General features: G+C 47.4%; 8 protein-coding genes and 2 long non-coding RNA genes across 13 annotated transcripts in view; 7 read left to right on the top strand and 3 right to left on the bottom strand.

Moving 5' to 3' along the window:
• LOC141546543 (mas-related G-protein coupled receptor member H-like) overlaps positions 1–15,097 on the top strand; it is a 15,982-nt gene extending 885 nt beyond the window's left edge. Inside the window, exon 2 of one of the 2 annotated variants that reach the window (XM_074274448.1) lies at positions 11,684–15,097. In XM_074274448.1, coding sequence (XP_074130549.1) covers positions 11,955–12,944 — 990 coding nt within the window. In that variant the 5' untranslated portion in view covers positions 11,684–11,954 and the 3' untranslated portion in view covers positions 12,945–15,097. The remainder of the gene's footprint in view (positions 1–11,683) is intronic. The other variant, XM_074274449.1, reaches the window with a different exon arrangement.
• A 5,953-nt stretch (positions 15,098–21,050) lies between these two features.
• On the top strand, positions 21,051–37,095 carry MRGPRF (MAS related GPR family member F). 2 transcript variants are annotated; one of them, XM_074276798.1, is made up of 3 exons: positions 21,051–21,307; positions 29,934–30,061; positions 33,425–37,095. In XM_074276798.1, exons 2-3 carry the CDS (start codon positions 30,014–30,016, stop codon positions 34,400–34,402), a joined length of 1,026 nt encoding a protein of 341 aa, XP_074132899.1. In that variant the 5' UTR covers positions 21,051–21,307; positions 29,934–30,013; the 3' UTR covers positions 34,403–37,095. The 2 variants fall into 2 exon arrangements, with proteins under 2 accessions (XP_074132899.1, XP_074132900.1); XM_074276799.1 differs by lacking the exon at positions 21,051–21,307 and adding an exon at positions 25,576–25,747.
• A 3,712-nt stretch (positions 37,096–40,807) lies between these two features.
• MRGPRD (MAS related GPR family member D) lies at positions 40,808–50,275 on the top strand. The gene is made up of 2 exons (XM_074273710.1): positions 40,808–41,039; positions 47,954–50,275. The coding sequence occupies exon 2, from the start codon at positions 48,001–48,003 to the stop codon at positions 48,997–48,999; it is 999 nt and encodes a 332-aa protein (XP_074129811.1). The 5' UTR covers positions 40,808–41,039; positions 47,954–48,000; the 3' UTR covers positions 49,000–50,275.
• An 8,373-nt stretch (positions 50,276–58,648) lies between these two features.
• On the bottom strand, positions 58,649–71,278 carry IGHMBP2 (immunoglobulin mu DNA binding protein 2). Its single transcript, XM_074273708.1, has 15 exons — positions 71,156–71,278; positions 69,459–69,628; positions 69,023–69,215; positions 68,324–68,421; positions 68,021–68,184; positions 67,682–67,876; positions 66,525–66,672; positions 66,165–66,339; positions 65,485–65,667; positions 64,793–64,911; positions 63,329–63,423; positions 63,003–63,126; positions 61,135–62,043; positions 60,302–60,474; positions 58,649–59,192 (listed from the first exon to the last, which is right to left on the bottom strand). Exons 1-15 carry the CDS (start codon positions 71,233–71,235, stop codon positions 58,995–58,997), a joined length of 3,024 nt encoding a protein of 1,007 aa, XP_074129809.1. The 5' UTR covers positions 71,236–71,278; the 3' UTR covers positions 58,649–58,994.
• MRPL21 (mitochondrial ribosomal protein L21) lies at positions 71,156–79,762 on the top strand. Its single transcript, XM_074273709.1, has 7 exons — positions 71,156–71,491; positions 72,190–72,241; positions 72,969–73,054; positions 73,283–73,446; positions 76,949–77,001; positions 77,403–77,506; positions 79,116–79,762. Exons 1-7 carry the CDS (start codon positions 71,362–71,364, stop codon positions 79,178–79,180), a joined length of 654 nt encoding a protein of 217 aa, XP_074129810.1. The 5' UTR covers positions 71,156–71,361; the 3' UTR covers positions 79,181–79,762.
• Positions 79,763–109,817: 30,055 nt separating this feature from the next.
• CPT1A (carnitine palmitoyltransferase 1A) lies at positions 109,818–172,675 on the top strand. The gene is given in 21 exon segments (XM_074273705.1): positions 109,818–110,096; positions 130,048–130,202; positions 131,481–131,620; positions 138,641–138,812; positions 142,053–142,154; positions 143,867–144,004; positions 145,125–145,202; positions 147,984–148,091; positions 148,749–148,836; positions 150,844–151,022; positions 151,024–151,040; positions 153,720–153,751; positions 153,754–153,907; positions 156,476–156,581; positions 158,104–158,220; positions 159,548–159,712; positions 163,065–163,199; positions 165,527–165,679; positions 166,683–166,796; positions 167,175–167,267; positions 170,412–172,675. Coding segments are annotated over 20 exon segments (2,319 nt in total). The 5' UTR covers positions 109,818–110,096; positions 130,048–130,061; the 3' UTR covers positions 170,499–172,675.
• Positions 172,676–175,517: 2,842 nt separating this feature from the next.
• On the top strand, positions 175,518–224,916 carry TESMIN (testis expressed metallothionein like protein). 2 transcript variants are annotated; one of them, XM_074273706.1, is made up of 11 exons: positions 175,518–175,753; positions 176,668–177,240; positions 186,423–186,581; positions 188,648–188,768; positions 190,124–190,200; positions 194,434–194,525; positions 203,835–203,906; positions 214,802–214,904; positions 216,296–216,433; positions 219,222–219,397; positions 221,559–224,916. In XM_074273706.1, exons 2-11 carry the CDS (start codon positions 176,668–176,670, stop codon positions 221,749–221,751), a joined length of 1,704 nt encoding a protein of 567 aa, XP_074129807.1. In that variant the 5' UTR covers positions 175,518–175,753; the 3' UTR covers positions 221,752–224,916. The 2 variants fall into 2 exon arrangements, with proteins under 2 accessions (XP_074129807.1, XP_074129808.1); XM_074273707.1 differs by lacking the exon at positions 203,835–203,906 and having other exon boundaries at positions 175,519–175,753.
• A 5,880-nt stretch (positions 224,917–230,796) lies between these two features.
• Positions 230,797–233,150, top strand: LOC141545778 (uncharacterized). The gene is made up of 2 exons (XR_012483136.1): positions 230,797–231,492; positions 232,996–233,150. It is a non-coding gene; the product is annotated as an uncharacterized LOC141545778 (long non-coding RNA).
• On the bottom strand, positions 233,150–242,052 carry GAL (galanin and GMAP prepropeptide). The gene is made up of 6 exons (XM_074273036.1): positions 241,812–242,052; positions 240,613–240,696; positions 239,399–239,453; positions 236,527–236,613; positions 235,047–235,124; positions 233,150–233,433 (listed from the first exon to the last, which is right to left on the bottom strand). The coding sequence occupies exons 2-6, from the start codon at positions 240,694–240,696 to the stop codon at positions 233,378–233,380; spliced, it is 360 nt and encodes a 119-aa protein (XP_074129137.1). The 5' UTR covers positions 241,812–242,052; the 3' UTR covers positions 233,150–233,377.
• A 4,236-nt stretch (positions 242,053–246,288) lies between these two features.
• Positions 246,289–249,765, bottom strand: LOC141545364 (uncharacterized). Its single transcript, XR_012482991.1, has 2 exons — positions 249,681–249,765; positions 246,289–247,166 (listed from the first exon to the last, which is right to left on the bottom strand). It is a non-coding gene; the product is annotated as an uncharacterized LOC141545364 (long non-coding RNA).
• Positions 249,766–284,065: the final 34,300 nt, after the last annotated feature.

Genomic DNA, 284,065 nt, shown 5'->3' with positions numbered 1-284,065 from the left:
TGTGTCTATCTCTTCCCTCTCCACTTTTCTCTTTTTCTGTGTCTCTGACCATCACCTGAGAAATAAGAGATTCCCTTTTCCAACATCCTGGTCTTCAGTCACAACCAATTTCATTTTTACGATGACAATAGCCATCAAACATAGCCCTTTAAAACTTGCAAAATGTGTGCAAAATGTGTCTCAGTTAGTCATCACAATAACCTCATAGTATGGTATTATTAGTTTTATATAGGTTTTTCAGAACTACGTGCTCTCCTTCCTTCTCTAATGCTTCTGTGTCTATTCTTCCTCTATACCTGATTTTTATAGCATGATTACTATTTTTACCTTAACTCTGTCCCAATCTTTCTTTTGAGCTACCCTATTGTTGATGTCAATCTTAAATATATGATATATATATTTTTCTTATATTTAAAAAAAACATGAACAATTTGTCCATGTTGAGTTCCTTGAAAATGATCTTTGATGTTGGCTCTTAAATGTTAAATTTTCTACTTAGTCCAAGTTTGGTTGATAAAAAATCCTGGAAATCTCAAATTCATTGAATGTACATTTTTTCTCATGCAATATTATAGATAATTTTGCTGAATATGATATTTTAGCCACAGGTTCAATTCTTTTGATTGTCAGTAGATATGATTCCAGGACCTCTGATCTTTTATTGTGGCTGCTATTAAATCCTGTACAATTCTACTTGTGGCTCTGGTGTATTTGAATTGTTTTTTTTTTCTTGTTTCTTGCAAAATTTTCTTTTTATCTGGGGTTTCAAAAAATTGGCAATAATATTCCTATGTCTTTTTCTACACACAGGATCTCATTGAGATGATGATAAGTGGATTTTTTCTATTTCTACTTTCCCTTCATGTTCTATCACTCCTGGATAGTTTTCTTGAATTATTTCTTGCATTATTACATCAAGGTTCTTTTTTTGGTCACAACTTTCAAGAAGTCCAATTTTTCTATTTTTTTCTTCTTGATCTGTTCTCCAGATCTGTCATTTCTCTTGTAAGATGTTTCACGTTCTGTTCTTTTTTCTTTCTTTCTTTCTTTTTTTTTACTGTTCTGTTGAAAATTATTATTTTTTGAATTTTTAAAATTAATTTTTATAATTATAACATTTTCTTTGGCAGTATATATGCATAGGTAATTTTTTTTTTACAACATTATCCCTTGTACTCCCTTCTGTTCTGAGTTTTTCTCCTCCTTCCTTCCACCCCCTCCCCTGGATGGAGGGCATTTCCATACATATAAAATATCTTATAGTATATCTTAAGTATAATATATATGTGCAGAACTGAATTTTGTTGTTGTTGTTGTTGCAAAGGAAGGATTGTATTCACAAGGTAAAAATAATCTGGGAAGAGAAACAAAACAAAACAAAACAAAAAAAAAAAAACAATGCTCACAGTTTACACTCATTTCCCAGTGTTCCTTTTCTGGATGTAGCTGATTCTGTCCATCATTGATCAATTGGAATTCAATTAGCTCTTCTCTATATTGAAGATATCCACTTCCATCAGAATACATCCTCATACAGTATCATTCTTGAAGTGTATAATGATCTCCTGGTTCTGCTCATTTCACTCAGCATCAGTTGATGTCTCTCCAAGCCTCTCTGTATTCCTCCCGCTGGTCATTTCTTACAGGACAATAATATTCCATAACATTCATATACCATAATTTACCCAACCATTCTCCAATTGATGGACATCCATTCATCTTCCCACTTCTAGCCACTAACATTTTGGCACATACAGGTCCCTTTCCCTTCTTTAGTATTTCCTTGGGGTATAAGCCCAGTAGTAGCACTGTTGGGTCAAACGGAATGCACAGTTTGATAACTTTTTGGGCATAATTCCAGATTGCTCTCTAGAATGGTTGGATTCTTTCACAACTCCATCAACAATGCATCAGTGTCCCAGTTTTCCCACAGCCCCTCCAACATTCATCGTTATTTGTTCCTGTCATCTTAGCCAATCTGACAGGTGTGTAGTGGCATCTCAGAGTTGTCTTAATTTGCATTTCTCTGATCAATAGTGATTTGGAACAATTTCATATGAGTGGAAATAGTTTTAATTTCATCATCTGAAAATTGTCTGTTCATATCCTTTGACCGTTTATCAATTGGAGAATGGCTTGATTTCTTATAAATTAAAGTCAATTCTCTATATATTTTGGAGATGAGGCCTTTATCAGAACCTTTAACTGTAAAAATGCTTTCCCAATTTGTTACTTCCCTTCTAATCTTGTTTGCATTAGTTTTGTTTGTGAAGAAACTTTTTAGTTTGGTGTAATCAAAATGTTCTATTTTGTGATCAATAATGGTCTCTAGTTCTCCCTTGGACACAAACTCCTTCCTCCTCCACAAGTCCGAGAGGTAAACCATCCCATGTTCCTCCAATTTATTTATGATTTCGTTCTTTATGCCTAAATCTTGGACCCATTTTGATCTAATCTTAGTATGTGGTGTTAAATATGGGTCCATGCCTAGTTTCTGCCATACTAATTTCCAGTTTTCCCAGCAGTTTTTGTCAAATAATGAATTCTTATCCCAAAAGTTGGGATCTTTGGGTTTGTCAAACACTAGATTGCTATTTTTATTCACTATCTTGCCCTGTGAACCTAACCTATGCCACTGATCAACTAGTCTATTTCTTAGCCAATACCAAATGGTTTTGGTGACTGTTGGCTTTATAATACAGTTCTAGATCAGGTACAGCTAGACCACCTTCACTTAATTTTTTTTTTCATTACTTCCCTTGAAATTCTCAACCTTTTGTTGTTCCATATGAATTCTGTTGTTATTTTTTCTAGGTCATTAAAATAATTTCTTGGGAGTCTGATTGGTATAGCACTAAATAAATAGATTAGTTTAGGGAGTATTGTCATCTTAATTATATTCGCTCGGCCTATCCAAGAATGTCTTTCCAATTATTTAATATTAATAAATAATAAATAATATATTAATATATACTAGTATTATATTACATATAATATTATATATAATATAAATAATAATAAAATATTAGTTTTCTTGGATTATTTCTTGCATTATTACATCAGGGTTCTTTTTTTGGTCACAACTTTCAAGAAGTCCAATTTTTCCAATTTTTTCTTCTTGATCTGTTCTCCAGATCTGTCATTTTTCTTGTAAGATGTTTCATGTTCTGTTCTTTTTTTCCATTTTGTATAATCTGATTTGTTATTTCTTCGTCTCTCATAGCTTCACTGGCTCTTTTTTGCCCAAATCTAATTTTCAAAGAATTGTTTTCATCTCTGAGACTCTTTATCTCTTCTTCTAGTTGGTTAACTTTTTTCAAAATCTTGTTTTTCTTGGATGTTGGATTTTTGTGGGGGTTTTGGTTGTTGTTGGTTTTTTTCTCCATGTTGCTCATTTGATTTTTAAATTCTTTTTGAGTTCTTCTATAAATTCTCTCTGGGCAGAAAGCCATTTCACATCACTCTTTGGGGTAGGAGTTCTGAAGATGAACCCCAGTCTTCTCTGTTCCCATAGTAAGTTTCTATGATGGGGTTCTTTCTTCTTTGCCGGTTCATTTTTTTCCTTCTTCAGTAAGCGTTATTAGTGTAAGCACCTCTAATCATGGGGGTAGGGAGATAGTGCCTCTGCCATCACTTCAGCTCTTTCTTCTGACCTGGAGTCCCAAACCAAAAGCTCCATCCTTCAGCAAGTGCCCGCAGCTGCCCCACTGCCTCTGCACTCACAGCTTCCTTCTTGCCTAGGGCCATGCCCCTATGGCACAGCTAAGCCCAGCATTCCTAATCAACCAAGATTTGCTTTCAGGACTCAGACTTCTGACTCCTCGAGCTTAATGAATGGGAAGTGAAAATTTCTGTGGCTCCTGCTGAGGCTCCAGATAAATCCAGCTAGCCCCAGGCTCTCTACTAGTTGTTTGTGTGGAGGTAGCCTGGAGGTACCACTTGAGTTAATTCCTTGCCCCAGACTTTCTTCAGATGTAATTGAATTGTACCAGGAGGGCCTTTGTTCTGAATCAAGTCTTCTTGACTTTCCATCAGTCTATGTTTACCCTGTGGTGAAAATTTATTCTATCTGTGGGGAAATCTGGAAAGTTTGAACTTTACAACTTACTCCGCAATCTTCTCAGAATCCTCCATCTCTCATTTTCAAAGAAGAACAATGGCATCATGGGTGATATCTTGACTTGTACAAGAATTAGATTTTAGTGGCAGATTCTGAGATGGATGTCAATTGGGACATTTCTGATGGCTGTTCTGGCTTTGTCAAATATAATGTTCTTTTTTCAGACTGCTTGAAGTTTCTACTTCTTTTACACTGCTAACACCTTCTTATCCTCTCAGGCTTTGCATGACACTGTTTTCTCCTCATTCTCCTCCCATCTGTTTAAACGCTCCTTCTCTAGTTTTTTGCTGGCTCTGTGTCCCATTACCCAACTGTACTATTCCTCAAGGCTCTCTCTTAGATCCCTCCTCTACTCATTCTGTTTTCTCTCTCTTAATTGCCTCATCAATGTGCATTGCTCTAATTCCATTTCTACACAGATGCCTTCCAGATTTACATATCAGTCCCAGTTTCTCTCTTGAGCTCCAATCCTTCACCAGTAATTAGCTATTGGATGTTTCAAAATGGATGTTTGAGGGAGAATCACTATGTATGTTGAAGTTAACCAATCTGAGGGCAGGAGTTGGGAAGGAGAGACATACTGTGACTGTGGCACTTAACTCATTGAGGATAGAATGAGTGTCCCAGAGGAGAGCATATGACAATAGCCACCAGAATCTAGAATTAATAGCATGTCATCAATCTTTGAAGAAAGACCCATCATCCCCTCTACACAGTCCCTGAAGAGAGTGGACTCAAACTCAAAATGACTATGGAATATCCTTCTCCAGCCTCAGATAACCGACTTCTGAATGTTCCATAGCCAATGTGAAATGGACAGACATGAGATAGACAGCTCTGACCAAATAATTTAATTTAAAGCATCATTTATTAGCCGGCCGGTGACTGACCCCCATTAGACAGGCTGGTAGAGATCAGCCCCAAACCTTTAGTGAGGTACACTTTTAAGCCTGTTTGCCACTTCAGGGTACAGCCTTGGGGTTACACAATTTGTTGTTTACAATGGGGAAGTGTCTGGACGAGAGTGTCAGCATGTTTTGCAATGTTGTGACTTTGTTAGACACACACTTCTCTGAAAATCTAGTGTCTCATGAACCAGGGAATGGAACCCACTCTGAACATAACACTTCCCTTAATTTAGTTTAAGCAACCTTTTCCTATAAGCCTGAGCCCATTGACCAGGGATGAAGGGGCCAGTCTTTTGTCCATTTCAAATGGGAGACTGTTTACCTGATTTTCCACCCATCAGTCTTAGGAATGATCGGATGACAAGGCACTGTGATCAGGAAAGGGAATTGCAGAGTTCACAGAGACATAGAAAACATATGGGCAATAAAAGATTAAGGGTACAACCATCTACATAATTAGCAGAGGTGGGCTGAAGGAAAAGACATTATAAACCCAACATGGGGAAAAACATAATTCAAGACCTAACAATCGAAATATCAAGAGGGTACTCTATAGAGCTTGGTAAAACAATAGCAAAATTCATTTAGAAAAAAAAATATCTAAATTTTCAATGGAAATAAAGAAATAGGGACAAAGGATGAATAGAATTTCTAGACCTCAATCTATATCATAAGACAGCAGTCCTCAAAACCATTGGTTAAACAAAGCATTGAAAAATACTTGTTTTTTCTCTTTTGTTGATGATGCCATTACCAGCAGTGTGGCAAAAAAAAAAAAAAAAAAGCAAGGACTTCTTGTACAGTTGTATGCTGTAAGAAATAGTGTTTTGACAAAGTTGATATTTAAGATAGTCAACATGGAGAGAAACTTGTCTCCAATGAATTCTATGAACACACTTAATCCTTCCATTAGGAAAAAGTGACAATTACTGTCTAATAAATGCCTGAAAATAACTCAACTCTTATTTTTTCATCACACTCCCTTGACCGTTACCCTATGGTTAAGGTTAAGAAACATACTTGCGAAATTAGTGAATATCCAGATCAACTACTGTTTTAAAAAATAGGGTTTTTTAGTTTAGAGTCGATTCAGTGACACTGACAAATTCAACTTCATTTATCTTGAAAATATCTCTTTTTTCATTTTTTTTTATATATGTACCTACTTTGGCAGCTTAAGTTGTACAGTCATTATTTTAATACTTTGCACAAACTGTATGACAAAAGGTTTCTGTATTATGCCAGTAGTATAAACCGTACTTTGCCATGTCAATATCCAGAAGGTCCAAATTCGTATTTTAAATGTTTCATTTCTGCTTTTATCATATAGTATACAGTGCCTTGACTATTAAATAGGATAATCACTGCAGGGCTTATAGATAGAAATAAAGATCTTATTTCTACAAAAAAAATTGGTTAAAAAAGAAGGCAGATTGGGCACCAATATGGCACAGTGGATAGAGTATCAGCGCTAGAATCAGAAGGACCTGAATTCAAAAATGATTTGATATTTCTTAGCTCCATGATTTTGGGCAAGTCACTTTTCAAAAAAAAAAAAAGATAGATCAATGAAATTTACTAAATATAGAGGGCCAAGAGACAAGAATCTATTCCAGGTCTTGAATCTTACAGTAACTTGGCTCACCAAAACTCCCTTTACTTATTGAAATAGCAGAGTTATACTTGTTAATATGTGATTAGAAATCTAGAGACTGAAGCAAAATGTAACACTACTATACAATGGATCAAAGGCTTCCCTTTGATCTTAGGACAGGATGGAGAATAAAAGCATTTGGGAGAAAGGTACTTGAGGACATTGGTATGATAAATTTATTCCTATATGTATCTCAACTATTTACATCTCAGTGTAAGTAACCAAGTACCGGGTTTAATAATTTACATCTCAGTAGATTGTGCTTGTTAGATTTTATATCAAGTCTATAAGCACTGGAGACATATATATTTGTCTCTTTGATCAATAAAACTTGAAGAGTTCTTATCAAATTCTTTCACCTGGTGCCCTTCATTTCACTACAGGAGCTGGATTCCAACAACTAAACAAAAGAGAATCAGAAAAAAATGGAACTTAGTAATTCAATGTTTGATAAAGTAAATACATGGGTTATATAAGGGGAAAGTCACTCTATTTGATATTTTTAAAAACTGGGAAAACTGGAAAACAGTCTGGTAGAAAATTATGCTTAGACTAACACCTTGCACCATACTCCACAATATATTCTAAATGGATGTTCAACTTTAATATAGAAGATAATAGTATGAAAAAATTAGAGGAGAAATAGATCAAGTAATTTTCACAGCTATGGGCAAGTGATGTATTCTTAACCAAATAGGAGATAGAAGTAATTACAAAAGATAAAATTGGTAACTTTAGTTACTTAAAATTGAAAAGCTTCTGCAAGGCAACATTAATGTAGCTACGATAGGAAGTGGTCAAATGAGAGGAAATCTTTGTATTACATTTTTTTTTTGATAAAGGTTTGGGTTTTCAAAAGATAAAAACTATTTTATATATAATATGCATATACATAAGAATGTATGAATACATGCATATATATGTATTGTATATATGACTAATAGCCATTCCCTTATAGTCAGAGGATATGAATTAACAGTTCTCAAAAGAATTACAAAATACAACCACATGAAACGATGTTCCAAATCACTAATAATAAGAGAAACACAAATCAAAATAACCCTGAGGTTTCACCTCATATCCAGAAAATTGGCAAAGTCGATCAAAAATAGCAACAGGAAATGTTGGAGGAGCTGTGGAATGATCAACCACATTAATATATTGTCAATAGAGCTGTGAGCTGATAAAGCCATTTTAAAAAAGCAACTTATGCAAATGAAATGATTAAGATATTTATATCCTTTGAACCAGAGCTTCTATCCCAAGAAAACTATCAAAAGTTCCCATATGAAGCAAAATACTTTTTAGCAGCACTTTTTGTGATAGCCAAGAATTGTAAACAAAATGGATGCCCACAAATGGTGGCCCATGATTCCTAAGCTGTGAGAAATGATGACTGTGATGAATACAAAGAAGTCTAAAAGACCTCTAACAGATGCAGAATGGAGTCAACAGAGACCAGAAAACATTAGACACAAATGTAAATGGAAAGAACAACCACACACAAAAAAATATCAAAAGTGAATGTAACAAAATTATAAAGATCAATCAGGATTTGATGAAGAGTCAAGAGCAGAATCCCATCCCATTCCACTCCTCTGTGGAGGTGGGAGGTCCACAATTATTGCACTCTACATATGTTTTGGGACTTTCTCAACATATTGATCAGTTGTGCTGATTTTTTTCTTCTCTAAAAAAATCATTTTTACTATAGATGGCTCTCTGGAAAAGGAATGATACTCGAGACAATTATGATGATATAAGAAGCAGAAGACACAAATAAAAACTTACTTTTTAAAAAACTCATTTTTATTCCCCTGGAATTACCCCTTCTAAAACTTTCTTATTTCAGTCAAGGATACCTTCATCCTTCCAGGCTACTAACGCTCATAACTTCAGCATTAGCTGTGATATCTCACCCCACCTCTCCAATCAGTTGCCAAATCTTGTTTTTTCTAACCTCCTCACATCTGTTGCATCTGACCCCTTTTCTCCACCTACATAGTCCCCACCTTAGTGGAATTATTAAGCAATGTCCTCAACGGTCTTCCTGCCACAGATCTCTCTCTTCTCTGGACCAGCTAGTGCCAAAGTGATTTTTCTTGAACACAGATCTGACTGTGTGACTTCTCTACTCAGTCAAGCTTACTGACCCCCCTTTTGCCTCAAGGATAAAGGCAAGTTGCATTGCTTAGTATTTAAAGCCCTATAAAACCAAGAAATAACTTTTATTTTCAGTTTTATTGGACATTACTCTTCCTCCTGCATTCTCTGATTAACCAAACAATGCTCCACCTCCCATCTCACAGTTTCTGCCCAGACTATCCTGCAAACCTGGAACGCATTCATTATCTCCTCCTTAGTCCCATCTCATGAGGCTCCTCTTTTCTTTTAAGACACAGCCCAAATAGCTTCTGCAGGATGCTTTTTTCTCCCTGATCCTTCAATTCCTTGTGCTCTCCCTCTTATATGGCCTTCTATTTAAATTGTTTCACATTTGTTCCTTTTATATTTATTCTGTCTGTATTTAGACCTGTCCTCATTGTCTCCCCCATTAGAATCTAAACTTTTTTTTTTGTCATTAAGGAGAGATTTATTCTCAACATATTTGTACTCCTATTCCCTGGTATACAGTAGGATCTTAATGAAACTGAATAATTGAATGATTACTTCTGGATATTCTCTTTTCCCTGGGTTTTCCTGAATGTTCACTTCTGGATATTCTCTTTTCCCTGGGTTTTCCTGACACTGTCATTTTGGGTTAAATTAGGAAAGCCCCCAGAAGCAGCTCTCAGAGGCAGGACAGCTATCCCCCAGTGACTTTGGATCAAGCCTTCTTAATTCATGCTGCTACGAAAAAGGCAGTAGATTCAAATTCTGACATTGCCACTCATTAACTATATGACCTCAGACTGAGCATTTCTTTTTTCCTGGTCTCAGTTTTCCATCTGTCTAATGGTAATAATGTATGTCTGGTCATCTCTGGTCACAAAGTGCTACATAAATATGAGTTCTACATGTTCTAGAAGAATCTTCTTCATGTGAATGAACAGAACCAGAAGTGGGAAAGATTGGAGACTGGTTGTGGCACAGAGTATCGGGCATTCAATTAATCTAGAGCATGAACTCAAAGCCCGGCAAGTCCTCATTCACTATGGATCCCAAACAAGAATTAGTACCCAGTAAACAGCAAGTTAGAACATCGGGCTTCTATAATTTCTGCCTCCCCTAGTTTTAGGCGTCTTGGAATGAGACCCAGACTTCCTTTGGCCCTAAGGCCTGTCCTGAGCTTGCACTCAGAGGATCTGCCCTTGACTCCAGCTCTACTGCTTGTTATTTGTGTCTCTGACACCCACCTACCTCATGAGCTCCAGTTTCCTCGACTCTAAAATGAACAAGATGGTCCCCATATTTCTCAAAATTTATGATTCTTTGAAAGCTGCCCCCAGGAGCCCTGCCCTGCCATTGCAGTTGGGCTTTTTATGTTGTATTTTTTTAAAAATCATGACACACACCACTTCTGAACCTTCCCTCATACAAGAAGCAGCTCAGTATAGTCACTAATAGTCAGGAAGATGAGTTCAAATCCTGCTTTGAAAACATAAAGTTGCGTGTTCCTAGGCAGGTTCCCTGAGCTTGGGGGGTCTCCTCCTCTATAAAATGGGATCATAATAGCACCTGCCTTCCAAGGTTTTTGTGAGGATAAGATGAGATGACATTTGTAAAGTGCTATTATTATTAACAATGAAAAATCATAAAACAGTCCCAGTGACTAAGACTGACAACACATGTTCCACCTCATATTCAGTTCTCCACTTCAGCATTAGTTCTCTGGGTCCGAGATTGGACATTTTAATGATCTGGGGTATTGTAGTTGTGTAAAGACTTTTCAATCACTCCTATTTGCCACCTCCTCTCCCCCTATTTCTGATTCATTGCTCGATGGGCTTCCTTGGATAAATATTCCTTCCCATTCTGGGACATTTTGTAAAAAGATACATAATTCTTCATCTCTTCTAGCTTTGAACCCCCAGCCAGCAACAGCACACAGAAAAAATACACAGCACTGGAGCTACCTCTTTCTCTTTCCTTAAAATGTTTTCTCCCTTAATTGTTTCCTCTAAACTCCATTCCGAAAGTACACCCAAACTAGAAAATGCCTGTGGCTAACACTGTTTATAAAGATAAAGTAAATGTTTAAAATGAAGAAAGTAAGCAGACTTTCTCTGTGTCCAAGGAAATAAAGGAGATCCAGAATTAGCACCTAGGAATTTGAAGTGGATGTGGGGGAGATTTCTATAACACAGCCTGTCATGATTATTTGAACCTATTTATACCTGAGCTACCCACAATCCTGTACTCCTGGAGCCTTTATCTGGCTCTTTATGGCATCTGCCTCTGTTCAACCTTCATCAGGGTCCATGTGTCTTCTCCCTGTTTACCTTCCTCCAGCTTGGCACAAGTTCTGGCATATCATACACATTTTTAGCTGACTCACTTCAGCTCCATAAATCTTCTATATACCTTGTTAAGAACTGGCTTTTAAAATCTGACTTCTATTGTCTGACAAGATCATCTCTTCAAGGTCACCCAGGTCTGAGGTTGTATTTGAACTGAGGTCCTCCTGACTTCAAGGTTGGTGCTCTATCCACAACACCAACTAGCTGCCCCATGATCTATTTTTTAAAAATAAGAATCATCATGGTGATTACTTTATGGTTTAAATGAACAATTATTGTATGCTGTTTTCCTAATGTTAAATCATTCTTTCATACCTTGGATAAATCCAATTTGTCATTATGAATAAGTTTACCAAATATGTTGGGGAGACCCTTTGCTATGACTTCGTTTAAAATTTTTGCATCCCCCTTTATCACTGAGAGTGTGCTATAGATTTCTTTCTCTGTTTTATCCCTTTCTGGTTTGGGTCTACTGCCATTTTTCTGGTAAGCTGTAAAGGCAACCTAGAGTCATCAGCTCACATCTCTCTTCTCTTTTTAGCAGGCATATAAAAGAGTTCAAGAAAGTCTATTACATCCAACACCTGCAGAGAAGACCAAATTATCATCACAGAATCAAAGGATTTGAGAATTAGAAGGAACCTCTGAGGCCATCTAATCCAACTCATAGACAAAATATATCCCCATTATGACATACCCAAGTGCCAACCATTTAACATCTACTTGACGACTTCTGAAGAGGGAGAACCCAACAGCTCTTTAGACAGCACATCTGCCTTTTCACAAATTTACACTCCTTGCCTATTAAAAAGATGGCCTTCAATGAATCCAGTAATGATAGCCAGAAAATTACTACCTGCTTCCCTGCACATGGTCCCAGCATAGAATCCCCCATCATGATCTTCTTTAATTTGATCACTTCTCTTTGTGGGCTTCTGGGAAATGGCATTGTCTTGTGGTTTCTCAGTTTCTACATTAAGAAAAGTCACTTTACCATCTATATCCTCAATCTGACAGTTGCTGACTTTAGCTTCCTCCTGGGACGCGTAGTTTGGTACCTTGCTAAGATTCTTTACGTGTATACTAGCCATCTTCTTACCAAGTGCTCCATGTTTTATATATGTCATGGAACACTTGTATTCAACATCTTCGTGTATAACACAGGGCTGGGCTTCCTGACGGTTATCAGTGTGGAGAGGTGTCTTTCCATGCTCTATCCCCGCTGGTATAGATATCACCATTTGAAAAAGAAATCTCCTTCTATCTGTGCTTTCATCTGGTCCCTTTCAGTCTTCATGGCAGTCCTGGAGTTGTACTTTGAGATCTACATAGGGAACACCTACAAGACCTGGAGATACATCATTAGTATCTCTAGCTGTATACTCAACTTCCTGATGTTCATGCCACTGATGGTTCTATCCAGTCTGATTCTCTTCGTGAAGTCCTGGAAGCGATCCCTGCACCACCATCCTGCCAAGCTCCATATCACCATTCTGGTGACCATCCTCGTGTTCCTTTTCTTCGGCCTTCCGCAGAAGGTTTGGTTTGTTGTCCATTTTGGGTTCAAAGTGGCCATCCACAGGTCTGTCTCCATGATTTTTGAGCTTCTCTCCTGCATCAACAGCAGTGCCAACCCTGCCATTTACTTCTTTGTTGGCAACCTCTGGAAGAATAAGAAAAGAAGGTCCCTGAAGCTGACTCTCTTGAGAGCCTTCAAGGAGGATTTCCCAGGGAGAGGGGATAGAAGGACCCTCCCTGCCACCAATTCAGAGACCATAGAGAGGAAGCACTCAAAGAAGTAGTCCTGAAACCACATGAGAGTGAAGGCTTTCTCACCAAGGGTGAGAACTTTGCAACTTTCCAAGCAAAAGAAGACATGATTTTCCCCTCAGTATTTTTTTCCTAGGAAACTGAGACCAGTATGACATTAAATTTCCAATATGGGGGCAAAGAATGATAACAACAAATGAAATTCACAGAACTCTTCCAAGTTTTCAAAGCACTTTACAGACATTTCATTTGAGTTTCACAACAACCCTGGAAGATCAGTATTACATAGATTATCTCTATTTCACAGCTGAGAAGGAACCAGAGACACAAAAACTTGACCAGGATTACCTAATTAGCAAATGTCAATAGTGAGATTTAAATTCAGATCTTCCTGGCTGCAAGCCCAGATCTCTATCTATAATGCTACACTGCCCCTCAGGTATGGAACAATGGAACACCACTCAAAGTCTTGAATCCAGCAAAATATTGTGATTTTCCCCATCCTTCTAGACTATGAACAAGAACTATAGTCTTTAAACATTTCTTAAATTGACTAGTCAATAAATCTCAGATCAACTGCTTGTTCTGAGCTCAGCCTATGCTCAGGAGGGTCATAGAAGTCTCTGATATACAATAGGTATTCCATGAGTTTTTGCTGAAGGAATGGAATCACTGATCAGAGCTTGGGAGGGTCTTCAGAGGCTATTTAATCCTCCCCTTTATTTTACAGACAAGGAAACTGAGGCCCAAAGAAGACTCTGAGCAATAATCCTCCTTCTCCCTGCACCTGTTTAATGTTGGGCCAATTCCAGGACCTAATTTTCTGTCCAAGATACCCTACACATCTCTGGGGTCAAACAGCAGTCCCAGCAAAGAGGGATAGGAAGCCCAAATGAGGATTCATGGAGCCAGATCAGTCTTCCCAGGAAATTCTCAGTTGGAGACAGCCAGGACTGTAGAAGAACTCATCCAGGGATATTGGGCAGATGCTCTGCTAGGGGACTTTGTCATGTACACACACATAACAGAGTTTTCCAGAACAATCTGGTGCCCAGATCAGAAAGACAGGAAATAATCTGCCATAATCACGCAAGGGGCCAGAAATTCAAGGAAGGAATTAATAGAAAATTGGGAAAAACCCAAGAGAACTTCAACCAATTGGAAAGAGGATAGCAACATGTTGGAGCCTGGAAGTGAAATCAGTTCTGGGAGGACAATCAATCTCTTCCAGGGCTTGACAAGATAGACTCAAGGGACACCAAATAGGCTATCTGCACCATCACCATTATTACAGTTTCCAACATGAAGGAGCTCAAATTCCCAAGTTGGAACTGCTGAAAGCCAAGGAAAGACTGGGTCAGGATGAAAAGTGGGATGGGATTTTTCACATGAGCAAAGGGTAACAGAGAGGAAGACAGGATGGAAGCATGAGCTCCAGCCAAACATGTGTGTCCACTCCACACATGCATGGACTATGACAGAGACATTGAACATCTGAGAAAAAAGAGACGAACATGGTGATGGTCTCAAGACAAAGAATAATGGACTGGAGGGCAGAGGCTCTTTCCTTCTTATCTGTTTCCTCAGAACCTAATACAGTTCTTGGCACTGTAGGCTCATAATAAAATTTTGTTCAACTGGATTGACTGAGGCACTGTGGTCCAAGGGATGGATCAGTGGATTCGGCACCAGAAGTCCTACACTCCAGTGATCTCAGCTCCAATACTTCCTGGCTATAGTCCTGTGGACAAGTTCTAGATTTTTATGTTTATGTCTTTATCTGTAAAATGGGGGCAGTGCTCTCACTACCTCACAAATCTGTTCTGAAGCTTTGTGTACTTTGTAAAGTTGCCCTGAGATCAGCCTGCTATGATGACTAGAGAGTGATTTGAAATCAGGACCTCAAATACCACCTTTTTTACTTAAAGCTTTTTTAATTTTCAAAAGATATGCATGAATAATTTTTCAACATTAACCCTTGCGACGCCTTAGGTTCCAATTTTCTCCCTTTCCCCCACCCCTTCCCCTAGATAGCAAGTATCCAATATATGTTAAACATGGTAAAAATATATGTTAAATCCTATATATGCAAACATATTTATACAATTATCATGCTACACAAGAAAAATGAAATCAAAAAGGAAAAAGAAAATGAGAAATATATGAGAAAATAAAATGCAAGCAAGCAACAACAAAAAGTGAAAATGCTGTGTTGTGATCCACACTCAGTCCCCACAGTCCTCTCTCTGGGTTCAGATGGCTCTCTGCATCACAAGAACCCTGGAACTGGCCTGAATCATTTCATTGAAGAGAGCTGCATCCATCAGAATTGATCATCATATAACTTCCTGTTGCTGTGTATAATGATCTCCTGGATCTGCTCACTTCTCTCAGCATCAGTTCCTGTAAGTCTCCCCAGATCTCTCTGAAATTATCCTGCTGATTTGTTTCTTATAGAACAATAATATTCCATAACATTCATATCCCATAACTTATTCAGCCATTCTCCTACTGATGGGTATCCACTCAGTCTCCAGTTTCTGGCCACTACAAAGAGGGTTACCACAAACATTGTTGCACATTTGGGTCCTTTTCCCTCCTTTAAGATCTCTTTGGGATACAAGCCCACTAGAGACCCTGCTGGATCAAAGGGTATGCACACTTTATAATCCTTTGGGCATAGTTCCAAATTGCTTTCCTGAATGATTGGATCACTTCACAATTCCACCAACAATGTATTAGTGTCCCAGCTCAAATACCTTCTTTAAGCGGTGTGTCTTTAGGCAAATCCTTCACATCTTTTGAGGAGTCTCAGTTTCTCCTCTATATGAGAGGTTGGACTCAGTGTCCTCTAAGAACCCTCCTAGCTCTGACTCTAGGATTCTTCAGTCTTTTGTAATACCACTAAAATGGGAAGAAAGGAAAGAAACAAGTATGTCTCAAGAACTTACTGGTGTCAAGACTGTGCTAAATAGTTTACAAATATTATCTCACTTATCTTCACAACAATGCTGGGAAGCAGATGCTATTATTATCCCCATTTCACAGTTAAGAAAACTGAGGTACATAGTGTTATATAGCTAGTGAGGGACTGAAGCCACACTTGCACTTAATCCTTCCTGATTCCATGCCCAGCACCTTGTGTGCTACATCACTTTAAGTGCTTCCAAATGCTGTTATTATATTATGCAGTGACCCACTCTCAGGGTTGGTGAAGACAGCCTGTCAAGATCACGAGATGCTGCACGCACTAAAGCATTTATTAAGGCTTTCCAACATGGGTAGAAATCAGAAGCCTGGAGCCCCCTCTTAGGTAATCGGAGGAGTCTGGGATAGCCAGCATTTCCAGCTGCCTCAGTTCCTGGACTCAGCAAAGGCTTAAGAAGTTCACCTCCAAGTTCTCAAGTCAAGAATCCCTCTGGCCTCTGCCTAGTTCACTGCTGCTCCTAAGAATCCCTGTCTTTGCAGCCTGTGTGACTTTGGGCAGGTCATTAGCCACTTCTCTGCCTCTAATTTCTCCCCTGTAAAAGGAGGATTTGTATTGTTCCCTCCAAGGTCTCTCCCACCTTTAAATGTAGGGGAAGCCCCACCCACGGTAAATTTTCTATCCCCTGAATGCTCAACGCTAAGCCTTAGTCCATGGTCCCATATTCCATCTGTGACCCCCAAGAGCTTTCTCTGTGCCCTAGGAGCCTCCTGGCAGAGTAGGTGGAGGCTGACCTTGGAGTCAGGAAGACCCAATTTAAACTGAATCTGACACCTACAAACTGTGAGAAGCACTTAACCTCCTTTAGCAATTCTCCTTGCCCATTGAGTCTTCCTTCCCCGAGTGTTGCAGGGAGCTCCCCACTGACCTTGTGCCAGGTGAGGATGAAATGGAGCTCAGGATTTGGGCTAGACTGGTAGCCCTTCTCCTGGCCCCACTGGTCTCTCCCATCTTAAGGGCACAGGGTAGACTAGGACGGGGAGGTTGGGCGTGGTCGGGCAAGGCAGTGACCAGAGATGGGTTGAGATTCCTGGGTCATTAGTACATATGAAATGTTTCTTCCCTCAATGTGGGGGTTCCTCCCACTATGGGGAGAGGTGGTGGGGCGACTTTCAGGCCTTTGGCTGAATAAGGACAAGAGGGCAGTGGTGGGGGGAGAGGCTAGAGGAAGAGGAGGGGCTCTGGCGTTGGGTCCATCACACTAAGGCTTCATCCAGAGGCAGTCACACCCCTGAAAGTGGGAAAGGACTAGTCATCAGCCAGAGATCCCCTCCTGCCCCTCCCCACGGTGGGACGAAGAGAAAGCTGAGGATGAAGAAGAGAGAAGAAAAAGGGGAGGGGAGGAGGAGGAAGGGGAAGGGGAAGGAAGAAAAGAAAGGGAGGAAGCGGAGAAGCGGGAGGTGCAGAATAGGTGGTGGCCAGAAACAATTGGCCCTAGAGAATCCAAACAGCTAATGATTTCCCCATTTACACTCATCGCTTACTTATTTTCAAAGAAAGAACTTTCCATCCCAAATAAGGTTGCAGGCCTTGGATCCTGGGCTCTGAATATAGTCCTTATTGAGTGGCCAAGTTACATGGTCCCGATCTCTGGCTTTGACTCAGCCTTTCAAAAAGTGTAGCCAGAAACAAGAGCCCAGAGAGCTGAGCTCCTGAGCTCTTTGTCTCTGTTTCTCTGTCTCTTATCTTTCTCTCTACCTCTCTATCTCTTTCTATCTCTCTTGTCTATCTATCTCTGTCTCTTTCCCTCCCTCTTTCCTCCTCTCTATTCCCTCCTCCTATCTCCCCCTTTCTCTGTCTCTCTTCCTCCCATTTCCCCTCTGTTCCTTTCTTCCCTCCCTCTCCTGCCTCCTCACTGTTTTCTTTATCTCCTCCTTGAAGCTATTCTCTCTTCACTTTTTTTTCTCCCCTCCAGCTCCTTCTCTCCCTTTTTCCAGTCTCCCTTCCTCCATATCACGTCCTCTCCCTGTCTCTATTTCTCTCCTTCTCCTTGAAGGATGAGGGGAGAAGTGGGGGGAGACTCAAGGTGGTTATCAATAGAATATAATCATTAGAAAGGAAGGCTGGGGGGAGGACTATCTGCCACTTTGGGGCTCAGCCCCCTGCCTTCCAGGCCACAAGAACAGGCAGCCCTCGGCCAGGGATCTATGTCTACATCTGAGAAAATGGCTTAGAGAGGAGGTGGCATCCCACAGGTAAGGCTGGGCTGCCCAGTGACCAGCTTTCTCTCCCCTCCCCACTGCTGGGCACACAAGCGGTTACTGGCACTCGGACAGCAGCCAAAGAGAGCTTCAGGTGGTTCCAAAAAGTCCATTGGCTTCTGCTTCCTCCGTCTTGGACCTGTTCTCAGAGAACTCCTGCTAAAAGTTGGCAAAGCACAAGTCCCCAGAGCCTGCCTTGAAGGGAGACTTTACTCCAGGTTCCAGAAAGCCCCCAGAGTTCAAGGATCCTGGGAAAACTGGGCAGGGGGAGATCAGGAACATTGGGGAGCATGAAAGTGAGGCTTCCAGACACCGGGCATCAGCTCCTGGAGGGTTAAACGCTCCTGGATTCTCCCCAGGATTGCCTCAGGATTCCCCACACTATCCTTTCCCCAACTACCCTCCACTTTCTCCTTTAACGCTTCCCTTTTCTCTCTTCTTTCCTTGGGCCCCTCTCTGGCCCTACTCCCCATTCTTTCCTCTGCTCTCTCCACTGCTTTCTCTCCTCCCTCCTCCCATTCTCGCTCTCCCATACTCCCCCCACTATCTTCCCCATGCTCCCCAATCTGCCCCCCTCCCAGCACTTTCTCCCCTCCCTCTCCTCTCAGCCCCAAGTCTCCCTGGATAGCTCTCTGTTGGGGGAAAAGCTGATTCATCCACTGGTGAGCTCAGCATTCCCAATCCCAGCCAACTTCTCCTTGTTTTTCCTTAGATTTTCCACTGGGCCATGTGACTGTTATTAGGGCCCCAGAAGGGGGAATTCCTGGGTCTTTCCTCAGAACCCAAGGACCCTGGCCAGCATGGGGACAATTACTCCCCTGTGTAGAGTAGGAGGAGAAAATGGAAGAAGAGAAAAGGAGAGAGAAAGGATACCAATTTGTGATTACCTCCTCTCAGGCTGGGAGGAGAAAGTGGAGAGACACAGAGACAGAGAAACAGAGACAGAGACAGAGAGAGATAGAGAAACAGAGAGAGGGAGGGAGAAGGAGAAGGAAGAGGAGAAGAACAAGGAGGAGGAGGAGAAAAGGAGAAGGGAATGAGAAACAAACAGAGACAAAGAAAGACAGAAAAAGAGAGAGAAAAGAGGAGGGAGGAGGAGGAGGAGAGCAAGGAGAAGGGAATGAGAAACAGAGACAAAGAAAGACAGAAAAAAGAGAGAGAAAAGAGGAGGGAGGAGGAGGAGGAGAGCAAGGAGAAGAACAAGAAGAAGGAAGAGGAGAAAAAGGAGGAGGAGGAAGGAATCAGAGACAAAGAGAGAGAGACACAGACAAGAGAGAAAGCTTCATCAGATCCCTGTAGTAATTTGGGCTGCCTCAGTTTCCTCTTCTGTAAAATGAAGGGGTTAGTTCTTTCCAGAGTCCTTTCCAGCCCTAGATTCTGTGTCCAACTTGATTCATTAAGTCTGCACTGTGCACAAGGCTTTGTTTGTTCTCCTTGCCTGACCTGACCAGACTTCTGAGTCTTTCTACTTCCTAGCTGAGCAAATTGTTCCCTCTGGGCCACAGTTTCCTCATCTGTAAAATGGACTGGTTGGCTTCTAAGTTCCTTTCCAGTCCTAAATTGGTGACGTATGATCCACTCAGCCAATACTCATTTGTGAAACACCTCTAGTGGGCAGTGGGCAGAGCAGGGGGCTTGGAACCTAGAAGCCCCAAGGTTAAATACTGACTGTGCTGTCTTGAAAATCATCTAAACTCTCAGCCTCAGTTTCTTTATTTGTTAAATAGGACTAATAGTAGTATCTACTTCCCTGGGTTAACACATATAAAGCACTTTGCAAATCTGAAAGCACCGTATGAGCTGTTGCTATTATAATTTGTGTCCAGCACTTGCTGGGCACTTTGCCTCTGTACAAAGGAAAAAGCGTATCAGGGAGCAGCTTGTATTCTGTGGCTACAAAATTAATGCAAGGCAATTAATACAAGCAGCCAGGAAAGGCTTCGTGGAGGAGGCAGCTTTTGTGCTGAGCTTTGAGGGAGATCTGGGATTCCTCAAGAATGGCCACGAGGATGGAATCCCTCCCAGGCGTCCCCGGAGGAGGCCCAGGTGGTGCCGTGTGGACACGCCACCTCGAAAGTTAGTTCGGCTAACAGATACACAGAGAGAGACAGAGACAGCGAGAGAGAGACAGAGACAGACAGAAAGAGACAGAGAGACAGAGGCAGAGACAGAAAGAGACAGAGAAAGAGACAGAAAGAGAAAGAGAGAGAGAGAGAGAGAGAGAGAGAGAGAGAGAGAGAGAGAGAGAGAGAGAGAGAGAGAGAGAGGAGAGAGACAGACAGAGAGACAGAGAGACAGAGACAGAGAGCAGAGAGAGAGAAAGAGAGACAGAGAGAGACAGAGAGACAGAGACAGAGAGACAGAGACAGACAGAAAGAGACAGATAGAGAGACAGAGAGACAGAGACAGAGAGACAGAGAGAGAGACAGAGAGAGAGAGAGAGACAGAGAGAGACAGAGAGAGAGAGAGACAGAGAGACAGAGAGAGAGAGAGAGACAGAGAGAGAGAGAGAGACAGAGAGACAGAGACAGACAGAAAGAGACAGAGAGACAGAGACAGAGACAGAGACAGAGACAGAGACAGAGAGGGAGGGCGGGCTGTATTCAGTGGAATGGTGTGAGGGTGTGAAGGAATTCTAGACGAGTCAGTTGGAGCCCAATTGAGATTTTTTTTGAAGACCCCAGAGGTACTAGGGAATCATCGAAGTTTGTTGAGCGAGGGAGTGCCGCGGTGGGAACTATATTTTAAGAAGCCGTTTCCTTGAACCCTCGAGGTAAGTCTGGTCCCGGGCGGCTGGCTCCCGCGCCCCGCGGCCCTCCGGCCCCCGCAGCCCCCCGCCCCGCCCGGGGCTCCCGCGGACGCTGCCCGGCTGCAGGAGGGCGGAAAAGCCAGCAGCTCCTCCGCGAATGCCAGCGTGACGTCAGGGGCCGGGGGAGAGGCTGCTCGGCGCTCCCGGGGGGCCCAGACATTCCTCTCCCGAGCGTCAGCGCCGCCGCCTCTCGGGGAGCTCGGCCGGCCCGGGCGGGGCGGACTCGGCTGCAGGCTGCGCTGCGCTCCCTCGCTGGGCCCGGGACCCTCTCCGTGCGGGGCAGGGCGCGGGGCTCCCCGGAGGAGGAGGAGGAGGAGGAGGAGGAGGCTCCCGCCGCCGCCGCCAGCTGGAGTCCGAGCTGCCGCTCTCCGGGCCGGGCCGGGGGCGGCGAATCCACAGGTGGGCTCGGGGGACGGGGGGACGGAGGCAGAGCAAAGGAAGCGGAGGGAGGGCCGCGGCTCCGCTAAGGGCCCGGGACCGGCCGCTCCCCAGCCCGGGGGGGGGGGGGCAGGGTCTGCGGGACACCAGCTGGGAGGCAGGACTCTGCAGGAGACGCTCAGCTCCCCCCGCTTTACTCCGAGCGTCCCTGCCGTCCTGGCCGGGGCTCCCTCTCAGCTTAACCCTCCGGCTCCCCACTGCATCAGCCTTTAACTCGCCCCTCCTCTTTCCCGTTACCCTTTTCCATCCCCTTCATGTTTGTACCTCTGTCTGTCCTCTCTTCTCTCTGCCTCTATGTAGCTCCTCTCTTCTCTCTTTGGCTCGTGTGCGTGTGTGTGTGTGTGTGTGTGTCTCACTCTCTGAATGTGAGTGTATCCATCTCTGTCTCTTTGTCCCTTACTCCATCTCTCTCTATGTGTATCCATCTGTCCTTGTGTCTCTCTTTTTCTGTCTCTTTCTTTCTTTCTATTTCAGATTCAGAGACAGAGTCAGAGAAAGACAGAGACGGGGGGGGGGGGGAGAGAGAGAGAGAGAGAGAGAGAGAGAGAGAGAGAGAGAGAGAGAGAGAGAGAGAGAGAGAGAGAGAGAGAGAGAGAGAGAGAGAGACTATTTCCACTTCTGCCTCTCTGGCCAATCCCTAAGAAGTTCTTTCTTTCACTCTGTGTTTTGGCTTTCTTTTGATCCCCAGAACAGAGCACCATGCCTGACACATAATGCACATTTAATAAATGCTAGTTAACTTAACTTTGCCTCCATCTCCCTGTCGTCCCAAGGCTCCCATGATCCCCCTTTTTTCTAGGAGTTTTTGTAAGGCAAACATCCAGGCAGACTTGGTGCCAAATAGCCCATCTGTCCTTGAAGGCATCTTACCCCAGCTGAAAGTCAGTCTCTGATTTTCCTCAGTCCCTCATGCCCTGTCCCACATCTGTGTTTTTTGTGCCTCCATGCCAAAAACTAGGCTTTTTGGAAAGTCTAAATAGGAAGAAATAGGAAGAGGAGGGCCGGAAAATGCGTATGGGTGATTTCCTTGATAGCATCTACAAGTCTGGAGCAAAATTTGCATTTCCCAGGGAAGGAGAACAAAATACCAGCTTCCTCTCTAAAGTTTCCAAGGAGCTTGTTCCACAATAGCCCTGAATTGTGTGGAAGCGAAGCATTATTGTACATTGTACAGTTGAGGAAACTGAGATTCAGCGGGGATAAAAATGACTTGCTCATGACAAGTGAGAGTCTGGAGATGAATCATCCGCTCCCAGAGCAGAGAAGGATGGGGCAGGGCGGCACAACCCAGGTGCTGGACCAGAGAGCTGCCAGCCCATCAGCTCAAGTGTCAGCTCTGCTCTTTCCTGACTGTCATTCCACCATTTGTGCCTCAGTTGCCTTGTCAGTAAAACTGCTATTTCTCCCTTGAAGGGTCAGGAGCTCTCACAACCTCCATGATCGAGATGCAGAGGCCGCTGACTTGACAGCCTTTGGGGGATGTCAGTCATTGTCATAGCTCTAGAACATAGTTCCTCCTAACCTCTCTCAGTTTACAAATGAGGAAACTGAGGCTATTTGCAAAAGGCAGTGATCGTGGGGTCAAATCCCAGCTCTGTCCCTTACTGCCTGTGTGGTCAAGGGGAACACATTTAACCTCCTTGAGCCTCAGTTCCCTCATCTGCAAAGAGAGAGGGCTGGATTCATTGGCCTTTGAGGTCTCAGCTCTATCTAGGTCTAGGACCTCAGAACCCTCAGTTTCTCACAAGCTCACACAGGAGCCAGGATCTGAGCTCGTTTCCTCCTTCTGCTTAGAGCAAACAGGTGAAAATCAAGCCCCAGTCTGGGGGTTCCTCTGCCCTGCTTGGAGCCACATCCTTCTCAATCCTGATAGCCTCTCTGTCTATGAATTCCCCTCTCCATCTCCCCCAGAACCGGGATAATACTTAGTACCTAATAACTAGATACAGCTGAGGCTCAGAGAGTTCTTGACAATGTTATTTTAATTTTTTTCTCAATTACAAAATTTGAGACAATACTTTTAAAGTAAGTTAGTTTTGAGTTCCCAATTCTCTTCCTTCTCCTCTCCCTCTCCTCGAGAAGGCAAGAAATTTGATATAGATTCTCCATGTGCAATCATACAAAACATTTCCATATTAAGCTGTTGCAAAAGAAGATTTTAAAAAAGCAAGAATAGTAAAGCTTAAAAAGCATGCTTCATTGTCTTGATGTGTAATTGGGGGAAAATTTAGAAAACTAATTTTTTAAAAAAAGTATTATTTGAGCTACATCCAGTCTCCATAAGTTTTTTTCCCTGGAGATGAATAGCATTTTCATCATAAGTCCTTTAGAACTGTCTTAGATCATTGTATTGCTGAAAATAGTTAAGTCATTCACAGTGATAATAATAATACTCTCTACAGTGTTTTCCTGGTTCTGCTCACTTCACTTTGCACTAGTTAATGGAAATCTTCCTAGGTTTTTCTGCTCATTATTTCCCATAACACAACAGTATTCCATCACAGTCATATTCCACAATTCTTTCAGCCATTCCCCAGTTGACGGGCATCCCAACAATGTGCTTTAATGAGCCGTCACAGCCATCTTGCTTAAGTACTTGTCCCTGAGCTCTAGCATGTTCTCCTCTTCCTCAATCAAATTTAGGCCCAACTATGGGGCAGCTAGGTGGCGCAATGGATAGAGCACCAGCCCTGAAGTCAAGAGGACCTGAGTTCAAATCTGGCCTCAGACACTTAATACTTCCTAGCTGTGTGATTCTGGACAAGTCATGTAACTCCAATTATCTCAGGGGAAAAAATATTGGCCCAAATAAATAATCCTGTGCTTGGAGAGGTCCAGAGACATACTCAGCAACCCAACAAATATATAAGTATGCACTATAGCAAATAGGGAGAAGAATAAAAGTCCCTGCCTTCCCAAAATGTCAAGCCCAAGAGCAACACATATAAAGAGACAAGGAACAAGACAGAATAGTGTATAACAAAGTACAATTATGAGTTCTTAGAAGAGGTACAATAAGAGTTGACAAGAAGAACTGTATCAAGGAAGGCTTCCTGGAGGACATGGCCTGGAAGAATAAGCAGGACTTAGGGTAGACAGAAGAGGAAAGGCACTCCCCAGGGTAGGAACAATATGAGCAAATAGATGGAAGTGGGAAGGACTGCTTTGTCCATGGGACTGCTAGTGAGGAAGCTATCAGTTATTCTGACATTAGAGGGCATGTGCTGGGGACTGCAATAGTTGGTGATCCAACCTACGGGTACGAAACACTGAACCGGCGGTACTCTCTCCCTGCTCACACATACTTCCACTGTGGCTGGATCACGCCATTGCCGCCATTGCTGCCCACTTTGTACCATATTTATCTGGGTAGTTATTTTAGTCTAATCCATAGAAGACTCAGAAACGAAGCTTTTTCTGTTTATCCTTAGCTCAGAGCACAGGGCCTAGCCCTCAGAAAGAGCACAATAGATGTTTTTTGGTGCATATATGTAATAGTCCTGTCATCTCTCAGTTGTAATTCTTCTCTGGGAGGAGATCTCTTTTCTCTGTAAAATCTTTTCCTCTGTGTACAGGTCTTCCTGACTGCCGTCTCAACTCATTCTCCCAGCCAGACTCTTCTCCAGGCTCAATATTGCCTCTTTTATCCTTGCAGAGAATGGGCATGTGAGAACTCAGGGGCTTGTGGGGAAAAATACTTCAACCAATGAATTTGCTCCTTTTAAAGGGGCATACTCCTTTAAACATATAACTCCACCTCAGAAGTCCAAAGATGTAAACTCCCTTCAAAGGCCAGAACCAAAGATGTGAACTAGAGAATTGTTAAGTACCGACTTAGCACTTAGTAAGAACATAACATCTCCCCCTTTCTTTTGATTTAGAACATAGGGTGGTCATGACCTTGAAACATAAATCCATCAATATGGGAAGTATTTCACATAATTACATAAATTACATAAATGCATAGTAACATAACACTTGCTAGAAGTGATGTAACAAATAACATGATCAAATAATCATAAATTGAGAATTTATACATGTCTATAAATCCATTGTCCAATAGTCTCATCTTGTGTTAGGGAATCCAATGATTCCTGCTGGTTTTAAAGTTCTTTAACAGTCTTCTTATTAGCCATGCTCTTTCAGTATCAGATGTTTCTTAGATTTTCTCCTTTGTTTTGAGGTCTTTCTCTTTTTCTGTCTCTCTCTGATGGACAAGGCGAATACGACTCATTGGCACCCATCTGATTCCTTCTCCATCTGAAGAAATACAAGCAAACCCTCTCGCCCAAGCAGTTAACCTATCGGGTCCCTTCCATTCACCACTTTCTGGGTCTCTCCACGTCACCTGGTGATTATCTAAGGACAGTGGAGCTGCTCACACTGGACACTGCCCTTCTGGTGGGTAATAAAACCTGTCTGCCGGAGCCAGTGCATCTTTGTCAAAAATTAGAAAATTAATGGTATAGAGAACTAAATTTAGAAGTTCCCTAGGGTTACCTGTGGCTCCCCCTTTCTTTTGTTTTTGGAGGAGTGTCTTAATATCTGTTTCTTTTCTCTACTATTGCCTGACCTTGCGGATTAAAAGGTATGCCAGTGGTGTGTAAAATCTTATACAGCTCACAAAAGTGTGCAAAGTGTTTAAATGTCCTTTCCAAGTATGGTGGACTCAGTGTGAAACAATATATACAATGTCAGTTTCTTCATGTGGTGGATTTGAAGGGGAAGAAAAAAGCCCAGGTTGAGAATTGCAGCTGGCATGTTAACCAAAAAGAGCCACAATGAATTATTTTAGAAAGGATAGATGTTCCTCCTACTGAATTGCCAGAATCATATGAATTCTCTGGTGATAGTGAAGGGACAGTTCCTCTCTGAAATCTCTCTATTTCATCAAATTCTGTTTCTCTTTAGTATGAATTTTGTGATGAGTATGAAGGTTAGACCTGGTACTAAAGGCTTTTCCACATTCATTACATACAAAGGGTTTCTCTCCAATATGAACTCTCTAGTGAACAGTGAGATGGTGTCTCTGACTACAAAAACCTTTTCCACTTTGCTTACATACAAAGGGTTTCTCTCCAGTGTGAGTTCTCTGATGTACAGTAAGACATCCTCTCTTGCTGAAGGCTTTTCCACATTCATTACATACAAAGGGTTTCTCTCCAGTATGAACTCTCTGGTGAATAGTGAGACTGTTCCTCCGATGGTAACATTTCCCACATTGCTTGCATACAAAGGCTTTTTCTCCAGTGTGAGCTCTCTGATGTTCAGTAAAGAAATCTTGATGAGACCCACCGGAGTCTCTGCTCTTGGTTCTCGGGGCTCCTTGATGCTTCTCCAACACAGAGATCAGATCCAGTCTGGAAACAGGAATCCCCACAGAGAGCAGGTTCTGATAGTTCTTCAGCATCACATTCCTGTGCAGGGCCCTCTGGGCAGGATCCAGAAACCTCCACTCCTCACTGGTGAAGTCCACAACCACATCTTGGAAGGTCACTGATTCCTGAATGGGGGCTATGAGAAAGCCAGAAGTCGCACCCTCCTTGGGGGATGAGCAGAGTCTTCATAGGTCTGGGGACACTGAACTCACCACTCCGGTCAGTTGAGCTGCTGAGTGTAGGGCTTCAAGGCCAGAGCCCCACGTTGGGCGCCAAATATAGTGTGCTTTCTTGAGCCCCCAAATTGAGGTGACAAAATACACTAGGCTTTCTAGAGCCCCACGTTGGGCATCAAATTGTAATGGTCCTGTTGTCTCTCAGTTGTAATCCTTCTCTGGGAGGAGATCTCTTTTCTCTGTAAAATCTTTTCCTCTGTGTGCAGGTCTTCCTGACTGCCATCTCAACTCAATCTCCCAGCCAGACTCTTCTCCAGGCTTAATATTGCCTCTTTTATCCTTGCAGAGAATGGGCATATGAGAACTTAGGGACTTGTGGGAAAAATACTTCAACCAATGAACTTGCTCCTTTTAAAGGAGCATACTCCTTTAAACATGTAAACTCCACCACAGAAGTCCAAAGGTGTAAACTCCCTTCAAAGGCCAGAACCAAAGGTGTGAACTAGAGAATTGTTAAGTACCTATTTAGCACTTAGTAAGAACCTAACACACATATCCACTCAACCTTGGTCCTACTTTCACCTCTGATAAGAGGAGCAGAGCCATGAACTCCGTGTCAGAAGGGGGCCCAGACCAGCCATCTATTTCCCACTTTTGCTTCCCTCTTTTGGATATCTTTGCACTTCTCCATCAACCTTTTCCTACCCCTGCATCCCGGCTTTCCAATTTCCTTTTGTACATTCTCTTCCCGTTAGATTGAAAGTTCTTTGAGGGCAGGACCATCTTTTTTATTTGTATTCCTAATATAAATTACAGTGCTGGACACACAATAGGTGCACAATGTTTCTGATTGACGTATCCAAGCATACTTGCATATATATACACACTTGTGTGCAAACATACAGCCACACTTTGGCCTGTCTGTGTGGGCCTGGGATGGACCTCCTAAATGCCTTTTTGGTCTCCCCATGGAGGGAATCTTGCACTTCATTTAGGAGACCCATGGGGAGCCATCTCAACATACCCTCGCGATATGTACTGACACCAGACACCCACATATAGATGACATCATCTTGGCAGGACATCCATAGAGCTTTAGGGAGGAAAAGAAGGGAATTAGACAAGGATAAAGCACCAGGATGGAGGAGGGGGAGGTTGGAGCCCGAGCTGGAGCATTCAGCCAAATGATGTGCCCAAGGTCAGCTAGTCAGTAAACTGGATCCTCAATTCTGACTCCTGACCCCAAAGACATAGCTCAATCTAGGATACCAGAAGGCAAGGAAAGCAAGAGGATGGGGAAGAGCAGAAAAGAGAAGGTGGAAAGGGAGGAGACAAAGCAGAGAGCAATGGGAGAGTGCATAAAGGCTAGTGGGATTAAGTAATAGCAAGGCAGTTAGGAGCAGTATTAAAACAAAGACTTAACAGGGCTAGAAATGATATATGTGTGGGGATGTGTGTGTATATGTATATATCTACATATATAGACATAAATATATTCTTTCTTAACTGTAGCCTGCTTAGGGGTGAGAGGGAAATGAAAGAGGGAAAAACAATAAAGCAAAAACAAAAGAACAATTTACAAGGAAGTAAAAAAAAATGGACACTCATTAATGTAATTTCTTCTACAAATATATATATATATATACTTTCTTGATCTGGTAATTTGTTGCTATATGATTTGTATCCTTCCTGATGTTCTGCTGGGCACATGGCAATGTTCTCTTTTGTTTAGTTTCATTTTGTTTTGTATTTCTTTTCTGTTTTTCTTTTTTCTTATTCAGTCTTTTTTTAAAATAAAATACATTTTAGAAAAACAAAGTCAAGTGGGCATTCCCTGCCTCCCCAGTCCCTCTCTACTCCCCACCATGGTTCCAATATCTGGGGTTTGTGAGTGTGGAGGCAACCAGACTGTGCAGATAAGAGGGAATGAAAGCAATAGAAAGTAGGAGAAAGCTGGAGAGAAGGCTCTAGAAGGGAGTGTGTGGGCTGAGGTCATGGAAGATGTGATGTGGCATCTCTCATGGAAACAGCAGGAGCTGGAGGCAGGAGGAGAGTCCTGGAGAGGAGAAGCATGTGCCCAGAGCGGCCCCAGCTGCTGCTCGGAACAGGCTGAGTGAGGACACATGGATGAGGGGAAGGAATCCTGGACTCGGCTCCAAATCCTGACTCAAAGCTGTGTGATCTTGAGCTGGTCTCTTCCCATCTCTAAAGTTCTGCTACTTCCTCTGACAAATGAGAGGTTGGGCTTGGAGGTGGTTTCCAGTTCTAACATTCTACTATTTCACATGGTATGGAGCACAATGAGTGGGGCAGGGAACAAGCATTTATTAGGCACCTACTATTCACCAAACATGGTGAATACAAAGAAAGGCAAAGAATCCCTGACCTCAAGAAGCTCATAATCTAATGGGGGAGGGGGAAGACAACATGGCCACAACTATAAACAAACAAGCTCTAGAAAGGGCAAGTGCTCGAGATCTAGGAAGCAAGGAAGCAGAATTCAGGTGATAGGGAAGAGGGTTACTGCTCCTTACTAGTTTCATTCAAGTGCTATGGGCCCTCTCCTCCAGGAAGCCTTTCATGATCTCCCCGGTTGTTGGGTGTTTGCTCTTTCCCCCAAATATCATGCATTTACTTATATTTACATACTATATCATGATGGCCTGATCTAAATCAAACCCAGATGACTCCAGAGAAGAGTGACTTTGCACAATCCTCCCTCACTTAAGTGCACTTCACTCGCATGTCACGCCTCACTTGTTGATGTCATGGTGCTCTTCCAGAATGAGGGACAAACAACAACAATATGTCACACCCTTACCCCAGAACCATGTAAATTCCTTGAGATGATGCTTGTTTTGTTTTGCTTTTTCCTTTTCTATTTCCAGTGTCTTGGACCCAAAAGTGGATTAATAAATGCTTATTGGATGAGTTGGATTGTTTTGGACTAATGGCAGTGGATTGGAGGACAGTCATTTTGCCTCAAATTCCAATTCCAGTTGAGTTAAGGCTGTTTCTTTCTGTGATTGACAGGTTGCCAGAGGGTGGGAGAAGGACCTGCAGAGATCAGCCGTGAAGAGTCTGCCCACCATTGGCCAATCCACTCCCCAAAGATGGCCGGGAATTGCTCGTGGGATATCCACGCCCAGAACAGGAACAAGGCAAGTGTTGGGAAGCATGTGTCTGACCATCCCCAGGTCTCAGTCCCCAGCCCAGCTTGGCAAGTGGGGCAGAAAATCCACTTATTGAAGGGATCCCTCCATCTCCATCTTCGGCTTGGTCTCCATCGTTGGCTCTCTGGCCATTTGGTGTTCTAGTCCTGGCACTGCCTCGGACGTGCTATGAGAACGTGGGGAGGAGGCCTGATGTGAGAGGAAGTAGGTTCAGATCCTGATTCTAACAACCTCTACCCAGGTGACGTAGGCTACATCTTTTCACTGCCCTGGGCTCAATTTGCCCTTTGTAAAATGGAGGATTGGCTAGATCTCCTCTGAAGCCCCTTCCACTCTAGATCTAGCAAGGATCCTCTGACAACTCCCTTCTCAGAACCAATGTCCTAGTCTCCGTGGTGGGTCCTTTCCAGCTGGAAAGTGACTGAGAGCAAGACATTTAGTACCTCTCTTCAAGGCAGGAACTGCAATGCTTCCCACCTGCATCCCTCCTCACCCTATATTCTCTGTTCCAACTATTTCAGCACCAAGGTTTCTATTAGCCTCGGTCTCAGGCTGATCTCCCCATCCAGACTGATGGGGAATTTGTCTGCCTGGTACTTCTGCCTTCATTTGGGCCATGATAGTTCACGGTGACCAAAAGACTACCTCCTTTTCCAGCCCATTTATTCAGATGGGGCATTTCAAGCTGCAAGCGAACCTTAGAGGCCAGTTATGGAATAACCTGTTTTATAGACAAGCTGAATCCCAGAGGGAAGACAATTCACACAATCAGGGGGAAAACCAGGAAAACCAGCAGAGTTAGGATTTACACCCAGGTCTCCAAATCCAGTATACTTCATTTTCAGCCTCACCAACCCTTGGATTTACATCCTAAAATTACAAGCTCAACAAGTGAGCACTGGAAAGGATCTAAACAACTCTCTGGTCTAACCCCTACATTTTATTTGAAGGTTTTTTTGTTCAATTTTAATTCAATAAACATGGATCCTCTTTGAGAAGGATGACTAACAAGCATGTATTTAGGGATGCGTGTGTGTATGTATGTATTGTGGATTTGTTGTTCAGTCATTTCTGTCTTGTCCAATTCTTCGTGACCCCTTTGGGGTTTTCTTGGCAAATACCGGAGAGGTTTGTTATTTCCTTCTCCAGCTCATTTGACAGAGGAGGAAACTAGGCAAACAGGCTGGGTTTGGAGACAAACCCGAGAAGATGAGGATTTCAAAGAATTTTTAAAACCTGTATATAACTGGTCAATATGAAAGTTCCTCCCAGAGAGTGACTCTCTCTCTCTCTTTCCTCTCTCTGTGTGTCTCTCTCTGTCTCTCTGTCTCTCTTTCCTCTCTCTGTGTGTCTCTCTCTGTCTCTCTCTTTTCTCTCTCTGTCTCTATCTCTCCTCTCTCTCTTTCTCTCCCCCCCACCCCCCTATCAAGGAAGGGGGGAAGCTAGTTGATGCAGTAGATAGAGAACTAGCCCTGGAGTCAGTAGGACCTGAGTTCAAATCCAACCTCAGATACTTAATACTTACTAGCTGTTTGACACTGAGCAAATCCCTTAACCCCGATTGCTTCACCAAAAAAAAAAAAAAAAAAAAAAAAAAAAAAAAAAAAAAAAAAAAAAAGGAAAGAGCTGTGAGTTTCCAAGAATCCCAGACTCCTGTAGTCAGTCCTGACTTTCACACGTCAGGCTGTGATCCAGGCAAATCACTTAATCTTAAAACTTTCAGTTGCCGAGAAGAGAGGATTTAAAGCTTTAGAGGGAAGCCCAAGCACGAAATTCCCTAAAGGCATTGCAAAAAGCTAACATCCCAGGCACTGTCCTAGGTACTGAAGATGCAAAGATACAAAATAAAGATAGAACCTGGCCTCGAGCGGCTTACTCTGGGGAGAGGGGAGGGCTACAACACCGGCCAAGGCAGGCAAGCTTGAGGAAGGGGCTGGGGGTTGAGTTGTGACAGCTGGGAGAAAGGGGCGGGAGAAGAGAAGCTGGGCTAGGCCCCGAAGGAACACATGGATCCTGAGAGGCAGGGGGTTCTGGGGATGGAGACCCAAGCAGGCGTGAGATGGGATGTCAAATGCAGAGAACACTTTGGTTGCAATCCTCTGAGGGTGCGGTGCAGAGGGATAAGAAATAATGGTGGCAGGCAGGGGGGAGGAGATTGTGCTGCTGTTCAGTCATTTCGTCATGTCCAACTCTTTCCCACTTGGGTTTTTCTGGGTAAGACTGGAGTGGTCTGCCATTTTCTAAGGGACAATCCCCAAAGGGCAGATTGACTCACAGCAGGCCTGCAGGGCGGCTTATGTCTCTGGGGGTAATGGGGGGGGTCTGAGCCACCCACAGTTCTAGGAATAGCTGTGCTCACACATGATGTGGCCATGAATACTTCACTTCCACAGGCATGTACTTCTAGGCCTCCTGTGCTACCATTCCAGCTCTTGGTCTTGTTCTTGGCCTGAGAAATAAAACTGCACAGAAAACCACAGATTTCGTGGAGGATGAGATAAACAAGTCTAGATCCCTTCGTTTACAGATGGGGAAACTGAGGACCAGAAAAATTAAGTTACTTGCCTAGGGTTACACAGTTAGCAAACATCTGAAGCAGCTTTTGAATTCAGATCTTCCTAACTCCAAGATCTGTGGCCATGTTTGTCCTCCAAAGAGCTGAGTCTCGGCCTCCATCATCATCATCACTGACACTTCTATTGTGCTTCAAAATTTGCCACATGCTCAATATACTTCAGCTCCTTTGAATCTCACAGCAACTCCGTGAGATAATGCTATTGTATCTCCCTTTGACAGAGAAGAAATTAAGTGACTTTCTCCTGCTAGTAATTGCCGGGCTTTTAACCCAAATTTTCCTTACTAGATGATGAGATTCCCTCAGAGATGAGTACTCGCCTGTCATTTTACCCCAACTCATGTGTCTACTTTGCCTCAACTTACCTCCTTGGCAATCCCTCCTACATTCTTTCAGTCCCACCTGGGGCTGCCCCATAACTCGGGTCTCCCTCTTCTTCATGAAACCTTCAAGGCAAAACAAAAGTAGTAGTGTTTTCTGAGCCTCTCCTGTGTAGGCAGCACCCGACCAGGTACTGTGAGGGTAGGGACAATAACACAAATTTAAGTTTGACATAAGAAAACTCCACAAAGTCAAGCAGGCTGTGCGACTGCTCCTCGGAACCATTCTAGGCAGACTTGTGTGTTCTGCAATTTGGCAATTCCTTTTTCCACTCGAGCACTTTGTCTTTGTTTACCCAAACTGGAGACAACTGCAGGTACAAGGGGTGAGTAGAGCCTTGAAAAGTAAGCCAGCAGCCAAGGGAGGTTAATGCCCATCTCCTTCTCTGCCCACAGGTGTGCCCAGGGGTGAACGAAGCCCCAGAACTCTACAGCCGAGGCTTCTTGACCATGCAGCAGATCGAGGCTTTCCCCCCACCTGTTATCATGAGTTACATTTTCCTGCTCATCTGCCTGTGTGGGCTGCTGGGCAATGGAGTGGTGCTCTGGTTTTTTGGCTTCTCCATTAAGAGGAACCCCTTCTCCATCTACTTCCTCCACCTGGCCGTGGCCGACATCGGCTACCTCTTCTGCAAGGCCGTGCTCTCCGTCCTGCAGGCCGGGGCCTTTCCCGGAGCCTTTCCCACCTACATCCGCTTCGTGTCGAGGATCCTGGGCCTGGCCGCCTTCCTCACAGGCGTGAGTCTTCTGCCGGCCGTGAGCACCGAGCGCTGTCTCTCGGTTCTCTTCCCCACCTGGTACTGCTACCGGCGGCCCAAGCACATGTCGGCCCTGGTGTGTGCCCTGCTCTGGGCTCTGGCCTTCCTGATCACCACCATCCACACCTACTTCTGTGTCTACATCAGCCCCAGACCCTCGTGGGGAGACTGCACCCACATGGACATCTTCCTGGGCATCCTGCTCTTCCTGGTCCTTGCCCCGCTGATGGTCCTGACCTGCCTGATCTTCCTGGTGAGGGTGGAGTGCCGTGCCCCCCGCCGGCACCACTCCTCCAAGCTCAACAACGTCATCCTGGCCATCGTGGCCGTCTTCCTCGTGTCTTCCATCTACTTGGCCGTCGACTGGTTCCTGTTCTGGATCTTCGAGATCCCGGCGCCCTTCCCCGAGTACGTCACAGACGCGTTCATCTGCGTCAACAGCAGCGCCAAGCCCGTGGTCTACTTCCTGGTGGGGAGGGACAAGAAGCAGAGGTTCTGGGAGCCCCTCCGGGTGGTCTTGCAGAGAGCCCTCCGAGATGGAGCCGAGCTTAAGGAGAGCGGGGACACCCCTAACACGGTCACCATGGAGATGCAGCCCACGGCGGCCACTTCCTGAGAAGCCGGGGGCGGTCCCGAGCCAGAGAACTTTCCTGGGCCTCGTGATTGCTGCGTCGGGCCCCCAACACCATTGTCACACTGTATTTGCACCCATCCTCTGGCTGGAGGCTCGGGATCTGTATCCATCCATCCTTCCCTTCATTCAAGAACGGGGACGCAGCACCTACTCAGTACCAGGCTCTGTGCTCCAAGCTGGGGGCTCAGACAAAAACCAGCAGAGTCCCTGCCTTCCGGGAGCTGACACTCCACTGCTGCAGGGACTAACGAAAGGCAGCTCTCCAGAAGACCTAGGACGGATCTTGGGTTCTTCTTGTCTCCTCCAACTGGTGTCTGTCTCCTCAAATGACTGATTCAAGCTATCCTCAGGTCTCGCATAAGCTCTCCCCTCCTTCCAAGTGGGGCTCAGCCCTTGACAACATGGTGAAGTTGAGAAGTGCATCCCACCCCTAGTCTTCTGGTAACCTCCCCAAACATGGCACTGCCTTCCCGTCACCCCTCCCAGCACTCATCTCTGGAACCTCACTGGGCTGGCTTTGGTCTGCCCTCCCTGGTCCTTCCCTTCCACAGTGCCCCATAGAACAGCCATGGCTGGCTTTGGTCTGCCCTCCCTGGTCCTTCCCTTCCACGGTACCCCATAGAACAGCCATGGCTGGCTTTGGTTTGCCCTCCCTGGTCCTTCCCTTCCACGGTGCCCCATAGAACAGCCATGGCTGGCTTTGGTCTGCCCTCCCTGGTCCTTCCCTTCCACGGTGCCCCATAGAACAGCCATGGCTGGCTTTGGTCTGCCCTCCCTGGTCCTTCCCTTCCACAGTGCCCCATAGAACAGCCATGGCTGGCTTTGGTCTGCCCTCCCTGGTCCTTCCCTTCCACGGTGCCCCATAGAACAGCCATGGCTGGCTTTGGTCTGCCCTCCCTGGTCCTTCCCTTCCACGGTGCCCCATAGAACAGCCATGGCTGGCTTTGGTCTGCCCTCCCTGGTCCTTCCCTTCCACGGTGCCCCATAGAACAGCCATGGCTGGCTTTGGTCTGCCCTCCCTGGTCCTTCCCTTCCACGGTGCCCCATAGAACAGCCATGGCTGGCTTTGGTCTGCCCTCCCTGGTCCTTCCCTTCCACAGTGCCCCATAGAACAGCCATGGCTGGCTTTGGTCTGCCCTCCCTGGTCCTTCCCTTCCACGGTGCCCCATAGAACAGCCATGGCTGGCTTTGGTCTGCCCTCCCTGGTCCTTCCCTTCCACGGTGCCCCATAGAACAGCCATGGCTGGCTTTGGTCTGCCCTCCCTGGTCCTTCCCTTCCACGGTGCCCCATAGAACAGCCATGGCTGGCTTTGGTCTGCCCTCCCTGGTCCTTCCCTTCCACAGTGCCCCATAGAACAGCCATGGCTGGCTTTGGTCTGCCCTCCCTGGTCCTTCCCTTCCACGGTGCCCCATAGAACAGCCATGGCTGGCTTTGGTCTGCCCTCCCTGGTCCTTCCCTTCCACGGTGCCCCATAGAACAGCCATGGCTGGCTTTGGTCTGCCCTCCCTGGTCCTTCCCTTCCACGGTGCCCCATAGAACAGCCATGGCTGGCTTTGGTCTGCCCTCCCTGGTCCTTCTCTTCCACAGTGCCCCATAGAACAGCCATGGCTGGCTTTGGTCTGCCCTCCCTGGTCCTTCCCTTCCACAGTGCCCCATAAAACAGCTGAAGTGGCAGTGAGACTGATCTGGCCTCAGTTGCCCCATGCCCTTCAGACACAGCAACAGGTAAAACACATTTTAACCCGAGCCTTCTGGAGATAGTGGCCCCACCTTTCTGTGGAGCCCATGGTACCTAGAATGGTGGAAATTTCTAAGCCTCCCTGGCAGAGGGGGATGAAAAGGCTTTCTCTCCCCTTCGGTCATGTCTTCTGCCTTGTCCAGCAAGACTCAGCTCCAGCCTCTGACTAGTTCCAACCTAGTAAACTATCATTAATTTAGAGAGGAAGGGAGAAAATTGAGAACTGACTAAAGCTGATTCTGTTGTTCTTCCCAAGTCCCTCCGAGTTCATTTGCATTTTTAAAAAAGTGAATCCCAGAGCTGGCCACGTCTTACCATGAAGAAGAGATTTTTCATGGACATTCGTGGAGAAGAGAGAACTCTAGGGGAAGGGGCCTTTCAGCCTCCATCACATCACCCCCAGGGAGCTCTTCTACTAAGGATCCCGGAAGATCGAGGGCATAAGCACCTTTGAAGTCACTGAGTCCAACTGCCAATCCATTGAGTCCAACTGCCCAGTAGGGCCTGCCACCAAGGGAAGTCTCCCTGAACAACCTCTGTCTGCTCCAGGAAACTGCCAGCAAATTTAAATGGACTCTAGTCTAGACCTGTCCCATCAGCCAGACAGGCCAGGGCCCGCTAGCCTGGGCACAGGGCTGGGAACTCATCACTCCACTTTCTACTCTTCCCGACAAGCCAAGCCAACCTCTCCATTTCTGCCCCACACGGTCTTGACAGGCTCACAGCTGAAAGGCTCTCCTAAGTGTTTTCTAGGAACCTCTGCTCCCTGAGGGCAGATTACAGCTCTCTGTGGTCACAGATTGCAGCTCTGACAAGTCTTACCTTCTCCAGTGCACACTTGTTTTTTTTGAAGTTTTATTGATTATTTTACAATGTTGTCAAATCCAAAATGACCCATGTGCCCACATTCTTTTTGTAATAAAGTATGGTTAAGCCGGACAAACATTGGTCAAGTCTGACATTGCTTGCTCCTGCCCACAGCTGGAGGCTCCTGCCCTCTGCTTAAGGGAGGGGCAATGCTTCCCCTTCTGTCCCCTGAGGTCAAAATAAGCTCAGTCTCCCACATTTGGGTGTTCCCATATGCTGAGCTCCTCACAAGGACTGCAGACTCAGAGAGAGAATCCTGGAGATCTTGTCCACATGGGTACAAGCAAGGACACTGAAAGAAAGAAGGCAGGAAGGCAGGAAGAAAGAAAGGAAGGAAGGAAGGAAGGAAGGAAGGAAGGAAGGAAGGAAGGAAGGAAGGAAGGAAGGAAGGAAGGAAGGAAGGAAGGGAGGGAGGGAGGGAGGGAGGGAGGGAGGGAAGAAGGAAGGAAAAAGAAGGAAGGAAGGAAGGGAAAAAAAAAGGAAAGAAAGAAGAAAAAAAGGAAACAAAGGGTTTTCCAACCAGATGAGTCCCCAGTGGGGCATCTCTACTCATAGAGGTAGTTGTTTGCCTTTCATTCTTGAAGAAGATCAGGATATCAGAAAGATGACACCATGATATGCAAGTGAAGTGGATTTAAGGGAGGAAGGCTGTGCAAGGCCACCGGCCTCACTTTCCCCTCCAGAGCCATCTGGGTCCAGTGGCCAGATAGAGATGGCCCTGGATGCTAAAGTCTTCACCAGGTCTCAGTTTGACTTGGGCCACACCCAGCTTCTCTTGGTGATTCAGTGGAAGTCCTATTAACCAGGATCTCATTGCAATCCCCACTACACAGATAGGAGTTGGGGGAAAGAGGTGGGGAAAGCTAGAGAAGGAAGGAGGCATGTATTAAGCATCTACTATCTACCAGGCTCCCAGTTAAGAGCTCGTTTTACAAATATTACTCAGAGGAAGGAGGAAGGGAAATCCCCCAAATCAGGGATTTTCCTCTCCCAGCATCCACCTGGGTTCTAGGCTACGCCTGAGAGACTAGAATTCTGGTGAGCACAATCCAGCCAGAGGAGATTCCCATGCATTCCCGGGACGGGAATCTACATTGTTTGAGAAGCTGCTGCCCTGACTTCTGACTTCCTGGCCAGTTTGGCCTGAAGGGGATGGATTTTTAGCCAAGATAACTAAAAATTTCCCTGGGCAGTCTCTCAAACTTTTAAATCATACAAAACAAAGAAGGTGCAGGTGAGAGAATGACTTGTTTCTAGAGTTGTAACTAAGAAAGAATGTGATAATCCTCAGGACAAGGTGAGATGAGAATGAAATGATGGAAGTAGGCCATTATCTGTTTACTCTGGAAGTCTAACCCACACACCCACACAAAAAAAGTCCTCTCCGAACACTGAATGGTCCAGTTCAACCATCTATTCTTACCAAATGGATCCAATTAGACACCTAGACTCCGCGGTAGGACTTTATACTTTTTAAAGGGGAAAAAGGCACTGAGAAAAACACCAGGAATCATCACCCTCAGCCCCAAAAGCCTGAAACAAAAGTCTTCAGCCTCATGATGTCATTGGTCCTCCAACAACAACCAATCAGCCACCACATCTTGATAGTTCCACAACATCGCTCACATCCCTCGATTTTCCCCTTAGTTCCATGGAGACACTCCTTGGTCAGAGCTTAGAGCTGTGGGGGGAAATTATAATAATATATGACATTGATATAATGCTTCAGGATTGGTAAGGGGCAGCCTGATTTTGTATAGCTGGACTCAAAACCAGAAAGAGCCAGTTTGAATCTGCCTTCTGATGCATCCTAGAACCTCAGAGTTCCCGACCACAGCCTACAGGTGCCTAGGGCCATAAACACTGCAGTAGGAAGGAACCAGATTAAAATGCAATTGGGAAATATTTAATGAAATAAAGAAAATGCAACAAAGCACAGATAATATCCCATTTTTAACTAAGTCAGTAAGCCACTGCACAGGATTCCTTAGGTACCAACTAACAGCTCAATAAATGTTTATTGACTGTACAAGACCTTAGGCTACCTCCAATGACAGTTTGTATATTGCTTATACACACAAAACTCAAGCATGTTCTAGCGTATCAGGTCTCAAGGTTCTCAGACATCAGGACATGCAAAAAGTGTAAACAGTTGTGCAGAACAAGCTATAGACAGAATAAAGTGGAAATGATTGGCAGAGGGAAGGTACTGGCTTTGAGAGTCATGGGGGACGGTGTTTTGTAGGAGAGACTGGAAGGAGGAGGAGGAGGAGGAAGGGAGAGCATTCCAGGCATGGAAGACGAAGGCTGGAGAAAATGCTTAGACCCTCCTCCAAGGCAATCCCAATAGACTGGATAGAAAATGTCATCTGTGTTCAGAAAAAGAACTACGGAGATTAAATGTAGATAACACATGCTCTGTTCCCTTCTTTTTCCTGGTTTTTTTTTTTTCTCTCCCATGGTTTTTCTCTCTGATTTTGTTTCCCAGCATGATTCTATTTTTTTTTTCTTTCTTTTTTTTTTTTCCTGAGGCTGGGGTTAAGTGACTTGCCCAGGGCCACACAGCTAGGAAGTGTTCAGTGTCTGAGACCAGATTTGAACTTGGGTTCTCCTGAATTCAAGGCTGGTGCTCTATCCACTGCACCACCTAAATGCCCCCCCAGCATGATTGTGTGTATTAGAAATAAATGGGGAAAAAAAAGAATCAGATCCTCCTTGTCCACAAGGAGCTTTCAGTTAGTAAGAGTCTATGTCTTTTAACTAGACTTTATTCATTCACAGATGATTTATTGAGGGCCTACTATGTACCAAGCACCGAGGATGGGAAATCTAGACAAAAGGAAAGGTCTGCCCAGGAGGACATTCTTTCTAGGGGATACATGTGTCAGATAACCCAAGGGAAGATCACAGAAAGAAAAAAATCAGGCAAAAACCAGGAGGAAGCCAGAGATTTCAAGAGACAAGAGAAGGATCTCCTAGATACCGGACCCAGCTTGGGAAAGGAAGCCCAGAGAGCAGAGGGAATGTCCAGCTTGAGGGACAGCAGCCCTAGGGGAAGCCATGGATATGCCCTGCATTGTTTGGGGAAGATTAATGATAACTGGGGTTGGAATATAAGAAAAACCTAAGCCAGAGAGATTGCTGTCAGGTTCTGGGAGACTTTAGGTAGGACGGCTGCATGAATGAATGAGTGAATGAATGAACATTCATTTAGCACTATGTGCCAAGCACTGTGCCCCGCCTTGGGAGGAAGTGTTTCTAAGTCGCTGAAATCCCAGCCCCTACATCTTTCAGCGTTACAGGAACGGGCTCTCTCCTCCTCCACCACCTGTGCTCATCACCCCCTCTCTGGGCCCCACTCCCTGGGCTAATGCTCTGATGCTTTCTGAGCGCTCAGGAAAGGACCCTTCCAGCAGAGGCCTCAAGAGCAAAGGTAGGAGAAGCCGCTGCCCTCTTTCCCGCTTCCCGGCCAGCTAGGAAAGCTCCCCTTTGTCCATTTGGCTTCTGGAGGGCAGGGAACAGGGGGGGGTGAGGACTGAGCTGATCCATTAGGCCACACTTGACTTGCTGGTTTCCTGTAATCACCCAAAGCCTAATGCAGAAGGCATCTTCCCCTCCTCCTCCTCTGGGATGGACTTTTTGGATGCCCTCCATTACATTGTCCATTTAACTCATTTTTCCCCACCCTGGAAAGTAAAGCCCATTTCCTAGTTTACAGAATCAATCACTCAGTCAATCAACATCCACTCACTCTGTGCCTCTCACAGTAATAAATCCTGGACAAAGAAAGGCAAATGTGGTCCCTGCCCTGGGTTGAAGGGCCTGCCCTCCCAGGCTGATCAGGGCCAGGCTTCAGAGGCTGCTGGACTGATGAGGGATGCACCATCCCTCGCTGGCCAGACTGGGATATCGGTCATCTCCAGGACACAGAAGGTGAAGACCCTCCTGAGGATCTCCAGCCCCCCCAAGGAGGCTCTTCTTTTCAACTCCAGTAAGGACCAGGGAAGATTCAGGTGAGAGGACAACTTTCAATAGCTTTGGCTTTTCTCCCGTCTCCTTACGTCCCCTCGGCTAATTTGTTTAGGAGTTTCCCAGCTCCAGAAAGCTTTACAGATTCAGTGTTTTCCCTCATTGGTGGTATCAAAAAAGGCGACATCGGAGGTCTCAAACACAGGGAAGTAGATTAAAACATGATGGGGAAATATTTAACAAGATAAAAAATTACACTACACTTCGGATGATATCAATATGTGGTTTTCTCAATCAATCCAGGGGCCACGGGGTCCCTTATGGACCATGTAAAGGGGCTCCTTCTGAGAGTTTGTCAGCCCCAGTCCCATGTGGAGTTCTTTAGAGATGGGACTAGTTATCTCTGAAGAGATGGGACTAGCTATCTCTGAAGAGTTGGGACTAGCTATCTCTGATGAGTTGGGACTAGCTATCTCTGAAGAGAGGGGACTAGCTATCTCTGATGAGTTGGGACTAGCTATCTCTGAAGAGATGGGACTATCTATCTCTGAAGAGATGGGACTAGCTATCTCTGATGAGTTGGGACTAGCTATCTCTGAAGAGAGGGGACTAGCTATCTCTGAAGAGTTGGGACTAGCTATCTCTGAAGAGATGGGACTATCTATCTCTGAAGAGATGGGACTAGCTATCTCTGATGAGTTGGGACTAGCTATCTCTGAAGAGTTGGGACTATTTATCTCTGAAGAGATGGGACTAGCTGTCTCTGAAGAGATGGGACTATCTACCTCTGAAGAGATGGGACTAGCTATCTCTGAAGAGATGGGACTAGCTATCTCTGAAGAGATGGGACTACCTATCTCTGAAGAGTTGGGACTATCTACCTCTGAAGAGATGGGACTAGCTATCTCTGAAGAGTTGGGACTAGCTCTCTGAAGACCCTTCTGACACTGATGATCCATGAGTTGAACTGAAACTGGCCCGAAGGTGTGTTCCATTTGTCAGGTACACTATGTGAAGGGCGCTTGAGGGAGGGAAGTAAGCTGTCGAAAGTGTGTGGGGAAAACCATCCTCAGCCAAATGCTTGGGGAGTAAGGGAATTTAGTTGGATATCGAATCCCTAGGGTGTGAACCAATTGATCTAATTAGTGTGTCCCTAAGGAGGCTAAGAACTTTTTATGTAAAGCTCCTGAATTCTCCCGGCTGACAGACCTAGGTGAGTTGGTGAGAAGAAATGTACACAAGCCTCCTTCCCACTTATGAAAAGGTAAACTGAGGCACAATGGGGTCTGACTGATTAATAAATACTTTTTGCTTTGCCACAGTACAAGAAAAGGACCAAATCTGGCCTGAAGTCAGTAACAGATTTCAGATGCTGAGTTCTAATCTCATCAAAAGAAACTATAATGGATTTTGAGTCTCAGGTGGGAAGTTAGAGAAATCCCCCTGCATGGAGAGAGAGATCCCAGAGAATGGGACATCACCACTCCCCAGCCCAGCCCAAGGGGCTGCCTTTCCCTCAAGATCCCACAAATCAAGAGTGGCTAAACCTAACAGTGGCCAAAGCCTCTTGGGGGTGGGGGAGTAGGGTGACTGGGAGCCCAGCTGAGCAAATAAAAGAGCAATCCATCCTTTATTAAAAGTGATGAAGACCTTTTTTCAAGGTCATATTAGAGGAAGAAGACATTTTAAAAATTGTTTCTAGTCCAACTTTTTCCCTGGGGCTCAGCTTCCTCATCTGTAAAATAGACAATTTCTTTCTATAAAACAGGTTTTCATCTATTCACATCTCATAAACTCTTTCTAGTTCTTTTGTGTTGTATGCCCCCCCGTTCCCCTTATACTTTGTGACCCAGCTACACTGGTCAGGTTACTGCTCTTCAAAGATGCCCCTCCATCTCCAGACTCAAGCATCTTCACTGTTGGTTCCCCATGTCTGGAATGGGCTCGGTCCCCAGCTCCACCTCCAGGGTTCAGTCAGGAAACTTTTATTAAACACACACTGCGTGCCAAGTATTGTCCTAAGCCCTGGAGATAACAATGAAAGGTTTCTTTGACAGTTTCTGCTGGGATTTTAGCAGGGACTTGAAGGAAGCTGGGGGAAGCCAGGAAGTGGAGAGGAGGAAGAGAAGGGAGAGCAATTCAGAGGCTTGGGGGAGAGCTCAGAACAGAATATTGAAGAGTGGGGGGGTTGGGTATGAGGTGGAAGGAGACAGGAAAAATGGGAGGGTGAGGAGGCAGATCAGGTTAGGAGGGTCTGAGATTGGGTTGTGGAGGGGATAGGGAGCCATAGGAGGTTACTGAGTAGAGGAATGACATTGAAAATAACTAATAGCTAAACCGGCAGTGGGAGGGAGGGAGGAGATGCTAGAGACAGAACAACCAGCAAGCTAATTCCGGAGTCATTTAACAAATTATCAAAATCTCATGTTCTCAAAGAAGCCTTTACAATCCTAATTAATATGAGTCCCTTCCTTCTGAGGAATATTTCCTATTTATTCCACATCAAACGTATCTGCCCATAGTTATTCCCTTGTTATCTCCCCTAATGGCAAATTCTTTTACTTTTTTTGTATCCTCAGTACTTAACTAAGATTCTGGCACACTGTTCCTTGAATGTTTTTTGACAGTCAATATCATCCCCATTTTACACATAAGGAAACTGAGGCTCCAAAAGACTGTCTCATCCAGAGTCACACAGCAGAAAGGCAGAAATAGTAATTTAATATTTCTTTTTTTGGACTATAATGCAACAAAAGTTATAATCAATAAAGCTTGGAAGCAAAACTAAAATTAATTGTAAATGAAATAACAGTCCTAAAGAATGGATGGGTAAAGAAATCGTCAATCATTTATTAAAATGAATGGCAACAATAAGACAATGCAAAATTGATGGGATGCAGTCTAGGAAAATATGTAAATCTCTAAAAGCATACAGCAATAAAAAACCAAAAAAGCAGATCAACAAACTGGGCACGCAACTAAAAAACCAGAAAACCAACAAATTAAAATCTCCCAACTAAACACTAACATAGAGATTCTGAAAGAAAAGAAAGGTTAATTAAAATTAAAAGTAAAAACCCATTGAACATATAAATAAAAATGGGTGCTGGCTTGAAAAAAAAAAAGATAAAACATATAGGCTATTGGCCTCAAGTTACTGGTCTCAAAAACAAACAAAAAAGATGAATTCACAATCAATAAAGGGAAAATAAAAACAATTATTAGAAGCTATTTTGCCCAACCATATGCCAATAAAACTGATGATCTAAATGAAAAAAATGGGTGAATATTTACAAAAATATCAACAGGATGGGAAATAGAATACTTAAATGATCTTAGTAGAAAAATAAATTAAGCATGCCACAAATGAATTCCCAAAGAAAAATTCCCAGGCTCAAATGTTTTTACCAAACACTTAAAGAACAATTGATTCTAATACAGCATAAACTGGTTGGAAAAAAAAGGCAAAGATATCCAAATTCCTTCTATGATACACATGTGGTCTTGATAATAGAAATTAATTAATAACTTAATTAAATTTAAAAATTAATCAATGTTGATGCCAAAAAATTAAATAAAATACTAGCAAGGAGATTGCACCAATATATCACAAAGATCATACACTTTGGCCAGCCTGGGTTTATACAAAGGATTCAGAGCTGGTTCAATACTAAGTCGCAAAATATATAACAAAATAACAAAACACCAAAAGTCACGTTAATAACAAAATAACAAAACATCAAAAGTCACATTAATAACAAAATAGCAAAACACCAAAAGCTATGATTATTTCAAGAGATGCAGGAAAAGCTTTCGAATAAATATAATACGTTTTCTTTTTAAACAAAAATAACATGAAAGCAGAATAAATAAAGCTTAATTTAAAATGAAATATTTTATTGTCCTTGGCAGAGATAATGGAGTGGTTTGCCATTTCCTTCTACAACTCATCTTACAGATGAGGAACAGAGGCAAACAAGAATAAGTGACTTACCCAGCTTCTCACAGCAAATAAGTGTCTGCGGTTGGATTTAAACTCAAGGAGATGAGTCTTCTTGGCTCCAGGCCTGGCACTTTGTGCACCATGGCACCACACAGGTCCCCACATTGTAGCTATCTAAATTCAAGCCCAAATGTTACTTGTAATGAGTATAAACTAGAAGTATTTAATAAAATCAGGGGCAAACAAGAAGGATGCCCATTATCACTATTACTATTCAATATTGTATTAGAAATGCTAACAATAGCAAATAGATGAACAAAAGAAATGGAAGAAATAAGCAAAGGCAAAAAAGAAACAAAATTACTACTTTTGTAAATGAACTGATAGTTTATCTAGAGAATCCTAAAGAATCAACTGAAAAACTAGTTGAAACAATTAACAACAGTCGGCAAAGTTGCAATAACTATACCCAGCATCAAAACCCAGCAGGAAGAGCTAGAAAGAGAAATTCCATTTAAAATAATTGTAGATAATATAAAATATTTGAGAATCTACCTGCAAGACAAACCTCAGAATAGCCTCATAAGTAGGCTGAGCCAATATAATGGCTCAAATTTATTTATTTATTCAGTGCCAAATTACTATAAATGTGTGTGTGTGTGTGTGTGTGTGTGTGTTTGTGTACATATAGAGCTAGAAAAAAATAACAAAATTTATCTGGAGGAACAAAAGTTCAAGAATATCAAGGGAATTCGTGAAAAAAATTACACAGCAGTAATCATCAAAATAATCTGGTACTGGTTAAGAAATAGACTGGTGAATCAGTGGAAAAGATTAGTTAGATAATATATAGTAGTAAATGACCATAGTAATCTAGCTTGACAGCTAGCTTTTGAGACAAGAACTCACTAGTTGACAAAAACTGCTGGAAAAAATCAGAAAATAGTCCGGCAGAAACTAATTATAGACCAGTACCTCACATCACATTTGACAATAAGGTCAATAAGGACAATAAGGACAAAAAGGTACCTGGTTTAGACATAACGAGCAACATCATAAGGAAATTAGTAGTGTTTAGAAGAAATGACCTGTCAAATCTATGAACAGGTGACGAGTTTATAACCAAATAAGAGATAGAGAGGTTCACAAGGAATAAAATGGTTAAATTTTAACATTCTTATACAAACAAAATTATTGCAGCTAAAACTAGAAGAAAAATACGAAACTGGGAGAAAGAAAATCATTACAGCAAGTTTTTCTGATAAAGATCACATTTCTAACATATATTGGGAACTGGGTCAAATTTACAAGAATAAGAGCAATTTCCCCAATTGATAAATGATCAAAGGATAAGAACAGATAGTTTTCAGAGAAAGAAATATAAGCTGCCAATAACCTTATACTCTAAGTTATTGATAGTTGGAGAAATGTAAATTAAAATAGCTGAGTTTTAAACAATCAAATAAAATTAAAATAATTTCACACCCACTAGATCAACAAAGATGACAGGGGAAAAAAATAACAAATGCTGGTGAAATTGTGGAAAAATAGGAACACTATGGTACTATTGGTAGAACTATAAGTTGGTCCAACCATTCTGGAGAATAATTTGGAACTATACCTAAATGGATATAAAACTGTTCATACCCTTTGATTCAGCAATATTACTACTAGGTCTAAACTCTAGAGATCATAGAAAAAAATATATATATATAAGGTCTTTTTGCGTTGACAAAGAACTAGAAATTGATGGGATGTTCATCAATTGGGAATGGTTGAACAATTTATGATATATGATTGTGATGTAAGATTATTGTGTTTTAAGAAATAATAAGGAAGGTGATTTGTTTTTTTCTTTTTTTAATTAAAACTTTTTATTTTCATAACATACGCATGGATAATATTCAACATTCACCTTTGCAAAACCTTGTGTTCCAAATTTTTTCCTTTCCTCCCCCCACCTCCTCCCCTGGATGGGAAGTAATCCAATATATGTTACTCATGTGCAATTCTTCTATACATATTTCCACAATTATTGTGCTGCAAAAAAAAAATCAGATCAAAAAGGAAAAAAAATGAGAAAGAAAACAAAATGCAAGCAAACAACACTAAAATGAGTGAAAATGCTATGTTGTGATCCACACTCAGTTCCCACAGCTCTCTCTGGGTATAGATGGTTCTCTTCATCACAATATTATTGGAAATGGCCTGAATCATGTCATTGTTGAAGAGAGCCAGGTCCATCAGAATTGATCATCGTATAGTCTTCTTGTCGCCGTGTACAAATGATCTCCTGGTTCTGCTCATTTCCCTCAGCATCAGTTCCTGCCAGTCTCCCCAGATCTCTCTGAAATCCTCCTGCTGGTCGTTTCTTACAGAACAATAATATTCCGTAACCTTCATATACCATAACTTCTTCAGCCACTCCCCAGCTGATGGGCATCCACTCAGTAGGAAAATGGCTTCAGAGAAAAAATAAACTTGAGAAGACTTGGATGAGCTGATGCATGATTAGAACCAGGAGAACATTATACACAGTAACAGCAATATTGCTAACAATGATCTGCTGTGAAAGACTTGGTTCTTCTAATTGACCACGACTCCTGCTGGAACATGCCATCTACCTACCTCCCAAAAGAGAGCTGTTGGACCTAGAGAACAGATTAAAGCACATTTTATTCTTTCTTTTTCTTTCTTCCTTCCCTCTTTCCTTCTTTTTTTCTTCCCTCCTTCCTCTTTTTCTTTCTTTATTTTTCCTTATTTGTATGCAGCTAATACAAGAATTTGTTTATGATTACACTTATTTGTAATGGGGATTTTTTTCCCTTGCTTTCTCAGTGGATGAGGAAAGGAAAAGGAGAGAACTTAGAACTGAAAATAAAATAAAATTAAACTTTTTGAAATTGTGATTTTTAAGTAGATTTGCCCCTTCTAAGGGACTTTTTAGGGGCTCACTGCTTTGTCCAGTCTCCTAGGACATGGAGGTAGAATTCATTTATTTTTATTTTTCATTAGCAGGGATCTCGAACCCTCGTCTCACGGTCCAGCCTCCCAAGGCAGCAATGATGGTGACAATAGCAGCGACCACCAACTCCACTGAGGGAGAGAATGTGACCCCTCTGGGAATAGTCGCCATCATTGTGTTGCTGTGCCTGTGTGGCCTGGCAGGGAATGGGACCATCATCTGGTTGCTCAGGTTCGGCATAAAGAAGAACCCCTATTCTATCTACATTCTTAACCTGGCCATCGCTGACTTCCTCTTCCTCTTCTGCATGGCTCTCTCACATGTTCTTAACAGGCCTGAGTTTGGTCCCTTGTCCCAGACTATTTCTGAGGCCTTTAAAAGAATAAGGTACCTTGCGTACACCCTGGGGCTGAGCCTGCTGGCCACCATCAGCACTCAGCGCTGCCTCTCTGTTCTCTTCCCCATCTGGTACCGATGTCACCGTCCCCAGCATCTGTCTCCCCTGGTGTGTGCAGTACTGTGGCTTCTGGCCATCCTGGAGAATCTGGTAGCTATCTGTTTCTGTGTTATCCAAAAGGAAAATAAGAATCCATGTCAAAAAGTAGACTTGTTTTATGTGGTTATGATTTTTGGGGTCTTCACCCCGGCGATGTGTATATCTGGCTTGATCCTGTTCATCAAAGTCCGGAGGATCTCCCCAAAACGCCGCCCGGCAAGGCTCTACACCATCATCCTGGTCACTATCTTAGTGTTCCTCATCTGTGCCCTCCCCCTTGCAATCCACTGGTTTATTCTTTACTGGCTCAAAATGAGCGAGAGACCAAAAATGATTTTCTTTGATGTGGCTAAAATATTCTCTTGTGTGAACAGCACAGCCAACCCCATCATTTACTTCATGGTTGGGAGTCAGAGGGACAAAAGGGTTCAGGAGCCCCTCAGGGTCAGGCTTGTGAGGGCTCTGGGAGATGAAGAGACATCCCCCACAGAAATGGTGGAGCTGAGATCGGACCATCACGGGGCTCAGGATGGACATGGGGACACAAATGAGAAACTCCCAGGGGTAACTGCCAGATATGGAGATCCCCAGCCCATCTGACGGCCCCAGCCTGTGCCCACTCCATCCCACAGGCATTTCCCTGATCCTTGATCTACGTGCCCCACTCTCCGTCTGAGAAGTACCGAGCTCCCAAGGAGTGACTGGCACCTTGACCAACGGCACAGTGCCCAATGCCAAAATACTTAATCCTGCCATGAAGCAAGGCATCCACAAGCCACACAGCTGGATTTCAGAAGTGAATTTACTTGGGGCCAGAGGATATGGGACTAATTTGTAGCTTTAACTCTGAGAACACTTTGCCCAAGGACTGAAGGGGTATAGGGGAGGGTGCGTCCTGGGAGGTCGCAGGGGAATATTTGTACTTCTGTTTATTGCTATATGTTCTCAGTAAATAGTGAAAAGCTAATTGATTCTGGGGAGAAATTTGTAACTACGCCCAAGGGATTATAAAACTGTGCACTTGATCCAGCAGGGGCTCTACTGGGTCTGTACCCCAAAGAGATCAGAAAAGGGGGAAAGGACCCACGTGTGCAAAAATGTTTGTGGCAGCAAGGAACTGGAAACTGAGTGGATGCCCATCAGTTGGGAAAAGGCTGAATGAATTCTGGGATATGAATGTTATGGAATATTATTGTTCTGGAAGAAACGATCAGGAGGATGATCTCAGAAAAACCTGGAGAGACTGACAGGAGCTGATGTGAGTGAAGGGAGCAGAACCAGGAGAACATTGTAAACAGTAACAAGGTCATGTGACGATCCACTGTGATGGACTTGGCTCTTTTCAACCATGGGGTGATCAAAGGCAATTCCAATAGCCATGTGGGAAAGTGCCACTCACACCCAGAAAGACTGACTATGGATCAAAGCACTGCATTTTCACCTTTAAAAAACTAATTGCTATTAATTGGTTAAAATATGGGAAATTGATTCCAATGTTGGAAATTGATTAATCAGTGGCGATTGATATTGGGGAGAAGACAAGATTAGCCTGTGACCCAGAGAAAACCTACTCTTGTAGAGGTAGCCCTAAATTCCTTTAAGTGAGTTGTAGCCTTTCTTGGAGACCTCGTCCTCTCCTTGGAGATCTCAGACAACAACATCCTCTTGGTTGACCTCAGTTTCTCTCTCTTGATTTGAGCTGATTGTCATTGAGAAGAGTTCATTCCCTCTTGACTATTTTTCTGTCCTATTCTCCTCTGAATAAGTTCTCCAGTTCCTGTCGGATGATTTACTGCAATAAACAGCTTTGCTCAATAGTCACTGCAATGACCCTTTCTTTAATCAGCCCTTGTTGGGAAGGGACTGAACCAATATATGGAAGCCAAGGGCTGGTGACCTGAGCAGCTAACTTGGCTCAGAACATCTTATTCCCCTAAACTGGCAATATTTAAAGCACGTAGATTTGATTCTAGTCTAGTTGAGCACTCTAGTCTCTCAAAGGACTGTGGGATAATAGACAAGAATCAATTGTCCCACAGTCCTTTGAGAGACTAGAGTGTTCAACCTCACGAACTTTCTCCTTAGAGGTAGCTTAGGGCACAGTGGATAGAAGACGGCCAGGAAAACCTGAGTTCTAATGTGACCTAGACATTCACTGGCTGTGTGACCCTTAACCTCTGTCTACCTCAGTTTCTTTATCTGTAAAATGGGGCTTATAATGACGCCCACCTCCCAGGGTTGTTGTGAGAAGGAAATAACAATTGTGAAGTACTTAGCACAATGCCTCAAACATAAAAATGCTATTTATGTAAATCTTAGCTCCTAGTGCTATGATTCCCTCCCACCTTTTCATTACCAAGCATCCACAACTTTGGTGTTTATCTCCAATTTTGGCTCACTGTACGAGCAGGATCAAAGTGTGATTCGACGGAATCCCTGCCCTCTGAACTAAACATAAATGAGGAAGAGAAATCCTCTGATGCTGAGAATTTTCCCCCACTAGGTTCTCAGGTCACGTACAGAAATGACTTTGGACTCTCGTGGGCTATGCTGAGGACAGAACTCCCAGCATTCTAGACGAGGTCCCCAGGAGTGACCCCAAATCTCTTGTCCTAGAGGGAGGGAGGGAGGGAAGGAAGGAGGAAGAGGGTTGTAGGGCTGTGAGGATTCTCATTGCACGTGGACTTCTCCTCGGGGGTGTGGATTTCCCAGGCCTCACTCCTAAGACTGGTGAATCCAGGGTGACTCAGCTCAACCCCAGGAGCCTCTGAGCATCCCTTGGGCCCATGTGCCTAATCTGGGCCCTGCCCCTAAAGTCCAGGGGCTCCCACACCCTACAGAGCCGTCCTGTTCTCTGGCTGGGATGAAGCTCCAGAGGATGCCTCCAGGGGAGACTGGCAAAGCCTGTGCAGGCAGCAAGGAGGCAGGCAGACGGAGGGCAGAGCTGAGGATCTCCCCAGAGGAACGCCCTCGCTTACCAAGAGCAGAACACAGTGTTCCACAGGATCTCCCTCTCCCTTCTCCAATGATGAATCAGTCAACAAACATTTAGGGGAAAAGCCCAAATCCAGGACCAGAGCTGCGAGTGCATGGCAGGGTGTAGTTCACCAGGACAAGGAGAACCCCTTTCCAATGTAACACCCACACACCCACACACATACACACACACACACACACACACACACACACACATACTCACACATACACACACACACTCTCTCTCACACACACACACACTCACACATACTCACACACACACACACACACACACACACACTCTCTCACACACACTTACACACACACTCTCTCTCACACACACACACTCACACATACTCACACACACACACACACACACACTCTCTCTCTCTCACACACACACACACACACACACACACACTCACACATACACTCACATTCACACACATACACTATTACCAATAACTGGGGATAGAGACCCTGAAAAAGCTGCTCACTGTGAATAAAGGTCCTCACCACCCTTGGATGCCCCCGATTTTCTGACCTGTTTCATGGTTTCGTTCATCCCGTTTCCCAGCTAACTTCCTGGGCCACATCTCCCCCTGCCACACCTTTGCCCAGGTGGTGCCCATGCCCTGACTGTCCTCCCTCCCCACTTCAGAACCTGTGGCTCCCTCCAAGCCGGGCCCAGGGGCCTCCTCCTCCAGGCTGCTTTTCCTTGTCCCCACTTTTCACACCAGGGGCCTCCTTAGTGACTCAGGAAGTTTACATTTTTAGACGTAAGCCAACAAGGACCAGCTGAGCTCCCTCTATCGAAAGCCAGGGAAGGGCAGGATGCCATATAGAAGGGGGGCTTTGAACTTGAAGGAGGCAGAGGATCCAAAGAGGGAGGGGTCAGGCAAAGCACCCTCACTAAGGGACGGGGGAGAGGAGGAGGCTATACTGGCCAAGGAGCCTCCGCTTCCTGTGGGGAATGGGGAGCCTTGGAGGTTAGCTTGGGGGCCGGAGAGGGATGAGAGTGGTGGGGCAGGAAGGGGATCCTGGGAGTACCCCCTTCTGGCCGCTGATGCCTCAGGCTCAAAGTCTTCCCCGGGGCGCATTGGACCATCCGTGGGCACCTGCCCGGGCACTGTGCTAGAACCCTAACAGGTCACCGGCAGACCCTGGTCTCAAAGCCTGTCCGTTTGGCCGGGTTCCCTCTTCCCTTGTCTCAAGGGCTCCAGAGCTCAGCTCAGTGGGAAGAGCCAGAGACAGCGGCCTAACGTTCTGCTCTGCTTTGTTTCCATGCAGTGCCCTGGTTCTGGCCTTTGTCCCCTGCAAGCCTTCTTCTCTGAGCCAGCTTCCCCCTCATCTGAGGACTCGCTGGTGGTAGGACCCTCCAGGCCCGACTAGCCTAGCCTGGGGTCCCCCTGCATGCCCCCATCCCCCCGTTTCCCCAGGCCACAGAGAAGAGCCCACACGGAGCCTGGGTTAGATGAACACTTGTTGATCCAACAAGCCGTGGCCCTGTTCTGTCTGAGGGGAGCAGGGTGCGCCGGCTGTCCAGTTTTGCAAGCTCAGAGCTCCTCGGTGAGTTTGGGGTTCAGGGGGCGACCTCTGGAAGTCACAGAACATGGGGCTGAAATCAGAGTTGGAAGGAGCCCTGCTCCACCCCACAACCACCAAGCCTCACGCTGGTCTGGGGTTGGAAAGCCTTCCCCTTTACCAAGGCAGGCAATGCTGCTAGCCCCTGGTCCCAGGGAAGCCTCATGGGACAGCACCCTGGAAGCTCCATCACCCCGGCCAATCCAGCCTCAGTGGCTTCACCTCTAACAAGGGAAGCTCTGAGGGCCTGGTGTCTCAGGACCCTTGTAATCCCAAATCCACCATCCCGGCTCCTCCAGGGACGGGGCGCGCAGGTGGGGGCCGGGGAAGAGGGCCCCCTCGGCCTTAGCATTCCCGACACCGTCATCGGAGCTCCCAGAGGCCCTGGGCCTGGCTCTTGGCGCTGGCCCGCTTTCCAAAGAAGCCGTTTCACTCCCAAATAAGGCCGGAGCTGTGTCCCTCTCTGGGCCGTAACAATTCCTTTTATGTGCCCGAGCAGAATCCCATCCATAACTTGGGAATTGCAAGTATCACTTTGGCAGCTTCTGCTGATTCGGGTCCAACTCCATAGACATCTGCGCCGAGGAAAATAAATAATGGGCCAAAGGTCAGGGGAGTCAGGCCCTTGGGCAGCTGGGCCAGCCGGGCTTCTCTCCCCCACAACCAAACACCGTTCCCAGTACGTGCAAGCCCGGCCCGGGCCAGGGAACTTCTCCCAGTGGGCTCTGCCAAAAGGCACGTTTACCCTCGTGAGCTTCCAACAATTCAGTTCCTGGACGGTGACCAAGCCTGTGACTAAGGCACCAACACAACTGTTGGAAAAACAAAACAAAGCCCTTGCCAACAGAAGCCCTGCCCGAGCTGGCCACCCCTCCGCCCCGCCCCAGTCTTCAAGTGATTTTGGAGGAGATGCTCAGGCTCCACTTTAAGAAACCCTGGGCAAGTTCGGAAATCCAAATATCCAAAGAAATGCATGAATTAGGAGGCAAATGGCTTCATGGAGGCGGCTGGGTGGTTCAGTGGATAGTGGACCAGGCCTGGGATCAGGAGGACGACTTTAAATCCGGGATCAGACACTTCCTAGCCATGTGACCCTGGACAAGGCACTTCATCCTGTCTGCCTCAGTTTCCTCATCTGTAAAATAAGCTGGAGAAGGAAATGGCAACCCCCTCCTTATCTCTGGTGTGCTATGGCCCCTCGGGTCACAAAGAGTTAGAAGAAGAACAACAAAACAGCTTAATGATAACTTAATACATTCCCCCAGCACCTTAAGGTCTCCATCTTATTTGAGCCTCCGGACGACCCTGGGCAGAGGTAGGAGCAATTGTTACGCCCACTTCCCAGACACAGAAACTGAGGTTTATGGAGGTGAGAGCACATTGCCAGGGCCACACAGCTGATGACGGCAAGGGCTGCCTTCTACCCCCCTTGCTATTTGGAAGGAAAATTTGGTTGTTCTATACGGAGGTTAATAGATCATTTATTTTAATTAATTATGAAAAATAATTGGGGAGAAAACCTTTGAAGTTATAGCAGTAGCCAAAGCACAGCCGGCTCCCTAAAGCAGCGGGAAGCTGCCTGCGCCCTAGCCCACCATCTCTGGGCTGAATAAGCTCAGACTCGGCTCAGTGTCTCTGTAACATGGTCCACAAAGTCCGGGCCAGATGTGAGGTGACTTCCAGATGATTCCTCCTCCTCATCCTCCCAGCAGCTCTCTCTCTCCGGAGGAAGGAACTGCCTGGCCCGAGGACAAGACTCCGCCCTGGAATTCTGGGGCAATTCTGGGGAAGGTGAGTCAGCCGAGGAGGGCGCCGGGATCATCCACAGAGGGCCGCCAGCGGGAGGAGCCGGCCCCACCCGGCCACGGGAGGAAGGGAACCCGCCCCCACCCTCGGGGTGATGATGCCCCGGCCACCACAGCCCAAAAAGGCCCCGCGGACCCTGGTGGCGCCCTACAGAGCTCCCAAGCCCTAAACTAAAGACATGAGCTCGGGAGGGAAGCGGGGCGCCCTTCTGCAGGATTGGGGGACCCTGGGGTCCCCTCCTCAGAACCGCCACCCCAGGAGAGGGCACCTGGCAGCCAAGGAAACCGGGGAGAACCGGGATGCCAACAATCCCAGAGGTTCTGGAGACCCAAAGCGTGGTCTGCCCCCTCCCCCCACTTGGGCCCCCTCCCCTGCTTTATCTCCAGTTTCCAGGCCAAATAAGGCCGCCTGCTCCCGGCCTCCCAAGCAGCGGCGGCCAGCCCCCAGCCTCCCAGCCCGGGACTCCGGCTGCAAGAAACCTAGGGGGGAGGGGGCGGCCAGGACCTTGAGCTGCTTTTCCCGCCCTCCGCCAAGGGAGGGGGGGCAGCAGCCCAAGGGCAAAGTTCGTGGTGCCCCAAAGCCTTGGCTGCCCCGGGCTGCGCACTCCCTCCTCCCTCCTCCCTCCCTCCCTCCCTCTCTCCTCCTCTCTCTCCCCGTGTCCCTCCCTCCTTCCCTCACCCTGGGCTCACATTCAGCTTCTACAAGGTCCAAGCTCCAAACATGAACTTCTACAGCTGAGAGCAGTCAGGCCCTGGGGGGAGGGGGGTGTACTCTGCTCCAAGGGCTCCGTATGGAGCAGCCCCCACTTGGAGGCTTTCGGGACAGCAGAGGAGCTGGGTGCAAATCCTGCCTCCACACCTTGGGCAGCTCCTTAACCAAGCCCGGCCTGTTTCCTGCTCTGCCTCTAAATGGGCCATCCCCGGCCTCCATGCCCGCTTTGTGGCCTCGCTCACAGCCTCGCCAAGCTTCCAGGAGAGGGGTCCCCGAGGCCCGCAGCTGGCCGCCCTCTCCCTCTCCCGGGAGCGCCCTGGCCCTCACTCTGCTCATCATGGCAAGTGGTCATTAAGCTCCAGTCTGCCGACACTGACCCCCCCTGACCCCCGGGGGCCAGGCCAGGGGCCAGCTCCCACCCGCCCAGGCCTGTTTATCAGATGATTAATGAAGCTTTCTGAAATGGGCGTCGTGGACAGAGCCCGGGGCTGGGTGCTGGAAAGGAGGGGGAACTTTGGACATCACCACTTCTTTGGAGTGACCTGGTCTCACGAGGAGGCCGCAAAGGAAGCAAGAAGGGTGCGGCGTCCTCAGGGGGCTCTCGCCGCGGGTAAAGATGTGACCCAGAAGCCTGCAGACTCCTGGGCAAGATCGGTAATCACTCCGAGGGGTGAGTCTGACCATCCACACAGAAAGGCCAAGTGGATGAACTGAATACACAGTTACTTGGACAGAAGAGCGGGCTGAAAACTTCTCTAATGGTTTCGTTTCCTGTAGGTTACCACCCTAATAATGGCATCAGAAGGGCACTGGGGCATCCAACCCCGATGATCATGGGTCTTTGCTGGCCTCCCTGCTGGGTTTTACACATATATTACACGTTACAGCCTGCAAGTGCACACACACACACGTCCTCCTGACGAACATCTCGAAGCAGACCGTCCTTGGTGGGGCCGGCCGGCAGGCGGGCAGGCAGGCGGTCAGAGGAAGCTTAGGCCAGTAAAAGGACATCACGACTCCCTGAGACACGCTAAGGCTCAGCCGGGGGGGAGCTCTCGGCTCCACTCAGATACACTTTAGAGAACGACTCTGAGAGCGTGTGCCGACTCCTCTGACATCGGGGACACTAATTACTCCGAGGAAGTGGGAGGCTCACCTGTGGGAGCCGGCTGAGGGAGGAAGAGCAGTCAGCAGTGGGCCTCTGGGCTGGAGCCAAGGAGAGTTGGGAAATGGCCAGGCCCAGCCCAGAAAGTCAATGAGGAGGGGGCCCAGGCTGCACGCAGGCCCCCCTCCCTGGAAGAGGCTGCCGCGGACACCATGTCCAGTCCTTCCCAAAGGGCCTACACGAAGCGTGGTGACTGACAAGGAGGAAGGCGGGCCGGAGGCCGCCCCCTCTCTTGGGTACATCCTGCCCAACCCTGGCTTGTCAGGCCCTGCAAGGAACCAGAACGGATCCTTCCAAACCCGGGGACCTTGGGAGAGAGAACTTCACACTGACTCTCAAATGGTTCAGCAAAAACAGCTTGACTGGAGATCACATGACCACCGGCATGGAAAAGGACAAGACTGGCTCACTCCCCCGCGCAAACTCCCTCTACAAATGCTGATCGGCACCTTCTGGACCTCTCGAATCATCCTGAAAGGATAAGTAACACGCTGAATGGCGCAGCTTCAGAATGAGCTTGAGAAGCTGCATTTGGGCATGATGAACAATAGACACAACCTTGAAAAAATCATCTTCACGGGGACAGGTCAGCAATACGGATAAAAAAGATGTGGCGGTTCCAGCGGACCCCAAGCTCCACCGGACTCGCAGCCAAAACTTCCAGTGTGATTTTTAGCCTGACCCAAGTCCGGCAGCCACAACACGCCAAAGTAACAAGGGCCGAGAGATGAGGGGAGAAGGGCTAGGAACAAACTGTCCTCATAGGAATTTCAGACAATTAAGAATCGCTACAAGGATGGAAAAGGGGCCATCCAAACACGGGCTCGGCACCCCCTCTGACAAAGCCTGAAGCAGGCGGCTGATGTCGGGGGGACGGAGTAGACGGGCACAGAGAGGGGCGGCTGGCGGAGCGGCCCGGCCCAGACATTCTGGACGAGAGGGAAACACATCAACCTGGTGACTGTCTATCCCCTGGACCCCCTTCCCCATGAGGCCCTTCCCGCAAACCGAAATGTCCCTGGCCGCCAAGGGCTGGAAGCCACGGAGGTGTCTACATGTGGTGGACGGTACAGAGAGCGTGAGCCACCTGAGGCGCAGCCGAGCCAAGGCCACAGAGAAAGGGAAAGGGCACCAGCACGAAGGCGGGTGCCACAGCATGACCAGGCCCGCGCTAGGCCTCCCGGACATACAAGTGGGTGTAGGCGCGTGGCCGGCTCCTCCACACAGCGGGGGGGGGGGGGTGAGGGCCTGGGACTCTCCATCTCTGGGAAACTTGTGATTGGGAGGGAGAGAGGGGAGCTGATGGGAAATGGGAGTGACCTTAACCCATTAAGAATTTGTTTTCTTAAATTATTTAGGATAATAACAAAAAAGGCAATACTGGTTCTATACTTGGGGGGAAAAGGAAACAGGGCAAGGGTTAATGAGCTCCGCCGTGGCCCCTTCCCGTGCCGTCCCCGAGCAGCGGCGCTAGTCCCGGTTGCAGATTGTGACACTGGTCCGGCCTCGGCCCGTGGGAGCCACAGACGGCCCAGGCTCCTTCTAGGTTGGAGCTAATCAGTGACCCCCAGAAGACGAGTCCTCCAGAGACCAGGGTGGGAGGGGCATACGTGGCACTCGATTACGTTATTAATACTATTTTATTAACTGTTCAAAAGCCTGTTTAAAAGGTGCAGGCTAAGTGGCAGCGAAATGTTGCCGGCCCTGGCGTGTTCTTTGGGAGGGGCGTCGGGAGAGGGAAGAAGCCGGCTCCAGCGCCCACCATGTTCCTGAAAGGAGGGGGACCTCCCAGATGAGCCCAGAGCCGCTCAGCCAGAGTTCAGTGCCAGCACAGGCTTCCCCCGTCAGGATGGGCCCGAGATGGAGCTGGACCCCGGGCCCTCCTGGTGCCGGCAGCTCGCTAGCAACCCAAGGGAAGGTTCTAGAACCCAAAGCATTGGCAGGAATAGAAATGGGGGCTCCTGGATCCTCCACAGATGCCCCTCCCCCCAAGCCAAATCCGTGAAGTGCTGTACAGAGATTTTATTTATTTCATTCCTTTCCCTTGAGGCATTTTCTCCTCCTCCAGCTCCCACCAAGCAGTGAGGATGATGCCCAGAAACCCGAAGGTGCCAAAGGCTGCCTGGCTGCTGTGGCGCACAGGCACAAACATGCAAACACACACACTCTCACACACGCACACACACACATGTGCATACACCCCCCCCCCAAGTCTGGCTGCGCCCTGTCACCCCTCCCCCCCCGAGTCTCAGGGCCAGCACCCTCTGCCCAGAAGCCCAGGCTGGGCTCCCAGGTCCTTATCTCCAAAGCGGGGGTGCTGGGGGTGGGGAGGCGGCCCAAGGGGCGCCGTGTCTCACTTGTCCTTTTCCTTCTTTTTGCTTTTCCTCTGGCTACTCAGCTCCACGAGCTTCTGGTCCAGCCTCCTCTGGAGATGCACCCTCTTCACGGGGTCCGGCCCCTTGGCCTTCGTCCCACTGCCCGCATACAGAACCCCTTCTCTGCTGATCCTCTGGCGCGCCTGCGCTCGGGCCTTCTCACCACACCCGTGCACCTGGGGAGACACGGCCCTCATCCAGGCTGTGGGACTTTGCCATCCGGCCCTGCCCACCCAGAACCTGACCGTGCCCGCCGCCAGGCCCAAAGAAGCCTGGAAGTGCCCAGTGCAGAGGAAGGGGCTCTGCAGACACAGCTATGGGTCAAGGCCGAGGCCATGCACCCCCTTCCACCTCCCAAGAGCCCACACTGCTTTCCCTCCGCTGCCCTCCTGCCAGCCGCTCTCCCATCACCGCCGCCACCCGCCTGCTCAGGCCCCAGAACGGCCGAATGCCCTCGGAAGAAGTCTCCCTGCCGGCTCCTCTCCCATCTTGCCCAAGTCCTCGCACCGAGCATCAAAACTCCCGTTTCCTTGGGCCTCTCTCCCATTCCCCTCGGCAACACTTCCCAAACTTCTCCTTTGCCCTTGCCAGGCCCCCGAGGCCTCCTCACTCTTTGTGGGAGCTCCTCTCTGGCCCTCTCTCTGGACCCCCGCTGTCCTCCTGCCTGTGCCCCACCAAGGCAAACCCACCTGGTCCTAACCCCTCGCCCACCAAAGCCGGCCCCCCCCATGAGCAGCCCCACACCCCCCCATCTCTGCCCTGGCTCAGGCCACAATTCCTCAGCTCGTCCTGAATCTTGACCCTGGCATTGCCAAGTGACCCTATGACCCTCCGGCCCTTGGCAAGTCTGAAACGGGCCTCCGCGAGGTTGCCAACAGCGCCTTCCCCGCTGGGCCTTCCCCGCTGTGACCCTGCCTCCCTCCTCCTCCACCTCGGGAGCTTCGGACACAAACTGCTTCCTTCATTAGATCCCTTGCCAGGAACACAAGACTTAGCCCCTCACTCCTCCCTGTGCTTCAGACAGAGGGACGTTTCCTATCACAGAACTTCGGGGTACCCACAGAAGTTTAAAAGCTAGGTCGAGAAGTCGGCTGGGGAATGGGGGGCACCTCCATCTCTGCCCGGGGGGGTCCGTTTGAGGACCAAGCACAGTGCCCAAGCAGAGCAGATCCCCCACATCTGACACCGCCCCCTCCCCAGACACCAGCTGGATCCCGAGTGTCTAACAAATAGATGCAAACTTCCCCCAGGAAGTGGCAGCTCCCCAGGCGGAGGCGCCCCCTACCTCGGGGATGTGGTGGCGGAGGCAGAAGCGGTGGGCGCAGTGCGGGCACAGCTGGCCCAGGGTCACCACGCTGGCTCTGCACCCAGAGAACCCACAGGTGCTGTCGGCTTTGATGGCGGCGGAGATCAGGGCGTCAAAGTCTTCCTCTGCTGCGCCGTCTCCTCCCGTGGGGCCTGTGGAAAACACCAGACAGTCAGGTGGGAAAAGGGCCCAACACGACACGCTCCCTCGTGGGTTTCACGTCCGTGGGGTGACGAGTCCAGAAATGACAGCTGGGAGGTTCTCAGCTGTGTGGGTGCCAAAGGCCCGTCCTGCCAATGCCGCTCTGCAGCCCTCCTGTGGGCACAGAGGGCCGCTTCTGGCGGGCGCCATCAGGCCCCAGGCTTTGGGGAGGGACCCAGCCCCGCAGGCTCCAGGATGGCCTCCATGGCATCAACCTCAGCCACACAAACGTCACAGCTGTCTGTTGGCAATGCCACAGAGGGGCCGCAATCTGCACCGGAGGACTGAGTCCTCACGAGGACAAGGCCTCCCGTGGCCCCCCGCAGGCACAAGGGATGGTGGCCTTGAGCTCTGGGAGTCCCCGAGGCTTGCTTGGGCATTCAGGACCAGTTACTTTGACTAGAGCAGGAGGGGCCTGGGCAGAGGTGCCCGCCGAGGCAGGAAGCTCCAGGGAGCTGCTCAAGGTGAGCTGGGGGTAAAGGACGCCGCCTCCCGTTCCCCCCACCCCTCTCGTGAGGAAGCTGCCAAGGTCAATCCTGGCCGGCACCAGCGAAGCGCATCTGGGGCAGAGGTTGAGCTCCCCATCTCCTGCGGGGACTCTCGGGTCTCACCTTTCCTCCCCTTTCCCTTCTTCCTTCCCGACACCTTTGGCGCCCCGGAGCCGGCAGGTTCTTGGCGTTCTCTGGCCCTCTGACCAGGCCCAGCTGGCCCCGGCTCTTCTCTTTGTCTGTGTGGGGCCTTCTGACTCCGACTGTCCCTGGGGCTGCCAGGAGGGCCCTGCTCTCCTGGGGCAAGGCTCAGGCACCCAGGCTGAAGCGCCCGCCCCTCACTGTCCGTGCCAGCTGGAGGTGGCACTGTGGCGGCGGGGGCAGCAGCGGGAGTCGGGGCGGGGGGGGCAGCGGAGGGAGCAGCGGTGGGAGTCGGGGCAGGGACGGCAGCAGCAGGGACCGCCTTTTTGCGCACAGAGATGTACCTCCTCTTCCCTTCGCCGACGCTCTCATGCTTTAGCCCATGCTCCTCAGCCAGCTGGTGGACCAGCATCCTGTCGTGGGAATTCAGGGACGTGGGAAACTTGAGCAGGGTCTCGCTGCTCTCCAGAAAGTTCACGATCCTGGTTCTGAAGGAGTCCACGGCAGCCTCAGGGGCCCCAGGCTGACCCTCACCATTGACTCTGGGGCCCTCTGGCGCCTGGCCCGGGGTCCCGCTTCTGCCAGACTTGTGGGCCCCCTTGGCCTTCCGGCCTTCTGGGCGAGGTCGGGGGCCGGGCCGGGCAGGGTCTCCAGGCCTCCTGCCCGCCTGGCCACTCTGGGGGCCTTCGTGGCAGTAGTTGTCAGGGACGATATCGTCGAGGTACTCGAAGGCCGTGCGGACCTCGCCTCTCAGGGTGAAATAATCCACCAGCCTCTTCAGGAAGGCGTCGCTGCCGATTGTTCGAGAGTCACAGACGACAGCCACGTGGCGCCGGGCACGAGTGACCGCCACGTTGATCCTCCGGTCCTCCGCCAGAAAACCGACCTCACCTGAAAGAATCACAGCGGGGGGTGAGCGGCAGCTGGCACTGGCTCTCTGGAGTCAAGGGCTGGCTCTGGTGACCCCTCCTGCCCCCTGGGGGCAAGGCCACGATCTCCTCCCTTGGGCATCCCCAAGCCCTGGACCTGTCACTCGGGTTCGGCCCAAGGGGCCCACAATTCTCTAGCAGGGACCAGGCCCCTCCTCAGCACCTGCGGCCGTCATCCTGACCAGAAGGAGGGGGAAGGGGAAGGGTCACCCCCCCCCAATCTGTGCCAAGTGAGGGCTCGTCCACAGCAGGACGGTGCGTCCACAAGGGATGGTGGCCCCGCTCTGGGGGTCCCCGAGGCTTGCTCGGGCATTCAGGACCAGTCACTTTGACTAGAACCGAGTTGAGGGAACAAACTCCTGCTCTCCCCCCATCCCTGAGGCAGGTAGGGGGAGGACTTCCTAACTCATCCAATCACAACGTCTGGTTCGACATCCCTGGCACTGAACCACCTGGGGGCGCTCCCATTCCCAAGAGGAGCTTCTGGGGCTCAGCGCTCAAGGCTGGAGCTGGGAAAGGGCCGGCAGGCCCTCGCTCCGGGGGTCCCCGGCAGCCCAGAATGGGGTCCATGCAGTGAGACACTATCTGGGCTAGCCCAAGGCAGCTTGTAGGGGAGGGGGACAAAGCCTGTGAGGAGAGGCCTCCAGCCCAACACTAACGCAGCCTCTGCAAGGACTGTCACCAGCCCAGAAACATCCTCTGGGACTCGGGCCTGGGGCGGGGGCTGGGGAGCTACTCAACTCTCCTCCGCGGCCCCTCCTCACACTTGTGCCCAGAGGACGGCTGCAGGGCCTCCTGGGCCGGCACGAGACAGTTCCAAGCTCAGTTTTCCTCCTTCTCCTGTCCTGGGTCGGTCCCAGTGGTTCTGGTTCTCCAGTCCAGCCTCCCACCAGGGAGCACTGGCACACCTGGCCCTCCTACCTTTCCGGTTGGATCGCACAAAGGACAAGATGACCGCCTCCTTCTCTCTTCCCTGGAAGCCATCGACCGACTTGATCTCAAGCTCCGGATGCGTCGGAGAAAGCTGCTGCCTGAGCAGGTCCACCTGAGCGCGGGAGGGGCCCAGTGGGTGCCAGCAGCTCGTGGCCATGGCTGGGCCCCGGCGCTCTCGGCGGGATTCCCATAGGAGAGCCGGGCTCCAGCCGAGACCTCCAGGGTCTCACCATGCCACGGACCCACACCATGCCAAGCATCTCCCCCCTCCCCTCCCGGCCCACTCGCCCAGGAGGCCCCGGCACACATCTCACCTGCAGGTTGTAGGGGGTGATGACAGCCATGTCACCTACTCGGACACCAGCGTCCACCAAAGCCTGGACGTGCAAACTAACAAGGCGGACCTCACCTGGTGACAAACACAGGGAGCGTCGCCTGGGACATGACAGCAAGACCCCGGCTGTCTCATGAAAACGTCCCCCCAAAAGGAGGCGGACCACGCCTCCCCCCTCCTGGCGCCCTCTCCTGTCCGTGGTCATGGAGACGAGGACCGCCCCAGGGCCGCCTGTCTGCCAGCTCTCACTCTCAGCGCCCTTTCTCCAGCCATATGCATTCTGGGTTTAAATCCAACATGGCACTGTTTAGCTTGGAATTTTAAAAAGATTCTCGACCAGAGCTTTCGCCAAAGGTTTTCCTTTTCTTACACAGGGGCCCATGGAGGCAAGTGTGGCCGAGATCGCCTCACTAAGCACGGGGGACTCCCCTCGTCAGACACGCTCAGTGGCCAGTGGGCGGGAGGACAAGGCCACTAGAACCCAGGCTCCGGTCCCAGCTCTGCCACAGACTAGGGCCGCGGCCCGGGAGAAAGGCCCGGAGACCCTGTGCCTGCCCCACTAAGTGCAAAGGAAAGAACCCAGGCTGTGAAGGACTCGGCGACCAGACAACCCCAGAGGGCTCCTGCTGCACCGCGCGGTGCCGCCTCCGAGAGAGAACCAATGGCCAAACCAGGCAGGTCCCGCTAAGTCAGGTCCTTTCTGTCCTTTTTCTTAGGTAACGGCTCCTGTACGATCTATATCTAAGCGCTGACCGTCTCAGGGAGGAGGGAGGGACAGACCGGGAGTGCAAAACTTTAAGTAGAAATGTGACAAGAACGGGAAAAGAAAGGGCAAGCCCAGCCCCGGGGTTGGGATCCCTGATCCCCGTGCTCCGAGGCCCAGCCCCGGGGTTGGGATCCCTGATCCCCGTGCTCCGAGGCCCAGCCCCGGGGTTGGGATCCCTGATCCCCGTGCTCCGAGGTCCAGCCCCGGGGTTGGGATCCCTGATCCCCGTGCTCCGAGGCCCAGCCAGGACCCACGCTCTCCAGCCATGAATACCAGGACCCCAAGAAGGTGTGGGGGCGGGGGGAGACTGGAATGACCAAAGATCTCAGGAGGAAAAACCTTAATTCAAAAGCTTGAGCATAAGCGCTGACCGAGAGGGGCGCTCCTAAGCCCCAAAGGCCTCTGGCCTCTACAAGGGCCCCAAATGGCGATAAGCAGGCAAGGCCTTAGGAGGCACAGCCTGTGCTCTGGGAGGTGGGGGGCTGCAGGGGCAGAACACGGGGAGCACCGCCAGACCTTCCAGGGCGCTGGCCGGCTCTCCTGAGTTTGTTCATTTTTTCCCCTTTGCTTTAAGGGGGTTTGTGGGAGGCGGAGGGAGCGCAGATCCTGGGAGGGCACAGGACACAAAGACCAATCTTTAAAGGGCATTTTCACAAACTGCCTCAGGGAGGCCCAGACCTGGGTTCCCCCTGGACTGTTCGTCCTCATCCTCAAGCTCAAACAGGCCGCAGCCGGCAGTGTCGATGAGCAGCAGGGGGATGCTCGTCTCCTCGGTGGGCGCGACCCCCGGCAGATCCCTGCACGGCAGCAAGTTAATTAGGGTTAGTGCCCGGCAGAGCCACAACCAGGGCGCCCAACGCCGTTCGTCAGGGTCCCCGCGGCGGCGGGTCCTCAGCTTCAGAACAGGCCCCGACTGCTCGGCTGCTCCTTCCCTCGTTTTTAAAACCATTTTCTAATTACGTTTTCGTCTGCTTCAGACTGAGCTCGGGGGCCTTGCCACCACAGCCCGTGTGGGCCCCTTTGTCCTGACCCGCCCACGATGGGCACAAAGGCTGAAGGAGAGGAGAGGCCCAGTCTCCACCACACACCCTAGGCAGCCTCAGTTTCCCCACCTGTACAGGCACGTGAGATCTTTCTCAAGGGGCTGTTTTGAGGAAAATTATACCTAAAACATCCCCTCAGAACCAGAGTACCGAACAAAGCTCGCTGACCTGGCGCTGTCAGGCCTGAAGTGCTTCGGGCCATCTAAAAGCTCTCTGAAATGCTCCCTGGCCCGGGCCCCGAGGGGACAGCCCTCCGGCCCCACCACCGCCCCATGCCCCTGAGGGGACAGCCGTCCAGCCCCGGCCCCTGCCCCCAGACCCACTCACTTCAGAAGATGGCCGGCCACAGAGGGGTGGGCAGTGAGCTGTCCGTGGTACAGTTCGTCCGAGGCCCACTGCATGATGGCCTGGTGCATGCGGTACTGGACCGTCAGCATCCTCACCACCTTGTCCCCGTGCTTCCCGATCAGGCGCTCCATTAAGCTGAGGGCCAGACCCCCGCTGGCGGCCCTGCGTCAGAGAGGGAGCCGCGTGAGCTCGGCGCGGCACGCAAGGGACCTTCCCACACAAACCCCCGGCCTCGTGATTCCAACGAGCTATCCAATCACTAAAGCACCTACTGTGTGCAAAACGGGCTGTGATGGGCCAGGGAGGGGAAACACAAAACCTGGGCAAGAAGGAGGCCCCTCATCATAAAACTTACGCTCTCAGGGGGACACGATCAGTGCCTTAAAGAGACGTGAACAAAGCGCTCTGGCCACGTGAGGGAGAACGGGGCGTGGACAAGGGGACGCCCAGGACACCCCAGAACGTGCTCCCTCTAGCTGCCCTCACTTCTCATGATCTCCTCGAGGAGCCCCGGCTTCCTGGACGTGCCCAGAGGGCCAGTTCTAAGATAAGCCTCCCCTGTTAATGGCCCTGACAAAGCCCCTTCCCACCCCACCCCCAGGCTCCCCGACTCTCACAAGCACCCAAAGATCGCCCACCCCAGGCTCCTCCGGTCTTACTGGTGGGACACGATGGTGGGCGGCAGCTGCTGGTGGTCTCCGGCCAGGATGCACTTCTTGGCCTTCAGCAGGGGGATCCAACAGCTGGCCTCCAGGGCCTGGGCGCACTCGTCGATCACCACCACGTCAAAGTAGTCGTCGGGGAGCAGCTTCAGGGGGCCGTCAGGGGAGGCGCCTGGTTCAAAGGGGTCCCTCAGCCCGAGGACGCTCTGGAGTCCTTGGAGCCCGGCACGGCCCAGAGCGCAGCAGGCGCCTTAATCTGGGTGGAGGACCTGGAAGGTCCGTCTGGGCCTCTGTGGAGGGGCTGCCCCCACCCCATAACTGCCTTCCTCCCGCCCCCCAGGCCGAGGCGCCTCTCACCCGTGTTCGTGGCCAGGATGACGTCGGCCCAGGAGAGGCTGCCGAGCATGGCGGCTTCCTCCCTCTCCCTCAGCTCCTTCCTCAGCAGCTTCAGCTCGCTGCGGCCACAGCCCTTGTCCCTCTTGTCCAGGGTCTTCGTGCCCTTCACCTGTTAAAGGAACACGCAGATCTCAGCTTCACTCCCAGCGGTCTCGAACTCGCAGAGCCGCCCCTCCGCAGGGACAGATCGCCACCCAGCCACGGCTCCCCGAGGGCTCGCGGCCTCTTTCTCCATCGTGCAGAGACAGGATGAGGGGCCCACGTGTCTTTGACGGTGTCAGGAGGAAGCCCCCGGTGCCCAGCCCCCGCCATGAGTGCAGGAATTGCGGCAGAGGCGAAGGGTCCTTTTAGGCTCATGATGACCCGGGAGCCTCGGCCAACGAGCAGCTCTCGGATCCCCTGCACCCTGAGAGCTGGGAATCGAGTCCGGTCTGGCTGTGAGAGCCCCACGGGACAAGCGGCCTCGGCCTGAGACCTTGAGGTTCCCTCTGACCTCCATCTCTAGTCCCCGGGCGTTTGCCCTGGTCCCCCATCAGGCCACCCAGGCTCGGGCGCCGGCCCCCACAATTCCCTGCCACGTGACCCGTCAAGAGCTCGTGAGCCCATCGTGAGACCGAGGGCGCTGCCCTCCGCAGGGAATCCCGCCAGTCTGGCCCACGGGCCGGCTTCCCTCCGGAACCCCTTTATCCTGGGCCTTCCCAGACACTGGCGATTCTGCCGGACCGCTGGCGGGGGGCCAGAGCCCTCCGGAGAGAGCTGGGGTGATCCGGCCTGGGCCAGTGCCCCTGTGGTGACGGGAACGGGGGGAGGGAACCTCCGGCTTCCCTCAGAAAACATCAGTGCCCACCAGAAGCCTGCGAGGGGCCCGGTGTCGGCCTGTGGAGGTCACTGGCTTCTGATTCTGCCTCAGAGGCTTAGATGCCCCCTCACTTTGCCCACCTCCCAGGGCACCGTGAGGCGCAGAGCATCAGAGAAGGCCCCTCGTCTCCCCCGACCCTTCTCCTGAGGCTCCAGAAGGAAACCTCTGCCAGCCGGGGAGCCCCCGGCATCAGCACGTTACACTCAGAAGTCCTCAGACGCCCAGCCCGCCCTTCTCCTCTCTGGGACCCCCCACGGACCCGGTCAATGTCCTTGCGGATATCGGCCACGATCTGGGCCTGGTCGCTGCGGGCCAAGACGGCGTCGAGGCAGTGCTGCTGGATGGCGTCCAGGAGGCGCGCGGGGTGCCCGAGGCGGAGGACCTTCTGCTTCTGTGCGGCCAGCCGCTCCACCAGGTTGTCCACGGCGACGTTGGAAGGCGCGCAGCACAGGACCTGAAGCGACAGGCGTGAGCAGGCGCGGCCCCGCCCAGGGGGGCGGAGACAGGAGCCCCTCCCCCGGGGAGACTAGGGCCGGGCCACGCAGGGCTGACTCTGGGGGAACACGAGGCTCACGCTCCCCCCCGCCCCGCGGCTCACCTTCAGGCCCCGCCGCACAGCCTGCAGCACCACCTCCAGCACGGTCGTGGTCTTCCCGGTGCCGGGGGGGCCGTGGATGATGGCGAGCTCTTTCTGGGCCAGGGCGAAGGCCACGGCCTCTTTCTGCGACGCGTCCAGGGAGCTGTTGCAGAACATCAGCGTTTCTAGGGAAGAGCGGTGGGGCTTCGGTCCCGTCAGCCCCCCTCGTCCACGGCCCTGCTCCCGCTCCCCGCCCCCACAACGGCCAGGGGCCCTGCAGCCCGCCCGCGGGTCTCCTTGGGGAGGGGTCCCGGGCGTCCTTACGTGGGGGGGCGGGGCTGCTCGGCTCGGAAGCGCAGAGGAGGACGTCGACGAGGGGCGCGGCGGGGCCCGAGCGGAGCTGGTTCAGGGCCAGGAGAGCTCTGCCAACAGAGCGGAATGAGGAAGGTGGCGCAGGCCGGCCTGGCGGGAGGCCCCGCCCCCTCACCTCCGCCCCCTCCTCCCGCACCCTTTCCCTGGCACCAGAAGGAGCCGCACAGAACCCACACTGGCCAGAGCCTCCCTCCGACCCCTTCCACACCAAACTTGGCAAAAGGTGCCGCGGGAGGGAGGGGAGCAGGGACCCCGCGGCGTCACCGCTCCTCTCCAACGCCTCCCGTGGCTCCCCAGCACCCCCTCGTGCCCGTCTCCACTGCGCCCGGCGGCTCTGGGCCTCTCAGGGCCGCCCCTCCCCCCAGGACCCCCAGCCTCTGCAATAGGCTACGCCCCCACCCCTTTGCACGCCGCCCTCCCGAGAAGCCCCATCTCCTTCCAGAGTCTCCACGAGGGTCTCGGGGACCTCCCGGGCCACGGGCTGGGGTCGCACAGCAGGCGCCTCACGCTGGCGTCTGGGGGAAGGTCGAGGCAGAATCTGAAGCCGGAGCCCGGCTCCCCCTCCCAGTTACCCCGACCTGGAACAGCTCCTGGGGGGAGGGGGACACGGCCGGACTCCAACCCACCTCTCGGGGGCGCTCGCGGCCTTACTTTTTGAGTCTCTTGTAGGTGACGTCGTTGGCCAGCCGGAGCAGCCGGTAAAGACCGCCCGGGTCCAAGGCCGGCGGCCCCTCCTGGGCTTCGTCCAGGGCCACGGTCACAGCGCGCGCCGTGATGCGCGTCAGGACGCCCGAGGCGAGCGCGGGGGACTCCGGAGCGCTCTCGTACAGCCCCACGATGTCACCTGCGAGCAGTGGCTCTGTCAGATGGGAGGTGGGGAAGGGGCGGAGCCAAAGGGGCTGGGGGCGGAGCCAGACCTGCCGGAAGCCTGGCATCCAAGGCCGGGGCAAGTGACTCCCAGGCCGGGGCCTGCGTGAGCCCAAGGGGAGGAGGCCCTGAGTGGGGGCGTGCGGGGCGGGGAGCAGGGGCCAGTCCCCCGTCCACGCCGCTCACTCTGGGGGGCACCGCCCGAGCCCCCGGCACCTACCGGGCCCGAAGCTGTTGGAGGGCAGGACCCCCGCGGGGTCCCACGTCCGGGGCTCCAAGACGACGAGCAGGCGTCCATAGAGGCCCGTGCGCTGGCTCGCCACCTGCAGCTTCAGCAGGCACACGCCACGGCGCTGCAGCTCCTTGGGGGACACGCCCTCCTGCCAGGCCCTGGGACGGAGGGGGGGCTAACTGGGGGGGCTGGATGGGGATAAGCCCCCCCACAGGACCCCCACCCACCAGCAGCCGGGGGTCTCACGTCCCCAACACGGAGCCCGGGCCGGCGCACGGCCAGGTCTGGGGCTGCTCGACCATCCGCTCCACCGTTCAGCTTCGAGGGAGCGAGCTCGCGACCCCTCCTAGCACTGCGACCCTGGGGCCGCGACCTCTGCCCTCACTGAGCAAGCCGACCGAGGTCAGGGGCCAAGGCAAAGCAAGGACGAAGGGTCCCGGCCTGTCTACACCACGGGCTGCCCACTGGCCTGTCTACACTGGCTGTCACTCACCAGGCCGCTGGCCCTCGCTGTCTACACTGGCTGTCACTTAGCAGTGGCCCCCGCTGTCTACACCGGCTGTCACTCACCAGTGGCCCCCGCTGTCTACACCGGCTGTCACTCAGCAGTGGCCCTCGCTGTCTACACCGGCTGTCACTCAGCAGTGGCCCTCGCTGTCTACACCGGCTGTCACTCAGCAGTGGCCCCCGCTGTCTACGCCGGCTGTCACTCACCAGTGGCCCCCGCTGTCTACGCCGGTTGTCACTCACCAGTGACCCTTGCTGTCTACACCGGCTGTCACTCACCAGTGACCCTTGCTGTCTACGCCGGTTGTCACTCACCAGTGGCCCCCGCTGTCTACACCGGCTGTCACTCACCAGTGGCCCCCGCTGTCTACGCCGGTTGTCACGCACCAGTGGCCCCCGCTGTCTACACCGGCTGTCACTCACCAGTGGCCCCCGCTGTCTACGCCGGTTGTCACGCACCAGTGGCCCCCGCTGTCTACGCCGGCTGTCACTCACCAGTGACCCTTGCTGTCTACACCGGCTGTCACTCACCAGTGGCCCTTGCTGTCTACACCGGCTGTCACTCAGCAGTGGCCCCCGCTGTCTACGCCGGTTGTCACTCACCAGTGGCCCCCGCTGTCTACACCGGCTGTCACTCACCAGTGGCCCTTGCTGTCTACACCGGCTGTCACTCACCAGTGGCCCTCGCTGTCTACGCCGGCTGTCACTCACCAGTGGCCCCCGCTGTCTACACTGGCGGCCAGCAGCAGCAGCGCACAGGGCAGGGAGAGGCGCCTGGGTAAAGCTCCTCCTCCAGAACTATCCCCTGAGGGGGCGGGTCCCTTTTATCCCCAGCACAGAATGAGGCGCCTGAGGCTCCTTGGAGAGCCCTCATTAGGCGTCTGGCAAGAGCTCGCCACCAGGGGGCGCCTCAGCCCTGCCCGAGGAGAGCGCCTGGCCCAGTCACCTCACCGCCTGCCTCAGTTTCCCCCTCTGTCACGGACAGCCCTCCCCTCCCCCCACGTCCTCGGTGGTTCAGGCGGGGAGCGGCCCCTTCCAGCCCGGAAGTTTCCCCCGTTCCTGCGGGGAGGGGCGGCCCGGCCGGGGGTGGGACGGGGCTGAATGGGGGCCCGGGTGCTCCCGGAGCCTCGGTCTCCTCCTCTACATAACCCCCCGCAGAGGGCCCCCGGGGCCGCTACCTCTTCTCCTGCACCTCCGCCTCGCGCTCCTGCTCCAGCAGCTCCAGCTGGCGGCTCACAAAACTCTCCACAGACTCCATGACGCCGGCTCTGGCCTCAGCGCCGGAAGTCCCGCCCTACAGGAAGTTCCTGGCCGGAAGTTCCTCCCTCGCTCCTTACGCATTTCCGTTTCCAGGGCAGCCGGCGGAAGCGGAAGCGGGACCGGCATGGCGGCCGCAGCGGTTCGGGCCGCCCTCGGGGCCCCCGTGTGGCGCCGGCTCCTTCCCGCCGGCGGCGGCCTCCGCCTCCCCCCGATCCCCGGGGCAGCGACGGGGCTGGGGGCAACCCCTGGAGCGGGTGAGAAAAAGCTCAAGCTCCTCCCTCAATTCTTGACTACCTCAGCTTTCCCTTCACTTGTTCTAGGGCGCCCGCGTCCGGGCCGAGATCTCTGACCTCTTGACCTCAGGCGACCCCTCCTGCGCCTTCCTTTGGCCGGGCTTGCGGGCAGGCTCCCGGAGCCCCTGCCCTCGGGCGCCTGGGGAGGCCCCGCCCCCTCTCAGGAATCTTGAGAGATTGCTTTAATGCTGCGCCTACTGCATGCCGGGCCTTGCAGTCTGATGCGGAGGCCCCCTCCCCACTCCGTGCAGGGCGCTGCGCTTCCTCAGGGCCGGACGGAGCGCCAGCCCCCGGGTCTATACTTGGAGCTGAGGGGAAAGGAGGGCCCAGAGACCCCCGTGTAAGCGAGAGTCAGGATTCGAACTCGGGTCCTTTGCTGCCCTGCGCGGTGCCCGCTGGCGGCTGTCTAGATTTCTGGCGTGGGGGAGGGGCTGCCGTAGGAGGACTCCCTCATCTTGCAGACTGTGGAGGAGGGGCGCCTCCTGTTGGGGGCCGGGTCCTGGGGCACCTCCTCCCAGTTTGGGGTTCCATTGTAGGAGTGCTCCCCCCTTGATAGGAGGGGGGAGGGGAGCCTCGGGGTGTGGACTGCAGGGAGGGAGTGGGGGCGCGAACGAGCCGATGGGGTCTCTGGTAACCCCGTCTTTTGCCTTTGCCCGCAGCCCCCCTCTGGCCGGCTCTTCAGCGCCCCTGCTCCCAGAGCGCTCCGGAAAGGTAACGTGAGAGGGAGGGGCCCGGCCGGGTCTTTGGGGCCGTTAGTCAGAGCCGGGCGCAGGCCCCGCCTCCCGGCTGTGGGGGGCGCCCTCCTGTGCCCGCAGGTTCGGAGGCCTCCCTTTGGGGGAGGGGCGTGGTGCCGGCCTCGTTCCCCCTGCGAGCCCCAGGTTCAGTCCGCGGGGGAGGAGAAGATAACGGGGTCAGGCGCGGTCCCAGATGTCCTGGCCGGGCTAAGGCGGCAGCGGCTGAGGGCAGCGGGGTGGAGAGAGGGCAGGGCGGGTAAAAGAACCATCTGACCAGCGAGCTCCGAGTGAGGGGGGAGCGGAGCCTGGGGCAGCTACGGGGGGGGGGGGGGGGGCGCCCTGAGACAGCCCCCTTTGTCCAAGGGTCACCACGTGCACGGCGGGGCGGCTCGGGCTTCTCCCAGCACCAGCTCTCTCGGGGCCGGGTTTTTTAAAGTCCCGCCCAACCTGACAGCCTCCCTGTAGGAGGAGGAGCTTAACTGGAGGTTTACAGGACAGCGGAGAGTGGGGGCCACATCGAGGAGTCAGTGAGGAGGGGCTCAGGCCCCCCTCCCAGTGCAGAGGCCAGCCAGGGGGAGTCAGTGAGGAGGGGCTCAGGCCCCCCCCCCCCCCCAGACGGCCGGCCCTGACCTCACCGTCAGCCTTTGCACGTGCTGGAAAGGCCAGAACCGACCTCCGCCTCACCCAGCAAATGTCTCCCTCAGGATCCTCCCTGAAACGTCACTGACTTCCCCCCCGTGGCCCAAAATCACGCTGCCTGACCCCCAGGAAGAGGCCCGGCAGCACCAAGGTAAGCCTCGGCCTGGGACGCCCCCCCCCTCCCCTGGGGCTGGCGCCCGCTTCCCTCACACAGGACCGGGATCTGCGGGTGGGGAGGAGCGCCCCCTGGGCACAGGAAGAAGCCAGGCCTCCTTGGGCGGGGGCGGGGAGTCCACTTAAACTCTGCTCCTCCCGGGCCGCCCCGGCCTCCGCCTCTGGGGCCGTCACCGGGCCCGCGCCCTCGTTGGTTCGTTTTCAGAGGTCGTCCGGCGGGTGAACGGCCTGATCGCCGCCGGGCAGTACGGCCGGCTCTTCGCCGTGGTCCACTTCGCCAGCCGGCAGTGGAAGGTGACCGACGGGGACCTGATTCTGATCGAGAACACGCTGGCGGCCGAATGCGGGGAGAGGATCCGACTGGAGAAGGTGAGATTCGGGAGGCTCGGTCAGAGCCGGGGGGGGGGGGGCAGCAGGAGGGGGCACGGAGGCCGAGGCCTGTCCGACCCAGACGCCGGCACCAAGGCCCTCGGGGACGGAGCTCTCCGCCGTTGGGCTTTGGGCGGTGCCGCATCCGGGCCCCGCAGGACTGGGGGAGAACTTTCTTCCCTGCGTCTCCGTCGCTGCAGGGTCCCATCCAAACGTTGCCCCAGGCTTAGTCCCTGGGGCTTCTCCCAGACAAATACCCTCCGGATATCGGGGTTCAGTCACCACGGTGCCCCCTCGAGGGTTCTCTCCCAGGCTTTTCACGTCGTCCTCCCGTGGCCTCTCCCCATCCGGTTACCCTGCCCTGGGCACGGGAGCCCTCTCGTAACGGCCCATTTGAAATGGGCGCCCAGAACCGAACAGAAGCCTCCAGATGAGCCTCGTCCGTTTGCATCTATTTGGGTTCAGGCCAGTTTGTGGCCCAGCAGGGTCTGTTCTTGTCCAGACTGTCCATGCAGCTCAGCCAGATACCCCCTTGGTAACAAGGTTCCCTCCACAAGCCGCCCGCAGACCCCTGGGCTGTCTCACTAGAGACCTCCTTGGGCCTGGAAGGCCTGCGTTTGGAGGCTGCCCACTCCCTCCCCGCAGGCTTCTGACCCTGAGCAGGAGAGACCGTGTGGGAAACTCCCCCCAACCCAGATGCGCGGCCCCCTCCGGCACGACTGCCCGCTCTCTGGGTGGCTCCTCCGCCGTCGGGGCCCCTCAGGCCCGAGCAGGGGCCTGCCACGACCTTTGCTTCTTTCAGAGATCGATCTGCCACTTTCAGGACCCACAGCCGAAGTCCCTCTGGGCCTGGGGACGTGAATCAGAGACCGTGGGGGCGCTCCTCCTGGCCTGCTTATCTCAGCCCCCGTCAGTCATTTTTGTTCTCTCCTTTGTGACCCAAAGGTCATTTTCCTTGGCAGAAAAAAGAGAAGGGAAATTGGAATTCTGCGGAGACCGCCCGGGCCGGACTCGTCCCCTGCAGGCGGCTCAGCTGCTTTCCCCGGCTCACCGTCCTGGGGTGACCGAGCCCTGGGCTCGTCCCGGGCTTCCTTCGTTCCCAGCTTCGGCTCGTTGGGCTGCCGGCCTGCTCCTCCGTCTTCGCAGAAGCTTTTTAGAACCTAGTTTCCCTAGTAAAAGCGCAGTCCTTTTGTAGACAGCGCCCTCATTTGCCCAAGTGGGAAGTTCCCCTTCTGCCCCCCCTAGATTTCCCCTCATCTGAATTTTCTGTTTTTATCAAGCGCCTCCTCATCCCCCTCCCAGTCTCCCAGACTCACAGCTTGCTGTCTTCCCGGCCTCGTGGGCTCCACATCTCACACTCAAACCCCTCCCTGCGCCAGCTCTGGGTGCAGGCCCCCCTTGCCTCTGCCCCGGCCCATTGCAGGAGCTCCCCGGGGTCTGCCCACCTTGAGGCTCCTCGCCCTGCGCCTCTGGGGTCAACCCAGACTCCTCAAGCCCTTCACAGGCAACCTGAGGGCCCTCTGCTCTGGGCCGACAATGCTAGGAGCTGTACTGGTCCTCCTCACTTTCTAGTTCTCTCGGAGAAGTTGCTTTTCCTTCCCAGGAGGATTCTCCTTAGAGAGTTTTAGGCCAGAGCATCCTCCTCCCCTTTTCGATCATTTGAAATTGGCATGTCTGACCTCGGCCACTCCCCCGTGACCCCTGCCATGAGCCCCCCTGCAGTTCCACTGAATACTGATTTCTTCATTACTAAAACTACAGACTCTCCCCTTGATTGGTGGCCCCGTCAATTCAGAAGGGCCCAGCTGTGACGTGGATCCACGACCCTTCAGTGTTTGTCCAGGGGAGACCCCTAACACCCTAGAGGCCTTCCTTCCATCCCCCCCATCCTGCAAGGTACCAGGGCGGCGCTTTGACCACACGACCATCTCTTCCACCTGGCATACAGCTCCGATGGCGTACGTTTCACTTGTTCTTCAGAGGGTCTCCTTGGGCATGGGTTGCACTCCTTCTGTGTGTTATTCATCTTCAGTGTTTGGACGATAGCTCACGTGTAAGTCGAAGCTGTGTGATGATGGGAACCTTGTAAATACTGGTGCTTCCTAAGCTGAGCCTTGGCTTGCACGAGAATTAGCAACGTGGCAAAAAGTTTCCTGAAGCCAGTCCAGCCCCTTCTCCTTTTCACCCAGCTCATTGTCCAGTTGCCCAAAGAGATCTGGGAGGTGTCTAAACAGGTGCATGTTGAAACCTGGAGCTAGACAGGCTGCATTTACCAGGTCTTTCTGGGAAGGATAAATGGGCCAGAGTCCTGAGGGATCGCAGACGCTCGGCCAAGAATCACTGCAGCGATGCAGGAAGAAAGAAAGCAACTCCGCATAGGGAGGGGTTCTGCTGGGGAATCTGCATAAATCTCTGATAAAAGTCTCACTTCCAAGATGTTGATTCAAACACATGAGAATGATGGCTGTTCTCCTGTAAGAAGAATGGGCCAAGGATGCAAAGAAGCAATTCTCAGAAAGAAACCCAAGCAGTTGACAGCCATGTTTTTGAAAATGCTCCAGATCATCTGTCAGATTCACAAAAGTGCTAAAAAGAGAATGATGGCAGTCGTTGGAAAGGCTCAGGGAGACAGGCACACTCTTGCATTGGTGGTGGTACTGGGGATTGGTGACTTGAGTGGATAACAGACCTTCTGGAAAAGCCTCAGATTCTGGGCTTCCGTCTGCAAGAAGCCCTCTCTCTGACAAAGCCAGCGCCTTCCCTCTGATAGCGTCTCCTATGGCTTCTGGCTCAAGCTTGGTTTTCTCTAGCTGTTTGCACGTGGACTCCCCTTTTGAACTGGGAGCTCTTTGAGCACAGAGGCTATTTTTGCCTTTCTTTGTAATCCCTGGGCCTAGCAGTATTTGGCATATAGTAGGTGCCTAATAAGTGCTTGCAAATTTGATGAAACCCTGTGCCCTCGTGACCAGTGCTCCTGCGTATGTGAGCATCCGTGCCCACTTCTCCCCTTTGTCAGCATTCCTTGGTGCTCGCCACACTCCGCGTTTTGCCATGCTTTCCAAAGGGTATGTGCGCCATCCCGGGGGGCTTCTGTGAATTTTCAGGTTTGGGGAGGTCCTTCCTCTTGTCAGACACACTCTGTCCTCTACTTCTCCCCCTTTGCATTGAAGGCCTTCTGACTTGGTTGTTGAAAGGGAAAGATGCTCCTTTTAGAAGTCCTCCAGTCCTTTGACGAAGGCTTGAGTTGACCCAGAAGCTCTGGCTCCCCCATTGGGGGATCTCTGGTACGGCTTCTCTTGGGGCGTTTCTAGCTCCCAGAGGAGACCATGGCTCCGGCTTCTGTGCGTCACCTAGAAAGTGCAAAGGTCAGCCATATCACTGAGCCCAGAATGGGTGAGGATGCTTGTCGGGCCTCATGCCGCTGCCTGCACATGAAACGTTGCTGTTGGGGCACCTCTGTTGGGGAGCTGCGCACTGAGGGTGTTCTCTCGGACTTTTCCAGGTCTTGCTGGTTGGTGCCGAAGACTTCACCTTAATTGGAAAGCCGCTCCTCGGGTAATCTGCTTTTTATTTAATAACCGTGCAGGCGGATGTTGTTAGCTTAGGAGGCAGAGGGACAGGTTTGCCCGTCTGTCCTTACCTGTTGCTAGTCTGGGTTCAGCATTTCCTCTGTAGCCTGGAAGGGCCCTCCGGCCCATGTTACAGGTGAGAAAACAGGCTCAGAGCCAAGTCGGGAGCAGCCTGGGTTCCAGCTCTTGTATTTGTCTGTGTAAGCGCACTGCCCGGCCCCTAAGCGCAGTCCTGACCAGGCCATCTGTCAGAGGGAATCAGGCCAGCCCCCATGGGGAATCCGATGGGGTCGTCCTGCGTGTGAACGTAGCTTTCATCACCAATATTGCTGTTACTCAATTTAAGAAAGAATCTTCAGAGATAAATAGAACTCGCTTGCTTTACAGACTGGATCTCGTCCGCGTAGAAGCCACAGTTATTGAAAAGACCGAGTCATGGCCAAGGATTCACATGAAGTTTAAGAAAAGGAAAAATTACAAAAAAAAGAAAAGTAAGTTGGAAAAAATGGAACTTGTCGGTGAACTCGGCCCGGCTGCACTTGAGTTCTGAGTGTGGGCTCTGCCCTGGCTTCTCCACCCCCACCCAGGGCTCAGGGGCTGAGCCTTTAGGGATCCCCAAAAGATTGGGGGGAAACTCAAGGGCAGGCCCTGGAGGAATCAGATTTTAGGTCACCTTTGTTACTTTGTGATTACTGAACATGCACTACGTGCATGCTAGATTCTAGGGGGACAAAGATTAATCACTGATAGCCTGCTTCCTAAACTGCAAAGAAAGGTGAGACCTTGTCACTGGGTGAAAATTAGGGATGCACACTCCTAGGGTTCCATGGGGAGAAACATCTGGAGTGGGGGGAGGGCCTGGATTTCATGTCACATAGTTATCCGATAAGAGCATGGCCACCTGAGGGAGCTGCTCAGCAGCTTTTGTGTAGCTTCAAGTGCTTGAAAGACTTTCACAGGGAAAAGGAGAGGCTGCTTCTTTTGGCCCCAGAGGGCAGAACCAGCTGCACTAGGGGCTATGTCAGAGCCCCACTGTAGACCTTATAGAAGCCCCAGGGCTTGGATGCCGTCCCTGGTGTAGTGGGGAGTACAGAGGACCCTTCCGTTCTCCAACATGGCAGCCCTGAGTTGAGAAAGCAGTTCCTGACAGTTTGAACCTTGGCAGTGAGAGCTTAGAAGGGACTATAAGTTGGCCAAGTCACCACAGCATGTGCCCAGACCTGTGTCCCAGGCCTCCAGGTTCAGGGGGTGGCCCCTCTTCCCTCCAGGAGGTGGAATAAAGGCTTTAGGTCCCTTTCACAGCAGAGCAAGAAGTAAGAGAAGAGCATCCCTGAGCTGGTGTGCCCTTGGTAGTCTGACCCAGCCAGGTCATTCACTCTGCCAAGCCCTGGTCCCAATGGGGCACCTTGTGGTGCATCTGTGAGAGCAGGCCTGGGAACGCCAGCCAGGGCGGGGGATCTTACCGGCCTTCAGCCACACATGCCTTGTTTTCTGAGTCTTCAGTGCTTCAGCTCACCTCTACCCCAGAAAATAGGAGGTAACCGTGATCAGGTAGTGTCAGAAACATCTGGCAAAAGATTGACCTGCCCAATGGCTATGTGGTGCCATCTCCAGAGAAACTGAGGCAAGGGGTCAAGAAAAAGGAGGGTAGTTTTAGGACCACTCAGAAAAGATGATTCTTAATGAAAAGAGGTCAAGGAAACACCCGATCCATGACTGGTTTGTATTAAAGCAATCTTTCTTTATTCCAGGCCTTCCTGTAGCATCCTCAAGCACATTACCTAACGCAGGGCCCTAGCCATGTTTCCTGATAAACTCTACCCACCCTTATGTCACACCCTTCAGAGGTATCACTTGTTTCCTTGGGCTTGGATTTCAGGCCAGGGAGCAGCTGGGTGGTGCAGTGGATAGAGCACCAGCCCTGAAGTCAGGAGGACCTGAGTTCAAATGTGACCTCAGACACTTTACACTTCCTGTCTGTGATTCTGGGCATTTAACCCCAATGCCTCAGCCAAAAAAAAAAAAAAAAAAAATTAATAATTTCAGGCCAGTTTTGTGGCTGGCATTTTTTTCTGAAGTTCTGTTTTCTATCTTTTTCAGTTTTTATCAGACCACAGACCATCCTACGGATAAACACTGTAGAGATTGCTCCAAGTTTGTCCTGATTGTTTGGCCGATATTTGCCTAAGTATGAAAATAAACTTTGGGTTGTTTTTGTGTTTTTTTTAAAGAAGGATTCATTTGATTGCTTTTTAATATTAAGTTATTTGTTCATCGCTTTATAATTGATTTTATGTAATGAAAGTGTTCATAGAAAAGTAATTTAACATAACCAAGAAATGGTCCAGCTCAGTTAGGAGTAGGGATCCCTGAACTGTCCAGGGACTAACCTGAACAGTGAGCAACAAGATGGAGGACTAGACATATCCTCTGATATCTACAACTCCAAAATTCTCCCCCCAAAAAGCTTTTGTTTTTTATCCTGAACTTTTAAAAATATTTATCATCACTTACATGTGAAAATAATTGTTAACATTCATTTTCAAAACTTTTGAGTTCCAGATTCTCTCCCTCCCTCTTTCCACCTCCCCTTATTGAGAATGCAAGCAATTCAATACAAATTATACACTTGTAATCATGTTAAATGTTTCCATAATAGTCATTGTGAAAGAAAACACACCCTTTCCTTCCCCCCCCCAAAAAAAAACCCTCAAGAAAAATAAAGTTTGAAAAAGTATGCTTCAATCTACATTCAGACTCCCATCAGTTCTTTTTCTGGGTATGGATAATGTTTTTCATCATAAGTCCTTCAGCATTGTCTTAAATCGTCATGTTGCTGAGAATAGTTATTCACAGCTGATTGTTTTACAATATTGCTGTTACTTTGTATATAGGACATTTCTCCTTATGTCAACTCACCGAAATCTTTCCAGATTTTTCTGGGAGCATCCTGCTCGTTATTTTTTAAAGCTCAATAATTTTCTGTCATAATCACATACCACAATTTATTCATTCATTCCCCACTTGATGAACAACCCCTTAATTTCCAATTCTTTGCCTCAAAGAAAGAGCTTATATAAATATTTTTAGTACATATAGGTCCTTTTTTTTTTTTTTTTTTTTTTTAATTTCTTGGGATACAGACCTAATAATATTAGGTTAAAGGGTATCTGTGGTCAGAAAAGAAATTATGCACCAAAGATAAAACAGTTTCAGTTGTCTCTGTGGTCTCAGACAACCCAGAATCCAAAAGAAAGTGTAAAATAAAAATGATCTGATGTTCACTGAACCATCACTCAGCATCCATTTCTCACCTCCCACACTGTCAGGATTCACTAGCAGACCCAAAGACATAACAAATTCACAATAGCCACTCTGTCACCTGGTCTACCCCATCTCCACAATCCCAAGGGCATCAGTTCTGCTCTGAACTTTGAGAGATGGGCAGAAACCTAAGAACTGAGGGATGTGCAGCACTCCAACAAGCTAAGGGAAAGAGTACGGCTCCCAGCCAAGACCAAGCTGTCACTTGGGGGGAACCCTAGATTGGGGCACCATGAATTGCCCTTGTATGAGGTAGCTGAAGTGCTTTGAAATTCAACCCAAAAGGAAACCACCATCAGAGAGGAAGGAGTCAGAAAATGAATTGGGGAGGAGTGGTACAAGAGAAGATACTACCAAAGATCTCAGGAAGAAGGAAACTTAAGACTTAATAGAAGTAGACAAAAAACTGGGGAAAACAACCATGAGTTTGGCATCTGTGGACAAAGTGCAAAACAAGTGGAAGTCTTCCAACCTTGCTGATAGGACCTGTGAAATGTGAGGAAAACACGTAACCACAATACACCATTCCTGAGTGGTTCAAAGAGAAATGAGAATGATGACAGCAGAATTTATAATCTACACAACAGAAATAATGGGTGCAATAGAAAAACGAAAACTGGAATCTGCCATGTCGAGTGTCACCAGAGATCCGTGTGTTGGAATGCAAATCCGTGGACATGAGGGATGATCTAGAAGAGAAGCAAAAGAAAATGCTCACCGTGTAAATGAAACATACTAAGCTCAAGGTCAGGGTGGGTAAAGAACCTGAGCATCATCAAACTCCTAGAAGAATATGACAGGACAAAACTCCATAATGCCCCAAACTTGGAAACAGGAAATTAAATATTTGTAGAAAGAATTCACAGGCCACCTCCAGAAAAACAGCCCAATGCTGCAAACTCCAAGATGTATTGTGGTTCAATTTACCAATTCAATTCAGAATTAAGTCCTACAAATGATCTAAAGAAAAATTTCCAAATACAAAGGAAAGAAAATTCTAGCAATACAAGAAAATCTGCATTCCACCAGACAATGTAAGAGGGAATGGAATAATATGTTCCTGAGAACACTGGAGCTCAGGATGCTGTGGCCTCCAGGGCGAATCTGAACTTAACTATAAATGAAGAACAATCGTCATTCAGTAATAATGAGTCACTTGAAGTACTTTTAAAAAGAGAAGCAACTTGAGATCATTTACTTTTCAAACACCCCCAAAAAACAAATGCAGAAGTGAATAAAAGCTATAACAACAAATGGATGGCAGAGATCAGGAAGAGACTTTTTTCTGTATGTGCACAAGAAGATGGGGTGAAAAACAATCTGATAAAGCTAAGAGGCGAAACATCAGAGACAATGCTGTCTACAAGAGAATGGGGTTTTTTCATTGTTTTGTGGGACTATATTACACCATGAGAGAGAACATGAAGTGGGGGCCACAGCAGGGGGGAGATGGAAGCAGAAATAGGGGTGACAGGGATCAAATCAAAAACTAGCAATGAGGGGTTAAAAATACTTTTAACAGATGAGAAAGGAAAGGGAAGAAGTACATGAAATATGGTATACTACAGAAGTTATCAACAAAAATTAGGAGAGGGTAGAAATAGAGAAATTCCCTGAACTAGAGGCATAATGACTCTAGAAAGTTGCCCCTTTTAGGCTTGGAGTCATGTTCCCTAGAGACCATCAAGTAGTGGGTAGTATAGTGGGGAGAGTCCTGAGTGTGGAGTCAGAAAGGCCTGAGTTCAAATGTAGTCTTGGATGCCAATTGTGTCACCCTGGACAAGTCACCCATTGTCAGCTTCCACTGTAAAACGGGGATCATAGCACATTTCTCACCGAGTTGTGAAAGTTAAATGAGATGAGTTGCAAAAAATCATAGCACTTTGCCTGGTACATAGTAGGTACTTTATAAGTTCCTTTATTGCCTAAGTGTCATTCATAATCTTGCGTCCTGGCTCTGCTACTTAACTAAATGTGCCATGTCTCCCAATCAAGTTTAGAACAAGGCACAGCCATTGAACAGCACCTGTACCCAGTGGGAGAAAGCAAGCACACAGACAAGACTGAGACATCCTTTCTTTGTCAGCTGAACAAATTAATAGTGTCAAAATGATTTTCTGCCATCATTTAAAAACTTTACCAGTTCGAAGGGTGTGTGTGTAAAAGTTTAGTCAATATAAAATTTTAGAAACCACAAGTTTTTCCTTTCAAATCTCTCCTAACAACACTTTGTATTTTCATTGGATGACCTTGAACCGACATGGTGGGCTGTGGCCAGAGGCGAAGCTGTGCCCTCCTGCCTAGCCTCCTCTGGCTCTTTATCCTGAGCAGTGCTGGCTGCTGGCCAGGGTTGGTTTGTACTTTTGTCCAACATCTTCACCTGCCCACTCCATAACCATAAAACAGCCTGAATCCACTCCCAGACAGAGCCTCATCTCAGGAGCTCAGCTGCACGCACCTGATGGCCAGCAGATCAATGATCAAAACTCAAGTTTCTCAGGTCTTCTTTCTTCAAGACTCAGCTAAAACCCACCCTTTCTGCAGAGGCCTTTGCCAGGACCTCAGCCCACTTTCCTTTGCCACCCAGTGTTGGTCTCTTCCCTCTGAGACTACCTTCATTTAGACTGTCTTGTTCCAGTCTTCTCCATTTGAATGGGATCTCCTTGAAGGCAGGGAATGTGTTTTTGCCTTTCTCTCAATCCTAGAGCTTGGCACCCAGCTGGGTATGCAATAAACACATTAGAAATGCTTCTTGACTAAAGAAGGAAAAGGATCTGCATGAACAAAAGGGTCTGTAGTGAATTGGGAAATGAGCAGATGCCTCGGCTGGGGAATGGCTGAACAAGTTGTGATATGAAGATAATGGAATATTATTCTTCTATGAAAAATGATGACTAAACTGATTTTAGGAAGGCCTGGAGATATTTGCATGAACGGATGCTGAGGGAAACAAGGAGAACCAGGAATACAGTGTACACAGCAACAGCAAGAATGGGCAATGATCAACCAAGAAAGACTTGATTCTTCTCAGTGGTTCAGTGATCCAGAGCAATCCCAGTAGACTTTGGACAGAAAATGCCGTCTGCATTCAGAAAAAGAACTAAGAGACTGAATGTAAATCAACATAGGCTATGTTCACTTGTTTTTCCTGGATTTTTTTTTCTGCCCCATGGTTTTTGTTCTAATTTTTCTCTCCCAATATGATTCATAAAGTAATATTTATTAAAAAATAAATAAATTTTAAAAAAAAAGAAAAAGAAAAAGAAAAAATGCTTGTTGACCATGGAAGTTCAAAAAAGGCCAGGTAATGAAGATCTTTTTTTTTTTTTCCCCTGAGGCCCAGGCTCACACAGCTAGGAAGTGAGAACAGATTTGAACTCGGGTCCTCCTGAATTCAGGGCTGGTGCTCTATCCACTGCGCCACCTAGCTGCCCCCAAAGAAGATCTTTAAAGAGGGACTTTATATTTGACCCTGGAGATTATGGAGACTGCTGAAGTTGGTTGAGAAGGGGAATAAAATGGTTAAACCTTCCTTTTAAATTTTTTTTTTTATTTTAAACTTAAATACAAAATGAAAAAAAAAAAAAACCATTGCTCTGTGCACAGCAGACCATAAGAGAATATTCAATATAAAACAATAAATTTCCATTTCAAGAAAACATGTAAAAAAACACTACGCATAGTTTTCAGAACTGTCCAACTTTTCTTTACTTCCCGGTTAGTTTTCCTCTATTCACCCCTGTGTACTTTTCACTTTTTTTCCTCCCTCCTAAATGTCCTCTCTACCCCAAAGAAAGCTCTAATCAATCATGTATAAATATAAATTATAGACACACACACATATGTAAGATTGGTCTCTGCTGATTTCCACCTGTCATATTACTCTGAAGGTGGATAACATCTTTCTTCAGAAGTTTGTTTTCCTAAATTGGCTCCTTCATCTCCTACACCACAGCGGTATTCTAACCCCATCCCATCCTGTGCTTGGCGAACCTTTACGGTGGAGGATTCCTTGGTTTGCTCCTACTCTGCCTTCAGGTCCCACACTATCCATAAGAAGTCCATTTATAAGCCGATGCTGCCCCCAGGACTTGCCGTTTGTCAATCCCACAGAGTTGGCTGGGAAGCGTTTGCACTTCACTCTGGCCGAACCTCGGGTCCTAGAGGTCAGACCTTTCCTGAGATCTCCAATTGCTGAAGGCCTCCTGAAGACAAAAATCAGTGGGTTCATCCTATTCTGGCCGACCTCAGGCTCTCTACTTATTCAAACCAGTGAACCTCTTGCTTGGCATCTGAGGTTGCTTTTGGGGGGGAATTGTTTCTCCCAAAGTCACAGTCTCCCTCCTCTACAACTGCTTGAGTTCAGGAGTTCAGGATTTTCAATTGGGCTAAAGTTGGAAATTCCCACGAAATATGGCACAAATATGGAGCACAGCAGAACTACCAGGAGTCCAAGGAAGTGAAGGCAGGCTGGGCAGTGGCTTACATCTGAGAACTTTAAGTCTGTTCTTCTAAGGTTCTAAGGGTGGTGCAATCCAAGCAGCCTGGATTTGGGGTCAAAGCATTTGTGTTCAGATCTCAGAACTCTAGGTTACTTAGCCCGGTAGGTCTGTTTCCCCAGCCACAAAATGCAGAGGTTGTGTGGTGTCCAGGTCCTGTGCTGCTCTGTCTACTCTGCCAGGCTCTCTGAGTAGAAATGCCTCAGAAGTTCCGAGATCCTTGAGTCACCCATTGGATGAGGTTTGGAGGGCAGAAGCAGATGGGGTAAGCTCCTGTACTGCATGGCATGGGGAACTGGGGGCACGGCGCCTGGGTCAGGGCACATCTCTGCATGGGGTCTCAGGTCCCATAGCACCTGGCTCATTTTGTGAACTTAGTTACCTTATCTCAAAGTGAAGGCAAAGGAGTAAATCATCAGTGGGGAGGTCCTTATGTTTAGGGATAGAATACCGGAGCCTGAATTCTGGCACTGCCATTACCCAGGGCACTTTGGGAAAATCTCTGTTTCTGTCTCCACATCCTCTTCTGAAGGATTCTGGATAGGTCAGATGAATAAGCTGAAGCCCAGGAAAGGAAGGACCTGGGACCCAATCGTGGGCTCTCTGGCTTCAGGACCATTGCTCCCCCATCCTGTCTTCTCAGAATTAGCTTTTCCCCAACTCTCTCCCGAGCCCAGTGTGGTACCCGGAAAAAGGCCTAGTCCAGGGACCTGTGTGTCGTAGGACAAGCCCTTCTGTCCTCTGATCTGAGGGCCAGATGATCTCTGAGGACGTCCCTTCCAGTTCTAAAATCAACCCAAATGGGATTTTACTGTCCCTGCAGAGGACATGTTAATTCAGCCTGGGACCTGGAGACCATGGGCACCGTGCCAAATTTGTGGCCAGGCCTTGGTTCTCCCCTCCAGAAATTGTGTCTTTGATTACAGACTTAGTACACGTCCACCCTCATGAACATTCCTCATACAAAGCAGTTAAAGGAGGTTCATCAAAGAAATCATGCATTGCTATTACATTCAGCTTAGGGTTTTAAAGCATATATTAAATTTTCCCCAGGAGTATTAACACTGCTCAGGCTATCTGTGCTCCCTTCTAGACTGCCCTCTGCCTTCTTCAATGTATTTTAATGGTCTCATTAATGAATTAATTCATTCATTAAACATTATTGTAAATGTTTAATTTTTTTTCTTTTTTGGGGGGGGATAATTATCCCTTTCCCAATATCTTCCCCCCAAAAAAAACTCTTCTAGGTAATAATTAAATATAGTAAAACAAAACAAATCCACCCTGCCTCGGGCACATCTGAAAATGTGTGGCTCATTTTGCCCCTCTAGGTCACAGCCTCTCTCCCAAGAGGCCAGGAACATGTCCCTCCCTGCTCATCTAGTCCTGATTGGTCAGTGCTCTGATCAGAGAGGAATCTTTCACTTTCATCACTTTTCACTTTCTTTTCCAACTTTTCCTTTGCAGTGTTGTAGTCATTATAAACAAGGTTCTTCCTATTCTGCTCACTTGACTCTGTTCATAAAAGCCTTCCCAGGATTTCCTGAAGCCCTTCCCTTTCTTTATGGCCTGCTTTGGTTCTAGATAAGTTGCATTTGAAAGTTCAAAGCTTTGTAAGAGATCAAAACTAAGTTTTGGGATGTTTGGGTGAAGGGCTCATTCTCTCAAGCCAGACCAATCTGAAGCAAAATCGTGTCTAAGTGAAGCTCCACCAAAGGTTCCCTCTTCCCTGCCTCCATTTGTCTGAAATCAGGAAAGAGCAAACAGAGAACCCAGGGTGGCTATGTCTTCAGTCCCCCATTCCTCCTCAGTAGAGTCCCCACAGCGGGTGCCCATCCTGATTTCCCCTTTCCACATGAGGCTCCCTTAATCTGATGGCAAAACCTGGTCAATGGAGGCCCAAAGCCTGAAGGTAGAACCACTCCCATTGAGCATTGCTTATGACCCAGAAACTCAGGAAACAAACAAATTAACCTGAACTCCTCCCTGTGTCATGAGGAAGAACTGGAAGCAGGAGGCTCCCAAATGGCAGAGTTGCCACAAGTGGGCGCCATCTCGGTTTGTCCATGTCTTTCCTAAAGTGTCATGTCCAGAACCAAATGCCCCAGATGTGTCTGAATCATACAAGAACAAAGGACTAAAATGATCAGGGAAAAACCTCCAGATGAGGGGCTGGGATCCAAGCATCTGGTAAAGAATATTATTGAGTTTGAAATACTTGGTTCCTCCCCTAAACCCCTCCTAGAATCCCGGGGCACCTGGAGCCCTGACTAATGAGCCCCCCCCTCACCATCCCTAACCCAGGTCCAGACATCCCTGCCATCTTTCTGTTCTCCCACTCTTTCTCCAAGACCTATAATCAAATTGCTGCTCCCCTTCCAGAAAAGAATGAGTCAGCCAATTGTCTTCAACTTACATTCACCTTCCTTATGACTTTCCTCCCCAAAGTGCACCTCCTTGGCCACCACTGCCCCAGAGGGGTTGTTGTCCTCAATTAAAATGTAAGTCCCAGAGGACAGGGACTATCTTGCCTCCCAGCTTGTGCCACAGAGACTGGCACACAGTAAGTGCTATGCACTTTTACATTTTTTAATGTATTCATTTTAAAATTTATTTTTAAAATTTAAAAAGAGAAGATGCAGGTAAGATATGACAGCTGTCTCTTAGGACTGGAAGGCTGCTCCCGAAAGAGAAATTATCCTTGTTCTAGCCAGCCCCAAAGGGCAGAAATAGGAGAAAGAAAATGAAGGTAGGGGTATGACCAAGAAGCAGATTTTGGAAAAATTAACCATAGGCACTGTTTTTGAGTGTCCTTTCTCTGGTGGGAGTGAATTCCTGTCATCAAAGGTTCTCAAATAGAATAAAAGTTATTAAGAGGCCCATGAACTTTAATATATCAATAGTTCTGTCTATCCATTCAACTATATTTTGATTACTATATTTCAATATGGTTTCTTTTGTTATCCAAAATATTTTATTATGCATTTTTAAACATTAATCTGAGAAAGGGCCATTGACTTCTTCACAAGAGGCTCCAGGACACAAAAATGTGCAAACTCCCTCAGAGAGACAGAGACCAGATGAGCCCTTGTTGGATGTTTCATCAACAGACAGGACTCTCAGTTTGTTTTTTTTTGGAGGGAGATTTTGACTGGTTGGCCCTTGAGGTCTCTGCCCACTGAGAGTTAGTGATTCTATCCAACATAAATAAACAAATCAACCAGTGGGGAATCAGCCCCTCTCATTCTGGACCAGGCCAGGCAGTTCTCATTTAGCAAAATATATTTGTTTCCCTGGTGTGCCAGATTGGTGACTTGAAGCCCACTTGTTATTGGGGCGAGTCGGACTCCAACCAAATCAGACTTCTTAGCATGAGCCTGTGTCTGCTTGGTCCTTCTAACTACAGACGATGTTAGAAGATATTGTCTCAAGAACTTTCCAGTCAGTCTTAAAGCCAGTGTGCCAGTCCATTACAATGACAGGACCCAGCTCTAGCAAAGCATGGCCAGGCCCACACATTACCAGTATGTTGGGGGAAGCTAATTGGAGACATCTCCAGCCCCTTGGACTCGGTTTGTGCTGACTAGGAAAGCAGGTGCTGGTTAAACTTCTCACAATGATAACATTCAGGTCCCTAATTACCCATAATTATTTAGCCCTATATTACTTAAGCTACAAAGAAAGAGCCACAATTCAGATCAAAGAACTATTGGGAAAAGGAGCAGAGTTGGATCCTCTTGTTGCTTTGCCCCTGACCAAAAAAACTTTAGAGATTGCTGGGGCAGGAAGGAGGTGGTGATCGAGAGGGCTCCAAGGGAAGCAGATGTGAGGAGGGGAGTATTCCAGACATGAGTGACGGCTAGAAAACAGGATATTAGCTACTAGACACTGGGGCTGACTTCTGAAGTGGACATGTAGGTGGTGGGGATGAGGAATATTCTGAGGAATAAGCTGGAAAGATGGACTCAGAGGAACAGAGCTCCAAGGGACTTGGAGGACACAAAGTCCACTTTACTCTGCAGTGAAGGGCTGAATAAGGGAGATTGTTCTTGTTCAGGGACGTATTGGACTAGCTGGGCTAGGAGACCCCTAAGAATCTTTGATCTGATCCAATGATATTCCTCAGTCTCCACCTTCCACCTCAAGCAGGAGTGTATTCTCAGGCTTCCCCCTTCAATTGCTCCCACCATATGTACCTATTTTCAATTCAGTACCCTCTTGAACCCTCATGTCCCTGGAAGGTCCTTTCCGTCCTCCCTCCTCTCTCCTTATCTTCTTCTGCTTGATCAGCTCCTCCCCACAATATTCCTCACCTCTTTCTAGATTTTCTTCCATCTTTATGTGTATGTTTTCCATTAGAATGTAAGTTCCCAGAGGACAGGAATTCTCTTTTTGCTTAGCTTTGTAGCATTCACAGTACCTGGTGCTTAATACATGCTTGTTGGCTGTTAAATAGTTAAATAGTTAAATAGTGCTTTTTGCCTCCCCAAATCTTACCACATTCCTCAAGCTCTCTCTTCTTTATAGCCCACTTTTCCTGAGAAGCTGTCCCTGACTGTTTTTGATGGGGATTTTTGATGGCTCCAGAAGGAGACATGGCAGCTTCAATTTACTAACAAGTTGTGTAGCCAAAGAAAGAAACTGCTCCAAGCAGGATGAGAGATGCCCAAGAAGGAAATGTCAGTGATGGAAACAGAAGCCCTTCTGGCAAAAGAAAGGGGCTAACAACATCCATAGAAAAATGGTGTGCAAGTCTTGACTGAATTAGACTTAAGAAAGAAAGCCAGATACAAATGTGAGGAAGCAATGGTAGCTTATATGACACATTCTTCAAAGGCAGAGTCTTATCTGGGAGTCCATGAATTTGGTTGGGTTTTTTTTTTTCATGACTTTGATAATTGTATTTCAATATCATTGGTGTCCTTTGTTTTATTTTGAGGAAGTATCTGTAGGCTTTTTTAGTTGCTGCCTCTAGTGGAGGGCTATGACACCAGAAAGAAGAAGCTGTACTCTGATAACATTATCCAAGTGAGTTGGGCTGGTGTGGAGTTGAGGGGACTAAAGCCATTTAGGGGGCAAGAGGAAAGCCTTCTTTTTTTCTTTTGTTTTCTTATTAATTTTTATAATTATAACATTTTCTTTGACAGTACATATGCATAGGTAATTTTTTTTTTTTTACATTATCCCTTGTACTCCCTTCTGTTCCGAAATTTTCCCCTCCTTTCCTCCACCCCCTCCCCTAGATGGCAGGCTTTCCCATACATATTAAATATCTTATAGTATATCCTAGGTACAATGTATATGTGCAGAACCAAATTTTGTTGTTGTTATTGTTGCAAAGGAAGAATTGTATTCAGAAGGTAAAAATAATCTGGGAAGAAAAACAAAAAAAAAATGCTCAGAGTCTACACTCATTTCCCAGTGTTCTTTTTCTGGATGTAGTTGATTCTGTCCGTCATTGATCAATTGGAATTGGATTAGCTCTTCTCTATGTTGAAGATATCCACTTCCATCAGAATACATCCTCATACAGTATCATTGTTGAAGTGTATAATGATCCCCTAGTTCTGCTCGTTTCACTCAGCATCAGCTGATATAAGTCTCTCCAAGCTTCTCTGTATTCCTCCTGTTGGTCATTTCTTACAGAACAATAATAAGAGGAAAGCCTTCTGATCTGTTAGGGGAAGGGGAAGAATCAGGAACAGCACAAGAGGGAAGAAGAGAGTCCCTGCCATTTCTGTTCTATCTGCTCCTGCCTAACCTGCTAGTAAAGAACATCTCTTGCTTTAGCTGGATTGGCCTTGAGTAGTCAGAGGGCTGTCTGTCCTTGGACTTGTATTCTGTACTTTGAGCCTTGTTAGCTCTGCCTGAAGGGGGTTGCACTCCACTGGCATAGCCAGAGAGAACCCAGCAGACCCTGCACTCTGCAAAGTGGGGCAAGGGAGAGGGTGATGGCAGAGAAGTGCTAACAGTTCGATTCAATCAAAGGAAGGAGGGCTCTTCTTCTCTCTGGTCCTCCTTGGTGCTGGGCAGGCCCCCTCCTGCTCTGTTCTAATTTTGTTTCTTCTGGCCCTAAGTCCTGTTTAGTTTCAAAATATACCAGTTCTCAAATATTTCTGGCACAAAGACCTCTCTGGTGGGATCCAAACCCATCCTGAAATCCCAAGGTCTCCAGAAGGAGGAAAGAGGCAGGCCCAGCTTGGAGCGTGTGCAAGTGAGCCCTCGCTGCCAGTATTAAACAACTTTTAAAAAGAATTAGCTGAATAACCATCAATGACGATGGCAATAATCAAACACCCAATTCCAAATGGATGAAATTAGACACATGAATTTCAAATTATTTGTGGTTTGATAAAGAGAAAAAAATATATATAGAAAATATAAAATTTATATTTATATAATATCCAATACATGTTACATATATTAAATATATAACATATAAACTAAAAACAATAACAGTAACCTCTTTTTGTGCTCTCTCTTCCACCCATGTGCTTTGTTTTTTTCCATTGCTTTTTATATATTTATGTTAATCAATAAGCATTAGGACTGTGTAGTTGGCAAAGTACTAAGCACTAGAGAGAGAGAAAGCACAAAAAATGAAACAGCTTCTTCTCTTGGGGAGTTTACATCCTTTAGGCTGCACACAGTGGCCCTTTGGGGCTCCCTCCACTAACCTCCCTGACTCGGGCAGTGGCAGGAAGGGTCTCCAAAGAGCTTCTTTATGTACACACACACACACACACACACTGCCTGGGCTGGTACAGAGGGAATGGTCTCTTCAACCTGAGGAGGAAGGGGGTTTTCATGATACTCTGATCCACACTATTCCCTGTTGATTATCAATTAGCCAGTCAGAGTTAATTAGTTTTTTAGAAATTGGCCCTAGCAACCGGGTCCATGAATCAATCAACAAGCTAGATGACATTTAATCAGAAGACTGAACCTGGGACCTGGAGGGCCTAAGTTCAAATGTAGCCTCAGACATTTATTCACTGTGTGACCCAGGGCAAAGGTCAACTTCTGCCTCAGTTTCTTCAACTGTAAAATGAGGATAATGATAGCACTTCCCTCCCAAGGTTGTTGTGACAATAATGTGAGCTAATATCTCTAAAGGGCTTCCCAGACCTTTAAGCAGTATTGAAATGTTTGTTAGCTATTATTATTATTATTTATTATTATTATTATTATTATTGGCTGCTGAATGGCTCCTTTGTGCCAGGTAGTGTCCTGGGGATAGGATGGCACAGAGGGAACATTTTGTTTCCTGAAGAATTTACATTTTATCTGAGAACACATGCCTGCACATACATCATTACCTACAGACAAGATTAACAGTGGGGTGAAAGGGTAAAGGAGAGAGCAGGGCATTTAAGCTCAGAGACTGCCATGTGGAAGCCAGGGTGACTTGGTTCACATTTCCCTTCTTTGCTGAGGTCTGATACTTTGATTCTTCATACTTCTGTATCAAAATGGTAATAGCACTGTTTGTAATATTAAAAATCAGGAAACAGTGAGTGCCCGATGACTAGGAAGCAACAGAACCAATTGTGGCTGATGAGTATGATAAGTCACTCTTACCATGTGAAAGAAATGAGGGAAGCCTTGTCTAAGTAAGCAGAACCAATTCAAGTTGACAAAATGGCAAGAAAAAATGGGAAGAAAAACAACATGAAAAGACTTTAGAATTCTCATTAGTGCAGTGTCCAGTCATAACTTCAGAGGACCGAATTGAAGCATGTCTCTGGTTTCTTAGCAGAGGTGGTGGACTATAGGTGAGGAATATGGCATACATTGTCAGACATGTTGATTTATTTGCTCGACAGTACTTTTTCATTCCAGATTAAGAGGGAAAGAAGAAAAAAAAAAAGGGAAGAGATTCTGGGGACTGCTAGTGATATGAATACAAAAACATGATAAAAAGTGTTTTTTTTTTAAACAAACACTAAAATAATATCCAACTAATATGAGAAATTCAAAGAAACATGGGTAAAGTTCTATGAAGTGATACTAAGTAAAGTAAGAGGAAATGCTGTAAAGGTTTGCAGAAATGCAACTCCTAACTTCCTTGCAGAGAGGTATATGAGATGTTCCATTTCTAGTCAGATTCTTTCCTGGGCCAATCATTTTACAGAACTGCTTTTCCTTCCTGCTCTAGGTGGGAAGGGATAGGGATGGTGGGGCTCAATAATTGTGATATAAATACAAAATGTATCATTAAAAATGACTAGACAAATTAAAACAACTCTGAGGTACTCTAGCCCTATTGGATTGGCAAAAAATAATAAATATTGGAGATATGAGAAAATTGGGACACTAATGCACTGTTGGTGGTGATGTGAATTGATTCAATCATTTGGAGAACTATTTGGAACTATACCCAAAGGATTATTTATCTAGCAATACCACTTCCGGGTCTATATCCCAAAGAGATTATAAAAAAGGGAAAAGGACCCAGATATATAAAAATATTGATAACATATGGCGGCAAAGAATCGGAAATTGAGAGGATTCCCATCAGTTGGAAAGTGGCTGGATAAATTATAGTATAGAATGTAATAGAATGCTCTTGTGCTTTAAGAAATAATGAGCAGACAGATTTCAGAAGAAACTGGAAAGACCTGACGTGAATTGATGTTGAGTGAAGTGAGCAGAACCAGGGAAACACCGTACATAGTAACAGCAACATTGTGTCCAACTATGGTCGTGATCATACATATCAACAGGATCGGCTATGGTAAATTCAGCTCTTCTCAGCAATACAATGATCGGGGACAATTCCAAGGCTCATGATGGAAAATGATATCCACATCCAGAGAAAAAAATTATGGAGTCTGAATGCAGATTGAAGTACACTATTTTTATTTTTGTTGTTGTTTTTTAATTTCTTGTGTTTTTCCTTTTTATTATGAGTCTTCTTTCACAACATGACTAATATGAAAATATGTTTAACATGATTATACACACAAAGCTTCTATTGGATTGCTTGCTGCCTGGAACAGAAAGGAGAGAAAGGGACATTTAAGCTGAGCCTGAAGAGCTGCTCAGACACTACCCAGAAGTCAGGATGACTTGATTTACATTTTCCTTTTTTGCTGAGATAATTCAGAATCTTACTTTTAAAATGAATGTTGATATATTTTGAAATGTGTAACATATGTTATAATCCAATATATTGGATTATTTCCCATCTAAGGAAAGGGGTAAAAGGAGGGGAAAATTTGGAATACAAGGTTTTGCAAACTTTATTTTGCAAAATTTTGAAAAATTATCCGTGCATATGTTTTGAAAATAAAAAGCTTTAATAATTAAAAAAACCTTTTGATAACCAAAAAGTGACTCTATTTACATGTAATTATAAAAATAAAATACTATTAAGTTAAAAAAAAGAAAATAATATGCAGGATTTATTACATGGATTTTCTTGAAATGGATATTTATGTAGAATTCTCTGATGTTCTGTAGCAATTTTTTTCTTTTCTCACATTTTATTTAAGTTTTAAATAAATAAAATTTACAGGGAAAAAAAACAGCTAGAAATTAGATTCAGAATTAGGGTGATTGGTTTTTTTTTATTTTTATTTTTTGTTTTTCAATTGCTTGCTGCTGTGAATTTGGATGAGCCTGAGTTTTCTGGCCTATAGAAAAGCTATTGACAGCATTGGTAATAATTATAGGATTGCGTTAAGGGTTAAATATCATGAAAAGTTCCAGAAATATTAGCTCTTATCAGTATTGTTACAGTGACCATTCTTTGGGCACAGTTCATGTTTCCCTTCCTGGACTGTAAGCCCCAGGAAGGCAAGGACTGTGTCCTCTCTTTCTTGTGCTCTTGGTACCAACATGAGCCTCAAAGTGCTATATAAATGCATGCTATTATTGGCCAAGAAGAAGAGGCTGTGCTCAGAGATGCTCCCTGTGCTGTCCTGTCCTGGAGAGCCTTAGTCTCTCTTGAACCAGCTCCGTCTCTTTTGACCAAAATTTCTTTCCAAGAATGGAAAAAAGAGCCCAGGCTCCAGAGTAGGAGGATCTGGATTCAGATTCTACCTCTGATACTTAGGAGCTGTGGGACCTTGAGCAAGATCTTTCATTCTCTGGCTCTGAGTTTCCTCCTCTATGAAAACAGAGAGTGAATGCAGCTAGGCTCTGAGGTCCCTCTTAGCTTGGTCTAAGTTCCTACGACAGTTGGATGCAGATTTAAGCAGTGCCTTCAGTTATTACCCAGTAGGGGGTTGGCCAGCATCCAGACTCAGGCAACCCCTCCAAAGGATGCCCAGGTCTGAAACCGTACAGTCTCAGAGTCAGAAGGGACCCCATAGTGAGCCACATATAGGAACAAGCTCTTCCTCCCATCAGCTAGGTTGCTCAGTGGATAGAGCTCTGGTCTTGGACTCACAGAGACCCTGAAACGGTTAATAGCCTCAATATTCTCCCCTGTAAAAGGAAGATAATAATAGCACCCCCTATTCCAGGGCTCTGGTGAGAATCATGCTTTTGGAGTATCATGTAAATGCTAGCTATTAATAACTCCAAGTCTTGTTCATGAGGGCACTTGTTCCTCCAGAGGATCTCAGTGGGATCAGCAGCTGCCCCAGGTCAGGCTGACTGGGGAGGGCTGGCTCCCCCCCTCACCTATTTGGGGCTGGGGCCTGGAGGGAAAGGCAGATCAGGGAAGAAGTCAGACACCACATCAGTGCAAGCCATCACCCTGCTAATCCCGGCTCCCGCCAAGTGAAGAACAAGGAAATATCCATGGGACCTCTGTCCAGAATGCAACATCATGACAAAAAGAAACTGAAACCGGTCCATCCGTCAGTCCATCCATTTAAAATTTGCACCAACCTGAAAATCCAGATTTCCCAAAGGGCACAGGGTGCCAGAGCTCGTGTGGGGTCTCCAAAGAGCTTTTGGATGGTCCCACAGAACTTGGACTACCCACAAATGCTCCGAAGTCTGAACTCTTGGGAATCTCAGAACGGGCTGCACCATGCCAAGGAGACCTCGGTGCCAAGTTCTTACAGAAAAAGAAGATCCTCCGGAGACCGCCTCTGATTGAGATACCCAAGTCCTACCTGGGATATACTATAAGATATTTAATATGTATGGGAATGCCTGCCATCTAGGGGAGGGGGTGGAGGGAAAGAGGGGAAAAACTCGGAACAGAAGGGAGTACAAGGGATAATGTTGTAAAAAAAAATTACCTATGCATATGTACTGTCAGAGAAAATGTTATAATTATAAAAATTAATTTAAAAAAAAGAGATACCCAAGTCCTCCTGCTCCAAAGCACCCCAGAGCTGCCGGCCCATTCTGAATCATAGAAGCAAGTGAAAACCAGAAGCAGCTTGTTTCCCACTAGAGAGGCAAACTAGGCTAATGGTTAGATATTTGACCTGGAATCTAGAAGACTAGATTCAAATCCCAACTGATTTCTGCACTTGTGTGATCGTGGATGGGTCACTCCCACAACTTATCAGAACCCAGGCAGTCTTCTAAGAGTAGACAGAAGAGACATAGCCCTTCGTGATGACATCACAGATCCTTGACTTTTCCCCATTTATTTGTACTCATCCACTAGACCAAACTGACCTTCTAACCCATGGGTGGCTGGAGGGAGGTTCAGAAGAGTTAGTATCAAACAGAAGTTTAATTTTCAAAGTGAGGGAAATGGCTCAAAAACAAGGAGAGATCTAGATATATGTGCCGGGGCCCCACCTCTAGTGGGGGACCCAAGGCAGTGTGAGATCCTAATACCTTTCCCAGCTACTCCATAAATCCCAGTGGCTTTATCTCTTCCCAGATCCATTGTGCAACCTTCCCTTGAGCACGTCAATCTTTCACAACTCGGCCCCTTCCTACCTTTCCAGTCTTAAACTTTGCTTACTCCCAGAGCCCTACAATCCAGTGACTCTGCTCTGGCTCTCCTTACTGATGGCCCTCCATGCCCAGAATGCTCCTTCTTTACCTCTACCACCATTTCCCTAGCCTGCTTTAGGGCGTAGCTCATGGGAGGATGTTCCTGCTTCCCTTAGCGCCTTCCCTATATCCCCACCTTCATTAACTTCGTTTCCCTCCTGTAGTCATGTTCATGTTTGTCTCCCCCACATTGGACCATAAGCTCACCGTTTCTCCCTTTTTTGTATGCTCAGCACACATTCACCTGGCATATAATAAATAATAGCTGCTTCTTGACTGAAAAGCCGACCCTACTTCCCCTCCCCGTAACATAACATCGCATACACTTTGTAGATGATTCTCTGTATACATGTTGGACTCCTCAGTAAAATGGAAGCTGCCTGAAGGCAAGAACAACATTGTCTCGGTCTCCCTGCCCAGACACAGTGGCACAAAATAAACATTTAATAAACGCTTGTTGGCGTAAATAGTGATCTGCCCTCGGGCACACGGTATGTGAAGATCAAGATAATGATTCTCCATTTGAAAGATAGGGAAACTAAAGATCAGAATCTTTACACGCCCAAGATCACCCTTTGTAGGCTTTGAACCCAAGCTTCTTGACTAGAGTCTAACCCTCAATCAGCCACTCGGAGCTGCCAGCAAGAAAAGAAAGGAATTCCAGTTGTGAAGGTGCCCACAGCACAGGCTCCTCGATGTAAAAGGAGTCATATGATAAACTAGTCAGCCACACTTCTTGGAAAATCTGCTGTGTATACACATGGAGGAAGGAGCCATGTGAGCCATGTGAGGCACCCTGGAATCACAAGACCTGGGTTCAAGTGTCAAATCTGACACTCACCGGCTTTGTGACTTGGGCCAGCCATGCACCCCACTGAGCCGTGCTTGTAAACTAGAGATGGTGATACGGGCGCTACCTGCCCTTTGCAGAATTAAACGAGATCATGTCTGACCAGCGGCCAGCAAGACATCTCCCGTGGGAGAGCCAAGTTCCTACAAGATTACACGGGAGAAGCGGCCACAGAGATAACTTTGTGATGCTCCAGATTGTCCATATCAAGCGGGGCAGAAAGCAGGACACTAGATGTTTGACAGAGGTCATGGAGACTCTCCCTTCCCAGCTATGTCTCTCTGTGGGCGACAGATGTAAGGGAACCCAGAACCTGATCACAGAAAAGGGGTCTATAACGTGACTCTTTTCAACAATTAGGTGATTCAGGCCAGTTTCAATAGACTTGTGATGGAGAGAAGCATCCAGAAAGAGCACTATGGAAATTGAATGTGGATCACATTATATTTTCATCTTTTTTGTTGTTTGCTTCTTTTTTTTTCTTTCTCTTTTTTTTTCCTCTTTGATCTTATTTTTCTTGTGCAGCATGATAAATGTGGAAATACATTTAGAAGAACTGCACATTTATTGGATCGCTTGCTATCTACAGGAGAGGGGGAGAAAAAATTGGAACACAAGATTTTGCAAGGGTGAATGTTGAAAACTATCTTTGCATGTACTTTGAAAATAAAAAGTTATTGGCCTAGCTGTACCTGATGTACAACTATATTATAAAGCAGCAGTCACCAAAACCATTTGGTATTGGCTAAGAAATAGACTAGTTGATCAGTGGAATAGATTAGGTTCACAGGATTAAAATAGTGAATAAAAATAGCAATCTAGTGTTTGACAAACCCAAAGATCCCAACTTTTGGGATAAGAATTCATTATTTGACAAAAACTGCTGGGAAAACTGGAAATTAGTATGGCAGAAACTAGGCATGGACCCACACTTAACACCATATACCAAGATAAGATCAAAATGGGTTCATGATTTAGTCATAAAGAACAAGATGATACATAAATTAGAGGAACATAGGATAGTTTATCTCTCAGACTTGTGAAGGAGGAAGGAATTTGTGACCAAAGAGAATTAGAGATCATTATTGATCACAAAATAGAAAATTTGATTACATCAAATTAAAAAGCTTTTGTACAGACAAAACTAATGCAAACAAGATTAGAAGGGAAGTAACAAATTGGGAAAACATTTTTACAGTTAAAGATTCTGATAAAGGCCTCATCTCCAAAATATATAGAGAACTGACCCTAATTTATAAGAAATCAAACCATTCTCCAATTGATAAATGGTCAAGGGATATGAACAGACAATTCTCAGATGGTGAAATTAAAACTATTTCCACTCATATGAAAGAGTGTTCCAAATCACTACTGATCAGAGAAATGCAAATTAAGACCACTCTGAGATACCACTACACACCTGTCAGATTGGCTAAGATGACAGGAAAAAAATAATGATGAATGTTGGAGGGGATGTGGGAAAACTGGGACACTGATGCATTGTTGGTGGAGTTGTGAACGAATCCAACCATTCTGGAGAGCAATCTGGAATTATGCCCAAAAAGTTATCAAACTGTGCGTACCCTTTGATCCAGCAGTGCTACTCCTGGGACCTTCTATGAAATGTCTGACAGGATTAAGAATGATTTGCATTGTCTCAGGGTGACCTTTGAAAGCCAGTTAATTGAGCCTGAGAGACAGATTCAAAGAGGAAACCATCTCTAAGTGGTAGAAACATGGAACTTAGAAAATAGTGACTTTAAAGATAAGCAGAAACTTCAGAAATACAGAAAGGGACAGGATTTTAGAAGCTGCTTGGACTATATTGGCCTGAAATACGTCAAGAAAGAAACTGTGGCTGAACTTGCTCGTGCTCTCACTACCAACCTCAAGGCAGTAATCTTGGATCTCTTTTCCCATCCTGAACTTTATAAGCAGTGGTAACAGAGACAATCATAATTAACAGTAACGATTTACTTATTGTCAATACAGTTTAGAGGAAATGGATGAAGAAGAACTATCACCGGAAAAAAAAAAGATACATAGTTCTAACTCATAAGTGTTTTTAGGTGTTTTGCCATAAGTGACTTCTCTAAATAGGAGCTTGGATCTAACAGAGAGGGAGAGGAACAAAGAGAGACAGAGACAAAGAAAGAGAGAGGGGGGAGGAGAGAGAAAGGGAGGGAAAGAGAGAGACACAGAGACAGACAGATTCAGAGAGAGACAGAGAGGGGGGAGGGGGAAGAGAGAGACATAGACAGAGAGGCAGAGAGAGGAGGAGGAGAGAGAGAGAGGGGAAGAAAGAGAGAGGGGGGCGGGAGGAGAGAGAGAGAAAAAAAGAGAGAGACAGAGACAGAGAGAGAGAGAGAGAGACAGAGACAGAGAGAGAGACAGAGAGAGAGAGACAGAGACAGAGAGAGAGTGACAGAGACATAGACAGAGAGGGCAGAGAGAGAGGAGGGGAAGAAGAGAGAGGGGAAGAAAGAGAGAGGGGGGCGGGAGGAGAGAGAGAGAGAAACAAAAAGAGAGAGACAGAGACAGAGAGAGAGAGACAGAGACAGAGAGAGAGACAGAGAGAGAGAGACAGAGACAGAGAGAGAGACAGAGACAGAGACAGAGAGAGAGACAGAGCATAGACAGAGAGGCAGAGAGAGGAGGGAGAAGAGAGAGGGGAAGAAAGAGAGAGGGGGGCGGGAGGAGAGAGAGAGAGAAACAAAAAGAGAGAGACAGAGACAGAGAGAGAGAGACAGAGACAGAGAGAGAGACAGAGAGAGAGAGACAGAGACAGAGAGAGAGACAGAGACATAGACAGAGAGCCAGAGAGAGGAGGGAGAAGAGAGAGGGGAAGAGAGAAAGAGAGAGGGGGGCAGGAGGAGAGAGAGAGAGAGAAAAAAAAGAGAGAGAGACAGAGACAGAGAGAGAGACAGAGACAGAGAGAGAGACAGAGAGACAGAGACAGAGAGAGACAGAGAGAGAGAGAGAGAGAGAGAGAGAGAGAGAGAGAGAGAGAGAGAGAGAGAGAGAGAGAGAGAGAGAGAGAGAGAATTCTTTGGTATTATTTCTCAGAGTAGTGAATATTAAGCAAACTATCCAAGGAATCGATAGTAAGGCAAGGGGTAAACAGGAATGGCTAAATAACCACAGGTATACAAAGACAAAATAAAAAAAGATCTTCGTCTTCAAGTTTTCATTTTGCTGAGAACATTTATATGGGTAAGTGAATACAAAGTATTGTGGGGGAAACACTAACCTGTGAGGCTTTGGATTTAGCCTCAGGTGGCAGGTAGTATTTGAGCTGAGCCTGCAAAGGAGATAGATATTCAAATACCCAAATGAGGAGAGAGAGTTTTTCAAATATGGAGGTTGGAACCGAGCTAGACATTTCATTTTCCTCTTTCCATCTACTGATGAGGAAAGCTGGAAAGTCAGGAAGAGGGATTCTCCATATAGATGGGTAAGATCCAAAGGTACTCCTCTTTTCAGATAACATTGTGCTGGCCATATCAAGTCCCTGGAGCAATACAGGGCCTCCATAATTATATCCCCATCATTTATCCTTTCCCTGATTTCCTAGGGGACCAATGGAGATGAAGGATTGGGAACAATGAGCACAGCTCTGAAAAGGCTCATCAGTAGGACTCAGAGGAGCTAAGGCATCTCAGGCTTAGGTCTATAACACTAATATACTTTAGGGAGTTTATTAATGATAATGACGAAGACCACAATAAAATTATGATAGCTGTAATGAATCAGTGAGGTGGTTCAGTGGAGAGCTTTCCCGACCCAGTCAGAAAGACCCTGCTTTAGTCCTACCTCAGCATTTGCTGGTTATGTGATCCTAGGCACGTCACCAAAACTCTCTGTGACTCAGTTTCCCTAGCAGTAAAATTGAGATATTAGTAGTACCCATCTCCCAGGGTGGTTGTGAGGATAAAACAAAAGAACTTTTGTAAAGTGCTTCACAAACCTTAAATTGCCATTTTACATAAATATGTATCTATTTGTATACCACATATGTAAAAAAATATATATATATTTATGTACATTTATGTAAAATATTTATGTATTTATTTTAAAATATATTTATTTTTATGTATTTATTTTAAAATATTTATGTATTTATATTTATCAATACATTATTCACATAGTGCTTTTAAGGTTTTTAACCAAATTTAACCAATTTTCCAACAAAAACCTATGACATAGTAAAAATAATCCCACTTGAGGAGAGTGGGACAGTGGTTCAAATGCCAGTGCCAGGGCTTTCTAGCTGCATGAACTTGGGCAAGCTGAGGGGCTTCTTCCCCCCCATCTGTAAAGTGAGGACAATGGACCAGATGACCCGGAAGTCCTCCCATGGTTAATTCTGGTTGCCACATTTTATCACTTTGTTCACCTGACTTGTGGCTTCTGTCCTGGAAACCCTGGTGACAGGACAGACAGATGCCTTCTCTCCAATTCAAAGTCTTATCAAGGGGCCCAGAGCTCTGACAGGAAACTGGGGTATGGCAGAGAAAGGGTTTAATCCCAGTCTTGGTCTTCCTTACTTGGAAGCCAGCTCTCTATCCCCTGCACCAGACCTTCTCAGGTATTATGTATATAATGAATGAATGATCAGTCCCATTTCAGAGGTGAGAAAACTGAGTCTCTGTAGGGGATTTTTCCAGTTATCCAGCTGGTAAGAGTCTCATGCAGAGCCCAAGTCTTCTGCCCTCTTTTGAGACCATCAACCTTCAAGGTTTGGGAAGCTCATTGCCATTTTCAACATTGTTTCCACGGGAAAATACATCCCAAATATCCTCTGTGCCCACAAGGAGCTTAGGGAACATGGCCTCTCACTGTGCTGGGCACGGGCAAGTGGGCAGGAGAAAGGATGGGGAGGTGAGTGAGCTCCGAGGGCCTTGAAGGCAGTTGAGATTCAGACCCAGTGGGGAATAGATGCCCAGGCAGTAAATGCTTGAGCACAGGAATGATCCAGGGGTGCACGTGGTGGGGATGGTCCAGGAGGCTATTCTGGCTCAGGAGGCAGCCCCCCAGGGTGCTCAGGAATAGGGCCAGCCTGGCCCTTGGGACCTCAGGAGACCTGAAGTTGAGCCTGCAGGCCGATGAGCTCCCCCGAGCTATTAATAGCTAAATCTCCTAGACAGAACGCAGCCTGTGAGGAAAGGCAGAAAGCAAGCAAGCTGGGAAGCTGGGCCACGGGGCCCTCCCACGGGAGGGAGGGCCCTGGGGCCCAGATGCAGGCTGAGCTTGGGGGTAAGGTCCAATACCTGCATACATGAATCATGCTGGGTCATGCAGTCACTGGCACAAAGGTGAAAGTACCACACCCCTTCCCAGGGTCCTGACTTGCTCCTGTTCCTGTTAGTCAGCGGAGAGAAAGGAGGAGGAGGAGGAAGAGACCATGCTGAGGAAACTCCCAGGGAGCTCCAGAATCCTTAGCTAGTGGCTATGGCCAAAGCCCATCTCTGCCAGTCTCGGAGCTTCCCGGACGTGCTCTGCAGCTTGGACTCTTGACCACAAGGAGCCCGAGAGGAGCTGAAATGGCAGGGCACTCGGAGCAGGGAATGGCTCCTGGGGGGTCGGCTCGATAAAGTGGGTTCCCAGCCAAAGACGTTGGAAAATACATAACACAGATAAGTCAGAACAGGTTAAATAGCTCTGATCACGGACAGAGAGGGCCATGGAACAGAGGAGTGAGGAACTGGGGCTGCTGGAAGAACAGGCTGGCAAGGGCGGCACAGAAGTCTATTTGGAGCAAGATTTCAAGGAAGGGGAGGGTCAGTGCCAGCAAAAGTAGATTTACTTCGGGAAAAAAAAACCACACACACACACACACACACACACACACACACACACACCAGGAACTTGTTATAAGACTTGCATTAGTCCAAGTCACACTTATTGTATAAAGCCGAAAGCACTAATGAAATGTAGGGTTCTAGGTTGTGGAGGGCTTTTTCTGCTTCTGGAAGGACTTAAAAATCAGGGAGGGTTCTGTCATTCTCAATGAAGAGGCTCACAGAGACTCACGCTGTCCAGAAAACCCAAGCCAGGCCTCTCCCAAGGCAGGGATCAGATGTGTGTGTGAAAGAAACCGAAAATAAGAGATGGCAGGAGAATCTCAGGCTCTTAAAATACTCCTCCAAGGCCATCTGGTCCCAGCCAAAGCTGAACTGACACTCCCTGGACAATATACCTGATGAATAATAGCTAATTATACTAGCGAGCATTTGCTCTCCGCCAGAGCTGTGCTAAGCACTTTCTAATTATTATTTCATTTGAGATTCACAACAACCCTGAGAGGCAGGTGCTATTATAATCCCCATTTTACACTTAAGAAAACTGAGGCAAATAGAGATGAAGCAATATGCCCAGAGTTGCACGGCTGGTGTCTGAGGTTGGATTCCGACTCTTCCTGACTCCTGCCCCTATTCACTGTCTCTCTGTTGCACCAAAAAACCACCTAGAATTTAGTAAGCAGGGTCTATGTGCCAGGAGAAAATACCCCGTAACTGGTTGGAACCCATCACTTCCCTTCTGAACCCCATCCTGCCACTCCTCTGCACTTCCCTCCTTCCTGTCAGCAGCACTCTGGGTCTTCCCTGGAGCCACACAGGACCCACAAGGACATTTCTCCTCCACAAGGCAGCCTTTCGCACACTTGGCCACACTGACCAAGTGTCTCTCTCCAGCCAAACAACCTGCTTTCTGAATGCTGTGTGTGTGTGTGAGTATGTGTGTGTGATGTGTATGAGTGTGTGTGATCTGTGTGTGTATGTGTGTGTGATGTGTGTGTGTGAGTGTGTGTGATCTGTGTGTGAGTGTGTGTGAATGTGTGTGATGTGTGTGTGATCTGTGTGTGTGATCTGTGTGTGAGTGTGTGTGATCTGTGTGTGAGAGTGTGTGAGTGTGTGTGATTTGTGTGTGAGTGTGTGTAATGTGTGTGATCTGTGTGTGAGTGTGTGTGTGATGTGTTTGAATGTGTGTGAGTGTGTGTGATCTGTGTGTGTGAGTGTGTGTGTGTGATGTGTGTGAGTGTGTGTGATCTGTATGTGTGTGATGTGTGTGTGTGATCTGTGTATGAGTGTGTATGTGTGTGTGAGTGTGTGATATGTGTGTGATCTGTGTGTGTGATCTGTGTGTGTGATGTGTGTGTGAGTGTGCATGTGAGTGTGTGTTTGTAAGTGTGTGTGTGTGTTGTGAGGGAGAAAACAAAAGAATGCTCAGGAGAAAGGAAAGTACCAAAGAATAGTAGGAGAATATTGTGTAAGGTCAGAGGTTATAGGTATAAGAGGGTGACACCCTCAGGACCATTCAAGGTCCTAGGACCTACCCCCCACCCTGACCTCAAATCCTACCTTAGACTCTCACTGTGTGACCCTGAGCAAGTCACTTAACCTCTGAATGTCTGTTTTCCCACCTGTACAATGGGGATTGTTGAGAGGATCAAATGACATAATATTTGTAAAGCGTTTGGCAAACTTTAAAGCGTCACATAAATGCTAGCTATTAGGATTATTACTGAGCCACTGGGTAGGCCCACTGCTCTAACTCTACTCTGGACCATGGTAACAGATGCTGCCAGAATGGAAAGGTGGCTGGGTTTAGTGTCAAAGACCTTGTGTTCCAAACCCAACTCTATTTCCTACAAGGCGATCTTAGACCACTTTTCTTTTTTTTTTTTTTTTTTAATAGTATTTTATTTTTCCAAGCACAAAGATAATTTTCAACATTCACCTTTGCAAAACCTTGTGTTCCAAAACCTTCTCCCTCCCCTCCCTCTCCCTTTTCCCTTTCCCAAGACAGCAAGCAAGTCAATAAAAGCTAAACATGTGCAATGTTTCTAAACATATTTCCATATTCATCATGCCATGCAAGAAAAATCAGATCAAAAAGAAAAAATGAAAAAAAAACCCAACAACAACAAAAGACAAAAACAGGCTAAACGTGTAATTCTTCTAAGCATATTTCCATATTTGTCATACTGTGCGAGAAAAATCAGATCAAAAAGGGGGAAAAAAACATGAGAAAGAAAAAAGAAACAAGCAAACAATAACAACAAAAAGTAAAAACACTGTTTCCATCCACCATCGGCCTCCATGGTTCTCTCTCTGGATTCGGAGGGCACTTTCCATCACAAGTCTATGGGCACGGAACAAGCCACTTTCTCTGCACTTCAGTTTCTACACATGTAAAACCTGGTGGGGGAGGGGGAGTAGAATCTGATGGAATCTGGGGGAATCTCCTTCTAGGTCTAAATCATTGGAGCTTCTGGGATATTCTAGAGAGAAAGCCAGCCTGGTGGACGACACCATAGACTAGGGGTTAGGGTGCCCAGCTCTGCCCCTGCCTCAGGTATGACTCTGCTTGGGAGGTCCCTTCCTTTCTCTGGATCTTAGCTTCCCCATCTGTCAAATGAGAACTTGGGCCTCCATGTTACAGGCAGAAGGAACCCTGGGAACTAACCTAATAGAACCCCTGGCTTTACGGGGAAGGAAACTTACACAGAAAGGGAATGAACAGCAGTCCGTAGGAGCCAGGCCTGCGGGCATTAGAATCCCAGCCTTCTGTTGTCTGGGCTGGTTTCCCTGCCCTCCCATGCCGCTGCTCTGGCACTCATGGCCACACTCAGTGAGCAGGGAACAGGACAGAAGGACGAGAATGCTCCACTTTGTGTCTGGATAATTCTAGGCTCTCTCTGTGCTGGGCAGTGTGCCCCTGGACAAGTCGGCTCACCACATGGGCCATCCCTCTCCCCAGCTTTTGGGTGAAACGGGGTTACTCAGACCTTCTCCCCTGGCAGAATTGTCGAAAGCAGCAGATGAGCTAATGCATGGCAGGTGTTTTGCAAACCGTCCAGAACAGGTATTATATTATCAGGTATTTTGCTTTAAATTTTTTTTTTTTTTTTAAAGAAAGAAAAAAGACCTCTCCTTTATTGGAAAGAATATTAACCCCGGAGGATGGAGACATGATAATAACTAGCATTTCTAGAGCACGTTAAGGTTTGCAAAGCGCTTTTCAAGTCCTCCAGCGACCGAGGCGGAGAGAGATTTAAGTGATCGCCCAGGATCGCCCAGCCAGTTAAGTGTCTCCGTAGCCTTCAAACCCTTCCTTTGCCTGCTCTATCTTCTTTGACTGCTCTATCGCTAACTGGCTTTCCGCCCCGCCACTAACTCACCGCATGATCTCGGGCAAGTTCCTTCAGAGTTCTGTGCCTTAGTTTCCCCATTTGTAAAACGAGAGCTTTGGACTAGATAACTGCTGTGGACCAAGAGGAAGCATTAATTAAGCGCCTACTGTGTCCTGGTTCTCAAAAGACCTGGTTCAAGAGTTGTACTGGACCTGTGACTCTGGGAAGTCACCTAACAGTGCGCCCGCCTGGAAGTTACAAGGAGGAGGGGGTCAGCCTCGGAAGCGGGGCTTACACTGGGGTGGGAGACGGCATGAGAGCAGGTGGAGGGGTCCCCTCCCTTTCCAGCCCTGCTCCGATTGTTTCCTGCCCTGCAGGGGCTGTTTCCAAGGGGGGGGGGATGCTCCCGGGCCTCCATCCCCCTCCCTTCCTCCCCCCCTCCAGTAAGCTCTTTCTGCTGGCAGGTTCTCCCCCCAGTGGGCCGGGCTGGCTTACTGGGGCTCTGGCCCGCTCCTCCCTCCCCCCCCACTGCGTCAGGGAGCGTGGCCCCCCGCGGCTCCCCAGGCCCCGCCCCCAGGGCGCGCCCCAGCCAATGGGCTCACAGCCGGCAGGGAGCCCGCTCGGCTGTGCTCCGCTGCTCGGTCCCGGCCCCTCTGTGCCCCCGTCACCGCCGCCGCCGCCGCCCGGGCTCCGCAGCCACTGCTCCCGCCGCCTCCTGCTGCAGACGCGGCCGCCTCGGGCGGGTCCCCGAGCCCGACGCCGGTAAGGGGCCCCGCCCTGGGGGAGGGGGGAGCGGGGCGGCCTCCGGAGGGGGCTGCGGAGGGACCCGCCGAGGGAGGAACCCCCAAAGTGGGGGGCGCGGGCAGAGCCAGCCATGGGCCGCCCCGCGGGGCCCGAGACCGAGGGAGCAGCTGGGGTCCGAAATAAGGGGTGTCGCCAAGTGAGGGAGTCGCTTGGACTCGTGCCCTGAGGGGCGGCGGGTGGCGAGATGCCCAAACTGAGGAAGGGGCCGTTAGACCCGGTAAGATTTATTCAGGGAGGGGAGGATCTAGCGTCCGACCTGCCGGGGGGGGCGGGGGGGCGGCCCGAGGGTGCTGCGGTGGAATTTGTCGGCCCCTCTCCCCTCCGGGCTCCATCCCCTTCGCTTGCACCTCCCTCCCCCTTTGGAAAGGATGTGGGAGGTAAAAGAATGACCCTGTCTTTGGCATCCCGGAAATGGACGGGCTTATAAAGAATCGGAAACTTTCGTGCACTGGGCGGGAGGGGGGGCTCTGGCTCTGCCTCTTGAGTCTGTCTGTCACACACACACTCAGACACACACACTCACTCACACACTCACACACACACACACACACACAGCCCCAGGAGAGGAAGGCTGTGGGTGATGTCTGGGATGTCACAGCTGTCACTGGCAGGTTCCCCTCCGGTGGTCTTGGGCAAGGTCACAGCTACACATCCCAGACTTTCATGGGAGCCTCCCCTGTTCTTTCCACCTGCCTGTGTGCAGGGAAGAGCTTCAGCTGAAGGGCCCAAAGCACTTTCCACATTACTTAGGTCTGAACCTCCCTGAAAAGGAGGGGAAGGAACAGGTAGCTTACCTGGTTTATCAAGGAACTGGCATAATGTGAAGCTTCATGTCAGCCAGGGGAGCTGGGAAGAAAGGGAGTGAGCTGGTACATGGGGAAAAGGAGAGAGAGAGAGAGAGAGAGAGAGAGAGAGAGAGAGAGAGAGAGAGAGAGAGAGAGAGAGAGAGAGAGAGAGAGAGAGAGAGAGAGAGGGAGGGAGGGAGGGAGGGAGGGAGGGAGGGAGGGAGGGAGGGAGGGAGGGAGAGAGAGAGAGAGAGAGAGAGAGAGGGAGGAGGGAGGGAGGGAGGGAGAGAGAGAGAGAGAGAGAGAGACAGAGACAGAGAGAGACAGAGAGAGAGAGAGAGAGAGAGAGACAGAGAGAGACAGAGAGACAGAGAGAGACAGAGAGAGAGAGACAGAGAGAGACAGAGAGAGAGACAGAGAGAGAGAGACAGAGAGAGAGAGAGAGAGAGACAGAGAGAGAGAGAGAGACAGAGAGACAGAGAGAGAGACAGAGAGACAGAGAGAGACAGAGAGAGAGAGAGAGACAGAGAGAGAGAGAGAGACAGAGAGAGACAGAGAGACAGAGAGAGACAGAGAGAGAGAGACAGAGAGAGAGAGAGGAGAGACAGAGACAGAGAGAGACAGAGAGACAGAGAGAGACAGAGAGAGAGAGAGAGAGAGAGAGAGAGAGAGAGAGAGAGAGAGAGAGAGAGAGAGAAAGAGAGAGAGAGGGAGAGACAGAGACAGAGAGAGACAGAGAGAGACAGAGACAGAGACAGAGACTCACTCAGTCTCCTTCCTGGTTCTGATACATGTTACCCAGATGAGTTAAACTCAGGTGATGCTAAAGAAGAGGATGCACCAGGTGATTCTGTGGGACTGACAGCTCTTGAATGCTAACTTGGAACAGGTACAGCAAGATAAGACAAAGGGACAGTTAGTTCTCTCCCAGAGGCCCTCCTGACCTCGCACAGCCAACACCCAGCAGCAGACCTACTCTGGTCCCTGCCCTCACCACGATGAATGAAACACCTCGGTCTCCCTGCTAGCTCTTCCATTGCACTATAAACTACTGGAGGTGCTGGCTTTGCCTTATTCTGCATTATTCTCACAGCGGCTAAAACTTCGTACTTTTGATGCTTGGGACGTCCCTGCGTGGGCCACAGGCGCGGCGCCTGATGGGTCTGATTTTGTTGAAGGTCTCTCCGGGGTCCGCTTTTTGTTGTGCTGCTTTTTGGCTTGGAGCATAGTAGGTCAGCGTTTCGATCATTTGAAAATTCTTAAGACTTTCTTTCCGAAAGCTGCCGGAATAAGCAACAAAACTGGCCTGAATGTTTTATTTCCTAGTGTTTCCAGTCATCCCCCCAATTAAAATAGCTAAAATGAGCGTGCTCTCGGGGGGCTCCGAGGCGGCTGTGGGCTTGCCAGCGTCCCGGCGGGCGCGTTCTAACCCGGGAGAAGGCGATTTCCGGGAGGAACCCGACTGTTTGTGTCTTGATCGGTTGCTCGGGAAAAAAAGCAAATGTGTTTAACCTTTTGGAAACCTGGCTTTTGTTTCCCTCCTTTCTTGCAGCGGAGTCTGGTTTCTGGTCATTCCAGCTAGACGGCGTGTTTATTTCCTTCTAAGCGGCCGAACAAATTACTGAAAATGTCCGCCCTGCACACTCTGGGTGCCCGCGCTGGAAAGTGCCAGGGAGCGAGCCTTGGGGCTTGTTTTTAATGACCGGGACTGCCCACGTCACCTTTCGCTGTGACTGATCCTCCCGGGGCCGCAGTGGAGGCCGAAAGGTGATCGGGCAGTGCTGGGGGGAGGGGGTCGCTCCGCCCCTGTGTGCGCCCGAGTCCCCGGGAGCCGAAGCGGGCTCCCCTCTGTTGGAGCTCCGGGTCCCGGTTCCGACTGGAGCTTCCCGGGCGCGCGTGGAAATGACGGGCGTTTTGGCCACAGAGAGGATCTCGGGGCGTTACTTTCACAGGGGAGGGGGTGTTTTCTTTGGGTGCAGAGGAGGGGGGGCCTCAGGACAGCCATGTACGCCTCTGAGCTTGGGAGAGGGCGGGGCAGCCGGGGCCCCCTCCTCTGGGGCTGGGGGAGGGGAGAGGGAGGAGGCGGTGGGAGCGAAATACATAAAAGGCAGTTTTACTGGGCGAGGCTGCGGGGGCGCGCCCGGCGCTCCTGGCCGCGGCACCCCGTTTCCCGATTCGTCAGTGGTCCCCAAAACTGTCCTTAGCCCAGCCGAGCCTGGCTCTGCCCCCGCTACCAAGCCCTTTGTCTGCTCTGGAGATGCGCCCCGGCCCCTGGCGGCTCCGCCTTTGGGCCCAGAGCCTCCTGGTTAGCTCAGAGCCCGACCTGAAACCCACAGATCCGGCCTTGGCCTTGGCCGCCTCGGAGCTGGGCGGGGCTCCCGCCGAGTAACCTTTTACCTACTTTTCTGGGCTCGTCACGTGACGCGGAGCCCGGGGGAAGGGGAGGAGTGAGGCGGCCAACCGGCGGGGGGGGGGGGGGGGGGGGGTGGGGGGGTGAACTTGCCCTTCAAGTACTGGCGGCTGCTGGGGCCGCTGCGCCGCTGTCCCACCTCGCGGGGAGCGGGATGCTTCCCTCCGCCTTTCAGCTCATTTGCTTCCCCCATTTTCCTTTGAGAAGCAAAAAGCGTTTAGTCATTCAGTTCTTGGGCGGACGCAGGAAAACCGGCTTTAAATTTCTAGCGCTCGGCCGAGCTTCCCCTCCAGGACGGCTCAGGGAGCGGGGTCCTGTCGTTTTACCCTTTATTAAATAGAGGGGGGCATGAGAATGGCCGTGGAGCCCGCGGGGGGGGGGGGGAGTCCCGGCTCGTTCGCTCCCCAGAACCATCCCGGAGGGAGAAAGTCTCCCGTTACCATCCTCTGTTACATCCTCTGTCACAGTTAGCCATTGTCGCCACCGGTTTCCGGAGAAAGAGGCGGCGGAAGCGACGCTCCCAGGTTCTCCCAGCCCGTGGCCACCTGAGGTGGGATTTGAACTTGGGAGCTCTTGCGCTCCGGCGCTCAATCACAGTGTGGAGTCTGGAGTCAGAGAACCCGGCTCCTGCTCCTGGGACGAGGCTCTAAAAGGCCTCTGGGAGCAGCCTCCGGCCCAGATTCGGGCCTGTTCTGCTCCGGATATTCTATTGCCCCCGGTAAACTGCGGCGAGGTCAAGAGCAAATATTGACTGGCTCTGATGAGGTACAGGGTGTTTCATGGGCGCTGAACCTGAGCCCCACGTGCCCGGTGCCCAGGGACCCGGTTCCCGAGGAATGGGCAGCTCTGCCTTTCATCCAGTTACATTGATCGGTTGACAGAGAATAAGCGTTCTTGTGTTCTTAGGCTCCGAAATGTTGGTTTTGGGGGGGTTAATGAGCCCCCACCCCCCAGATGTCCAGCCCACCCCCTCCCCTGCCATCCCGGGAGAAGCTAGAAAATCATTTCCTAAGGATTAGCTATTAGCCATCCACGTGGCATTTACTGCCCCAGAAGGCTTTGGGGAACAAGTAGATAGACCATCGTTTGAAACGAACAGTTTTTGAACGGCCGCCACCGCAGGCTCTTTCTTCGGCTGAGGGGGAGACTGGAGAAAACAGTGTTCACAGGTCAGTCAGGGAGAAAGGACTGACCCACCTATGGGCCCCAGTGACGTCATAGGATGGGAGCAAGGCTTTCTGGGAGGACACTGGACCTGAGCCAGATATTGAGGAATTTAGATTGCAGGCAGGGTTGGGAAGGGAGGGAAGGAACAAGCAGGAAAGTCCCTACTGTGTGGCAGGCTCTTTACAGATCCCATCCAGCCACATTCTAAAATTCTATTCTGAAACTTAATAAAATGAGCTTTCCCACTTCGGTAAAGGGGGGAGGTTTGTAAAGGGCAGTTCTTGTCTGGGACACATAATGGAAAGGTGCAAGATTAGCAAGAGAGACACCCAAGGTGAACAAGACTAGAGTTAGTTGTAAAAGCCACGGCTTGGAATTGGAGATTGTAAACCAGGAGAATGTGCCCCTCGGTTTCTGAGCTTTGGTGGGATGAGACCATAGCTTCCATCTAGCTTTGTCTTATGCAAAGGAAACAAGAGGGTATTGGAGGCTGGAGAAGGGGGGGGGGAGTGGGATAATGATGCATTTACTTGCAAGGACTGAGGGGAATCCACCAAAAATGTGGCGAGCGGGCCCAAGATCAAAATGAGCCATGGCCAGTGAGGTGAGCTGGACGTGACGGGGCTTGGGGTTATGTTGGTGGCTAGAGGGAAGAAGAGCAGGGAGGAACAGGACCGCCGTCCAGTCTGGATGATAGAAGGCAGGGATGCCTGGATCCCCCTTATCTCCCGCTCCTCTTATCTCGGCCTTCTCACTCTGGAAAAGACTCCAGCAGAAGTAGTTAGTAGTTGTCGGATCCCACAATAAGTAAGGAGATAACAAGGTGACACCTACCTGCCCTAGATAAGTTCAAGGCTGGGGTCAGGCTGAACTCATTTCCTCCTGATGAGGAAAGTGACAGATGGATTTGCTCAGTCCCTCCCATAATTATGAAAGACGGAGGTAATGAATGAAGCAATGAACATTCATTAAATGCCTTTGCTAATCATTGGTGATACAAAGACTGACATTTCCTGCTATCCAGGAGTTCTAAAGGGGCCCACAGGTCTGCATGGAGCTACAGAGTAGATCTTAATGGTTATTGTCCACTGGAAAGGAGGTCTGGAGTAGGGGCAGGGAGAGCGCTAGAGATCTGCGTGGGCCCTGGGCAGTTTAAGGTTTTGTTTTTATCGGTGACCAGCTGGAATTTTATCAGATGTTCAGAAGACACAAAATTGGGACACTTGGATTGCGAGACAGAATTCAAAGCAATATTGTCAAACCAGGGCACTGGGCTGACTCTAGTAGGATGAAACTCAGTAGGAATAAATGTGAAGGCCTGAACTTGAGTTCCAAAAAGTCCACTTCAGGAGGTGTGATGGGATGGCAGCTTGCATGGAAAAAACCTGGCTGGGTTTTATTAACCTGCACGGTCAGTGTGAGCCATGGATGTGATAGAATGGTCAAGAGAGTTTTTGAGATCTTGGGCTGCCTCCCGAGTGTGGCCCTTCAGGAAATGAATGGTGAGAGTTCCAAATCTTCTGCCCCAGCCACACAAGGTCCAGAGTCCTGGGCTCAGTTGTACCCGCCGCAGATTAAGATCATTGATAGGTGGGGGGATCGTCCAGGGGGATGGCAGCAAGGACTTGTAGTTTTGGTCCTGGAGGATCAGTTGAAAGAACTGGGGAGGTTTGGTTCAGAGAAGACTGGTGGCTGGCACTGTGCTGGTGGATTACCACCCTAGGGAGGACCACAAGAGTAATGGGAGGAAGCTGCAACGGAACAAATTTGGGCTGGATCTAAGGAGAATGGTGCTAGTGATTAGAGGTGTCCACAGGCTGAATGGGCTGCAGGGGTTCTGTTGCCCTTGAGTTCTTGCAGCCCCTGTTAGGTGCTGGCCTAGCAAAGTAGCTCCCACCCTCAAGGATTCTCCAGCCTCAGAAGGGAACTAAGTCTCCAGCAGAAGTCAATATAAAAATCTATATCCGGTCAGCACTGGGGGCTGCGAGCCCTGGCAGCTGGGGGCTCAGCAGGGGCTTTCTGGGGGGGGGGGAGTGGCCCTTCAGCTGAGCCTTGGAACAGGCTCAGGAAGGAGGAGTGGAGGGCACTCCCTCAGTGTGCCATGAGGCACCTTGAGGGCAAGAGCATGGGATGCAAGATGGATTGGTGAGTGTGAGAAATAGCTGGTAAGTCGGTGTGGCTGGGCATCCTAATGATCGCCTGGGTGGATGCATTAAGGGGCTTAATTGGGAGGCTTCCCTTGCTCCTGCCTGCATTTCTAGACCAGTGGGAGCCACTAAAGCTTTGTAAGCAAGGGCAAGATGAGGTGGAAGGAGAGCTTTAAAGAAGTGACTGTGGGATGCAGTGGAGAAGGGAGAAGTTGGGCAGCTGCCAGCCAATGAATTTGGAGGCTGTGGTGGTAATCTAGGTGAGAGGTGAGGAGGACCCGGCCCGAGGCACTGAGCCTGGGAGGGAAGAGGCCTACTCAGATGTTCATCCCCACTCTGCCCTCCCAGCAGCCTCTGCTGGACCCAAAGATGGGGGCCCAGGCCCTTGGGAGTGGTGTTGGGTGGGGGAGGATTGAATGAGCACCCACTCAGTCTGTGTGAATGCTCAAGGGCTCATTCTCCCGGGGTCCCTCAAACAGTGGGAGGCAGGCAGATGAGACACCCATAATTCTTGGGTTCTAGCCCTTTGCAGTTTTCTAGGGGAAATCCCTGAGCCATGGCCTTAGTTTTCTCATCCAAAAATAGGGCTACATATCTACCCTGGATTGAAAAGAGCAGTCCAAAGAAGTCTTATCTTGCTGTCAACAAGCATTTATTAAGCATTTACTGTGTACCAGGCACCCTGACAATTGCTATGGTCACACAAGCCACCATAAAAACAAAAGTCAAGCATAGTATAAAGTGTTTAAAAGATCCGATTAAATTCCCATTCTGGACTAAGGTTGTCACTGCTGATTTCTTGAAATAAGGAGCAAGGATCATGGTTAGAACGATTCTGCAGCAAAGGCTTAGTTACCTGGCATGAGGAGCTAGCTTTGGAATCAGGAAGACCAGCTCCAGGTCTGCTTCAGACACACAATGTTTGAGGGACCCCCGGCAGACTGCTCAGCCCCTCAGCCCCCTTTTTTTGGACTCTCAGCTACAGTGAAGGCAGTGACCTGCAATGGTGGGGGACTTTTCTCTTTCAAAAGCTGCTTAGATCAGTAGTTCTCAAAGGGTAGTTAGGTCCCCTTGGGGGTTCCCAAGACCTTAGAGGGGGGATCCTGAGATCAAAACTATAAATAATACTAAGAAGTTTTCCTTTCTGGTATAGCAGATGGCAATAGATATAACCCACATAAACAAAAGCTCTTTGAGGTCAGGTTCTCAGTCATTTTTTTAAGAGAGCAAAAGGATCCTAAGATGAAAATATTTGAGAACTCCAGCAAAATCCCAGCTTCAGCCCCTGTGCTTTTATGGCATCTTTGTTAATCCTTCCAGACTCTGTAATTTCAACCTTGGGGGTTCTCCTTCCACTGGTTGCAGATCAAAACCGATGATTTTTTGAGGGTTGCTATGGCTGTGTCAATGAGATGGCACGAGGTAAGACATGAAAGAACCCAAAAGCCGGGGCTTGAATGACCCTTTAACTTGACAGAAGTTGCCCAGAGCTTATAGCATGATGGTGTCCCTCACTGGGTGCCCCGGGCACACCATCTGCCTCTCAAATTGTCTCCCTGCCCCCCAGAGAAAGAAGGAGGTGTCAAAGCTTTTGCCCAAGAATTCTGTGCTGGGATGACGTAGTTGATAAAAAACAGGGGCCTTTTATTTTGAGCAAGTCTGGGTAGCCACACTTTTGAAATGGCTCTCTCTGAGTCTTTAAATAGAATCATGCAAAGTTTGAGCCCCCTTTTTCTGAATTCTCAGCTCTTCACTTTAACAATCTTTAATGAGAATGGCTAGTTTCATTACCCCTCCTCCCTTGCCTTTTGGGGGTCCCGTTGCTGTACCTTAAACCCAGACCCCTCCACATCTCTGGCTCACATTTTTGGGGAGAACCTTTGAATGCAGGTCTGATCATGTCACCTCTATTGCCCAAAACTTCCCAGTAGTTCAACTGTAGTTAGATTTGTCTACAAGAGAGAGTTAAATCAAGCGCAAATCTCATTTCCCAGAATTTCCCAGAATCCCAGAGTTGTCTAAGCCAAACCTGTACCTGACAAACATTTCTTCTTTGACACCTGGAAGATCGCCATCTAGCTTTAGGAGCTCAGATTCAAAGGATAATTCTCTCCAATTGATGTGGTGACCCCTCTCCTGGGGCTTGCCTCACAATGTCATTGCCTGCCTTTCTTAAAAAGGAAAGACGCCAGACCAGACAGGCCCCTTTCAATCCCTTGTTTGGTCATGCTTCATGCAACAAAATGGAATTCAGCTTGTGGTGTCTGACAACTCCAGACTTTGAGTATGGATTATGATGGAAGCTAAGAAGGTTAGGCTAGCAGAGGAAAAAGGGGTGTGTGTGTGTGTGTGTGTGTGAGAGAGAGAGAGAGAGAGAGGGAGAGAGAAAATGAAGGAGGAGAAAGAAAGAGAAAGGGAGAGAGAGAGAGATGGAAGGAGAGAGAGAAGGAACTGTAGGTACTGAAACAAGGCAGAATAAGGTGGACAAGTTCAGCTAAACCTTGCTAAAGAATTGTCCCATGGTCATTTCTGGCAACTGGCTTGAAAATGATATGTTGACATTTATTCCATGCAGTGAATTTAACTCCCTCACTCTCCAGGCATCTAGCTTGGTTGAAAAATGCAGTCTTGGCAGAGAGGGAGGTAGAAATGTCAGCTGTGGCACATTTGCGTTCTTCCCCCCCCCCCACTTTGAATTTTCTCTCAGCTTTATTTGAATGAGCAGGCAGTGACCCAGGATCTCCCAAGCACTGCACACTTCTGGCCCTGCCGGTCCCCTGTCTCTTACACCAATTCAGTTTTGGAAAAAACTAGCTGAGCCCTGTCTCCTTTCTTGTGCCCGAGAACCCGCTGGTTCATTACCTTTCCCTCCATAAAAGCAGTTTTCCTTTCTACTGTTTCTGGGAGATCAGAATTGAGGTGCATCAAAAAGCAATAAATAAAATCGAAATTTGCATCTTTTGCGGCAGCATGCTTACTGACTAATGGTGCAGTCATTTGTAGCCGGACTTCTTGGAGAAAGCCCCTGTTGAACACTCATTATTGATATATATATGCAGAGAGAGTAAGACAGGGAGAGAGAGAAAGAGAAAGGGAAAGGGGGAGAGAGGAGGACATGGAAGGAAGGACGGGAAGAAAGCAAAGGAGGGAGGGAAGGGAGGAAGAAAAAAGAAAGAAGGAGGGGAGGGAGAGAGCGGGAAAAGGATGAATTGGGGGAAAGAGGAGTGGGAGGAAGGGAGAAAGGTAGAGGGGGGAGAAAGGAGGGAAAAAGGTAGAGAGAAAAGAGTGGAGGAGAGAAGTGGAAAGAAGGAGGGAAGGAGAGACATGAGATGAAGGGGGAGGGAAGAGAAAGAAGTCTGTAGGGGTTACTGTGGAGGACACAGCTATGCAAATGCCCTGTTCTTGATCACTAATGGTTCCTACTAATAAAAACCTGAACGACTTGTTCCTTCCCCTCCAAGGTGACTGTGCGTGTATGTGTTTTAATACATCTGAGTATGTGCAGGTCATCTCTTCCCCTTTAGAAGGTTGGCTCAGTGATGGCAGAGAGTCTTGCTTCTGGCTGTATCTCCAGTGTCTAGCACAGGGCCTGACACATAGTGGGTCTTCTCTTCTCCCTCCATATCCTTTATATATTATATACTTGGTAACCTCACCTTCCACAGATACAATTTTTATGTAAATGACTGACCTGTGTCCTCACTCACACACATACACATACACACACACGCACTTACCCCCACTCCCATCCCCCCTTACACACGCACTCACCATATGTACACAGACTCACTCATACATGCACTCACACACACACTCACACTCCTCTCCACACTTGACACACATTCACACACATGTACTTAACATTCACACATACTTGTCACGTACACACACACACACTCACCATATGTACACAGACTCACTCATACATGCACTCACACACACACTCACACTCCTCTCCACACTTGACACACATTCACACACATGTACTTAACATTCACACATACTTGTCACGCACACACACACACTCACCATATGTACACAGACTCACTCATACATGCACTCACACACGCACACTCCTCTCCACACTTGACACACATTCACACACATGTACTTAACATTCACACATACTTGTCACGCACACACACACACTCACCATATGTACACAGACTCACTCATACATGCACTCACACACACACTCACACTCCTCTCCACACTTGACACACATTCACACACATGTACTTAACATTCACACATACTTGTCACGCACACACACACACTCACCATATGTACACAGACTCACTCATACATGCACTCACACACGCACACTCCTCTCCACACTTGACACACATTCACACACATGTACTTAACATTCACACATACTTGTCACGCACACACACACACTCACCATATGTACACAGACTCACTCATACATGCACTCACACACACACTCACACTCCTCTCCACACTTGACACACATTCACACACATGTACTTAACATTCACACATTCTTGTCACGCACACACACACACTCACCATATGTACACAGACTCACTCATACATGCACTCACACACGCACACTCCTCTCCACACTTGACACACATTCACACACATGTACTTAACATTCACACATACTTGTCACGTACACACATACACGCACACGCTCTCTCCCTCTCACAACACACATCCTACATATCCAGCCTCACACTCTTTCTCAAGCTTGTCTCCCATCACAATTGTCCTCTGGACATTTCAAGCTGAATGTCTCAGAGACCTCTTAGCCCGCCATGACCAAGCCAGGGCTCATCCTCTTCCTTCTCTGGCCCTCAGTCCCCTCCTGCTCCTTTTCCACGTTTCCCTTTTCTATCCAAGGTTCCAACCTTCCATCCTTTCAGGTTCATACTCTGGGCCTTGTCATAGATTGTCTCACTCTTCCTCACCCCCCCCCCCATCGATCCGGTCAGTTTCCAGATTTTGCTGATTTTTCAGTCCTCTCCATGATCCCATTTGGAGTTTTCTTGGCAGACGTTGGAATGGGTTGCCATTTCCTTCTCCAGTTCATTTTGCAGATGAGGAAACTAAGGCAAACAGGCCCATGACTTACCCAGAGTAACACAGCTAGTAAATGTTGGAGGCTGGATTTGAACTCAAAGGTGAGCCTTCCTGCCTCCAGCTGAGGACCAGCACTTCGTCCCCTGCCCCACCTACCTTCCCAATATCTTTCCCATTCCTCTTCTCTCACACTGCTCCAAGAATCCAGGGCCCTATCACCTCTCACCTAGATTATTGCGGCACTTCCCACTTGTCTTTCCTGCCTCTAGTCTCCCCATTCCAGTCTATCCTAAGCACTCTTGTCAGTCATTTTCTTTGAGCCACTTTTGGACAATGTGACTCTTCTCCTCCATCAACTCTAGTACTTCTCTATTGTCTCCGGGGAAAAGATGAACAGCACTGAGCTTGTAAAGCACTCCCCAGCCTGGCCCCGACCCATCTTTCCAGCACTGTTGGACCTTACTCCCCTTTCACACTCAGAGATCTAGCCTCGCTGCCTTTTCTCTGTTTCTCACATATGCGGCTCTCCATCAAGCCTCCATGACTATGCACTGGCTGTCCACCTGAAGCACACTTAACCCCTCCCCTCCACCTTAAAGAAGCCTTCTCTTCCCTTAAGTTGCCATCTCTTGAATCCTCCCACCTATACCCACCTTCCCTCCTTTAACTCTTACATATGGAACTATTATTCGTTTTTTTCTGTGAAAATTTCCACATACCTTGTTGTCTTCCCCATGAGAATGTCAACTCCTTCCAAATAAGAGTTGTTTCAATTTTTGGTACTTGTATCCCCAACACCTAGTACAGAGCCCAGTATATAGTAGGTGCTTAATAAATGCTTTCTTCATTGACCTGGTGCCTAAGTTTGGTTCTTAGAAAGTTGAGTCCAAGTTCCTTGAGGCCAGGAACTATTTATTTTTGTACCCCCATGCCTAGAACAGTGCCTGACATTCAGTACATGTTTATTAATTCACTAAATAGGAGCAGGGCTCTAAGTCACACTAATGCCTCCAGAGCCTACGGCATTTGGCCTCCATCTTATTTAGGTCATCGGTCCCTACCTGTAGCTTCCAGGTACAACTTATCTTCTCCAGGGTGTGGGTTTGGTTTTTACATATTTTTTTTTTTTTTGGAGGCAGTTAAGGTTAAGATACTTGCTTAAGGAGACCACATTTTTTTTAAATTTATTTTTTTATTACAGCTTTTTACATACAAAGTATAAACAAGAGTAATTTTTCACCATTGACCCTTGCCAACTTTTCCTCTCCTTCCCCCACCCCTCCCCTAGATGGCAGTTAGTCCCATACATGTTAAATATACTAAAGTATATGTTAAATATACATATATGGATACACATTTATATAGTTATCTTGTTGCATAAGAACGATCCAATTTAGAAAGAAGGTAAAAATAACCTGAGAAGAAAAAACAAAAATGCAAGATAACAGAGAGTGGAAATGTTATATTGTGGTCTACATTCATTTCCGAGTGTTCTTTCACTGGGTGTAGCTTGTTCTGTTCATCACTGCTCTATTGGAGCTGATTTGGTTCGTCTCATTGTTGGAGAGGGCCACGTCCATCAGAACTGATCCTCATACAGTATTGGTGTTGAAATGTATAATGATCTCCTGGTCCTGTGCATTTCACTCAGCATCAGTTGATGTCAGTCTCTCCAGGCCTCTCTGAAATCCTCCTTCTGGTTGTTTCTTACAGAACAATAATATTCCATAACATTCATATACCACAATTTATTCAGTCATTCTCCAATGGATGGGCATCCACATAGTTCTCTGAGACCAAATTTGAACTCCTCCTGAGCCAGACTCCATCTCCACTGAGTCACTTAGTTGCCCTTCCCAGTTCTTAAAAAAATTTAACTGGCTCTGGTCCTTTCATGGGTTGAGAAGTTACTTAGGACATAATTAAGAGGGGAAAAAAGACAAGGGAGCCCCGGAAGGGAAGGAAAGTGAGGATCCCAAGACTGCTAAGCTTGCAGATCACTAATGATGGCGTTCTAGATTTAAAGGAGGATGGGAGACCATCTGGGCCAAAGCCTTCCTTTTAACAGCCCAGAGAGGCTCCAACTTACCCCAAATTCTGTATCATTCTATCCGGGCCATCAGTGGCAGAAGTATGGGATCTGTAGTTCCAGGCTCGGAGTTCTTTGTACCACATCGAAGCTTCAGGCCTCTATTTCCATCCTGTCTTCCTGAATCCCTACCTTCAAGTCTTCTCCACTCTTCTTGCTCTGACACTATGCAGCATTTTCCCCTCCTATATAGGATTTAAAAGTGAGACTCCGACATGTTAAGTCACTTGTTTGAGGTCATATTAGATGTTCCTACCTCCTTCTCTTTCCCTCTTGCAGTTTCTCAATGATCGGATAATTCTGTCCTCCCCCAAGGCGCCCAAACAATCAGACCCAGCGCTTCCTTTCCCATTCATCTCTCCCCTCATTCTCTCTTCATATCTCTCCACTCTGCCTTATGATCTTCCTACATATTGGAAGACTCTCCTTGACACCTGAAGGATTAAATTACTTGAATGAACATGAGCACCAATGTGCCCCCGACTCTGTCCATCCCCATCCTAGAAGCCGTTCTCCGGTCCAGCAGAGACAGGAGGGGGACATTGCTTGTTCTCCTTCCTCTCAGGGTTCCCTGGGAAATTTCCCTCCAGCTGGTTCAGACTCTGAGATAGAGAAGCCAGCATCATGCCCTCCTCCCTAGCTGAACATTTTACTTGGCTCTCCACGGATGCTTCTCTGAAGGGGGACCTGCCCAGGAGACCCCGGAATCAGCCTTGTCTGTTGAGCTAAACTAAACTCTCCCCATAACTAGCTGGACCTCAGCGAGGCAGGCCACAAAAACGGAATATATCTTTGAGCTGACAGTGCTCCTCACCTAGGAGTGAGCCCATGCTGACCCAAGCACACTCTCAACTCATTCCCTTCCAAAGGGGTCAGTTTGGGGGCCAGGGAACAGCAGCCTGTGACTCCCGGGGCCTGCAGGGGAGGGATTGGGGGGGAGTGCTCTAATCTGTTGAGTTAAACAAATAATTTACTCAAGTGATCCTCAGACTGTTTACCCACACTATTCATTCATTCAGCTTGGAAGGGCCTGCTGGTTACTAGCTGGTCGTAACAGAAGGCAAAATTGGCCCTAGCCTAGAGTGGCTTTTGTAATTCTTGTGGGAATAATTGAGCACATAAATCACTACAAGGTGCTGGCATTGGTTCTATTATGTTTCCAGCTCCTGTGGTCGTCCTACCAGCTGCCATAGACTTACAGCCTGTTGCAACAGCAGTCTCACTTCATATCTGTAATCTAATAATTTGAGGGAGGACGGATGGACCTATGGTCCCATTGGAAGGCCAATCGAGGAACCTCATCCCAGCCGCGTAGCTTGGTGCCTTCGATAAATCAGCAAGCATTTTTCCTGTATCCCCAGAAAGAGTCTGCCCTTCCACATGAGCCGGTGCCCGTACCCCACGGACTTTCTCAAATTTGTTCTTCGTGGAGCTGCCAAGCTGTTTCCTAAAATGCAGCTCTGAACGTGTTGCCCTGAATAGGGATTCAGTGACTCCAGTGGTCCCGTGGTTTTGCTAGAATAAAATATTGTTACATATTTATCTCTCCTTTTTAAAAAGAAACATTTTTGTGTGCTTTTGTGATATACATAATTCTTAGCCCAATGGTTCTTGAACACAGTTGTAGTGAATAAACATTTATTAAGCACCTATTTATTAAGTACCTATTAAGTGTGAGATGAAGGGTCAGGCACTGTACTAAATGCTAGGATACAAATAAGAAAAGACAATTGCTGTTCTTGTAATAGCAGAAAACAATACAGATGCAAAACTATAACTTATGAATCAGTTAATGCACACATAGAGAATGTTCAGAATTTTCTTGCCTACAAATCTGTGCCCTGAGAGTATGTGTCAGAAATGGGCTGGATCTCGGGCTTTCCAGGCTGCCCACTGTACGTCCCTGCCTCCCCACTAGAATGTGCCTCGATAAACATCTTGGAGTGGGACCTTAGCACTTTGATGCTTTTATAGAAGAGATTATTGTAAGAAAGAATATAGCCCGATCAGAAATGTCGGGGTGACTTGTCAGCAGAAGTGAAGGATACTTGCCATCCATTGAAATTCCCTCACGGAGATTTTTAGCAGAGAGAGCACATTGTGAGGTTATGGGTCATTCTAGAAATATTCCTGTGTCTATTACCATGTGAAGGTACTAGTACAAAAGGGAGGGGTGTGCGGTGTCAGGGCCTCCCCCACCAAGATTGTCGTTATTTTGTCGTTATTCACTTGTTTCAGTTGTGCACAAGTCTTTGTGACCCCATTTGGGGGGTTGTTGGCAGAGACACTGGAATGGTTTATCATTTCCTTCTCCAGCTCATTGTACAGATGAGGAAACTGAGGCTGACAGAGGGGACTTATCCAGAGTCACACAGCCAGGAAGTGTCTGAGGCCAGATTTAAACTCAGAAGGATGAATCTTCCTGATTTTAGGCCTGGCACTCTATCCATTGTACCACCTAGCTGCCCAGATTACCCTGTGAGGGGTTTGTAAATGCTCATATAGCATCTCCCGGGTCAGAACATCTACTCCCCAAAGACCTGACACCTAAAGGGACTTATTCAAAGCTGGGTGATTGACTGATGCTCAAGGACATGGTTGGAAAACCCGGAACCAGAATAAGGGCTTTCATGCTGCTTTATTTCTCCCTCCCCCATCCTACTTGTCCCCTGGCATGAGGAAATAAATCTGTAAATCCGTCTTCTTGCTGCCCTCTCCTCTACTTCCAGGCGTCATCCGTCTGCTCAGCATTGTTAAGATTAGCAAATCATCAATAGCTTTACCTGGCAGGGAGATGAACCCGAAGCATTAACTCATATTTATCCAATTGGGGGACTGGCTTTCTAACTCACAGATTACTGAACTTGGAGACAGTGCTTTGGACAACAAAGAGCTGATTGTGAGGGGGGGGAGGATTTCAGGATAAGGGTGAGGACAAAATTGAGAAGAGCTTAGTTAATCAAGCTCTGGGTTGTTTTTATTGGGGATAAAGTGGATCGGGAAGATGTCAGTTCTAAGAAGCAGGAGACTCTCTTACATGGCAGTGTCAGGTGCTTAACAAATGATGATGGCTCCTGAAACAGCTACTATTCTTATCCCTTAATAACCATGGGAAATGATGGGTTTAGTAGAACATAAGAATCTAATCAGGAGAGCTGGGCAGGGTCCTGACCGACCCTCAAGAGACCCTTCGGAATCTCAGCTTTCTAGTCTGGAAAAGCAGGCCATTATTCTAGATGACTGAAGAGAAGGCTGCTCAATGGTGGGTGTCTATTTATTTTTGTCACTAGAGCTAAGCCTAGGTCAGTGGGTGGAGTTCCCTCTGCTGACAATGGAGTTCAGATATTTATGGAGCCATGTTTTTTTTGGGGGGGGGGGCTGTAAACAAAAGTTTTAAGAAGGGGATTCAGTCCCAAAGAATTTGTAGACTTTTTGAAATGAATGAAATACTTAAGAGATAATTTTAAAATAATCTAATGCATTAACAGTGAAAAGTAGTTCTCTACAAATGCTTTAGGGTCATAGATCATGGAGTAAAGGCTTGAGGGGAGTGGGCCATGGTGAAGGCAGCCTTGGAGGGAGTGAAGGAGGGGCTCTACCCAGAGTAGAAGAGAAAAGCAGCAGAAGGTGTAAACCAAAGTGGGCCATGGTGGGAGAGAAGGGAGGTTTGTATAGCAGAAGGCCCCAATTTGGTTTGGTCAAGATAGACGAAGAAGAAAAAGAGAGGAGGTAAACTCTTTCTGTTCAGGGAAATGAGCTTTAATAATAAGAGCTGGTGTTTATGTAGTTCCTGCTAGAGGCATGAAAAGTGCTCATTTGATTCTTTTCTACCACCCTGGGAGCTAGTTCCTATTATTATTCCTATTTTACAGTTGAGGAAACCAAGGCAGACAGAGAGGTTAAGTGATGTTGCCCCAGGTCCTCACAATTGTTGTTTATTATTGATCACATATTGATCGTGTTATTGATCATATTGAGCCATCACATTCATTGACACAGAAGCCATCTGTCATCATTATTCTTGGGAAATCACCTTTTAGTTTGGAGCACAGCCACAAGTCTCTAGTTGGGTGGAAGGAAGCAATTAATCAAGGTGTTGAAGGGAGAACGATCATCTGAGGCAAGGAGGAAGGAGCAGTTCCTTGGCATAGGGCACTACCTGGGTAAAGAAAGGCACAATAATAGGAAATGAGTATTGTGTATGGGCAACAGAAAACCTCCCCTCTTGGCTGAATCAGAGCATAATTAGGGAGCCATGTATCCCGCATTCCTCTGCTCAATAAAGGAGGTTCAATTTGATCCAGAGACAACTGGGAGCCATTGGAATATAATAAGTGAGAGTGGAGGGGGGTGACATGAATCAGATCTCTGCTAGCAGGGCCTTTGCCCAGGCTGTGCCCATGCTTGGAGCACCTTCCTTCCCTCATCTAGTTTCCTTCAGAACTGAGCCCATCTCCCCTTCCTCATGAGACCTTTCCTGCTTGCTCCTGCTTACTGAAATGATCTTGTGCTTACTTCTCTGTGTATCCCCTTCTCTGTGGAGACACATTTCTCAGGAGAAGAATGCCAGCTTCTTGAGAGCTCGGTTTCTTCCTCATCTGTAAATGAAATGAGGCCTTGGTGTTTACTGCTTCCTGCAATGAGGGAATGATCTACAAGCACCTTGTAGATGTCTGTTATTTACAGGAGCCATGTTCAGGGCCAGAGAGTGGCGACTGGAAAAGTGTCTGTCCATGGGATGGCGTGGAGAAGGGGAGATCATTTAGGAAACTGTCTGACTATGAGAGGGAGGAAGGCCTGGACCATGGGGGGTAACAATAGAAACATTGAGGAAGGAGCGGGGCCAAGAGAAGGGTCCAAATGCGAATAAAGGGAGGTATTACCACAGGTAGAGATAGGAAGCATGGGTGCTGGGACCACTAGGATGCTATTCAGTGGCAATGAGTGATGGAGAAAGTTTGGGGCAACAGGAGAGGGAACTGGGGGAGTTTTTAACATTTGATTTTCAAGTATTAATGGAGAGTCTCAGTGGGCACCAATTTTAAAGGAAGGAGCCAGGATGAGTCTGATTTCACTGGGCCAAGGAACTCCCAGATGCAGAATTCCTCCACCAAGGCAGGTCTGCCCCCTTCTCGGTGGGATAAAGGGCTTGGCCAGGGTCACACAATCAATATCGATGTGAGAGGGGGGCCTTGAACTTGGGTCTTCCTGACTGTGAGGCTGACCCAGTTAATAGGCACTTCAGCCATGAGTAATCTGTACTTAATGAATGTTAATTGTCCATCCAAGGAGTCCAAAGTCTGAGGGTGGGAGTGGAAAAGGCTCTTGAAGGAAACCAACAGAAAATATAGCTCTATAAAAACATTGGAAAGGAAACCAAAGAGTATCATGCCAAACACGGGTGAGAAAAGCCCATTCTCCTGAACTGACCTTAGGAAGGAGGAGGAAATGGGAAGGAGGAAGGGCTTGGTGGACAGCCATCAGCTCCACCTTGATCTCGTTAAGCTAATCAGTGGGATCCATTCACTGTTTATCTCACCACAGTACTTACTGTCCACACCTGCTATGACAGACATCTGTCTGCCAATGCTGCTCAGACTTGGGTGATTATCAAATAATCCACTAAAGGAGGCAGCGAGGGGGCACAGTGGATAGAGCACCAACCCTGAAGTCAGGAGGACCTGAGTTCAAATGTGACCTAGCTGTGTGACCCTGGGCAAGTCACTTAACCCCAATTGCCTCAGCAAAATAATAAGTATAATTTAAAATACCATAATTGGTATTTATATTGTATACCTTGAAAACATCATTATCTCATTTGATTCTTAACCCCCATTGTACAGAGAGGGAAAGTGACCGAGAGCTTTCCTCTCGGGGAATAGTCTTGTATTTGCTTATCTGTGTAAATGTTGCATGTCCCCTGTGGGGCCAGAGAGGGCCGGGAGAGCGTTTGGTTTGCAGAATGCCGACATTGCTTAGTAAATGCTTGCTGAAAAACAACGCCGGTCCGAGGGCTTCTCACCGCTCGTGCAGATCCAGCAGCAGGTGGGTGAGCCAGCCCTTGGTGGCGGTTGGCAGGGGAGGCAGGGGGAAGGAGGCCGCTTTCCTTCTAACTCTTCCTTCCTCCGGCCAAAAGGAAACTGAAAGTCCTTCTCGGGCCCTGAAAGACCATTGCTTTGCTTTTGAGGAAGTGAGACTAACAGGGCTGGAGGGTTACAGTCCTCCCGGAAGGGCTAGAGTGTAGCACATCCCCAGGAAACAGTAACAAGGCCGGGGCAACATTGTAGCCAACAGGGGCATGTGGGAAGCTGGGAGCCTAAGCTCTTGTCTCTTCTGGCGCCCCCTCTGGTTCCTCTGTGCTACAGCAAGGCTCCTAGCAGCTGGTTAAACAGTAATCGGCCACAGCCCCTTTCATTTCAGATGGCACCGGGCAAAGTTCTCCCTGCCACCTGCCTTATTTTTATGGCACTGCATCACAAGGAGGGGCCGGACTCATTTAACGCAGTAAACATTTATTGGAGGCAGGTGCCTGGGCCAGAATGCCGGCACTTGGGGGTTCAAATCCTGCCCCTGCCCTTCCTAGCGATGTGACTCTAGCCAAGGCAGGCGCGTGCCTCAGTTTCCCCATCTGTGAAGAGAGAGGGCTGGGCCAGACGAAGTCAGGGTGCAACAGCTCTCGGTCTGGGGGTTGCGTTTGCTGCTTGTCTCCAGCCCAGCTGTCACTACTCTCTCACAAAAGGCGAGTGTTTCACTGGGGAGACAAAGACAATAAATGGGATGGTTTTTGCCTTCAAGGAATTTCCATTCTCCTGGGAAGGATCTAAATGCCAGGCCATGCCACGTGTTCCTAGGTAAACACTAACACATGCAAATGCATCACATGCAAATAGGAGAGTACTGTGGAAGAGGGAAATGAGGTGTTCCTCCAATAAGAGAATTTATTGTCTCTTTCCCTTTGCCAGCACGGATTTAGTGATCAGGTCAGTCAGTAAACACTTGCTCCCTGCCTCATTCTGGGCTGAGATCCATGCCCCAGTGGGGTAAAGGGCACGGGGTGGGGGTAGGGGGGACTACCATTGTAAGCTCGAAGTTTTATGGAGCTGGAAGGTGCCTTATGGGAGAGAGGGTGGTTGTGGTGAGCTGAGGTTGGCTGAGGTCACTCAAGCAACTCTCCAACTAGTAGTGTTTAGTAAGTGTATCCTGTCTACACAGCAAGCACCAAGCTTCTGTTCTCTGGAGGACACCGCAGGCATATGGATAAGCAGGTACAAAGCATACACAAGGTGATTTGGGGAGTGGGGAAGGAGAGGAGAGAGTCCTGGGGGGACGAGAAAAGGCCACAAAGCCTTGTCGATGGATACTTCCGGGTTGGGGATAAAGCCGGTCCAAAGTCAGCTTGTTTCTTATGAAGAACCCAATGAGAAGTCCGGTTTAACAGTACCTGAAAGGAAGCAGTGTGTAGTAAGTCTGGTCTAGGTAAGCTGGAGTCAGTAGAGAAGTTGGCAGGCCAAAGGGAGGTAAGAGGGAGCCATGGGGTCTTTAAAAAGGGGGAAGACATGAGGCAGGGAGCCCACTGAGAAGCTCATGTAATAGGCAAGGTGAGAGGCCCTGTGCCAGAGGAATGGCACTGTGGGTGGACACGTGTGCTATGGATGCAGAGGGGATGTGGGAGTACTCTAGTCAAGGCTTGGCCACTGACTGGATGGGGGAGAGTCACTTTGCCCAGGTTGTCTGCTTTTGTCGATCTCTTTCCTTGTTTTCTCAGAGTCTGAATAGCTCATCTGCTAATGGGTGACCATTTGCAGTAATTGGCTTTTTCAGAATGGCTTCACTTTTCTTTGGTTTTTAAGTGGTTCTTTAGATCAGTGGGAAGATTTCTTTCTGCTTTTTCACCCTGCTCTCAGGGCTCTTTGCTTTCTCTCTTGTTTTCAATTCATCCATTATCGATGACTTATGCCCTACATTGGAAAGGTGTTTATGGAGAGGTGGAGGGAGGGCACTGACCTGGGGAGTACTGGCAGTTGCCGGAAGAACAAGCACCCAGATGATGGTTGGGCTATTCTAAAAGAAGCTCACCTTGACCGGCTGTGACTCCCACAGTAGTGGGTGGTTCTAGGTCAGCCATAGAGTCTCTGAAACTTTTTTGGTGATGGTGTGTTGATGTGGACTGAGTACCGAGGGTGGTCTAACAGCCAGCCCCAGATACATGGCAATATATTCTATATATCCTAATCAGTATTATAAACATATATGTAATATAGTGTGTATATAACCTATGTTATATATATATGTTACATATATGAACCTATGTTATATATTAATATAAATACATATTTGTCACTGATGGGTCTCAAACCCAGGTCTTCCTAGCTTCAAAATCGGGTCTCCATTTAGTATGCCATATTGCCTTTTTAAATATTTGATTAATTTAATTGAAAGAGACAATGGACATGGCCTTTCGCAGTAAGTGCTCAGGGGAAGTTCCAGATTTAGTAAGAGTCAACCCCAAAGGTAATGTAAGGTTTCAAGGCCAGGTGCCTTCAAGAGTTGGCCAATTGACCTGGGTTGGGTGCTAGGGAAGGACCTTGGGGGACCTGTTTCCAGTTCCTGATTCAATTTATCTAAAAAAAAATATACTGGACAGACATATAGTTGAGGCAAAGAGGCTCTATATGGAGAGTATGTGTAAGTGTTAGTACTGCCTCTAGTTCTATTAAAGGGAATGTTTTTAAAATCAGCATTCTCATAGGGGAATAGCAAAACAATTCAGAAATTTCTTAATTTTAGTGTTGAGTTTTCCCAGAATGAGGACAAGATTCTTTCTTGTAATTATTTTCACCCCTCTTCTTTTGGCAGGGTACTGAATAAAGATGGCGGAAGCTCACCAAGCCGTAGCCTTCCAGTTCACGGTCACTCCGGATGGAATTGACCTCCGTCTGAGTCATGAAGCGCTGAAGCAGATTTACCTCTCAGGCCTCCACTCGTGGAAGAAGAAGTTCATCCGATTCAAGGTCTTTGTCTTTCAATCAATGGTGCTTTAGAAGATGAGTGTTAGGACATGAGAAAAAGTATTTAGAATCACCAAAGTTTGAATTGGAGGATCCCTAGAAATCCTCCATTTTCTCAGTCTTCATATTGTGTTTATTGTTCTTATTTGTCTCCAGCGCTCTTTGGAAACTCTGGGAGAATACAGTTTAAATAGTGAGTTGGGGCCACTCATTTGGAAAATTCAACAATGGTATCAACACAGGGTTGACCTGAAAAAGCCAGAAAGTGTGAGAGCCTTGGTTTTAAGGAAAACTCATTTCACTCAATCTCCCCTTGAGGGAATGATGGATTATCAAGGCTTTGTGTACACAGGAATCTCGAGGCAGAACTTTTCAGATTCAAGGAAATCCTGTGTTTCTCTCTTGGCTGTGTGGGACATTGCAGCTTAAAGACTTTGCAAATAACCCCCAGGGTCTCCAACTCTGTGACTTCAAAAAGTTATTATGATCTAAGAAACATAAAAGACTACACTGATGACCAGTTTAATTTAGAAAGCAAGAGAAGTCTGAAGTCCCACTTTTTAAAAAATAAAAACATGTACTGACTTCGCTTTTTCAGATTAATCCTTCCCACATCCTTGTTAGGAAAAGAAGTAATATATCCTACTATCCCCATTGTACGGATGAGGAACCTAAGCCTGAGAATTAAAAAAAAAAGACAGAAGGTTTACACAAAGGCTTAAATTCACTATTGGTTGTTGTTCTTAGGTTCTGTTTCTTCAGCCAGGTAAATTTAATTATTCCTCAGTGGGAATGCTTATTTAAGCTCACTGGGTTTTCTTAATCAGCTGAGCCAATGAAAGTAAAAACAGCAGACCAAAGAGCCAGTGTGCCCAATCTGAGAGCTTTATCAGAGGTTCCTGAAGAAGTGTGGGACTCTCTGTTGTGCCTGTGATGGAGGCTGCCCCCGGGGTTAGGTGGTTTGAGGTTTATACTGATGGAGGGTGGAAAGGTAAAACTAGTCCCTAACAATGAATAATCAGAAAATCACCAGCATTTTTTTGGGAACACATCCAGACTTTGCTATTACGAGGGACCCACGAACCCCCTTTTGTCCAACTGGGGATTCTTGCCTTGGGTTCAGAGTGAGTGACCTAGTGCCCAGCGAGGGGCCAGCGAAAGGCAACTCTAGGTCACCCTTGGATCAAGATAAGCTGCTTAGAAATGCCAGGGTCTTGTGATACCTTGAGTGAAAGCAGAGCTTACTGGTCTCCAAAGCTACCTCTGTGTGTTTATTTTTAGAATGGAATCATCACAGGCGTGTATCCTGCAAGCCCATCCAGCTGGCTTATTGTGGTGGTGGGGGTGATGTCAACCATGTACGCAAAAGTTGATCCTTCCTTAGGAATAATAGCAAAGATCAATCAAACTCTTGGAACAACGTAAGTGGGAATTTCATGCTTTAAATTCTCCTGTGCTAATGAGTTTTATATGCTGACATCAACCCTTTGAAGTTGATAAAGATGACTAAAATCCCATGGATTTTGATTTAAGATGTTTAGCTCATTTTTCCGTGTTTTGTCTTGTCATTTGTTTGTTCTAATGGAGCAGCCTCTCTTACTGCTTTTCTTTTTGGAATCAGACTAGGTCCTCCGCAGCATGAGGTAGGGGTCTCAACCAAAAGAGGCTGCCACTGGAGATACTGAGGAGGAGTTGGTTCCTGGTACTGAGCTTTCCTTGGCATCATAGTGTCCAGTTCTAGAATTCTTAGGAGCTCTGATTGCCCCGAGGCATCCTTGGGGAGGTCTTCCCAAAGCTGAGGGGGCAGCTCTAGAACCACCTTATTGTTTTAGCTTTCTGAATTTGCAGGGTTCATACAGACTCTGGGAAGATTGTGGTGAATGATTGTGATGGAGGCCTTTGGGCATTTTGGGGTGTGTCCTGTTTTTGAGGTGACACGGGCAATGATTTCTGGATTTCTTTGTGTATACAAGTTTGTAGTGATGGCAAGTTAGATAGCAAGGTGTTGATCCAAGGCAATCCCAATAAATTTTGGATAGAAAAATGCCATCTACATCCAGAAAAGCAACTATGGAGACTGAATGTAAATCAACACATGTTGTGTTCATTTCTTTCTTATGTTTTTATGGTTTTTCCCTTTTGTTCAGATTTTTCTCTCCCAGCATGATTCATAAAGAAATGTATATTAATATAAATAAATAAAACAATAAGGAGAGCAAGGTATTGAGTCATTCCAGGATTAGGAAGGGTTTAGTTCCCCAATCCTCTGCCATACTGAGACCACCTTCAGAAGATTGTGTTCAGTTCTGGGCACCAGACTTTAGGAAAGATATGTTTATCTGGGGAGCAGTCAGAGGGCCATAACCAGTAATCAGCAATCAGTCGTGAATCAGTGATCTCAAGGTCATGCCGCATGAAATTCTGGTGAAGGAGTCTAGGGTGTGATAGCTGTCTTCAAGTGTTTAAAGAGCTTTAAAATTTTATTCTTTGTGAATCCTGAGGGCAAAGCTGAGAGCAGATTTAGGCTCAACATTCTGCGACACTAGATTTGGGCATTCAGTTAGAGATGTCAGTGATAAGAATTAGGAACCTGTTGCATCTGGTTTCAGAATTCACTAGCCAAGCAGACACAGGGATCAGGGAAAGTCAGGAGACATAGAAAGTATAAGTTTGATTTTACAATCTATGAAGGTTTAGAAAGTAGAGATAGACAAAACAGCTGCCACCAGTCACCTTGAATAGATGAGCCTAATCAATGAAGCATCTTTTCCCATGATGAACGAGGCCGAGTTTTGCATGGTGACTGCTTTAGCCTTGGGTACATGCCAATTGCTCTTGTTTATCAAATGACACATTTCAGGTTCTTATTAATTTCTTATCCTTGAAGATTCTTGTGCAATTTGAATTGGCATTTGTTGCTACTTAAATTGCTTCCTGCGGGCTACTGAAGAGTCTCTTTCATTAACTGTGAAGCTCTGAGATCTGACAAGAACATTTCTCATGGAATTAACTTTAGATTCCTCCCTGTCTTTATCCTGTGCATTATCTTGATTTGTCCTCTGGTAAAGTTTTGTTTTGTTTAATTTCATGAAATGTGATATTTTAATTCTTTCAATTTATTTTTTCTTGGAGATAAATAATTCTCAGATCATCTTATGGAATTTTGTCTTCTAGATTTGTTGATTTGGTTTGTAGGGCTCTGAGGTTTTCTAGTTTTGAGATTTTTAAATGATTTACTTTTTTCCACCATCTCTGCTTTTTTCCTTTTTTCTGCTGGCTTATTTCTCCAGGCATTCTCCTAGCTTTTCTTTAAAGTTGTCTAGGTGTGAGTAGTTGAGGGCTTCCTTCTTTTTTCTCCATCTTAACATTGATGTCCTTCTTTTTTGTTAAACATTCTTGTTATTGTTTTAAGGGTATGCAATAGAACTTGGCTTAGGCGGGACTGTCTGTTCTGTCTTTTTGACAGAAGCTCCCCCCAATAGATTCCAAAAAGGAATCAAGACTTTTGGAAAGGCCCAAGATCCAGTGCTGAATCCTTCCCCCCTAGAACAAACCAAAGGAATTTCCCCGTTCCCTCTCTGTAGCAAATAATTCAGAGAAGGGGCACCTGGGATGATAAAACAATGGGAATCCCTAGAGGTAAGTGTTTTGTTTTCTGACTGACCACACCTCCCATGTGCAATGACCAAATATAAGAATATTATCTGTCCCTCCTCAAGACCACTCAGTTTAGGCCCACAGTGGGCAGTTGAACCTAGACAGAGGTAGAAAAGCTAGTGAACTAAAGATGGAAGTGCTGATCTTTCTCATTGTGATTTCCTTTCTTGTTCTCTTCCATCTAGCCCCATTAGCCTTTAATGTGTTCCTCACACAGAACATATTCTCTAGTTTCCATACCTTTGCACTGTCTGTCCCTAGACTGAAAGACACTCTTTCCAGGCCCATCTTTTGATAGAATCTCTTCTTTCAAGAAGTACTTCAGGCCCCACCTTATCATGACATTTTCTCTGATTCTCCCCAACTACTCCGTGACACCCCTCCCAAATTAACTTGTCTCTAACAGCTTTCCACGTTTATTCTCTTTGTAATTGTTTGGATTCTTGTTGTGTTGTGAATTACACATAACTCCATTTGTATTTATAGTCTTGGATCCTAGCACACAGTAAGCACTCAATAAAACCTTGTTGAGTTATTGCATATTTACATTTATAAGTATTGAAAGGTTGCAGAGTAACATACATAAAAAGAATGCTTGATTATTTCTTTTCTAGTTGACTATGTTATCAGATTCCAAGTTGGGTGTATGAGAATACAAGGCCATATGTGATAAAAAGTGTAATATGCTTTAAATCAGTCGTATCAAGTCCTGTAGCAATAGGGGCCACTGAACCATCCACAAACCGATTTAGAAAATCATATATTAATATTATCTATGTTTTAACTTATTTTGTTAAATATTTCCCCGTTAACATTTTAATCTAGTTCCTACCTCACATAGAAGTACTGGGCATAGTTGACATCTGTTTTAAATAGGTTTAAAGGATACAGAGGGATTTTATGGGTCATCTAGCTCATTTGGGTGTGAATATCTGTAGTGACTGGACTAAGTTAAGATAAAAGTTCCTTTTAAGAGCAGACTTAATTTGAGCTTGAAGATGACAATCGGAAAGTGAGCAGACTCTTCAACCTAATGACATGGACTGACCCTGTGGCCCAAGTCATTGCTAATGATGGGTGTGTCCCAACCCTAGAATATCAGTGTGTGTGGGAAAGGAGGATTTCAGGCAGAGAAATGATAACCTCACTCCTGTCCTCATGCACAAGGCTTCTGGAGACATGGGGACATGTCTGGTATGAGCCTGGAGCCTCAAATTAGTTGAGAAACATGGGTCCTTTCATCAACCAAAAATCGTATTGCACTCTTCTAGAAAGAAATTCAGGATTTCCTAAGGCTTGGATAGTCCTGTTATATGAGGCTCTATATTAAAAGGGTGTCAGCCAATGTTCCCTGGCCCAGGGTGGGACTCACACAGTCAAGCCAGTAACTCCACTGGTGACTCAATCTTAAGGAACATTCCTTCTTGAAGTTGCTGGAGGTTTCCAATTGTAGATGTGTGGGCTTGGTCATACACTGCTTGCTCAAATTGTGGCAGGCAATCTTTCCCATGGAGCGGATGAAAAAATTGCCAGTTTAATCTGAATTAGACCTTTGCTAATGTTGCTTTTTTAGATCAAGATTAAATGGAAGAGATTAGGCCATTGAAAGCTTATTATAATGTGAATATTTCTAAGATTTGTGCATTCCTTCCATTCACTAGGTGGAATGGATGGCGGTAGTCTCAGAAAAGGAGCCAGGCAGACTAGGGAAGGCCTCCTGGTGGGATGTAGGCCATGTTTTGAGGGGAGTTAAGAGAACAGGAGGTGTGGGGGAGGAAACATGCAAAGGAGATGATGGGGAACTGCATTTGAGAGCAGAGCAGCTGAACCTGCAAGTCCAAGGAGCAGACAACCACACTGGGAAGGGTTTTCAGTGCCAGATAGAGGTCTTGATAGTTGCTCTTGGAGGTCATAGGGAGCCACTGTAGGTTGTGTTAGGCAGCAGGAAGGAAGATGATATGGCCAAACTTATAATTAGTAAACTTTGGGGGTTGATTGTAGTATGGATTGGGATGGGGAAGACCTTGAAGGATGTAGGGAGACTAATTAGAAAACTTTTGCAATAGTCTAGGCAAGAGATGAAGAAACTGGTGGCTGTTGAGTGTGAAGACATGTTGTGATGTTTCAACACTGATTAAAAAATGGCACCAAGATTACCAGCCTGAGTGTCTGGGAGTATAGTGCTCTCAACAGTAACAAGGAAATTTGAAAGAGGGGAGGGTTTGGAAAGGAAAATAATCAGCTCTGTTTTAGACATGTTGAGGTTGAGATGCCGTCTATATCTGGTATTGTCAGTGTAAAGATCATTGAAACCAAAGAAGCTGATGAAATCACCATAGGGAATAGTGTAGGAAGAAAAGAAAAGAGGCTACAGCAGAGAATATTGGGTAATCACTACAGAGGAAAGAACAGAATCAAGAGAGCAGCATCGTGAAATCCTAAAGAAGCGTCAGGCGCTACACAAAAGTTAAGAAGCATGAAGACTGAGCAAAGACACTCAATTTTTTGATTAGGAAATCAGTGGCCACTTTGGAGAAAGTGATTTCAGTTAAAGAATGAGGTTGAAGTCAGACTACAGAGAATTATAAAGAGAATAAAAAAAAAAGAAGAAGAAGAAAAGAAGTAGAGTCACCTCAGGAGGAAGGTTTCTCAAGAAAGTTAGCCATCAAAGGGAAGAGAGAGGTATCTGAGTCACACATATGAAATCCAAAAATAACAAGATAGTTTCTCAAAGATCAGCTCATAGCCCCCACCACCCATTACATGTTTTAATTTTTTCTCATCCCTATGATTCTTCTTAGTGGAGAAAAATAGAAGCTGAAAAATGAGTTTTTATCTCTGCCTTCTTTTAGTCATTGGTCATCATCCCATCATCCCCAGGTAACAGCCCAGATCCTTCTTTGAATCTGGGCTTGCCAAATACTCTGGCTGAAGGACCCTTCCAAGGTATCCTTTGGTTTTCCTCATAGCCATGGGACATTCTGGGCTTTGGCACTCCTGTCATTAACATTATATGAACCTTGTGCCATTTTGTATTCACTCTTAGGAACCATCCCTCTTTGGTTCCCCATCTTATTTAGATCTGAGCTAGTAAGAGAGTTTCCTGTGTATCCACATCGGTGTCTTCAGACCACGACCATTTTTATTTTTCATTAGAATTGTTTCACTTATATATTCAGTCTTTTTAGGTTGACTTCCACTTCCTCCATAGAGTTCCTGTCCATACTTTTGTTGAACTCAGAAATCTGATCTCCTCAAAGCCAAGACCCACAGAAGAAAAGATGTGGCTTTTCTTTTCCTGTATTCCATGCTAGAATTTGCAATAGCCACTTTCCCTTTCTAGTGGGAATGTTACTTTTTAACAGAAACCATATTTCTAATAAATCTCTTTTTATAAAGTTCCTCTCTATAAGAAATATTTAATATGCTACTTTATTTCTCTAGCTTAGTTATTTTCCCCTAAGTTACATAATACAAGAAATCCAAAATACACATTTAAAAAATATCTTTTCTTGAAAAACAGATCCAAATGTTTTGCTTTTATACTGGGCTGGGAAAAATTGTAAAAAAAAAAAAAAAAGAAGAAGAAGAAGAAAAACAAATATTAAAAATAAATCAAAGCTAAGATTCTTTTTTATAGCCTTTTAAGGACTTGAGTTTTAAAATGGTTATTTTTATCAGAAAAAAAGTATTTCCTGTTTGAAATTTAATTAATCTCTAATTTGGGAAAGTTTAATTTTTTTTTTTTTGCAAATCTTTGAAGTTTTTTATGGAATGATATAGGTGATGATTATCTATATTTGCATATTTTAATATTAAAATTAACAATATAATCGTTTTATTTAAATTCTTTTCATTTAAATTTATTATATATTTTTATTTGTATACTGTGCATAATTATATATAACATAATTATGTAATATATTAAATTTATTTAAAATTAGTATTAAGAATACTGTATTACACACATCTATTATATCTAGGTTATATTGTAACACATGTAAAATGTATGGGATTACCTGCCATCGGGGGGAGGGAGTGGAGGGAGGGAGGGGATAATTTGGAAAAATGAATTAAAAATAAATAAATAAAGTTATGAGAGTTAAAAAAAAAAAAAAAGAATACTGTATTAAGAATAGATTAAAGTGCTAAATTATTTCTCTGCAATGGTCAGTTTTAAAAAAATATCACTTTGACCTAATTTGGAAACTCCACATTCAGAAAAAAATGATTGGATTTCTATGGTGATTGAATATATCCGTTGTTCATAGTGCATCCATAAAAATGGAGAAGAAAAGGGCATTAAGACTCAATGATTCCCTAGTTTTTTCTCCCTAATGACTACATTTGAGAGTCTATCTCAATCAAAGTCATAGCAAACAAAGAAGATTAGACAGACATGCTCAAGTGGGGTCAGTGAAAGTGATTTTGTTTTTCCTCTGGGGGGCAGCTCTGTCTGCCATCAAGGCCTCATGCTTTCAAAGGCACTAAATTCTGCCTTTGCGGTCACTTAATTAGTCTGACTGAAGTAAAGAAGGTACGACGAGCACTGGGTTAAGCATCATTGCCAGCTTGGGAAGAATGTATTTTGATTTCATGGAAGGAATCACAGAGCCCAGCTTGCTTCCCTGAATGGATGGCATCAGTGTTCTAGTTCTAGTGGGCTCTTCTCTCCCTTGGGGGCAGGAAGGCTTCTTTTCTTCGTGTTCTCGGTCACGGGGGGCTCGAGCACCCAATGCACCTTCTCACCTGGCTAATATGGAATTGTCCTGTCTGATTTGCAGGGGTTCTATGTCCACCCAGACCAAGAACATTGTCAGCGGCATTCTGTTTGGCACAGGGCTCTGGGTCACCCTCATCATGGCCATGCGGTACTCCTTAAAGATGCTGCTCTCCTACCACGGCTGGATGTTTGCTGAGCACGGCAAACTGAGCCGAGCAACTAGAATCTGGATGGTAATGTTGCTTGGCCAGAATGGCGCAGTCACACCGAGGCTGGGAGTGGGGGGGGGGGCTGTCAGAGCAACGGCTTCTGTGGGTCCCTCTGTCACATTTCCTTCCTTTTCCCATTCAAATATCATTGCCTTTCCTCCAGTCCTGACTTAGCACAAACTCATTCACTCAGGAGGGAGTTGTCTGTGGTCCTGAATGAGCCCTTCTTTTCTCCCCTCCAGCCATCTTTTGAATTCTTTCCAAAATTTGTAAAACTCTCCAACAAAATATGGGCTAAACTGTTTTTTAAAATAATAATGAAGTCCCAGGAATAAGAATTGGACTGGTTTGTGAATGGCAGGCACATGCAAGCACATATACACACACACGTGTACACAGCATCCAGCTTTCATGGACTGCTTTAGGGTTTGTGAGGCAGTGTACACATATCTCATTTATCCCCAGGTGAGGAAACTGAGGCTGAGGAAAGAGAAGAGACTTGTTCAGCTAGTAAACTGAACTATATATAATAGTTATTATTATATATAATATATTTATATATAACTATATATAATAATATAATACATATATAACATTATATATAGTTATATATGTATTATATTATTATATATTTATATATTATATATATATATATATATATATAAAGCAAATAAGAACTCTCATTTGTATCTTCCTAGCTTCAAGTCCAGCACTATTCTCTGTCATTTTGCCCTTAGAGATGACATCATCTTACTATTAACAGTGACATTATGTGATTTTCTTTCCATTTCAGCTACTGGACAGGGCAAAAGGGCCAGGTGGGGGCAAAGAGTGGGTAAAGTAGGGCCCAAGAGGTGTTTAGAAGGTAATTCACAAGTCTGAGTGGTTGCTCTTTGGAAGCTCCAACAAATGGGTTCCAGACCTCACCCCCTAGAGAACAGGAAACAAATATTTAAAGAAAAGACTAAAATACTTGAGGACTTAATTGTTTGATTTTTTTTTTTTCTTTAAAGATCTTGGCTAGAATTCAAATATATTGGAGTTTACAGGTAAAGTGAAGTTTATATAAATGCCATGGTCCAGGTAAACTTTTTTTTGCCTTATAAAAAGCGAGATCTCAAGAGGGAGATTCTGTATCAAAGCCCAGCAGAGGCCTGCCAACTATGTGGCTGCTCCCCCAAGCCCTAACTGCCCCCCTGACAGTGTGAAGGAGAAGTTATCACATCCTGACATGGCCAGGACTGGACTAGCTATACTCTTATAGCAATGCAAAGCCAAGCACTTCTGCGAAGCCATCAGAGAGTTCAGATATAACCTCAGATGCTTCTTGACCGTGTGAGCCTTACGCTGTGTTTGCCTCTGTTTCCTCATCTGTAAAACGGGGATAATAATAGAACCTACCTCCCAAGGCTGTTATGATGATCAAATGTGATCCTATCTGTAAAATGCTTAGTATGATATATTGTATTTAACATGTTTAACATGTATGGGACTCCCTGCCCTCTAGGGGAGGAGGTGGGGGGAGGAAGGGGAAATTTGGAACAGAAGTTTTTGCAAGGGTCAATGTTGAAAAATTACCCGTGCATATGTTCTGTCAATAAAAGCTAAAATAATAAAAAAAAATTTAAATGCTTAGTATAGTGCCTGACACATAGTAAGTGCTTACTGCATGTTTTTTCCTTCTCTCCTGTCTCAGAGAAGCCAGTCCCACTCACAGCTCAAAAAGTGGGCTCAGTTCTTCCTTAGACCAAGGATTCCAGAAGATCAGTTATATTACAATACATCCAATCCAATAAATATTTTTAAGCACCTACTGTGTGTCAGGCACTGGGCTAAGCCGTGAAGATATAACTAATTTTTAAAGTTCCTGCCCTCAAAGAGTTTATAGTTTAATGGGAAAAGACCCCCATCAACTCCCCAAAAGATCATAACTCACACTGGTCTAACAGGCAGACCTGACTGGCCCAGCAGGGCACAAATGGGCTATGGGTCAGAGGAGAGATGGCAAGATGGGAGGCTTGCATTGAGTGAGTCAGCTCATGCAGCTCCTGGAAGTCCCCAAATCTCCTTCACCCACCCCCTCTCTGCCCTTGAATTACCAGCCAGGACAGGTCCAATACCTCAACTGGCCAACGGGCTGTTTCCTTACAGGAATCATCTGTAAGTAACAAGGGAGCATGATGTAGTGGATTTAATTTTGCCTGAGACTGAGAGCAGGTCACTGAGTATTCCTGGAAGAACCTTCTCTCATCCATAATATGAGGGGACTGTCCCCTGCTAGGTCTTTCTGGCTGCAAGTAGAAGATGTGCCCATTTCTAGGAAAGGAACATCTCTCATCTCTCAGAAAGTACTTTGGTTTCCTTGTTCTTCTCAAACTTATGGTTTTCCCTGTGTTGATATTAATATTCCATTATTTTCAATTCAAATAATGTATGGGCTCCTCAGGATGGCAGGGGGAAGCTTAATTAAAAAAAAAGCCTGCCCCCAATAACCCTCACATAAATAATTAAGAAGGGACACCAGACTTGTTTTGTTTTCAAAAAATAGATCTTTATTGGTATCTTTTATTTTTTTTTTAATTTTTTTTTTTTTGTTTCTGAGGCTGGGGTTAAGTGACTTGCCCAGGGTCACACAGCTAGGAAGTCTTAAGTGTCTGAGATCAGATTTGAACTTGGGTCCTCCTGAATTCAGGGCTGGTGTTCTATCCACTGCGCCACCTACCTGCCCCCTATTTTATTTTTAACATCACATAAATTTCCCTCTGTATCTCTCAACTTCCCAGAGAGCCATCTTTTGTTCCAAATTTTCCCCTCCTTCCTTCCACCCCCTTTAGCTGGCAGGTAGTGCAATACATGTTAAATATGTCAAAATACATGTTTGATCCAATATATGTATACATATTTATACAGTTACCTTGCTGCATAAGAAAAATCAGATCAAGAAGGAAGGAAAAGAAAACTGAGTCATCTTTTTTTTCTTCAAAAGGAAAATAAGAAGAGGAAAAAAATCAGCAAAACAAATCAATCTATTGAAAAAAAATCTGCCATTTTGTGCAATATTCCATAGCTATGGGCTACCTTGAACCTTCTTGGCAGAGAATTAATAGGATAACAGAAGTCTGATTCCAATTGAATCACAGATGTCTTACAACTCCTGTTTTTCCATAATCCCATTTTAAAACCTATTAGTTGATTTTGCAGCATTTATTAGGCACCTACTGTATGCCAGTCCCTCGATGTAAATGAACTTTTCTTGGATTTCAGGGAATGGTGAAGATATTCTCAGGTCGAAAGCCGATGCTGTACAGTTTCCAGACGTCCCTGCCCCGTCTCCCAGTGCCAGCTGTTAAAGATACCGTCAACAGGGTACGTTTTTGATGGAACGGAGCTCTCCACATTCTAATGCTTTCTAGTGCTTCATTCTTTGGCAGGGCTGGAAATGATGCTCGCTGAGGCCTTGAATGTCATCTCAGGGCTTAGGCTCCTTGCCATCTTTCTCCTAAAGTCAGGCTGCACCGTTCCTGAGCTCATCCCAGTGGCCGAGGGCATAATGACCCAGCTGCCAGATGGTCTCAGCCGTGTCTGGGGCAGTGGCTGCTTGGAGGTGGTTTGTGGCTGTTGATGTGGACACGAGCAAGCACAGAGATCCCTTCCTTCTCTGTCTAGCCCCTTCAGATGAGGGCAGCCTGGGTGGGAGGACAAACCCATTAAGAGAGTCTCCATTTCAGATGCTGCCTCTTCTCCCAAACCCCAGCTCGTGGGAGGCAGGAGAGAGGGTCCATTCAGAGTAGCTGGGAGCAAGATTTTTTTATCTTTTGCTCTTTTTTTTTTTTTTTTTTTTTTTTTTTACTCAATAGTATTTTATTTTTCCAATTACATGTGAAAATAGTTCTAACAGTCATTTCAGCAAGATTTTAAGTTCTCCCTCCCTCTCCTACTTCCCCCACCCCAAGACAGCAAGAAATCTGCTATGCAGACATTTTAAACATATTTTCCACATTAGTTATATTGTGAACGAAAAATTAAAAGAAAAGGAAAAACCACAAACAAAGAAAAAACCAGTGAAGACACTCTGTTTCAATCCACATTCTGTGTCTGTAGTTGTCTCTCTGGATGTGGATGGCATTTTCCATCCCACGTCTATTGGAACTGCCTTGAATCATCTCATTGAGAGTTGATCAGAGTTGATCATCACATATCCTGGTAACTGTGTACGGTGATCTCCTGGCTCTGCTCCCTTCACTCAGCATCAGTTCCTGTCGGTCTCTCCAGACCTCTCTGAATTCATCCTGCTGGTCATTTTCTACAGAACAATAATATTCCATAATATTCATATACCACAATTTATTCAACTATTCCCCAACTGATGGGCATCCTCTCAGTTTCCAGTTCCTTGCCACTACAAAAAGGGTTGCCACAAACATTTTTGCCCCTTTCCCCTTTTTTATGATCTCTTTGGGATACCGTAGAGACCCTGCTGGGTCAAAGGGATGTCCAATTTTTTAGCCTGGTTCCAAAATGCTCTGCAGAATGGTTAGACTAGTCACAACCTCCCCAACAGTGCATTAGGATCCGGGAGTGAGATTTTACAAATCGACAAGGCTGCTTCTGTGCTTCCCTCAGTGAGTGGGTGACGTACCTGGGAGTTCTTTCCCCTGTCCTCTCACATGATCAGAGAATGAACCAGAGAACTCCCCTGAGAGTCTCATAAGAAACAGGAGCAAAACCAATCAATCCAAAGTTGCAAAAAATTAAACAACGTCTTCCCTGAGGGATTTGGGAGAGAGGTTGCAAGGGAGGTAGGGGCTGGATCCAGAACTCTGGCTTTGTGGGTGTGGAAACTTTCCTTTTAGTGATAAGGATTGACTTCTCATCAATGTAAAATCTTAGAAACTTGAGATACCGTGAGACACCGAGACATTAACAGGCTTGACCACTTTTGCTAAGATGTGTAAAAGAGCGGTCTTGAATCCCGGTCTTCCTGACTCTAAGGCTGCTGGGAATCACTAAGGCATAAATCGATTTTGGCATCCTCCCCAACCTTGATTTTCCTTTTTGTTTTAACTATTTAAATCTAGTATCTAGAATCAGTCCAGCCGCTTCTGAATAAAGAAGATTTTAAAAGGATGAAGGGGCTTGCCGAAGATTTCACCATTAACCTTGGGCCAAGACTGCAGTGGTATCTGAAGCTGAAATCTTGGTGGGCCACAAACTATGTGAGTACATGACTATCAGCTCCTAGGCCTTCATTGTCCTGATCAGTTGTCCCTGGGGTTTGACATGACTGGATTTTCTTGGTACCAATGAAGGAGAAGAGCTGGTCCCTGCTCTTAGGCAATCAGCATGCATTTATTAAGCACCTACTGTGTGCCAGGCCAGATCCTAAGTGCTAGGGATCCAGATTTAAAGTATGAAACAATCTCTTGGCGTTATCTGCCACGGGTGGCCATTAGGACCCTATCAACATACATTTATTAAGCACTTACTGTGTGCCAGGCCAGATGCTAAGTGCTAGGGATCCAGGTTTAAAGTATGAAACAATCTCTTGGCGTTATCTGCCACGGGTGGCCATTAGGACCCTATCAACATACATTTATTAAGCACTTACTGTGTGCCAGGCCAGATGCTAAGTGCTAGGGATCCAGGTTTAAAGTCTGAAACAATCTCTTGGAGTTATCTGCCATTAGGCCATTAGGACCCTAAGAATTAATGAGGTTCCCCAAGAAAGAGTAGAGAGAAGAGAGTCTAAGTGAAACTTGGGGACACCCACAATTGAGGATGTGGTGTGGACAATGCACCTGCAAAGTAACCTGAGAAAGAATGGTCAGACAATCAGGAGAACTTTACAAGGAGAAGTGGGACAGGTCCAGGAGGAGTGGGCTGATTCAGCATAAAGAGATCCTTGATAATTCTGGCAGGAGAGCTAAGGGCATAGGGCCAGGAAATGGGAACTCAACCCATGAGGAAATCTGAGGGACGAGAAGGGATCTCCCGGGATCTCCCGGACTTCTCCAAGCACTTGGGGCAGCCCTAAACAGGGAGAAATCCTTGATCAGTGTTGAGAAATCCTCGACGAGTGAGCCAGCCTGGCCCCGGGGACCACCGCCTGCCAGTTGGCATCCCTTCCCCTGCAGGACAACGATGCCCTCTGTCTAGGGCCCTGCCAGTGCAGGAGGAGCTCTTGTAGTCAGTCTATGAGATCCGGTTCCAGTTGTAGCCTAATGGCAACTCCCACTCTGAAGCTGGGGCTCCCGCCCCTTGCCCCCTCCACCCTGAGCCTGAAGATGGCTGACGTTCCTGTTGAGAACTTTGTGTCTCTCTGTGTCTCCAATTTAGGTGAGTGACTGGTGGGAAGAATACATCTACCTCAGAGGACGCGGCCCCATCATGGTGAACAGCAATTACTACGCCATGGTGAGTGTGACCGCGGATGTCCGGGTGGTCTGGGAGGAAGAAGGTGGTCCTGTGCTTGGAGGCCCCGGCTCTGCCTCCCCAGCTCAGACTGCTTGGGGAGCAGCCCTCCTTCTCCCAGGGAGCGGCCTGCGGGGCCTGCAAAGACAGGCTGCCCCAGAAGCAGGACCCTGCCCGCTGCCTCTGCCCAGGCCTGGCAGGGGACGCACGGAGGGCGTCGGCCCGTTCACCAAGCAGTGACTGGGGGCGCAGGACTGGACCCAGCCTCCGGTCAGGAGGAGGATCCCAGACACTTCAGGCTCCAGGGCGGAGAAGGCCTTTGGACCGTGATAAAAGCGGAAGTTGACCTCTCAGAAAGGGGAGAACCAGAAGCTAAGAGAGCCCGCCATATTGGCAAGAGGGAGCACCAGATCCTGGGAAGGTGCCGGTGAGCCCAAGGAGCTCCTGCTGTGTGGGGTGCCACGCGGGCCGGGCCGCAACTCTCCGGCTGGAGCCACAGAGAGAAGGGGACGGGGATGCAGGGTCCTTCTGGAGGCTGGAGGCCACAGCTCCTGCTTCCAGGCCCATGGACTGTCTTGCCCTTGAGAGATGAAGAAATGTGGTCAGACCAGCAGGAGGAATCCAGAGAGGCTTGGAGAGACTGACATCCACTGATGCCGAGTGAAACAAGCAGAACCAGGAGATCGCGGTACCCTTCAACAATGATACTGTACGAGGATGTATTCTGAGGGAAGTGGATATCTTCAACATAGAGAAGATCCAACTCACTTCCAGTTGATCAATGATGGACAGAAACAACTACACCCAGAGAAGGAACACTGGGAAGTGAATGTAAATTGTTAGCATTACTATCTACCCAGGTTACTTATACCTTCGGAATCTAATACTTAACGTGCAATAAGAACATTGGATTTACACACGATATAATGTATCTAGGTTATATTGTAGCACATGTAAAATGTATGGGATTGCCTGTCATCGGGGGGAGGGAGTGGAGGGAGGGGGGGATAATTTGGAAAAATGAATACAAGGGATAATGTTATAAAAAAAAATTACTCATGTATCTATACTGTCAAAAAAATTTATTAAAAAAAAAAAAGAAAGAAATGCAGTCAGAGGTGACTTGGGCCTGCCAAGTTTTTGCTGGCAGTGATTTTGCCTATGCCCAGAGGCGCCCAGACTGTGTTATGGCTTGATCATCCGTGGGACCAGGCTGGCCTGGGGTCGTTGTTTACAAAGCGGGCCAGAGGTGGGATGGCTTGCCCAGGGAAGCTCGGCTCTGGCTCAGGCCTCCTGGGGCTCCTTGGAAGTGGGTGGGGGGCTTCCTCGGACCGTGTTCTTCAGCCCGCCACAGCACTGCCACGGGTGCGGCTTGAGAAGGCCGAGCTCCTCTCGGAGCTGAGAAGACCTTTCCCTTTGCCTGCAAACACGAGACTTGGAAAAGGTTTAAAACAAGGGAGGCCTTGGGGGAAACCCCCCCATCTCTGCTTGGCCTCCAGCAGGTGGGGGCCCCCAATACCCTAAGGATGGTTGATCACAGAGCAGCGTGATCCGTGAGAGCCTGGCTAAGAAGGCAGCCTGAGGATCCAAGGGAAACGTCCTCTGGAGGAGGAGGAGGGAAACAAAGATGGCGGCTCAGGAGGATGGTGACAATCCTAGAGCTGGTGACTGTGGAGTCGTGCTGGTGGCAGGGCTGGACACGGCCTGGGCTCTGTGCTGGCTTTCCTTCCCCTCCCAGGCCAGCCCGCCCAGCTCCCTGAGCTCCATGGAGGGGGACCTCCCCTAGCTCGGGTCTTGCACTGTGCCACCCCAGGAAGTTGCCCCTCAGTCACTCCCCAGCCTCCTCATCCATGCAGCCATTCAGACATTCTCCAGGAGAGTCAGAGTAAGTCCTCCCAGGCCCTGCAGTGGTGGAGGAGCTCCTGCCGAATGGCCGTCCTGAATGTTTCTTGCTCCCTTTCCCTTCTCTCCCTCTTCCCTTTCTTCCATCCTTTGTTTTCTTTATCTTTCCCCTCTGGACTCAGTGGAGTTTTTCTTCCTTCCCCTTCCCTCCACTTTTCTCCGTTCTTCTTGTTTTCCTCCTTTCTGCCCTCCCCTGTCCCTCCCCATCCTCCCTTGCTGGGGTCTGCTTCTCCTTGAGCCTTCCCTCTTCTATTTCCTGGCCACTTTTCTCCTCCTGCCCCTTCTTCTGGCCACCCCATCCAGGGGCAGTTTTTCCAAGACGCCCCATTCTTTTTATTCTTCGGCCTCCCAGCTCCCTGGCCCGCCCGGCACACCCATGGAGGTCCCACGGCCCAGGGCTCCTGTGGCCCGGCCTGGAGCAGGTAGATGTGGGGAGTTGCGCCACACGCTGGGCAGAGCACCATCCCGGTGGGGACGTTTGCTTCCTTAGCTTTTGCCCGTCTCGGCTCTGCCTCCCTGGTTTCTTGGTTCCCAGCTTGCGATTTTCTGATTTGACTCTGACCTTCGGCACCAATCTCACCTCCATACAAACTGAAAGGACCTTTAATTTGTAATCCCAAAGCTGGTGTTCTTCTGTAATGTGAGTGGAGATTTCATAAATAAATAAAATGAAAATGGATGGAAAATTTTTTAAATGTAAGATTGCCCTCCCGTTCTTGAGCAGATGAGAACTGAGGTTTGTTTGTCCGAGGAGAGCGTGTTTTAGTAGGAGTGTGGAAACGTTCGAGGGCATTTTTAAGAGCCTTCTTCCTTCCAGATCTTCCCAAGCATTCATGTCTCTTTTTTCCTTGTTCTCTATCCCCCGGCCCGCCCCCTTCTTAGGATTTATTATACGTCCTGCCAACCCGAATTCAGGCGGCGAGGGCGGGTAACGCCATCCACGCCATCCTGCTGTACCGGAGGAAGCTGGATCGAGAGGAAATCAAACCAGTAAGTCAAAAATCTGACTCCAGAGCAGCTGGGCCTGCCCCACCCACGAAGGCCGGCCCCTTTAAGGGAGAGTGTTCGCTTTTGAAGGACATTCCTCAAGCTAATTAGCCAGCGGTTGCCACGAAGAACAAAAAGCTTACATGGTTAATTATTATTTTACTTGGAGAGTCGGTTTGAAACAAATAACAACACAGAAAAATAAGATGTGTTCTGGAAGAAATGGCTGCATGGGAAACTTTGGAGGGCACCTTGAGGGCACATTTAAAGAAATAATCCTCTGGAACACGGCATTCCAGTGGAAATATTGTTCTTTCTTTAAAGAGCCCGAAAAATGAAGCCAGATGCTGTTGTTGTTGGTTAGAGGGATACAGTTGGGCCGGTGGGAGGATGGGAGCAGTGATGGGGGGAGAAGCCCAGCTGTGGACTCCTGAGTGTGTGTGTGTGTGTGTGTGTGTGTGTGTGTGTGTGTGTGTGTGTGTGTGTGTGTGAGTGTGTGTGTGTATGTGTGTGAGTGTGTGTGTGTGATGAGTGTGTGTATGTGTGTGGGTGTGAGTGAGTGTGTGTAAGAGAAAGACACAAAAAGTTACCTTCTTTTGCTTGTTTTTGTTTTTGTTTTTTTTTCTTTAAAAATTTATTTGAAACATCCATCTGTTACAGATTCTTCTGCTGGGGTCCACTGTGCCCCTCTGCTCAGCCCAGTGGGAACGGATGTTTAATACTTCTCGAATCCCTGGAGAGGAGACAGGTGAGTGTCTGGGGGCGTGATCTGGGGGGAGGGGTCGCACCCTGGCCCAGATGGCCTGGGCTTCTGGCGTTAGTCATGTCTACCTGTCCCCTTGACAATCTTTGTCCCCGTCTGGGAGACGGAGTTTTTAGGCTGGTTGTCTTGATCTCTGTTTGGTGGAGGATTGGCTTATTTTCTGTCTTCTCTCAATGGTTTCTTTGGGGACTTTGGGTGTGACCCAACCTGTGGCCCACGATACCGAATGCCCAGTGCACAGGTGCGATCTGACCTGTGGCCCTCGGCAACAGAACTCCTATTGTGCCCACAAGTTTGGGTGCGAGCCACAGGGTCAGAGCACCCAGCGTGGCCACGACTTTGGGTGTGATCGGGCAGATGTCGCCTCACCTCTGATCCTTAGGCTGCTCCCTCCCTTTCCAGAAGGGGCTTGCAGCTCTACCCTTGGATGCTACTGTGACATAACATTCTAAGCTTTCTTGACCTTCGAGGGCCTCGCTTTTCCCATCCGTCGGCCACGGCGGGGTCCCTGTGAGCCGGCCGGCCTTGTGGCTGAAAGGAAGGCGGTCACAGCGTGGTTGATCCACGTTTTTGATGATGTGATTTATTACAGCTTTTGTGCTGATCCTTTTTCTCTCTAAAAGGAATTGTCTTTGGGGTAACCTTCCCCCTCACGTTTGTGTCTGAATCCCTCCTTCCCCTCCCTGCTCTGGGGCTGACAGGGCAGCCAAAGCTCAGCACAGGGAGGAGTTTAGCAGAGGGCAGCGGTCGAGGCCCTCCCCCCGCCCCAGCTCTCCCTCCTGAGCCCACGTGCAGGGGGCTTGGAGCCACCTCATCCACTCAGCGCCAGGGCCTGCACCCCCTCGGACAGGGGGCATCTGTGTGGCCTCTTTGGAACCGTCCCGGTGAGAGGACCTCCCTGCCCTTCCATTTGGGGGCGGCTCTAAGGGCTGGAAAGTTCCCATGTTGAGTGGAAACTTGGCACGTGGTGGGCATTCCTGTGGCAGAACGCAACCTGGGGCCGTCTCAGACTCCTGCTCGCTCCCGTGCGCTCCTTCCTAGAGCTCCCCGGGGCTTCCCAGGCCCTTTCCTCCCAGCAGCCCGGGGCGGCCGTGCCCTCGTGTACAAACGCGTTCCCTGCGCCTCAGAGAGGGCAAGGGGTTTGACCAGTGTCACCCAGCGCCGTCAGTCTCCTGACGGCAGACCCAGGGCTCTTTGTGTCTGAGAGCCCCATCTCAAGGATGAAGGACTGGAACATGGCCCTTCCCTTCCCTGCCCCATTAGTCACGGGGGGAGCGCGTCAGTCTGGCTGCCACATCCCTTGATGTGACTGATCCCTGTGGGCCCATTACAGGAAGGAAGGGTTGGGGGTGGAGGCGGGGACTGACCCTGTGCGCTCAAGGGCATTCACTGACTTGCACTGAGGTAAGCCCCCCCCCCCCAATGCGTATCATCACTATTTAAAACCTCCCCAAGGTGTCTGGAGTCCCAAAAAATGAGGGGACTGCGGTGCGGCGGCTGCTCTGTCTACTGGACCACATTGGTGGCGTGCTGGGGGGGGGGACGCAGGAAGGACCTGGTTCTCGTCCCACCTTCGTCATTTGCTGGCTGTGTTTCCCAGGTCTCAGTTTTCTCATCTCTAAAGAGTGGCTAAAAGCCCCCGGAGGCCCCTGCCTTGCAGTACAGTGCCCTGCAGACGTTAGCAAATCGTTGCTTCCGGGACTGGGGAGGTCAGCAATCCGGCAGAGGGCCGCTGCCGTCCCTTGGTTTTATGCATCTAAGCACGAGCCCTCCTGCCCTGACAAACCAGCACTTAGGCTGCTTCCCTATTTCTAGATACTGCTTCGGAGTCAAGGGCCTCGTTTGTTTTCCAACAAGACGAGAAGGTTGGTAGTGGCCGACGTTTGGCCGGGGACCGCCGCCGGTTGATCTCTGCCCTCGTTCAGGATTGGTCAGCGAACATTTCTCGGAGAAAATTGCCCTTATTTTAACGACACCCTCTTCCCTCCTCAGACACCATCCAGCACATAAAGGACAGCAAGCACATTGTGGTGTACCACCAAGGGCGCTACTTCAAGGTCTGGCTCTATCACGATGGCAGGTTGTTGAAACCTCGGGAGATCGAGCAGCAAATGCAGAGAATTCTCGATGACCCTTCGGAGCCTCAGGCCGGCGAAGAGAAGCTGGCCGCCCCTCACGGCCGGTGAAAGGTGAGTGCCCAGCTCTGCGTTCACCGCTGGCGTTTCTAACACTCGCTCCACGGCCCGTTCGGTGTCCGTCCTTCAAGGCCTCCCGGTCGCTCTCTGTAAAAGGGGAGGCCCAGCTGGTTGGTCTCTGAATTCCTTTCCAGCCTCAGAAATGGCCTGTGACTCCACCTGTGCTTCTGCGGGCACAGGGGTAGAAGGCTGGAGTGGCCAGCCCGGCCCCTGGGGAGCTCCATTCTGCTCCGGGTCACTGAGGCGTGACCTTGATTATAAGGACACATGGAGGACAACCGAGTACAAACTTGTAACTCACCTGGGGGAAAACCCAAATGTCCTTCACAGATGGATGGGAGAAAGGTCAGGCAAGTCCCAGCCTCTGTGGGGGTCATGTTGGCAAATGCGTTAAGCTCTAATGAAGAGCCCCTAAAGCTCCACCCTCCCCTCAGCCAAAGTGGCTCCCCTCTGTCCCCATTCTTGGGCCACCCTCTTCTGGCTCCATAACTGTTCTCCTCTTCCCAACTGCGGAAGGATTTCCCTTCAGAGCCCAATTCCGGAGCACAGGAGAAAGTTCCTCCTTAGTGCCCACCCCCCCGAACTCCTCACAAGACGCGGTCCAGAGGCTTCTTACATTCTGGTCTCTCTCCCTTAAGTAAGATGGTGGCCCGGGACAGTTCACTCCCTGAGGCAGGCGTCTGCCCCCCATTACAAGGAGGGGCATCACTGAGTTGAGATTGATTCAGGGGCTGAGACAGGCGTCTGCCCCCCATTACGAGGAGGGGCATCACTGAGCTAAGTCTGACCCGAAGAACTGAAAATTATTAGAATGCTGGGCAACCCGGAGCACAGAACTGAGCGCTGACTGGGGAGCGGCTGGACTTCACCTGATTAGAGAGAGATTAGAATTGGGTTCCTAACCATAAGCTAAGCGGGCTTGTTCATGGGTGAGACCTGATGCTTGTTCTTCATTCTCTCAGAGGATATAAGGGAGGATGCTACAGCGTGCGAGTGAATTGGATAAGGGAGGGAGGGAGGGCTGGCAAAGTCGCCGGCCTCGCTTTCCCTCAGAGCCCTCTGGCTCCGGGGGCCGGTTATAGATCAGAACCACTGGAGTCGCCCTAGCTGCTGAGCCAAAGAAGGCCTAAGAAGGAGCCGAGATGGACGCCAGAGAGGCCGTCGTTGTCTGGCCAGTGTCACTTGTTGCCGGGCAGATTGGCTGCCCAGCGGGCGGCCGGGGTGCTCTCTCCTGACACCTGCTGTTGAGAAGAATCGGGAGCAGAGTGAATGTGTTCTCTGCTGTCATGGCGAGGGGGGAGCCGGAGGTGTTTCTCTCCATGTCCCCTGATGTGGACGAGTGATGGCGAGGCTTTTGTCAGCCTTGGACACGCCATTCGCTGGGTCTGTCTCCAACCCAACTGCCGCTGACGGCGCCGGCCGGGCCGGGTGGAAGTGATGGTTCCCCCGTTGCCGTCCATGATCCAGTCCAGAGCAGAGAAGACGACCGGGGGATCATCGCCCTGGGAAGGCTAGAGCAGTGATAGCTAAGCGGAGATTGGCTCAGGTGGGCTGCGGAAGTACCTGTTTGACGGATGCTGTGCTCATGCTGCACTTCTCAGGAAACTTCTCTGGACAGTTCCCCAGACTCACAAGGGCACCAAGTCTGTTATTTGGGTTTTGAATTGCCCTGGCCACATGGGTCTGGTGCTTTCCTGGTCCAGGACTTTGGGCGTGGGCCCATTCCCCCACCCACACTGTACGCATTGGGAGAAATTGTAATTGAGGTTTCTGAGTGGAATGCTATGTAAATATAGTGTGTTTACTTTGCATTTCCAGTAAGTGTTTTGGTTAGGATTAGTTGGAATATTAGTGGCTACTTTGTTCATGGGAAATACACTGGTTGGGCTTAGGCTTAAGAACTAATTTTTTTTTTTTTTTTTTTTTTTTTTTTTTTTTTTTGCTGAGGCAATTGGGGTTAAGTGACTTGCCCAGGGTCACACAGCTAGGGAACTTTAAGAGTCACCCACAAGTTACTCCTAAGACCCTGAGAGTTAGGGCAGTTATGGGGAGTCTTCGCCTCCCTCTCAGCCCCTCGCCATTTCCTGGGCGGCGATACAGCCGGCAGGCTCTACTGGGTGACGGGCCCCGTGCGGTTCTTTGATGACATCCTCTGTGTCACTTGGCGCAGGTCACTGGCCATGGGTAGGATGTTGCGGCCTTTACATCCCTGCCCCCACGGCTCCATGGATTTCTTGGTGATGGGGTGCTCTGATCTGTGGCCAAAGGGAAAAAAGCACAAAAAATTAAGAAACTGATAAAAGGCTGCTTTGGCTGCCTCCAGCCTCCTTGTGAAGAGGGACATCACTGAGCTAAGTCTGACCTGGGTTCTGAGGCAGGAAGAGGTACATTACTGAGCTCTTTCCCTGGAGCGTTCCTCCTCGGGAGTCCTCTGGGATTTCCAGGTTGTGCAGATTATGTGAGATAATCCCTGCCAACCTTGAAGTGCTCGTGGTTATTGTTCATCCCCATGTTGTGGGTCATGGGCGATATTTCCTCCCTTTTTCCTGGCTTTGGGGGGAGCTTCCTAAAAACAGCGGAGGCTTTTTAACTGGTCCCTTGGAGATATTGGGAAATGTGGTAAGTACCCCGTGGTGACGTCTGTTCCAGCAACTTGTCTGATCTTTGCTGCAGAGTGCCTTGGGCCAAGGCTCGCCAGGCCTATTTTTCCGCGGAAAGAACAAGCAGTCCCTCGATGCCATCGAGAAAGCGGCCTTCTTTGTGACCTTGGATGACACCGAGCAGGGCTATAACAAAAAGGATCCCGTGACCTCCATGGACAGTTACGCCAAGTCTCTGCTGCACGGCAAATGCTATGACAGGTAGGGCGCTGGGCGGCCGTCGTCTGAGCCCCGAGGAAGCCCCCGGTCCCATGGGAAAAGGACAAATCTGAGACGGGCATCATTAGGCCTCAGCGGGAGGAGGGGGAGCTTTTTTCTGCCAAGGACCAGTTGGACGTTTATAGCATCACTTGCAAGCTTTACAAAACTACCAACATAGGCCTTAAGCAGAGGGAAGTAGTCGTCCTTGGCTTTGGGCTCACCATCACTAACCGGTGGCAACTGATTTCTTGGGCCCTCGCGCCAGACACTCCCACCCAGGTTTAGAACAAACACCTGAGAGCTACAGGGGGCTCCGCTTCTTAAGCATTTTTAGACTTCAAAGTTATTTCAAAAAACGCACCTCGGCCCTGCTCACAGGTTCCAGCTTTGTCAGGGTGGAGAGAGCTTTCCGCTGGGGCAGAGCGCCCATCTGTGACTTAGGCATCAGTCCTTGGGGGTTCTTGAAGCACAGAGAGTCGGCTAAGATGCTTCAGAGGTGGTGAGGTCTTCCTGATTCTAAACCCGGCACTTTATTAAGAATTTCCTACATACTAAGGAAATAGTATTAACAGAATGCATATTTTCTCCTCCTGCAACACAGTAGACCCCATGATTCCTTTTTTTTTTTTTTTTTTTTTAATTATAGCTTTTTATATACAAAACACATGCACGGGTAATTTTTCACCATTGACCCTTACAAAAGCTTCTGTTCCAACTTTTCCCCTCTTTCCCGCCTCCCCCCTCGATAGCAGGCAGTCCCATACATGTTAAATATATTAAATTAATATTAAATCCAATGTATGCATACATATTTATACAGTTATCTTGTTATACAAGAAAGATCGGATTTAGAAAGAAGGTAAAAATAATCTGAGAAGAAAAAACAAAAATGCAAGCGGACAATAACAGAAAGAGTGGGAATGTTCTGTTGTAGACCACATGATTCTTACACAGAAAATAAAACCACCTATGGCCAAGGGTGGAGGGAAAAGCCCAGTCCGAGTGGGCAGACTGCTGCATGGGAAGTCAGGGATGCCAAGGGTTCCCAAACCTGGCCCCTGACACAGCCTGGGATTCTGGGAAAGTCCCTTAATCTCTGTGCTTCAGTTCCCTCATCTGTAAATAAGTATGATCTGCTTCCCTTCCCCTCAGGGTTGTTGCTGAGGCTCTTATGAAACAGCATAAGTTATTCTTTGGATTAGTAAGATATTACATGTATTACATGTAAGAGTCTTGTACCTTTTTTATCTCACTGAGGGCTGTGCTGATTTGCCTATAGTATATAAGAGTAATAAATAGAATTGTGAATGAGATAAATTGAAAGCCGCTGCTCTTCCTGCCTTCCCTGTTGTTGTCCTCCCAGCTGCCCAAGCCCAAAGCCCAGAAAGTAATGATCAAAAGTTGTTTTATTTGTCACCCATATATAATCCAGACTCCCAAATAAATACTCTTGTCCGGTTCCATTTTATACATCGCTTGTGGGCATATTCAGCCCAAAAGCACCTGTTGCGCACCAGCCACTGGGGAGTGGGAGAAGCTGGATATTTGAGAGAAGGCAGCTTTGCAAGGCTGCTAAAAAAAAACCCAAAGAGAGAGCTGGAGCCTGAGTTTCTCCCCCCCCCCCAAAGCCACAGGGACTACAAGACCGTGAGGGAGCGCCGACCTCAGTGGGGATTCTGCTCTCCACAGGGTTACGGGCAATCAGCCAACCGCTCTGTGTGAGTCTTGTCCCTGCCTTCCCAGAGAGCCCATCCAGTGCCCTGGAGGCTGCATGCCCACTAGGGATAACGGCTGATGACCAGTCCATTTATTTATTAAGAGCCTACTGTGTGCCAGACACGGTGCTCAGGTGCATAAGCAGATACAAGGTAATGGAAGTGGAGCCGTTAGGAAGGCTGAGGGGAGGCTGGATTGGAGAAGAGAGAAAGCCAGGGCCAGCGGACCATCCACAATGTGACTGCAAGTGATGAGAAGAACCAGCAAGATGGTGGTTTGGGGAGGGGAGGGGCCTGTGTGATTTAGCATCTTGTTGGCCATGTGGGATGGGAGGAACGAGTGAGGAGGGAAGGATGGTGTTGAAACTCAGGTGATGAGAGAGGTGGGGATGCCTGCCCCGGAAACAGCACAGCGAGGAAGAGGGACGGGTCTGCGGGGAGAAGCAGGGAATGAGTCTGGCTTGCCAAAGGGGCACCGAGCCAGGAGGGACCTTCCAAGCCCCTCAGACTGTCCCAGAGTCGGCCAGTTAATGTCTGAGCCAGGTTGTCCAGCCTCTGACCACTCCAGCACCCCGCCCACCATGCAACACTGCCTCTGTATTAACGTTCCAGACACGTTAAATCTGATCCATCCGTGGGAAATCCAGTTTAAACCAGCTGTTTGTCCAGTAGATAGTTGGTATTGCCAGCCTGGGCTGTATAGGTGGAAGGGGGGGGTCTCCTGCAGAGTGATGATACATCAGCCTGTGGGAGCTGATGGGGGTCTCCCCAAGAGCAAAGGTAAGAGCTGACCTGGGGCCAGCCGGTTTCCCTTTTGTCACGGGGGAATTGAATCTGCTTTCTTTGGTTGCAGGTGGTTTGACAAAACGTTCACATTCATCGTCTTCAAGAATGGCAAAATGGGCATGAATACAGAACATTCTTGGGCAGATGCACCGATTGTTGGTCATCTGTGGGAGGTGAGACGCTATAATTTTATTTTATTTCATTGATTTTTGCTGAGGCAATTAGGGTTAAGTGACTCGCCCAAGGTCACACAACTGGGAAGTGTTAAGTGTCTGAGGGCAGATTTGAACTCAGGTCCTCCTGACTTCAAGGCCAGCACTCTATCCACTAGTGCCATGTAGCCTTGATGCTATCATTTTAAATTAAAAGTACAATTTAAATTTAAATAAATTAAATTTAAATAAAATTATAATTTAAAATATAATTTGAATAAAAACTAAATTTAAATAAAGGAATTTTTATTCTGTTCTTCTATAAAGTCTAAGTTCAGGCAATAGGAAAATCAATATGGAAATATTTCAGTAGTGTCCATACAGTTCACAAACCATCCCCACAAGGGATCTGTGGGTGAAAAAGTGAACTACCCACTTTGGTTCCCATTCTTTCATGCTGCTGTGAATGGTTTTGTACACATCGGTCCTTTTTTGCCCTTTTAAAAAATTCTCTTTGACACACATACATACATACATACATATATATAGATATATATATGTATGCATGTATATGTATATGTATGTGTATATATATATGTATGTGTATATATATGTATATATGTATGTGTATATATATGTGTATACATATATATACCCGGTAATGATTTTAATCATGGAGTGATTGAAGGACATGAATAATTACTGGACATGTCCTTCAAGGCTCTATCCTGTCCCTCTTCCATATAACTTCATCGGCTCCCATGGATTCAGCGGTCATCTCTATGCAGATGCTTCTCGCCTCTATCTATCCAGTCCTAGCATCTTTGCTACTCCATTCTCACATTCCTAGCCGCTTATTGGATTTCTCAGAACACAAATCCTACAGGTCCAACGTATCCAAAACTAAATTCATTGTCATTCTCCTCCAGCCTCTCCTCTTCCCAACTTCCCTATCACTACTGAAAGTTCCTCCCTTCTCCCCGTCATCTGGGCTCAGCCACGGTACCTTTCAGAAGGAAGGAACTAGCTGCTGGGAGTTCTCCAAAGTCTTGTGACCCTGGGGCTGAATTTTGAAGGAAAGAGATTTCTAAAAAGTAGAAGTGAGGAGAGAATGTATTCTAGGTATGGGTGATGGCTGTAGGAGGTGAGAAGTGGAATGGTGTGTGTGAAGAACAGCAAGAACACCAGTTTGGCTTCCCATTTCTGTCCACTCCCTTCCACCACCCTCAATTTTTATTTCCTCCTCTTGTCTGGGACGTATAATTTTTTAACCCCCAGCTAGTTTCATATTTTGGGTGGATATTTAGGAGTTTGTGCATGGATTTAAAATGTTCTCTATTATTCTGTTTAAGAATAAACAAAAATTGTAGTTGCAGGAGAATGTTTTAAAATTTGAAATTTATCCAAGCATTTTGTATGAGCATTTTTTTGCATTTCTTTTTAAATGGGCGAGGATTTTGACTTAAATCCTTGAAGAGAATCATCCACTGCAAAAATTCCTGCTGTCTTTCAATAAATACCCCTATGGTTTCATTCTTTGCAGTATGTGATGGCTACAGACTGCTTCCAGCTGGGCTACGCCGAAGACGGTCACTGCAAGGGAGACAGCAATCCCAACATCCCGTGCCCCACGAGGCTCCAGTGGGAAATCCCAGAAGAAGTGAGTCTGGGAGGAGCAGGGTCCGTGTCACCCCATCTGGGGGTGGACACGCTTAGTCGCTGAAGGGAGGCATCCTTGACTCGAGGGGGAAGCTGAGTCAGGACCTAGCAGTGGCTTCTGTAACTTCCCTTCTGCATACAACTCTGTCCTTAACATGACCAGGACGAAAAGCTCAGTGTTCTTCGATTGGAGTTTAGTGTCTATGTCCTTATCTTGGATGTATAATATATAGTATCTTGGATAAAATAGTGAGCAAGTATACAAACTAAAGCCTCCATAGAAAATCCCCTGGAAAAAGGAAGGAATGGAAGAAAGCGCATTTATTAAACGCTTACTGTATGCGAAATACCCTGCTAAGCTGAGACTATGGTTGCCCAAAGAATAATAACAGTCAAGGTAATGTACTCCTTGGGGAATTTTCCTTTGAGATGTTTCATGCTCATTACTAGTCTGACCATTTAGTATGAAGATTGGGGAGTTAGTTTTTATTATCATCACTAAAGGAAATCAGAATGACAACATATCCAGATGGGTAGATCCAGTAACCTCTTGAACTACAGCCAGAGTGAGATAGAAGATTACTTAAAAGAGATCCAATTAATAATCCAAAGGGCAAAAAACAAGATGGCGAGAAAATCCGTCTTGTCAGGACCAGCCGTTCAGTCGGCTGGTCGGTTCCCGAATCAGTTCAGAGATGTAGGACAGCCCTTGCCAGTGGAAGAGGAGGACGGGCCAGATCGGGCCTGGATAACTGCTCTTGGTAACCCCAATACAAGCCTTGTCCTGGTGCTGTCTGCTTGTGGGCCTTGAACCAGAGAAGCGTCTCTACCAAGGAGACATGCCTGTGGCTCTGGTTACTCTGAGTGGTGACCACCAGGACAGAAGCTGCGGGCTGGGGGTGTCATGGTGGCCACTTGTAATTGGAGAAAGAGTTGGGTCAGAACAAGGTGCCCCCTGCCCGGGGCCTCGGAGCCCAGGGGCCCGGCCTTCGCCTCACCTGCTCCTTGGTGGGCCCTGGATTGATGGCAGAGGTCGCGGATCCCCGGCTGGGTGGCAGTATCAATGGGTCCCCCAAGGATCTCGCTTCAGTTGTAGGCTCCTGTTGTACTGAACCCCAGAGGAGAAGCTTGGCCACAGCTGCTGGACTCCTCTGTGTGGTGAAGCCCAGTGTGGGGGGGGGGGTCACAGGAGTGTGTGCTGCCAGAACAGCCCAGTGTGGGGTTCAGGGTTCTGGACCACCCTGCTACTTTTCCATTATCCATCGGAAATAAGCTTTGGCTCTCCTTCGAGGAAATGTCTCAGCCAAGTCTTCACCTCTTCCTTTTAGTGCCAAGAGGTCATTGAGAGGTCCCTGAGCGTCGCCAGCACCCTTGCCAATGACGTGGACTTCCACTCCTTTCCATTCGATGCTTTTGGCAAAGGGCTCATCAAGAAAAGTAGGACCAGCCCGGACGCCTTCGTGCAGCTGGCCCTGCAGCTGGCCCATTACAAGGTGAGACCGGGATCCTGCTGCATCCCCTTCCTCCCCCCAGGTGGGACAGTGACAGGGAAGAGACTGGGGGGGGAGATAGGTTTGGGTGGGTTCTGCAGGCCTGGCAGCCACCCCCTCTGCTCATCCATGTTGAGCTGGAATGGGGGGAGGGAGAGAGGGAAAGAGCAGAGGAAGAGAGAAAGGGAGGGAGGGGAGGAGAGATGGGGTGGGGGGAGAGAAGGAATGGCAGAAATGGAAGCTGGAACCTCTCCCAGTTCTCCTGTACAGACCCAAGCCCAGGAGAAGAGGAACCTGGGAGACACACAAGCAAAGCTAGCCCTTAAATGAGACAGTTTTACTGAACTTATGAACCTCCTTTCTTTCCTTCCTCCCTTCCCTACAAATCAGACTTTCTTTTTTCCTTCCTTTTTTTCTTCCTTTCTCCCTTTCCTCCCTCCCTTCCTCTCTTCTTCCCTCCCTCCTCTTTCTCCTTCCTCCCTCCCTTCTTTCCTTCCTTCTCCTTTTCTCTTCTTCCCTCTCTTCCTTCCTGCCTTCTACCCATCCTTCCTCCTAGTCCAGTGTGAAAGCCCAGCCTCCTAGGCCCAGCGCCAGCACTGATTAGCACAGAAGCTTCCCGATCCATTTCTTCTAGGCTGCACGGGTTCGCCGCCCTGTGTGCTCGAGCCCACTGCATCTCACAGCTTGCTGGCTGTCTCCCCAGGAGCCAGGATTGCCGGTGTGGGCGCCATTCCCAGGGATAACGCTCCTTATCTTGGGGGGAGCCCATGGGGCTCTCCAGGGAGCCCAGCACGCCCACTGAGTGCACGCCCCAAGAAGCAGGGCCCCGGCTGGCTCGGTGGCCACTTCAGACAATGGGGACGCGACTTCTCATGAAGGGGCCCGCACCTTGTGTCCCACTTCTCCGCCCTCTCGAGCAGCATTTAGGATCTGGTTGTTCTGTGTGATACTGGTTTTTTCATTGAAATTTTTTTAAATTTCCCATTTCAAAACGTTTTGCATTTACTTCCTGATAGCTATATTTGAATGGAAGTTGGTCTCTGGGGGTGACCTTTAAAAGCCCGCGTTTCTGGGCTGCCCTGCAGCCGGGGCTTTGCAGCCTCACACGGTTTACCCCTAGCTGGAGGAAGCGGGGGCAGGGATGGGCGTCCGTGGGTTCCCTTGGGAGGCGACGGGGTCCCCCCGAGGGAGAACTCCAAGCGGAGGCTCAAAGACCCGTGTCAGGGAAGGGAGGACTCCTGCCTCCAAAGTCCTGCCTGTGAGTGCTTGCAGTGAGTCCCCCAGCCCTCTTTGACTTGTTTCTCTGAGCGGAGCTAGAAACAGGCCTGTGATTCTCTCCAGCAGACCCTGCCTGTCCCGGGGAGACTCTGCAGGCCCGAGCTCGGGCCTGGGGCTCCCAGGATTCGGGGCCAGGAGGCCGTGGCCTTCGGCGCTGGTGCCACCGGGCTGTCCGCCCGTGGTGGCCCCTCTTCCCGGGCCGCAGCGAGATCCGGGCCCTTCAGGTCAGGCGTTGACTGGGGCAGACTCCGCTTCCGGGGCGTATCTGTACTAACCTGCAGCCCGGCTCCCGGCCCGGCCCCCCAGCGTTCCCATCTTCCTTTCCCAAGCTGGGTTTGAATGCATGACGGTCCGACGTGTGTGTCTGCCTCTGTGCTCTGCACTAAAAGCTCTGCCTCCTTTGTTCCCAAGTTGCCTCTAAGAAGGGTCCGAGTGCCTGGCTTGGCTTCTCAGGCTCCTTTCCCTACTTGCGAGGCTGGTTTGCCGTGGTGATGACTGGAGAAAGTCCCCCCAGCGCCCTCCCCCTGTGGAGAATCGGACAGCCGTGGGTCAGGGGCAGCCACTGCCCTCCCCAGCCCGGCGGGTTCAGTGTTAGGAGGCTGCGGTTTCAGGCCGGCCTTCCCCGTGGGCCTGTGTTGTTGGCCCCAAAGGGCAGGTCTGACCGTGAGGAGGATTCCAGGGATAATAGGTTTGGAGGTTTGGAACCAGAATCTCCCGGGCCAGGTCGCCCTGAGGGCCCCTTAGGAGCAGAAGCCCAGCCTTACTCCTGCCCACCCAGGGAGCCCCCGAGGATCCAGATCTGGAAGGTGCTCCCTCTCCAGTCCGGTCCTGGGAGACGCTCTCGGATGTTTCGAGGAGCCGGCCAGGGCTTATCACACAGCAGCACCGCTTTTAGTTGCCATGATGGAGTGAGATTAGCTTTGGCGACTGCAGCAAAGAAACACTGAAGAGCCGTCGGGTCCCCTTAGAAACCTCTGGAAAACGGCCCCAGCTGTGGGCCATTCTTTGTGGGATGATGAATGGCAGGGTCTGCTGCCCCCAACTCCACTGCTTGGAAGCCGGGCCTGGGCCTTCTGAGTAGCGTTTCCTCCAGAGCTGGTCAAAGCATCTGGGATGAGGCGTCCGGCCTCTGACCCCTGGTCACGTGCTCCTGCCTTACTGCCTGCAGACATCCTCTGCCCCGGACATCTCTGCGGGAGCTCTTGCTTCCTGGACAGTCACCCACCTGATGGAGGAGGAGGCGGGAGACTTATTCCAGCCTGGCACCCAGGGCCCGAACGGGTGCCCCCTTGTTTTTTCCTGGCCCACCTTCACCCAGACTCAAAACTCAAGGCTAACTGGCCTCCCCTGGCTAGGTGGGCGGCCCTTTGCCCGAGCGCTCGGGCCTTCTTCGGCTTCCTTGGGAAGCAGGCGTGCCGTGCTCACTTACCCCTCTTGGGAATCAGGAGAGGGATCACGGGCAGACCCTCGGCAAGAAAATCTGGCCTCGAAGCCAGAGGCCCGGAGTGCACAACCTCCCGTCTCCGGGACATGCTCTCCTTGGTGGCCGGGGAGCTCCGGAGCCCTCTTCACCTCCGCTGATCGGCACGGACCAGGGGAGCCCCTTCTCCAAGGGGCCCCTCTGCAAATTAAGGCCCAGGCCCAGATAAAGCAAAGCAAACTTTCTGGAGCTTCCATGCAGAGTTGGAAGGAGACTGTGCCGTGTAGATGGGACCTGCTGGGGAGACAAAGGGACAGAGACGGGTGTGCGTGGGTCCCTTAGATCCTCTCTTGGGCCACCACAGGTCTGAGTGCTCGCCGTCCTCCATCTTTTTGTGGAGAGCTGGCTTCCCATCAGCCTTTGCTCCCACAGAAGTACTCGCTGTGTGTTCAGTCAGAAGGGGTCCCAGAAACCCTGGTCCCCCAGAGGCTGAGCTTGCCCGGCCCAGGGAATAACACACGGGCACACACGTGTAACATTCCTGCATGGGCGTGACTAGATTAACGTTCTAGGCTCAGTATTCCTCGCTCCTTCCTAAAAAAAAATCATTATTGCACACAAAATGGTATTGATACAGGATGGTCTTTTTCTTACTAGGACAAGGGCAAATTTTGCTTAACGTACGAAGCTTCCATGACCCGCCTTTTCCGAGAAGGGCGGACAGAGACCGTCCGCTCCTGCAGCATGGAGTCCTGCAGCTTTGTGCGCGCCATGGTGGACCCCACGGAGACGGTGAGTGCGCACACGGCCTGGCCGGGCTCGCGTGCAGGCCCAGGTTCTCGGCCTGTCCCGTCCCTTACCCCTCGGTACAAGTCGGGTTCCCACAGACTTTCTCTCTTCCCTGAGGCCATCAGCTCTGAGCTCTGTCAGTCTCCATGGTCACCTTTGGTTTGAAGCCGAAGGCGGCTGAACCAGAGCGAAACAAGCAAAAGACGGCATTCCCCATGCAGTCGGGCCGAAAGATGGAGGAGCCTCTGGAGAATGGGAAGAGAGTTTGAAGGCAGTGAGAGGAAGGGGGCGGGACCTGAAGAGAAGGGAATTAGAATGGGATTAGGACTGAAGGGCCCGGGACAGCTGGGTGGTGCAGTGGGTAGAGCCCCAGCCTTGAAGTCAGGAGGACTTGAGTTCAAGTCTGCCTCAGTCACTTAACATTTCCCAGATGTGTGATACTGGGCAAGTCATTTAACCCCAATTGCTCAGGGAAAAAAAAAAAAAAAATGATAAAAAGACTAAAGGGCATGTAGAGTCAGATCAGGATGGCGTGGCCCCTGAGAATGCCCAACAAGATGGCAGCACTCCTTTCACAAGGCATTCCGCAGGCCAAACAGGGAGTCAGCACTCATCAGGCTTCATCAGTGACCTCCCAGGAATCAACGGGCCGGATGCTTCTTAATGTTCTTACAGCCCAATGATTTCTGTACCTGTTTGTGTCCCAACAATTTCTTTTTTTATCTAATATAAACATAACTTTTAAAACCTAGTTTTTTATGTAGAAACACTCCATTATTGGCTAACGTTAACTTTTGGCCTGTGGCAAAGATGAGTGTGGGTATTGAGGAGCGAGAGGAGAATTCCATTATCTGAGTGACATTGCTGTGTGCCGGGCCCTGGAGGTGCAGGGACAAGAAGCAAACAGCCCTTGCCTTCAAGGCCCTCCCTGCCACCGAAGGATACCAGCCGGACACGGGCAGTGAATGCTAGCTGCAGCACTTGTGATTTCCTTGTTTGGGGAAACTCCCTCTGCCAATGGAGGTGGACATCTTGTGAGAAAAAGGCTCACCACGCTGCCTGGAGGGCAAAGGGTTTGCCAGGCTGGGCAGCCAGCATGTTTCAGAGCCTCCCAGCATTAAGGCACCTCACTATCCACTAGACCACACTGCCTCTCAGATAGGAAGTCTATCCAAAGTAATTTTGTGAAGGAGGGCACAGATCCAGCATGGGGGGCAGTTTCCCAAAGCATTGTTTATGGTAATACTCTCATATCGCCCTAATGATGACTGTGGCCATACAAAGGCTTACCCGGTCCTTTCCACGAAAAGGGTAAGAGTAGAGGGAAGCCCTTGGCAGTACCCCCAGAAGAGGAAGGAGGGGGAAGAGGAGGACAGATGGGCCGGGGCCTATTTGGTGCCTTGTCGAAAAGATGGAGCCATGGGGAAGGCGGGGAGCACTGGGGCTTCCTCTGCTGACTCAGCTAAAGGTTTCACCCCTTCATTTGGGGTCAGCCAGGCCAGTTTTCTGTAGAGAAATCACCACCTTCAGGCTCCCTCAAGGGCCAGCTCATCCTTGGCTTCATACAGGCATTTCTTCCAGTCTGAGATTTCGACTTTTGCCCTGTGGCTGAAGCCTTTTTGAAGTCTGGTCACGTCCATACCCCAATGGGGCACCAGAGCGGGACTTTTGCAGGGGGCTGAGTACATCATAACTGTTCATTTCCTTAAAATCTCAGTGTTTTTCTTTCTTTCTTTCTTTCTTTCTTTCTTTCTTTCTTTCTTTCTTTCTTTCTTTCTTTCTTTCTTTCTTTCTCTCTTTCTTTCTTTCTCTCTTTCTTTCTTTCTCTCTTTCTTTCTTTCTCTCTTTCTTTCTTTCTCTCTTTCTCCCTTTCTCTCTTTCTCCCTTTCTCCCTTTCTCCCTTTCTCCCTTTCTCCCTTTCTCCCTTTCTCCCTTTCTCCCTTTCTCCCTTTCTCCCTTTCTCCCTTCCTTCCTTCCTCCCTTCCTTCCTTCCTTCCTTCCTCCCTCCCTCCCTCCCTTCCTCCCTTCCTTTCTTTTTTCCCCTGAGGCAATTGGGGTTAAGTGACTTGCCCAAGGTCGCAAAGCTAGAAAGTCAGTGTTTTTTTCTAACAAAATAGACAAGAATCAAAAATTGTCTTTTTTCAATTACATCATTGAATCAATTCCCAGTGGAGACCCGTTATTTTGGGTCCTACTCATCAGCAAGTCCAATAGCCTTTGAAGACAGTTTTATACACTACAGTGTGAACAACTACATGTGTATTCTCATTCTCTTCTCTCTCTCTCTCTCTCTCTCTCTCTCTCTCACTCACTCACTCTCTGTTATTTAGGTTGAAAACAAGCTCAAATTATTCAAAATTGCAGCTAACAAACACCAACACATGTATCGCCTTGCCATGACTGGTGCTGGCATTGACCGCCATCTTTTTTGCCTTTATGTGGTCTCCAAATATCTAGCTGTTGACTCTCCTTTCCTGAAAGAAGTAAGTAATTTTGGCAGAGGTATGTGCCTTGTCTTGCTCAACTAAACCAAAACCCAACCTTGGTATTAAAAGGGCCAGTTGACAAGCATTTATTAAGTGCCTACTGTGTGCCAGCCACTGTGCTAAGTGCCCAGGACACAAATGCAAACACAAGACAGCCCTGACCTCAATGTTTTCAAATTCTAACATGAAAAGGTGTGAGAATTTAGTTTTAGGAATTTTAATAAGGAAATTTAATAAGAATGAAAAAATATGATTCAGAGTTCAAGTTCCTTGTAAAGAGTCTGCATATGAGGAGTGATACGAGAGTGAATGACTGGGCACATTTGTGTGGGGTGATAAAACGCCCCCGTGCTGGCTGGTTAAATGGGAGAGAGCATTAGATTCTCCTGGTAGAATATTCAGAGGACTGATGGGGACAGGAAAGGGCAGGATTTCTATCTCCACGTTTAGATTCTTGAAGGATTCAGATTTCTGTGAATATCCTTCCAACGAGTGCTTTAAATGGAATTCACCGATTCTCAGCCAGTTCCCCAGCACAGGGCTGAGAACACACAGGGTGACATGACCAGCCACCCCTTTTCTTCTTGAACCCCCACATAACTTGGTTAGGTTGGCCTGCGTCGGTCGTCCCGAGGACTGGCTCCATGTTCTATCTTCTGTTCACTGCCTGTGAGATTTCTGGCAAATCCCTTACCCTCAAAGGACCCTATTTTATTCTCATGTTAGCTTTGGACTGGGGGAGGAGCTTCATCCACCATGCCCAATCCTTGGCCAGGGAGGTCATACAATTGTCCTGTGTGAAGGGGAATGCTTCCGGGGGCAATATTAGGAAGTCAAAAGATGTAAGATTACCTGGGGCTTTTCCCCTCTACTTTTTAATCATCAGCCCCCTCCCCACCACCACTTCTACTTTCCCCCTGCCACAAAAGCTCTCAGTTTCTCAGGGAAATGTCATTGTATATTGTATATCCCTAAGTTCTACCTAAATTCTACTCTAAAGGTCTTATCTGATCCATGGAGACTGTCAACTAGTCAGACACCTCAACAGCAGGTAGAACTCTTCGATCTAGAGAGGAATCCAGAATACGTGTCCAGTGGGGGTGGCTTTGGACCGGTAAGTAACATATTTTGTTGTGATCTCATTAGGAGGTTTTCTTGGTGAAGATATTGGACTGGTTTGCCATTTCCTTCTCCAGTTCATTTTACACATAAAGAAGCTGAGGCAAACAAATTGGATTAAGTGTAAAGTGACTTGCCTAGAATCACACAGCCAATAAGTGTCTGAGGCCAGGTTAAGGTCCTCCTGCCTCCAGGCCCAGCACTCTACCCACCTAGCTGCCCAATGAGATGATAATTTGCACCACGTATTCTGGGGAGGCTTCAGATACACCCCAGCATGTACTGCCTTCATCAGTCAGTGGGATCCCCACAATATCTATTCATTGCCCCATCTTTAGGCAAATTTCTGATTTTGTGCTTATCTTTCCTCTAGGTCGCTGATGATGGTTATGGGGTATCCTATATTATAGTAGGGGAGAACCTCATCAATTTCCATGTGTCCTCCAAACTCTCCAGTCCTGAGACTGTAAGTGTGAAAATGATTCCTCTGTGTGCTGCTCTCTTGCCATTTTTTCCTGCTTGATCAATACTTTTTCTTTTTAAAAAACAATTTTTTATAGCTTTTTATTTACAAGATATATGCACGGGTAATTTTTCAGCATTGACAATTGCAAAACCTTCAGTTTCAACTTTTCTCCTCTTTCCCCCAACCCCCTCCCTCAGATGGCAGGTTGACCAATATATGTCACATATATTAAAGTATATGTTAAACACAATATATATATATATATATATATATATATATATATATATATATATATATATATATATATATACACACACACACATATCCATACAGTTATTTTACTGCACAAGAAAAATAAGACTTAGAACTAAGGTAAAAAATACCCTGAGAAGGAAATCCAAAATGCAGGTGGACAAAAACAGAGGGAATGGAAATGCTATGTCGTGGTCCACACTTGTTTCCCAGAGTTCTTTTGCTTAGTGTAGCTGGTTTTCTTCATTATTGAATAATTGGAACTGATCTGGTTCATCTCATTGTTGAAAACGGCCACGTCCATCAGAATTGATCATCATATAGTCTTGTTGCCGTGTACAACGGTCTCCTGGTCCTGCTCATTTCACTCAGCATCAGTTCCCGTAAGTCTCTCCAGGTCTTTCTGAAATCCTCCTGCTGGTCATTTCTTACAGAACAATCATATTCCATAACACTCATATCCCACAACTTATTCAGCCGTTCTCCAATTGATGTTGCCTTTATTTTTAAAGTTTTAACTTTTATTTTTAAAAGTGTGCCTTTCCTATCTGTCTGATATCTTAATTAGGTTGTCTGCTGTTGCTTGTGAATCGTACATTTATTAAACTAACTCCTAATTTGCAAAAAGAGCTGCAAAGACAAATAGAAGGGAGTCTTTACCCTTAACAATCAACTCAATCAGCTGATAACAAAACCTGAAGGTTGATCTGCACTGATTCTCACTGGCCACTAATAGGGCCCAGGCCAAGTCCCATTTGGTCCTTGTTTGACTTAAATGGAATGGTGGGGAAGGGGTTCCCCTCCCAGATTTATTTAGATGGAGGAGGTAAAAAAGGAGATTCATTTTGCTTCAACTGCTACCAGCTATCAGCACTGAATAGGTGCAGCCTTAGTCAAACCGAGTCCTGTTGAAGGCCACAGTCTCCTCTGTATCCAGCCATCCTGATCCATATCTTGCCACTGGCCCCAGAGGGCTCTGGAGGGGAAAGTGAGGCCGGTGACCTTGCCCAGCCCTCCCTCACCTCAGTCCAATTCACTCAAATGTCCCGGCATCACCTTCCCGATGTCACCTTCGAGAAGGAAGGACAAACAAGCAGCTCCAACCTTGCAGTTCGTGGTGGGAGAATGTCTTGGAGCTGGAAAGTGCCTTGTCATAATGGATGAGGTTCTTTCGGGCTCTTTAGCAATCAGGTCCTATTTCATGGGTCCAAGATGGGCTGCCTTTGGCTCTGTGATAGAAAGGTGATCTGGGGATGTTACTGCTTAGGATCGTTTTGTACTTTTAGCCAAAGTGCCAGAGAGTTAGGGTGGATCTGTATGATTTTTAACCCAGCCTCTCTTGTCTCTGTGCTACCATTAGTGCTGCTAATGGCATCGGGAACCCATGATTCCATTATTGGGCCTGTGGGGGCGGGGGGCCACAGGAGAGTTCCTTTTAGACAGTCTCACTGGAAAAAATGCCATGTGTGGGTGGGAGGAATGAGAAGATTGTACAAGTGTCACAGAACAAACTTGCTTCAGAGCCCCGGTGCTGTTTTCAACCCCGTGTCTTTTCTGCTCTCTCCTTCCCCGGCCACAGGTGCTCATGAGGGAGACCGAGCATTGTGGGCCGTGCCCAAGGAGTGGGGAAGAGAAAGGCATGAGCCTCAAAGCCCGAAGCCCACAGGGTCCCCAGGTTCTTCCTGTGGGGAGGGCGGAGGCCATTGCTGCCGTCTCCCCTTCAGGCTGTGGGCTGGGCCTGTGCCCAGCGGTTCCCTGTCCCAGCCCACAGAGGATGGTTAATCTCTGCTGGCCTTTCTGTCCCCCAGGTGGAGGATCCGCTTTTGTCACCCTCAGGCTTGCCATCTTGTTCTCTGTGTAACTCCCCTAGCCATACTTGTGGTTGACTGATGTTTTCAAGGGCCCTTCTTCTTAAGAAGCAATCATGTCCATCCCACGGCCCTCCGTGGCCCTTTGGGGCTCCAAAACTTTTTGAGGAGATGGTGTTGGACAGTTGTAGGGGTTGAAAAGAGCTGCTTTTGCGGCAGAGGCTGAGACGTGCCAAGGTAACCCAGACTGACCGACGACCTCTTTTTCCTTCTCCTGCAAAGCCCAGCTCCTTGTCTGCTCTTAGTGGGGCACCGTTCAGGCTAGTTGAGCAAATATTGATAAAGCAGTGTGCTGTGCAGTGTGGCCGTTGGCGAACCACCCACACTCCTCAAGTTTCAGTTTTCCCTTGCTGCCCTGGTGTCCTCCTCCCTAGCAGCCCTCGGTGGTAGGATCCTACAGGAGCCCCACCAGGTGAGAGGACCACAATTTCCATGAACTCATTTTCTGTTGTGGTGAGACCCTCCATACACACACCTTCCTTTACTGTTCTCCCAGGAGAACCTGGGAGGGTCCTTCCCTCCCCGACAATATGGATGTGGCTCCAATCCATCCCATAAAGAGCCCAAAAAAATGATTTCAGGGTCCCAAAGACCACCAACAAAAGCTCTTCATAGCTGATAAGCTAGCTGAGATAAACACTTCCCCAAGTTCCGGAAAACAGGCTGAAAAAAGGGAGAGACCCAGCCCAGTGTGGGCAGCCTCAGGGGTGTCAGCCGCTCCTGCCATGGTTGGGATGGAAGTCGAAACGTGGGAAAGGACTCATTTTTGATGGAGCCTTGCAAGGGTATTTCTTTTAGAATTTTCTAATGAATGAAGAGGGCGCCTTGCATTGTGGGGAGGAAGGAAAAGGATCAACTAGCTGACTGCCTACCTCTAAGCTGTCATTTCACTGACCACTTGATTTTCTGAGCTAAAGGAGGGACTGAGATCTAGTTCAAGAGACTTGAGAACGATGTAGCTTCTGCGAGACCGTTTGATGTGGCAAACTTTCATCTTTTGTTTTGTTCTCCATTAACATTAAAGGATTCTCATCGGTTTGGAGCTCACCTGAAGCAAGCCATGATCGACATCATCACCTTGTTCCAACTCCATTCCAACGCCAAAAAGTAATTCCAGTTACGCCCGTCGTGGAGGAAACGGAACTATTCTAAGAAACCAAATAAGACTAAACATTGCATTCCCTTTTGTAGTCAAGGGTCAGAAGTTGCTCTTTTCCAGAGAGGATTTTGTCCTTAGGGGTTTTTTGTTTGTTTAATATATATATGTATATATACATATATACATATATATTATATATATACATATATATATATAATATATAATATATATGTATATATATATATATATAGGGAGAGAGAGAGAGAGAGTGAAAAAGAGAGAGGGAGGGCAGAGTATATGAAGAAGTGTAATTTTGCTACTTCTAGGTATGTCCTAATTATGTGAATGCTTGATTTTTCCCATAAAGTCTTTGTCTTACTTAAATTTAATAAATGAAGGGACTGAAGTATCTTCAAATTAATGTAAGTAGAAGAATTTTGGTGTAATATATATGTTGGGAGCAGAAATATCACATTTCCTCAATTGTGACTGTATATCTGGTACTGACATTTAGCTCCTGTTATCAGAACAGTTATATATACATTATATATTTTTAAAATGGTTTAAATTGGAAGTGTAACCAATGGACATGTCTTATACTAACCAAGAATGGGGCAGTTCTTTGGAGCAATCTTTTGCTATGATTGGATAACTTGGTTATTTATACCACCTAAGAGAATAACAGCCCCCTGTATTTGTTTCATCTCTAGTTTTATTGAAATGAGAATAAACCCTGAGTGTTTTTTATAACCCCAGTGCCTTAAAAGTAGAAGGCCCTAAACACGAGAAAAGTCTTACACAGATTGTATTATAACTCTAAAGTTTATTACTAAATTATGGGATTCCAAATTCCATTAACTTATCTTTTTTTCCCACTTGAATTCAGTTCTAGTAGAGTATGAACTCCTTTTATAGACAGGCATATGTGTCTGGTTTTCACCTCCCACAAAGAGTGTGACTTCTTTGGGAGAGGAAAAAGAGCCCACAACAATTAGATTTCCCTATTTGGTATCCCCTCCTCCCAAAATTGGGAGCTGGCAATGGCTAGAGTAGCAGAATGACCATCTGTTGTTACCAGTGGGATGCTACTCTCCAGCAGCAAATGTGACACAGACTCTATGCTGGTTGATGAAAGGGAGAGTACGATGGGGAGAGAGGGAGAAAAAGCAGAGTAAAAGTATCCCAAATGATCCAGAGTAGAGCCTTCTCAGACCCCAAGGTTTTGAAACCGTGATGAGAGAAATCACAATGAAATCAAACAAAAAACCGCAATCCCTCTCATTCCCAAAGGAAGATAGTCCAAGGGTTCTGGATGACCACGGTCTCTAAAGAGCCTTTGGGAGTGCTGGGATAGAGCTGACGTCTTGAGGAAGGATTCTTGTTTAAAAGCACTGAATCCTGTTTTAATACCAGAGTTAAAGGATCACAGGACTTAATGACCACTGCCACGGGGCTCGACTGAGCGTGTGTTTTTTCTTCCAATGGTGTATTTCACTTGGCGTCTCCTCACCTGCTGGAGTTGACCTCCCGTGGAAGGCCGATTTTGCATATGTATATATTGTACTACTGGCATCCCATCAAATGGGCCAAAGAAAATGTTCCTTTTTAAAGTAAAAATAAAAGGATTGGGTTTAGTGTCTGAGAAAAACAAAGAAACAAAAAAAGAGACAGAGAAAGAGAGAGCGCCTCTACTGGAGGCAGCCAATGGTCTGTTAACTCAGAACTCTGCAACAACCGCCAGCCATTCATTCATTCTGGGCTACAGAAATCATGCACTATTTCTATTGACCACTGACCAATCTGTATTAAAATAACACTTAAATCTGTATTAGCTCATAGGAGAGATTTTATTATTAAAGATAGTGTTTGGGCTTGACTCAGGTTTTAAATGTTTCCAATGTAATTGTAGTTAATCAGAGCAGTTATCAATGCAATTTTACATTCTTTAAAAGGTTGTAAATGTAATTGGCACAGAAAGTCAGTTTTTTCTGTACATGTTGAAAGGGCAGTAAGAGTGTTATGTATTTAATTTTTTATTTAGAAGAAATGCGGAATCTTAATGGAGATAGGGTTCGTCTTCATGTTTTCTTGGAATGTCCATTGCATGTAAATAGAATATGCTCTTTGGGATGTAAATCTTGGAAACGCTACATGAATGTAGGCTCTCATTAATAAAGAAATTAACCTCAGTCTTCAGTGGTTCTGTTTTGCATATTGATTATATGGAATTTATAAATACGACATCATCCATGGGTTCCAAGCTCAGACTTCCCAGCAATATTCCACCATGCTCAGAATGTAACAAGAACCGAAACTGAAGCAGGGAAAAGGATTCTGAAAAAGGTCTTTGGCCCAGGGGACTAGAAATGAACATTATTGACCAAGATCACACAGATGAAGTCAAAGAGCAAGAATTTGAACCCAGAACCTTTGGCTCCAAATTTGTTGTTGATCATTCATTTCAGTTTTAATTCTTTGTGATCCCATTTGCAGTTTTCTTGGTAAAGAATCTAGAGAGGAAATTTCTTTTTTTTTAAGTAAAACTAAAAGGATTGGGTTTAGTGTCTGGAAAAACACACACACACACACACAAGAGAGAGAGAGAGAAAGCCTCTACTTCAGGTAGCTAGTGGGCCATTAAATCAGACCCCTGCAAGAACCCCTGCAGAAATCCTGCACTATTTCTATTGACACTGACCAGTCCATATTAAATAATACTTAAATCTGTATTAGCTTAGAGGAGAGATTTCCTTCTCTAGCTCATTTTACACATGAGGAAACTGAGACAAATTCAGTCACTTACCCGGGGTCATACAATATGTGTCCCAGGGTGAATTTGAATTCAGTCCTCCTGACTCCACACCCGTCACTCTTTCACTTCCACCTAGCTCCGAAATTTGGCTCCCAATCCATTGTGTTGTCTACCATATCTCGTGTATAATGGAAAATTGCAGCCCATTTGAAATGACAAAGACTTACTTCAGAAAAAAAACCATGAGAGGAGTTACAGGAACTAATTCAAAAGGAGAACAGAACCAGGGGCACAGGACTTGTGTATGTCCCACAATTCCACATCCAGTTGTGTAAATGAGCTGAAGGAAATGAAAAATCACTTCAGTCTCTTTACCAAGAAAACCTCAAATAAGTCAGACATGACTGAAGTGGCTCAACAGCAACACACACGAGAGCATCCTTGAGAGAAAATGTGCGCCTTTGGGCGCTGTTTCTCTGCCTCAGTTCACACAAATTTCACGTTTCTCTGAATTTTTCATATTCATCACAAGGGATTTATATTCTACTGGTGGGTGGATGGGAATAGAATGCAGGGATGAGTGAAGTTGAGTAAGAGAGGAGGGAGTGGTTCCACACTTCATCCAAGTGTGCAGTCAACTTTGTAGCTGTTATTAAATACCTGCTGGGAACCAGGTGCTGTTGTGGGAAACCGGGATAATGGAACAAGGAGACTCTTCCAGGAGGCTGGGGGTTCTGAATTGGAGGGGCTGAGGGAGCGCTTTGAGGCTGGTATGGAATAGTCTGTGCAAAGGAAGGGTGGGACGCGGGTTGTTAAATTGAAGGAACAACTACGAGGCCGGTTTTGTGCATGAAGGGGAATGACATTCTAGAAAGGTAGATGGGAGCCTTGGTGTGCAAGGCTTCCTGTGGTACTGGGAGAGAGGTCTGCGTTCTGGAGCCCGAGGAGCCGAGTTCAAATCCCAGCTCTGACACCCGGGCGCTCATTAAGCCTCCTTGGATGTCCCTTTCTTGTAAGAGTTATGTGCTGGACACCTGCTTTTCTCGCCTCTTCTCTCCTCGTAATTGCCCATCTCTGGACGTCTTTTTCTCATCTCTCCTCCCGGAGCTCCTGGCAGCCTTTCTGGCTCTGCTCCCTGACTTCAGTCCCCTGTCCTGCGCCTCCTTTCTCTCTCCCACCGGGCCACCCAGCCACCAATCAGTTTCCAAATCCTGTGGATTGCCCCTCAAAGGTGTCCCCTTCTTTTCAAGCACTCGGCCTTCACGCCTCCCACCTGACCCATGGCCACAGCCTCCTGGGGGTCTCCCCGCCCCAAGACCATCCCCTCCGCTCCATCCTCCTCAAGCCCAGTCACCCCCTCCCCCAAACACCTAAGGCCCTTCAAGACCCGGCACCGCTGGTCTCTGCTCTCCCCGGCCAGACAAATGAGTCTTACTGCAGTTCCTCACAAGGGCCATTGACACCCGTCTCTAAGAGGCTGTTCCGGGCTGCCCGGGGGTTCATTTTTCTCTCCTCTGCCTCTGAACCCCTAACTCCTAGACCCTTCCCCAGAGAAGCAGACTCTCAGCTCTAGAAGCAGCCCCTTCACCCTGGGACTGGCGGCTCTGGGGACCCAGAGGCTTTTTACTCTTTTGTCCTTGTCCCGGGTGCCTGGCACATAGTAGGTGCTTAATGGATTGGATCCCGCTCCAGATCCTGCTCCTCGCGATGGCAGCCATTCCAGTGAGATGCTGCGCCCTGGGGCCCATAGAGGCCGCTCAATGTTTTCTAAGGAGAATTCTGACCAGTCTTTGAGGAGTTTGTTATATGGAAATTTTACTATTTTTGTAAGGGGCCTAGTCCCGTTTAACTGAAATCAAAGCCCAAGCAGTCCCACTCCCGCCTTAGGCAGATAAGGAAACTGAGCCCCGGGGCGGAGGGGGAGGGGGAGGGCAGCTGGCTAAAACCCGCTGGCTTGGTCGGCGCCCGCGGCAGGTGCTTTCTCGGACACGAGGTCAGGGTCTGTAGGGTGGAAGTGTCCCGCCCAGCCCCAGGCCAGGAACCCAGCTCCCAGAGCCTCCCCCGGGAGGGGCTCACTTTCCCCACGTTGGGGGGCGGGGCTCACTTTCCCATGTTAGGGGGCGGGGCTCACTTTCCCCACGTGGGGGGCGGGGCTCACTTTCCCCAGGGTGGGGGCCAATGGGGTGAGAGGGGTGGAGCGGCTGCCTCCCGCGTTTTCCTCACTCTACGGTTCCCGTCCCCTCCCCCCCTCACCCCAACGGTCGCCCCGCCTCTCTCCAGGCACGCGCTCTTGGGCGGTTGGTGCAGGCGCGCGCGGAGGGGCGCGTGCACGGCGTAGGGCTCACTCCCGCGCTCGCTCCCGGACTGGCGGCGGGCATGCGGTAGCGGCGGCGCGGTCGTTCCCGGCTCCCCTCGCCTCGTCCCCGTCCCGTCCCCGTCCCCGTTCCGTCCCGCCCCGTCCTGATCCTTCGTCCTCGGCGGCTCTTGGCGGCTGGCCCGGAGCCCAGGCCCCGCGGTGGGTACCCCGCTCTCCCCCCGGCCTCAGTTTCCCCTCTCTGGGCTTGCGGAGGGAAGCTCCACTCTGGGAGGACCCGGATTAGCCCTGCGGAAGCCGGAGGGAGCCGGCGCTTCCCTGGGGCGCTTCCCCGGGGCGGGCCCGACGTGAATGAACCCCAGGCCCTCATCCCCCCCAGGTCTGCCCGTCGTGATCGCGGGGGTCCGGGGAGAGGCCCCGGCCTGGAAATGACCCCGAGGTGTCCGGCCCCCCCCTCCCCCCCCCCCCCCGCCGAGGAGCTTCTCGCCAAAGGGAGGGGGAGGGGACGGGCGGGAGTCTCGGGCCCACGGAGGAGGAGGGCGTCAGCTCCCGGTCACTCGGGGCTCGCCCCGGGGCCTGTCACAGGGTGTCACCCCGGGCCCCGGGAGGAGAGGGCGTGGCCTCGGGCCTGCGCCTGGGTTCCGATGTGGCTCCCGGCCCCCCCAGACCTGGGCCAGCCTTTGGGTTCCCCCGGAACGTCAGGCCCACGTGTTGGAAGGCCCCCCTGAAAGAGGGGCCCTGCTCTGCGGGCCGTGGCCTCTGGGGGGCGCTTCTTCCCCCATACATCTCAGAGCCTGTGGAGCTCCCAGATGAGGGAGCCCCGCCCCCCAACGTGGGGAAAGTGAGCCCCTCCCGGGGGAGGCTCTGGGAGCTGGGTTCCTGGCCTGGGGCTGGGCGGGACACTTCCACCCTACAGTCACAGGGGCCTTAGAACCAGCTCCCTCCGCTGACCTCGGGGAGAGGGCGGGCTGGAGGGACAGACCCCGGAGCGGAGCGGGAGCTCTCCCCAGTGCTCCGGCCTCAGGGCCCCCACATCTGAGCGCTCGGCGGGGCCTGGAGAGAGGCCTGGGGAGAGCCTCGGGCCCTTGTGAAGGACTCTCTTCCTTGTTTTGCAGATGAAAGGGCTGCTGGGAAGGAAGCTGATTCTGGAAAAGGAAAACTGCCGCGAGGAGCAGTTCAAGATCTCCTCGGTGGACCTGGAGGACCAGCCCCTGCTGGGCGGGATTTCGAGCACCGAGGATGAAATCGTCACGGAGATCTTCAGCCCGGACAGCCAGTTCATCTCGGAGAACATGAGCCTGAAGAGCGCCGTGATCAGCAAGCACGACGATGACGAGGACTTCCACTCCTTCAAGGACTCGTACTTCGGCGCCGCCGACCCCCGGGACTCGCTGCTGCACTCGTTCAACCCCGCGCTCGGCGCCGACTGCGGCAGCAAGGTCAAGGTGGAGCGCCTGGTGGACGACGGCAACGAGGACGAGATCCTGGAGGACTACTCCGGCCTGCCCGAGCTCAACCCCCTGGAGGAGACCATGCTGCCCTCCCCGTCCCAGCTGCAGCCCCACGCCTACAACGTGCACTTCCTGTCGTCCCTGCGGGCCCAGCACAGGAACCCCCCCAGCGTGCTGCCCCTGGGAGCCTGGGCCGCGCGGGAAGGAGCGGCCCACCACAACGTCCGAGTGATCCCAGTAAGGGCCGCCCTCCGCCGGGCGCGGGTCTTCTGGGGGCCGGGGGAGGCTGGCGAAACCGTAGGTCCAGAGGGCGCGGCGGGGGGCGGGGGCCGCCCGCTGCTCTCGGCGCTCGCAGGGCGCGATTTAGCGCTGGGCGGGCGGGAGACACAGGGCAGCCGCGGGCTGGTCAGTGACGTGGGAATCATCCGCCCAAGCGCGGCTCTTTGTGCCTGTGCTGGCACCCGTGGGAGGAGGATAGCCCCCCCTGCCGTCCGGCGGGGGGGCGCGAAGCCGGGTCGCGGTCCGAGGAGGCGCCGGAGGAGCAACGTCCCGCCAGCCCCGCGTTTGTGGGGATGGATCCTGGGCTCCTCGAACCGGCCACTTCCCAGCGCAGCTGGAGGCTGGAGGGAGGGGGCCCTGGGAGCCGGTCCTGGGCCGAGGAGCTTGTTGGGCCTTCTCGTGGCTCACTCGCGTGATTAACTATTACTAGTGTGATGGGCCCTTCGTTCTCTCGTCCCAGCTCTGGAGGCAGGCGCAACATTGTCTCCCCGGAGCTCCGGCCGACAGGCGACAGCCTGATGGGGCGCCTCCAGTCGGCGGTGGCTCCTCCCGGGTGTCCTGGGGCTGGGATCCCTCCCTCCGCGCGGCTCCCCGACCCGGGCCTCCCTGCTCCAACTCCCCCAAACAAAGGCATGGGATTTACCGGGCTCTGTCCACAAAAGTGTTCTTGGCTTAAGGTGAAAACAAGGTCGCGCGTCCGCTTTCACCGGCGGAGCTTGGAGGGGAAGCTGCCCAGGGCTGGACATTCCGGGGGAGCCTGTAGTTAACCGCCTGTCCCAGAAGTCTCCGCCCAGTTTCACACTTTAAAAGCCCCGCCCTACCCCGGGACGTAGGAATCCAGGACAAAAGAGATGGGGAGGGGAGAGAACCGTGGACTTGGAGCATCTTCCCACAAAGAAGGGAATCTGAGGCAACTGGGAGCTCGTGTGTCCTAGTTATTGCCTCCATCCAGATTCTCCACCGAGACCCAGGCAGCGTGTCACGCGGCCAAGGTCACCCCCATGTTCCTCGGGTGGGAAGGAAAAAAAGGAAAATGAGCAAACTCATTAAGAAGGATTCTTTATAGTCTTCCTCTGCTCGCCTTGACGGCCCACATTCGGACACTGGACGTTTTCGGAGCAAGTCTTATTGAAGTTACAGATGGAGGAGGGACTTGGGGCCCAGGGCCAAGCCTGATGTGAAGAATGATCCCCCGGTTTTCACATGGCATCCCCAGGGACACCATGAGCCAGCCGCTCTCCTCCGAGGAAGTCCAGTGAATGTTCCAGTAGCTCTAGTCATTAAGAGTCGAGTTCAGCCATTTTTGTCATTTCAGTTTCGTTTCTGCCTCCAAATCAAGCTGAGAAAGCAGCGCCCTTCTCCTTTGGTGACAGGTCTGCCTCTCTGGGCGGATCCTTCCGCCCATTCTTCTGGGACCTCTCCGGAGTTCCCTCACAAGCCTGGCCCTCAGGGGCTAATTGGACACCCCACCCCACCGGGAAGGTCTTTTTTCTCAATGTCTTCCCCTTGATTAATTGAATTCATCGTCTGCCGGATGCTGAAATGAGAAATCCTCCAAGATCCAGAGAACATTATTGGGAATATTTTGTAGGGGACAAAAAGATACTGCTGTTTCTATAAGTCCTGGCTTTGGGGAGCGCTAGGAAAGATCCATGACTCTTTCTAAACCTTCCCTTAAGGGCTCAGGACTCCAGGATCCTCAGCCCCAGATGCCCCAAGCTGGAAAAGGGGGCATTTCTGCTCTGGGACGGATCGACTTTGGCTGACGTCACTTTTATTCTCCTTGGGGTTTTTAGGCCTAGAAGAGCTTATGACCCAGGACTCTTGTCCCCCTTGGGCAGCCTCGTGGTGTGGGCTACCATCCAGTAAAATTCTCCAGGCTGCCAGCATCCCTCCCGGGGTAAAGCGTTGAGAATGGGATGTGGTCCAGCGAGGAGCCAACTCCTCCCGCTCCTATTTGCGACACTGGCCCTCAGTTCCCTTTGAGTGTTTGACTGTCGGGTCAGTTTGGTGATTTGTATTGTCTTGTGGTCTTCAGGGTTTTTCTTAGAATACCTTCCATACCATGAACCTCCCTTCTGTAGCACCTGAGAGGCACTTCCGTAGCACTCAAGATGCTGCAGCTTAGTCTTTGTTGGGTTTTAAAGCACCATCTGCTTTGGGAGAGCCACACAGAGCCCCAGAAAGCTCAGATACAATCACAGATAACTTGGTTCACTGATCATTGATTATTTATATAAAGTGTAACACAGGGAAATGGATTCCAAGGGCATTGCCCAATATCATGGAGGTGAATCCTCACGAAATGTCAAAGCTCTGTAGATGAGATCTCCTAATCTCATCTCTTTGCCTTGGACATGGCAATGATTGCATTCTTCACAGAATAATTCAGGGCATTATCTCGGAGACCCAAGGTCACTCAGGAGATGAAAGATCCACATAGAAAATAGGAAATTGAAAAATCAAATATCACCCTGGTTGCAGCACACAGTTGGATGAACAGCACATTGAATTAGCACAAAAGGGTAGAGAGTCCCTGGAGCTGGACAAATGGTGAGCTTAATCCTGAAGATTGGAAAGGGAAGAAGGAAGAGAGGGGGAGAGGGAGGAAAAAAGGAAGAAACTAAGAAAAAAGTCATTAAGCAGTACCTGAATCCCAAGGTTTGGGACTGCCTACCTGTTAGGATTACCAGGTGAGAACTCGGGTTGTCTGGAAAATTACAAGGTGAGAACTCGGGTTGTCTGGACGGTGACAAGGTGAGAACTCAGTTCTCTGGCTCAGACCTTTGGTTTGGGCCTTTAAAGGGAGTTTACACCTTAGGAATTCTAAGAGGAGCAAGTTCATTGGTGGAAGTATTTCCCCATGCCCTGTTGACTTCTCACCTGTCTATTCTCTGGGAGGATAAAAGAAGGGCAGCATTGGGTCTGAGAGAATCGACTCTGGGAAAGAGTTTTGGCACCAGGCAGGCTGAAAGGAGACCAGTCTGGTTTGGGGAAGGACAAGAGTTGGAGGAGATTCAGAGCCCCCAAGAAACCTGCGCACAGAGGAAAAGATTTTACAGATCTCCTCCCAGAGAAGGATTATAATTGAGCAGGCGACCGGACCCTCACAATTCAAGAACTTTACACCTACCCAAAAGTCCATATCTTATAAAAATTTTTAATAGTATTTCATTTTTCTTTACATATATTTTCATAGTATTTTATTTTTCCAAACACATGCAAAAATAGTTTGCAAGATTCACCTTTGTAAAATCTTTGCAAATTTTTCTCCTCTCCCCCAGCAAGCAATCCAATAATAGATTTAACATATGCAGGTCTTCTAAACATGATTTAACATGTGCAGTTCTTCTAAACATGTTTTCATATTCACCATGCTGTGTAAGAAAAATCAGATCAAAAGGGGAAAAAACATGAGAAAAAAGAACAAAGTGAAAATACTATGCTTTGATCGACAGTCTTCTCTAGTTCTCTCTCTGAATGCAGATGGCATTTTCCATCCCAAGTCTATTGGAATGACTTTGAATCCCCTGATTGTTGAGAAGCACCAGATCCATCCCAGTTGATCATCACATAATCTTGCTGTTAACTGTGTACGTTGTCTTCCTGGTTCTGTTCTCTTCCTTCAGCATCACTTCTGGTAAGTCTCTGCAGGCTTTTCTGAAATCCTCCATTTCCTATAGAACAAAAATCTATTACATTCATATACTATAACTCATTCAGCCATTCCCCAGCTCATAGACATCAATGTCCAGTTCCTGGCCATTTTAAAAACAGTTTGGCGAGTCCATCTTTTTTTACGCATCAGTATTCTCACCAATGGCTGACACCTGGCTGAAACTCTTGGAAGAAAGGATCATCAGCAAGGGAAGGTGCATGATGGGTGTGAAGAGACTGGGCGTATTTCCAGTGATGATGACAAAGGTGCATGTGACCTAAAAAGGTGGTGGGCCGGTCATAGAACCCAGTGCCCTGTCGGCCAAGAACTAGTGAATGATTTAAAGCTAGAGGATCAAACGCCAATGGAAAAGGAGCCACAGACCCAGAGATAAAGCTTCCTGCTAGCCATCTGCTAACTTGGAGATCTCGGAGGATGAGCAGGAAAGGACAGTTTGTATCTACTCCTTGGAGGTTCAAGATCTCAGAAGCAAGAAAGGACAGGCTGTGTCTACTCCTTGAAGGTTCAAGATCTCAGAGAATAAGCAGGAAAGGACAGGCTGTATCTACTCCTTGGAGGTTCAAGATCTCAGAAGCAAGAAAGGACAGGCTGTATCTACTCCTTGGAGGTTCAAGATCTCAAAGATCTTCACAGCTTTGTCATTATCACTTGGAGGTTCAAGATCTCAGAAAATAAGCAGGAAAGGACAGGCTGTGTCTACTCCTTGGAGGTTCAAGATCTCAGAAGCAAGAAAGGACAGGCTGTATCTACTCCTTGGAGGTTCAAGATCTCAAAGATCTTCACACCTTTGTCATTATCACTTGGAGGTTCAAGATCTCAGAAAATAAGCAGGAAAGGACAGGCTCTGTCTACTCCTTGGAGGTTCAAGATCTCAGAGAATAAGCAAGAAAGGACAGGCTGCGTCTACTCGTGGAGCACCTGAAGATCTCAGGGGATGAACGGGAAGGACAGAGTGTACATCTATGCTCAAGGAAAAGGCTGTTGACAGAAGAGCCAAGTCTGAGCCAACAAAGGCAGGATTGACAAGTTATTGCCAGGACTGAGCATTTTGCTGCATTTGCCCCATTGCTCCAACCTGTAATGAACTTGGTGGATCTCGATTCTGTGGTTCACCCAACATCCTCATCACCTGTGTTGCTCTCCTCACAGATTTGATAAGCCGATTTCCACCTCATTGATAAAAATGTGGCTTAGGCCAGGACCAAGCCCGGAGCCCAGCCCCAGCTCACCGGGATCTGGGTTGCTATCATTGTTAATCAGTGTTGTCTGGAACAGCTTACTCTGCCAGCCCGTTTCCCCATGTTGCTCATGAGGATTTCCATTACAAGGGGCTCTTGTCAGATGCCCGTTGAAACCTAAATACCACGTCTTGAACAAAATGCTAAACAAATAGCTGCGTAATGCATGTTTGTTGACTTGAATTTAATTTGGTTATTGTCTACAGCATTCTCTTAACCTACTAGGCAAGTCACCATATCAAAATAAGGAAATGAGTTTAGTCTGGCATGGCTTTTTCTTAACAATGCAAAATTGTCTCAGTGGTCTTTGCTTTCCTTTCTAAGTGCCCAATTTGAATTTTATTTGTCTTGTAACTTCAATCAGAGACTCAATCTCAGTGTATAATCTCATCTCCCATTGCTTGAATTAGCAAATGATGATCTTTTTACAAGAAATAAATATGAAATCCTAGTTAATAAATTTTATAACTTATCATTGCTGTGGATACTTTAATATCTTCATCAAAGGGCTAGTTTTTTTTTTTCTTGTTGTTATTGTTTGTTTTTGTTTGTTTGTTTTTTACTTGGGTTCCTGCTACAATTAAGCAGACTAAGCGTCCCAGGAAATGATTGGAGTTAAGCTTGAAGCTGCCAGCTCCGATGGTAGCATGAACCTGTCTTGCTTCTGAGCTTTGCTCTACCCAGGCTTACCCTGACCCCTTGGCACTCCAGAGCTTCAGGAGGAGCATCTGTGGCCATTCTGCCGAACTTTGGGGAGGCTAGACTTCGATAACTTGGCGTCATGAAGATTTACCAGCTAATTTATTTTATGCCTGGAGCACAAATAGGCAGCTAGGTGGCACCACTATGGAAAAAACACTAATTTTGGAGTCGGGAAGACTCATCTTCCTAGATTCAAATCTGAAACCTCTAGCTGTGTGACCCTGGGCAAGACACTTAATCCTGTTTGCCTCAGTTTTCTCATCTGTAAAATGAGATGGAGGAGGAAATAGCTAATCACTGCAGTGTCTTTGCCAAGACACGAGACCCAAGGGGTCATGAAAAGTCAGGCTTGACTAAAATGACTGAACAAGAGCCACAATGGAGCACAGATAGTGCCCAGGAACGGGTCCAGGAGCTATCTTGGCCACCTTATTGAGGTTCTAGTTACAAGGCAGTATGGATACAATGGAATTTTACAGAGAAAGAAAAGGTAAAGATTTATAAATCAAAAAAAAAAAAAAAAAAAAGAAAGAAAAGAAAAAGTGCATCAGGTAAAAAAATTAATAAAACCAAAAAAAAAAAAAAAAAAACTGGGGATAAAGCTGAAAACATTCACCTTGGAGCTAGACTTGGTTACTTGACATGCTTATCTTAAGTAAATACTAAAGATAAAGAATAAAGTTGAGCCAGAAGTTCTCATCCCTAACCAGCCAATCACTGGAGCTGAAATTTAATGTCAATCTCCGCATGTTCCAGCTTGTCATGTAACTGGTTTATTTTAAGGAAATGATAGTCATAAAGCAAAAGCAAAAATTCTCTTATCATACCACCTTAACACTTGCTCTCTGTTGGCAGAGTGTTTGAGAATCTAGGATCATCTGTACCTCAGAGGGAGCTATTTGTCCTATCCATTTGTCCCTTCTGTGCTCCTGTCTCTGTCTAGAGAGATCTGTGATTAATATGCTCCTTTGATTATAAATTTAAGTATTTGCTCTCTGCCTCTGAAGGTCATGAGTTCAAGCGTCACATGGAACACCAAAAATGAGGTCCAACAAGTCCTGGTGTGGTACAAGTCACAAAGGTGGGGAGTCATCTGGAATGAATTCACAGGCTCAGACATCTCCAGATCAAGGGACAAAGCTTGATTACAAAGCTTAGCAAGTGGGCAAAGTTCCTAAGGACCTCAAAATCAACAAGGGGAGAGATGAGACCTCTAGTGGGAAAGGATTCAGAGCAAGGTGTTCTAAATATGCTAATTGTGTGCCCTAGTAAAACAACTGGTGGTCCTGGCTGTCCTGTTTATATGAGATAACTTTGGAAGTTGACTCTATAGCTTAGCCTCCAGATTGTAGAGGTAACAGTGGACATCAGTACTGATAGCTCTGTCCTTACATGATAATTCTGTCAGTACAAGATAATTCGACAAAATCAGCTTGCTCCTCATCGGGACCCACTCAGATACTGAAAATGCTGCCAGAAATAGTCTTGCTGGAGTCCACTCACCTCATTAATAGCCAATTTTAATTTGGACATGTGGATTCCAAGAGTAAATGACTTCTGTAAGTCCCCACTGGAAACTCATTTGAACAACACAGGTCTTCATCTTCCTTCCTTCTTTCCTTCTTTTCTTTCTTTCTTCTTTTCTTTCTTCCCTTCCTTTTTTTCCTTTTTCCCCTCTTTATTCTATCCTTCCTTCCTTCTGCCCACATAGAGTGGTAACCTTAACTTCAGGTGCTCTACCCTAAGGAATATTATTATTATTTTTTTTATTGCTGAAACCTCCCAAGATACCTTTGAGCTTATGGTCAAGATCTCTTTAAGAACCATGCCTTAAACATAAATCATTCTGATTTTCATTAATTGGCCAACAAAAGGCCTCAGGCCAAACCCCAATTTGTCATTTTTGGGGCCCTTATTGGTTTAGAGTAATTGGAAATAGCAATTGTTTCTGCTTCAACCTGAGACCCTCAGGGTCTCCCTAGATTGATAATTTTTGGGGGGGTGACCTGGTAAAAGAGACCATTCTTTGCCTCTTTTCTTACCTAGCCTTAATCTCTGATTGGGTGCTGCCTCTGTCAATCTGAAAACTGTTTAAAAACTTTAGCTTAAAAAAGGCCAAGGGGTATCTCATTGCATCTATGACTACCTCCAGTCATCCTGAATATACTTTTGCCCCTGGACCTAGAGGGTCTGGAAGAGAAAGAAAAGCCGGTGACCTTTCCCAGCCCACCCTCACTTAATCTTAATTCGCGTGTATGACACGGTATCATCTCCTTGATATCATGGTTCTTTTCAGAAATGAAAACAAACAATAACTTCTCTAAGTGATGACATTTTTATTGCACGAGAGAATTTGAGGCAGCCTTTATTTGATAGATATCTGACCTATTGAAGGGGGCAGCAGTGCCTCTGCCCCTCCTCTCCTAACAACCGATATGAATTGTTGCTTTAATTGAAGGAGCTTTCCAAACTTTTGCTGTGGATACAACCATCCATAAATAGTCAATGAACAGATTTATTCAATATCACTTCAAGGGCCCCTCTCTGATTTCTACTCTCCATGGAACGATTTTCCAAGTTATAGGATTTTTAACCTGGAGTCTGTGGACTTTTAAAAACAATTTTCTTGATCACGGTTTCCATGTGATTGATCTTTTGGAGGTGTTTAAAAACCATGATTCTGAGGTGGGTCCATAGGCTTTGTCCAGCTGCCAAAAGGGGGACCACGATACAATGGAGGGAAAGAACTCCTGGCTTAGAATGCCAGCTCCTGGAGAACGGGGACTCTGCTGTTTGAATATCCAGCACTTAGCACGATCCTTGGCACATGCTGCTGTTCAGGCTGGGTGATGTGGTCTTAAGGAATATTTGTTGGTTTTTACTGAATGTAGTGAGCTTAAGAATAAACTCCTTCCCTCAGCTGGTCCACAGTTTAGTTAAGGGGGAAAGCAAAAGTGCTTTTCTTGGTAATGTAACCTAGCCACAAGCCTAGTACTCTGTTCATTGGACCACACGGCCTCTTTCTTTTTGTTAGTAAGGTGCTGTACATATTATTGGATTAAAACAATGATTATGAACCCAACTAGAGCCCTCAAGTAAACCTTAGGGAGTAGGGGAGGGGTCCATTCCATGCAGCTTCAACATGTGAGATGGAAACAGGTTCCACCAGTCTGACCGGAAAGAGGGGGAAACTAAGGAGCTTCATCCCACTGATCGGGGGTCCCAATGTCCCATGGACTCTTATGACCTTACAGGTCTCTCCATGCTATCAATGACATGAGACAACTCAGGTCTTCCACCTCAGCCAGGAAAGTAAGGCGTGGATTTGAAACTCCCAGAGAGAGAAGACGGTCACTAAATTCAGCTTGAGGACCGAGTTGGCTTAATCTTTTATTATTATTATAGCTTTTCATCGACAGAACATATGCATGGGCAGTTTTTCAACATTGACCCTTACAATCAGTGTGTATTCTTTCTGAGAGCTCAAAACTCAGGTTCTGAAATGCTTTTGTTTTTCGCAGGTGGAGATAAGGGAAGCGGTTGGTACCATTACTGCTAACAACCAGGAGGAGGCTGTTTTTCAGAATACCCATGCCCAGGAGGGCTGCTGCAAGTTCCCCCCATCACAAGAACCAATGGAAAATTCTAGCTGTTCACATAAGAAAGAGTCTAACCCGATGGTAAGAAATGCCTGAAAGAGTCCAGGAGAGGGACATTGTTAAAGGCTCCTGAATTCTAAGTCGTGTAATCATTCACTAAATCATTGACAAATTGCTAACTGCCTCTTTCCCAGGATTCTGCTCTCTGGTGTGGCTGGCATTCTTCCTTGGCCCTAAAAATGTCAGGGCTTGATAAAAACCCTCAGTTTTTATTAAGTAGAGTGTTTGGGTTGGACTTACAGATCTCCATGGAGATGGGTTAAATGGGATTCTGGACCATTAATGGCTGTCAGGTCCTGGACGTGTACGTAGCCAAAAGTGAACAGGGCTAGAATCATGAGTCTGGCCCAGGGGCAGTGAGATGGGGACAGGAACGATCTTGGGAGCATTTTCTGAGCTGAGCCGGGTAGCTATGATATAACTTGTCATCAGAGCTAGGGTGGAAACCAAAAACCTCTGTACTGGTCCTTCAACCCCATGGGCAGAATGAGGGAGCCAAGGAAAGGAGGAGCCCGGGGAAATCCCCTGGGATGTACACTGATCCAAGGCAAACACCACCTGTCCTGTTCTACATTCATCCTCTGCCATCGTACCACCTTACTGTGAAGGCGGCAACCCTTGGTTCTCAGCAGGAGACAGGATCTAAAGCCCACTAAGGCAAACTAAGGAATTACTGGGCTTAACTGAGCTACACAGAGCCTCTCCCAGCACTTCACAGGTTGCCTAGAGTCCCTTTTTGGGCTGCTGAGGCTGGAACAGAGGCTTCCTAGGATCCCAGCCACGCCATCTGGTCCACATAAGCTGAGAACATCCCAGGTAACTTGAGATTGTCTAGAAGGGAGAGGAGAGAAGTTTTATTGTATGTGGTCCTAAAATTGTTTTGTAGAAAGAGCCCCAGCCTGAATCCTCCCTTCCAGGCATTGTATGGGCAGTAGGGAGGGCGCATCAGAATCCAAATTTAAATTTTCGTTTAGCCCCATCCCAATGTGACTGCAGCACTTAGCCCCTTACATGCAGTGGGCAGGGCTGGACCCCAGCCTGGGTTCTACAGATGCGCTATGGCTGGGGGAGGGGGCTTTCTTTTATTCTTGCCAATTAAATTAGAAATCCCTGGAGGGCAGAGATGGGGATTTTCTTCCTTCTGTATCCCCGAGAGCCAGCCCCACTGGAGGCCCTGCTGAGGCCTTGAGCAGAGATTGGGCTCCAGGTCTTTACCTTCTGCTCCAGCTTGACTCAAGTCATAAAATGTTCAGTTTTAAGTTACACATTCTGGAAGATGAACCAAATGGCTGCAGAGACGCACCAGTGTGTGTGTGTGACAGCAAGATGACCTCAGGGCTGGGAGAGTACAGGAAAGAACTTTAGATCATTGGAGGGAGATGTGGCCAACATTCTTCTTTGAGTGCTAAGAGCAGGGAACTAAAGAGACCCAGAGGCCTGGGCTCCACGGCCCCCCAAGAGCTCCTCCACTGGATGCAGAGCCATTTGGGCCCCCCCCCAAGGTTTAATGGGTTGGCTTACCAAAGGATTCACAATTACACCTTCTTCTCTGGGTTACAAGAATGACATTGCACTGAATCCAGTTGTGTCTGCTTCCTCTTCGCTACCTTTGGGATTTCTTGGCCCAGATAGGGGAGTGGTTTGCCATTTCTTTCCCCAATCCATATTACAAATGAGGAAACTGAGGCAAACAGAGTTAAGAGACTTGTTGTCCAGAGCCATGCAGCTAGGAAATGTCTCGGATTGGATTTGAGCTCAGGAAGATGAGTCGTTCTGCCTCCAAGAAGGGTGTTAATCCCTGTGGAGCCACCTGGTTACTCATTGCAGTGATATCTAATCTTCTTTTTTCACCCCTTGAGAGAACCCAGCTATCCACAGGTTTCCAGAAAACCTGGCAGGAGAAAACCCAGGGATGGTGAGATTTTGGTGGGAGAGCAGATTACACAGGTAGAAACAGGGAGTGGGCTCTATTAAGAACATTAAGTTTTCTCCTAAATTCTCAGAGGTGTAAGACTTTCTGCAAACTCTGTATCCATCTCATTGTAATTACCCTTTTAACATGTGGTATGATTTTTTTTTCATTTTAGGTAATATGTCAATTGAAAGGGGGCACCCAAATGCTCTGCATAAACAATTCAGGCACAAGAGAGCTCAAAGCCGTCCACTTGGTTCCTCAGTATCAAGAACAAAATAATTACCTGCAGCCAGGTACAAAGCCAATGAAGAAATAGTGTCTTGTTTGTCTTATTTATGTACTTTTGGGTGAGTAAATGTGTTTGACTATTGGGAAGGAGAGAACCGTGATGAGATGGTGGTGGGGGAGTGCTGGTTCCTGTGGGAGATTCAGGAAGCATCCGTTACTGATGCCAAGAACAAAAAAGCTTCCATTGGCCTACATGAGCCCACACCCATGACATACACCTGTTGGATGCAGGTAGCTGGCGCTCTGTCTAGTCTTAATTGTGTGCTGGAAGACTTGTGGAAATTAAATTAGCAAATAGAATTTTTATAAATTTGTCTAACCCCTTCAGTTTGGGAAAAGATAATTAGAATGTGAATGAGACCACTGAAAGTTGACTCTGTTATGAAATGTTATTCTTGATTCTATATTATCTATTTATTAAAGCTGTTTATAAAATTCTGCCTCCCCCAGCTATCTCATAATAGGCCCTTCCCAGTTTTACCAGCACACGGATAATTGACAGCAGCCTACTTGTATTGTTTGTGATAATAACCCAAAGTTTTAGGAGAAACTAACTGAGTTTTCTGATAACAAGATAAAATCCAGCACAACTTTGGGGTTAAAAGCATTGGATTCCTCTTGTTGGGAATCTAGTTAGGAAATGGAACACTTTCTGAGGCAGACTCTCTCCCCTTCCCTCCCCTTGGTTTTAACTGAAGTTTACACATCTGTCTTGTCTGTTTGCGTGTAAACTTTTTAAGTTTGAATGTCTGTCTAGTTTAGACTACAGACTAGCTCAACATCTCCATCCCTCCTCCCCACCGAGAATGGCAGCATCTCGTACATTGTCAGAACATGTAGGGATGCTGACAGAAGGCCAGTCACCTCCTTGTCATCTCCCTGGGCTTCCTGCTTCAGTCCACAGCCCAGTATGGGAGGGTAATGAGGCAATCTGTGCTTGGGAAGGACCTCACCAGCATTCGTCCCCTGGAGTCCAAAGGAAGAAGCTAGGAGATGGTTTTGTTGGGCATGTGATTATACAGTCTAGGTCATTAGGGTGCACACCCCATTTAATGAGCCTTGGGATCCAACGATGACTCAGTGCAAGAGATGGGAGAAACTGGGACTGGAGAAGGGAAGGGAGAAGAGGAAGGAGCTGTGCAATCCAGGAAACAGGGGCACCTCATGGAGAAGCTGCTCAGAAACCTGTTGCCTCAGAAAGTTTTGCAAGCAGAGAAAGTATAATAGGATTAAGATGGGTTTAGATAAATCAGCATTATGTTATAGCTTCCGCAGTGGATGCTTAGATTCATTCTTCACTGGACAGGTGGAGATGCCTTTTATATGCTATAGATTAATTTAAATTATGTTTGACTTGCAGATGTGCCTAAACCTTTGACTACCTTAGTTGGAAGATTTCTGCCAGTACCAGCTAAATTAAATCTCATCACACAACAAGTGAGTCATTATTTTAAATTTGTTTAAGCCAAGCAACTGCCATGTCAATCCAGACTGTTGCCATTAAAATAATTTGAGTTTTGGAGGCTTACTCTCCTATTTTTCAGTCAGCAGATATTTAGTAAATGTTTACTGTGTGTTAAATATCATGGAGAATGAAAACATATAAGACATGAGGTGACTTTTTAAAGACCTTACAATCGAGCTAAAAATAATGTAGATGGTGCAGTGAGTGAACAACCTTTGTTGAGCGGTATGAAAAGGGAGCTCAAATTATCTCAGTAAAAGGGGGAAACCAAGTATGATGGGGAGAGGAGGAAGGGAAAAGGGAAGAGAAGGTGGAAGAAGAGGAGGAGGAGGAGTTTGGTCTTGGATGAATGGGTGGGATGTTGACAGTAGGAGAAGAGGACGCTGTGAAAAAAGGGAACAGTGTAAATGAAGCCTGGCAGTGCTGGGAGGTCTTTAGGAAAGGTGTCCTTTGTATGGATTCTGGATGAATTTTTGTCCTTTGCTTTCTATCCCAGGCCACCTGAACAGTGGCTCTGAAAGGGAACACTTTCTGGCTGTGTGACCCTGAGCAAGTCATCTCCTATCTGTAAAACATGGGGATGGGAGGTGAGATGATCCACCTGTAAGACACAGGGATGGTAGAAATCCACTCCTGACTTCTCAGGGTTCAAAAGGTCCTCTGTAAGCTTCAAGTCTCTTTTAAAATATAACCAAGCACATGCCCCAGACTCTTGGGTTCCATTCTCCATAGGGTTGGCTTAAGGTTTGTTTGGCTGATAGTCCGGATCCTAAATTCTCCTAAACACCAGGCATTTGTTTTCCAAAACCTCAGGACATAGCCCCAGCCCCTGTGTCCTAAAGTCAGCTACACGAGGCACAATAGGCTGATTTGGTGGCTCTTTTTAAAAATACAAATGACCCAGGGTTGGGCAAACTGGGTTGGTCAGTTTTATCTGGCCCTATTCACTTGAGGCTGATGGTCTCCAAGAACCTGAAAGAAAGTTCTCTTAGCTTGTTTCCAGGGGAGTTCCAGGGCAGAAAGGGGAGGGGAGAAACCTGATAAAAATTCACACTGAAAAGTAAAAAAAGAAAAGAAAAGAAAAAGACTTTGGTACAATGGAGGTGCCTAAGTCAGGGACTTCCTTGAGGAAATTGAGGCAAATGGGCTGCGGGGCTTGCCATGGTCACACTGCTAGTAAGTGTCTGAGGATGGGTTTGAACCTAGATCTTCTTTTTAAAAATTCCATTTTATTTTATTTTCAATTCCAAAATTTCTCCCTCCCCTCCTCCTCCTGCATCCATTGTGAAAGCAAGAAAAATACACCCAAATTCCTGCATTAGCCCTGACAGACGGACACAGAGTCAGAGAAAATAGGCTTCAGTCTGCCCTCGGTTCATCAGTTTTCTCTCTCCAGTTGAAGAGCGTCACCATCTTGATCAAAGTAGCCAAGTGCTTCAATATTGCTGTTTCTGTTTAGTTTGTTGCCCTGGTTCTGATCTCCTCACTTACCATCAGCTCATCTACGAGTCTTGCCATTTCTTTCTGAAACCTCCTGTTTGCCATTTCTTGGAGCACAATAGTGTCAGATCACCACATATACCACGACTTCCTTATCCATTCCCAACTGATGGGCACCCTCTGCGTTGCCAATTTTTTCCCTATCATAAAAATACTTTGTATCCATGGATCCTTTTCTTTTTTCCTTTGATCTCCTTTGATTCAGCCCAAAGGGCCACTGCCCTTGGGGGTGGAAGAGTAGGCACAAAATGCTTTCCAGAATTGCTCGACTATTTCACAGCTCCAGTCAACAGCACGTTTTATTGTTGTTCAGTTGTTTTCATGTTTGATTCTTGGTGACCCCATTGGGGTTTTCTTGGCAGAGATGCTGGGGTGGTTGGCCACTTCCTTCTCCAGCTCATTTCGCGGATGAGGAAATTAGAACAAACAGTGTTAAAAATGATCTACCTGGCATCACAGCTAGGAAGTGTCTTAAGGCTCAATTTTAACTCAATTTTAACTCAGGTATTCCTGACTCTGGTTCTGAGACTCCCTCCATTGCACTACCTCGCTGCCACCACAGCACATTATCTATATTTTCCTCTGTCCACTCTAGAATTTGCCTATTTTTGTCACTGTAGCCACTCTGATGTGTGAGGATAACTCAAGTTGTTTTAATTCACATTTCTCTATTAATGATTTAGACATTTTTACATGATTATTGATAACTTGGATTTCCTCCTCTAAAAACTGTTTAATTTCCTTTGAGCATTTACCAATTGCGGAATGGTTCTTTTTCTTGTAGATTTTACTCTGGACCTTATATTTCTTAGAAATATGATCTTTATTAAAGAAACATAGACAAAGATTTCTACGAGAAAGAACTTCCTCACCTGGGAATTTTGTTTCCAGTGAAATCCCAGGTCCAGTCCCCATCCCTCGTCTTTCTCCAGTCCCCATCCCTCGTCTTTCTCCAGTCCCCATCCCTCGTCTTTCTCCAGTACTGCCTTTTAAAGAAACCTTTTTCCTCGGCGTCAGCGCCTTCTGGGTGCTGGTGCTCTGGGTGTCCCTCTAGGACTGCACCACACCATAGGTCCTTGCTTCCACTAGGCTTTGCAGCCACATCCAGTAGAATTCAGTCCATTCTTCTTGAGGATAGCTTTCCCTTTCTCCTGGGCTGATCCCCCTGGGGGGGATCCTTCCTGTGAACCTTGAACCTGCTCTCTCATGTCTACTTCTTTTCGACTTTACTCCCTTCCATCACAAATCCTAAAATTCCATGGTCATTTTACTCCCAGAATTCTTATCGCTTCTATATCAGTAACTAGTTCCTCCTCTATAGATGAAAATTAAGCCTAGAAAAGCCATTCCCCTCATTGTTCCTTCTATCTTTTTATATTCAGAATTTATTTTTTTTTGTTTCTGTGGAGAAGAGTGGGCAGATTTCAGAGTTCCTAGTTTTGCTATTCACACAAAACTAAATTGGGTGGGAACAGTCTCTTTAGGACTTTGGGAGAAAAAGTCTCCGTAAGGGATGATAAAAGGGCATATTTTAAAAGACCTCCCAGCAAATTGTCATCACCATTTTCCCCTCTGGGTTCTTTATCATCTTAAAACAAAGGAAGTTAATGGCTCTTTAGTAAGATAAGAGGAAGGTTTGACTTTGGTCAATGTATTTCAAATAAAAGTAGAGGTGTTTGGATCTCACTCGCTAATTTTTTTTCTTATGAAAAATCATTGAGACTTTTTTATAATCTCCTGCCAAGATATATGGTGTCAGGCTTCATGAGGGAATTTAATTAATCTTAACTGAAGGGAAAATTGTGGGGGGGAAGGTGCGGAAAAGTAAAAGAATAAGGAAGAAGTATAAGAATTTATTTTGAACCTATGCAAATGCTTCTTAAATACATTCAGATTTTAATTATTTATGTAAATAACAAATAGTGTGGATAATTAAAATCAACAAGACTAATCATTGTTAATTATTGTACTCTCCAAATCCTTTGATCGGAGCTACTCAATAGAAAAAATAAAAAGAAATAAACCAATCTAAATTTTACTTTTTCATTCTCTTGTTGAGAAATGGCTATTTGTAAATCTAATGAACAATGTAATGGCAAAGGAAGAAGGAAAGGAAAAATTGAGCATAGGGAAATTAAATGAAAAAATGTTTATTGGCTTAAAAAAAGTTTTATTTGAAAAAAATTTTATCAATGGAGAGATTTCAATTTGAAGACTTCTCAGATTGCTAATAATTATACATATTTTTGGATTGTTTACCATACTAAATTTCCATCCATTTCTCTCCTATCAAATTCACAGTTAAAGTATTGAGTAAATACTCTGTGTATTGAGGGAGGGGAAAACAGACGATTAATTCTATTAGAAATAGATTGTGATATTTTCTATGAATAGATCTGTAACTCATTTTCCATGTGGTTCAAATAATTTGAACTTTCTAACTATGAGCCCACTGGTTGAAACTCAAATCTGAGTTATTACTAGACCAAAAGCAGGGTACCTATTCTAGCATTGGAGACAATGGGATCATCCCAAGGTATAAAAAAGAGCTCCTAGAAGGGGGCGCCAAATTACTGTTAAGGGAGAGAGTGATCATATAAACTGCCAGAAAAATTAATACTTTTTCACCTAGAGTCTCACCAATTGTCATTCCTTAAAAATAAAAACTTTAATTTTTAAAATTCTTGCCTTTTCATTTTGAACAGCTTGATAATGGCACCTTATCATCTGTAGTTAATGGAACCACCTTTCCTTCAGGATCAAATCTTCAAGGACCAGCAAAAATAACTTTAGCTGGGTAAGGATTTAAAAACAATTATAGAGTTATTTTAATATAAGAATATGTGTTTTATCTCTGTGACAGTATAAAATTTACTTTGTAATTGAGTCTCTGACATTGGACCCCCAAATTGTCTTTGCATTAAAAGATTCTGCCCTCCAGTTTCTTACACATTGTGCATATGTGGCTGAAAAGGTTGATGGGTATGACCTGTAATTGTTCCATAACTAATTTTTAGTCAATGTCATCATCTGGTGAGTTTGTGCTATTGCAGTTGTTGTCTTGTTTTAATTTTAGCTCACACTAAGCCCCTCTGGCTTTTTATTGCTTGTGAATGCAGTTACTAGGCAGCTGTCTCTCCTTATCCACAAGCAGTCCTTGTTTTTTGGGGGATGCCATTACAATGCCTTTTCTGGCCCTGCAGCTTATGATCATCCCCTCTGTGGCCACTGATGAGCTATATTTTTGTTACTTGTCATATATATGTAAACGGGCTGCATTCACATTTTACATTCTCTTGTCATGGAGCTAAGGTCCATCTATGTGACTAATAAAAGCAAACCTGAAGCCAGGTGGAGAGTGTTTACCAAGTCCTAGGTGCCCTCATGACCTACAGAGTTTTGGGGCACTTCACTGGGGCTTTAGGGCTGGAGGCTAAGCCTTCCCCGTCCCAGCACTCGTCCTACTCTGTCCTAATGGCCCATATACATAAATGTGGGTGCACAGGCCCAGGACCAGAAAGGGAGAACTGGGCAAAGTGATAAAATATGACCTATGACCTGGTCTCTCTGTTCTTCGGGATCCCAATACCTCCATCCTAAGAGGTGTCTGTACTGGGCCCTGGTAAGTGTAAGGAGTGTTTGTAGATTCAGGCGTCAGGGACAGTTGGAGTGATTCCTTTTCTGGGGTCGCTGCCGAGACCATAGAATTTTATGATAATCGTGAAGATGTGGGGCTGTTACTTTACCTGGTGCAGCTCAGCAGAATGGCCTTTCTTGTGCTTAGTCGACTGATAGCTAACGTGCTGTTGGAGAATGCAATGAGCCCCCATCGTGTGCTTATCCTTGCTTCATGCTGTGAGTGCTGGGGAACGAGCTGTACACAACGGTCCCAGTCCCCACGAATGGCTAGAATTACTATGGTTTGGATTTTATAAATGAGGGCAGCATGAAGGCTCTTTCCTGCTCCTCCTGTTTCAGCCGACAGTGCCATCCCTCCCTTTATACTGTAGAGTGTCTAGCTGCTTACTGTGTGGCGATACTAGCTTCTTAACATATGTCCTTTCCGAATCAGTGCGGCTGAACACCACACTCCCTAGGGTGTGAATGGTGCGCTTCTCCTACACCCATGGTGACCCAGACAGTTGCCATCACAGCTTAGAAGTGTCTGTGCCAAGTGTCGCTCTGCATTACGTTGCATTTTTTCAGCTCTGGCTCTCTTGTCGTGGCAGTAATTCTGCAGATTTCAGGTGTACTTTTCTAATTGATGTTTCAGGAATTGTATGATATGGACTGTTTTTCTTTTCAGTTTTGCTGCAAACAGTTGCTTGATGTTGAGGTTGTTTTCACGGAAATCATCCCAATGACACTGTGTCTCCCTTAGGTCCACAATGCTGAAATCCCATAGATGACAACCCTGTGTTGTTATCGGGGTTGTAATTGGGAAGTAGACCTAGGAAGCTGTTTGAGGATAAGTTAATTGTGTGCAATCTCCAACCATATGTCTGATTTAAAGCATCCATTTGCCTCTTGAATGAGTATTACTCGTGGAGCTCCATCGCTGACCGACCTAATTCTGGGGACCTCGGAAGAGCAGTTGGCTGCTCTCTCTGCCACTCTGATCTAAAAGGTGCCTTAGATGGTCAGCTCAGAGCCAGCACCATGATCTAAGCGAGTGGGCAGTGACTGATGAGGCAGTCCCAAAGGTTGGCATCCCAGCTTGCCCACATAGAACAAACTTCAGGTCTCGTCTGACACTTTCTTTCCTATATTCCAGTGAGGACGTCTGTGACTAGTTTGGAGTCAATGACGGATTTTGTTGTGGTGGAACACTTTAATTCTGCTCACAAGTGTGGCTCTGATGCAGTCCCCCAGAGTCCCTCATTCCATTGTCTATGGATCAGTTCCTGAGTGGTTGTTTGTTCTCAGGGGACCAAAATGACATCCCTCCATTAGAGTTCCTTGTGTCCGCCCGTGGCCGATCAGACCGACACGAGCTCGGCGTGCTCTGCCACAGGCTGGACACAGAGTCTCCATGAACATCTGGGGTGGATTCTCTAACTTTGCACATCCTGCATTTCTTCCAGGCTAACTCAATCCTGTCATGCTCACAGAGCATGGCCCCTTCTCTGAGGAGGGCACGCCACGCTGGGTGGTCCTGGGCCAGGGTGTCTCCCGTGTCATAAAATCAAGTCTAAAGTCCTTAAGAGAGACCTTGACAGTGTCCTTGTTGCCTTGAGGGTAACCAAGGGGTCTCAAACTCTGTGGGGAACAAGGGGGTGCCTGAAAACTTGCCCTGGTGGAATGGGTGGAGAGAACCGTTTGTTCCAAGGGCTTGTGGTGGAGCACTTAGAGCTTGGTTAGACATCGAAGAGACCAAGGTTGTCCATTGCACCTCGGGCCAGTCCCATCACCGTGGCTGTCTGCCACTGGACGGTGTGACTCTGGAAGACAGAGCAAGGCTGAGGGATTTAAGAGGAATCAAAAGACATGATCTTACTCAATTACTGTTAAACTGCCAGGATTTCTCCAAGTGCAGACATTGCTGCTGATGAGAGTGCAATTCAACAAGCATTTATCAAATACCCACTGTGTGCTAGACCTGGGGAGATTGTCCCTGCCCTCCCTCCAGGAATGTGTATCCTAATGAAGGGAGGCGATACAACATACTAAATAGATAAATGCTGAGTAAATCTAAAGCAGTGGGTGGACTGGAGCAGAGAGTACAAGGGGCAGCTAGAAGCTGCAGTGGATAGAGCACCAGCCCTGAAGTCAGGAGGACCTGAGTTCAAATCTGGTCTCAGACACTTAATACTTCTAGCTGGGTGACCCTGGGCAAGTCACTTAGCCCCAATTGCCTCAGCCAAAAAAAAAAAAAAAAAAAAAAAAAAGCAGCAGAGCCTTAAAAAAAGAGGTTCCTAGACACAGGGACAGGGAGTGGATGTGGGGAGCCTCTACCAAGGCAGGGAGACAGGAGATAGGAGGCTCATGGACCTAGAGACTCAAGTTGGAGATGGGTGGTGAAGGACTTTTAAGGGACAAACAAGAGTTTGCCTCCATAGGCAATAGGGAAGCACTGATGCTTTGTGGCTGGGCATGTCAAGATCCCAGCCTCAGCTCAGGCAGTGTCTGTGGGTCAGATGGAGCCCAGATAGATGTGGACATGGGGGGTTGTGGGGAAGGGGTGAGTTTGAGACTAAATTTGGCTGACTAGGAAGATGCCCTTGATAGGAGAAGGGGTGGGTTCAGATGAAATGTATGAGTTCCCTGGATGTACAGAGCGTCTGTGAGGCTTATGGGTAACATGGATGGGGCCATCTAGCAGGCAGTTGGTAATCAGGAGAGAGAAGGTAGGACACTTAAGGCAATTGAGAAGCCATCTGCATGGAGAGTGGTCTAGCCCCAGGCTTGACGGCTCTTCCAGTAGATTTTATTAAACTAATGTGGAAAGTATTCAATTTCATTCATTCAATCAACAAGCATTTATTAAGCACTTTCTAGGCACCCGATACTGTGTTGCCCACTGGGAATCCAAAGACAAAAAAGAAAGAGCCCCTGCTCTCCAGAATGCTGACTTTCCCCAAGAGCTGGAAGAAGGTGGCCATCTCCGCCATGTTTGTTGTAGGCATTCCTCTTGGTGCATTGCGGTCATTTCTGTAAAGGTCCTTACCCTCCAATTCGTTGAGCAAAGGCCCCCAAGAGAGTGTCCACAGCTGAGCACCTGTGCCCATTCCGCCCTGGCCAGCCCCCACACCTCTGCTGGAGTAGACAAATTTCCTTGTCCCTTCTTAGTCTCAGTCATTCATTTACTTGAGAACCACGGCTCCCTTCCCTGGAATCCTCACATTTGTTGCCATTCATGCCTAGAATGCCTCCAATTCTTTGCTGCCAACAATGAGAGAGGCTGTGAATATGTGAGTGGGTGTGGGCTCTTTGTTTCTGTCTCCTAACTCCCTGAGGGACATGCAGAGCAGGGGGGGGGTGAGGGGCCAGGGGGGCATTGAATCCATGCCTTATATAATTCCAGAGTGATCTGCCACAGAGATGGAACAAGTCAGTGTTCCCCGCTCCGAGGGGTGAGCTCCATCCCCGGCCCAGAGGCTCTGCCTTCCTCTCCAAGCCTTCTTCCCATCTTCTCCAACATCCGACTTTGGTTACATTGATGCATCTCTTCATTCCTCACCCTCCACTCCATTTATTCTTCCTTGCTTCTGTGCCTTGGTGTGGCCCAGAACCCCTGAAGCTCTTGGGCACTGGCCAAGCCCACCATAAGCCCTCTCGGGGCCAGGGCTGCTCCCTACCTCTCTCATCCCTCCCCCTAGCTCCAAGCTTGGTGCTGTGGGTGATCAGCCGTTGTTTAACAGACTACCGAGGGTCTCCTCGTAGGCATTCATTGGACTCAATTCCTTCTCAGGGTTCAACCATCACATGTGTCTGAGCGGGTACAAAGTACCCCGTTCTGCTCTTGGCTGGAAAGGAAATCATTATTCTATTATCTAGGAGCTGCCGGGTCACTGCCCTCCATCAATGCCTGGAAAACTTGGGCAGGACCCAGGTTGGGGAAGAACCGAGAGGAGGCAGCAGCAGCAGCCCAGTCATGTGTATCAACCCCCAGCCCATAGAACTGGAGCCACCGGAGAGCCAGGCCCTGAAGGGCCCTCGGGTTCTGGCTGAGGTGGGGGTGGGGGTGGCCTGGCCCCCTTACGGGACCAGAGCACTCTCACCTTCCTCTATTTAAGTGAAAGAAAAGAAAGGAACCAAGTAAACACAAAACCACGCGTTGATTTAAACTTCTGGGCCATGATTTTGGATGGAGAAGCCTCTTCTGGAGAGAAGCCCAGTGGGAAAAGATCAGCAGCAGCCTTGCTTGGAACTGGGGACATGGCCCCTGGCAAGAAGGGGATGGAGGACTAAGGAAGCAAGGGGAGATGGAACTGGGTGGAAGCCATCGGCTAACGCGAGGACACAGAAGTACAGCTGATTGGGATGGAGAATCCTTCCCAGTTTTGTGTCTCAGACCTTCTGGGCGGCATTCTGGCGGAAGCAGTGAAATCCTTCTAGAAGAAGGTTTCTAAGCACATAAAATAAAAATAACTGGGGTTACCGAGAAAACAAAGTTATTTTTCCCATCCAAGTTCAAAAATGCCAGAGCTATGAAAATTAAGAACCCTAATTTAATTACCCCATTAAGAATCCTAATCTTAATTACTCCATTAAAGAAATCTAATTAAATTAAGAAATCTAAAGAACAGAATCAAAAAGTGGGCCCTTGGAGTGAAAACGGAGGGGCTGTGCGGAGCCCCCCAGCCAGTCCCTACTTCCAGCAAGAGTAGAAGGGAGAAGGCTGTTAATGACAACTAAATGTCCATGAAAGAATTCCACTGGTCTAGATGCCAGTGGCCAGATCAGATCAGTGAATACTGGGGTCCCAAGGGGAATCGTATACAACTGAAGACCACGGCGTCTCAGCTTGGCAGCATCTACACAATCCTGTGCTTACGGGGTCACAATATGCATTTTTACAAATGCCTTTATCCTCAATACAAACACATACACACCCAGACACCCAGACACACACTCACACACACAACACACACACACACACACACACACACACACACACACACACTCACACACTCACACACACACAACACACACACACACACACACACACACACACACACACAATTTCATTTTAGCCAGCATTTATTAAGCACCTACGATATACAAGGCCTTGGGCTAGGAGATGTAGATAACAAAGTCACACACAGTTAAAGATAGAAATCCATAAGAAAGTTCCTGGGTTAATGCCCACACCCGAGTGAGGACAGGCTCTGGATGCCCCATCTCTGCGGTCCCCTACAGTCTCTGGTCCAGGGATGAGCTGAGACTCTGCGAGGTCTCGTCCTTCAAGTGTCGGACCAGCCAGCTGACTCATCTTAGGCACACGTTGGTGTAGCTTGCTCCTCTGAGGTTGCTCAGACCCTGGTTGGCTGACTCCCGGCCTTTTCTACATTCCGAGACCCCTCAGCCCCTTCTGCCAGCTCCCCTGAGCTGCACGGGGATAGCCCGAGCCCCAGAGTCATGTTCTGCCCCCATTATCCACTTGACCACAACACCACCTTCTTCCACCACTTGCAATGCCATCCCTGGTCATCTCACCCTCCTGTCCCCCCAGCTCTCCTGACCCTTGTTCTCCCTTCAGTAACTTGACCTCATCTTTAACCTGTTCACGGGTCTGGATTCATAAATCATTTGCTGATCTCCGCATCCCTTTCCTGTCTTCAGTCTTGTATGGCTCTGACATCCCACTTCTCTGTCCCCACTACCAAGCTCCAAAAAGCCCTTGGGAGGCACTCCCATAGCTGTGACTCCTCCTGTCCTCCCCTGGCTTTCTTTCAAACTCCCTCAAGGTGCTTCAGTCTTGGGAAACAGCCTCAATTCAAGCTCTCAAGAAAAACCAAGGACTTTCCTCCACCTCCACAGTTCTGTAGCTCATTGTCCCCTCAGTGTCACCCCCATTCTTTTCTCCTTTGCCCCAGATTCAGAGGATGAGGTGACATTCTGCTTGTCCAGCAAGACCAGCCCCTTCCTGAAGCACTTGATCCACTTCCCTCCCTCCCTTTCTCTCCCTCCCTCTCTCTCTCCTTTTCACCCTTCCTCCCTCCCCACCCCCATTCTCGGGATATCCAATGCTGCCTCCAACTCTGCTGGCAGACATTCCCAGATCCCACCCACTCCAATAAAAACAATTATTTGACCCTACAGTTTCTTTAAGTAACTACCAGTTGTCTCTTGCCTTTCACAGCCAAACTCTTACTTGCTCCCCTTCTGTAGCTGCCAGATCCAATGGCCAGGCTTGGTCCTCTCACCCTTCTTAGATGCATGGCAATATTGACCACCTTCTTTCCTTTCTGGGTTTTTTTTGATGACCTGGTTTTCCTTTTAGTTATCAAACCAGACCTTTTCATCTAAACCTGGGAACTTTGGCTCCTGAAGCCTCAAGACTGCTTTAAAAAGGCAGTTTCTGGGTTCAGTCCTTGCAGAGGCCCAAGCAATTGGCTAGGACCCGGCCCTCTGAGAAGGCATTCTCAGTGTAAGATTCCATTTCCCTAATAGGACTTTGCCAGTATAGAAGTCTGTCTCTCCACAAACTGGTTTCTATCCAACAATAAACTTCAATACAGAGAACAGTTTCCCTCCCACTTCAAGGAAGAGGGAAGAGGGACAGATGGCTGGATAGATGGCAGCATCCAAGGAACAGATAAGTCAGGAGGAGAGGGTTTAGCGTCGTATTGAAGTTGTGTTCTCTTTAAGATTAGCACTCTGAAACTGTATTTCCTTTTGATCTGTGATCTCTTTTGGAGTCTCAGCCCCTCCTGGGAAGGCATAACCCCCCAGATAAGCTGTCTTTCAGGGACACCAGAACCTTTGATTCAATTAGAAATTCTGGCCAAAAGGCCCCCTTTTGAAGTGTTAATTCCAATAGGAGATCTGGGCTGGATGCTGATAAGCATCTAAACCTGGGAACTTTGGCTCCTGAAGTCTCAAGACTCCTTAAAAAAAGGCAGTTTCTGGGTTCAGTCCTTGCAGAGGCTCAAGCAATTGGCTAGGACCCTGCCTGCTTAGAAGGCATTCTCAGTGTAAGATTCCATTTCCCTAATAGGACTTTGCCACTATAGAAGTCAACCAGCAAACTGGTTTCTATCCAACAATAAACTTTCATTTTGCAATTAATAATTCAGGATAAGTGAATTCCTTCACTTTAAACCTGTGGCCAACCAAAAGGGGATTTTAAACAACTCTCTCATTGCCACTGACCTCATCACCACCGGGAATTGAGGGGATATAAACCTCCTCATTCTCACCACACACACCAAATCTTGTCCACTCTAATTCCCCAAAATTTTTCCTGTCTTGCTGCTGCCTCTCATAATACCCCGCCCTGGTGCACCTCCCATTTTGATTTTTGCCACAGCAGCCGACGGGTCTGCCTCCATGGACATTCCTAGAACAATGGTCACTCCCTTACTTAGGAAGGAGCCTCAGTGGTTCCCTATTGCTTCCAGGATAAAAAAAATATACAAGCTTCTGTTTGGCATTCAAAGCCCCTCACTACTTGGCTCCAGTCTGTCCTTCCGCATTGATGTTCTTCCTTACAAATGCAACACTGCAGCCAAACGCTTCCATAATGTTTCCTCTTCATAACATTGTTTCCTGTCCTTTCAAGGACAGATCCCCAGACTTACCCACCCTCTTCTGCAATGGCTGAAATGCTCCTCTTCCTCAATTCCTAGTTTCTTCTTGAGTCTCATCTCCTATAGGAAGCTATTCCTGATTTCTCCTGATTCCATTATTACTTGCCCTTCCCCCTCAAAATTACTTTGTTTATATTGTATTATTTGCATACAAATTGTACTCTACTCATAGAATATAAGCTCTCTGAGAATAGAAATTGTATTTTTAAAAAATCTATATTGCTGTTCATTTAGTTCAGTGTCAGGTACACCCTAGGTGCTTAATAAATGCTTGCTAAATTTACCTGAAGATGGCACATTGACTGGCCTGAGGAAAATCCACAATGATCAAATTATTGAGTGCTCATAATATGCTTTATTAATAGGGGTCATTAAAAGTACAAATCATTGACATAAAAATAATTGTTTTATTAACTTCCTTCAATTTACACTTTCAAGCTATTTGGAAAGCCTTCCCTTAGTCTCCAGGGAACCACAAAAGAGGGTTTTTATTACCCTAGAATACAAAATGAATACAGAAACGTCTGGGCACCTAGAATGGAGATGTGGACAAAAGCAGCTGATGGTGTTAATTTGTGAATGTTTCCTTGAGAAGGGGAGTAGTGACTTACCCCCTTGGCCACAACAGCTGAATTTCCAGCCCACCATTTCCATCACGGTGTTTTTAAAATCCTTCCCACTCTCCTTTTCTAAGTTTAGATTTCATGATCAAACACCTGCCAATAATTTTAGTCGCTGGTGTTGTAAATTTCTATATTTGTTACACACAAAGACAAAACACCAGAAGCTTAATGACTTCTTTTTTTAAAAGGCTAACTATCTGAATACATTTTCTTTTTTAATCCTTGTAGAGTAACTCTTAGTTCATGGGACTCAAAGTCTAAAAAGCCATGTAACTGTACCAAATCCCAGTGTCTGAAATTGTAAGTAATCAAAAATCCTTCATTATTAAATATGAAATAAGGTTGTTTAGAAATCAGTAAATGGAGAAAGGTCCAGACAATGCCAGGTTGGCAAGGAGTGTACACGTGGTGATGTTTAGCAATGGAACTGATGTTCAGTGGGAATTGGAGACACCCTCGAAGTGTGAACAGCCTCTGACTTTGGCACTCGCTGCCGGGCTGGAATCACCTGCATCTCAGGGGAGGAATCTTCGCCTTTTGTTTGCATTTGCCATTGAGCATTCATTAACCCCTCAGGTGATATTGGACTGGACATTAGCACCTTGCTGAACATTAGCTATCAAAACATCTCCATCCGCACCATCTATTTTATGGAAACTTTTGTGGCGTGGTTTACTATACGCATGAATTTTCTTAGAAAACTAGTGGACCCTTTTGCCTTACCCACCTAGGACTGCCAACTGTTAGAGTCTGGGTAAGCAGAGAGGTAGGACAGTATGCCTACTTAGACACATAAATACTGGCCAGAAGGGGAGAGAGAGTGAGTGACGGAAATAGGAGTGCGCCTGGAACTCTGCTGTCAAGGGCACTACATCACAGGATTTGTTTCTGTTGCCTGCCCCTGTCCCACCCAGCCCTGCCCGGTCCCATCCTGCCCTCAGCTTGGGACTGAATGTCCCCAATGGCTAGCAACCCTAACCACATCTCTGTGTGATTTTTCCATTGCAGAGCTCCTTGAGAAGTCAGAGAGCTACCTTGGTGCACCAGTGGGGGTAGGTTGAGAGAGAGGAAGAGCACAAGGGGTGTTGGATTGGGCCAAAAGTGAGTTGGCCATCTTTATTTTCCCAATTCCAAAGCCCATGAGGCATTGCTAATGAAGCTTTTACTAGTTGAAAAGTGAATTAACCTCAAGTAATGCTGGGATTTAGGACTGAAGATCCGTAGCTTTTTTGAGTAATTGAGTAATTGATGACACAGCCTTTGTGAACACAAAGTGTGTCCTTTCATAGAAGGAATGGAAAATCTGTAGATCATGTAAGAGTGAGACAGGTAAGGAAAAGTCAGCCAATGACCCTCTGGACTTCTCCTTTGGGGAGGCGAAAGGATAGGAGAAAGGATCGGTTCAGGGAATGCAGGAGAGAAATCCAAGGACAGAGGGACGCCTTACCTGGTGTTTTGGGCCCCCAGGGTCAGGGGAAGGCTTTATCACAAAAAAAGACAGAGGAGGGGAGGCAAAGGTGACCACTCCTAGGAACCTACCTTCCTTTGTCTATTCCTTCTTTTTCTATGCCCTATAAGCAGAGCTCTTGCATAGAGCAGTATCATGTCTCTGATTAGAAAAACATTTCCTCTACACTATAACAAGTCTCTATTAAAAATAGGTGGGAAAAGAATGGCTACTACTGGCTGTCTTGCACTAAATATGGATTTCTTAACTTATAAAAATTGTGTTTCCAATAAATTGTATGCAAGTTTAATAAAATAATGGTTTAAAACCTAAAGAAAAAAATGAAGAATCATTTATTCACAATACCCATCAGACCAGCATAAAAATACACAATTTGTGTTCTTCCAAGTTTTTAAATACTGATGCTTCCAAACGAAAGGTTATAATGCCAAATTCACTTTCAGAATAGAAAGTATCATTTTATTGGACGACTTGTTGCAGTTCAGCAGACATTAAGCACCAATGGTGTGCAAGGAACTTTGCTTTGTGGAGAGACAAAACAAAGTAGTCCCTGCCTGTTAACAGTCTACTGAAGTGAGAGCAGAAAATGCCTCCTAATCCTTTGAAAAGTGGGCATCTCAAAGAAAGAGATGCATTGTGCTCTCAGGACAATCCTGAGATATACAAGATGTTTGGGTGACATTTGATGGATGTTAATTATTTGAGAATACATTTTATTTGCAGCATGGGAAAAAAATCAATTCTGCCATGAAATCACTTCACAATGAATGTAGGCTGAATATTTTTTTAGATAAACCATACCTGCCCTTTATCTGCCAAGATATGGGGGCTTTAATCATTCCTATAATAGATTCCTATAGTATTTAGTTAGAATATGCCCCTGATTTCAGGCAAAATTTTCCCTCCATTTTCCTTGTCAGAGATTGGAAATCTCCAATAGAATCTCTTTCTGTAGTCTTTTGACTCTTTCTCTGATAATTTGGCATAAACTTCAATGTATGAACTTGCCTGAGTCTGCTGTCTCTTGTTTATTTACTTTAACAGTAAATACAGGTTGTGTGAAACACGAAAAAAGACCACAAAATTTTAAAATCTTGATTGTAACTGACAACTATACTTCTTCCATAACAAACTTTGGCTATAACTGGTCACATCAACCCAAAAAATGTGAGTTTTGACCCTTTGGGTGGTCGGCAAACAAGGAAACGGTCGATCAGTCAGCTGGAGAAAACACAAAGAGAAATTAAGAGGCAAAGAGAAGACTGGATTGAGCACAAACTAGAGAGTCCCTGGAGAATTTACAAATCAGACTGTGCTTAGATCTAAAGAGTCATCACATGTTGTGTTCTGGGTGGACAACTATTTAGTCATACTTTTTTTTAAATAGTTTTTATTTACCAGATATATGCATGGGTAATTTTACAACATTGACAATTGCCAAACCATATACTTTTTTTTTCTTTAAGGCTTTTATATAACTGCTCTAATAGAAATGGGGTATTGAGTGTTTACAGGAAAAAAGGGGGTTTTCCGATGATCATGTTTATTGACTATCCATTTATTTTATTTTTAAGAGAACATTCTGACAAAATGAATTTCCTTTTTTTTTCCAAAGATAATTTTATTATAGATTCCTTATATAGAGAATGGGCCATAAGATTTAATAGTACCAAAGGAGAAGGGGGAAATTGAAAACAATTCTTCACTTTCTGTGGGTTATTTGTTCGTTCTCTCCCTTGTTTCTCCCTTGGATTGCAGGGACATAGTAAATCACGTGGTACTGAACTGGCCCTGTATGAGAGAGAAGGGATTGGCCAAAACAGCTTCTGAAACTGGGTGGAGGAGCCCATGAGTGGAGTCCTTCAAATCTGACATGTTTTAGAAACCTGAGCCTGGAGCAGAAAAGAGGGTCTGGCCATGGCTGTGGCTACTGTCAATCTGTTATGGGGGCAGTGAATTGGGGAGGATGTAATGGAAGAGTCAGCTCCAAGAGCTAAGAGGAAGGAGATGGTCTGTCTGAAGAGACAGTGAGCTCCCCATTGCTGCCAGTGTCCTCTCAGAGGCTGGCTGACCATAACTCAGGAACGTTTACAAACGTTTACAGAGAAGATTTCTACAGGGTGAGAGATTGATCCAGGCTAGCTTTAACTTCTCTAAAATTCTCGGCTTTTCTGATCGAGCCTGGCAACTTGGAGAATAGGCTCACTCTGGAGAATAAAAAGCCAGCCTCTTACAGAACATGAGCAGGGCATGCTTGGTTTGGTTTTCCCTTTTCCCTAACCCCCTTTCCCTTTTAAATGCTTTTTATTTTTTCTTGGGTAGGTTTACCCTCAATCAGCCATGGCTTCAAAGCTTTAGAAATATGATGTTAGATCATGAAGGGTTAAAAACTGGGAAGCAGAGAAAGCCTGCAAAGAGAGGGCAGGATGACGCCCCAGAAGAATGGCGTCCCCACTGCTTGCAGACTCACCCCCACAATCTTCAAGCAGGGAGAGAAGGGCCCCACTTGGAATCTAGGATTGTCTTTCTTTGTTGAAGAAAGGCCACAGGGTATCAAAAAAAATGTACCGTCTTTTAGAGGGAAGAGGAAGAAGTAATTATGAGGCACCTTGTTGTTTTTTCCTGATCAGCAAGAGCCTGACCTTCCTCTTTCTGGAATAGCTGTTGAAGCAGACCATCAACTGAGTCCTTGTGGAATCATAATGAGCTCTAAACACTAATCAAAAGACCACAGATGACAAAAGACCGTGGTCTTAAGTGAGAACATCTGGTGGTTGCTGTAGTTGTTTTCTGTCTTGGGTGGAGTAAGGCTCCCCCAGATAGAGGTGGGGCTCTTGGTCATCTTGATCCTCTTCCAGGTAGCTTCATAATCCCCAACCCTGGGGTTTCTAGACTGCTGAGAACAGGCAGGATTCTGGGGGTGGCAGGGCATTTCTGGTGCCATTCCTGCAGTCATGGTCTTCCCGGAAGGCAGCTTAACTCTGGGCAAAACCCCGGACTGGAAGGATGTGGTGACTTTCAGAGTCTCGGGTGTCCTGAGCTGCCATAACTGTGCTACACTGTGGAGATTCCCATTGATCAGGTCCATCCCCAGGATTGAATTCCTTTAGCTCTAGCCCTGAATGAACAGCAATCCCTCCTGTTCAGTGCCTCTTCTCTCTCTGTGCCCGATGATTTCCCCACCTTGCGAGGAAGGCACTCGGTCCCATGTAGCATTGCTCTGTCCCATCTGCCTTTGTCTTCCTTTGGGTGAGGAGGGGACGAGCTAGTACTTGAATCCAAGCTGAAGAGCCGGGGGTCTGAGTGCACACTGCGGGCACAGGCCCCTCGGGAGGCCCCGGGAAGGGCCCACAGCTGTGGCTCCAGTTCTTCAGGGCTCCAGCCGGCAGTTGGGGAAATGCTGTGAGTGGCCAGCAGAGGGCAGGTGTGTCCCTGCTCATTAGGTACCTAGGCCAGCTCCCTGCAGGGAAAATGCCAGGACTCAGTAACGCTCCTAGATTTTGGAACTAGAACAAATCTCAGACGTTAACCTTGTCTCCGTGCAAATGAGGAAAATGAAACCCAGAGAGCTTAGATGATTCAACCCAAGCACAGAACAGCGACTCCCTGGCACTGTCTGATCGAATTTAAGGCGGTTTTGTGGAGAAAGGACAGAGCTCTCAATTCCAGCTCTCAAGAGCGTGTGGCTCTCCCGGAGCCTTTTACTTCTGCCAGCTTCTTGTCAGTAAAGTAGGTTAATGCTTATGCCATTTATTTCTTGGCATCTTCATACAAGAGTTGGCTTTATAGAATTTAAGTGTTGCATAAACATGAATTGTGATTACTGTGATCAATAATGAATCACAGGATTACAGACTTTTCAAGGCAAAAGGCATCTCAGAACCTCTAAATGCCACCAGTACCTGCAAATGGCCTCCAATCTCACGTCATCCGACTCCCAGGAGGACTTCCCCTGAGGAGAAACCCGCTCCCTCTAGACACGGCCATTCCTTTTAGGGATAATGCTTAAAATCTTCAGAAGCTTTCCTTTTATGAGTCTTCACTTTGTCTTTTTATAATATCCACTCATTGCTCGTGCTTCTGCCTCTTCTCCCTGACAGCCCTTCAGATACTTGAACAGAACCATGAAAGATGCCCCTTTCCAGCCTTTGCCCAAGTCTCACTCTCAGGTTCATCATTCCTTCAGCTGATCAGCACATGTCATTCCCCTCCCCTGTGCTTGTGACTCTTCTCTGAGTGCATTCTAGATCACCAATGGCTTACATAGACTATTACACCCAGAAATGACTATAGCAATCTAGGTCATGGCAGAGTGCAATAAAGATCTCAATCTCCTAATTACTGGAAACCTTATTTCTCAGAATTCAGTTCGAAGTCATAGTACTCTTTCTCATCATCCTTTTATACTGTTGATTCCTATTGAGCCCACGACAAGCCCTAGATTTTTGTCAGCTCCCCCCATCTTATATTTGTGAAACTGTCACAAATTCAGCTCTGTCATTTCCTATCCATATGACCTTAGACAAATCACTGAGCCATTATGGGCTTTATTTTCCTCCTCTGTAAAATGAAGGGACTGGAATAAATGACCTGTAGCTCCCTTCCTGCTCTGAATCTATGGTTCTGTGATGTCATGTTTATCCCTACGGAATTTCATCAGTGCAGTTTTCTAGTCACTGATAATCTTGGAATTCTGGCTGTCAGCCATTGGGTTAGCCATCCCTCCCCATCTGGGGTAGGTAGTGTGCCAGTTTGATAAGCATGCCATCTGTGCCTTTACCAAAGTCATTGAGAAAAATGTTAAGTGACACAGGCCCGAGCCCAGACCATGAGGGCCCTCAGATGTTCTGAGCTCTCTTACCTTTTCCTTATTTCTCATATTCCTTTTGCTTTTCTTTTATCCTTTTCCCACTTTCCTTGGCAGAGAAAGTGGAATTAAACTGAGGATGGAGTAGTTCTGTCTTTTCCCTATTGTTCCTTATGATTGTCCCATCCATACCAAGCTTCAGTCTTCCCTCCTCTTACGTGCTGTGCCATATCAGTGTGGGTTCCCAGAGGGAATTCGCCTAATATGTTGTTTTAAAAAGCTGCAGAAAGAAGATGGGATGAAGGGTAGGTACCAGATGCTGAATGCTCAAGTGTGTCATAAACCATCATAACCCAGTGCTGGGGGTGCTGAAGCTCACGATGAGCTGAGGCTATCGGGACAAGGGCAGAGGAGCAAAAAGTTGAAGTCAAAAGAGTTCCCATGACTGGTCTAAAATCAGCTTAGAAGGACCCTTGAAGGATCCTGGAAGGGCTGGATTGTGACTCAGTGGTGCAACTGGGAAGCCAAGAAGTGAATGGGGTCCTTTTAGCTGTGTTCCACCCTTGAATGTAACTGATTTGTGGAAGACTTCTCATCCAGAGAAGGGCAGCTAGGGTTGTGAAGGGTCCAGAGTCAGTGCCATGAAGGAGCTGGGGGTGCTTGACCCCGAGAACATAAAACTTGATCATCCTCTTTAAAGGGTCATTCTGAGGGATTCAGTTTGCTCTGGTAGGTCTCAGTGCAATGCACATCACGGGAGGGTGTTCCTACGAGGCAGATTTAGTTTGAATATCAAGAAGAACTTCCTTACAATAAAAGCTGTCCAAAAGTGGAAAATGTCAGGTAGCAGCTTCCCCCTCCTTGGAGGTCTTCCAGCAAGGGTGGACCCTTCGGATATTCTTAGAGGGGAGTCTTTTTTCCAGCAGGGACAGCTGAGCCAGGGGGTTTCTTCAACTCTGAAATTCAGCGATTCTGTGATAAAGTTCATCTCTTGAGAGGGCTTCAAGGGAAGAGAATACAAAGGAAAGCACTCTTTCAGCAAGTGGGAGCCATGGAGGAGAGGAAAGCATTGGGAAAGAGCAGGATAAATTTGGGGAAGGAGGGAGCAGGGCTGCCTGGTAGAGAACTCTCTTGAATAGCATTTGGACAGTCTGAGAGCCCACAAGCCTCATGATGGTTGTCAGATGAGCATTCTGGGATCGGTCTAAAAGTCATTTGGTGCTAGTGGGGAGGAGGACCAACTAGAGATCCAAGGAGGCCAGACAGACCTTGAGTCAGAATACAGCCGAGAAGAGAGACCACGGTCCAGAAACGGGAAGGGCTGCCCTGCTGCCCTTGGAGCCAGCAGCAGCCTCCTGGTACTCGTTGAGGGGTGAGGGGCCCCTTGCCTCAGGGTGCCCAGCCTCCGTATTGGTGCCAGTGACGATGTCTGTCATTGACTCTTCTGTAGCTTTTTCGGATGGGTCATCTTTAGGACATGGTGGTTCCACTGGAAAGGAAGCCAGGGTCCTCTCAACAGGAAAAGCAAATGAGAGGGGTTTATGTGTTTCAGTCAGTAAGCACTGTAGAGATCTCGGTGTCAGCCTGGGCCGCCTCCCGGCCTCTAGTTCCACCCCTGCCCCCGCCGGCCTGGGAGGTACTAGCTAGGAAGGCTCTCCCCAGACCCAGCCCGTCCGCCTCGGGAGAGATTCCCTGCTGGGTATTTTCTGCCTTGATGGACTCCCAAGTGTGACCATCTAAGGAGACCCGGGGGTTGCCTTTGCCAGGCAGCTGCCGATGTATTTTATCCGGGGTTCCATGTCAGAGAATGGAGAGAAAGCACAGAGAATTCAGTGTCAGTCAGCCCAGACAAACTCCCCAAGACCCCCATCAGGGGCAAAGAGCTGGAAGCCTGGATCCCTTTGGCTTGAATGCAGCGGGAGGCGGCCCCTGAGGTTCCCAGCAATCCCAGTGCCAGGCCCACAGCTCCTGCTTTTGTCAGTGACTGTAGATTTTGTGGAGGATGATTATTGTCTGAACGTCTCCTGCCCCCATAGAGTTTCTTAAAGACCAAGGAGGGCTTTTGCCTTCCTCCAAGTCTGAGTCCTTGGGAAGTGCTTAATCTCAAATGTTTGGTGACCGACCAACTGGTAGAGGCAGGAAGTGCCGGGGAGTCAGAGCCAAGCAGGAGGCTGTGGGCCACGGTGTAGCATCATTCGTGACCGTGTTATTAGGCAATAAGTTGGATGGAGGCTGTGTGAGGCCCTCCTGGGCTCATCTCTGCCACTGTCCTGGTGGACACTGGGGGGGAGCTGGAGGGTCAAACACAGAGTCCAGTTATGGGGATTCAAAGCTGATGGCCTGACCTGACCCACTGTTGTTCTCCATGGACTGATATTGGCCTGGTGGGGGGGGGGGTTCTAATGGAGTGCCCCAGGGACCTGGCCTGGGCCCTGCTCTTAACTCTCCTTCCTCTTCTAGTGACTTGTGAAGTCTGATTACGTCCAGGAAGCCGAGAGTTCAGCGCTGGGAGGGGGCGCCGACCACCTAGCAGGGTCAGGGCCAAATCTTAATAGGAGGAAACTTAATGGAGCTAAGTGGAAAGGCCCAGGTTTGGGTTGGGCCCTTGTAGCAGGCGCTCTTTGTCCACCAATTGTCCGTGAGGCTCGGGATAGTAAAAGGGGGCCTCCTTCCATGGGGAGGTTTGGCCTCTGAAGGCCCTTCCCTGGAAGTCAGGTGAAGGCTCCTCATAGCTAGAGCTGCCTCTGAAGGGTGGGAGACGAGAACTCCCCCCAAGGGGGGCTTTTAGTGGACTATCAGCGAGGTGGTCCAGGGAAGGATGAGTTGGGTAGAGGGGCCTCCTTCCTGTGCAGCCAAGAGCTCATTAAGTACCTCCTGTGTGCCCGGCACTAACATGCCCTCCCTTCCAGGACTGTGCCTTCTTTTGGGGGGAATAGATAATGCTCACAGGCTGGGAAATAAAGGTACGTGCAGAAAGACCACCCAGTGATGGGGCTGGGGCCAGCAAGGTGCTAAGACCTGGGAAAAAAGGTGGAGGGAAAGGGGAAACATGAAAGGCCTGGGTGAGGGCTGTGGCAGATGGCCAGGGGGTGAGGAGCAGCAGGGGAGCTTGGCTTGGTGGCCAATAGAGGCGATGAGCCTGCAGAGAAAGGCCGGAACTGTGCTGGGGGGAAGGGCTGAGACAGTGGGGACCCTCCTGGCTTAGTGAGCAGGGAGGTTACTTGGTCAGACCATGCTTTAGGAGCATCCGTTTGGCAGATAGCTCTGAGGAGAAGGGATTGCAGGGACAGGGAGGCCAGCTAGGAGGCTCTTACCGCAGCTAGTCCGAGAGCTCATGAGGGCCTGGCCAGGGCGCGGGGGCCCTGAGCATTCCAGGAACCAGTAACTTGAGGAGGTGAGCGAGAGGCCTAGAAACCAGTGACTGGGTCCTAGCGCGGCACCTTCTACAGGACCCCTCACAGTGTCATTCCATTGGCTTCTCGTGACCCTTGGAGATGATGCAGTCTGGTCCGAATTCTAAAGTTTGAGAAAGGCCCAAGTGCAATGATCTGCTCACGAGCCATCCTTGAGAGCAGGAAGTAGCCCTGTCACGAAAAAAATACCATTTCCTGGGCCTTCTCTGCCCTCACTCAGGGCTCCTAAGGTTCCTAAAGCCTTCCGTGGGTCAAGGATCATATGAATGTGTGTGTGAGGGAGGGAGAAAGAGAGACAGACACAGAGACAAGAGACACAGACACAGACAGGGAAAGAGAGAGACACAGACGGAGACACAGACAGGGAAAGAGAGAGACACAGACGGAGACACAGACAGGGAAAGAGACAGGGACTGAGAGAGGAGAGATGAGATGGAGAAAGAGGAGGAGGAATGGGGGTATCTCTGCAGCATGGCTGCCCCAGACCACTCAGTGGGTAGGGAAAGATGTCTCCTTCCTGCTTGTTCTGAAAGCTTGTGGTCGTGGGCCATGAGGCGAAGGGTCCCCGGACCTCAAAGCCCGGCAGCTGGTGTCGTGCCTGTGCGGGAGCGAGCTAAAGCTCCCGCTGCTCTCTGAGAGGCTGCTGAGAGACGTCCTCGGGCCTCCCTTGGCGGGCATCCTCCTGTGACCCACCCAGGACCACTGGGGCAGAACGGCCGTTCAGAGGTCAGAAGCTGGCCAGGGTCCAGACCATTTGGCTTGTATGTAGAAAGCTGCCCGGTGATAGAAACAGTGCCGTGTAGTCCTCTCTAAAGCACCTGCCTCCACGTACTGGCGGGGAAGTTTCCAGACACAATTGCCCTCCTCTCCATGGACTTGTAGCCGCTGAAATAGCTTTCAGCTCAGAAGATGAGGGGGGCAGCAGGACGGCTAGGGGGCCAGCGGTGGGCTGTCCGTGGCTGGAGGTCCGTGCTGCTGGTCAGTGGAAGTGCTCTCCTCCCACCCTCAGCTAGCGGACCGATAGTGAGCACAGTGAGACGGTGGCTCTGTTGGAAATGAAGCAAGTATTACCTCAACAGGACAAACAGCCGAGAGGGAGCAGGAGGTAATGGGCGGCCTCAGCATCAGCCTGGACCCTGGCCTGGGTCCTTGGGCCACCCTCGGACGCGGGCTGACCGGGAGATGCCAGCTGTGGTTCTCCCGAAGCCCAGGCCCGTCTGCACTAGTTGAGGTTCATTGCTGGGTGTTGCTTACCCTGATCTGGACAACCCCCGGTGTCCCTCTGTTGGGGGGGGTCATTGCACCCCCCACCGTGTTCTGGATGTCCGGCCCCACCTGAAGTCAGGTTGTACAGGCAGCGGGGGTTGCTTCTGGAGGGTCCCGTGGCTAGCCCTCCCGACTGGGGATTTCTGGATCCCCACAAACAGAAAGTTGAGGGGCTCCCAGCTCCTGGAGGGGCCCTTTGCTTGTCCGGCCCCAGTGATCTTCACCTCGGTTTTCTTTTCAGGTATTGCGACTGCTTTGCCAATGGGGACTTCTGCAACAACTGCAACTGCAACAACTGTTACAACAATTTACGCCATGAAATCGAGCGGTTTAAAGCCATTAAGGTAAAGCGCCCGGACGGGTGAGCGTGGGGGAGCGGGCGTGGTGGCCTGGTGAGGGGCTGCCCTCGTCTCCCACCAAGTGAGAGATGGGCGCCCGGGGGCACAGCCCCCAGAAGCTTCTTAGCCTGAATCTAGGAGGGAGAGAGGCAGGTGCAGGTGTCCACAGCTCGGCTAGCAGGCAGAGGCCTGCTCTTTGCCCTTTTGCTATTGCCTGGACCTCCCTACTGTGGGCTCAGAAGAAATCTGAGGAGAAGGGCGGGGAGAGGTCAGCATCGTGGATGGAGAGCTGGAGCAGGAAGGCCTGGATCCTGCCTTGAACATTGAGGAGCTTTGTGATCTCGAGTGAATCCTTCTCTGTAACATTAACATCTACCTTCCAGGATTCCCTGAGTTCAAATCCAGCCTCAGATTACATTAGCTGGGTGACTCTGAGCAAGTTCCTTCACTCTGTCTGCCTCAGTTTTTTCATCTGTAAAATGAGCTGGAGAAGGAAATGGCAAAATCTTCCAGGATCTCTGCCAAGAAAACCCCAATGGAGTCACAGAAAGTCAGACACAAAGATGCTCTTATTATCATTCTTATTCTCCAGAGGGTGGTCACATGAGCAGTGCTCACCTGAAAAACTAGGGGCCTGGGCTTCTCAGCCCCCTCCTCCCCGGATCCTTGGTTTCCCATAGGGAAGGAAGAAGGATCATCCCTCAGAACTGGATGGCAACAAAGCACTTCCCTGGCTTTGGCCTGGGCTGTAGGGAGCCCCATGTTCTCTGGGGCTCCCCGGGAGGCGTAGCTGGCCCATCCAAATGGGAATATTCCCACCCTTGTCATTCTGGGAAAATGAAAACGACATGGTTTCAATCATTCCAATTAATTGAATTGCCCATTTGAAATGTGGAGGAATCAGTCCTTCATGTGGCTGAAAATACCATCCAAATACCAGCTCTAGATGAACGGCCGCAGAGAGAGCGCCAGGCAACAGATTCCCCTCTTACCTGTAACTTCAACCAGAAAGGAAAAAGAGTGGAAAGATTAGCTGGGTGACCCTGGGCAAGTCACTTAATCCCAATTGCCTCAGCAAAAAAAAAAAAAGTAGCAAGATTGCTTTTATAAATGTAGCTGCAAAAGAAGCTGTTGAATTAAAGGTAAAATTTTTAAATTTAATTTTAAAAAAGTGTTGCCATAGTTACTAGGGTAACTGACTGTGTGCTAAGGATGTGTTGCAAATATGAAAACATGGGTAAGGATGTGTATACAGAGATGTAGATAGGGATGTGTGTATATATATGGATATGTAATGTGTGTGTGTGTGTATGTACCTGAAATATACTTAATAATATTTAATAAGATGCCCTAAAACTTTGGGGGAATTTTTCTTCTGCCTCTTCCTTGTCTTTCAGGCCTGTCTTGATAGAAACCCAGAAGCCTTCCAACCCAAGATCGGGAAAGGGAAATTGGGCGATATTAAGCCTCGCCATAACAAAGGATGTAACTGTAAGAGGTCAGGCTGTCTGAAGAATTACTGTGAGTGCTATGAGGTGAGCCTTCGGCGTCTCCTGCCTTCTCAAAAACCCTCCACTTTGTCTGACTCAGGTAACTCAGTACACACGAGTGTCTGCCCGGTTTTAAAAAAGGAAAATAACAGCTCATTCCTGGCTCTAATTTATTAAATTGTTTCTCAAAATAATCCGAATAGCTAAGAGCCAGTCAGAGACATTTAGGCGATGTCCACTACTACGTCAGCTTAACCTGGCACTGAGTAAGGCGCTGGGCCGGGTGCTGAGGATACAAAGAAGATCAAAAAGGAAAATAACTTCACTCGGAAGCATCGGGTGCTAAGATCAGTGGGCTGGACCTGGAGCTTCCCACAACCAGGAGAGGGCGGTAATGGAGGCTCCAGAGGTCCCATGGGAGTAAGTGTCTGAGGTAGCATTGGAACTCTGGTCTTCCTGACCCCAACCTCTGTCCACAGCACACTTCCTGGCTGCCTTAAATAGCCTAGCCCACATGTTGCCTTCTGAAGGTTGCCCCTAAAGCAGCAGTGAAGAAACTGAGGATCCCGAGGGACCCCTGGGACCTCCATCAGTGTAAGAATGATATGCAGATGATCCCCTCATTCCACTGCAGCACTTCTGGGCCTGGTGTCCAGAGCTGAGAGCCACAGTTCCTGCTTCCAGGAGCACCTTTCATTGGAGCCCCTTCTCTGTGGGAGACTCCAAGGCCATGAAGAGCTGATTTTTCTTATCAGTTCCAAGATCCTAAGTTACTCTGAGGAGCTCCAGGAAGTCCTGGTTCTTCATTCGGATTGCCAGGAACCTTGTCTAGGACTATTCCATAACGAAAGTGGACCTCAGTAGTAAAAGGATGACAATGGAGATATGTTAACATCCATATTAGTGTGTAAGGAGAGATTTTCCCTGGTCTGCTCTCCTTCAAACCTCTGTGCCATGGAGCAATCCCCAAAGCCCTCTGGGCTCCTTCGAGGTCCTCTGGCACAGTGCTTCCCCCTGGAAGAGGACACAGGTCTCCACCATAGCCCTTCCTCCAAGATGGGAAGTGCCAGGGGAGGACCAAGCTGGGGCTTGTGGGCAGAGCAGGAGGGCTGCCAGTTTGCTCTAGTTTCTTCCCTCAACTTCCTCCCTACCTTCTTCCTCCTGCCATGGAAATGTAGAGGAAATCTCCCTGCAAAAGAGAAACCTTTGCCTAACGAAAGGCATTAGTCGTCCTTCTCATTGGGGTCTTTTGAGGGGAGGGAAGACTCGTGAACATCGTTCATAGAAGAATTCCCTGGGCTATTCCAGGCTTCCTGACACATCTGGATCCTTGGGTGGTAAGAGATTATTAGAAACCTGGGCTACAGAAAGTCCAAGGACTCTCCAGCTTGGAGGATGTCACCATGGTACCAGTAGAGAAGGCTAAGGTTGCTCCCATAGAGACCATCCTGACAAGGATGGCTCCTCTTCTCGGGGTCCCCAGTGCATGTCAATCAGCATTTGTTTCTCACTGTGCTGAATTCTGCTCTTTCAAAAGTTTTTCTTAAATTATAATGAATATCAGAAAGTCCTGGAGAGACATGAACTGATGCTGGGTGAAATGAGCAGGACCAGGAGATCGTTGTACACTTCAACAATGATACTGTATGATGATCAATTCTGATGGACGTGGCCCTCTCCAACAATGAGATGAACCAAATCAGCTCCAATAGAGCAGTGATGAACCGAACCAGCTACACCCAGCGAAAGAACTCTGGGAGATGAATATGAACCACTACCTAGAATTCCCAGTCCCTCTAATTTTGTCCGCCTGCATTTTGGATTTCCTTCACAGGCTAGTTGTACACTGTTCCAAAGTCCGATTCTTTTTGTACAGCAAAATTATTGCTATTAAAAATTATAATGAACACGAAAACATGTTATGTTATATCCAGTTGGCAGTCATCATCATTATCAATGACTATTTTACCTTTATCTTTTAAAGGTAAAATAAATTTTATTTGTAAATACTTATTTATAAATTTATTTTTAAGGTGGAATTTGGCCCAAGATTGTGGCCCAATTATCTATCTTATTTATTTATTTGTTTGTTTGTTTTAAAGCTTTTTATTTTCAAAACATATGCATGGATGATTTTTCAATATTAACCTCTGCAAAACCTTGTGTTCCAATTCTTCCCTCCTCCCTCCTCTTCTCCTTTAGATGGGAAGTAATCCATTATATGTTAAACATGTGGCCCAATTATTAAATGGCATTAGCCCCATCTCCTTGATTCATGGACAGGGAACAAATTAGGGGCTGTCTCCCATTTTCCGGGAGGGCTCAGATAGGAATCCTTGACCATTCTCCCAAGGGCCCTTTGCAGTGGCCACTGCCCCCTAGCGAGAAGGGGGCAAACACACTTTGCTCACTGCTTGGCTAGTTTACTTAAGCAAAGACAGACATAAAAACAGCTGTGCACATGCATGTACACACCCACATACCCGCAGGCTCTCCTCCCAACCCCATTCATGCAGGGCTCTGAAGAACGAAAAGCAGCATAAAGAATATACTTCAGCTCTGCTGCTCCATCCCTCTTCTGCCTCTTGTTCACTCATCTTCTGCCTCTTTTATGTGGAAACTGGAAGATCTCTCGAACTAGAAGAACTTTCTCTTTGATCTCCTCCTGCACATTTCCCCCACCACATAAGATTCATAATGGAGTCGGCCAGATTTAAATAAGGCTTTTCTTTTTCTTTTCCCTTTTTTGGGTGCATAGAGCTCTTTCTACACATCGTAAGCACTTTGTGTTTTCTCGGTTGAATTTTATTAACCAAAGCATTTATGTTGCCAGGCCAAAATTATGTGTTCTTCTATTTGCAAATGTATCGGTTGCAAAAATTATGAAGAAAGCCCAGAACGAAAAACTCTGCTGAACATGCCCAACTGTGTGGAGATTGGGGGACCTGAAGGCAGCCATCTTTTCTCGCCATCGAAATTTGCAGTGTTGCCCAAGTTCAGGAAGGACAGGTAGGCAACTCGCACTTATAGCTCGGCAAAGGAGAAAGAAACTTTGGAGGGAAAGCAGGGAGAAATCTGCACCTGGTAACCGGTGTTTCTCTGGTTTTGCAGAAGTAGGGCTCCGGGCATGTTTATCTGGAGACAGTGGGGGACTTTCTCAGGGTCGCACAAGCAGGAAGTGTCTGAGGCTGGATTTGCACTCGGGTCTTCCCCAGTCCAAGACCAAAAGTCTAACCCTGTGCCACCGAGCTGCCCCCCAGGATGTTTAATTTGGACTGAGGTTCTAGTGGATTATAAGTTTGTGTGTTAACAATAGAACATAGCAGTCCCCCCAAAAATGTGGAGGTCAGAGGCCCAGTGTCCTCCATCAAGGGCCTCCACTAGAGAAATTTGGGCCCAAAGGATTTTTGAAGAGACCAAAGAAAGCAACCAGGCCTGGGGAAGGGCCCAGAGGTCAAGCCTTAAGAGGAACAGTAGAGGGAGCTGGGAGGCTTTGGCTGAGAAGACCCAAAGGGCCTGGGAGCCCACACAGCCCAGTCCCAGCTTGTTCAGCCTTTGAGGAGAGCTCCAGGGAAGGCCTGGGGGGCTGGGAGGGGCATAGTGCCAGGAGGCTCACCCTGACCTTCCTCATCAAGGGCAGGCAGATTATGTAGGTCCCAGTTCGATGGGGCCTTCTCTTCTCTAGGATAAATGTCTGGTCCACTGAGCCCTCTGTTTTCCCCATTCTGGCTACCCCCGACCAAAGGCTCGGCCCCCAGTCCTTTTGTGCTGCCCAGAACATAACTAAGAAGGGCAGAGATTGTGTCATTGGAATCACCTGACAGGTCCCCTTCACTGCCACATGGATTTCTTGAGCACCTACTGTGTGCCAGATGCCCTGCTCTATGCCGACACAAAAAATGTAGTTCCTCCCCTCAGGGAGCTGATACTCCATTGACTTAATTGGTAAAAGCTCTTGTATAGCATAACTGGAAGGTTTTCTCTGCCCAGTTTTATCCAAATACAGCCATAAAATGCACTTAATACACCCACAAATGTCTGAAGAATTGAGAGGGCAACTTCCTCCTCCCCTTAACCAGGTTTGCAGATTTTTGTCTGCCTTCTTTGTTTTTCCAAGTAAATAGGATATGTGGATGCAGTCACCTACCACTTCAGTTTTTCATAAAATATTCATGCAGATTTTTTGCTTAATCTTGTTCTGGGTACAGAGGTTGTTTTATAATCCCCTTTTAGCTCAGGGGAAAACCGTGGCTGGGCCTTAGAATAAAAAAATTAGCAATAATAATAATGTCTAACATTCATATAGCACCTACTATGTGCCAGGCACTGTGCTGAGTGCTTTACAATAATTAACATATGTGAGCCTCAGAACCACCCCACAAGGTGGGTGCTGTTATTGTCCCCATTTTACAGATAGGGAAACTGAGGGAGACGGGGGCTTTGTGATTTGCCTGACTCCAGACCCAGATTTTTATCCACTGAGACATCTACTGTGAGTATTGTGTCATTAGCCTCCCTACAAGACTCAGTGTGGAAGTCAGAGCAACTTGACCATCTCCCTCTCCCTGAGCAGCCCCTGAACAAAACTGTGAGGGCTTAACTCTGAGCTCCCTCAGCCCATAAGACCTGGGCTTATTTGCCATGTGATGGTTGGTCGGACTCATGAATCCAAACCTTTTGTTCAATGTTAATGGGATTATGGGAATCCAGCTCCAGTGAATGGTGAGAGTGTGGTGGTGGGTTTAAAATGCAGGAGTTGGGCAGGAATCTGTGGAGCAGAACCAGAGCCAGAGTTGATCCAATTTAAGCTGGTGCTGCATTAAGAGGAGGATCAAGCCAGAAGCTGGATGTCTCCAGGGGCACCGTATGTGTACATTCCGGTGTAGACCATCCTTTGACATTTTGCTTTAGACGTGAACTTTAAACAGTAACTAGCAGTGACAAGGTACCTCCTTTAGCAGAGTCATAAGTAGTAGGCCATGAGTCCTCGTTCCTGTCAGTGCGTTCGTCCCCGAGATTGCCCTTAGTTTACCTGGCGTGTGTCTCTTGCCTTGTTGGTCTCTGACCCGTGCACCCTCACAGAGCAGGTCTCGAGCACCCCCTGGACCGGCCCCTTCTGCATCGTGACTTGTCCGGCGCTTGACGTGTCTCTCTGGTTTGTCTCCCACAGGCAGCCTTACACCTGCATCTCCTGGGAGGTGGTGGAAGCCACGTGCGCCTGCCTGTTGGCCCAGGGAGAAGAGGCCGAGAAGGAGCACTACTCGGAGTGCCTGGCGGAGCAGATGATCCTCGAGGAGTTCGGGAGGTGTCTGTCCCAGATCCTCCACACAGAATTCAAATCCAAGGGGCTGAAAGTCGAGTAGACGGGTGGTGCGCCAAAGTCTCTCCCGCGACGATGATCCGCATGGACTCTTATCTTGGTATTTGTAGTAAATGGGCAGCCAGGTCCAGTCCAGGGCATCCCCTGGAGCCCGAAGGGCGACCCCTTGGCCCACAAATGTAGGAAATCAATTGACTAGAGCAGCGATTCAGTCTCCCAAGCAAATGTCTCCATGTGCCCACCATTACCTGGGGGAGGGGGGTTGTGGATTCCCAGCATCCCTGCTAGCTCTCTGGATTGGGAAACCGTCCCATAGAAGCTGAGGCTTTTGGCAGGAAAATCAAGGCAGGGTCCAGTTCTCCGGACCTTGCCTCTCCAGAGAACTCCCTTACAGACAGACTCTGCTCCACCCTAACAAGCTCAGGTAATGAGCTCTTTGGAAATCTTTGGACGGGCGTTTCCCACGGGCCCTTATGCAAGAGCCACAATTACTAAAGAACCAAGAATTGCTCTGACAATGTCCGTAGTGTTAGCCTCCCCGAAAGTCACTCAGTGACCCTGCTCAGTCTAGTGCTAACTGTGGCCCTTGGTGCCGGGGGCTTCTTTAGGACTTGACCATCTGGCCCTTGGGGATTTCTCTCGAGTTCCCTTTTTCAGTGAGTTTCTGCATTGTTAGTGCTTTATGTAGTTATTATTACTGTTGTTTATAAAATCTAGGTAAAGGGGACTGCCTTGATGAGCAGACAGGTTCTATTAGCCCCGGCCTCGGGACCTCCACAAGTAATGGAAAGGACTCGAACATCCCCCCACTGAAACATGCCATGGAACCCCACCCCCATCTGTCATCGGTGCTCAGTGACAGCCGCTGCCCCTAGAAAGTGACAGACATTCACAATATCCTATTCCTGTGATTCCAGCTGAATCAGCCATTCCAGAGAGGTCGGCCTCTGTTTCCTCTTTGGTTTGTTTTTAGGGCTGGCTCTTTGCTCCGTAGCAGGTTCTGAGCCTCCATCAGGGAGAAGAATAGAACTCAGTCCCTGGGGAGAGACTCTTTACAGAGAGAAGGGACCCTCGGTCCTAGTCCAGGCCGCACATAGCATTTGAGGGACTGGACCCTTTTAAAAAAAGGCCCAAGGCAGGAGAAGGGAGCTGGATGAGCTCAATGAGCAGCTCTCCATATCCGAGTCCTCCTGGGTCCCCCATGGACTCTGACTGAGTCAGGGGGGACCCCAGTGCATCCTCTGTATTTATTGACTGAAGCGAAGGGTAGACACTGACAGAGCCGGGGTAGGGCTGCGTGAGGCTTGATGGAAGTAGTGGAGGAGGACACGGCTCTCTGAAGGAAACCTTGAGCCCAACAAACAGAAGTCCACTGCAACCTTGGCTGCAAAGTTCTCAAAAGTCTGAGATGGCGGAGGGAGGGGAGGAAGCTGGAAGGCCAGGCCAGGTCAGGTGCTGCTGTAGACAACATGCTCTCTGGGGAAGGGTCTTTCTCAGTTCAGACTTGGGGACTGCCTCCCCTCTCATGGCCGAGCTATGGGTAGGGACCAGGCGTTGGGTGCCAGCTGCAGGCAGGCCTTCCTCAACCAAAACTGGTGAAGGAAAGCCTAAGAGCTGGCTCTCTTCCTCTGCCTCGGGGAGGGCCCCCAAAAAAGAGAACCTGACTGAATCAAATGGGGGAAGAGCCAGCCACGTGCCTGAGTCTGAGATGGAAATCTCTTTAAGTGCAAGCACATACACATACATACATATACATACGTGTGTGTGTGTGTGTAAAACACTACTGTAGAGTTACCTAGGATCACCAAAGACCCTACAATTATACTTTATTTTCATTGAGAAAAACTTATTTAAAATACCGTGCTCTTATTTCATGCTGTGGTAAGGAATCTTTCTTAAAAGCTATCAAAAAGCACAGATGACATAAACTCATGACCTGGGATTGTAACCCCCCCCACACACACACACACTCTCCGGCCTCACCGGGTCCCTCTCCAGAACTGGGCAGCATACTAGAAACCGTCCAGATAAATGCTGAAAGGCTTCTCCTCCATTCCTTCCTCTCACTCCCTGCTACAAGCCCGGCGCTGGCCAGAATTGGCAGCTCTGTCTTGTGCTCTCAATCGTTTGGCACTGTACCATTTGCTCTCTTCTCCCATCTGCCTCAATGGTCAGAGAAGTAGAATGGGCTGCCATGAGTACGTGTGACGGATAAAAGAAAGCCTGGAACATGAGATCCATTCCAGTTATATTCTTGCTTGTCTAGCTCTACTTTTAGTTTTATTTAACCAGATGAACCCACTTATCTGAGTCCTAAAAGAGAAAGAATTGAGAAGGACCCAAAACCACCAGCACTGCTTGCTCCCTGGGAAGGCTTCCTTCTGATTCTCTGGAAGTGAACTCGTCCTTTTCTCTGAAGAGAGTTGAGTCCATGCAAAACCCCAAATGCGAAGCTTTCTTGAATTTCCCTGCAAAAGAAACAAGGAGCCTTAGTCCTTGCCATAGGCCAGTGGGCAGGTGTCCAAAGAGAGGAGCAGGGGTGGATGGGAGAGGGAGGATGGGCAGAGCAGCGCTGCTGGACTCCCAGAAGCCTGGGCTCCCACATTGGTGTAGATATTTCTCAGCCCCCCATCAACAGGAGCAGGTGGTCGGAGCTGGCCAAGCCATTGCAGCCAGTGGATTGGGGGGAAGGGAACTTCTGTTCTCAGAGGTCAGGATGGGATCCTCGGAGTCAGAGGTGAGGTGATTTGCCTTCATACAAAAAGGAAACTGAGTTGTCTGAACCGAGAAGATTGTCTCACTGGTCATAGTCGTATTGGCCACTTTTTCTTCTACTTAGTATTGGTTTAACCCCTTAGCTGCTATAATTTACTGACTTGGTAAAAAGAATTCTCTGATAGCTAATTGAAATGTTTTTTCTTTAATTCTTGTTGTTCTTGGATATTTATTTTTTGTAATAAGCAAAAAATATCAGGGTTATCCCTCGATATAATAAAGTAAAACACAAGTTTTCTTTCATAGTTAGTGTATCAGTTGCTAGTATAAATAGCCTAGGATTAAATGTTTGTTCTCTTGGTTTGGGCAATATTTAATACCCAATTTAGCTGTAATCTACACTTGAGACTTCACTCTGGCTCAGATTATTTATTGTTATAGGAAAATTATATGTACTGGTATTTTGATTTAGAAAATAAATATTTTATAATTTTAAGTACTGTGTTTTTCTTATCAAACACTGAGTATTTTAATTTTCCATTAAACATTTTGAAAAGGCTATGAAGTTAATTAGCTTGATGTTTTGACAAGTCCTTATTTAGATTTGTGCATGATCAAAACCACTGGGGAGTGGGCATCTCCTCAATCTGCCGGCTGAGCCCCCAAAAGCCTGTTCTCAAGTGAAAGCTTTCTTTTTTCTAACTTCTAATGAATTGGACAGAGGTTGGGCCTTCCCAAGGTCCTTTTGTTTTTCTTCCCTTCATTACCTGGAGAAGATTCTGCAAACTATTTGATGTCACATTTGCAAGGCTCTGAAATCCCTTTTGTGTTTCTAATTGATCCCAAGAGAACAGGTCCTCAAATATGCTCCAAAAGCCAAACATCAAATTTTGACACAAAAAGAGCTTGTGTCATCGGCTCTATATTCCATTAGGAATATTCATATTGGACATACATAGTCATCTGACCTTTTCTTAATAGCTTTTTAACATTCACCTTTGCAAAACCGTGTGTTCCAAATTTTTCTCCCTCCTCCCCATCTCTCCTCTCGACATCAAATCCATGGGCAATTCTTCTATACATATTTCCACATTTTTCATGCTGCAAAAGAAAAATCATGGTTTTATTACTTTCTCAATTTTTACTCTAGTTATTTACTTCCTGTTGCTCATTCCCCCTTAGGAGGATGACATTCTACTTGGATCTAATCCTAGACAGGACCACATAGGTAACAACAGCACACTCTGTAAGTAGGTCACACATGAATTGCCCTAAGAGACACTTTATTCCAGTTGTAATCAATAGCAGTGATACTATATTCCAGATTGGATCTAATGAGTTTGCTGTAGAAAAGCACGTTCAGTTACTGTTTCCACCCCCATGGACTGCTGCTCACAAATCCTTTGCGTCATCTTGTGTAATTTGCTTGCATTCCAAAGCAGGTTCTCTATATAAATGTTAGTTCCACATTAAATAATAACTGAGTAAAATTGGATGTCTCTTGAAAGTAACATAAGATGAATCATAAGTCACTCTCACCAAAGTACTAATTATGCTGAAATTCTCTTTAGCACAAAACAGAGAACATCTACAATATTAACTTCACTAAATAATAGAATTACATTTCACTAGAATTCACATTACACTAACAGAATTATGTTTCACAAATTCTTATGTCATTGCCTCGTTATTCCCATGCTACTGTGAGATCTTGTATTTTGTCTTATACAGGGATATAGGACAAGTAATGGGTAGATAAGGTCAAATATCCCATTTATTTAATCGTTTAGAATATAGACTATGATTCTGGGCTAAATGGCTCAGCTCTTTCAACCTGCATCTTTTTATAAAGTAGTTTAGATATGCTCCTAATGGATAAAGATTCAGATCTAAGGTTGATCATCTGCCTTGATTATAGAAATTTTCCATAAAAGGAAAATAGGGACATAACTATAGTAAGGGGGGATGTTCCCCTAAAATGATGTCAATTTCAGGATCTATGGATAACCAATTCGGTTGAGAAAAGACCATAGCCAGGTGGGAAACTTTCCATTAAGAAGCAATGTCATACTGGGAAAATTGAGTCAGGAAAACTGTACCTGCATATTCAAAAGTTATCCTCCCAGCTTTCCCCATGAAGTTCATAGATGTCGGCCCCATAGGACTGCTGGTGATAGGGATCGTCAGCCCAGTAATATTTCTTGCTGATCATACCTGGTATCAGACTCAGAATATTTCTTACAGTCCCATAAGATTGTACCTTAGCAAGTTTCAGGAGTCCTGCTTAGGGATGGGATATTATCTATTCTCATGTGGTTAAATTTGTATCAGGCCTTCTAAAAAAATCACAAGGATTTCACTTAACATTTTTTTGAGGCAATTGGGATTAAGTGACTTGCCCAGGATCAAAGAACTTGGAAGTTTTAAATGTCTGAGATTAGATTTGAACTCAGGAACTCCTGACTTCAGAGCTGCCCACTGCTCCACCTAGCCGCCCTATAACATTTTTCTACTAGTATTTTCAAAAATTGTTTAAAATTGATCATAATGTAGAAAAACATTGACTACGATATGATAAAATAACGCTCTATTTGCTGACGAAGATAGTGAATGTGATAGCTATAAACCTCCAGATTGACAGATGTCTTTTACTCAACCCTTAAAAGAAAAATCAATCTTTTGAGACTGAAGTTTGTTAGGACTAAGTTATTAACACATAGCTTCAATATAGACTAATCCAACTATAATTTCACAATTCATAATAAACAGTCTTATAAAATTCCCAATTGCCAACCCCTGCCCATTAAGAAGTATTTGCAGTGAGGGAAGGAATTTAGTTTTCTAAATGGATAACCAAAAAAGTGTACTACAGGCAAGAAGGAAGTTAACCATTTCTTAACATTACAGTAATTTAGAATATTAAACTTTTCTATTTTTTTTTTTAACAATTCAGCTCATAATCTAGCAACATCCAGATTAGAAAAGAATCTGTGTCCCTAACTGCATATCGGTACAATATGAGAAATATTATGGATTTAAAACATGAATCAAAATCCCATTTCCAGTCAAGTGACTTCAGTTGTATGATATAGTGGGTAGGGATTGAATATTTTCCTTTTCTAATTACTAGTTCTCAACTAGAATTAAATTACTTAATTATTCCAAACTGGTAGGCTTCTATATTTCCAAGGAGATTTTTTTAAAAAATACTTTCATCAGTTATATCCCAAAGAATCAAGAGTTCACATTTAGAATCCATATTTCTAATACAATGAATTTCACACTCCATTAGGCACTTTTCTCATTTGGCTTAAGACCATCCAGCTAACAAATTTTCTGATCCATATACTTCCTCAATATTTAATACTCAACAGTAAAATAAAATAATTGTCACATTTATCAGAACCAGAATTCAATTATATTTAGGTCCAAAGGGGATACCCCCAGGAAGATTTCCTAAAGGGGGATGAAGAGGAGGACCACATTCTGATTAATATTTAGGACATATTTTGAGAAGGTTTCTCTTTAAAAATCCTTTAAGATGCTCTTAGTAATTACAAAAGCTTTCAGGAGGCCTGCCAAGGCTTATGTTCCTTGTCAAGGACCCAGAGGGGTTCAGCCCTAGTTTAACAGCTTACAAAAAACTTGAACTTCTCAATTAACAAAGTCTGTTGGGTTACCTTCAAGGATCAACTTCAAAGCATTTTTCCAAATAAAATCATACTTTTTTTTTTTTTTTTTTTTTTTGCTAAGGCAATTGGAGTTAAGTGACTTGCCCAGGGTCACACAACCAGGAAGTGTTAAGTGTCTGAGGCAAGATTTGGACTCCGGTCCTCCTGACTTCAGGGCTGGTACTCTATGCACTGCGCCACCGAGCTGCCCCAAATCATATATTTTCTCACTTTTCGAAATCTGGAGGAAATACCTTATAATTCATGAGTCAATAGAGTTGTATCAATTCTTACTAATACCAGTTTCAGTGGTAACATTTTAAACACAAATTGCTGAAATTCTAACTTGATTGCCTTCGAGACCAGAACAGAGAAACCTTGATCAAAGTATGTCTTAAAAAGCAACAGGACAAAAACCAATAAAAAAATTCTTATCTTGCATTTTCAAACACATTGTTTTGATATCACATATTGGGTAGGCAACTGTATGGAACAGAATACCACCAGAAAGTATGGAATAGTAGCCTTAAATCTGCCCAAGAGATCTTGTCCAAGTAGTTCCTGGGGATTCAGACAGAAGGAGAAATAAGTATTAAAAAAAAAAACTCTTGCAATTCATGCTTAAGGAATCATATGGGAGATGCTGAGGTTGTCCTTCAGCCCCCAGCAACATGTAAACATGTCAGTATCTAGCAAATATGTCCCCAACCTTAAGCATAGCATGGGAGTTCAATCAACATTTTGATGAAAGAACAAATAACTGGGGATGGGAATCCAGATTTGGGGGAACAAAAATCCTTCAAAAGCAGTAAAATTCATGCTTCTCCAATTCACTTCCACTTGACTCAGACTGACTGATTTAAAGTAATTTCAGCTTTTTCTCTCTGAGGTCAACAACCTTTTGAAGCCCTATGTCCTTACAAGGATTTTGATGCACGTGAAGGTGAGGTTCATAGACCCCCACGATGCATCAAATTCTGAGGCAGCCAGAAATTGTACTTTATATCTCAGCGTTAGCTGTTCAGCTTGGGATGCAAATAACAAATTACATCAGATGGGGTGAGGGAGGCTTCATCCCTGGCATATGCCTCCCCCGTGCACTGGGTCCAATGTTTCTGGAAAATATGGCAACTCAAAAAGATTAGTTCAGAGGACCCTTTAGCATCCCTTAACACCAGAGAAGTTCTATTGGGAAGAGGGAAAGAGTCACTCCACAGCCAAAGTCCCTAAAATAAAGGTCCCCCTTGTGGACAAATTTTCCATCTGAGCTCAAAAAGATATGAGGGAGTTTTCTGATAAGAATCTGGGATACAGAGCTCTGGTCCCTTTGTGGCCATCAAGCTGTTTCCAATAAAAATTAAAGAGACAAAGTTTCCAGGTATTCATAATTAACTAGACAATAAATTGATGCTGCTGCTCATTTCTGTCAGTAATCAAAGATACACTGAAGCACTTTTTTCATTATTTTTAATACACATTGCTTTATGAATCATGTTGGAAAAGAAAAAATGCAAAGGGAAAAAAACGGATGAAATAAAAAAAAAAACAGAAAAAAGAAATGATCAGCATGTGTTGATTTACATCATCTCCTTATTTCTTTTTCTGCAAATGGCATTTTCTGTCCAAAGTCACTCTGAAACGCTTTAAATCAGGTGTGCGCCTTCGGAAAGGGAACTCGGATGACAATTGAACCAATCCTGATTGGTAAACGTTTAAGGGTGAAGTGGGATAGAAAATCTTCAGCTCCACCTGCTGCGATTGTGACTGGAAACCTTCAAGTGCTATCCAGTAATAAGTAACAGCAGCTGTAGCAGTAGTAGTCAAGTGACTTAAAGGGCCATCCAGTACTAAGTGGCAGCAACAGCAGCAGCAGCAGACATAGTAAAAAGGTTACAAAGTGCTACCTAGTAACAGTAATCTAGTCATCTAGGAATAAGTGGCAGCAGCAGCAGCAGCAGACATAGTAAAAAGGTAACAAAGTGCTACCTAGTAACAGTAATCTAGTCATCTAGGAATAAGCAGCAGCAGCAGCAGACATAGTAAAAAGGTAACAAAGTGCTACCTAGTAACAGTAATCTAGTCATCTAGGAATAAGTGGCAGCAGCAGACATAGTAAAAAGGTAACAGAGTGCTACCTAGTAACAGTAATCTAGTCATCTAGGAATAAGTGGCAGCAGCAGCAGACATAGTAAAAAGGTAACAAAGTGCTACCTAGTAACAGTAATCTAGTCATCTAGGAATAAGCAGCAGCAGCAGCAGACATAGTAAAAAGGTAACAAAGTGCTACCTAGTAACAGTAATCTAGTCATCTAGGAATAAGCAGCAGCAGCAGCAGACATAGTAAAAAGGTAACAAAGTGCTACCTAGTAACAGTAATCTAGTCATCCAGGAATAAGTGGCAGCAGCAGCAGCAGCAGACATAGTAAAAAGGTAACAAAGTGCTACCTAGTAACAATAATCTAGTCATCTAGGAATAAGTGGCAGCAGCAGACATAGTAAAAAGGTAACAAAGTGCTACCTAGTAACAGTAATCTAGTCATCTAGGAATAAGTGGCAGCAGCAGCAGACATAGTAAAAAGGTAACAAAGTGCTACCTAGTAACAGTAATCTAGTCATCTAGGAATAAGTGGCAGCAGCAGCAGACATAGTAAAAAGGTAACAAAGTGCTACCTAGTAACAGTAATCTAGTCATCTAGGAATAAGTGGCAGCAGCAGCAGACATAGTAAAAAGGTAACAAAGTGCTACCTAGTAACAGTAATCTAGTCATCTAGGAATAAGTGGCAGCAGCAGCAGACATAGTAAAAAGGTAACAAAGTGCTACCTAGTAACAGTAATCTAGTCATCTAGGAATAAGTGGCAGCAGCAGCAGCAGCAGACATAGTAAAAAGGTAACAAAGTGCTACCTAGTAACAGTAATCTAGTCATCTAGGAATAAGTGGCAGCAGCAGACATAGTACCTTAATCTCAAAGTGCTCCCTAGCTGGTTGGTTGGTGTCCTTCTTACTGGAAGAAGACCAAAATGACATCACTATGTTAGAACCCAAAGATTTATGGGGCATCTCAATACTCAGTGCTGATGGGGCCACATGATGCTAGAGAGATGGCTGAACCCTTGCAGAATATTCTCCACAGACCATCATCGATCAACGCGGAAGTTATTGATCATTTACCTCAAGTTGAAATCAATCACTCCCTAACTGAAGTTCAACTGGAGAAGAGCTTTTGAATGTCATTGGGCTACTTTCATGTGGTAAAGCAATGGCGCTGATTCTATTTTAGCCCAGATTTACAAGGTGGGGGAGGGGGTCCATTGTTCATACAAAAGCTGAGTGAAATTTTTCTGATTACTTGGCAAGAGGAAGTTATACCCCAGGAGTTCAAGGACGCCTTTATAAAGGTAAAGGGAATAAATTGTCTGTGACAATCACAGAGGGGTCTCTCTCTCTTAGCCATTGCTAAATCTAATAGAGGGTTTAATGAGATATCTGTAAAGCAATGCTGTAGATAAATTATGTTACATATAAATGCTAGCTATTGTTTTGATTTAAAAGGCAGCTGGAGTGCTGTGTTTGCAAACGAAAGGCCAACGAGCTGACTGATGAACATGTAGAGAGAACGAGCTTGCTGGGCTTTGTGGGGGACCTGCTGTGCCAGTCAAGCTCCAATCTGTTTTCTGACAGAACTAGTAGGGAAAGACTGTAGCCATCACCTGCCTAGAGTTCAGCGGAAGTTTTGATTTCATACTCTTGTGGTGGAGAACATGAAGAGGTGTAGACTCAATGAAAGTACAATTAGATGGATTCAGCTCTCATTGAATGGCCCGACTCTCAAGAGTTGTTTGCGATTCCCTCTCAGTATGGCAGCGTGGAGGGTCCCAAGGTTCTATGGCTGCCCTCCAGCTGATATTTTTAAAATATGATATTCTATATGATAATGATATTATTATATCTGACTGAGAGGCAGAATGTTATAGTGGACACTGTCTCGACAAGTCAATTAACTCTATGCTCCCAAGCAATTAAGACAAGCAGGTACCAACCAAAGTGCCTTGGAAAAGAAAGGGAATGTCTCACTGGGAGTTCCCTATGCCATGGGAAACACAGATCTGATAGGAAAAAGTCCATGTTGGCTAAATCTTCTTCCCTCACTTGTCTGGATAACACAAAGCTGGGAGGGGACAAAAAATGCAGTGGGGACAGGCTCCAAAGAGATTGGGCAAGACATGTTTAACTTGGGGGGAAAGGATTAAAGAAGGGAGGGGGGAAAGGTTGGGAAAGGTCACCATCCTTGAGCATTTGAAGTGTTAATGTTGAAAAAATAATATGTGCCAGAACACAGAATTAAGAGTAATGGATGGGAAGGGAGGGGTGGAGTTGGGGGAAGGGAGAGGGGCAAAGAGGCAAATTGGGATTGGAGGTTTGAAAAGTGCCTTGCCAAGTAGAGTAGTCCCAAAATGCAATAGACAGGTGAGAAATGGAGGAGTCCACTTCCTTGGGGATTTTCAGCAGAGGCTGGATGATCTCAATCAAACATGGATTTCTTTGGGGGAGGGGGCGGATGGTCTGGATGTGTCTAAGGTCCTTTCCAGTTCTAAGATTCTCAATGATCCTGGCTGCTTATTGCCTGTTTGGTGTCAGGGCCGCCCTTTCATGGGACTTCTGCTTCAAAGGTCTCTTTTCTAGTGAAGAAAGACCTCTCTTTATCCAACAATTTACAAGGTCTTAAATTCAATCTGTTAAATACTCATGAAGTCAGCTTTTGATTTTCCAGTTATGGAACCATCCCTTGAAAACCTAAAGAGCAATTACTCTAAAGACCATTTTAAAGTTTGTCTTTGGGCTGTGTTCTTAACTCTCCTTATTTACAGAAGCCAATTTGTTGTTTTAATTATATTGATCAGGTTAATATGAAAATGAACTTGCGTTCCAGTATGCCGTCTTTCTGGTGAGAGAACAGAGTCTTAGCACTAACTGAAGTGACAGGCGGACATTTGACACAGAAGCAGGAGACATCTATGTTTTAAAACATGGTTATAAAGGAATGAGACAATCAAAATCGACTGCTATTTTTTATTTGATCACACAAAGTAAAATATTTATGAAAACAAAATGTTGGATTCTAACATCACATCAGTAAGAGGCAGAAGAGACAGGAAGAGTTTACAACATGTTAAGTGTGTAGATTACTGCAAACCACTGTACTTTGAACGCCATTCTGTCCAAGCCCTCTGTAAAATTTAATCTTGAAACACACCATCACAGACAAAAATCAAACATATTCTCTCAGGATTGATTTGTTTCTTCTGAAGAGACTGCGACTTGACCAAGGGCCCCAGCATCTGCAAGAGTTCAAAGAAAATATTGTTTCAGTGACATTTAAAGGACACAAATGTCAAAGTGGAGTAAGTCCCAGGGTATTTGGTTATGTTTATGAATTGCAGAAAAGTTACCAAAAATCATTCACTGCCTTTTCAAGGTAAGCAACATAGGGCCTGAAACTTAACATGTTTTTCCTAAAATCAGAAAAAGAGGATTTCTACAGAATGTTCTCTAATATTACATGATTCACACAGCAGACTTATGCTTGCTGCAAACTCTCCTGAACACCATCAACAGAAATCACAATTGAAAAACCAGTGTTGGACTATAATCTGCATTAATAGGGGGAATTCTGGCAGAGTGAGACCATCTATCTTTTAACTGTTGAAGTGTCCCCTGTATGGCTGCTTTTCCTATCTGAGGAATTACCAGCCCTTTCCCTCTTAAAGTTTTTTCCAACGATTTTGCCGTGATTTGAGTCAGGCAAAAGTTGGCTGATTGTCGTCCTTCATTCTCAGAGGACCGATAATGTCATCACTATGTTAGAGTCGAGTTACATGTGTCCCACTGTGACTGATCAGACCGATACAAGCTCAGCAGGCTCTCAATTCCTTTGCTTTCCACTTTACCCAGATATTTATGATGAATAAAACGGCAAGAGGGTTATAATATTTCAGCGTCAAATGCCTCTGCCTATTCTCTGAAACAGCTACTGATATATAAACAAATACTTAAACTAGGGGAACTTAAAATGGCTTTTTAATCCATAATTAACCTTAAAAAGAAATGAATGAATAAAAGTATGATTTCTTGATTTGTGTGGTCCAATAGTGTTTTGATGTGCTTACAATCCAGAAAGGGGAAAAATCCCCATGCAGAAGCCTTTAATTTTCTTGTAATTAATGGGTGAGTAATTTCTAGTTATATGCATGTACCTATGCATAATATATACATAAATTTTGTAATTTTTGTAATACATACAAAGTTTGCAGTAGATTTGACTGTTAAACAATGAATCTACATTCATGTGTGACGTGAGGCAACTAATGGTCCAATGGATTCCCATAATTCATCAGAATTAATGAAAATTAATAGTTTTATTCATAGTTCAATTTTCTCCTTCAATCTGATAGTGTACGTGAGTCATCCATCACTTGGACAAACTTTCAGGAAGTCGAAGGTAAATGTATGATAAAATAATGTGGAGTCCTGGCACTTTGGGAGTTAATGAGATTGAGTGCCTATAAAGCACTAAGATAAAATTTAATTAAAGAGAAAGCTTGGGCTCAACTACTGGAGTTATGAAAAATGTCAATAAGACCCTCCATCCTTTTCTATGCAACTTACAAGCTACAAGCCCTACAAGCCTCCTGAGGAGGAAGAGCTTCCCATTGGGAAAATGAGGTTTGGAATCTGACTTGCCTTGCATCTCCAACATTGATTGATTGATCGGTATTTGATTGATTTCTAAAAGAAGGATTATGGTTCTATCTGCTTTTGAGGTTTTAAAAAATAGGGTGAAATTTCAACAGCTGTGTACAGGCTGAATGTGAGAAAGCTAGAGCTCTACTCTCCAGGATAGTCTGGTATTCTGAGAGTTGAAGAATCGAAAATAGAAAATGCTCTCACGTACCTCTGAGATGCAAGTATGTCAGAAACTCGAGTACTGTACGCACAATGTTTTCATCAGTCTCGGGAGAGTCCAAGTTTTCTAGAAAACATAAATAGTGAATGTATACAACAGGGCATGTTGAAGCATGAGCAGACTTCAGAGATTTCAAGTCGGAAGGGACTTTAAGGACCATTTTGTCCCACTTTCTCCTTTTAATAAGAAACTGAGACCCAGAGAGACTCATCGACTTGCCCAGTCATAGGAGTATGAATCGGCACAGTTGGTATTTGAACCCAAGACTTGTGGTTTCCATCCCAGCACACATCCCTCTCTTCTCCTCTCCTGTTTTTCTTACTGGTCCCAGAAGGCAGAACTAGAGGAAATGGGCTGAACACAGTTCCATAGAAGGAGTAACTTCCTAACCAAGAGAGCTCTCCAAAATGGGTGGGCTCCTTTGGCAGATGGTAAGTACTCCCTCCCTGGAGGTCTTCAGGGAGAGACTGACTGACTGGTCCCTTGTCAGGAACATTCACAGAATGAATTCTTGTCCAAGTAAACAGTAAACTAAATGATCTGTAAGACCCCTTCCATCTCTGAGACCATCTGGTCCGTTGCTTTTCCCACTACATTATGCATCATTATTTGGGAGGGGGTCAGGTGTTTTTTTTTTTAACAAAAAACAAGATTAATACTGGGAGTTTTATGTTTGGTATTTTATTTTCTGGTAGTATACTACTCCTCTTGTAACCTGGAAGAATCCTGGACCTTCTTAATGCTATGAAACGTAAGTTACTTTGGAAAATAATAGTTCATCTATTCCATTTTTTTCCCTAGACATGAAAGCAGCTCATTAGCCTAAGAGCATGTAAAGAGCTCCAGAGTATTATTCCAGGGAAATGGGAAAATCGGTCTGGGCTTGTTCAATGAGGGGAAAAGGATGTGATAAATTATTCCTAATCACAACATATAGATTATATGGTTCTCAAAGGAGCTGTGTCAAAGCAAGATCAGTATATAGAAAGATTAAGTTGACCATGAGAACTATGCAGTAATTGTCCTAAAAATCCAACTGGATATGTAGGCAGAAAATCGATACACTCCATGAAGGTTAAGATCAGCAGAGATTTTCTGAAGATGCTTTTTAAACCCTTTCAAAATGACCCCCTCATCCTGCTACTGAGTGCCTTATTCCTAGATTTGATGGCTTTTGTATATTTATATATAGCTTTTTGTATATGTGTAGCTTTTATAGATTTCTACATCTTATCTTTTATAAAATGGAAGCAAAGAACACAACAATAACATTGGGCAGTAGCAGTTCCCATTGGTGTGTTGATGTAAATGTAGCTGACAGAGGAAACCCCTGAGAAACCAAAGCCCAAGCTGCCCTGCTTTGGGTTCTGCCCCTTAGGAGCACTGAAAATGAATTATGGGTAGAGCTGAATTAAGGCAAATGTGTGAGGCGGACAGGAGAGTGGTGGAGCAGCTCCCGGGGCCTTACCTGACTTCATGCTATCTTCATCCTGGAGCTCCCGTTTGCCGGCGAGGCCATGCTTGTCATTGAATGATCGGTGGTTATCTACCGCATCTATTGAGTCAAGCAAAGAGGGAAAGAGTTGGGAGCCTCTTCCTCGAGCAGGGCCAGTGGGGCCGTATTGAATTCCTGGGCCAGGGGAAAGGGTTCAAGAGCTACTGTCAGCATTCCAGAGAAAGGCAACATCAAGGTAAGAACCATTGACTGAGGCTCCATGTGTTGGAGACTCAGGTCACTCTAGACACCAACCAGCCTTCCCAGCCCAACACGAGGGCTAGAGACAACTCAGAGCCTGGACAGTCTGCTTCCCCTGAAGGAGCCCTGCTTCCTACTGCTGAGCCCTCCATACACACCGTAGGCAGAAATTGTCCTTATTTAGGACTAGAGACCCACGCTGGCTGGAGGCTTCCTACTCCCAACAAGCCACCCTCAGGGGGCCACTCTTTGTCCCAAGTAGACTCCCACCCGAGATCCAGGCTCTGACATGAGGGATTTCCTGAAAGGATCCCTCTTGGGGCTGTTGAGAGGCTAGGAAACTATTCCTGGGGAGGAGTGCTTTTGGGGATTCTTGGGAATCCCCTCCTTTGTAGTGGCAAAGCATAAGAACAATCCCCCTGGAGCTAGAGAAGAGAGGAAGATGTCCTCTAGGATAGACCAGCCTCTCTCAGGTCTCTCCCAGAAAACTCCCTGGAGGATATCCCTCTCTGGGCTCATTTCCCTAGCCTCTGGTACACATTCACTTAATAAATGCCCTGGCACTAGCCCACCTCGTCTTTACAAAAGGAAACAGCCTATAGCTATGGAGAAATAATATATACAGAGAGAAGCGAATACAGAATGAACACACAGAGGCTTAATGGTCTGGACTGAGCACTAGGGGACTTAAGAAGACCCTCAGAAGGAAGTGGCCCGAGCTGAGTCTTGGAGGGACTGGACGATAAGGAGGAAGGGCATTCCAGGAAGGGATGGGGGGGGAGCAGTCTGTTCCAAGGCTCCTCCGGCTGAAATCTGAGCATGGCTCTAATAGCTCTGTTCTGCCTGTGCTTTGCCTTCTAGTGGATGATCTGAACACTCTGTTCCTTTGGAGACTGTTAGTTCCCTGAATCTTGAGCTTGTCTGTTAACATAACAGGTACCCACGAGGGGATGCTGATAGTGACTCCTTAGTCACTAACCTGGAGGGGAGAGGGGTCAGGAAAGCTATAAGAAGACTATTGGTCCCTCCCCCCCTTGACAACTGGCGCATTGAACAGCCGGCTCAAGGGCTTTCTGGGAAGGCCTTCACTGCCACAAGAAATCCACCACGCTGGCCAGATTAAAGCCAAGTTTGGGCTAACTCCTGCTTCAAAAGGAGTGCGTGGAAAGCGCCCTTCCACAATGCTCTTCTCTCTTCCACGGAGAGGGTTTGTTTGTGTAATGAGATCTTTCAGAAACTCTCCAGGAGCTGTGGGACCATTAGAAAGCCTGCAGGGCCGGGAGCCAGACCTGGTTCTTGTCCCTAGCATTGACACTAATTAAGATCTTGAGCATAAGCATGGGTGCCTTTATTTCCTCATCTGTAAAAGGCCGAGATAAGATAAAGTGTAAGAACCCATCCCCAGCTGAAGTTCTATGATTCCTTGTGTCAAATGCAACTCAACAGTAGTTATCGGGCCCCAGAAGCTTCCTGCCTCTCTCCATGGTAGCTAGCTTAGCAAAGGTCGAAACAATCCCTCCACCCAAACAGGAATATTTTTTTTTTAATTTTAGGCTGGGGTTAAGTGACTTGCCCAGGGTCACACAGCTAGGAAGTGTTAAGTGTCTGAGGTCAGATTTGAACTCGGGTCCTCCTGAATTCAAGGCTGGTGCTGTATCCACTGCGCCACCTAGCTGCCCCCCCCAAACAGGAATATTGAGGAGGGAGAAGTGCCACTTTCCCGAGCCAAATCACCCAAATGGATACTTCTAGGACAAGAGTCTTATTTCCCCAGCCCCATTCTAATAAAGGGCTCTCATGGTATTCCCAAACTGAAAGAACATTTCCATTCGGCAAAGAAAGCCTGTTCTTATTCTGTCACTAGAGGGGTGTTTGCTAATCTCCCCCCAAGAACGATGGGTTACAAAGGGACGGAGGGGTGGCTTTATGAGTAGGACTTAGAAAGCCCAGGACAGTGCTTCAATAATGCACAGAGATCCTCCACTTTCAGCACAGCTAAGTGCTTTTGGGGGACCTTTTAATTAAAACTTCAGGGTAATTGGCAGGTGAGTAATGCTCCAGCATTACTCCCCCTCTGTCTCCCTGCTCCTCTCCCTGCTCATCTGAATCAACTGAATTGTATCTAGATCCCTTGGATTCATTCAGAGGTTTGGTGTTCTGTAGACAAAGCTTTCATTTATCCTAAGAAAAAATCTTTTTGCTCAGACTCACTTATTTTTATCTGTCCCAACCTGCACATTTTAATTCATTCAGGCAGTGAATAACTGACAACTTGTCCCCTTTTTTTTTTTTTTTTTTTTTTTTTTGAGGCAATTGGGATAAAGTGACTTGCCCAGGGTCACACAGCTAGGAAGTGTTAAGTGTCTGAGGCCAGATTTGAACTCGGGTCCTCCTGACTTCAGAGCCATCCACTGCACCAATTAGCTGCCCAACCTGTCCCTTTTTTAAAAGGACATGAAACTTTCAAGTTGAAAGCTTGTTCCATCCCCTTCAGCTTACAGATGAAGAAACTGAGACCTAAAGAAGGAGACATATTTGCCTCAGATAATTCAGCTAGTTAGGAACAGAACTCAGGCTCGAAAGAAAAACTCTACACATTTTCTTATGTATCATGAAGGAAAAAATCAATGTCTCTTTTACTTACGTGGACCAAGGAGATAACCAGCACTGTTCAGAGTCCAGCCTCGCTTTTCCTTGGCCTTAACCAAAGGAAGAAAGAGTAATTAGTTTTTAATTTTTTTTTTAATCTGCTATAAGCCCTAGGTAAAGAACCAATTTTGCTTAAATTAGCTTGGATTATTAGCTTAAAATCCCAATTCTGGAACCTCTTTTGCTAGGAGCTGAGACAACTCTATTTCAAATAAGCTTGGATTTAATGACATGGCCCAGCTAACCTTTACAAGGCAGAACAAAGCCCGAGATCTTTCAGGATGCCGGAGAAAGAGCTTGCAAACGAGTGTCTGGTCGGAGGCAGCGGGAGCCTGCAAACTGGGGTGATTTAAGTAATTTGGGGAAATGCTTTAACTCATTGAAATTAAGGTATCCTAGAGCTCAATTTCCTCCCCTGTGAAGCTAGGAAGTGAGACTTGCTGATTTCTGGGGTTCCTTCTCTACCATCTTACTGCCATCCTGGCACTTTTTATTTTTATTTGTTTTTGAGATGCCACTTTTCATAGGTGGCTCAATCTAATATACAAAAATCCAGCTTCTGTCTGCACCCCAATCGTTCTATAAATCCGATTGATGCAAAAGCATTCGTTTGGCAACCTGGTCCCGTAATAAATCTTTTACCGAATTGTCGATGAGTCCATTTGTCAATATTTTATTTGCATACAACTTTGCAGGGATGCAGTGGGGGCGCAGCTGCCCGCATACAGCAAGCGCTATTCCTTAATGCCGGCCTCTGAACTCTTTTCTAGCTTGAAGCTATTCGGGTCCTTGAGTTCAGGGTTAGAATTGCCATCCGGTCTACCTGGGATTCAGTAAATGTTTGCCCAGGTGGCTGATGGGATGCAGTTTCCACCGTGGTGGAACTGAACCCAAAGAGCCGTCCGTAGGGCCGGGCTCAACGGGCTGTTTGCTCTCCTTGACCCAGAGCCCGGGCCTTCCCTGGTGAACCTTTAACCCCTGTCCCAAACTCTCCCTTTCAACTCCCCCCGGGGTCTCTCCCTTAAGCGGCATTGCCCGGAGCGGTTCATTGCACCCGGGGATTGGCAAGCTTTTTTTCCGGAAGATTAGGGGAGAAGGGGGGACGTGCTTCCTGTGCACCCGAGCTGAGCGTGGGCCAGCTTTCCCCATGCCCTGAGATCCCCTCCCCCCTCCCGAGCATCAGGAGCAGCGGGCTTCGGAGGCACTTACGGATCGCACGAGGCCCAGGGTCTCTGACAGGGTAACGCACAGGAGGAGGGAGGCCAAGAGGAGGCTCCGATTGCACCTCTGCATCTGAAAGGGCAACACCGGGCAGTGGTGGGAGGCAGGAGGGGCAGGGGGACTGGCTCCTCCGAACCCCCCCCCCCCCCGGGAAAGAGGTCAGCGCTTCTGGAAAGGGGTCGCTGTGGCCGGAAGGGGCCTTAGGGGGCTAGCTTCAAGAAGAAAGGGCGTGAGTTCCGTGGGTCGTGTTTGCGTTCGGGGTGTCCGACGCTTCGCACTACCCGGTGGCTGGCACGGGGTGAGATCTCCCCTGCCCCGATTCTCGCCCGGCCCCGCCCAGCCCGTGCAGGTTCTCCCTGGCTGCCCCCAGGCCTGGGAATCGCCCCCTCCTCTCTCCGGCTCCGGTTCCAGCTCTAAGGGAAGCCTTTCCTGCTCTCCAACCCCCCCCCCCCCCCCGCCGCCTTTCGGGTGGATTTCCCCGGTTAGTGCGCGTCCCCTTCTCCGCAGGCCCTCGTTTGCGGGGCAGAAGCCCGACTTCCTTCAGAGGCGGCCAAGCCTTCGCCTTCCTTCGCCCCTAATTTCACATCTTAGACTCCCCCAAACCCAAAGCGGGGGATGGGAACTGGGAGAGTGGGGAAAGCCCCGACTTCAGCCCGGGCGGGGCAGACGCCGCCTGCTTGCCCGCCCGCCCTGGGGAGCTGCCGCCAGGCTGTCCGTCCCACGGACACAAAGGGCTGCGAACCTTTTCCAGAGAGAACTAAAGCCCGCTCTCGGCCGGCTCCGCTCAGGGGCTCCGAGCCTCTCTGGCCACGAGTGCGGGGAAGCCCGCGGGCTATTAAAGTATGGAAGGGAAAGGCCAACGGGGCGCGAGACGAGCGGAGAGAACGCTGCCCCCCGTCGCCCCCCCGCCCCCCCGCGTTTGTCCCATCCTAGCATCGCGTTCAGAGCCCGAGCTCCACACCGCAGGGCTTGGCGGCGCCTCGGACAGGGGCGTCCCGGGCACGGACGCCGCGCCCAGCCTGGCGGAGCCGGCCACGCGTCACGGTGCGCCGCCCGCCCGCCAGGGGCAAAGGTGGGAAGAAGGGGGAAGGGTGCGAAGGTCGTGGCCGGGAACTCGGGTCAAGGTCACGACCACTCCACCGCCCGGCCCCCAACCCCTCCCCCCGGCCGGGCTAAGGTGCCGCTACCTTGAGCTGGGAGTGCAGGGGCACCTGCTAGGAGACCGGAGGACGCACGCGGCGGACGGGCGGCGGGCGGCGGGCTGAGCTCGGGCGGCGGGCTGCGGGCTGGGCTCGGGCGGCGAGCGGCGGGCGGCGGGCTGGGCTCGGGCCGGACGGACTCTCACTGCATGCTTCGGGGCGGGCTGGACAGCGACCGCGGCAGGACGGCGGCGGCGGCGGCGGGAGCGGCGAAGGCCAGGTGGCAGTCGGCTCGCCTCCCAACTCCTCCCGCCGAGCTCCGGCTACTTATGGGGCGCGCGCGCCCCGCGGGGGAGCCCACGAGCGGCCACGTCAGCGCCCGCCCAGAGGGGGATAATTGCCCCTCGGGCGGCCAGCCGCATTAGGGCAGGACACAAATTACTGTCATCCAATTAGAGGCTTTTGGAAAACGCTCAGCAGCCGAGCCGCGCCGGGGGAGGCGGCGGGGCCGGGGGGCGGCGGAGGGGGCTTGGGACTGGGCGGGCGGCCCGGAGCAATTATTCCACATTACCTGCAGTCGCCCCCGCCGCCGCGGGAGATGAAAGAGCGCTCCACATCCCCCAAGCCCCAGGGGGGCACTAGCTGTTCCCCCCTCCCCCCCGGGCAGCCCGCCCCCCCCATCGGGGGCCTCGCTCCGCTCTCCACTGAGCCAGCTCCTCCCGGGGGTGGGGGAGCAAGATCCTCCCCACCCAGACTGGGACGCGCCCATTCCCCGTGTCTGGAATATTAATATTCCAGTGTCCAGACATCGTTAGGTGGTTCTTATTTGTTCTCAGAGCAAGCCTGAGCCCCGACGGACGTTGTGGTTGGCGACGCAGACGAGGAAACGGAGGGACAGGGAGCTGGAGTGAATGACCCACCCAAGACCACGCAGCTAGAGGGCCCGCTGGGGCTGCTGCACCCTTGGCGGCAGGAAGCCTGCCCTATGGGCCCCTCCTGTACTCCCTAAGGGCTGGACGGCTGGGCTTGGGTGGGTGCTCAGCAAACAGGCAAAGGAGGATCACTGCTCCTCAAAAGCAAGAGTGTGGAGGGGCTGGACCAGTCACTAAACAGGAGCTTCCCCGGCTCCGCATGGAACTAGGAGCCCTCGCTGAGCCTCAGTTTCCCTATTTGCATAATGGGGCAGTTGGACGAAGGGCCCAGCCGGAAGTCTCTTTAGCTTCCAGTCTCTGAGACGGTGGCTGTAACTAATGCTCCTTCAACACTTTTAGGTTCCGTGCTTTCCCTTCTTCGTGTCATCACATTACCCGTGATGGAGAAAGAAGTCTCTGAGAGCTGACAATGACTAGAAGATTCTCTGGCTCCCAGGTATCCCAGAAGACCTTACACGGTCCTAGGTGGGGACTGCCTGAGCTCCCACTCCCCTAGCACAGGAGGATTCAGCCTAGCAGAATTGCTCAGTCATTTCTCAGTTGTACCCCACCCTCCATAACCCTATTTGGGGTTTTCTTGGCAGAGATAATGGAGGGGTTTGCCATTTCCTTCTCCACTTCATTTTACAGATAAGGAAACTGAGGCAGACAGGGTAAAGTGACTTGTCCAGGGTCACACAGCCAGGAAGTGTCTGAGGCTAGATTTGCACTCGGGAAGAAGACTCTTCCTGAAATCAGTCCCGGTACTCAACACACTGTGCTGGCTAAGTGAAGTCTAAAAAGAGTTAACAAACGATCACTTACATAAAAGTCCCTTCATGACCCTGAGCCAGATGAGAGTGTCATTATTTCTTTTGCAACCCCCAGTCCTCACACCATCACGGTGCCTCATTACACATCTGACCGGAGTTCTTCCTCTTCTCCTTGTGTGCTTGAGTCAGTTGGACCATGTCATGTCGAGCAGTCTCTCTCAAAGCCTGAGGTCACTCGTGTCCTCAATTTTCCTTGTCAAAAATGCTCTTAGTCTGTTTTTTAACTGAAGAAATGGTAAACCTGAATTCTTAAATTGCCTAAGAAAAGAATCTTCCGACCTACTTCTGTTTTCATCATTTGCTTAAGTGATCAGTTGTTAGCACCGGGGCTGCCCCCCCCTTCTTTCTGCTCTTCTTTTACCATTAAAAGGAATTTGGGGATCATTTGTCTGAAAAAAATAAAAGATGTCTATTAAGCAGGAGATTTTATCCCAGGATAGCCTTGTAAGGTATTTCAATCCCATCAGGAGAGCTCATATGATAGATAATGAGGCTCATTTTGGTTTGGAACCAGAAAGTACTTACCTTGTGATCTCTCAGGCATAATGGGATTTAGACCCATTAATGTGGCAAGTAGGAGGTTCTCCAGTGTACCCCCAGTATCTCCAGCATCCTACAGAAAAGCATGCATGTCCCAGAGTAAGCCCATTTCTGTAGCTGTGAACCAGCTAGTCCTCTCCCAGAGCTTTTGCTCACTCATTTATTCATTCACTCATTCATTTAGTCACTCATTTATTCACCCATTCATTCCTTCACTACTCACTCACTTATTCACTCATTCATTCATTCACTCGAGTATTCTTCCTTTTCTTGATCAAATAGTATTTTATTTTTCCAAATACGTGCAATGAAGAAAGGCTGCCCTATCCATCTCCCAGAGTGATGGACAAGACAGCTCTCTGAAGATCCTAACGTGCCACAGGGTGAGCCACAGTAAGTTAGGATTATCCCACAGATTAGGAAGCCATCACACTGTCCCCTGAAAGTAACAGTCATCTGCCCTTTACTCGAAGACCAACAGGAACAGGCAACTCATTCTCTCTTAAGGGAAAGAGGGGAATAAAGGTCTCCAATGCCCCTTTTACTTCTGAGTCAGCCTGTGATCCTGTGACTGACAGATGGCCTCTCTAGGAGATTCTGAAGAGCAGGTTGGGAGGGAGGTAGAGACCTGGGGAGGCCCAAAAGTGCAGGTCTCTCGGACAAAAGGTGATTCCAGAAAGTGTGAGGGGACCCTGGCTGGGAGTATGCTGTCCTCTCTGGGGTGGGGGGTACCTTGTAATCTTCCATTGCCATGACCTTCACAGGGAAGAGTCTGCTGGGGCTGGGGCAGCACCCCCTCCATACACACACACACCTCGACACCCTGGAGCAAGCCTTGACTCTTGAGCCATCCCTGGTGGAAAATAGCCTATGAAGATGGGGAGCCGGGTGGTCAGCCCATAGACATCCTCTAGTAATGAAAGGCCATCCACAACAAAGGGAAAATGTTCTCTGGAAACTGCCTCCATTAGAGTACATTACGTGTCTGGGCCAAAGTTCTCTCTTCTCATTTCTGTTCTTGCTCTCCATTCAATTAAATCACCCTGACCATGTTTTCCCAGAACTAGCTTAGCCATCCGTATCCTCCTTCAAGGCTGGCAGCTGCCTGAGAGTCACCTCAGTGGGCTTCGGGGATGAGCTCATCCAACCCCCCAGTGGGGAAGCCAGGTGCTGTTAAGTCCCCGCTGAGGCTGACTCACTGGGGCCTGGGCCAGGGAGAGGCAGCTCAACTGGGGAAAAATCCCCAGGATGGTCCTAACTGGAGCACGGGGCTCATTTGTGAAGAGGCTTTGGGAACGATCAAGAATCCAGTCTAAATATGGATCCTAAAAACTCCTGTCTAAGTGATTCTTTCAGGTTTACAAAGAGTTTTCTTCCCTGAGTGAGTATGGAAGTGTTTGCAGACACATAAACTGAAGCTGTGACAAAGCTCATAAAGGTGAGAACGAGGATTTAAATCCCAATTTTCAGAACTCAAGCTTCTCTGGGCATCCTCCAGGAACACTTAAGTGTCACCTGCACCCTGCCCCCCCCCCCATGAGGGATCCAGGACCACTTGAGATGGTCTCACAAGATCTCTCTGATGTGTGCTGTTAGAAACTCAGAGAATATCCCCTCCTGCTTTCTTTGAGTCTGTCCCAAAGGACCCTTAGCTCTCACCTCTAAGCGAGTAATAGGAACACTCCACAAAAACAATTCCCCAAACTACAGGTTTCAGAAGAACTCTGTTTTCTAGAGACCATCAAGTAACTATATGTCCCATATTATCTGCAGACTTACAGAGTCCACACAGCTCACAGCACCCACAAAAGGATGAGCCTGGGCTTGTTCCACATGCACATGTCTCCCTGAAGCCCCATTTACCAGCAAGGACAAGATCCCCAGGTTTGCTCCTCCCCTCCCCAGGTTGGCCCGATGTGGGGCTTCTTGGTTCCCCAGAGCCAATGTGTGGATGCCCAGAATCTCTTCTCATAGTCTTAAATTTGGGGCTCCCTTATGTTCTTTCCAGAGGGACTTTTTAGACCCACCATCATTTCTGGCTGTGCTCCATCTGAGAAGAGCAATAGCAACAAAAATAGCAGCCACAGAACTGGGTAGGGGGGAGCAAGGAATGAAAATATGGATTCCCAAAAGCCAAAGCCAAAGGCCCAAAGACCTCGGGGAGAGGTCCCCAGTCAGGATATCACAGAAAGAGGACACAAGTAGTGGGGGGTGGAGACTCCCTGCTGAAGCAGGACCAGGTGAGCTGGGAACGATTTATTCATGGGTTGGTGGATTTGATGAGACCAATGGAGAGGTCGGCTGTCCTTCCAGCACAAGGATCCAGGGTGGATCCATGGGACCCCAGAGATGGAGCTCCTCATTTGGCACATAAGGAAAGGACTTAGGCCATAGGGTTTCACGAGCCAATGGCCGGCTTCCTTTCTGATGCTTCATGTGAGCACATGGGACACCAAAAAGTCAAGAAACCGATGGGCTCAGGCTATGGGCATTGGGGAGGCCATGTTCACATCTCTGCCTTCAGAAGAGAAAAGTGGATTAGGAGAGTCACATGTTCTGAGGCATGAATCCAAAGTCATCTTCTGCCTTACATTGATTTAATTTTCCCGATTAAAAGAATTGTTAATAGAGGCAGAGGTGGTGGGGCTAGTCAGCGGCCTGGGAAGCCAGAAGAGCTAGTCTCTGACACCTATTGGCTCTACAATCCTGAACAAGCCACCCAATCATTCTGTGCTGCAAAGAACTCCAGCTCAATTGCAGAAAAGGTTCTGCAGTCAAATCCCCGGGGAAGAGTCTGTCGGGGAGATGTCACTAGTACACTTACTAGCTGCTGAATTTTCCAACTAAGGTGGTTCCTGGTAAAAAGGGGTCTGTCTAAGGTCTGCTTTTAGAGGTAGCCTCAGGCAAACCAAGAATGGGGAATGGGGAACCCCCAAGGTGGACCAGTTTGCTCTCTGCCTTCCTCCTTTGGTTCCAGTTTGGTTAGCAAGCAATGGAAGAAGACTTGAGGGTCTTCTGAAGGTCATAGGGAAGTGTGGTATGGCATAGCAGATACAACCTTAGCCTTTGATTCAGAAGAGTTGGTTCCCATCCTGTCCTTGTCACTATGACCTCTGCGACTGGACAATGAGGCATGAGAGAAGAATGAAAGGAAAAAATGTGTCATTATTCATCAAAAACAAGGTAAGAATGGACTCGATCACTGGAGTTCCACAGGCTGTCACCCAAAAGCCAACGGGAAATAGCCAAGTTAAATCAAATTAACAAAAATGTTGAAACGGTGATCAAGAAGGCTCCCTACAATCTACGAATGAGCCAGTTGGAACTTATGGCTTCCTTCATTTCCATAGCTTTTAATGTTTTGTGGATACAAGAGCGCTCCTTCTTTGGTTTCCCCATCATTATCCCTGTCTAACTCTCCCTGCAGGACAAGCCCACCCCCATTTCCCATAATCCAGGCTCTTTCTATCCCTTTTATGCCATATATTGTCTTGGGCAGAAGACATCATTGGTGATGGACCACAGCCAACTCCTATGTACCGTGCATCTTCCCATCACTCTTTGGGTCAAAATTACAAGTGACTGAAAGAAGAGCCATGGAAAAATGGGTGTCAATTAAGAACAAAGTTGTTTAATAAAGTGGACAACATGATTTCTGCCATATCTTCATGTCTTCTTCAGGCTGGCCACCTGATTCTAGACTTTGTCTAGAATCCTTTTCAGTATCTTCATCTCCACCCACCCCACTCCTCCTTTTCAGCTCCCTTTGGTTGAATTAAGCTCCTTGACAGTAAGACTGGGATTTCTTCCAGTTTATATTTATGTTCCCAGCACTTACTCACAGTAAGTACTTCATAAATATCTATTGGCTTGATTTGCCATGGGAAGTTGATGGGAATCCTCCAATGGGTCCACCACAAACATGAGCATGAGAAGGCATTAAGGTATTTCTGATTTACAATCATCTGAATGCCATTTTAGGACTTCTATTCCTGGCACTTTTGCCTCCAATTCCCTTTCATTTCCATCTGTGTTGCCTCCCCTTTGGTGAGATCCCAGATGTCCCAGAGCACACCTTCCACCTCCCAACTCCTCCCAGGTCTGGTGTCAGGATACCAGCCAATCCTGAGCTGGATGAACTCCCTCGTCTTCCATTCTGATGGTTAATGGGGAGAGCAGGAAAAGAAAGGAACCCTTCTTTCAGATTCTTATCTCTTTTTGCATCACTTAGATAATATGATCTTATTGATTTAATTTTAATTAATTTAATTTAATTGATTTGAGGGCATGGCATGTCTAGTTCACAGATAAGAGCTTGAGAGAGAGAGAGAGAGAGAGAGAGAGAGAGAGAGAGAGAGAGAGAGAGAGAGAGAGAAATGAATTTCTTAAGGTCACACAACTAATTAACAACAATTCCAGGAGTAGAACTCAGTTTCCCGATATTCTCCAGAGCTGACAAACAGATAGCCCCGTGTTAGTCAGTCAATCCGTTATTGGCAGATGCCCGAGGGACCGTGGGCACGATATTCCCAGCATTCCAGCTGCTATGGGGCATCCCCAGTATTGGAAAGTGAACCTGACTCACCAGCTCAGAGGAAAGCTCTGGGGTGTGCTTCATTGTTTGTCTTTTGCTGTCAAAGATTATGCATTCAATCAAACATTTATTAAGCACTTATTTTGTGCCAGGCATTGAGCTAAGTGCTGGGGTAACAAAGGAATACAAAAATAGTCCCTTCCTTCAAGAAGATGACAAGCTAATGGGAAAGACACTATGTGTGTATGTGAATATAAGATGTATCCATACAAGTCTATAGGCATATATATATATATATATATATGCATATATATATATATATATATTTTTTTTTTACACACATAGTTTAATGCATATTTAAGATATATGCCAAATAAATCTAAAGGAACCTTGGAGGGGAAGGCATTGGCTGTGGTGTGGGGGGGAGAGAGAATGGGAAGATTTCCTATAGAAGGTGGGCTGGGAGCTGAGTATTCAAAGAAGCTGAGGATTCTAAGAGTTAAGAGGAGGAGAGAGAGAATCCTTCCATTCAGTCTCACCTCCATATCTTTGCTCATGGCTAATTTTCCTGTTCTATCCCTCTTCTCCTCCCCCAATCCAAACCCTACCATCCATTGCAATTCCCTCCAGTTCCCTTCTCCAGCAGGAAGGCTCCCATGAATGCTCCAGCCCACACTGATGACTTTCATCTCTCAACCTCCCACTTTTGAGGTGGAAATTTCCTACTTAGGATGCAGGATGCCCGGATCCCTGCCCTCCAAGAGCTTACATTTGAGAAGGTACACGATGAATGAACAGGATGGATTTATTTCCTGTTGGCAAAGCAGTCTTTATGAAAGCCCTGCTCTGAAGAAAACCAAAAGGTCATAGACCCTGTTGTGTTTTTCAAATAAAGCACAGATCTGGCAGCAAATGGACCTTGATTGAGAGTAAATCCATTTGGCAAATCCTTGCAATGATGGGATTTTTCCATCCAATGATATACTGACATTGGAATAAGTCTCAACCCTAAGAAAAAAATTAAATTCTCAAACCCTGTTATTATATTTGAAGAGTCATACTAACTTAGCAAAGGAAGGACATTGCCAATTAGCATTACCAGGGACATTTTTCTTGCCGGATTACTGCCTCTGCTCGAGCCCCAGAGCCCAACAGCTGTCCCACCTAAGTGCACCAGTATAATCAATGATGCCATGGAAACTCATGAAATCTGCCCGGTTGGTGATGGCCTCTGAGAATTCAGAATCAGAAGAAGTGAATGATTCCATCATAGAATCTTTCAATGTCAGAGCTGAGGGAGCCATTTGAAGTCAATCAGTTCAATGCTTCCATTTTGCAATGGGGAAACTGAGGCACAGAGAAGTAATCAGGTAATCAGGGCTCAGAGACTCTCTCCCACCGGCAGCTTCTTATCTGTGTTCTTGTTTGGATAGCCTCAAAAGTTATTCAGGGGATTTGAATCAGGAACAAAAGAGACTTTATACAAAATATTAATCCTTTATATATACATATATATGTTGCTCTATCACATAGAAAGCATTTCCATCTTTCTTGTTATCCTCATAGAAATTCTGTATGATGGTCAGGGCAGGTGTTAGAGATTATAATGAGTGGATTGTCTATAATAACCCCTCAGTCCCTTCCATCTCTACATCTACATAGCCGTGATTCCATCAGAAGCCATGTCTACACATACAAAATAAAACACAAGGTACCTTGGGATCAGAGACAGTGAGGGGTCGAGAAAGCTTGTGTGGAGAGGGAAGGGCTGAGCTTAACTCTGAAGGAAACAGAAGATTCTCAGAAGAGGGAGAGGCAGGAGGTGAGATGCCATATTCTGAGAACACTAAGCAGTCCAGCTTGGGTGGAGGGTAAAGTGCATAATGGACAGTAATTTGAAATCTTGAAAAAAAAAAGGTGCTTTTATTTTTGGTCCAGTTTCATCAGGCAAAGATTCAAAATGGAGACTTGGTGGGACTAAAGGAAAAATGTAATGGAAGGAAAGAAGTATTTATTAAGTGTCTACTGTATGCCAAGCACTGTTGGGGGAATGCCCATACATAGAATGGAAAGGAGCTTATTCTCTAATGAGGGAGGACAATGAAGGGAGCTGAAGGGGGAGGTGATTTTTAAGTATAGAAGGGAGGAGGAGGGCCAAAAAAGACAGAGAAAAACTCTGGGGTTCAACAGATGTAGTTCGGGATAGAAACCTAGTTTAGAAATTAGATAATCATGAGTTCACAGTCTTCCAAGTTACTGGAGCTGCCAGAAGCTGTCTTGAGGTGAAAAGAATCCTGGGTTTCAGCATTGGAAGATAAAGTCCAGTCCTGGCACTGCCCCAGGCTGGTTTTAGCCAACACCCTTTGGCTCTCTGAGTCTCAGTCTCCAACTCTGTAGAATGGGAGGTCTGAGCTCCAGTATTCTGGGACTCAGTAAGGCTTCTGCCTGGGGTACAAGGCAAGTTGGAGACACAAGGGAGCTGAAAATGGGCCAGATTTAATTTTGTGTGGCTCCTCTTAAAGCTGAATCAGGAACAAATGGATGGACGTTTCAGGGAGACTCTCACTGAGTTTATTGGATCCTGGACCTAGGGCTGAAATGAACCTTGGAGGCCATCACAGCTCATTTTACAGATGAGGAAACTGAGATTCAGAGATGTTCAGATACTTGTGCAAGGTGATGCAGCTTGAGAGTTCTAAGACAGAATTTGAACTCAAATCTTCCTGATTCCAGACCCAGGCTTTACCCATTGCATCACCTGCTCAACCTGTCACATTTATTTACTCAGAGCTGACACTCTCATTGCATAATTCATTTTTAATTTAAAAAAATTTAAGAATTTAAAGAATTAATCACTTAAAATTACTAAATTAATGGAGACAGCTAGGTGGCGCTGCAGTGGATAGACTCTGGACCTAAACCTGGAGTGAGGAAAACCCATTTTCCTGAGTTCAAATCCAGCTTCAGATACTTACTAGCAGGGTCACCCTGGGCAAGTCACTTTACCCTGTTTGCCTCAGTTTCCTCATCTGTAAAAGGGGTGGGAGAAGGAAATGGCTAACCGGGACAGTGTCTCTGCCAAGAAATTTTCAAATAGTGCCACAGAGTTGGTCATGACTGAAAATGATTGAACAACAGTGAAATTAGTAATTAATAAAATCTTCACAGCAAATTAATTTAAGCAAATTAGCTTTGCTCATAGCTGTGAGATCAGCAGAGATGACAAAAGAGGAAAACGACAAATACCGAAGGGACTTTGACAGGAAAACACTGAAGTTTTATTGTTGGAGCTGTGAATTGGTCCTGTCCTTCTGGAAAGCACTTTGGAGCCAGCCCCCCAGACGATCGAGCCATGCTTGCCCTTTGAATGGGCAGGGCCATTCCCAAGTGTATACCCCAAAGAGGTCAAAGAAAGAAGAAAAGGACCTACAAATACAAACGCAGTTATGGCATCTCCCTTTGTAGTGGCCCCAGACTGTGAGTGAAAAGTTTTGAACGACATGGGAGCCCGATGTGTAAATGGAATAGAATGTTATGAAATGGACAGTTCTGTTTCAGAGGAAACTGGGAAGATTGTTAGGGAAGCGTGCCAGAGTGAAGAGAGCAGATCTAGAACAACTGATACAGTGACAAGAATTGCAGAAGACTTGATTCAGAGCTCTGATCAATTCAAGGATTAACAACCAGACTAAAGGATTGAATTGGGGAAGTGACTTTTTAATTGACAACATATTTATGTTGGTTTTTTAATAGCTTTCTGGATTGAAAGAGAGAATACATGCGTATAAAAATAACTAAATACATAAGTAATTATTTCTTTTTAAAATAAAAAGAATAAGAGAGAAAAGGGCACTGGGCATCTGTGACAAGAGGGAAAGGTCATTAGTAGGTGGAAAGGGATGGAGAAATGAGAATGAGGAGGGAGTCTCAAGAAGAAACTTTTCTTACTTTTCTCCTCAGTGGAAACCAACACTCTTCACCACCACTAACTGACTCCAAACACATGATGTGTCAGAGGCACCAGGACAGAGTGGACAGAAGAAGAATGAAGATCCAAGTTGAAATCCCATCTCTCAGATCTCCTGGTGAATCAATGGATCTCAGCACTGGACAGTTCCTTAAGACTCACATAGCCCATTTGTGAAGAGGGGCTTCCTCAAAAGGAATTGTCTCAATCCATGAAATCACAGGTTTGGAAACCCCTTCTCATTTGAAAAAAATCCATCAAAACAATCAAACAAAAAATATGGCAAAATCCTGGATTATAAAAGACAAAACTGTTTAAACTCAGTTCCATTTCTTCAGCCAGCACAAAGATCCCTGGAAACAAATTTGGGAATTAAAAAAAAAAAAACTCAAACAAGATTCCACTTTTTGAAAGACTGGATAAATTTCATGGGTTTTCTATGCTAATTAGCCTATGCTAATATATCCATAGTTTCTTTATCCAGTTGATAGTAAACCAAGCTTTTTCTCCCTTAGGAAAGCAGTGCCCTGGCCCTTCTTCTTCCTAAGAAAAGATTGGCAAGATTTTCCCAGAACCCAGGAACCATGTAGGTAATAGAGTCTGGAATTCTGGGAAGACCTGAGGCTACCCTCCCCAGTTCACCTGGGGTTCCACATACTCCAGTACCAAGGAAAAAACCGTTTTGGAAAGCTCTCAATTAAAGAGAAATTTCCTCTTATTTGTTTTCAATGAATTGATTCAATTTCACCGTCCAGTTTTCTTCAAGTGACACATAATGAAGGCCCATTAGCTTAATCGATGGGATCTCCTCGTTCATTGAGGATATTTCATAAAGACTTGGGAAGTTTCCATTCAGAGACTACACACTCGTTCATTAGCCTGGTTGTGTTTGGATTCCTATTGCAACACGCCTCCATCCTCCCCTAATCATCTCACTTTTATGTATTCATTTTATATATAGCATCATCATCAACAACAAGCATTCATTAAGTGCCTACTGTGTGCCTCTTTATCTCCGATCCTGCTTAATGACAATTTTGGGGATTGATCGACTTCATCTTGTTTCAATGAAACAATGTTGGTGATATTGGGTTAGTTGTGCTATGAATGATCAGAAAGAACTCAGCCTTGTTTCACTCGTAGGGGGGAAGGCAAGAAGGATGAATGAATGAATGAATGAATGAATGAATGAATGAATGAATGAAGTGCACCATACACTGGGCATGCTAAGCCCGGAGGCTATGAGTGAGAGCAAGAAAGGCAATCTGTCCTCCAGAGGGCATATTCTGAGCCCAAGGGCCAGCTGCTGAGAGAAGAGGTTGTCCGCTGGTCCACCCTTCTCTTTCCAAGACACCATGTGGAAAAACATGGGCGATATTCAGCAAAGGAGGAGGAACATGGGGGATTGGGCAAGGGCAGAAAGTGACCACCGCCCTTCGGGCCACCCCCAGCCCTAAAGACAGACCTGATGGAGAAGAGGGGAGCACAGGGTAGGTTTCATCTGCCCAAGCGACACCTCCCCTTTTCTGTTATATTCCCAGAGAAAGGCCAGATCAATGGAAGGGAAGGAGGGGGAAAGCCATCCAGGAAGTTCAAGGGCATGACCTCATTGGCTATCTCCTTTGCTATAGATTTGCATGGATTTCTGGGAAAGCTGCCTCCTTTGTGATATGGTTACAGGATAATGAGTTTCTCTCCCCCTTCTTGATTCAATTTCCTTTCTTTGATCTCTCCAACACGTGGAACAGTCTTTGGTTGGGAACCTGCAGCAGGTCCCTGACCCCATCTTAATCCACAGCATTTATTAAGCACCAGGTCCTGAGTTAGGCAAACCTGTGTGTGCCTTCTGGGAGAGTACATTTTACCTGAGGGAGGGGTGTGTGTGTGTGTGTGTGTACCACATAAACAAGAATAAGTATTAGAAAATGGGGGGCATTTATGGAGCATGTTCAGTTTACAAACTAGTTTCACACAGCTCTGGGGGTGGGTGCTTTTATTATCTTGGCCATTTTACAAATGGCTTAGGGCTAAAGGAATTTTAGAACATTTGCTGCAGTGGATGTAACATCCACGCCATCGAAAAGCTCATTGGATTTGATGTTCTGGGACCTGAGTGAGAATCCTCCCCCTGCCATTTACCATCTGTTTGTGGCACTGCAGTGATGGGGTTGGCTCAGGCCCCTCTTGGGCTCCTTCCTGCTGATTCCCTCCATTCCCATCTATGTGATGATGAACCTGAGACTCAGTCAATAGTCATTCCACCCTCTCTGATGCGATGACCCATTCACACATATATGCATATGATACATATTCTGCCTCATCAGAGATGTCTCACAGGGCCATCATCCCCTGAGTAATGGGATTAGTTTTATTTTCAGTAGAAAAAATGCCATCTCAAATTCTATTCGAACGCCACACGCGCACACGATCAACGTGGAAACTGTTTTGGCAAGTTTCAAAGCTCAGACCCCAAATTGCATTTTGCTTCTATTAAAATAAGATAAAACTGGTTAAAAACAAAAAAAATGATGGTTCTGTGGAGTTGAGATATTACATGAATAAATCTGGAGTCATCTGTGCCCTCCTCTTTGCACTGATTGCTCGGGCAGTTAATGTAGAAAAATGCTTTTTTATTATAGAAATTCTAGCCTGTCAAGAAATCAAGAAGGGCACCGTGACCCTCCAGAAGTTGGATGGCGTTGTCCCAAGTTCGGTCGTGGTGATTCGAAGGCACTTAATAGAGCGTGATCATTTCTATTGGAAAATCCCAGCTCCTCACACATTCCCTAGCCCAGCCCCTCTACCACTCTACCTCTTTCTTTTTTATTGGAAAATGATAGACCCAAGCCAGGCTCAGAGTATTTGCCTAGAGGCAGATTGAACCTTCCTTTGTAGACCCAGACTTAGCCAGGTGCTGGCATACAGCAGGTGCTTAATAAATGGCCCAGTCAACAGCCAATCCCCAGTCTGGCTACGGAACACCCTCCTGGGGATTTTGACCCTCTTTATTTAAAAAAAAAAAACCAAAATATATTTTAATTTATTTCATTAAATATCTCCCAGTTACATTAAACAATTGTAACATTCATTTGTTAAAAACTTGGGGTCCAAACTCTGTTACAAGAAGCTCACGATCTAATACGCAAACCTACGTGGAAACAAGCTCTAGACAGAAAAGGGATCGCTGATGGAAAGAAAGCTCTGGAACTGAGAGGGGCTGGGGAGGGCTGCTGGCAAGAGCTGGGATTTCAATTAAGCCTTAAAGGAAGCTGGGGAGCTCGGTAGTTAGAGTACAGGAGGGAGAGCCTGAGACACGGCCAGAGAGACTGCAGAAAGGGAAGACAGAGGGTCTTGTTCAGGGAACAGCCAGGATGTCATTGTCACTGATCCAAGAGGGCAAGGTAGGGAATGAAAGAAGAGACACAAGTAGGAGGGGAATAGGGCTGTGAAGGCCAAAGAGAGCACTTATATTTGAGCCTGTGGCCAGGGTGGACCACTGGAGTTTGTTGAGTTTATTCAGCCTTTGGTGGCTATATGAGGATGATCTGGAGTGGGGAGGGACTTGGGGGACCTGAGCCCCCCAGAAGGTCTGACGGACAGGAGCCCAGACTGGGAAACAGCATCAGGGGAGAGAGGGAGATGGATTGGCAATAGTTTGGATAGTGGGGAGGTGAGAGAGCCAGGGGGCTTCTGGGTTGGGAGCCTGGAACTGGAAAAGAGCAAAAGGAAAGATGAGGGTGGGGATCCTTAAGGAGAAAATTTAGCCATATGCATATTTACACACACACACACACACACACACACACACACACACACACACACAGATGTGTATCTACAGAGACACTAGAGCATAAAACAAGGAATCGCTGGCTTTGCTGTACTAACTCACAGCATACCTGTTTATGCACACACATCCCTCCAGGCTCTGTCCCCGGCCAGGTTGGAGAGGGGTGGGAGGGCTTCTGTCACCCCCATTCTCCAACCCCCCACTGTCCCTGGCAGGAGGAGAGAGGAGCGGGCAGAGAAAGGGTCCCTCGGACTTGGGGGGCAAACCCCATGGCCCCTTGCTGAATCCCATCCAAATGTTTCATCGCTTTCCTCCCCTTCTGGACACCGGCTGCAGAACGGGTGCCGGTCATCCAGGAGATGCTAATCTCTCCCTTCCCAGACCCGCCTGTAATCTTCGTTTGGGACTCCATGACCATTCTCATCCCTGCTGAGTCACTTCACTGTCTCTGGTGCAACCAGGAAGGTCTGCTCTCATTTTCTCAGTAAAATATGATTTGATTGAGGCAAGCTGCTCAGGATAAAGATGTTTTTCTCAGAACTTGACTCCCAATCTTCCCAAGGCCTTGGGTGCTCTCTTGTAGAGTCGGTGGGCTACCTGTCCTGGGCCCTGGGGGGCATTGACCCTCTCCATGGCTCCACTGTGGACTTGTAGTTGTTACTATTTACTTGGGGGTTTTTTTGGAGGGGGTTGGGTGTGTGTGTGTGTGTGTGTGTGTGTGTATGTGTGTGTGTGTGTGTGTGTGTGTGTGTGTGTGTGTGTGTGTGTGTGTCCCATTTGGGGTTTTCTTGGCAGAGCTCTTGAAGCAATTTGCCATTCCCCTCTCAGCCCATGTAACAGATGAGGAACCTGAGGCAGACAGAGGGAAGTGACTTTCCCAGAGCCTCACAGCTAGGAGGTTCCGTATTTGAACTCATCGAGTCTACCTGACTCTGGGCCCATGATCTGTCCACTGTGACAGCACCAGGCTCCCCAGCTCAATCTGCACAAATGTCTGGGGATTGATTGATGTAACATATATCTTGCCAGAGACCCATCAGTCAAACAGCATCTGTTTGCATCAACACTGTTCTAGGAGCTGAGGGCCCAGAGTGCAGGGTGTTTGGGGAGGGGGGAGGCTACCTGCTCTCGGAGCACAGCCCTCATCTGCTTGCAAGCCCTCCATCAGCTCCCCATCCCTTGAGGTTAAGGCTCTCCATCAGTGAAGCGTTCTGCCGACATGAGAAAGAGATGCTGGGGGTTATTGCCCAGCTCCCCCTGCCTGGGCTGGCAGTGCCCCCACTATTGATGCTGGGGGTGATTGCCCAGCTCCCCCTGCCTGGGCTGGCAGTGCCCCCACTGTTGATGATGGGAAGTGATTGCCCAGCTCCCCCTGCCTGGGCTGGCAGTGCCCCCCTGGGAGAGCTTGGGCCATGGTTGTCTGTATTGATGATGGGGGGACGGGAACCAGCCTGGCTGAGGGCACAGTCTCATCACTGGCTTGGCCATAGAGGGGTGAATCCTCCCAGCCCAAGCTCACCGAGGGTCGGTTAGGTTGTAAAGGGGGTCTCACTCTATGACCATCTATGGAAGAGCCCCCCAAACCTGTGAAGTAAGTCATGGAGCTTCAGGGTGGATGCTGTGGTTCCAGGTCCAGAGAGAGAAGAGGTGGAAGGGAGGCAGCGCTCTAGCCCCTGCCTTGGGCCAGGGTTTGTGCTAAGCACTTTAAAAATCTCCCATTTGGTAGGAACAGGAGCCTCTTGGACGCTTGAAGGGCTGGGATAGGAGGCCAGGACAGGATCTTTCTGCGTCGCCCTTTCGGGTGGGATCTGATGACATCCGCCCCCTCTGCCAGCTGTGCTTGTCTCTCACACAGTGGGCATCTGGGGCATCCTGGCTCCTTCTGCCCTCTGTGCCCTCCTTCAGGGACTACCCTGATGCTTCCCCCATGGGGCCCCACCCACTAACTTTATTCTTGGGCCTGCTCCTGCCCAGGACAAATTCAAAACCCTCCGAGTCCCAAGCCGACTCCGGGAAGGTGTTTCTGGCTGGCGCGCTGCATTTCTGGCTCCCGCGCTGCATTTCTGGCTCCCGCGCTGCATTTCTGGCTCCCGCCTTCCCTCAAAGCCCAGCCACAATCTCCTTTCCATGAATGGCATCTCCCTGAAGTGAGCACCCAGCCCATTGGGCACCTGCCCTCCACCACTAAGTCTCCCCAGAGTTTGTGGGCGTCCACCTGGTCTCCAGGAAAAGGGCAATCAGCCCCAAAGCTGGAAGAGCCCTTAGAAATGAGCTAATCCCATCGATCCCCTTTTTTTGAGGCAATGGAGTTAAGTGATTTGATCACAGACACAATCTAGTGTCTGTGGCTGGATCTGCTGGATTTGAACTGGGGGGTCCTGATTCCAGAGCTCTCTCCACCGAGCCATCCCAGCCTGGGGCTCAGAGCTGGGCAGTCTAACCCTGGCTCACTCAGGCAGCTGAGCAGGGGCTGAGGCAGGTCTCCCATTAATTATACACAAGGAAAAGGGAGCCAGTCCTGGAGTGAGGGCTCCTGGGACCCAGGGTCCTGCAGCAGACAGCCCCCAGGGCCTCTCCAGAGCTGAGTCTGTGACTCTAGGGTGGGGGTGCCCTGCCTCCAGCAGCTAGGGGCCCCCACCCCTTTTTCTCCTTCACCCTCCTTCAGCAGTCAGTGCTCGGCCAAAGGGCCCTGGACCACGGGAAGGCCGAGCTCGGCCCTTGGTCCCGAGGAGACCAAGGCCATGGTAGATTACACAAGCCCAGGGTTGGCCCTGGGCCCGTGGAGGAAGTGGGAGGAGTTTGTCTACAAGGGTCCCCCTCCCCCTTGTGGGGTGTCCCCTGGAGCCATCATCCAAGAGGTCTCTAAGCCTTTTGCTTGCCTCCTGTCCCCCAGCCCTGGCTCTCAGCTCTTCCCCCAAGGAACTCCTTCAGTCTTCTCTCCATTTACCATCTAAAGCTCTTCCCTCTCCCTGATCTCCCCCCAGCTTAGCTTCCTAAACCACAAGATCACGGGACCCACCCCAGATCCATCACTCTGCACTGTACCGTGAGATGGGGGGGTGGTCTGAGAGTGTTACATAACTACATAAGTAGGCTGGGGGGGGAGGTCTGAGAGTTAATATAACTACATGAGTAGGCTGGGGGGGGGGGGTCTGGGAGTGTTACATACTACATAAACCCCGCAGAGAAGCAAGGCTCTAACCTCAGTCTCCCAGACCAGATCTGCTCCACCTCCCTTCCCAGTTCTTGGGGTACTATGAGGATTTGGGGGGCTTCTCTAATACTATTGGCTCCACTCTCCGTCCTGACCTGTTCTCTCCACTGTTAACTCTCAGTAACAGGTGTCTCGATTAACTGAGGCTGAGTGAAATGGGCAGGACCAGGAGATCGTTGTATATTCAACAACAATACTCTATGACGATCAGTTCTGATGGACGTGGCCCTCTCCAACAATGACATGAACCAAATCAGCTCCAATAGAGCAGTGATGAACCAGCTACAACCAGAGAAAGAACTCTGGGAAATGAGTGTGAACCACTCCATAGAATTCCCAATTCCTCTAATTTTGTCCGCCTGCATTTCTGATTTCCTTCACAGGCTTTCACTATTTCAAAGTCTGATACTTTTTGAACAGCAAAATAACTGTATGGAAAAGTGTACATATATTGTATTTGATTTATACTTCAACATATTTAACATGTCTTGGTCAACCTGCCATGGGGTGGGGGAAGGAGGGGAAAAATTGGAACAAAAGGTTTGGCAATTGTCAGTGTTGTAAAATTACCCTTGCATATATCTGGTAAATAAAAACTATAATAAAAAAGAGAAAGGGAGAGAAAAAAGAGAAAGAGAAAGAGAGAGAGAGAGAGAGAGAGAGAGAGAGAGAGAGAGAGAGAGAGAGAGAGAGAGAGAGAGAGAGAGAGAAAGAGAGAGAGAGAGACAGAGAGAGAGAGAGAGACAGAGAGAGAGACAGAGAGAGAGAGAGAGAGAGAGAGAGAGAGGAGAGAGAGAGAGAGAGAGAGAGAGACAGAGAGAGAGAGAGAGACAGAGAGAGAGAGAGAGAGAGAGACAGAGAGACAGAGAGAGAGAGAGAGACAGAGAGAGAGAGCAGAGAGAGAGAGAGAGAGAGAGAGAGAGAGAGAGAGAGAAAGAGAGAGAGAGAGACAGAGAGAGAGAGAGAGAGACAGAGAGAGAGACAGAGAGAGAGAGAGAGAGAGAGAGAGAGAGAGAGAGAAAGAGAGAGAGAGAGAGAGAAGAGAAAGAGAAAGAGAAAGAAAGAAAGAGAGAGAGAGGAAGAAAGAGAGAAAGAAAGAAAACTAGTGTCTCCATTCCATTTAACCAGTTAACATCCATTAGAATCCCCCATTGCAACTAACATTTGAGTTGCACTGCTGGAGAAGGCTTTGTGAGTCTCCTGGACAGCAAGGAGATCAAATGAGTTGTGAGTCTCCTGGACAGCAAGGAGATCAAATGAGTTAAAAATGAATTCCAATTATTCACTGGAAAGTCAAACACTGAAGCTTCAATGCGAGGGTCACATCATGGGAAGAAGACGGGACTCATTGGAAAAGATCCTGATATTGGGGGATTGAAGGCAAGGGGAGAGGGGGATGGCAGAGAATGAGACCGGCGGAGCTTGGTCAGGCTTGGAGAGGCAGGGAGGATGGGAGCGCCCGTTCTCTGGTCCGGGGTCCCAGAGCCTCCAAACAGCGGCCGAGCTTGTGCAGAGATGTTTACTGAGAAGCTGTGGCAAGAACAGAACCAACCCTTCCCTGCCAGAGTGCTTGAGGACTACTCTCCCCGGCACTAATACAATCCCTGGGGGCTGGGGTAGGAGACTCAGACATAACTCAGTGTACAGAGAGCACTCCCCCCCGCAATTTGCTTCCAAACAGGGTTTAATTGCTAGAGGAGTCCACGTCTGGGCTCCCACAGGGAATGTTGCTCCCCGAGCCCCAAGGCTTGAGTGGCGGGCTGCTCCCTCCCGCTCCTGCTGGCTTGCTGTCCTGACCTTTCCAGGCTGGCCGGGCCTTCACGATGTCCTGTCTCAGACTCATCAGAGACAGGAACAACAGCTCGGCCACATGTTCACGAGCCCCAGGGGCCTCCTCACCTGTACCCACCAGTCAAGAAAAGGCCAGACCAGGCTCATCAGAACCTTGTCCCAGTCTGGCTCCTTAGGCAGTCGGAGGCCATCCTTCCCCATGGAGGAGGAGAGCAGGGCCAGTTATGGAGCCTCTGTCTGGGCTTACTGGCCAGTCCCCATGGCACTGGGTCCGTGACTCAGGGACTCAGAGACAGAACGCATCTCAGGGGTCCCTTAGCACAGCCCTTCTTTTCATAGATCAGTAACCTAAGGGAAGTTACTTGTCCAAGGTGACAGAGTAAGTGGCAGACTGAGGACTTGAACTCAACCAACACTAAATTTAGAGGCTCTGATACTTATTTTGTGACTGATCCGTCAGGAGAAAAAAAATAATTAGGGCAGCTAGGGTCGGTTGAGTGCTAATTCCTGACTTATTAGTCCATTGACTTTGAGACAATCCCTTCTCCTTTATGAACCTCAGTTTTCTCCCCTGTTAAATGGGAGATCTCTGTAGAAGGGACTCCGAATCTTGTGTATTGTGATTCCCAAAGCCTGGACAGCTCCAGATGGACTTGAAGACCCATAACACAGGAGTGGACCAGCCCAACATCCCCCCAAGCTTGCTGGCATCTGCTTATCATGCATCTGTAACCTGACTGGAAAACGACCCTATTTTCTTTGGGAGCTCCTCTGAGCATCTTTGTTGTGGAATATTTTCCCTTTGATGTGAGGAGGCTCCAGGAGACCTTGGTGGCCACTGGCCCAGCTCCTCCTGGTGGACCATTCTTTTTCTGCCTCTCACCAAATTGCCCGGGATTACTTCTCATCCCGCTTCGTTTATTTCCTTCTGATTTCGGCCAGATTTGCCCTTCAATTACGACAGAAAACTTACAGGCTCCATTTCCCCAAATTTAATTTGGCTTATTAAGTTATTTCTGCTTTGTAAAAAACCTTAAATATCCCTGGCAGGCTTCTCCTTTAATTGAATAACAGATATCAGATGAATTTTGCTGGAGAAAAAAAAAAAACAACAAATCTGGAAACATTAGGGAGAGACTAAAATCAGCTTTTCCTCTAACTTGATAAATACTATTTCAGCAGGAAGAGATCATGAGATCATAGATCTGCAGCTGGAAAGAGCCTTGGACATCCCCTCATTTACAGAAGGGGAAACTGAGGCTCAGGGAAGGGAAGGCACTCGCCCAGTGTCCCTCAGAGCTGGAATTCAAAAGCGATTTCTCTGATCCAGAACTCGACCCCACTGTGAAATAGAAGCAGCAGGGATCCCAGAGTACTGGATAGATCTGGATCAAAGTTGAAAGGACATCAGGGAACATCAGGGACAAAGTCCTTCTTTGACGGATGAGGAAACTGAGGTTTAGGAGATGAATGCCTTGCTCAGGATTGTGTGTAATACAGCTAATAACCGACAAAGGCAGAATTGGAACTCAAGTCCTTTGACACCAAGTCTAGCAGTACTGTGACTGGCCATTAGAAAGGGAGGGAGAGAGAGGAGAGACGGGGAGAAAGGGGAAGGGGTAGATATTTAATAAATGTTTCATCACTGACGGACTCCCTGACTCACCTAATTCCTCCTTGTTTCAAAGAAGTAAAATTAAACACTAATAATAGCTACCACATGTAATACAAATATCAGATATACATTATAAATATTTATTACGTGCCAGGCACTAGGCTAAGTGCTTTATAATAATTCTTTCATTTGGCCCTCAAACAACCTTGGGAGGGAGGTGCTATTATTATCCCCATTTTACAGAGGAGAAAATTAAGGCCAAGAGAGGAGAATAATTGATTCATTCTGAGTCCCAAACTAGTGTCTGAGGCTGGCTTTGCACTCCAAGCCTGTGGTTTTCTCATTGGTCACTCGTGACGACACAAGGCTCCTTCTGAATTCAGTGTTCTTGGGACTAAGATGGGGAATCTCCTCCTATTAGAATTAAGTTCCTTTTTGTCCCTCTCCCCAGCTCTGGGCCAGAGCACACGATGACAGGCATTGGATGCTTTTTCACTGGATTTTCACTTCAGGTGGCATGTGGCTGTGGCCTAGAACAACATTTTACTTCTGATGGCCTGACCCCCTGCACTTGTTGAAATCTTTTTTTTCCTGAGGCTGGGGTTAAGTGACTTGCCCAGGGTCACCCAGCGAGGAGATGTGAAGTGTCTGAGGTAAGATTTGAACTCAGGTCCTCCTGACTTCAATGGCTGGGGCTCTACCCACTGCACCACGCAGCTGCCCATCACCAGCAACCTCTTAAGAAGATTGTCATCTTGGGGGCGGCTAGATGGCGCAGTGGATAGAGCACCAGCCTTGAATTCAGGAGGACCTGAGTTCAAATCTTACCTCAGACACTTAACACTTCCTAGCTGTGTGACCTTGGGCAAGTCACCTAACCCTAGCCTCAACCCCCCCCCCCCAAAAAAAAAAAAAAAAAAAAAAAAAAAAAAAAGAAGATTGTCATCTGTCAGGCCCCTCTCAGGTTTGCCGCAGGGTGCTGTAAGGAGGAGGGCACTGGGATTGGAGGCAGGAACAAAGACTCCAGAACGGCTCTGGGTCACCTCAATCTCTTTATGCCTCATTTTCTGTTGTAAGTCAGGCAGCATGACCCCCAATGTCCCCCCATCCTATTTCCTTTCTCCTCTCCCCAATCTTTTTTTTTAACTGGCAATAGCCCCACACTGGTTTGAAGGGGAGCTCCACCCCAGGAAGGAGGCTGAGGGAGCCTCAGTACTCATCTCCCTGCAGAGTCAGGGGGCTCCCCTCCAAGTTCTGACCTTGCTTTACCAAGGGCTTCCTTCTCTCGGCAAGGAGGTGGCCAGGGTGGGGGGAAGGGTAGCTCAGAGAAAGGAGGGGATTTGTCCCCGGCTTCCCCTGGGTCTGAGAACTGGAGGCTGGTCAGTCTGATGCACCCTCTGACTTCTTCATTGGACCTGAGCCTCCCTCCTTCTGTCTTTTTGCCTTTCTTGGGACTGTCACAGCTTAGCGCAGAGCCTGGTATCCAGGAGGTGCTTAATAAATGCTTATTCACTGAGTGACTCCTCATGCTCCTGTGCCCATAGCAGGAGGATTGGCTCCCCACGAGTCCCCCGTACTTTGCTGGCTGTCCACCCTTAGCCCCTTAAGGCTGTCCTGTATCCCCCCAAACTCCATTAATATCTCCAAGTGAACTAGGCTCCCCCAGGGCCCCTCCCTTCCGTGTCTGAGGCCTTAGGTCTCTCGTGAGCCCTCCCGGAGGTGGGCATGGGGAGGCCCTGTCCTTGAGCGGGGTGTGGGGGAGGGGGCGGGAAGCAGCCCCCCCGCCGGCCCCTCCTCCCCAGCCCCAGGGAGGACAACGAGACCCCGTAATTGCTCCTTAACAAGCCCTCCCGGGGGAAAGTGGATAATAGCCGCATTTCTGCTGAAATTACTGGTAATTGGAGTCCACGCGGTAATCACGGCTGCTTCTGAGCCCCAGAGTGATGTGCCCTGGAAGGCGCCGACTCCGCTTTGTTATGATCAGGACTGGAAACGTGGGACGTCGAGGCCCCCAGCGACTGGGGGAGTGCCCCGGCCCCCAGCAGGAGCCGAGGGCTGCAGAGCCCGGCCGGAGCGGCCGCCGCCCGCCGCCTCTGCCCCCGCACCGCGCCGCCTCTGCCCCCGCACCGCGCCGCCTCTGCCCCCGCACCCCGCCGCCTCTGCCCCCGCACCCCGCCCGAGGGGCCGCCTCTGCCCCCGCACCCCGCCGCCTCTGCCCCCGCACCCCGCCGCCTCTGCCCCCGCACCCCGCCGCCTCTGCCCCCTCTCCGCGCCGCCTCTGCCCCCGCACCCCGCCGCCTCTGCCCCCGCACCCCGCCGCCTCTGCCCCCGCACCCCGCCGCCTCTCCCCCCCCGCACCCCGCCGCCTCATCGCTCCCGGCCCTTCAGGGAAGCGGGTGTCCGCAGTGCTGCCCTCGGACGCCGAGGCGGCTTTGGCCTCCGTCTGCGAGCGGCCTTTAGTTAAGTCTGGCCAAGCACCACTTAGGGCGTGAAACTGCGCGGACGCCGTCAGAAGCCGGAGACGGAGTGCGGCCGCCGGTTCCAGCACTCCCCCAGACTCTCCGGTCGCTCAGGCCCAGCCCGGCCGGGCGCGGGAATGGCTCCGCTCCAAGGCGCCCGCTGCCTTTTGCTTTGTCCTCCCTTGGGGCAGTTTGGGGCGCAGCCTCCCCCCTCCCCCCCTGGGGGGCAGAACAAAGACAACCACCACGGGCTTTAAGACGGTGGGGGGGGGGGGGCTGTTAGAACTGTCTCCATCTTTCAGTGCCTAGCACACAGTAGGTGCTTAATGAATCCGATTCATCAGCCGATTTAGACGAAGGCTCGTGGGGCAGCTAGGGGGCGCAGTGGAGAGCGCACCAGCCCCGAAGTCAGGAAGACCCGAGTTCAAATCCGACACTGCCTGGCTGTGGGACCCTGGGCGAGTCACTTCACCCCATAGCCTCGGGGGGAATTGATAGAGGCTCGGGAAGGCTGCAGCTCGTGTCTGAGACGGGATCTCGGGAGGAAAGCTCGGAGACCAAAAGGGGTCCAACTCTCTCCTTTTTACAGAGCTGGAAACGGAGGTTTTTTCTAGAAAAGTGCCTTTGCCCAAAACGTGGGAATTGTCAGAGGCAGATTTCGAATCCGGGTCTTCCGACGCTACCCACCGAGCCACGTAGCCTCTCATCGGGAACCACGTGATTAATAATAGAGAGCAGATTCCCCTCCCCCCCCCCCAGGTCAGCGGGCTCCGAGACCAGAGGACATTTGCTCCCTGGACGCAGGCCGGCTGAAAGCCTCTCCTGCTTTTCCATCCTCTGCCAGGCCTCCAAGCAGCCCTCGGTGGAAACCACCGCATGCAAATGAGAAGCAGCCCGTTCCCAGCAGCCCCGGGGGCCCTCCAGCCTCCCCCGCTCTCTGGGAGGGGGTGGGAGATGGTCCTCTCAGGTGAAGGCTCTTAATGGCTCGCAGGCCACTTCTCTGCAGGTGCATTAACTCAGGAGAAGACCATTAAGCGCTTCCAAAAGCCCCCAGGCTTATTATGCTCTTTGTTCCTCCCGGGGATAATGGGGACGATTACAGCCTCCAGAGCGAAAGTCCAGCTTCCCCGTCCAGCAGTGGAGGAGCCAGAGTCTCTCTCCTTTGTTTCTGGGCCCCCAAGGCTTCGCTGGGCCCGGAGAAGCTTCACATGGAGCGTCCACACGAGCAGCCGGGGGCTGGGGCCCGGAGGGCCGAGTCCTCCCCTCCCCCCTCGGCATTTCACTAAGCCGGCACCATCTCCCCTGTGCGTCTCTGGTCTCTTAAAGCTGGTGCAGCGGGACCAGGCACGGAGTGCAGGCGGTCTTGATCTCCTGAGAGCCCCTCAGTGGGAGAGACAGACAGCCGGATGGTGAGACCCACCAGAAAGAAGGACGCTGGACGCTAGCAGCCGCTGGGGCAGGGGGGAGGGTTAGGGGAAGCCCCGAGGGTGCTCGCCCCTCCCACCCTATTTCCCTTACCAGAATTGTCCCAGGCCGGAGGCCAGGTTCTTCCCCTCTCCCCACCAAGGATCTAGAAAGAAAAGGACCCTCATTGGTTGTAGGTAAAAGTCCCTGGTTACCAGACGTCCAATGAGAGAGGGCCTGGACTTATTCTGTTTGCTCCTGGGGGAGAGGGACAGATCCAGGAGCTGCAGAGCAAGAGTTGGGGTGGATTTCGAGAAAAGAAGCCCCAACGAGTGGCCCAAGAGCGGGCCGGCAGCTTCCCCTTCTGGGAGAGCTCGGATGAGGTACTTTGGGTAAATCTTAGTGAGGATTTCCTTGGGGAATGAATGGGTGGGTTAAGCTGCCAGGGAGGCCTCTTCCGACTCCCAAATTCTGTAATAAAAGTCAAAAGGAGAGCCTTGGGGGGTCTTCTTACCCATTTACAGAGGAAAGCAAGGTATCATCCCAAGACCAGACTGCGGAAAACACTGTAATAAGATGAACCCTAAGTAGGACACATGTAAAATCTTACAATTGGGTTAAAAAGAATCAATTTCCAAATATAAGATAAGGGAGACTGTAGGATGTCAGAAAACCCCCGGGACACTTCTCAGAGTGACTCAGCGGGCTGATGGGCTACAGTAAGCCAGGCCCAGAGCTCAGGAGGAGGGAGGTGGTCGCCCGGCCTCCTTGGCCCTCACCAGCTTCCCGAGTAGCAGGTATCATTCCGGGCACCAAACTTGGGGAGGAACGCAGGGACAGGGTCCAGAAGAGCTCAGGAGAGTGAAGGACCCCAAGACGATGGGTGCTAGGGATGTTTAGCCTGGAAAGGAGACACTTTACAGCTTTTCCCTTTCTCCAGTTAAAGACTGTCTCCTGGAAAAGGGATTAGTGCTGTTGTGTTTGGCCTCAGGGGGGGCAAAATTACATTAAGTAGGGCAAATTCAGCCATAATCTCTAGGGGGTAATTCCTTTTTTTTTTTTAATTAATTTTATAATTATATATATATATATATATATATATATATATATATATATATATATATATATATATATATATATATATATTTTGACAGTACATGTGCCTGGGTAACTTTTTACAACATTATCCCTTGCACTCACTGCTGTTCCGAATTTTCCCCTCCCCTAGATGGCAGGCAGTCCCATACATGTTAAATGTGTTATAGTATATCCTAGATATAATATATGTGTGCAGAACTGATTTTTGTTGTTGTTGTTGTTGTTGTTGTTGTTGTTGTTGTTGTTGTTGTTGTTGCACAGGAAGAATTGGATTCAGAAGGGAAAAGTAATCTGGGAAGAAAGATAATAGTACAAACAGTTTCCACTCATTTCCCAGTGTTCCTTCTCTGGGTGTAGCTGTTTCTGTCCATCATTGATCAATTGGATCTGAATTAGATCGTCTCTTTGTTGAAGATATCCACTTCCATCAGTTGAGCGGGTAATTCCTAACCGTTAGAGTTGTCCCAGAGTGGAAAGGTTTTCCTTGGAAGCAGGGAATGTCCTCTTCTTGAAAGCCACCCAGTGAGAGACAACATTCTAGCAGCTGCACGGTTGGGAGTGGGAAGGCTGATTTGAAGACATTTGCCAGTTTGGACAAGGCACCTAGCTGCTTTCAGATCCAGTTTCCTCCCTTGTAAAAATGAGTGGATTAGACTCCATCCCTCGATGTTCCCTTCCTGCTCTGGTGTTCATTGGTGGAAGACCATGGCTTTCACATCATTGGGATTTGGGTTCCTTGGAATCTTAGTGGGAGTGGGCTGAAAGTCCTGGGTACAGAAAAACTTTTGGGGAGGAAGTGAGCACCCCCCCCCCCCAGTCATTCAGTCACTCAGGTTGTATTTATTTAATGCCTACTGTGCGCTAAGCACTGGAGAAACACAGAAAGGAAAACCAGAAATAGACAATTCAGTGGCTGTTCTCAAGAAAGTCATAGTTTAATGGCGGATGCAATATGGCAACAATTAGATTCAAACAGGATAGATAGAAGATAAATTGGAGATAATTGACAGAAAAAAGGCCTTGGCATTAAGGAGGGTTTCGAAAGGCTTCTTGCAGAAGGTAAGATTTTCTCTGAGATTTGAAGGAAGCCAGAGAAGCCAGGAAGTGGGGAGGAGGAGGGTGAGCCAGAAAGCAAGCCCCCTTGGGTACTAGTGCGGGGCAAAGCTCTGAATGAAGATGTGCTACATCTGTAGGTCCTGAAAGAAGTGGCAGATGGGCCTCCCGAGGAAGCCAGTGACCCTGGAGGACAGCAATTGGACCACAGAATTGGAGAAAGGTAAGTGCGACTGTAAACTGTTCAAACTGGGCCCCTAGAACACAGGTGTGTCATTCAATTGTGTTGTGACCTCATGGACCATATAGCACGCCAAGCCATTCTACCCTCTACTACCTCCTGAAGTCTGGCCGAGTCCATGTTCACTGCTTCCATGGCACTCAAGCCATCTCATTCTCTGCTGTCCCCTTCTTTTGCCTTAAATCTTTCCCAACATTAGGGTCTTTTCCAATGAGTCCTTCTCCTTATATAGCCAAAACATTTAAGCTTCAGCTTTATTATTTGTCTTTTCAGTGAATAGCCTCAGTTATTTTCTTTTAATTTTCATTTTAATTTTTTAAATTATTTTCATCTCCTCGCTGTACAAGAGACTTTTGAAAGTCTTCTCCATTCCAGCATCACAATCTGAAAATGCCCATTCTGTGGAAGTCAGCTTTCCTTATAATGTACGTTGCTATTGGAAAAACCATAGATTTGACTACACGGACCTTTGTCAGGAAGGTGATGTCTCTGCTTTTTAGTACGCTGTCCAGATTTGCCAGAGGACCAAGTGTCTTTTAATCTCACAGTTGCCATTGTTGTCTGCAGTGATCCGAGGATAGAAAATTGGACACTGGTTCCTGTTCTTCTCCCTCTTTTGTCAGGAAATGATGGGACCAGTTGCCAAGCTCTTAGTGCTGCTGTTTGATGTTATGCTTCAAGCCAGCTTTTACACTTTTTCCTTTCACCCTCAACAAGAGGCTTAATTTTTCTTCACTTTTGCCATTAGAATGGTTACATGTCTAAACTTGGTGATATTTCTTCTGTCAGTCTTCATTCTAACTTTTGATTTATTCAGCTTGGCATTTCACATAATGTACTCTGCATATAAGTTAAATAAGATGGTGATATACAGCTTTATTGTACTTCTTTTCCAATCTTAAAACTGTCAAATATTTCTTGTTTTAGGGGCAGCTGGGTGGCGCAGTGGATAGAGCACCAGCCTTTAATTCAGGAGGACCCGAGTTCAAATCTGGTCTCAGACACTTAACACTTCCTAGCTGGGTGACCCTGGGTGACTCACTTAACCCTGGGGGGGGGGAAGTATTTCTTATTTTATTCAAACCATTGCTTCTTGGTCCACATACAGGTTCCTTAAGAGAAAAGCAAGATGAGCTGATACTCTCGTCTTTGTGAGAACTTTTCCTATTTTGTGGTGATCCACACAGACAAAGGCTTTAATGCAGTCAATGAAGCAAAAGTAGATTCCCCCCCCCAATTCCTTTGGTATCTCCATAATGCAGGGAATATTGGCAATTGCTCTCTAGCTCCCATCCTTCCTCAAAAACCAGACTGTTCTGGTAATTCTCAGGTCACGTATTGCTGAAGTCTAACTTGCAGAATCTTAAGCGGAACCTTGTTGGCGTGTGAAACAAAAGCAATTATTTGGTTATTTGGACATTCCTTGGCGTTGCTCTTCTTTAGGAGTGGGACACACATTGATCCTTTCCAATGCACTGACCATGTCCTGGCGTATTGAGGACTTTAATGACATCATCTTTTAGGGATCTCAATAATTTAGCTGAAATTTTGTCACTCCACCAGCCTTCTTGTTACTGATCAATTGAACTGATCAACTCCGGCCTCTTCTGCTTCAGTGATTGAAGGAATCGGCCTTGCAGTTCTGTGATGTTGATGAGTTTGTCTTGGATTTGAACAGATAGCAGTCATTTTTGAGATTATACGCCAGTACTGCTTCTCTTTCTCTCTTTTTTAATTTAAAGAGAACATTGTCATGTGCTCAGGCTCCCAGAAACATCAGGGAGGATTCAAAAATACATAACAACAAATTGCCAGTTCAAGAAAGTAAATATATATATATATCTTATTTAATATATAATTTTACATAATATAAGTATATAAATATATATTAGAAGACGAAATTATCTTCATGAGTGTCCATCCTTTTTTTTTATTTCCTTGTTTTCTTTTGTTCTCTGCTGCACATCTTTTTCACTTTATTATTTCTTTTCCCCTTTCATCCCTCCTCTATCACTTCCAAGCAGGCTATAGCTAAGAAAGGATGTGGTTATGTATAGACAGGTAGATATGTACATACACAAATACATCCTGGCCCACACCCACACACCCACACACCATACACACATACACACACACACACACACACACACACACACACACACACACACACACACACCCCTTTCCTATCTCTGCTAATTCCTTGCTTTAATTCTGTTCCTTAACCTGCTCTCATCCTTTCACTGACCATAGGACTACTCCATTTTCTTCTAAGGGATTCAAGCCCACAGTAATATTTGTACTGATTCACCATTGCTCCCCCTTGAAGTTCACTGACTCCCAAGATTTCTATGTTTGATCCTTCTGTCTCCTGTCTGACCAGATTACCTTGGTTCCTAGATTTTACATTCCAAATATCCTTTGCAATGTTGATCCTTACAGTATGGATTTTCCTTGTCACCAGCCAAATTCCCAGCTGAGCTTCCTTTTAGCTTTGGCTTAGCCACTTAATTAGGACTGGAGCCATTGTAGCTGTCCTCTCTCTTCCCCAGTAATGTGTTGGACATCTTCTGACCTGAGGGGCTCATGGGACCTTTCATCATTTTAGAACTGTCCATGGGGTTTTGTTGGCAAAGGGTAGCTTGCCATTTTCTTTTCTTTCTCTTTTTTAAAACGAATTTATTTATTTACAAATCATGTGCATGGGTAATTTTTCCAACACTGATTCTTGCAAAACCTTTTGTTCCAATTTTTCCCCTCCTTCCCCACATCCCCTTCTCCTAGTTAGCAGGTAGTCCAATACATGTTAAATCCAGTTTGTCATTTTCGTCTTCAGTAGATCACCTTTTATCAGAATCCTAAATAATCCTGCTTATGGTTTCATTATCTATCCAAGCTTCTCTGCCTTGACAAGGAAATGATTTTGTGTGTGTGTGTGTGTGTGTGTGTGTGTGTGTGTGTGTGTGTGTGAGAGAGAGAGAGAGAGAGACAGAGAGACAGAGAGAGACACAGAGAGAGAGACACACACACACACAGAGAGAGAGAGAGAGAGAGAGAGAGAGAGAGAGAGAGAGAGAGAGAGAGAGGGAGAGAGAGAGGGAGAGAGAAGAAATATGTGCACACCTGGATCAACCAGTCAAACTTGTCTTTTACCACCTCAGTCTTCCTCTTCCCCAGTCTCTTGCTCAGTACAGTCAGAGTTTTCTCCTTCATTTTTCACTCTTTATTAAGAAATTTAGAAAATAGCCTCATTGGATCACTTCCCATTTCTCAGATTGGCTAATGTGATAGAAAAGGAAAATGATAAATGGAGATGTGGGAAAATTGGGACGTTAATGGGCCATTGGTGGAACTGTGAACTGATCTAACCATTCTGGAGAGTAATTTGGAACTACGTCCGAAGGGCTATTAGAAAATCATGCATGCCCTTTGATCCAGCAATATCACTGCTAGGTTTGTATCCCAGAGATAAAAGGAAAAGAAAAAGAACCTGCCTGCACAAAAGTATTTATAACGGCTCTTTTTGTGGTAGCAAAGAATTGGAAACTGAGGGGATGCTCATCAACTGGAGAATGGCCAAACAAGCCTGGTGGATGATTGTGGTTGGACACTATTGTGTGGAATGAGAGGCAGAATGATTTCAGAAAAATCTGGAAATATTTACATGAACTGATGCTGAGTGAAATGAGCAGAATCGGGGAGACGTATATGGCGACCGAAATATTGTACAATGATCATTTTGTAGAAAACTTGGCTCTTCCCCCAAGATGGTAATCCAAGATCATTCCAAAGGGTGCGGGAAGAAAAATGCTATTTGCCTCCAGAGAAAGAATTGATGGAGTCTGAATGCAGATTGAAACAGATTCTTTTAATTTTTTTTGACTTTTTCTTTGGTCTGTATTTTTGTTCACAAGATGATAAGTTTTGGTTGACTGCCTTTATTGAATTGCTTGGCTTCTCAATGGAGGAGGAGGGGAAAAGAGAGGGAGAGAATCTGGAAGTCACAATTTTTTAAATGAAAGTTAAGATTGTTTTAACATGTAATTGGGGGAAATGAAATATTAAAATTAAAAACAAATATAACTTCATTTCACCGGTGCTGTGGATGTGAAAGGGCAGTTCCCTGTTGGGGCCAATGGTCTCCATCTAAAATGCTCTCTGTCTGAGCCTTTGGCCAGAAGGCAAAGCCATTATCTGGCTCCATGTCTGGAAGACATCCTCCTGTGGGCGGTCTGGGGCAAAGCCTGCTCCGGGCTGGCCTCTGTCCTCCTCCTCTTTAGAGCAGTAATAAAGTTGGGTTAACTCAAGGGCTTGGCTGCCCTTCACGTGCCCTGCTTGGGCCCCACACCAATTTTTAAGAAGAAAGAGTTCGGTCGGTGAACTGGAGACCCAGAGTCATGGAGGTGCCAAACCTTGGAGTCACACAAGGCTCCGGTGGCGCCCAGACCGCATCCCCTCCAGATCCCTCCATCCCCAGCCCGGGTCTGGCTTCTGAAGCCCAGCCAGGCCAATCTCTCTCTCACAGACACCAGCGGCTTTGTCCCTTCCTTCCGCATCCCCTACCTGCCAGGCTGGGCCCCGTTCTTCCCAAGTTCCATACGTTGGCCCGGTCCCCCGCCATCCACACTGTCCAGCCAGTGCCCTCCCTCAAACATGGCTCCCAACTGAACTCGATACAGTCGCTGAAGACTCAGGCCTCACAAGGCTAAGTCTAAGGCTGCTGCCCTGGATTGAAGCCCTCCAATTCCCTCATCCTGGCTCCTGAGGCCGGTCTTTTGGACCAGAGAGCAAGGGCTGACCTTGACCTTGCCAGTTTGGCTCTCCTGTGGGACCTTTGGACACTCGATTGTGACCTCTGCCTCTTCTTGTCTCCCCCAAAGCTTAGCATGTGCTTAACATAAGAAATGATTGACTGATGGGCTCTTCAGGGGGGGGGGGGGGCAGTCGGCTCCAGCCTCTCTGTGCGTCTGAGCCAGTGAGTAAACAAGCCATGGGTGTCTGACGGCCAGACACCCATTCTTGCCCAAGCCAGCTCCAGCCCAGTGACCAGGCCGAGGGGCGCTGGCTGCTGTGGGACCCCTGGGATGGCTTGGGCAGCAGGAGCAGCAGCTTCTGCTCAGAAGGCTCCACCTGGGACCTTGAATGATGGGCAGAGGTTGGAGGGAACTGAGAGAGGGGGTGAAAAGCTGCTCCTCAAAGCCTCAGAGCAATGGAAAAGCAAGCTGGGTGAATCCCCAACAGACTCCCCAGTCTACAACAGGCGTGTTATGAAGATCAAATGAGATAACGCAGAGCACACAGCAGACATCTAATAAATGCTTGTTGCCAAAGGGTTGACATACAATATGCTTTCTTTACAAAACTAAAAGTGTTCTATGAATGTGAATTATTATTATTGTTGTCACTGGGGGCATAATATATCTACACATAAATACAAAATAATTTGGGGGAGGCGTCAAAAGGCATTATGTAGGAAGTGACCTTTGAGCTGAGTTTTTCAGGGAGGAACTGGAAAGGAGGACGCTGGGGGAGGTGGGCAGCAAAGGCGTGAAGGCAGAGAATAAAATAAAGTACACGGAGATCAGCAAGAGCCAATTTGACTGGAACAGAGTGTGTGAGGGGGAGGTGGGGAGTCAGCTTGCAAAGGACATTAAATGCCAGGCTGACCTTGTACAGCAGTAAGGGATCCAAAGATGTGAACAAAACGTTCTTAAAAGAACGGCCAGCCCAAGACCAAATGCTCCAAAGCACTAACAATAAGAACTATTTAGTATAACAAAATATAATCGATATATATGTGTGTGTATTAAATGATACATATATATAATTATATATATTTAATATCAATATATTTACATATATGGTATGTATATATGTAGTATGTGACATAGAATAGCCTGCATATTAAAGAGATAGATAAATAGAAACGGAACTTGTACTGAACTCGGGTTCAAGGTGATGTTTCAGTACAAAGAAGAGGGCCGTTCATTCATTGTGTTCAATTTAAGAGATATTTGTAGAAGGCCAAATTGTATGCAGTTGTATACAATTCACATGCAATCTTCTTTTCCTCGTTTGTAGGCTGAAATATTCGTTTGATAATTGATTTGGTATTTGATTTGCTCATTGATTCTGATTTTGTAATAAAACACAGAAGTTAAAGCTAAATCTTGGAGCTGAGAGGGAGCACAAGGACTTCTAAGTCCAAGACAAGACTGGGGGAAAGGGTGGCTATAGGCCAAGAGGATGTCTTCTGACCTTGAGTGTGAGGATAGCAGTCCCAAAGAGGACAGCCAGCCCCTTGTAGGGGGAGCCCCTAGATTGGGGTATCAGGAGACCTGAGCTCTTGCCAGTGACCCAGGAGGCAAGAGCCTCCCCCTTTCTGGGTCTGACTCCCTACTCCGAACAACAAGATCAGCTGTGATGCTCTGGTTTGTCCAGGTCTGACCTTGGAATGTCCTTGATCCTCTAGTTCTTCCAAGAAGGCTGGGCACCACGAAGACCCCAGGCAGCTCCCGCCCCCCTCCCTTCCTTTTGAGATCACAAGCTGGCTTTTAGCTGTTAGGCTTTGAGTGGGTTTCTCCTCCTACTCCTTTTGGTCTCAACATCTTTACTATCTCTAATGCTCGTCATTTTGCCTCCTACTCAGTTTTCATATATTTTTTAAAAATCACAATAGATTTTCTCTTAGGAGAGAAAATAATATAATGGTTAAAAAAAAAAAAAAGGAAAATGCCAGAGCTTTTCATCACCTTTACTTTCTCCCGGCTTTGCTTAGGGCTTTTTCCCCACCTGTTTTCCTGAATTTCGAATAATATAGAGAGGTTAAAATTAATTTCCGGATAGTGTAACCTTTTTGGAAATGCACCATCCTCCTAAATGAACAAGCTGCTTACAGTAATTAAAGTAATGTCATCCTGGGCTCAAATTGCTCGTACTAATAAGGCTAATTGACAACAGCCAGCGAAGGGCATTAATGGTGATTACTCATCACCGGGGCCTGCAATTTTCAGCAGAGAAGGGGTCTTTACATCTGTTTTCAATCATCTGTCCCCTTTCAGCATCGTCGGGCTCGTTCTCTCAAAGGGGCAGCTTTTACCTGCTATTCAAAGTAGTTCTTTCAAAGATGAAAGGGGGTGTGTGTGAGCTTCTCTGAGCCTAGGTTCATTTTTTATTTTTAAAATACACATTTTATGTATAGCTAAATTATATGTTCCATATTAATATATGATACAAAGATATTTTTAAAAATAAAAGCAGGAACCAGGGCTCAGATAAATGTTTTTCTGGCATCTCGGCGGGCTGAAGAAGGAAACTGTCCTAGGTCTTCCCTCTTGCCTTGATGTATATGTAGTCTGTTTCTCGGGGTTCTCCTCTGTCATGATGGGGTCAGCCATCATCTCTGCAGAAGTGACTCCACATCTCTGTGTTCAGCCCTACATTTGTGGCATTTGGGGTCCCATATACTCCCTGCCTGTTGAGTATCTGTCTGCTTGAGTGTTCCATCTGTACCTCAAAATCAATTATGTCCAAAACGCCCTCTTCTCCCCTAAACCCACGTTTCCTGCAGGTTCTGGGGTACCAGATCCTCCCAGTCACTCGGGTGCAAAACTTCCAGTTCATCCCCCTCAGCTCCTCCCTCACCTTCACTGCCCTCCCCCAGATCTAATTAGCTGTCAAATGTCAACAGTGGTATATCTCAGCATCTCTCTCACTTACTCCCCTCACCCAAACACCAACCTAATTCAGGTCCTAATCGCCTCCCACTTGAAATACTGCAGTCACCTTCTAATCTAGTCCTGACGCCCAAATCTCCAATCCATCCTTGAAACAGCTGCCAAAATCATCTTCCCTAAACTAGGTGTCTGGCTATGGACATCACTCAGCTGCTCAAAGATCTTCAATGTCTGCCTTCCTCTCTGGGAGCAAACACAAACTTTACTTTCACTTCAAAGCTCTTTAAAACATTTTTTAAAATTATAAATATAAGTATCAGCAAACTTGAAAATTTTATTAAAATTATCTAGAAGAGAACCAAAAAGACTATTAATTTATTTTTTATTAAAGCTTTTTATTTAAAAAACATATGCATAGGTAATTTTTCAACATTGACCCTTGAAAAACCTTTTGTTCCAAATGTTCCCTCCTTCCCCCCACTCCCTCCCCTAGCTGGCAGGTAGTCCAATACATGTTAAATATGTTAAAGTACATGTTACATCCAATCTACGTATACATATTTATTTGGTTATCTTGCTGCACAAGAAAAATCAGATCAAGAAGGAAGAAAAAGAAAAATTGAGAAAAAACAAAACAAAATGCAAGCAAATAACAATAGGGAGAATGAGAATGCTATGTTGTGGTCCATACTCTGTTCCCATGGTTCTCTCTCTGGATGTAGATGGCTCTCTTCATCACTGAACAATTGGAAGTGGTTTGAGTCATTTCATTGTTGAAGAGAGCCACGTCCCTAGTGATCAATCATCTTATAGTCTTGTTGCCATGTACAATGATCTTCTGGTCCTGCTCATTTCACTCCATCAGTTCCTATAAGTCTCCAGGTCTCTCTGAAATCCTGCTGCTGGTCATTTCTTACAGAATAATAATATTCCATGGCATTCATAATCTCAGCTTAGTCAGCCATTCTCCAATTGATGGGCATCCAGTCAGTTCCAGTTTCTAGTACTGCAGAGAGGGCTGCTACAAACATTTCTGCCCTTGTGGATCCCTTTCCCTTCTTTAAGATCTCTTTGGGATATAAGCCCAGTAGTAACACTACTGGGTCAGAGGGTAAGCACAGTTTGATAACTTTTTGAGCATAATTCCAAATTGCTCTCCAGAATGGCTGGATCCGTTCAGTTTCACCAACAATGTGTCAGTGTCCCAGTTTTCTCATATCTCCCAAGATTCATCATTATCTTTTCCTGTCATTTTAGGTGTATAGTGGTACCTCAGAGTTGTCTTAATTTGTGTTTCTCTCATTAATATTAATTTGGAGCACCTTTTCATGTGACTACAAATAATTTCAATTTCCTTATCTGAAAATTATCTGTTCATGTCCTTTGACCATTTATCAATTGGAGAATGGCTTGAACCATTATAAATTTGAGTCAATTCTCTATTTATTTTGGAAATGAGGGCTTTATCAGATTCTTTGGATGTAAAAATGCTTTCCCAGTTTATTGCTTCCCTTCCAATCTTGTTTGCATTAATTTTATTTGTATAAAAACTTTTTAACTTAATATAATCAAAATTATTTTGTGATCAATAATGATTTCTAGTTCTTCTTTGGTCACAAATTCCTTCCTCCTCCACAGATCTGAGAAGTAAACTATCTTATGTTCTTCTAATTTGTTTATAATATTCTTTGTCTAGATCATGAACCCATTTCACCTTCTCTTGATATATGGTGTTAGATGTGGGTGTATGCCTTTCTGCCATACTAGTTTCCAATTTTCCCCACCAGTTTTTGTTAGTGAATTCTTATTCCAAAAGCTGGGGTCTTTGGGTTTGTCAAATACTAGATTGCTTTAGTCATTGACTATTTTGTTCTGTAAGTCTAACCTATTCCACTGATCAACTTCTCTATTTCTTAGCCAGTACCAAATGGTTTTGATGACTGCTACTTTACAATATAGTTTTAGATCTGGAACAGCTAGGCCACCTTCATTTGCTTTTTTTTTTTTTTTTTTTTTTTTTCATTAGTTCCCTTGAAATTCCTGTCCTTTTGTTCTTCCAGATAAATTTTGTTATTTTTTTCTAGGTCAGTAAGATAGTTTCTTGGGAGTTTGATTGGTTTGGCACTAAATAAATAGATTATTTAAGTAGTATTGTCATTTTTATATTCGTTCAATCCATCCAAGAGCACTTAATATTTTTCTAATTGTTTAGTAAATCTGACTTTGTGTGGAAAGTATTTTGTAGTTTTGCTCATATAGTTCCTGACTTTCCCTTGGCAGATAGATTCCCAAATATTTTATACTAGAGTTATTTTAAATGGACTTTCTCTTCGTATCTCGTTGTTGGACTTGTCAGTGATACAGAAAAATGCTGATGATTTATGTGGATTTATTTTGTACTCTGCAACTTTGCTAAAGTTGGTGGATTATTACTAATAGTTTTTTATTTGATTCTATAGGGTTCTCCAAGTGTACTATTATATCATCTGCAAAGAATGATAATTTGATTTCTTCATGACCTATTCTAATTCCTATAATTTCTTTTTCTTTTCATTGCCAGTTAGCATTTCTAATACAATATTGAATAGCAACGGTGATAGCAGGCAACCTTGTTTCATCCCTGATCTTATTGGGAATGATTCCAGTTTATCCTCATTACATATGATGTTTGCTGATGGTTTTAAATAGATGCTACTTACTGCCTGTTTTAAGGAAAAGTACATTTATTTACTCTAGTGTGTTTTTTTTTTTATTAGGAATGGATGTTGGATTTTATCAAATGATTTCTCTGCATCTATTGAGATGATCATATGGCTTTTTAAAATTTGGTTACTGATATAGTCAATTATGCTAATAGTCTTCCTAATATTGAACCAGCCCTACATTCCTGGTATAAATCCTACTTGATCATGGTGTATTATCCTGGGGATGATTTTCTGTAATCTCTTTGCTAATACTAATACTTAAGATTTTTGCATCAATATTCATTAGGGAGATTGGTCTATAATTTTCTTTCTCTGTTTTCAACCTACCTGGTTTAGTTATCAGTACCAAGACTAAGTCATAAAAGGAATTTGGTGGGAGTCCTTCATTCCCTATTTTTAAAAATAGTTTATATAGTATTGGAGTTACTTGTTCTTTAAATGTTTTGTAGAATTCACATATAAATCCATCTGGTCCTGGGGATTTTTTCTTAGGGAGTTGATTAATAGCTTATTCTATTTCTTTTTCTAAAATGGGACTACTTAAGTAATTTACTTCCTTTTTTATTAATCTGGGCAATCTATATTTTTGTAAGTATTCCTCTGTTTCACTTAGGTTGTCAAATTTATTGGCATAAAGTTGGGCAAAGTAACTGCTAATAATTACTCTAAATTCTACATTAGTGGATAGTTCTCCCATTTTATTTTTGAGACTAACAATTTGATTTTCCTCTTTCCTTTTTCTAATCAAATTAACTAAAGGTTTATCTATTTTGTTGGTTTTTTCATAAAACCAACTCTTAAATTTTATTTATTAATTCAATAGTTTTTGAAATAGTTCAATTTTATTAATCTTTCCTTTTATTTTTAGAATTTTAAGTTTGGTATTTGATTGAGGGTTTTAATTTGCTCCTTTTCTAGCTTTTTTAGTTGCAAGCCCAATTCATTGATCTTCTCTTCCTCTGTTTTATACAAGTAGGCCTCTAGAAATATAAAATTTCCCCTATTACCACTTTGGCTGCATCCCACAAATTTTGGCATGTTGTCTCATTATTGTCATTCTCTTAGATGAAATTATTGTGTCTATGATTTGCTGTTTCACCCAGTCATTCTTTAGGATGAGATCATTTAGCTTCCAGTTACTTTTTGATCTATTTTCCCCTGGCCTTTCATTGAATGTAATTTTTATTTCATCAAGATCTGAAAAAAAAAATGCATTTACTATTTCTTGCCTTTCTGCATTTGATTTTGAAGTCTTTATGCCCTAATATATGGTCACTTTTTGTATAGGTTCCATTTACTGCCAAGAAGAAAGTCTATTTCTTTCTGTCCCCATTCAGTTTTCTCTAAAGATCTATCATAACTAACTTTTCTAGTATACTAATTTACCTCTTTAATTTCTTTTTTATTTATTTTGTGGTTTGATTTATCTAGTTTTGAGAGAACAAGGTTGAGGTCTCCCACTATTATAATTTTGCTATTTCTTCTTGCAGCTCTCAACTTCTCCTTTAGGAATTTAGATGCTATACCACTAGGTGCATATGTTTGATATTGACATTGCTTCATTATATATGCTACCCTTTAGCAAGGTAGTTTCCTTCCTTATCTCTTTTATTGAGATCAATTTTTGCTTTTGCTTGATCTGAGATCAGGATGGCTACCCCTGCTTTTTTTACTTCACCTGAAGCATAGTAGATTCTGCTCCAGCCTTTTACTTTTACTCTGTGTCTCTCTGCTTTAAATGTGTTTCTTGTAAACAACATATTGTAGGATTCTGGCTTTTAATCCAGTCTGCTATCTACTTCCACTTTATGGGAGAGTTCACCCCACGTTTACAATTAAAAGTACTAATTCTGTATTTCCTGACATCTTGTTATCCCCAGATTATGCTTTTCTCTTTCCTTTCTCCTTTACCCCCTCCCCAGTATTAAACTTATGAGCATCACTTGCCTCATGTACCCCTCCTTCTTTAGAATTCCTCCCAACCCCTTAGAGTCCCTCCCCTTTTCTTACAATTTCTGTATTCCCTATTTAGCCTACCCCTTCCCCTTTCCCCTCCCACTTTTCAATGAGGTGGGAGAAATTTCTCTGTAAGCCAAATACAACATGCTCACAGGGAAAGAAAAGTTGTTTTGAAATCAGAAATATTTACTATATTTAACAAATAGGGGCAGCTAAGTGGTGCAGTGGATAGAGCACCAGCCCTGCAATCAGGAGGACTGACCTCAGACACTTAAGACTTTTCTGGCTGTGTGATCCTGGGCAAGTCACTTAACTCCAATTGCCTCAGCAAAAATAAATAACAACAAAAACCCCATCTATTGGATTACTTGCCATCTAGGGAGGAGCGGGGAAGGAAGGGGAAAAATTGGAACACAGATCTTGCAAGGGTCAATGTTGAAAAATTATCCTTGCATATGTTTTAAAAATAAAAAGCTTCAATTTAGGGGGGACAGCTAGGGGCGCAGTGGATAGAGCACCAGCCCTGAAGTCCCGAGGACCTGAGTTCAAATATGGTCTCAGACCCTTAAACTTCCTAGCTGTGTGACCCTGGGCAAGTCACTTAACCCCAAATGCCTCAGCAAAAAAAAAAAAAAAAAAAAAGAGCTGCTATACATATTCTTTAGAGTATTTTTCCATATGGCTGTTGATTGATACCTTTGGCTTCTTCCTTCGAAATTGCCTGTTCACATCCTTTGACTCATCAATTGAGGAATGGCTTAGTCTTGTAAGTTTGATTTAGTTCTTTATATAGTCTAGAAATGAGACTGTTACTAGAGACACTTGTTACAGGACTTCCAATGTTCTTTTAGTTTTAGCTGCACTGACTTTGTCTGTGCAAAAGCTTCTATGTAATCAATTTTTGTAATTTTCATGTAATCAAAATGACCAGTTTTACTTCCTGGGAACCCACCTCTCATTTGGTCATGAACTTTCCCTCCATCTGCCAGCTAATTATTTTTCTTCCACGATTCACTAATTTGCTGCTTCTGATGTCATCTCTCATGTTTAATCATGGACCATTTTGAGTTTTTCTTGGTATAGCGTGTGAAATGGTTTACTTCTAGTTTCGGCCACGTTGTTTCCTAGTTTCCCCAACAGTTTTTGTTGAACAGTGGATGCTTCTAAGTTAACCTCTTCCTCCAAATCACCCAATACACCTTTTTTCTGGGGCTGTGGGGATCGGTCTGGGATTCTGATGCAGGAGCGGCTGCGAGGGCAGCGCCCCCCCCCCCCCCCCCCCGCTCCCACTGATTCGGGATGCGAATTTTGGCTACCCGAGAAGATACATGTTTTGTAATTATGCTCTTTGGGAAGGTTTTAATGTGACTTCCTGGTTCCCTTTGCAATCTCTGGCTACTGCTCCTTTCTCCTGCCACTTAGAAGCTTGCTTACTGCACCAACTAGAAGGCAGCAGCGGGAGGACCGGAGCAAGATACTAATGAACACCAGAAGTCCCTCATGGCTACTCTGGGGGTGGGTGGGAGTAGAGAAGGAGAGGGGACACAGGCAGGAAGGATTGAGAGAACCCTTAACAAGACCCTGGAAGTCGCCAACAAACAAGGAATACGTGGGAAGGAGTGAGCACCCTATGCTGTTGGCTGCTTAACCTTGAGCCATCTCCTGCAGTTGCTGTCTCGGGTCCCTCCCTCTCCTCCACTGGCCACTTGTCATCGGTACCAGGGTACCAGTCAGTGCAATGTCAGGGAGCCAAAGGAGGGCCTTCTGGGCTCACCTGCCAACTGGCTCCTCCCAGACTGGACCCAGGGTCTCCAGCAAGTGCAGAGTGCACTCGGGCACCCCTTGGAGCCTTCAGGGACATTGTTAGTGGACTGGGCATTGTGACTGACCCTGGCCTTTTTTTCCATAGCAGCAATTGTAAGCAAGGAAAAATAACCAGAACTGTGAGCTCCCAGCACCACGCCGAGCTCCATGGGCCCAGAAGCCACCAGAATTGAAGCAGAGGCAGGCCAGCAAGAATCCTGCGGAGAGGGACCTTGGAGGAGGAGGTCGCTGGCCTTCCCCATGAGCCAGGACAATGGCCAACTGTTGCGGTTGGGGAAACCCCTCTGCCCCACACGGGAAAAAACTGCATCTTCAGGCTCTCTCTACCTGGCAGGTAGGCAACTTCTTCCCGGGGAGGCTGGCTTGTCTGGGGGCGAAGCAGCCAGGCAGAGGACGGACTTGGTCTGGAGCCCTGCGTCCCATCCATGGGACTCTGGACAGAACATCACGTGTCTCCATTCCCGGCTGCTGCACCTGGTCACAGGCACCCCAGGAACTGGAGGTCCTTTCACTCTCTCGGGGTGGGGGGGCGTTCTAAAAGCATCCAAATCACCAAAGCAAGAGCCGCCAGCTTGGGCCACGTCTGGCCTGCCAAGGAGCACCAGGCAAGCCCTTGGTGGAGGCCAGGCCCGTCACCTGAGGGACCAACTGCAGAAATGCCCTCAAGGACGGTCTGGAGTTCTGACCTCACTGG

The sequence above is a fragment of the Sminthopsis crassicaudata genome, chromosome 6 (assembly GCF_048593235.1).
Source record: "Sminthopsis crassicaudata isolate SCR6 chromosome 6, ASM4859323v1, whole genome shotgun sequence".
Classification (NCBI taxonomy): Eukaryota; Metazoa; Chordata; class Mammalia; order Dasyuromorphia; family Dasyuridae; genus Sminthopsis; species Sminthopsis crassicaudata.
This window is presented reverse-complemented; position numbering and strand designations above follow the sequence as displayed.

Excerpts from the sequence above, each read along its gene's own strand:
- MRGPRF (XM_074276798.1), top strand. The coding sequence starts at position 30,014 with ATGGCCGGGAATTGCTCGTGGGATATCCACGCCCAGAACAGGAACAAG. Across the intron at positions 30,062-33,424 it reads ACGCCCAGAACAGGAACAAG|GTGTGCCCAGGGGTGAACGA; the intron begins GCAAGTGTTGGG and ends CTCTGCCCACAG.
- MRGPRD (XM_074273710.1), top strand. The coding sequence starts at position 48,001 with ATGATGGTGACAATAGCAGCGACCACCAACTCCACTGAGGGAGAGAAT.
- IGHMBP2 (XM_074273708.1), bottom strand. The coding sequence starts at position 71,235 with ATGGAGTCTGTGGAGAGTTTTGTGAGCCGCCAGCTGGAGCTGCTGGAG. Across the intron at positions 67,877-68,020 it reads CTGTGCGGCGGGGCCTGAAG|GTCCTGTGCTGCGCGCCTTC; the intron begins GTGAGCCGCGGG and ends CTGTCGCTTCAG. Across the intron at positions 60,475-61,134 it reads GAAGGGAAAGGGGAGGAAAG|GCCCCACGGGAGGAGACGGC; the intron begins GTGAGACCCGAG and ends TGTTTTCCACAG.
- MRPL21 (XM_074273709.1), top strand. The coding sequence starts at position 71,362 with ATGGCGGCCGCAGCGGTTCGGGCCGCCCTCGGGGCCCCCGTGTGGCGC. Across the intron at positions 71,492-72,189 it reads GGGGGCAACCCCTGGAGCGG|CCCCCCTCTGGCCGGCTCTT; the intron begins GTGAGAAAAAGC and ends CTTTGCCCGCAG. Across the intron at positions 72,242-72,968 it reads TCCCAGAGCGCTCCGGAAAG|GATCCTCCCTGAAACGTCAC; the intron begins GTAACGTGAGAG and ends TGTCTCCCTCAG.
- TESMIN (XM_074273706.1), top strand. The coding sequence starts at position 176,668 with ATGAAAGGGCTGCTGGGAAGGAAGCTGATTCTGGAAAAGGAAAACTGC. Across the intron at positions 194,526-203,834 it reads GCAAAAATAACTTTAGCTGG|AGTAACTCTTAGTTCATGGG; the intron begins GTAAGGATTTAA and ends TAATCCTTGTAG. Across the intron at positions 219,398-221,558 it reads CCCAAGTTCAGGAAGGACAG|GCAGCCTTACACCTGCATCT; the intron begins GTAGGCAACTCG and ends TGTCTCCCACAG.
- GAL (XM_074273036.1), bottom strand. The coding sequence starts at position 240,696 with ATGCAGAGGTGCAATCGGAGCCTCCTCTTGGCCTCCCTCCTCCTGTGC. Across the intron at positions 239,454-240,612 it reads CCCTGGGCCTCGTGCGATCC|GCCAAGGAAAAGCGAGGCTG; the intron begins GTAAGTGCCTCC and ends CCTTTGGTTAAG. Across the intron at positions 235,125-236,526 it reads TGAAGATAGCATGAAGTCAG|AAAACTTGGACTCTCCCGAG; the intron begins GTAAGGCCCCGG and ends TATGTTTTCTAG.